The 214,054-nt window shown below is 43.2% G+C and overlaps 1 protein-coding gene and 1 long non-coding RNA gene across 7 annotated transcripts; one reads left to right on the plus strand and one right to left on the minus strand.

Moving 5' to 3' along the window:
* The first annotated feature begins 36,468 nt into the window (after positions 1-36,468).
* On the plus strand, positions 36,469-172,504 carry LPAR1 (lysophosphatidic acid receptor 1). Of its 6 annotated transcripts, XM_054809990.1 has the most exons (5): positions 92,896-93,178; positions 95,141-95,233; positions 115,758-115,926; positions 126,575-127,322; positions 167,260-172,504. In XM_054809990.1, the coding sequence occupies exons 3-5, from the start codon at positions 115,867-115,869 to the stop codon at positions 167,559-167,561; spliced, it is 1,110 nt and encodes a 369-aa protein (XP_054665965.1). In that variant the 5' UTR covers positions 92,896-93,178; positions 95,141-95,233; positions 115,758-115,866; the 3' UTR covers positions 167,562-172,504. The 6 variants fall into 6 exon arrangements, with proteins under 6 accessions (XP_054665961.1, XP_054665962.1, XP_054665963.1 ...); XM_054809986.1 differs by lacking the exons at positions 92,896-93,178; positions 95,141-95,233 and adding an exon at positions 36,469-36,591; XM_054809987.1 differs by lacking the exons at positions 92,896-93,178; positions 95,141-95,233 and adding an exon at positions 92,467-92,592 and having other exon boundaries at positions 115,761-115,926.
* LOC129199467 (uncharacterized) lies at positions 87,123-90,816 on the minus strand. The gene is made up of 3 exons (XR_008574672.1): positions 89,058-90,816; positions 88,110-88,160; positions 87,123-87,515 (listed from the first exon to the last, which is right to left on the minus strand). It is a non-coding gene; the product is annotated as an uncharacterized LOC129199467 (long non-coding RNA).
* Positions 172,505-214,054: the final 41,550 nt, after the last annotated feature.

Genomic DNA, 214,054 nt, shown 5'->3' on the forward strand with positions numbered 1-214,054 from the left:
TGGGGAGCTCCGAAGGAGAAAGCAGCAGTGGGCTTGTCAATGCAGAGGTGAGAATTGTGCCACTGGGCTTCCAGAAGGAGTTGGATGAAGGAAGGGTAAGAAAAGAGGTTGTGGGAAGACTGACACTGTTGCCTAACCCCTCTCCGAGCAGCACTATACGTGTATATAATACGTTTGTGCAGCAGCCTATCTGTGCACTTGAGTCTAGGAAACAAGTGCAAACACAATTCAGATTCTCAAAGGAAAACATAACAATTCAGCCTAAATAGTTATACTATTACAAATTGAATGGCTAATGGAACAGCTTAGGACTGTCTGCCTGCATATTTTCTTCTGTCTTAATTTGAAGATAGAGATCTCAGTTGAGAAAACAAAATTTAAGAGATTTTACCAGAGCCTGAAAATAACATTATTTATGGATAAGAATGATTTACATTGATGTGAGAGAGACAGTGTTGAAGATTCTGGCCTAGATATTTGTTTCTGGGAAAGCTGGAAAAATAAAGAGGCCAACCAGTATCATGTCCAATTCTTTTTATAAATTATTTTTGAGATGTGTAAGCCAAGATCTGAAAGGCACTGTACAGACACACAAAGCTCCTCTCCAGGAAAGTTAAAAGTCTAGATAAACAAGAAATACAGTCAGCCCAATGGAGAAATAATTTGCTTAAGAATAAAATACACTGGTAGTAAAACTCAGAGGAGAAAATCAGCTGTCCTAACTGTCTTACGTAAACGATAACACCGACTCCCTTGCTCCGAGGTCAAAAAAGCATATTTTCTTCTTGACTTTGTCACATTGTTGGAAGAGTCTAGAAAAGGATGTTGATCATTTGGAAAGAGTTTGGAGGAGGCCAATGAGAACAAACTGGAAAATGTGGCTGATGAGGGGGAGCAACACAAACAGGAGCTATTTAGTCTGCAAGATGGATGATAAAGAGGAAATAGAGCAATACTCTAATGTATGAAAGCCTACTGCAAGAAGAGAGGAGTCTGCAGTCCTTTCTACTACAGATGTTGAGAAGAAGTAGGAAGAAGGAAGACTCAGGTTCAGCATGAGAAAGACGTTCTGGTGGTAAGGATGGAGAGTGGATCTAGGGACTGACTGAGCCAGGAGTCACACTGTCTCCGTGCACTGGAAATATTTAAAGACTCCTTAGGCTGTCAGGAATAATGGGTATCATTGGTCTTTCCTTGAGGCAGCTGCATATATTAGATGAGTCCTTGAGATCCTTTCCATCTCGTCGTCTATGTACTGAAACCCTTAGTAAGAACAGTTTTGTCTGATGCATTTTAAACCCCTTTGAGACTCTTAGGTAGAATATGCTCTAGAGTAGCAACATATTGGTGATTATTACTGTGTATATGTGCATACATAATATTATGTATATGTATGACCAGGAGATGGGAAAGTTAGCTTTTCCAGTGACAGTTTGACAACCAAGGAGCTGATATCGTCTTCTCCTGTCACCTGCCTGTGGAAGTTACTTGGTGTCACACCCCACCGTATTTAGAGGGCAATAAAGAGGGTGAAAGAGAGACCAGTATTATTCCTAGGCACACAGGCAGGGGTTACCTCGTACACAACTAATGCAGGCATCTGACATACCTCCCTGTTCCATGATCCAGTGAGGTGATGGTCAGCATGGCACAGCCAGCAGACCTGGGACTGTCTGGCAACATCTTAAAATTTCTTTGCAGTAAATGAAACTTTGGTGCTTGATACCAGTGTATTTTCCCCATTGAGTAATTCCTTCCTTCATGCATAAGATGTCAGTGGCCAACGTTTCCTCCCATCTTCCTCTCAACACTGCTATGTTTTTCCCCCCTGCAAAGGCGTTCTGTAATGTCTGCTTCATTTCTGCTTGTGTACTCAAGTGTCAACAAAAGCTAACCAGCAGTTCAGGCCTTCTGTTTCACTTGGCTGTGTTGGTGCCCGTTCATAACAACCAGTCTGCCTGGATTATGCTTTTTGGTCCCTGACCACCTCATTTGACGCAGGCAGGCTTTCTGCTCTTCATTGAAGGTGGGGGGGAATTGCAAGGGATTCTCTGCTTTTTCCAGGAGCGAGAATCAGAGGAACAAGATAGCCCTTCTAGTCAGTACTCCTTATATCCTCATTTCTGCGGCTGTGTGACAGCTTTTATCTTTAACTCCTCAAGTTGCATAGGACTGAAGAGATACAGCTTCATCTCAGTTTCCACACCTTCTTTCACCTAGGGGTCACAGGCCTGGGGGAAATCAAAGGCTAATAGCAGGAACGTTTTCAAAGCATCACACACATTAGGTACAGCTGGTGAAGTAAAAGAGGCAAACAGGGGAAGGCAATGTTTAGTGGCGGCTTCTATCCCGTTACTGAAAAATAAATATGATTTATTCCTCTGCTATGGAGCCTACTCATGAAAACAGATTCATTAAGCCTTGTGGACAGATACTCTGCCTGCACAAATGAGCCTTGTGCCATTCACGTCAGAGGAGTTACACTGATTTATGCTCATAAGAGTTTTGCTCCACAAATTATAAGAATGATCAGATAATACCATCTTACTGTACTCCTTGCATTCACAGAGCATAAAATCGCAGCCATATGTCCAGACGCAGAAGACTTTGTGATGAAAAAGACATGTCAATGTGTAGAACTGCATTTCAGCTTCACAGCAAGTATTGTACTAAGGGGAATGCTGCTGCAGGTGTCTAGAACAAAGAACAAAAAAAAGTTTGTACTCCATGTTGTGTGGACTAAAGCTTGAGAAATATTATACCATTAGGGAGAGATTTGCCTGCTTTGATTCATTAATTTCCCTTTAAGGCGCTTCATTTCCCCTCCCAGTCGTCTGTCAGTTATTTTTTTGCCACAACACCCCTTGAAGTGTGGAAGTGCTTCAGCTCCAGGCCTGGCTCTTGCCCTCTCTTCTCCTCTGTCTGTGACCTTAGGACTTCAACACTATTTTCTTTCCTGAGTCAGGAAGAAGGGGGCAGCTGGCTAGGACCTCGCACTCATCACTGTTTTTCCACCTACAATATGTTTGCTTTTCTTTTCCAGCTGCAGTTTTATCTTGCCTCCTTCAGTCACTCATTCTTTGGCATGTATATTGCGGGCTCAGTTCTCCACTTATTTAGCATGTGCACAACATTGTTGGCTTCAGAGGGCTTTATGGATTTAACGGAGAAGACAGCTTGATTTGGTTCTTGTGCTTGCGGACACACATTCTACCAACCTCAGTAGGAGTGAGTTGCCACAGGTCATGAAAAGCCTGTAGAAATTTAAGAAGTTTGCTGATGTCATGTTAAAATGATTAAAAAAGAGAAAAAAAACCCCCACAACAGAATGGACAAATCTGTCAGCGTGGTTGCTGGAAGCGAGGAGGGAGGGGTGAACAGCTGCAATCCCTTCCTTTGCATCGTAAGCAGGCTGTCACAGTATAATTCTTTTATCACTTTTCTTATTGTATACTTTTTTCTTCATCTTCCTGAAGCTGGGTTTAGATTTCTTGCTGGCAAGACATTAGGCCAGATAAAATCTAGCTGTGATCCATGGATTATACCAAGGCTTTCTAAAATCTAAAAGAAGATCCTGCTGTATGTTGGATTGAATTTCTTTATTTGGTACTCTAGTTCAGAAGTAGGTCAGGTACGTGAATAGGAGACGGCCATTCATCAGTTTCCATCTGCAGATACGTAGTTGTAGTTCTGCTAATTTAGAAGAACTTCTTCACCAAATGGAACATAGAAAGGTAGCTTAAGATGTCTGAGAATATAGCACAGTTTTAGATAGGTCTCCATTGTGGACTGTTGTTTTCGGACACAAGCACTTAAATTCCTGTAGAAGTCCATCCTGCAAATCGCTACGCACTCTGACCCTAGTCCAGTAAACCACTTAAACACATGCTTAACTCAGATATGTTGATCTTACTGCATTTCCTCGCATGCTTAATATGAAGTACATGCTTAATAGCTTTGCTGGAGCAAGCTCAGGATGCTTTGCAGCTTGCACAATGGGACCCATCACTCACACAGATAATCATAAGGATTTGAAAGCCTTCATAAATTAGCAGCTAGTGATTTACTATAATGGCTAATAGCTATTGTTTCTCTTGAAACCAAGGAAAAGAAATCCATTTTTGAACAGAGTCCTCTTTGTAAGGTCACTTCTTTTGGCTCCAGCTTGTCAAAGAGTTCACTGTTAGCCTCTGTCTACAAAAGATAACGTTAGTCAGTGGCATAGCAGGGCCATGAAACAGACCTCTGCATGGACAGCAAACAGGGTCATTTTTACTGTGGGTTGTGTACATAGACCTGCCTGTCTTTAATTTACTTTTGGAATTGTCCCGGAACTGCTTGTGGTTTACAATCCAGTATCCATATGATATTCCCAGACATGTAAAAGTTATTAATGCAATGTTAGCAAGGATCTGCAGGGGAGCCTCACTGAGTCAAACTGAGCTATGTTCCCAAACCTGCTGTTCTCCTGCCTGTGCCCACAATCATGCACACACGCACACATGCATAATTAGGCTTCTCATTACATGAAATTATTTTTACTTAATAATCAGACAGAGGATGTGTGCATCTGGCTGGGATCAACACATCTGAACATGCTTGCCCTCTGGCACATGTTGTGTGCCAGAATCTGCTGCTGCTGTCATGGTTGCTCTGCTCCCTAGTCAGATACATTGCTAAATGAAGAATGACATGTTGTAGAAATTTCTGGCTAGTCTTAGCGTAAAGTGAGAGTGAGCATTATTCAGTAATATCGAACTGGAGCCCTGGCTTTAATATTCTGCTAAACTTAGTGAGGAGGCTGGCATGCTTTCAAAGACTCCTAATGGATATTTGACATAAGGTGCTGTCATTTGTGCTTTTAAGTTGTCCTAGTCCACAGGAATAATTAACATTACCTCGTCATCCTTTGGTGCTCAAGATGCAGTTGTTTAATATCATAATGTGGTGTTTCATTCGGACCTGTGAGTTTTTTCTCATGTTACATCCCAGTGCAGGTGGGGAGCGCAGACACAGCACTAGTACCAGCTCGTTAGAACAACCAGGGGAAATGCCAGTCCTGGATACCTAATCAGTGGAAAAACAGGGGCCATAATGAGCCAGTAATTCACCATGTTAAGCAAGGGGATGCAGAAGGGTTTCTGCCAGGAAGAGACCAGGTTCTGGAGGGTTTCAGTGAGCGATGGAGGGTGGGCTTGTGGGGTGAAGTGTGTGTGCCTCCCTCTGCTCAGCCCTTGGAGCAGGGCAGAAAGCTATTGACGGGGCACTTGGAGCTTCCATCTGGAAACAACATGTTTCAAAGGGTTTATAAATCTTGTGCTCAGCAACAAAAAAAAAAGGGGGAGTGGGATGGAGTGACTGCAGGAGGCTGTGGTGGGGAAGGGTAACACAAAAGAAGACAAGAGGTACTTTGTCTGTGGGATGCTCTGCAGGCCCTTGTTTGTACTGAAGAAGAAAGCCGTACCATGTAGGACATCAGTGAGTGCTTCCATCCCTCTTCATGAAGTCAGTCTTGAAGCTCATGTATAGCTGCACTGCCAGCGAGGATCCTCCACTTGACAGGTAACCCTGCCAGCTGCCAGCCACGCGCTCTCCCTTTGGCTGAGCATTTGCCCATCTGTTTGAAGCTCCTCATGTAGAGGTTTCTGCCTCCCATGCAGGAGACCTTACATTCATACTCTGTTCACAGCCCGTGACCAGAAGTTGTTACACAAATGAAGGGATGACAGGGTAGCACCAAACACTTTTTTGCGCTGCAGAAGTTAGTGAAGTTACCCAGGACCTTGTGGTGATGTTGAATTCACACATCCAAATGGGCAGTCATCACTGAATGTACATTATTGATGGGAAGCATTTTGCGCTCTGTTTCTGGTTAGCATATACACCTTGTGCAAGTGATATTTAATACTAATATTCACATCCCTAGATTTTTTTTAGTGTGTGGTTTCTCTGGTCTTTTTTTCCCTCTTTAGCAATATGTTGTCAATGAAATACTAGAATGGCTGAAAGGAAAAAAAATAGGGAATCCTCTACTTGCCATACTCACTAGCAATTTTAATTATCCTGATTTATGCAAAAGCAGCAGAGTCTCAGTGTCTCCAATGCCCATCATAGCAATACAGACACTGAGAGAAGAGAGACAGGGACAACTGTGTGTCCTGTTTTGGTCTTACGGAAAAACCTTATATTACAAAGTGAGTGAATGTGGATGATCATTTGTATCTGGATATAGCTGTGTAGTGGTGACTATAAGTGGACACTAGACATACGCTTGTGACTGAAAATAATGAGCAAGATTTTGACATTTATACTAATGAATGGATACTAATGGATTTACAGCAATTCTGTGAACTTGTTTCAGTGTTATTCCAATGTCAATGTGGCATAATGTCATCACCATTTTCTCTGCCACCTTTTGCTTTTCTAATTAAAAATATTACTAAAGAATCAGTAAACACAAGATCTGGCTTAACTGCAAATACCAAGTGTGAGCTTAATTTGTGAGGCTTGTAAGGAAACTGGTGAAATGGCTGTTATTTCCACTGTTTTGAAGGAAAATACTGTTAAAGAAAAATATATCTTCAGGAAAAAATGTCAAGCTCTCTGTCTGTAAGAACACAGATTCTTATTTGCATTATGCTTACCTTAAGCCACTGAATACATATGAAAGTTGTTTGGTTTACCAGTTTGTTTACCAGTTTGATCATTACCAGTTGATGGATTAACATACTCTTTAGTGGATTCTTGGTCTGAGAATTTTCTTTAAGAAATGTTCTCCTATTTTTCCACCAAAATTTCCTTTTATATATATATAACCTTATATTTTCATTCTTATTTTTTTCCTTCTCTAGGCACCACTAGATAGCTCGCTTTACATTTAATCCTAGCTATCAGGAAAAAAAAAACCAAGTAGATACCATGTAAACTAGAACTTAAATTGCAGTGACCTTTATGAAATTTCTTCATTCATTAAAATATAATCATTTATTGAAGGGTTATTTATGCATGTTATGTATATTAATAGCACATTACATATAACATTTCCACTTGTTGTGTCATTTGTCCATTAATCTCTATGGCATTTTCCTGTAACAGTCACACTTTGCATAGATCACGTTGAGCTGAAATAAAATATCAAATAATAAAGCCCTAGAACTGGAAAACTATGGCTCTAAAATCTTTAGATATCCTTAATTGTTCACATTGTTTTAAAGTTCCTCAGTTAATTATGAAGCACAGCACTTCTGGAAACTTTCCTGGCTCCCTCTCCAAAACATCATGATCTACAACCAAAAACATTAATATTTTCTTCTTATTGTCATAGGCTTTTGTCACTTACCACTTCATTAAAACCAGTCTCATGAATTTTCAAGCATATCAGCTGTAAAAATGAAAACTCTTAAGTGAAACTGAAAATTTCGCTGAACGTGCTTTCCTCCCAGATGGACTACCCTCCCTCAGTCATGCACTACCCTCCCTCAGTCAGAGGTTAACACTTGTAGTGTTCACGTCTCTGTTTGCTTTTCCAGCCATGCTGAACTCCGGCACTCCTGGACCATCAGCAGTGAGTTTTCCATGGCAATTGTAAACCCATGGATGACACACCATCCATTTCATTGCTGATGTTTTGTCTCTGTCTCTGTTTGAAGGTAGGCACTTGTGACAGAGCACAAACTCTTCTATTTCAGAGGTATATCAGAAATTCCTGCATACATCTGCAGCGGTAGCAGTTTCCATCCTTTGACTTGCATGCTTTTCCCCTGATTCCCACTTCTGTGGCCATTAAACATCTTACAGGACACTGGAATATGCAGATCTCACTCCTTGCCACCTTCACCCACTAGGCTGATTATTGATTCTTCTCTGTCTCAGATTTCTGTGTAGCCCAGTAAGCTGGGCAGATTTGCAATATTTGAAAACAAATTCTTTGTGCTCCTTCATCACTTCATCCATCCCACAGATGGATGCTCGCTGAAGAGATTCTCAGACCTCCAGGTCTTCTAACACCACCTCCTTTAATGGGATGGTGAACCATTTCCTCAGCCATCTTTCCCGCTGCTGGGAATAGGAGAATTCTTCCACCTATCCCAACTGGACACGCTATCTTCCCCTTGCTACCTGACCCAAAGCCAAGGGGTTAGCACTCCACAGTCTTTTCCCACCTGTCATGTAGGCTTCTGGATATAAACAGTGAACACTCACCTTTCCTCACCCACATCCTTATCTCCTCTATTGCGCTACATGGAGCTGGGTAGAGACACTGAGCTGTTCTCCCTAGAGACTGGACAGAGGACATGCTGTTTTCCCTGCTCATCTTGGGAAATAAACACTCAAGAATCAGCAGAGGATGGAGTCCAGAAGGGAAGTACCCAGAAATGAGGCAGAGCTTGGGGCAGTGCCCAACCTTGTGGCACTTTAAGCCAGCAGGCCAGTTCACATAAAGCATTCTTAGTGTGTTTCTGTGCACATCTCTGCATGAACAGGGCCCTGCTGTACCTCCTCTTGCATTTTCTGACCTGACGTACTGCCACCAACATGACTCATCTCCCCGTCTATCAAGATCAAGGCAGGATCTCTAGAGAGATCAAGCCAGTGCTGCCAACTGCAGGATCTGACCAAAAGGAAGATACATGTAGCAGGGGTGTCTTTAACCCTCTTCATTGCATCACCAGGGATTTAGAGGGAGGATCAGTAACCCCATCTCACCTCAAACTAAGCAAAGAGGAAGAGTGCCTTAGCAGATCCAAAGCGGTGTATGACTATTTGCCTTCTCCCAAGCAGCAAGAAGGTATGTGATAATCCATTTGTGTTTATGTCCATTCTATGGGCTCTTTTCCCATAGTACACCCAGCCTCCCTTTACAAAAAAGTGTCCAAAATGACTTCTTGTAAAAGTACATCTCTCCTGTACAGCTGTTTATCTCAGGAGTGCAAACTCCTGAGAATTCTATACACTATAGTTCAGGCCAAAGTTTGAGAGTGTTTCCGTCCTGAACTACTTTATCCCAGCACATCTCAGCTCAGGAAAAGAAATTTGAGGCACTTCCTGAGATACTTGCAACCAAACAGAATTATTGAAGGCTAATTTTTTTCATTTTTACTTGCTTTGCTTTGGGTTTTATTTGGCTCAAGGATGTGTCTAATACGTGTTCCAAGTCCAACAGTTTCAGACTGTCTTCTGAGAGACTTCCACGACCACAGCGAGCTTGTCCCACTGATATCTAGGCACCTATTTTTTTCCTAAATTACCCTGCTGATGTCACTAAGCTACAGGCACAGAGCTCTTGCTTTCTTGATGCCTGTTGTTACAGCAGCCTAACTTTCAATGTCTTAATGTTGTGCAAGAGTTTCATGCTTAAATAACCCATGAATCAAAACGCACCTCTCACGAGCAGTTAAAACCTAGGGTCTTTCTGTAACTTTTCTGAAACTGGCACCTCCAGAGGCAATTCAAGCCCTAGGTGGACTGATTGAGATGCCTGGTTCTTTCTACAGATCATAGAGGGAGCCAGGCAAGGCTCAGGTGCTCACTTAGGTGAGCTTTAGTCTGTTAGAGAGGTGACACAAAACAAGTTTGCTTGTATGGAGATTGTTAGGCCACAACAGCAGGAGCATGTTTCCGAGTCCATAGTGAAGGCAACCTGTTTAACGAGGATACTTTGCAGATTTTTCTGTTGAGGAACTATGCCTACCTACATCCGGGTAGGGAAATTCTCTTAAATACACGGTGTCATAAGTCAGCTAGTTACACATCTGTGAAAATGACACTTTCTGTTTTCCATAGTCCTCCAGCTTGAAAGGTCTATAATTTTGAGGATACAATCACCTCCAGCAATGAGAGGTTTGTCATCCTTGAAGTACTTCTAAAGGCAAATTTTAGCCTAGCAGATATCATATCCCTGGGTTTCCTCTGCTGAATCAGGATATATCTCCCTACAGAGGATGTTTTTGGGTCAATTATTTTTAGCCCAGGCTCTGGCTTCTCCTCTGGAAAGACAGTCTCTCCCCACAGACCAGAGAGAGACAGCTACTGATTGCTTTGCTGAAAGCCTCTGTTGTAACACAAGGAAACAAATACAACCCAGAATGTCCGAACCTCTGTGGCACACAGGATTCACCGCTTTCCTTCTTTGAAAACAGTGTGGTGGTAGATCTGTTACAGTAAATCACAGATGCATAACATGCAGCATACAGAGTCATGTCAAAGAACTACTTCTACCAAAGCATGAGAATTTCATTTCAGCCCTGGGGTCACAGCCAGGGCATGGTCACAATTTACAGCCCAATTTAGAGGGTGCATAAGTTTGAAGTTAACACCTGCATACAGAGGTCTATCCCTCCATAAAGTGTTTGCAGGGCAACCTTGCTCAGGCACATCCTACCCATGTTTTTTTCAAAACCAAATTAATCACAAAATTAGGTCTTATTCTCCTGTCATCCAAATACAACTCAATCTAACTCATAAATTCACCTGTCTGATAGCATAGCACAGTCCTATACATTTTCCCAAATGCCTCATTACCTTTAAATTACTTAATTTTTAAAAACACTCCTGCATTTGACTTTTATTATAGTATTAGACATACAGATTTACATTTATACTCTTGTATGTGTATATATACATATACATACACACACACAAACTTTTTTGTGTTTTGGACATCTCGGTGAGCAGTAGAAAGTGAAGCCACAGCAAGGACTAGAGCTAATGAGTATCCTGGGCTGGGCTTTCTGCCTGCACATTAAGCGGCCATCTCTATCCCTGAACCATCCTGCGCCCACTGGATTCATCTCAAAGGTGAAGAGGACTTGGGTAAAGACAACAGCCCAAGCGCCACCTCTGTGAGTTCCATTTGCCACCCAGGCATGCCAGAGCCACACTGACTATTTCATCAGGGATGGAGGGGTAGGAACTTTGAGCAAGAGTGGCACAAAAGTCATGAGGACATTGGTGAGACTGACCCACATGTCTGAAGCTCCTTGGCTTCCCAGCAGATGCAGTATGGGCACCTGGAGCAAAGTGTGTGAGAGACGCACCCATCCCAAGTAAACTTCTGAGCCATTGTTTAGAAGGTGTCTGGAGAGGGGAAGCTGAAATTTAAAGTCTGTCATAGCTGCGGCAAGTCATTAAAGAACCTGGGAATTTATTTGTAGAGGAAAGGTGGTGTAAAGATGTTAGAAACTGCTAGATGTCATCTTAGAGGAAGACTTTTTTAACATCTTGGGTGAAGAAAATACAGAGAAAAAGATGTGATTAATTATTTTATACATGCTAGGTATTCACAATATTTGCTAAGAGTTCTAGAGCATTTTGTAAAACCATACTTTAAAGCCAAAATGGAAACTACAGAAATGCTGTCTTGAAACGCCAAATTTATTGTATGGCTCCAATTCCATATGATGTCTGCTTCATTTATCACTGAAAAACCTCATCCATCCTAAATTCAAGTTCTCCACTTTCATTCTAGGCATGAACTTAAGCTGATTTCTTTCTCTTCCGTTGGTCACACAGGCATAGAGTCGAAAGAACTGGCTTTGATCCGTTGTGTCTTTCCTAAAGCCTATGCAACCCTTTATGCTTCAAAGACTTGGTTGAAAACAGGAAAGAGACTCGAATAAGAAAAATTGTGGTAAAACAGAAGCAAAAGAAAACTGAAATCATATTAAAGTTCTTATTTTGATTTGGAAGTTTTGGAGTTTGGTTGTGTTTGGGGTTTTTTTGTTTGTTTTGGGGGAATTTAGAGGGAGAGAAAGTCACTGCTGGAGAAAGAGGTAAAGAAATAAGGGGAAAGATAAGCATTGCAATAGAGAAGACAAAGTTGAGTAGCATGGAGCAAGTTAGCACCGTAAGAAGGGGATGAAAAGATACAGAAGAGAAAAATTACCCATTTAGACCTTATTTAACTGACCACAGAACTCAAGCAGGTCATTACAGTGAAGCCCTTCTCCATCACCACCAGCTGGTGCAGCCTGCTGGGATTGCTTATTTTTATGATATGTGGTGGTATCTAAGCATCTAAATGCTTAGGGTATAATGAAAACTGACAAACAGTAACAGTGTGTCTCTTTCTTGGGCTTACAAGACAAGTAACTTGATAACTGATATGAAAGACTAAGTTTTCTTAAAGTCTGTTGATGGCATGAATTCCTTTTTATGGCATGAGAGTCCTTATATTGTCAGGACATTATAGCAATGAGCAGCCCTGTGCCAAGTTTACTATTTCTTGTCAAGACTTTTTAGATCTATGTTGCTGCATCTTTTAGACATCTAGATGTGGAGTCTACTAGGCTCCAAACAAAGCTGACACATGTGTTTTGCACCATGTTTTATGATTAAATTAATATGCAGATATCAAACTCCCTCCTTTGCTCATCAGTGCCGGAAATAATTACTTCCTTAAATCCCTGCTTATGAGGATTCTTTTTTTCTCACATGTAACTGAGTGGTCCAAACTCAGGACAGACCCTGTCTGCAAGCAGGCTTTTCAGTCTGCACTTTACAAAGCTACTAATTCCAGGGAAAATATAGTATCAGGGAGCCACTTTTTAATTTTTTTCTTTCTTCTTTTCCCCCAAAAATCTCATGCAAGGACAATTCTGCATCCACTCTGGCAAGGAAGACAGACAGCACGGATGATCCTTCTTTGTCAGATTCATGACCTCAGAAGAAGTCAGTGCCAGCTCAGTTTGGATTCAGCGGCAGTTTTTCAGTACTGGGTCAGGAAACTCAAGCAGTGTTTAAGAGATCTGCAGAGTGGAGGCAGACTTGCACACCTAGGTGAAGGAGAGGCCACAATTCACTCCAGGCCAGTGCTTCAGGCTCCTGGGACCTTGTTGAGGAAGTCATCACCAGTGGGAGTTCTTGGTCAGTTTTCAAAAGTCAATCCTAAAGTAATGGTGATGACTGGGTTTGCTGGCATGTGTCCATTTGTGCGCATACATGTTTACTTAAAAGTAATTTTTTTTTTTGCGTGTAAACAAAACCTCTCCAGATTTATTCTTTTGAAAGTAAGCTGTGTACAAGAACAGAAGGGGAAATCCCAGTCACTAAAAGAGAAAACAGCACAGAACTTGCTCTTAACACGTGTGTCACCACTCTTCAGCCTGTTAAGGATTTAAAACTTTATGGAGCTTTGCAAGACAAGACAATGACATAAACCCTTGCCACCCTTTCCAAACAGAATGTTGCTTCTCATTAGCTAGGACAATAGGATCAAAGATTAAAAGCAAAGCCATTGACCAGTGTAAGTATGAGTGATTGCATACTTCCCATTGAAAGATTTTTGAGGAGGCCTGCTGCTCCATAGAAATGGTTTTGAACAGGGCATTTTTCATTGGGGTAGCAATGATGCTTTGATTCATTTTTGCAATAAGTTAACAAAGTGGACAGAAAAACAGAACTACATTGGTAGCTGTTGTCTGGTTTTTTTAATGTCTGATATTAAGTCTATTGTCACACTGAATACGTAGAGCTGCATATGACAAAGCATGGCATGTCGGTAGTCAGAACTGGGTAGAAATACAGCACTTAAGAAAAAATATTTTATTTTCTTTTTAATACGAACCAAAAAAGGTGGGAAAAATTTTCCTACGTGCCTGAAGCCTCAAATGTGCAAACAGCACTGATTTACACTGAGATGTCTGCAGCAGTTCCTGCCCCAGCTGTCCATCCACATACGCCATCCCGCTGCTGCAGCAGCTCAGCTGCTTGTGCAAACAACTGCACTACCCACGGCAGCACAGAGCTCTACAGCGAGTGGAAACCATTGCTAATTTACCTTCACATGCTGGCCTGTAAACCGTGGCAGAACATTGACCGCTCCATCATCAGCTGTTTTTTCTCTCGGGGAGCTGGGTGTCTTTAAAAGAGTGATGGGAGCTACTGTAGCCATCCTTATGCAGACCCTGAAGTTGGACATCATTAAAGGTCTTCAGGCCACTTCACCTTTTACTGTCTTGGTTCTTCAGAAATTAGAAGCTTCCACCATACTGAGAAGCAGTGAAATTTAAGCCATTGTGGCTCTATGGAAAATCTTTACACGTACCTAAGTTAGACTGAAAATCACTTAGGTGGAGACTTACAGGTGTTGTTTTTGAAAGCGGGGCTTAGGTTCCTGAGTTCCTCCTGTACTTTGACAGATCATAGATTCAGCTGTAATATGTTAAATTCAATTGACTACGAATTGGCTTTAAAATTTCCTCCTGGCTTTAAAATAAAAATTCACTTTAAGTTATTTTTTCAACTGCTTATCTTCTTCTGTATGGCAGAAAGAATATCAATGTTTTGCCTATTTCTTTTAGGAAAAGGTGTTTTTGAGAATATTTGTAAACTTTATCTGCAGCATGAGACAGTGGCTCCTTTTTTTTTTTTTTTTTTTAATTCGGTAGACTTCAGCTTAACTTTGACAAATGAGAAGCAAGTAGATCTGCCAAAAAAAACTCTACTCTCAGCAGCATAAGATAATAACACTTGAGTCAGTGAAACAATACTATCAAAACCACTTAGAACGTCAGAATCACCAGTAAATGAATATTTTTCTCTGCATTTTATTTCAGTACTGTGATTCATAGTTAGCTGGAACACCTAAACACCCCCATCAAAATGTCAGGCATCTAAGAACAACTGATGTCAGGCTTCCTGCTACTATCTTTCATAAAAAAATTGAGCTGAGATTTAAAAATTATTCACTGAAATTAATGGTGGAATTGGACCAAATATTCTTTCCCTTCTGCTGATTTCAACATTAGTTCCTACCTTGTTATTACATATGTTGCTTGTTATTCTTTCTTCACAAATCTTTTCAGAACCTTTAGATTATTTTATTTACATGTATGATTTCATGGAATCATTTCCAAAGGGGTACCACTGACTTAAAAGTCCCAGACCAATTTTGGGAATGAATGTAGCTTTTTAGAAGCTAATATTCCGTGCACTCTCAGAGAAACATTTCCAAAAGGTTCTAAATCAAGTTGGCATTTTTAAATATCTGAACATATAAGAAGAAAGTAATATGCCACCCACCTAAGAAAAAAGGGGAAAAAATAAAAAGAGAACAGGCAAGTGTGAGAACTAAAGGCACTAAAAATAAGATCAGATGAGTACTGGGCAGAAGTTCGAAAAGTTACTGCCCTGAACTGTCATCTCCCTTCCTCTGCTGGGAGTTACTGCATTTAGCGTCCACTCAGCAAAAAAGAATGCATGTCTCAGCCAATTCAATACAAAATCCAGTGTCTTATTTTAAAAAGCCCATAAAAATGGATTTTCACTACTATGCCAGATTTTGTTCTAAAGAGGCTCAGGGTGTGACTTGAATTTCCTTCTGCTGGCATGGTGGGGTGGCAAAGGAAGAGAGAGGACTGCAAGCTGTACTGAAGAGGCAAGGGACATTGGTTGGTGTGGTCACCTCTCAAAGACTCAATTGTGGTTTGCCACGGTGTGCCAGGGCTCATCTCAAGCCATGCTGTGACACTCTCAGCAGTCTCTTGCTAAAGCTGTGGGGGCCTCAGCACCTTTTTTTGCTGACTGGCAGGATTAATGAACCTTGTTGCAAGGTTTACACCATCAGATGAGCAAGTATATTCCCAGAAATGTACCCCGGTTGCTGAAGGTAGAGGAGATCAGTGATGCTGCAGCTCCAGCAAGGTCAGTGTTAGGGTTCGTGGAGATGCATATACAAGCGCTGGTGAACATGGCATTGTGCTCAGGTAGTGAACATACATCAGAGGAAGGGTAGAGGGGTCACTATTATGAAAATTGAGTCTCCAGGCTTCCTTCTGCTGAACAATTTCTCAGCCACCTGGGGTAAGTGAGTCAAGGAAGCTAGGAAGGGCTGATGACCATTTGTTGCAACCCTCCAGACAGCTTCCAAATTTTGCTATTGATGTCCAGGGAGGGAATTTCCACTGTCATTTGCTAACAGGAAGTGAAAAAGGTCTCCTCCCACCCCACAAAAATCCCTTTGATCTTTAAAAGGCAACACATCTGGTGTAAGTACAAGTAATTTCTCAGTTGGTGTAGGTCAGCAGCTCACAGGCTGCATCCAGTCAACCCTGTTTCTCTTGGGCAGGTGTTTTGGCCAGCGGCTGGGATTAGGAGAGCACATGAGGTTGCAGGGCTTACTCTGATGATGTCGCTTTCCTTCTTTCACATGGGATGGTGCCTAGGAGTACCCTGGATCCTGCGTCTCTTGATGCCTGTGCTGTTCATGCCTAGAGCAGCAGCAATCACCTTGTGCCGCTGCAGGTAATGCTGAGGTTTTGGCCAGTCATCAGGTGCTACTGGTCTTTTTTCATCATTGCTGTGCTATGCAGGTCTATCAAGGTTTATAACAGCATTGAAGGTGATTAATAACACACATCAGCAATCCCTTATAAAGAACACCAGCTATAACCTTTGCCCCCAAATTAAGTGGAAAGTTCTAACCTTCTTCTGAGTTGGAAACTACTCAATAAAATAAATCCTTAAGAATTTTACTCCTTCCCTACTTAATTCCGCTGTCTAGATTTGCTGAACGATAGCTTAATAATTTACTGCCTGCCCACTCATTACTCTTTTTCTTTTTCCTAACACTTAGTAGTGAAGTATTTATAATCACCAGACTCTCCTTCCCCCACATCCTTATTGTTTTTTTACATAAGTTAAAGTTACTAAACCTTTCTCATCATGTCTTCCAGTTGGAAAGAACAGTCAAGCCTGACGGGGAAAATCTAGCTCCCCTTGAACTAGCTATTCCCTTGCACGATCTGCCAGGTTCAGTTTTCGGAAAACAAAGTGAATTTACATTGGTCAGCTCTGTCAGTCAGAGCCTTACATTCGGGGTGTCACAGCAGTGTGGAGATACAGGCTAAGTAAGATTCACTAGGGGAAAGATGAATGCATGATGAATAAGCCTGCTTGTCGTGAATGCTCTAGAGCATTTAGCTTGTCTTGAACAAGGAGACATTGATTGTGAACTCTGAAGAGATTGCAGAAGTTCATCCCAGTTAATTGAGCCCAGAATATTTTTGCTCCATTAAAGTATTTTTGTTTCAGGAAAATGTGCTTTGCCAGTGCTCCTACAGAAACTATGAAAAAGAAAATGGTATCAAAATTCTGGTAAAGCCCAGTTTCTTGTATGTGTTGTACAGCTGACATTTAATAATTGATGAGCAGATTCATCCCACTTAGTCTGTAGGACATGTATAGGAAAGGTATCATTTTAAATCCATTCATTATCGATAGTTGCCCATCACATGACTTCTCTGAATCAATGGCATTTTGCAAATCATATCAGACATGATATGAACCACCACAAAGCATTTTTATGTGTGCTAGTGCCTACCTAAGTGACAGACAGCTGAGTCTGTTTCCTGGCTGATTGATAAACTTTGTATATGTGGGAATGACAAATAGTCTGTAGTGGATAATAGTAACTTGTTTGCTCACAAGTGTCACTCCTGAACACTCATATAACTAGAAATCACAATATTTCTGTATGTGTAAAGAAAAAAAAAAAAAGAAAAAGGCTGCACGGTGTCATGAGATGTTACAAATGTATTTTGAAGTACAATTGTAGAGATGAAAGAATATCCAATGATTAAGGCAACAGCTTGCTTTGCGAGCAAAGCTGTTGTAATCATTGTTCCCCCTTTAGCTTCCTGCATTGCTTCAAGGAACATGTTAACTTCTCCTTGGGTCAAAAGCTTCCTTTAACTTCAGTGGATCCGGGATTCTTCTGTCCCTTGTGTACCAGTGTCACCTCTGATGAATAAAATTGAGAAAATACAAGTTGTCAAACTCACGGGAAGTTTGGGAGGCAAAAACTTTAAACAATTGATATGCCATGTAAGTACCTACCTTAGATTATTCAACCTAAGTTGAATCCAGTACAACAAAGTAAGAAATCTTCCTGGAACATTTGATTAACTGCAAGTACAAAGTAGTTTGAATAGATGTGGCCTCAGTTGTCATTGAGCAACTGCTCTTATTCTGCAGTGTAAGTAGACTTTCTTTAGTCAAGGACAAGATACTTTTATTATGCTTATTGAAGGATAAAAGCATCCTCACAGATGGATAACATGAAGCTACAGACACAGTAAGTTTGTTTACAAACTTATTTTGCAACAATCATCTGTAAATTCAAGTCCAATGCTCCACTTCTAGGTGAGTAGGGCTCCAAGATCTGGTCTTAAATAAGAGAGGTCCATGGTTTTCAAAACTCACATAGATCGGTCATCTCCTCCTGCGTCCTCCTCCACTGTGCATTTCTGTTGGACTTCTGGAGACCTAGGCTGAGATGAATGTCAGTGGTAAAAAGTTACTTGCTAGACTCATTGTGACATCTGCTTGCATGACTTAAAAAAAAATAAAACTCTCAGGACTGTGTGACTGGGAGGGGATCATGTATGAGGAAGTTTACACAGCATGGCCCACATAACTCCTAAGCTCCGTGAGTGTTACCTGTATTTGGAGATACCGTGGTTCAATTCTTTGAATGAAGAAAGCAAGTTCCATTAAAGCCAACAGCTATAATTTCACATTTGTTGACTGTACACCCATAGCAGGACATCTTCGTCTCCTGGACATTTCATTGTCACAGCACTTTCTTTTTCTCCATCTCTTTCATTTGCCTGCCCTGCCTCCCGTGCTCCCCCCAGCCTGGTTTATTTGATTTATTGCGAAGTCACTGGGGAAGCTCAAGTTACAGCTTTGAAGTCAGCAGTGACTTCAGGGTCCTTGGCATGCACACACTTCCCCTGTCTAAGCCACATCAGGCGTTGCCCACTCTCAGAGAGGCCCTTCTTCTGAGTAAGGGAACAGGCTTTTGTAGCTCTTGATCTTTACAAATGAACTGTGGGCCATACATCAGGCTCTGGGTTTTCCTCTCTTTGTTTTTTTGTATTTTCTGGTTCAAGGCATGCATAGCTATATTAGTTACTTTAAAGTTTGCAAATTATCAGTGAGAAAAGTAAAAAAAAAAAACAACCCAACAACAAAAAACCCCAACAAAATAAAACCACCAGAACTACCAATAGCTGAATTTTATGCATCCACACTAAGTTATCTAATTAACATCCTTAGCAACAGTAAAAAGAATTATACTATACAAAGCAATGAATAAGATCCCGCTTTGGAAATTTTGCTTCTGTATTGACAGGCACATGTATTTTCAAATCTGCAAGTGTGACTTTTCAATAACATAGTTTTCTTATTCAGCTTCCATGTGAATATTTTACTGGACTCTGCTCTCACAAAACAAAAAGGAAGAAGTGCAACTCTTGCAAAGTGTTTAGATACACAGATCATCACAGTGACATTACAAGAAATTTGCACAACCCTGGACAGCAAGCATAGAATTACCATCATAACACATTTTTCCTGTGGCAAAGCAGTTGTTTTGGTATTTTTTTTCCTTTCTATTTACATGCATAGACTTTCATCAAGTGCGGTCAAATCTTGATAAACTTACAATAAATCATATATAAGACTATTTTGTTGTCACTTCTGGTCCTATATGTGGATACTTTTTCAGCCATATAAATATCTACAGGTTATACTTACAAAAGTGAATTCTGTCTTACTCTGAAAAAAAGTTTTGTAGGTTGTTTTTGTTTGTTTCTAGGCATTTGAGATAGATGAACTTGCATCACAGCCTTTCTAACTCATTGGAAATGAGCCTGACATTATTCTCCTGAAACCTCTTGAATGCTGAAAAGCCTAATCCACATTTTTCAACTCTTTGTTACAGCAATCAAGATGTTTTAGACAACAAAATTATCTCTGCTAATGCTCTTGACAAAAGCACAAGCACTATTAGTACCACTTTGTTCCAGGTGGTCCAGGCATATTGACACATGAAGCAGCTGTAGTTTGATTTATAACCAAATTCCAAGCTCGGTCAGAGCCTGTGCTGAGAAGAGATGGAAGGTGTAGAAGTGCATCACGTTGCAAGAAACCTGCTCTGCTTTCCACGTATAAATCCTTAACCTTAGTGTAGTTTAATTTAATGAGTTCTCTTCAGTACATTGGCAGAGATATGCTACTAAATTACCTGCCTCTATATAGGTTTGGATATACAAATGTTAAGCTTTTCTCCATTGAAAAATCTAAAAAATTTGGAAAATGCTTACAAACATGTGGCATAAGTGTCACCATTTCTAGCCAAATCATCAATGCTTCCTTGAGTATTTGTTTCTTGTGGTGTACAAACTGCGTAAGGAATGCCAAAAATGGCAATATCTGACAAGAAGGCTTGAAGGTGCAAAATCTGAAGGGTGCTTTCATGCCATTCAGAGTGCTTGAACTTGATGTAAGCCCTTAGAAAACTCTGCTGAAGTCAGTCAGCAGGCAGTTTGTCCTGAGTCTCAACAACTGTCTCTGGCAGAAATTAGCCCACTGTCTAACTTGTACCTTGTAAATCTGCTCTGCCTATGGGATACCTTGTCTAAAATGTGCTTCACAAATGCCCACCTTTCTGGTTATCTGAATCTGCCGGGAAATACTTAGCAGTTAAGAAGTTTGTTGCTAGGAACTTGACATAATGCTGGAGCAAGCATTTTGCTCTGCAGCGTATGATGCTCCCTCTAGGTTAGCATTAGTCAAACAGCAATAAGCCTGTGTGGAAAAGTCCAGGTAGCTTAGATTTAGAAAAAAAAAGGTTGGTTGTTGTGCCCCAGATCCTCTTTTTATTTTAAAATAGACATGACAGCGCAGGGACAAATGTGGCATTGACTTCAGGAGAACTTTTCTGACAGAAATCTGCTGAGTGTCTGGCCTCTGGGATGAAAAATAAGTCGATGCACACATACTCTCATGCCCACGGCGCTCTGGTGTGCAAAGCTATTGCTTTCAGAGACAAGCAGCTGATGCCTCTGGGAATCAGTTTCTGAGCCAGTAAAGGTTAATCGTGCCCCGCTCCTTTAATTATTGAAATACAGCCCAGCTGTGTGTCTGCAGGACCCATTCCAAACTAGTGCAGGAAATTATGAAATGGGCCATGTAACTCTTCTGTGCAGCAGTTTGAATGCCCCTGCTAATTTCCTGCATTTCCTCTGATTTTTTTCAGGATCTGCATAGGCACTGGTGGGGACTAGCTAGTATGGCAAGCTAAAATGTAAGAAAACTAGAAATAAAGCGTTTGGATACCAGGGTGTAATGAAGGCATGAATAATGAAGACATACAAAATGTCTTCAAGGTGGGATTAATCCTGGAAAGTATTATTTTTCTCAAAAACAAGTTATTCATCTACTGTTAGTATCCTTCAAGCTCTATGACTGATATTATGTTGAAAGCCAATAAACATGATTATGTAGTCCTGTTTGATCTTCAAAACTGATGAATTTCTGAACTGCCTTTTGTAGCAAGTCATTCTACTATTAAACCAATTCTAACTATTTATAGTTATCTTCTCAGGTGAACAATCGTTGGTTATGTGTGAACCCATGTAACGAAACTATCTCCTGACGTGTCCAACCTGATGTTGCAATATCCCTTTCTCAGTGCCTTTCAGGGTTGCTATCAAGGGCAGACAGAAGGAAACCTGTGGGCTGCTTTTACTACAGCTGCCTAGCTTGATCCCTGTGCCAAAAGGCTTGTAGGACAGAAGCTCTTTTTATGGAGGCAAAGCATGTGGTATTAATGAGATGTGCAGTAATGCATTTTCAATTCCAAAGCTGTCCCAGAGGGAGGTGCTTCAAGGATTAATGGAAAGCAAAACACTGGTTATCTTGTTAAAATTTCATTTACAGTACTTCTTATCATGACATACAAATATGAAAGTTATTTATGTTTCTAGGATGTGTGAATTTCATTCTGTGAAGTGGTTCTACTCATGAAATTTGCCTGCTGAGGTAAAAACCAAAGGCTAACAAAGAGAGGACGACCTCTTGATTCAATGATTGGGACTTCCTCCTCAAGGATTGGGTAGGGTTGAGAAGAGGCAAGAAGGTTTGTTCCTTTAGTTGAAAGGAAAGCACTAGTTAGTTCGTTTGGTTTAATCCTGCATTTCTTGAGTACTCCAGAACAGTTCTCCAAGTTAGATGGGTCAGCCAGAAGGAGAACAAAAGGAGCACATAGCTGAGCTGCCTCTCATTTTCCCTGTTGTTTTCATGGGCAATCTCATATCCCCGGTAATATCACTGAAGAGAATGTCTCAAAGAATGGCTCAAAGCCTTAACAAATCAGCAGAGGACTATTTTTCATAGAACCTTGCTGTTGACCTCAGGCTTCAGTTTAGTAAAGTATATAAGATGATTTTTTTGTAATTAAAGATTTTTACGAAGGCTTTTCAACTTGACTCATTTGGAAGTATACTACTGCTAGATGAGGAATGCAGAATGCTCTAAATATTCACCAGTCTTCTTTAGACACTGTCCAAAGGAGAAATCTGTCAAAAATCAACATTTTCATGCAGATGGAAACAGTTTTATTCTATGAGAAGATGCAGAGGCCCAAGGGCATTCTCAGTAACAGAAAAATTATTTGCAGTTGGTCAGACAAACTGTCTGACTCAGGTAATCTACAGTTCATCGGGTCATTTGGTTGAAACTAAAGTCCAAGATGAGACAGTCTGTTCAGATGAAATGAATTGTAATGATTTTGTGTGCGTGTGCATGGGACTGCGTGTGTGTTTGTGGGGGGCGGAATCTGGGATTATTTGCTGTACGTGTGCTAAGGCGTCTGCAAAGCTTTTGGACAGCAGCAAAGCAAACTCAAGAACAAAGCAGACATTTCATTCACCAATTTACTTTAAGAAAAAAAAAAGAAACAGACAAACTATTTCAGGAAAGAAGACACAGATGTTCTACATTAAAAACCAAGGGAATTGGGAGAAATATTCTTTTAACAGATGGACCAGTATCAAAATACCTAGCAGACTGGTATCCAAATACCTGCTGGTGAACAATGTCACCAAATACCTCTCCTGAAAGAGGATGAGAGATGTGTTTGGCATTCCCATTGGTGGTCACCAGTGGCTGTCAAAGTGTTTTCCCATTAGCAGGGCTGGGAGAGGAAAGACTTGCCTTGCCTTTGCTTGACTGGCAGCAAAATGAGGACAAATTTTCAATGATTGTTTATACCATAGGTGTAAACTGCATTTCCCCAGTGGAAACCCAAGCCATGCTGTGTTGAACTCTGTGCCAGCACAAGGTGGTAAACAATCCCTGTCCAGGGATTTTACTTGTAAATGACAATTAAAAGCAAAGAGAGGGAAGGAACGTTGTCCCAGTTGCCATCCTCTGACTAACTGTTGATCTCTCACGGATTAACCAGTGCCCTTGCCTACTTTTTGCAGGGTGGTGAGGCAAATAAAAGTGTAAATCCAGACTAAATATCATATTAGGTTGGGTTGGAAACTACTCTGCAAGACTGTTGTGAAGCAACCAACAGAGTCGGCTTCTTCACCAAAACCGAATGCTGTGGTGTTCCCTCAGCAGCACCCCGTGCCGAGCCACAGACCAGGGCCGGTGCTGGGTTTTGCCGCTGCCCTGCTAGCAAATTGCACCGCACTGCTGTGTCTGTGGGAAGAGGGCAAGTCCTTAAGCTTCAGTGATGCTGAGATATTTTTCTCATCTCTCTCTTCTAGCCAGGCAGTCTCCCCAAACCACTGCCTACAAAAAGGTTCAGCAAATCTGTAGTTAATGCCTACATGTGCTTCTGATTATCTCTTCCTCCTCCTCCCCGCCTCCACTGAAAACTGTGTCTTGTGTGCAGCTCAGAGAGAGCCGTCAGAGGAAGTAAAGGGCTGTTTTAGGGAGCTGCTGATTTTCTCCATTTGGCCCTGACTGTAACCAATAAACAATTCTTCTAAGTATATAATGTGTACGTAACTTTACCAGGCATTTCTTCCTGGAAAGGAGACCAGCAGCAGCAGGAGAAAAAAGTATGGTCATAGCAACAGTGGCATCTCTTTAATCATCTCCTCCCATCCCTTATTCCAAGAGCCATGAGCGTTTAAGCCCCTGACTGCGCACCAGTGGCACGGGCACCACTTGGGAGTGCAGTCCTGAGCCCAAGCACGCATCCTGTTCTCACTCGAGAACAGGCATTTTGCTTCACCACAGCAGTAGGACACATCGCTTTTTCATCATGTCTTCAAAAATTCTTCAATATCTCTAGAGCTTTGCTTTCTCATGTGTACCTGTGCAGTCTCCACTTGACGGTTTGCCGGAGACAGTCTGCTCTCCACTGCATGTCTGCACAAGTCACTGCTACCCGGGAAGACACACAAGATACCTAAGTCCTGACTAACAAAAAGCTACACTTAAAGACAGAAGTGGCATGGTACTCATGCATAGGTTTTATGCTAGCTCTTCGGGAAGGGGTTTCTTCTCCTCAGGAAGCAAAAAGTCAGCTTTAAGAATAAGGCAAGATTTACCGAGAAAGCAAGATTGATGGGAAATTATTCTGTGCTTAAAACAAGCATTTTGAGAGCTGGAACAACAGTCAGAAGACCGGTGGTGGTATGTTTGTATGCCCTGTACAATAAATTGCAAAAGTGGCAAAAAGTAGGTGAAAGGTCACAAGTGCCAAAACACCATTTCCAGACCTTCCCTTCTGCTGCACTGGGACCATGAGCTTGTGTTCAGGGAAATTAGTAGCTGGTCCTCATGTTGCAAGACCAGGATACAGGAAATATCCCTCACAGACAGTCCCACCTCATCCGATGAGATTGCTTGGAGATGGCCTCCAGCTAGAGCAGCACGTGTCCTTCCAGCTGGATGGAAGATTTTCCAGTGCTGAAAAGCATTTATTTGTGTTATAACAGCATTTGGTAATATATTATAGAAATACTTGGAGTCTCAGCCAACGTAAGATCCTCACCTTATTGTTTCCATGGGTGTGAAGAGACTACCCTGTGGTGTTTAAGGCCTTCGTACAAACCAGACAAAATGCATTGGTCAGAGATCAGCAAACTCTTCTCATAATATGCCGATAGCAATGGTTTCACCTGATAGTTTGGGCAGAATTATAAGGAATTATATCAATAAGGATTCCTAATCCACATCATTAGTTTTCCGAATACTATCATCCACCAACACTACAAGCTGACTGGAAACTTCTGATAATTTTCCTTGAGAGAAAACAGCTGTTGAAGGAAATTGAATTCTTTCTGGTTTTGTTTCTAAAAAAAAAAAAAAAACAAAAACCAAAACAAAACAAAAACACCACACCAACACAAAACAGCTGAAGTTTTGTTGTCAAACTGACATACCCAAAAAATCAAAAAGTTGTACTAATTTACACTGAAAATAAGGCTTGACAGGCATTTCATTTTTCTCTTGTTTATGACAGTGTAGGGGGAATTTGTTGCACATAGTTTTTACAAAAGTAAGAATTTTTTAAAAGCTTTAGCTCTGTTCAGAACTGCATTTGTTACTTTTCAGAAAATACCCATCCACAAGCAATGTATTCCCTGGTGGTGCTTATGGCCTTTCTGTAGGGGACAACGAGAGCAGGAGTGATACGAGAGCAGACATACCTTCCTCCACCGCTCACCCCTGTCTTTGCAGTCCTAGCACGCAGCGCTCAGCCCTGCCTTGCTCAAACCTTCCCGCGCGCTGGAGCAGAGCTTCCAGACAGCCTCACAAAGGGCCCGCTGCAGCGTATCCCCATCTGCTGTCGATTACTGCACGAGATGTGCCAGCCTCATGTTGTCAGGGGCCAGCACCCTGGTGCTGCTTCTGCTCAACAATAATACCGGCCGATCTCCAAAAGTGGCGGGCATCCAGCCTCTAAGAGGGCTTGGAGGAGTATTTCCTCTTTGAAGATACTGTAGATGCTATGATGTATCCTTCAGAATGGCACTGGAAATCTTGGTGGTTTCTGATGGGGAGTCATTACCCAGTGGAAGATCCCAGAGTTTATGGCATTATCAAACCGTGTCACAACATTAGAGGAATGAAGATAAAATGGCGAGTTGGCCCACATACCTGAAGTCTACATGCAGCTCGTCAATGTATTTTAAAGAGTCCACGTACACCATGTGCAAGCCATTTAACATCAACTGGAGTTATTTGGCAGCAAGGAATGGAAGGAAAAGGAAAAGGAATATTTCCAGCTTTGGAAAAACTATCTCTAATTACCTGTTTTGAGCCAAGTGATCAAGGATAGGAAACATTCATATGAGGGAAAAAGTCTTAGAGAGTTGCTTAAACAGTTGCATTTACTCAATGGGGAATGGCAGTCATTCAAAGTCTGAGAAAAAAGTGTAGTGGTGGCTGATTCTGTTATCAGTTCAGTGAGAACCTGGAGCATGACTGATAATGGGCTCAGCCCTTCTAATTTAAAACACAGTCCATCTTGTTTGGGACACTGACCTGCCTGTGCCTCTCAGTCCTGTTTTTGTAGTTGATGAATTGCAAACAGTGACTGGCTTTGCATAAAGCAACTGGAAATTTCACGGAGCCAGATACAAGCAGATTACATCGACTTTGCTCCTTGAATTCCTGGCTCCCTGCAGTGACCACAGTAGCGCTTGTCAGCAGCACAATTCTGAGGTTCTGCCTAGCTCTGCAGAGCTGAGAGAAAATTAATACTGGAGAGGTCAGGTTACAACAACAAACGAACATTCAAATTCTGTTAAATAGAAGAAGCCAAATCATTAAGAAAGACAGGCTGCTGTATTTAGTCTGAGGATGACATAAATAGTCAGTGCAGCATTTCATTTGTTAAATGTTGCCTTCATTTACTTTTCTGCTACAATTTCCTTTTTTCAACTGTAGGCACTATAGTTTTGATAGTGTTACTGTTGACAGACTTCTGTCAAATTTAAATACAAAAGCCTCTGGTTATCCTAATTATTGGAGTTGCCACAATCCAGCTGTTTATATATCATAAAGCAAGATAGGGAAATCTCAACCGTAAATTTTCAATAGCCGTTGAGTCCTTGGAGCTTGGAAGAATTTGACACTTTCTACTATATCAGCAGAGAACTTCCAAATACGAGCAGTTTCAAAACCTTGAGCGCCATAAGGGAAAGCCCCATTGGCAAAGAAGCACACTTTGTGTAGCATGATCTCCAGCAACTCATGTTGACCTCATTTTTAGTATTTGTATTTCCAGTCATGTCCAACTTCTCTCAAGTTTTAACCTTCTGCTGTTATCAGGTGCAGAATCTACATTCTGAGGCAACGTGAAGTAAGTAGCTTGTAAGCACTGGAGCTGATCTCCAGTAGCCTCCCTTTCAGGTGATATCTCTTTTGCACATTTTGACTTTTTGCATAATCCTATCAGAACTACTGTGCAGATCATGCTGTATGAAATACTAACATCTACATGGAAGAGAGGTATTTTGCACAACCTGTCTGCAGGAAAGCCTGAATATAAGCGTAAGCCTAATTAGACGCACGAGATTCCAGGTGACAAAGAACCCTTGACCAATAAAACATGACCTTTGCTTAGTTTTTCTAGGCATGTGGATGCTCATAACGACTGTTTGCTGATGACTCCCCTCTGTCCGAGGGGCGGGGGAAGGGGTCTTAACTGGGTTGCTCCTTTTCCTTTAAAGAGGGAATGAGTAGAGCTTTTTTGCTTCTATGCGTTGTCACTTTTCATCAAACCTGCAGGAATGGAGAGACACCCTCTGTTTAATTCAGCTGAGGATGGATGACAGGCTTTAAAGCTGCTGTGGGAAAGAAACAGTCATCTAACTGTTCCCATCATGCACAGAGGGAAAGTATGTGATTGCGTACACTCAAACAAACAAACAAACAGGATACTTGTTGAGAATGCCTTTTACTTGTGCCAGGATTGAAATGTTGGAAGGTGGAATTGGGGTTACCTCTGCCAGTAAGACCTGTACATTATGGAAACAGTATTGCTCCTGCCCAATTTTTAATAGAAATTAAGTGCACACAGGGAAACATTTCTTATGATACTTAATAGTACAACACTTAGCTCTTGGCACTCATCATTCATGCCTGACATTGTGGTTTTAGGCACCAATAATAGCTGAGGAGACAGTATAACAAAGGTTCCTCAAGCATTCAGATTTTAAAACAAATTCACTTTGACTGTCTCCAGTTCCCCATTGTATTAGTAAATATCTTAAGCCCAGATTTGGCAAAGAAACTTAGGGACAAGCCTAAAGCAAAGGGTAAGTTTACTTCCTGGTATCCTCAGTGCTTTTTAAACCTAACATATTTACTATTAAGTATAGGCATGAACCCTCCATGAACAAGAGGCTTAGAAATTGCTCCAAAGCCTTGTGGAGTCAACAGAAAGAGTTACGTTACCTTGGTTTCAAACCAGACCCTTAAAGAGTGAGTCTTGAAGTATACTTCAGTGTGGAAATTTGCCAGAAGGAGACTTCAAACTGCATAACAAGCAAATTGCAAGTGTCAAACAAATATTTAGTATGAGTGATTTGCCTGGGTCTACTCAGGGGTATGTTTCAACGAGCATGGTGGACCAGATCCTCATCTGTTTTTTATCAGACGGACTCCATGAACTTGAGAGGAGCTATTCATAACCAGGATAGCCAAAGAACTAGTCCATTATGTGTAATATTTCTGCTAGAATGAATTATACTCCTGAGCCTCCTTAGCTGAGTAATCAATGGAAAACTGTCTTTTTGTGTGTAAATATGGACAGCTATCTACACCTAATCAGTCCCCAATGCTCAGCCCAGGACACTAGAATAACCAAAATCTCTGAGGTTCTCTTCAGAACCTGGGGTTGCAGGGGCAGGGCGGGTAAGATTTTAAAAAGCACCCATTGTCTGCTGGACTTTGCTGTCCTCACAGTCCTCAAGAGGTGGAGCTAGACCAGACCCCAGCATTTCTGGAAATTCAGTCTTTATATCCTGCAAATCAATAAACAGATTACACTTTCCTATAGAGACAATCCACTAGAGTGCAGGCTTTATCTGCAACTAGAAGAAAAGAAACAATCAGGGCTTATTCCTGCTCCTCTGTTGCATGTAGATCAGCCAATAATTACTGAATGACCCTACCTCCACAGCAGAGAGGAGAGGACGGCAGCACAGTGCACTTCTAATTTCAGGGAGATGCTGCTGCTGGCAGGTCGTGCAGCTGTGCGCATGGCTACAGGCAGAGAAACAGACTCAGTACCCAGCTCACAGATCAGCATCCCTCTCCCACAGTGTCGTCTCTGATTTAAAACTGTTGTTACATGTTGTGCAACAGGGAGCAGGTTTTTTAAAGGGTCTATCTCTGGGTCCAACTCATTCATAATTCCCCTGCCCTTGTACCCTTTGCCACAGATCATGTGGGAGAAACTGTTAGCTATAGCTATAGGTGTTGCAAGTTCAGATTACTATGAAAGCTTGTGAATATTTTTTGTCCAAAAGCATCTTTGAGAAAAAGCAGCTTTGCCAAAACTCTTTCTTTTATAAAAGCACATCAAATTCAGCAAAACATTCCTTTTTCCCATTTTAGAAAAAGACATTGTAACCCTTCATTTCTCTTAACATTTCAAAAAACAAAGAAAAATCTGCGTTTCATCTTTGTTCTTGTTTTCCTTCCCCTTTTTTAATACACTTTTCTCAGAAATTGAGGAAAGAGGATTGAAAACCAAGGAGGAGAGGGACAGGAATCAACAGAGAAAACTTTCCCCTCTCTTCTTTTACTTTCCTCTCCCCCTCTATTTTCTTCTGACTTCCATCCTCTCACGGGAAAAGTGGCACAGCCTCTTACATGTTTTTAATTTCAGTCGGCTTCAAAGAAGTGAGTTCAGGGCCCTTCCCATGTCCCTGCCCAGATGTGCAGGAGCGGACAGCACAGCTGTACTACCCCCCTGCTCATCACCTCCACTGGAGCAGGGACCTGGGAGTGCCAACACCCCCAGCACCCCATGTCCCTCCCAGGCACGTCAGGATGTCGCATCCCCAAACTGGTCCTCAGCCACAGCTTGTTTGCTGCTGAAAGGGGTCATGAGCACTATTCTCACTCTTCCTTATCCAGGTGGAGGAAGGCTCCTGAACTAAGCCCATTAGGTTTTACATAATCCCATCACGCACATATATAAAGTAGCCTGCTCCTGGTGTCCTTGAGAAAAAGATGACTATCTTTGGATTCTATGCCCATGAGCAGGACTTGCAGGTCTGCCAGACTCTCATGTTTGGGAATTAGTAGCCCCAGAAAGAATATAATGTTCTGTGGAGCAAAACACCATGTTTCATGTTTCCTGCCATGATAAAGTTCAGGTGACCAGGGAATCTGATTTAATACAAGTGTCCAAGCTCATGGGAATTAAATCTCTTTTCTCATACGACATGAACTAAGTACAAACAACTGTGGGTGAAGTACTTGAACAGGGCACAGTGACATGTCAGTTACATCTATGTTTATCATAGGCTATGATTATGGGCAATTTATAAGCCTGCTATGTAATTACAAAGTAATTTCATTAGACAGCTATTTCTGAGAGCACTAAGGAAAGTGAAAAAAAAAGGGAATATCATCATCAGATCCAATTGGCAAAGATGCTAGTGATATTAAATCCTAACTCCAAAAAGAGATGGTCTGTGAGAAGGCTATATCCACTAGTTTGTGGGGGTTTTCTTCCTTTATTTTCATGCACAGAATGTGTATATGTATTAACCATCAGCCAGCTTCTTGGATTTTCTGTACTTTCATTTGTTTCTTTACACGCCAAGTGCTTGCAGACCTTCTAGTATCTGCAAGTGTCCTGGGAGCTCTGGATCCAAGAGACCACACTGGTGAGGAAGGGGTTACTTTTCAAGAGAGAGACATGTGGTTGTTGCAGATACAGGGTTAATAAATTACTTGCATCTAGCTTATTGGTATCATTAATTTCTCAACTGTTTTTCTCCTGCAACACTTGAGTGGATGCAGATGGTACCACTTACACATCAGTCTGCTGACCCATGTGAGTTTGAAGCTCAGTGAATGGTAGCACTTAGACATGTAGCAGGCCGATTTGTGGGTGTGGAGCTGGCAGCTAGATGTGAAGTGCTACCATTTGGCAGTCATCTCATCGAAACCCCGTTATTAACAAACATGAGTGCACATCTGTTGTGTTAGGAACCATTCTTGGAGCCCTTTGCTAATTTCACACCTTGGTTCTTTGAAATGATCAAGGTGGCATTCACATTTTGTCAAGTGTAGTCTCCGTTTGGTGGTGCCACTGCTTATTTCAGTCCTGGTAGACAGATTTAAATACTTTATTGAAAAAGTACCATTACTTTCCATTTTGACAAAATCCATTCCCCAACTAACATTCATTGACCACACCTGCTTGTTTTATTTCTCAATTTCCTCCTAGATTTCTGTCATCTGGTTTTCAAGACCATGGTTTTATGTTTGACTGTCAATTATTCTTTCTTGTTGTCCTTCCACATAGTTACTGGACTCACACAGCTCTTCTTTGCAGTAGTGGTCTAAAATGAAAACAAGAGTGTTTCTGTTTGGACTGATGAGAGTTCTCAGCAACATTTTTTCTGAGGTCCAATTTGGGCTTGACTTCTCTGCTCAAATCTTCTTGCTTTCAAGTCCTTGATACAAGGCAGGCAGCTTCTTCTGCTGATGGAAAAGAATGTCTTAGGAGTGGACTTTGCCAAAATTTAATGATTTTCTGACTGTCTCTGATAATTAAACTTGTAAGTCACAAACGTGGCTTAGAGCTGTCTTAGGGCTGCTCTAAATAACTTTGTGTCTGGTTCAGACCTCAGGTACCCACAGTGTTAGGAAGAGACTGTACTGAAAATTGCCTTTGAACACCTCTAACTGCGTTTATTGTTCTGGCACAGCTGAGGGCCTGGCAAAAAAAGGTAACTTAAAATTTACCACAGACTAAAAGTCTACTGAAACTGACAATAAGAATATTTTTTTTCTGCTGTTTCAAGAGAAGTTCCCATGGTAACAATATGCATAAAGATATCCATTTGTATGTCTTTTTTCTACATTTGGTCATGGGAATATTTTAAAAGAATGAGATATAAAGACTACATATTACTTTTCTTTTTTCTTTTTTTTTAACAGAAATTGCATTTCTGTTAAAGTCAATCTGCCTAACAACCATTTAAACCAGGTAATTTTACTGTATCCTTTCACAAGAATTCCATACAATGTCCAGTGGCTGCTTTTCAAATTTTGACTTCCAGTGCCATTTTCTGTATTTCTGCTATGCAGCTTTATACTGGGGGTTCAGAAAAGCTAGCGGTTTCATGTCTGCTGTGGACACAAAGCGGATGGATGTCTCTGCAAACCACCCTAGCTGAGCGCTGGTGACGGAGCAGAGGAAGCGCCACCGCCGAGGGATGCACCGAGGGACTTGCACCGGGCTGTGCTTGGATGCGTGGTTGCAACGTGAGTCTGGACAGGAGCAAAGAGGCTGCATGTCTCTCCCTGCCCCTCCTTGCCGCAGGTCCCACCACAAGTGCTGAGGGTGGTGGCACAGGCCAGCCAAGTCCCGCAGCCGTAGCCAGAGCCCTCCCTCCTGCCAAGCCTGCTGTAAACCCTGAGACAGACCTTGGGAGAAAAAGGGCAAAATTGCAGGTTGCAGGGAGGGTGACGGAGACGGTTGGGGAACAGAGGGAGGAGGCAGAGCTGGAATGCAACTGGATGCCTTTTTATTTTACTTTTTCAGATGGAGGACGTTTGTTCTGTGCTCCCTCCTGCAACGTAAGAGGGGCTGCCAAGGTGCTGAAAGGGAAGAGGGAGGCATAAATAGAAAGGCAAAAGGGTGTTTGGAAAAGAAAAAGCCAACCAAGGAGGGAAAACCTGGAACTGTTTCAAAGCAAACCTCCTCCTAACTATGAGGAGCTGGCCTGTGCGTCTAAACATGCTCTGTAATTTGCTGTAGCTCGTATCCTCTAATTTAGTCACTAGGTGTGTTTGTACAGAAATACGGAACTAAAAGCAATTCAGAGCATGTCAGGAAGTGAAACTGAGTATGTGTTTCTTGGGACTCTTTGTCCGGTGGAAGTACACTTACCTACCAGAAAAAGGAAAGAAGAAAAATATTCTTCAGAGCTCGTCACTCATTATGTTAATGTATTGCTCAAGTGTTAATGTATTGCTATTTCAGAAGTTTGCTCAGGAGCTGCCACCACAATGCAGCAATGGAACTGCTAGAAAAGCTGGAGAAAAAGCCACTTTTTGATTTAGAAATAGTCACAGGAGTATTGAAATATACCTGTAGGTATAAAAAATCTGTGTTTGTCGTATGATTTGCATTCATTTCCCTGGCTTTTTTTTCTTTTTCTTTTTTTTTCCCCTCTTAAGTGGTAATTCATAGACTTCCTCATTAATCCTAGTATTTATGGTGTGGACAGCATCTGGAGATGAGTGAGGCTAAAGGCCTGATTATCATGCACCTCCTCCTGCAATCAGGAAAGAAGGTATGGCAGAGGTGTGTGTTGGGGTGAACGCCAAGGGGTCCTCCAGCCTCACACTGTTTTTTCAGCGTTCATCAGCATTTTCAATCAGCAGAGGTGTTAGTCTTCTGCTGCTGTCAGGGAGTATTTGTAAAAAGTCACTGCCCTGGCATCTCTTTCATGGGCTAGATCCACACCGTGCGCTATGCTGGATGAAACACATAGTAAAGATCAAGGTCAAGAGATAAAAATGGAAGTAAGAGGTAATAGGCCACAAATGGGCACAAACAGGGAAAGACTGCAAAACAGCAAGACCTCAGCACTCAGGGTAATAAGCCATGCTTTTGGCACCGATGACCTAACTCCTCTGAATCCCCCAGTTTTATCCCTCTCAGTGCCACTTCCTCAAGAGGTCAAACTTCTTTACCTAAGATACCTCCTTCTCACGACATTTCACCTGCAGGCATTGCCGGTGCTTTCCATGTGGAAATGAACATGCTGAGCCTTTAAAATAAGGTCACACTAGTCATCAGAGGTGTAAATTATCAAGCATGGTCAGTGTGCCAAATGCCCACACCTGGTTTCAAGACATTGCCCCTGGATCAGATACAAGCTTTGAACTGGCTTATTTGGGGGGGAGCAGTTTGTGCAGGAGTGCTGCAGAGGCTTTTTGTGTACCCATGCACACAGGCGTGGGGTTTTTAATTTATAATACATGTAAGGGTTTGCTTTGTTGTGGTTAGAGATATTCAGTGACTTATTTTGTAATTTTGCTGGTGGTTGTGAGGGATGTTAAATGCTTCAGCTTGTGAAAGGTTTCAAGGAATTTAAATCCAAAGCTTTTTGTGGGGTTATCTCTTCAGTGCATCAGATTAGACAGAAATGGATATATAATACATAATTGTTAATATAGTTAATAGTCCAAAGTTGATTGTTAATTGTTAGTCTATGGTTTATAGACTGTAGTCTGTACTTAGTATAGTTAATATATTAGTCTATAGTTGATAAATAACCGCCATGGTTATGGTATCTGTTAATGCCACAAGAACATCTGCAAATAGCAAAGCAATTTATATAATGCTTATAAAAACTTTCATTTCCTTAATGTCTGGACCAAACATACTCACGAGTCACCTAATGGTCTGGAATGGGACTATATATTATACACCTAAACACACAAGCTTGTGAAGAGGACAGGTGAATAGAAAACTGATGTAGTTCCCCGAGGAACCCATTTCTAGCTGTTGTGTCTAATTGTCAAAACCTCTCAACATGCTGAAAGGCAATTAGCTGCCATTGGGTATGTCCTGAAAAATCTGTGGTGACCTCCTGGCCATCAAAGCCATTAATTCATATTTAAGAGCATGGGGTCACTGATGTGGTCACTTCCCTGGGCTTTTGATCTGTTTTGTGGGTGGAGTGGAGATTGCTGCAACGTGATGGATGATCCCGGGCCCCCACAGTAGGGACAAACCTGGCAAACATTATGGTCAGGGGCCTAGGGTCTAAGCGCGGTCGTTAAATTGTGAAATTATAAGTACTTCCATGCCAGCAGCAGAGACTAATAGCAAAAATGTGACACTGTTAGCTTTGTTTCTGCCTCTGTGAGCATGGAGACACAAAAGGGAGAAAAAGGATTTATGCCCTGCTGAAGGCATAATCAGCACTAGTGCATCCAAGCAAACAGAAGTGAGCAGCAGAATTGCTGCTTTGGTTTTCATATCCACGCTTCTAAACAAGCCATCAGAGGGTCTGTTTGCTGAAGATCTCCTCATGACAAGAGGGTATTGTCACAACGACAAGCACATATCCCAGCCTAAACCTGCCTGCCTGATGGGAAACAGAGCGCCGTGTCTCCCATGCAGTACGTGGAATACAGCCTGGGAGAAACAAACAAATTGTCTCCCCCTCCGGTTAACTGCACGTCAGATGATCTGGGTAAGTATGGCCTCCCCACCAACGCTTTCTTGTTGTCATGTTGGTCTGAGACAGACTTTTATAGAGAGCTCCAGATCCCACACTCTGTTTTGCTTCATGGACATTAGGGGACTTCGTGGTTTGCTATGAAACCAAGCTCCCTAAAGGATCATGAGTTTTATAAATTTAGGTCCCGTCCTTATTAGAGGGAATGTTCTGATTTCCCTCCATTCTGGCTGAATTTCCCTAACCTGTAGGCTTATGAAAGCAGGTTGGCATGAAATATTTATGAAGGAATTAGTCCTGGCTATCAGAGAGCTAAGGTGTCTAGCCCATCTTTCCGTGTGTTTGGTGTTCACCTCCACCTCCTCTTTATCTGATATTTGGAGGTCTGTGCGTATGTACTTGCTTCCCTGAAACTTGTCTCATGCAGACAGCCCCTCTTCCTTCTCACATTTCACATCCCATGGGAAGTGAGATTCTGGCTGGTTTGCAGTTGGTCAGCGTGCTTGTTGCAATTGTTCAAGGCAAACATGATCCTTCTCTATGCACAGTTCTTCAGTGAAACACCTGCAGCCCCGGCCAGAACATCCTGGTACTCAGTTCAGCCATCACCGTATTCTGGCCGTTAAAGGTCATTTAGGATAATGGTGGCTATAGGTAAGGCTTGGATGAGGGTGAATATTTGATCTGGCAGAGGAAAGAAGGAGCTGTCAACCTCAGCACTGCTGTCATCCCAGGGAAGACCACCTCACTAGGTGTCGGTGAGGGTACAATTTTTGGCAGGTGTTAACAAAGTTAATGTGGGTATACTCATGAGGAGGGCTCATAGGGGCAGCTAAGCTGGGGCTGGAGTTAGAATCTGCCTGCCTTTGTTGAGAAAAGCAAGGTCCAATTCCCAATATACATCAGTCTTCTCAAAGCCAAGCTTTGGTGTCTCAGCTTTCTTCTGGGACTCCAGACTCAAATACTGAAAGCTGAACTGCACTGAGACCCTCTTATCAATATCACATCCACCCATCCAGAGCTGCAAAGGCCAGTTCTCTACACGTCCCAGTCTAGCAGCCGCTCTTCCCAGTAAGCCCACAAGGAACTTCCCACTGTTGGCACCTTCCCCATGTTTCCTGGGGTTGAAAGGGGACTTGATTTACATTGAGTTTCAAACTAAGCACAGTGACATCAAAGCAACGGAAATCAGGCCCCAGTAAGTGGTTTATAAATGCAGCCTAAGTGTTTTGAATCAAAATAGTTCTTTCAGTAAAGTTGGAGGAGTACGTCTGTCGTCCTTATCATTATTCGTTTCTGTCTCGAAAACACTGAAAAGTCGCTGACGTTGAATCCACTCTGGGGATCATAAGAAAAAAAGCTTCCATTCTGAGTGAAAAACTTGCCGGTAGGTTTTTCCCATTCTTTTTTTGCATGATATTAGTTGAAGAGGCTAGTAATCTAAATGAGAAAGGTATGTACGGATTATCTCAGAGAAATGTCCCGTATGTTGTGTTATACGACGTTAGGGAAAGGATCTTCAGCTCGTGCATGCGTTTCTCATCCCAGATGGAGAAGACAAGGCTTGCTCTGCACAGTCTTTACAAACAGCCTTGGGACCATTTCGGCCCACTGAACAAAGAGCTTATGCAGAGGCATCCAGTGAGGACCAGATGTCTGACTCACAAAGTACTTAACTGAAATGACAAAGATATATGAGTTTGTTGGATGTTTCTTTTAGCAAATGTGCTCATATCTCCAAGCTGGCAATGACTACATTTCCTTTCAAATCTGGAAGAACAGCGTCTTTTTGTAGCACTGGCGCATCTATTGGCTGCATTGGATAGCATAAAACAAACACGATGTTACAAGGAAGGAGGAAGGAAAATCCAATGACTTTTGAAATAAGCCTTTTGTGTTACTGGGCATCTGAAACTTCTTGGAGCATGTGTATAAACACAGCACAGAAAAAGAGAAATAAGGCTTGAATAAATATTTTGTATTACAATTCATGCAAACAGCAGAATTATTTAAAACCCAGCCTTTATCCAGGTCTGACTTTTATAAATGGATCTTGGATATCTGATCAGCTGAACTAAAACCAGCACTGCTGTAACATGAACTGATACACTGACGTGTACGAGGGAAGTGCTGTGATGCAGAGCAATCTTATCCTCTGTCTTTGTCTGCCTGAAATGGCTGTGTAGGTGCAGTGGTGTCATCCTGTTGATGTGACCAGGAACGTAAGTAAAAAAATTCCAAAGGAAAAGCTTAGACTTGTATAAACTGAGGTAAAGAATGAAGTCCAAAACCACAGAGGTGCCTCTGTCTGTCTGCCATTGAAATCCTGTCCTGGTTTCAGCTGGGATAGAGTTAATTTTCTTCGTAGCAGCTAGTAAGGGACTGTGTTTTGTATTTGTGCTGACAACAGTGTTGATGACACAGGGATGTTTTCGTTCCTGCTGAGCAGTGCTCACACAGAGCCAAGGCCTTTTCTGCTCCTCACACCACCCCACCAGCGAGTGGGCTGGGGGGGCACAAGGAGTTGGGAGGGGACACAGCCGGGACAGCTGACCCCAGTGACCACAGGGATATTCCATAGCATATGACATCATGCTCAGCATCAGGGGCTGGGGGAAGAGGAAGTGGGAGGGGTGGCGTTCACAGTGATGGCGTTTGTCTTCCCAAGTCACCGTTACGCGTGATGGAGCCCTGCTTTCCTGGAGATGGCTGAACACCTGCCTGCCCATGGGAAGTGGGGAATGGATTCCTGGTTTTTCTTTGCTTTACCTATTAAACTGTCTTTATCTCAACCCGAGAATTTTCTCACTTTCACTCTTCTGATTCTCTCCCCCATCCTGCCGTGGGAGGAGTGAGCGAGCAGCTGTGGGGTGCTCAGTGGGCTGGGGTTAAACCACGACAAACCCTTAGGATCTGGACATCAAGTTTACTTGATGGATATAACCCTAAATGCCAAGGTCGTGCTTGCAGCAGATGTCTGTGAAGACGTCTGCTGAACATGTGCAATAGGGTGCTTCCTCCAGGGCTGCACAGAAACCTGAATCTCCATTTCACAGAAAGATGTGGTCTTTATTTTACAGTCTTATCCAGAACGGAGGCAGGGAGGCCAGGGAAAGTTTCGTTTCACTCTACCAAACAAGCCTATGTAAAGGCTCACAACAGGAAATCCTTAGTTCTGATCCAGAATTAAATTTCCTACATGTTCTCAAAACACTATACACTTGGTAAATTCTCCTATTCAGTTTCAGCTTATCTTTTCAAAATGTAAAATTAAACCAGGCCTTTTTTCCTTGAACTTGATTTACAAGAAAGCCTCCAACCAGAAAAGAATGAAAAAACCTCAGTAATTGAAAATCTTCCTTCAAGCAATGTTGCTATAAAAAAAATCACATTTTTAAGAGCTACAGGCAATACCACAACCTTTTCACTGTGGTTAAAAACAGTCAGTAAACTGTACCTCACTGATGAAGTAAGTGAAACTGTATAAATATTCTGTAAATTACTCTTCACAATGAGACATCTGTCTAAGCAAAAGCTTATGTTATTGTCCAGACAATACAGAGAACTTTCTAGCACTGACCTTGGAGAAGACATATTGCATAGCCCAAATCCAAACATGAGCACACTAAGTGTAGTAAATGCAAGTAAACCAGGGGTGCCTTCCTTTCATGAGACTTTCTCCCTGACCTCTGGATGACAAGGGCATAGGAAAAGGAAGCAATTTTTCTTCTGTCCTGGGGGAAGGAACATTTGAAAGAGATTTCCTGTGACTGGACTACATCACCTCTCTGGTGCCTGATCTGAAAATCTGGAAGACCACCTTTTCTTAGCAACCATCACAAACACTTATTTGCTTTTTCCCCATGAAGTGACATGTGTCAGATTCACAAAAGCTTTAAGTGAGTATTGCATGTAGCTGGATGGGATCAGTCAAAATATTTCAGCATTTCAGAGAAATGAAACAGCTTACTGGGACAATTGTTCCAAAATCAATCCTTCTGATCTCCTTAAGTTTTAAACTATTTCCCATCTTTCTCTTGCCAGGGGCTCTAAAGGTTACGGAATACAGTTCAATACCATATCCTTCTTCAGGCATTTAGTTGAAAATTTGAGAAGAGGATGCCTTTTCTATTCTATGACAAGTTTAAAAATATATTTAACACTTCAGTTTGTGTCACTGAAGTTGTCATATGTATCACAGAAATAACACTTCCTGTGTACATCCAGTCTTTTTGAGTTGTGGCCTGTTTGATTATGTCAAGGCCATACATCAAACTCTTTCTCAGAGTCACAAGTTCTGAGGAGGCAGTTGGTTATGGCCAGCAAGCCAGAAGGCAGTGCTGGACCCCTCTGGACCTCTCTCTGTGATGCCATCCACCTAAGGGCAAGTAATGTTTCCACATTTCTTACCAGAAGGTCTTCCCGATGTGCAGCAGAGCTTTCCTTTTATTCTAGCTGGATGAATAGGATGCCTCAGCCTTCTTTCTCTGTCTTTTCACTTTGTGCAAGCTCCTGTACGGTAAGGAAGCACCCACCAAGAGTATCATGGTTTACATAAATGGTTTACATGGTTAACATAAACATTATTATGTTATATAAAGCCCCAGCTGCATGAAAAGCAAGGCAGTGAATGAGAATTGAAGGTACAGATGTGGGAGAACAATTGACTCCTACACTAAGCAATTGACAATTGACAAAAAAAACATTGCTGAACTCTTTTAGATTCAGGGCTCTCAGATGTTATCAGATTTATTCCAAGGCTAGGGTTGACAACCTGGTTAGCCACCTTTCTCAGAGAAACAGACATATCTTATATTTATAGATGATGTCAGACTCTGGTGAATATCAGGGTAGAATTTGGGATCAGTGTTAGGATTTCAGGGAGGCAAACCATTGAAGAAATGAAAAATAATATGTTCACAAAGTCCTAATTCTTTTTTTCCTTTGTGCAAATATGGAAAGTTAAGACTAAAACTAGGACAGAGGTTGTAGCTCTGGTGAGGGATCAGTCTGGGAAATATGGATGGGATATAGGGCAAGGAAGGACCTGAGAGCAGATTGCATTTGGGGCTGTTGCTTGAATGTATCCTAAGAGTACATTAACATTTTGAATTTCATATTGTCACAAGTTCCTAGAGCTACTTTTAGGAGTTAGGAAGATGGGGAAAAACTATAGGTATGGAGAAATAGGGAATTCAGGAAGGATCAGCTGTGCTGTGCTGAGAGCTGACATCAGCCTGAGTCCACAATTTCTTGTTCAGAACAACACTGGTGTTACAGGACAATGACCAAGCATCTGAATGGGATTTAGGCAGCTAGAAAAGAATAGTCACCTCTGATGAGGATGTTCAGGACAAGTTTCCAAATGGAGTTGAGAGGAAATAGGTATCAGTTACAGGGATACTTTTAGGTCTTCCATTTTTAGTGATCCATAAATTAAGACTGAGTGTTATAATTAGGATTCAGGCTTCGAGAAATTGAAGAACTGAGGTGACAGAGATGTTTAGAGTAATCCACCAGTTACTTTTTTGTCTTTCATGTCCAGCTACTTTTTTGTCTTTCATGTGTATACTGGGATTAGGGTCAAGAAAGGGACACTAAAAAGTTAAAGCAAAAAAGGGGTTTAAAACTGCCAGATAATCTCGCTTTAGGAAGCACTAACACTTGGTCCCACAATTACTTTTAAATCTAGGTTTCATGTGCGTTGCATGACTTAGATCGAGTACAGCGTTAGGTGTTGGTAAAAAATTGGATAGAGGAAGAAAGTCAAAATAGATCACTAGATATTTTGAAAGTTAGTATCACCATTATTCTCAAGGTATTTCGACTTGAGGTTCATAGGTATCAATGGCCTAGGGTTCAGATTTAGAGTATTGCTAGTGTTAGAATTAGCGGTATCATGGTATTTGAAGGAAGAAACCAGGGAGGAAGTGTTAAGTTCTGCTTTAATGTCACTGAGCTAGAGTTTCAGTTCCTCAAAATCTTCAGCATAGAATGATGTTGAGTTTTGGATTTCACAGAGGTTACCAGACCAGATGTAGCTAAAACTGTAGCTAAAACAAGGGCTGTAATTAAGGTTGAAGTTCAGGCAGGGAGAAACAAATGGGGAAAAAAAAAAAGGCTGAGGAAAGCCTGGTAGCCTAACTTAGTACCTTGTGTGGCTTGCTGCATTTTTTTTAGATGTTAGGTTTGTGGGGTGGGTGAGGGTGTGTCCTAGATTATTGGTGATACTCTGTTAGGAAAAGGAAAGGGAGAAAGTGAAGGGTGACAAAAGCCAAAGTCAGAAAATACAAAGAGACAAGGTCGAGCAGCTGGTGGACAGCGCTTGAACCTGGCCTTATGGCTTTTCTTGCTACATTCTCCTAGTCTGGACCCTAACCCTGAGTACCCACCACCCTCTCAGTAGCCCCAAGGCTTTTGCCATCCTTCGTGGTGCTAGTGGCCCAGGCAGGGATGGCCCTAGGCTCTGCTGCGGAGCAGGCATAGGGGAGCCGTGGAAGGGGAATTATACTGGAGTCATATGCCCTCCCAAGAGCAGGGATGAGTCTGGGGTCATGATAAACTGCAGCTCAAAGCACGCCTTGAGATGGGCCTCTGCTGTCCTAGAGTTGTGCCGGCAGCACTTGCTCCTCCTATGGCTTTTCCAGAGCTTCAGTTTATCCCAGTCCAAATCCTAACCATATTTCTAACTCCAGTCTCAGTAAGACCCATGGACTCCAATGACTAAAAGCAAGCTAGTGGTGAATGCTGGGACCAGCTGTGCTTTGAGGCTGGCTGGCTGTCCTGAATACACTTTTTACTAGTGCACCCCTCCAGTCTGGACCCTGCTGCTAGCCCTGAGTCTTAAACATAACCAAGTTACCCCTACAAACATCTGGCCTAAAAGCAATAAGTAAACCCACATCAGAAGTTAACCACAAGGTATGATGGCATCCGTGCTGAACCTGCTTATAAACATAGCTTATGGGTCTCTCTTGGCCCTGACTGTAAGCCCCTCCTAATCTTCAGTTTAGCTCTGCTCTGCTGTGCCTGGAGACCCTCGGGAAGCCAGAGAGCTGGTCTTGCACCACGGCCTCATGTAGGTAGCAGCCTGCAGTGCATGTACTTTGTGATTCTCCCCACTCTTCCCCATAACCGTATAGCCTTAGCCATACCTCAAATGCTGAAGGAGCCTCTTGATCCCAAATATTTGTGGACTAAAAGTAGTAAGAGGACCGGGTCTTCCACTATTCCTTAATTCCGCCTAATGATGTATTCTCCACTTCTAACTCCAGCTTAACATGTTACTTTGATTTCTGGCCCTAGCTGTAAATTAGCTGGCCCAGCATTAATTTAAAGATATGTAAAAAGACCCAAAGACAAGTGCTGAAGGAGCTTTTAATTTAATTAAATGGCTCTTAGGTGTAATACTGATGACACTTGGGATTTTTGTTTATCAGTCTTAAACGAACGCATAACCCTCATACTACCCATAGAAACAGCTTTAGTCTCAAGACAGCTGGGAATCTCAAGCCTAAAAATACAACAAAGACCCATTTGGACATCAGTTTTCAAATTCTCATTGTAGACCGCTTACCACCTTTTCGTTGCCAGAGCCTTTTAATAAGCAGAACAACATTCTGAACTCCAGACTTAATTTAACATAAACAAAGAATTCAATATGTAAAAAGGGTTTAAAACAGATGCTGGGAAAAGCACCCCACTGTGCCTGGTGGCCCATTTCTCCTAATCAGAAATCTACTTGAAACTGAATGCTGGTTAGGGATCCAAGCTTTGCCAAATGAATGACAAATTTAAAACTAATCCTGAGACCCATGTTGTGATCAGTCACAAATTTTCCTCTTTAACATCTTCATGCTTTATGGAAACATTATCCCTGATCTAGGTCTCATAAGAAAACAGAAAGGTTAAAAAATTGGAAGCACTCTTGTTGGAAACAGCCCCCAGGATAGTATTAGTATTTCTTTGCAGTATAATGATTTCTGAAAAACAGAACCTTAATCTAAGGCTTTTGTTATTTCTTCCATATTCTAATGATCTATAGAAACTCTAAGTTTAAAAATTAATACATACACCTGTTTTGCGAACAGCCATAAATTTTTTTTTTTTTTATATGATGGGTGTTGTAATGTACAGGTAATGTAATTTGGGGATTTCTAGTAAGGAGGACCTATTTCTCAGCCCACATTTAGACATGAAACCAGGGAGCTTGAAAAAACTAAACATGTACCAAAGCCCATGCATATGCAAGATCTCCACTTCATCTTTTTTATCCAAAGCTTATCAGAACTCCAATTTCTCATAGACTGAACCCTAACTCTGACATGAAAGTTAGCCTCCATAACACCAAGCATTTAAAATATTTTTTAAAAGAGAGAAAAAAGAGTTGGACCCATACTGACATGACTCCTAAGCCTCAGCCTACTACACGGGGAACACCAGGCAACATGGTAGACCACCTAGCACACCCAACATAACCACCTTACCAAAAATCAGAGGGCGATGTGCCTTGTTGTAGTCAGTCACCATTACTACCAGGACAGGGGGATGATAATTGTCACCTTTACTTTTGCCAGAGCTGCTTGAGATGTCCAACATGGACATAGACTGAAATATGGGAAGGGATATAGGATTCCTGTGGACATGTTAAATTACAGACTATTTCTGTGACAATGGACACAAAACTGTTGGGCAACCTGGGAGCAACAAGTCTGTATCAAAAAATAATAGTGTACAAAAATAGTAATTTTCAAGATATATGGGATAAGGCTTCAGGAAAGATTAGCCCTTGGTCCTCTCTGTGGGAGACCACCCATGAGAACACAAAGGAGCGGTGCAGGGTCCATAGCCAGCTGCTGGTGACTGGAGAAAGGCTCATCCACATCCTGGAGAGCTCTGAGCCTCTGCAGAAGTCATGCAGGTCCTGCAGAAAATCAGAGTGGCTGGGGGCAGCTCCCAGGTATGGCTGGCTTTGGCAGCAAAAGAGGTCAGTGCACATGCCCTGATCCTCCATCCTCACAGCAGAGAACTAGTCAATGTCTTTGGTGACAGAGACCAATAATGCTATCTGGCATTAACTTCTCAGAGGTTAACTCTAAAAATATATTGAAATATCTCTCTTTACTTATGTCCCCTGTGTGCACTCAAAAAAGTTTTTACTAATGGGCCACTACTGCCAAGATACTGCAGAATAGTTTTGGCGTATTCTTGGTTACTGTCTTCTTGTAATGCTGCATTTCTGTATGTATCACATCTCTTTAGTTTGGGGTTGTCTGCTTCTTAAAAGGGCTTAATCCAAGCTATATTGTCTTTGAAATGACAAGCTGGATCCCAGAAAGAAGCCTATCTAAGATAATGTGCATGTATGGTTGTAGAAAGTAGGAGAGGCAAGGCTGGGACTTCCAACATGAGAGGAGTCTTCCCCAAGTGCAAAAAGTCTGTAAAGAGTGAGATTTCTTTTCATAACAAGTGGCACAACAGGAGGATCACAGCTGATTGTGGATACCTGAGACCCAGGATGCATGAATGCAAACAGCCATTGTCATTTCCCGAGGAAGATTTTAAGCCCTCGAGGGGAATAAATGCAACTCAAAAAGCCAAGCCTGCAAGGTGCACCATAAGAAGAGGTGCAGGAGATGAAGGGAAGGAGCAGGACCTGGCAGTAAGGGGTTATTCAGCCCCTGTGTTCCTTGCTCCCATTCCCATCCAACAAAACCAGTGCGTCCACCACTGGGCCCCGTGTGATGGCCAGGTCGTGTCCCTCTTTGGCAGGGGAGTCCCACACTGTGGGCTACTGCCATGGGTGATGCATGCTGTGAGCAGGCACTCTCTTCATCCCTGTAACAAACCACATTCCCAGCTGGATTACTCATACTCCACTGGCTGCTGGTTTTCTTCATGTGCACTCATTTGCAAGCTGTTAAACAAGAGACACAAAGCTGTCTGTAAAATTAGGTCACGTGTGTTGCCCTGTCAAGCCATTGGGCTTGCCAAAACCAGGATTTTCATGCCATCACAATGGAGTTTTTAAAGCTCTATCCATGACAACAACAGGAAAAAAAAAAGGGGGGGGGAAGGAAAAAAAGGAAAAGAAAAAAAAAGGAAAAAAATTAACCCATCCCCCACTGCAAAAACTATGGTACCAAGTAAGAAGGATGAAGTTAGTATATACAAACGTATCCTGTGACACTTCAGTGAAATACTGAAGTACTGTCCTTCAACACGACATTTAATTTCCAACACAAGCAGATGTTTCTCACCATGCTAAACTCCCTTCTCTTCCAGCTAAGCTGCATGTGGAAAGACAACTCCATTTTATACCGAATATTAGTTTTGTCCAGCGGCGTCTCTGCCTTTGATCTTCTGGGCCGAACATGAACTGAACCCTGGGATCAGAGAACAGATAAGCGCTGACTCAAAACAGATGCCAAACTGGCCAGCTGCTGATGTTCATCCAGGACTTCAGACTCGGGACATCCAGCACCTCTGCCTTCCCATGTACTGCGTGTCCTTCCTGAGCTCAGGACTCGGGCTGCCTTTTGGGAAAAACATTTCAGGTTCAGTGGGGTGAGAAAGGGTGCGGGGTGAGGTATTTGCCAAGACAGGCTAATCTTAAAGGGAAGCCGGGGAATGCAAGCTTGCAAAAAGGATGTTGATGGAATATTTCTGTTAAAAAGCGAAAGTTTAGACCATGGCAATCCCCTGATAACAGGGCAAAGCCAGGCAATTTGGCTACGAGCACTGCTGGGAGAGTAGGGAAGTGCCTTGCAGTGGTCAGAAGGGGAGATGTGGGGCACGTCAGAGGTTGTCCTGAGCCACACCTGGGTGATTTCACCAGCGCGAGGCAGGGGCAGCCTCACCATCCCTGTGTATGGATCTAGATTTCACCAGATTTTGCAGGGAAATCATATTTTAACCACATAGAAAAGCTTAAACAAGTAGAAAAGTTTTTGCTTTCCACTGTGAGTTGCTGTCGTCCTGCAGCAGGAGACTGCGAGACCAGAGGTGTGGTGGGAGCATTGTGTCTAGGCAGCAGGAACAGCACTGGTTTTCCCTCCTAAGCCAGGGTGAGGGCAGGCAGTGAAACTCTCAATCTGCTTTCCTCTGAACTGTTACGTACGGCCTCTGTGCTGACTGCGAATAACTCCATACAATCACTTTTAAGGCGGTTCAGACGCTTTGTGAAGTCAGACGTGTGCCTGTTGTGTAAGACCGAAGCCTCTCTTGTTTTCTGCCTGGCCATTGTCCCTTCTGCAGCACAACCGGAACAGGAATACGAGCTAGAAACAGGCAAGGTCATGAGTGATTTATTCTTCCTTTTTGTGGCACCGCACCCTGGCTGCTGGGACCAGCGAGGGAGCATGCTGATGAGGTCTCCATCGTGAGCATGTTCTGGAGAGCCAGAGCTGGCTGTTTCACATTGGAAATTTGAGAGGATGTTTGCATAATATCGATGAGAAATTCAGCTGCAAGAAAACTGAAAATCTAGCTTGAATCCAAAGTGTGCCTGTGGAAACCTTCGTTGGCATTATCCAATAACCTGACAAAACCAGCACCATCGGTTTAGCACCTCCACTTCTGCTGAAGGAGCGTGGGCTGCTGCTCACCCCAGCCAGGCGAAGCTGCTGTTGAGCAGGCATTGCAGCTTCAGCAGCGGAGTAATAGTCTGCTTTGAGTGCCGTTTTGATTAACATTTAGTTTTTGGCCTTCGCTCTGTCCATCAGATTTATTTGTTCTTTTGTAAGGTAAAGACATTAGTCTTAACTGCAAGATCCATGTAGTATGACACTTTGTATACCTTATTAACTCTATTTTTTTGGACACAATGTTAGTTTCAGCTACTGCAGCTTTGCCTCTGTTGGTTGAGGTGAAGTTACACCAGGAACGAACTTGAGTCAGCATTTTCAGTAGTATCTCTAATATCCACGTGTTATTTGGACAGCTGGGGCTGGAGGAATACTACTTAGACACGTCATTTTCTCATTGATAATTATTTCATAGCTTTCCTTTGCTAAACATAAGTCTGGGTGGAAAAGCCTCCGGCAGGGCTGGCCTACCCCCCCTTCTATCTCTCCTTCAGAGATTTTGGAGGGGGGAGAAGCAGCAAGGCAGTGCCACTGCGTGGCCACAGGATCCCTGCTATCATCCTGGTTCATCAGGCAGACTGCTCTTCTGGCTCTGCCGCTGATGCATGCAGTCTTGGGAGAATCACACACTCCTTGCCATTGCTATTTAATTCCTGTTTTGCAAAACTGAGCTTTGGATAGCCTTGATGTTCATTACTAAAAATGTCCAAAGATTCCTCTGGTTGGATGTACTGTCCCGCAGCTACTCCTTCTCCCAAGAGAAGCTTTTCCTTATCTCCAGTATCTATGACAGGGGTCATCTTCCCCTGCCACCAAATCATAGACAACAATAGCTTGTTTTCTAAGAACAGAGGATACTGGAGGAAGCACTTGCATATTTCTTAGAAATCTGATAACTGGATTAGCTTCTAAGCATGATACATATGACCTTAATACATATGACCTTAAATACATATGACCTTAAATGTCATTGTGGAGTATCTCATGGATATTAAGCACAACTGCTGACCCCACTGTGTAAGTATTCAAAGGGTTACATATGGAGCATGACCTTGTTTGGGAGCAGTTATGCAGGTTGCCTTGTAGTTCCTGTGTTGCTTATTGAAAGTCTGGATGTGTAACTAAAATATAGCAATAGATTCTTGGAGAAAAGACAGTATTACTTTATATGAGACTAAAACAGTCTCATGAACATAGCTAAAATACCTTGGCAAGGCAGAAGACCTGTGCCTGAATGTCTTACCATCTTTTACATTTTTTTTTGTTCAGAGCAAAAGCCTGACTACATGCATGCACACATGTATACACACACAAACGTTTAATGTTAATTCATCCTGAAATAATAGCAAACATAGGAGGTTGATCAAACCTGCTGTTAGGAAGAGGAAATGCTTTATAAGTAGAAAATATAAGATGTACTTGTTTGTTTCACTTCTGATTTTAGTTGGTTGTGAATGTGATATCTGAGGTAATGAGCTCTGTGCCACTATAGAAATATCAATTGCTTCAACTTAGGGATTAATCCTGCATGTCCAGGTGTGTCTGAAATATGCACATTTCCAGGCAGATTTTGCTGTCACAGAGAACAATAGTGAAACTTCCATTAATTGGAACAGGAGCAGGATCAGACAGTGATGTCTTAGTATTTTGTGATTTACAATGTACAGCGTCAGAAAGAAAATAACTCTTCATTACTGCTGTGAATCTGGACATCATGCAGGCAACGGAGGCTCGAAACTGCAGCCATCCTCTTGTGTTGAAACATTGGTCATGGACAGCCACCCCAGACAAAATGCAGCTTTTTTAGGAGAAGGTTGGAGAAAAATGGTTCTGTCTGAATTTTGTACTTTGGTCCCTAGAGGTTGATTCTGAGAATGGTTATGAGGTTTAGGTTCTTCTTCCAAAACTGGTCCGGAAAAAGGTTGATCATCAGTTGTTTGGATCTGATAGCATTTGTCTGACATTGCATACATTCTTGGGCAGCTGACAAAATGCCATGGCTCGAAATAGAAATTAAATGGTCTGATGAGATGGTCTGTTCCCCATAACTTCTTTTATGGGGCAGTCAGTGGTAGCCCCTGAGAAACCCACTAAAACCAATTCATTGAACTGTGTACCTCTCCTAGAGCCAGTTAACATTTAGGGCTCTGGCCCATGTCTCAATTACACTTCTCTTAGTAGGATGGCTTGCTTACAAAAACAGAAAAACTGTCTTTGGGGAGATTCAGCGTGACTTTCCAAGCCAGGTTTCCTGAAGCTGCAGAATAATGATGATGCATAAAATATGCCTGTCCATTATTAAGCTCGTATGTGATCTCTGATCTCCTGCTAAAGTCTCTTACAAGGGATGTGGGTGTGTTTGCAAAGCTCAGACACTTGAGCCTGACCGATCTGTGCCCTGGGGAGGCTGTCGGGAGCCTCCCAAGGCATCTGGAGCTTCCAGGGGGGAAAATACCAAACTTCTGTAACAACAGAAGAAAGGGTTGTTATCTCTCAGCTGTTCTTCAGCTTATTTACCATCTTTAGCTTATTTACTATCTGCAAGGGCAGAAAACTTCCTTTCTTCTTATTTTTCTTATCTTGCAAATTCTCCCACTATTTTTTCTCCTCTGTTTCACTCTAAGACTTGGCAGTTTTTATGCCTGTGAACTATTAAAATTGATATATATACTTCTGTCCTGAAAACTGCCTGTTTCAAACATGAGAAATAATACATGAAAAATGAACATGTAGACATAAAATAGCCATTACATTTTTCTATTTTGAAAACAATATTTAAGGGAGTTTTTTAACTCCTTCAGTTTTGAAAAAGGATTCTCCCATCCTCTGCTGACTGTCCCTCTCCAATGCCAAATTCAAGCCAGTCATCCATAAAGTCTGTATCTTATGTCTGAAAGATCTTCATTGTCGTATGTGAGACAAAAGAAAATTAACATTCTTCCTTTTGGCTGTTCAGTACATTCCCATATATATTAAATGTATGTCTGACGTCCAGCTAGTTGGCTCTCTTTCACAAAATCACTTGTGTTTGGATCCACTGCTGTTAAGTATGCATTACCTCAGCGTGACACTGTTGACGATTAACAATGCAAGATTTACTGGGAGGGATGTTACCTTTTATTAGACAAACTGATCCAGTACTGACCAAGAACCAGTTTAGGTGACAACCACACAAGCCTTTTTGTATATCTGAAACAGAAACAACAGACTGGAAGCTAAATGCATGTGAAAAATAATTTAATCAGCTCATTTCCATAATTAAAGACATTTTGTGTCTGTGGCATGGGGCGATGTTAACGAGGTTATAGGACCCTTAATACCTGGAAGGGGACACAGAAAGAGAAAAAATTAGCTTTTGTCTCTAGACAGTAATTTCTGAAGTGGAGAAGACTGTATTTTGCTGATAATTTTAATAGAGCTTTAAGAAGAAAAATAGCATAACGCACATTCTCCCTGGGTCAGTGCAGTGGCTTCTGTACTCTAACACACATTTGTTTTAAAAGGGAAGCTGAAAAAACACAAGTCAATCAGATAATGTCTCCGGATAGATCATGTAGGTAGGAAATGGATCATTAGTCATCATTATTCGACGATCTTTGCAGGATACTCCTTTCCCTACTTCATGCAGGCTTGCAGGTTTCACATGGCACGTTCACTTCTGCACCAGCCCGGGGACGGCATTCCTGCAGGCTAATCGGAACCAGCTGCTTGCCTACAAAAAAGGACAGAAGGAAGAGGTCATGGAAGTTAGATTTTTGCAGCCAGAGGAGACATCCCTTTAGAGATAGGGATTGCTTTGCCAGCGATATTTACCTCATATTTGTAATTAACACTACTGCGCTTTTTTTTTTTTTTTTTTTTTTCCCCGCCTGGGCAGCTACAAGGTCTACTGACCCTATTTCTGTGAAGAGTGAGTACATTTCAGACCTTTGTGGCAAACAGCAATGATTTTTTTTCCCTCTGGAAAAGGAAACTAGTTGAACTGCACTGTCGGAGGCCTGATTTTATGCCAGCATTTTTAGGAGAGCTTCAAGGAGGGGCTAATAGTGAGAGAAGACACTACAAACTAAACAGATGCATTTGGGGGACAAATCCCTCAAATTTCTTATGTGGAGCTGAGGAGACCTTGGCAGGTATATGCATTGGCCTCTTCACTTTCTGAAAGGTAGAGCCAAACAAAAGCCACGAGATAATTAGAAAATATTGCCTGTGTTCTCCTGCAGACAAGTAGGGGTGCTTAGTTTAAAGCAGAGAAGAAAAGATGCAATGGCACATAAACCTTAAAACAGGTTGCAAATAGTACAACAATCAGTTGTTTTATGCATGTGGTAAGGAGTGGGATGGGAGGAAGTAATTTTCATTTTCATCCAAAAACGTGAGAGATGAAGCCTGCCCAGGAGGCAGAAGAGGGGACATAGCAAAGCTGACTGAGTGACTCTTGGAGGCAGTAGGAAGGAAACTGTGGTTTCACTGCTTCGTCAGAAAGGAACCGTGATGCCACTGTGGTGTTTTCCTGCAGTGACTTCTGTGGGCTTGCAGAGGGCAGTGCAAAGGGCCAGGGTGTTTAGAGCAAGTGAAGGTGCAGTTGGTTGGACTGAAAATCCACATCTTGGAAAGACGGGGAGAGACCCAGGGTCTGAGGGGAGTGGGGAGACATGACCACGGATGGAGGTCACCTGAGCTGCAGCTGGGAAGCCGGAGGAGGGAGAGGTGGCCAGCATTGCCTTGCCTATACAGAGGAGAGCACAGTGAACTCCAAGCAGCTCCTGAACACCAGGTTGGGTCCCTGTCAGTCAGGGCTGGACGAGGTACCTGTAGACCGTCTCAGAGCTGGAGAGTGAGTGCTTGTCTCCCTCTGAGGCCACCAACTCGTGGTTAGCATCGTTAGCAGCTGCCCACAGTATGAACCGTGAGATTTTCCGGAGTTGGGCTGTTGCTGGGTTGCATCCTGGCAGGCACCCTGAGAAGATGACTGGTCGCTTCAATCAGTAGCTTACTATGATGGCCTAGTTTTTTAGCTGCTTACCTTGTGTCCTCACAAGTAATTCCAGGTTTTAATGAAGAAGCATCACTAGTGTGCAGATTTCTTTAAAACTATATTATCAAACTCCTTAAGTTTCTGACATCTATTCAGAAATCTCAGGAAACTCGCAGACAAAACTTTCAGTGAAGTGGAATTATAACTGAATTGAATGATGCTAATAGCTTCAAAAACCTTTGTCTTTTGCATTTTCAGCAAGTTACAATCAGCAGTTACTTCAGGCTTATGACTCCTACCTGATCAGGTTTCCAGTGAGTTTCACCTCAAATTCAGCTTTAGACAAGCACAAAAATCCCCTGGAAAAGCTTTGTAAACACCAAGCCACACCTAATTTTTTTCTTCATCTCAGCAATGCAAGCAGCAGTTTATGCTTTGAAAGGAGCATGAGCTATGTCTCCAACTACGGGCCTGTGCCTGACCCAAGTCAGACGCTGCTTCTGAACTTCAGCAAAAGCGTTCATCAATTTTAGATTCCGTGGCAGCCCAAAGTCAGGAGATTTTTGTATTGTCTCTGGTTTTCCTTTAAACATTTCTTTCTTACCTAAATTGCATAATTTTCATGGAATCATAGAATGGCCTGGGTTGGAAGGGACCTCAAAGACCATCTAGTTCCAACCCCCCTGCCATGGGCAGGGACACCCTCCACTAGACCACATTGCCCAAAGCCCCATCCCGCCTGGTCTTAAACACTTCCAGGGATGGGGCATCCACAGCCTCTCTGGGCAACCTGTGCCAGTGCCTCACCACCCTCACAGTAAAGAATTTCTTTCTAACATCTAAATCGACCCTCTTTTAGTTTAAACCCATTACCCCTTGTCCTGTCACTACACTCCCTGATAAACAGTCCCTCACCAGCTTTCCTGTAAGACCCTTTTCAGATACTGGAAGGCTGCAATTAGATCTCCCTGGAGCCTTCTCTTCTCCAGGCTGAACAATCCCAACTCTCTCAGCCTGTCCTCACAGGAGAGGTGCTCCAGCCCTCTGATCAGCTTCGTGGCCCTCCTCTGGACTCACTCCAACTGCTCCATGTCTCTCCTGTACAGGGGCCCCCACAGCTGGATGCAGTACTCCAGGTGGGGTCTCACCAGAGTGGAGTAGAGGGGCAGGATCACCTCCCTCGACCTGCTGGTCACGCCTCTTTTGATGCAGCCCAGGACACAGTTGGCTTTCTGGGCTGCAAGGGCACACTGACGGCTCATGTTGAGCTTTTCATCAATCAATACCCCCAAGTCCTTTTCCTCAGGGCTGCTTTCAATCCATTCCTTGCCCAGCCTATAGCTGTGCTTGGGATTGCACCAACCCACGGGCAGGACCTTGCACTTGGCCTTGTTGAACTTCATGCGGTTCGCACGGGCCCATCTCTCCAGCCTGTCAAGGTCCCTCTGGATGGCATCCCTTCCCTCCAGCGTGTCGACCACACCACACAGCTTGGTGTCATCAGCAAACTTGCTGAGGGTGCACTCGATCCCACTGTCCATGTCACTGACAAAGATGTTGAACATCTGTTAGATGTTAATCATTTATATCACCCTGTAAATGAACTGTGCCACGTTTTAGAACTTCTCTGTTGCCTTTGTGTGTTTTACATGTAGGATGGGGTTGGTTAGCAGCGATGAAAACTGTGCATGTCTTTGATATAATAATTTCATACTTATTAAAAAGGCAAAAGATGATTTAGGTATAGAAGGGCAGAGACGATGATATCAAACTGGAGCATAGGGGTTTGCAGAGTGCTTGCAGCCAGCAGTAGGTTAGTGGAAACAGTGGTCGAAGAGACAGAAGATGCTGACATAAGACTTAGATGTTACTAGTGAATTAATAGTATTGTCAAGGAATTGGAGACTGGACATGAGTAATGCCTAATGAAATAATTGAAAGTATCTGCTAGGCCGACTGACGTAGGCTATATCAGTATATTTTCTGTGGTGCCTTGCAACACATCTATTCCTTTGAAAAAAATACGGAGACTATCTTTGTTGACCTAAAATATCTATGCCAGCAGCATTTTGAAGCTGAATGTGTATGTTAATGAGAGGAAAAGTCTTCAGCCTGATCTCACCTCTATGACATATCCCACCATAGGAGATCCCCTGGGCGCTTGCTGATGTTGGAGGCATGCTCCAGTACAAGGGCAGAACGATTGTGGTAACGTGCAGTCCTCCCCTGTGACACCAAGATGTCTTACCTGCGCTAACCTCAAACTTGAAAAGTCTGCCTGATAGCTCTTGAGGAAGGAAAAAATGAAGAAAATAGAGCAAAATGTTCAAGGGGGAAAGCACTAGACAGGAATTTCAGAAGTGGCTCAAAGCATGTTCCAACTACAATGGAAGTTTTAGAAGGAAGTGAATTAAAATAACTGCTCTAGCATTCTTTAGATACTCTGCATTATTTCAGAAGGGATACATTGAAACTATTTATTTTAATTAAAAAAAAAAAGATCTAGGGAAAGAAACCCAAAACTTATAGCATCAGCAAAAGAATGGAAAAATATAGGAAGGAGGGAGTAAGCCCAGCCGAAGTTTAATATACAGGATAGCCTAGGGCTTGATTGCATTCATGGAAGACTGAACATAAGATAATGTAATGTGTGTAATAACTGTTCAAGGGTTTCATAAAATAGTGGCTTTGGAATAAAAAAATAATGTAAGTTTAGAAGTGTGATAAAACCTTGGAGATCACGTATCTATGCACTTGTACTGCTGAATGCAATGAATTCTTTTTAAAATCGGGCCCCACTGTACCCCAAGTGCCCAGAAATAGTTGCCATATTTTTCTCATTGTTACCAGTTTAATCCGTGCTCACGTCTTTTGCTTTTGTGTCCCTTAGATGTTTAGACCATTGCTGCTGACTTCCTTGTGACTGGCAAGGAGGTCACACTTCCAGATCTGCACGTAACAGCTCCCACTTGTCCTGCTAATCATGCCTTTAGATGCATCATTTCATAAATGGATAATGGGGTGGTGGTCCCCCTCAGGGCTGGCACATGACCTTTTTGAAGCCAACATATGTTATACCACCTACCTGTGTATAAGGAACGTGATTTGGGGCTGTGTCTCTGTAGTTAAAACATCTGACTGTTTTTTATAAGGGTCTTGGTAAATCCAGTGGAAGGGAGAGAGACTTCCTTCTCCACCTCACACAGAAGCCTTTGGTGTGTCTGGAGCTACCATTTCTCTCTCTAGTCAGGAATAGTCCCAGTGGTGGGATCAGACCTCCCTGTGCTCGATGGTAATTTCCCACTCAAACAAAGGCGTTTTTGGCACTGTGACCAAAGGAAAATCCCAGCCTGGCAGTACCCACAACCCAAGGTGAACATGGAACAAGTGCTTGGCAAATTATGTTGCTCATCATGATGCAAAACCATGGGAATGGGCTTTAAAAAAAAAAAAAAAAGGCAATTAAGAGTTGCAGTAGTTTCCTAGAAGCTGATGCCTTGTCACTGGAGCCCAGTGCTGGATGATGGAGTTGTCAGTCACATACCTTCTCCCGCAAAAGCCAATGTCTGCCAACAAGGCATGCTACCTTTCCTGGTGGCAGCATGGTGGCAGCCTCACATGCTTGCACCCCTGCCCCCACTTTTCTTTCATTAGTGCTGAAGTGGCACAGGGTAAATTGTGCAACAGGCTGCTCCCTTGGCCAGGAGCCTGCACCTCACATCACTTAACCGAGGCTTGTGTGGGCACATACCTCTCCAGCCATTTCTGCACTGACACAGAGAGGAGCCAACTCTTACATCGCACCAGGAGTCTGAAAAACATCTCTTCCCTTCTCCCCATTAATTACTTGGAAGGAGACATGCTGCAGCTAATAGCTTGAGGTAATTCACCTAGTTCACAGCTGGCCTAGAGGCATTGTGATTGTGGAGGCTGGAAGATCCATGTTTGAACTCAAAAGCTGTAAAGGAATCTTTAATGGTATCATGTAGAAGGTTGCATCAATACTTTATGGTGCAGAGTGTCCCCAGATCATGACATCAGGAACCCCTCAAAATTACAGGAAAAAATACAGGTTTCAGGCTGGGTGACCTAAATTAGAGCATCTTGCAGATTGACCCCATAACATACATGTTGTGCGGAGTGAGCTGTATATGAATGTGCTGTAGCCCCATGGAAAGGATCCTCTTAACTGTGAGTGAATACAGGTAAGGACACTAGAAAGCAGGTAAAACATCAGATGGGACAATAATGTCCACCATGTATCAGCTGATGCGTTCCTTTGATCTCCCCAGGTCTTTCAAGTGTCAAAATCACCATATCCAACCTGCTGCAGTAGTCTTCATTCCAAAACACCCCAAATTCCTAAGTGAGAGCCTCAGGGTGGCTGGACTCAGCTTAGGAGAAAACACCCTGAACAACTTTTGGTACTATGTAGTGGCTTCCCTTTTTTCATTTTACAGTTGCTAACCCTGTAGCAATCACTTTACTTGCATTTCTAAGGTTTTTTCCACCACTGTGAACAGTAGAAACCCTGGAAAAATGCGTTTCCTGGAGCTTCATTCATGTTCATTCATTCAGTGTAGCCTCAAGCAAACAGCTGAATGAGACACGGGATGAGCAAGAGAAATACAACTATTTAACAGAAAAAATACAGGAAACCCCCCCCCCCAACATTAATGTCAAATTGATATTTCTCTTTCCATTTTCAATCTGAATTTTGTAGCAAATTTATTAACCACTTTTGTCCATCGTGGCATGTTGTTACGAAGGCTGCAGTGGCAGCAGCAATACATGGTCTTGTGCTACAGCTGTCTGTGGAGTTCAAGGACTTCATGGGCAGAGAGGGGCTCACAGCTGAGTGTTGTGCTCCAGAAAAGGTGGCAAACTTGCCTTTTGTGATGATGGGCAATCAGCACAAGGCTATAGTACCATAGTGTATTTCTGGTGAAATTGCAGCAATTTAACCAAATCCATTTCTTGTTGTGTTAAAGCAGGTATAACACCTTTGTGAGATATTTAACTTTTCTTAAGAGTGGTTCAAATGGATTTGGATCTAAAATAAGCCCTAAAAAGGATGTTGTCTTGGTTGGGATTCTTTTTTTAGGATGTGCTCTAGGAACTGAGGAATCTTCTGAAAAGATTTCTTACTGACTCTGTTGAGTTTTGATCAAATAGTTGCAGGACTGGCATGAGATTGATGTCTCCTGATTTTTGGTGCCCCTATCAGTTTGTATTCAGCATGAGATAGTCAGGCTGTGAAATTGATGACATTCTCTAGTTGCACGTGCAAAATTAAAGGATGCTTTTTGGAATGTTGAAATTGGTAGTAAATTCCTCTGAAAGCTTTGGCTTACACAAGGACTATCATGATTATTTTATTACTCAATGCCAGGTTTGCTATTCTCTTAGACCATTTGATCTTAATGAGATCCACATTGCAAAAATCCCATGCAGTCCGTAGGGAATATATACAACCTTGCATGTTTATTTAATGTTGCTTACTTCAACACCACTTAGGATGAGGAGAAAGAAGAAGGCTTGGTTCCTGCATGCGTAAAAGTAAAGGCAGATACAAGCTGTGTCAGGAAATTAGGGGCACACTTGGAATTAATTAGTTTCTGTATTGCTTTGAGAATATTATATGCTGGGCTTGAGGAGCGCTGCTGATGTCATCTGCCATGAAAGCGCAGCTGGAGCGCAGCATGAAGGCAGCAAATCCCTGAGACAGAATCACACTCTTGGTATTTCAGCCACAGCCACGTGCAGTTTTCTGGGAACTGATGCTGTCTTACAGACAAGGAAGTCAGTCTGGAAGCAGAGCCTTAGATCCATCCCCACAGGCAGGAGGGATTCCTGCCCAAAGGCAGGGTGGCCTTCAGAGCTGGTGTGGCATGGCCATCCACTGGCTCCCGCACACTTGGCCGAGCCACCATCATTTGGGTCTGCCTGCACTTGCACACTGACCTCTGCACAAATAAGGAATACTTCTTGCATCAGGGTTGCGGAGATGTCTCTGCACAGCTGACTGAGGAGGTCCCTGCAAAGCACCTGGAGCAATAGGATGAGGCTGGCAAAAGGCAAGAAGGTGAGGAATGACAGGTCTAGTGTAGGGACAGGGAGGGAAGGCTTTGAATGAAATTATTTCACCCCAAGTTCTGCAGATTGCCTTGAACTACAGACTGGGAACTGAGCTGGTGGTCAAATCCCTGCTTGACACACAAATCCTGAACCAAGCACCCTTTCTGCAAGGGTACATCCTAACCAAGTAGTAGAGAGAAAGACCTGGTTGAAATGAAGGCTGGCTGTACTCCGATCTTCTGATGCTGTCATAGTTTAAAACTTGGAAAAAGACAAAAAGGGACTGCTTTTAAGTCAGGCAGAGCTCAGTATAAATCAGAATTAAATAGGCTCTACATTTCTTCAGGGCAAAATTACAACTATAAGTGCAGATCAGTTTTCCACAGTATTGCCTCACATCTTGTTGATGAACAGCATACACCTTTCCACTAGCTCCCTTCTGTTGTGACACTGCTGTTTCCCAGTTCATTGCCATGTGAATCCCATCTGTGTAAGACAGGATTTCTTGTAACCCCAATGCAAACAAGAAGCTTTTGCCCAGGAGTGGAGGCAATTTCCTCCTGCTTCAGCCCTTTTATCTTCTGGATCCTGGGCTAACCATTCTCCATACTGTAATGCAAAATGCTGTTAAGTTCATGATCATGCAGTTGTCTTTACTTGTACTGACAGAGTTAAGCTTTCTCTTTTCCTGTTCCTTAGTAAAAGAGCAGCATTTCATCTACATTTATAGCTCAGTAAATGCAATGTCATCTTTCAGATGAAATTTGGCTGCACTATGAATTGTTTTGCTCTCTTTCCTTTCCTGCACAGCTGGAAATGAATCCCTCTCCAGTCCTTTTTGGGATCGGGTGAAAAGTGGAGAGAGAGGAAAAAAAATAATCTGACAGTGAAAACGCTTGTTGTAGATAAAGTGAAATAAATTGAAGTTAAGCAAGGCAGCGTCACTTCTTCAGGGATAAGCTGACACTCGCATTGACACTGGACTGGTGGAGCAGCAGCTAAAGTGGGGGGAGCATAAGCTAGAAATGCTCAGCAGTCTGGGGAGAAGGAAAGTAACTGCTGACCAATGGTTTCGGCACAGGTCTGTGAAACACGCACGTACTCTCTGTGCCCTAAAGTGAGGGGACAGAGAGAAAGTGCCCTGGTGGTTCAGGCAAACGATGTCTGACCTCTCATTTTCATTCATTAGAGGTGGTGAAGCTGTGTCTGAGTGTAGTAGTGCGATCACTTTCCTCCCTCCCTGGGAACAGGGAGAAAAATTACAGCCCTTACAAGGCTTTTGACACAACTGCAAACGCTGAGAGCACGCCACTTGAAGTGAAGCTGAGATGCACAAGGCTCACCCTGAACCACAGCTTGATACTGCAAACAACTCAGCGCCTGACTCAGACCATGTTTCCTCCCTGCCACCACCATTAGGGCTGCAGGACGGCTCTCCAGGCAGTGGTGGATGGAGTCACCTTCTCACCTGCATTTCATGACTCTTGGGGAGGAAGAAAGGTCAGACCATGAAGCCAACAAGGTTTTGTTGGGGTTTTTCTTTCGGAAAGTATGCTGTGCATTTCTGTCGGGCTTGAAGTTTTTCCACAAGTCATCTCAACAGCCTGCTTGCTTCTACCAGGCTGCTCATTGCAGACATCAGCTTGAACACGTACGCTGCTACCAGCTCAGGAAACATAAAGCTTCCTAGAAAGACTTTAAACCTACAAGCAGCAGAAGCTAAACCAGAAAGCCAGGACCACTGGCCTAATTACGCTGAAGCTGTTTAGAGTAATGCTAAGTGACACTAGTTGTGAAGCTTCGTGAAGATTAACCACCCACCTCCTAATTGCTTTGAAATTCTTCATTCTCCCTGCAAGAGAATTCACCTCTGCAAGGGCTGATAGAAAGAAGTGTGAGGAGCCACAAAGAAGGAAAGGCAGGCTGAGTGGAGTTTCTTTTAAACAACAAAATGGGGAAAACCTGTCTTTTATGCAAGGCAGGATACAGTAATTAACAGGAAATCCGTAAGGGTCTAGAGAGTCCAGAAAATACCAACTGAGACTTTCAGATACAAAACCATGCTATTTTCTTCTGTTTGGCAGCATACTACATTCTTATCAGGACAAACAGTATCATATACGTAAATAGCCATAATGTTGATTTGAAGCTAAATAGGACAGTGTATTACAGCTGTTTGCTCATACAGCAGCACTTTAGATTGGGACAGTTTTCCTTACAGTGAATACTTGCTCTTGGATCATACACTCTTGCTCTGAGTGTATGATGGATGCTTCCTGACCCAGTTGAGGGATGAATGGCGCAATAAGAGAAGAAAAGAAAAAGAACAGAGTATGAGCACGAGTCAAACACAAAAGCTCAGTCTAGAAGTGCTAGAAAGTGTCTCTCCTGCTGGACCCATTCCATGTGATGAAGGGAGAATTAGAAAGTTTATAAGTCACAGGCTTTCCATCCTTATTTAGATGTTCACAAAGGATCTAAATTGATTTAATGTTGTTTACTTAAAAACACCCACTCAGCAATACTGACACAGCTCTCTATGTGGACAAGACCTACAAAAAGGAGGGAGGAAGAACATGAGTTGTAACTATTAGTCTTTAATTAGATTTCCAACAATACAAAACCTTTAATGGTCAAAGAGGAGGGGGATTCAGGGAGATCTTGAAAGGGACTGAGATTCTCACTTCAGCTGACCAGGCTACCAGGATGTATTGCACCATACAATGCTTTATTGTCCTCCATTAGAGAATATGTCTCACTCCATCCCACTGTGCTCTTTAATACCCCCGAATGAGCCATCTATCACTGTCATAGCATTTTGGTAGCTTGCCTCACCTAATTCAATATTCCTATGGTCAGTTCCGCCTGTGCACCTCAATGTGAGTGGCAGTGGGAAAACACTATAGGACAAGGCAAGGGAGAGCTGCAGAGAGCTCCCAGCACCTGCAGCTTTGCATCTATAGGTGATGTCTTCACCCTGGTGTGGTGGTGCCCTGAAGGACTTTGCTAGAAGTTTCTTCTCTTTGTAACAGCCCTATTAACTCATGTTGTCTAACTTTATAGCGTCATTCATAATTTCATCTACATTCTCATGGTTATTTTTTCCTGAACAGATTTACTTCCTTTTTTTCCCAGAGCTCTCAAACAAACCACTGTCTCCCATTTGCAAGCACACCGCCATAGCCACAAGCCAGCAGTCATATAATGATAATCAGAACTTAGAAGAAATCTGGCAATCACCAGCAAGCCTGTGATAGCTGTCTCCTGAATGTCACCCCAGTAGGAAAGGATAGGTACTTGCTTCAGTCACCCACTTGCAACTGCCCCACCTCTTATTTAGGGCCAGAAGAAACAAATTTACACTGCACTGCAGAATGTAAAAATGGCACCATGTGATTTTTTTTTTTTAATTCTTTCCCCATGGTGTTAAAATCCTCACTATATTTGCAAAAGTGTTTCAGACTTACAATTTCATAGACTGTTTCAGTTCCTGTATCATCACCCGAAATAGTGGTTTTATAGGTGAAACTGTGTGGCAATCACAAAAGCAGAAAATAAGTTGCGTCACCCATGTGTGTGTATGCAAGAAAATATTTTTCTGGGAGCAACTGCATTTCCAGTTTGCTGTCACTGTATGAGTGCCACCGGGTTCGTTCCCAGTAGAGGGCAGAAATCCACATGAGGTTCACCAAGCACAAAGTTTATGAACTTAGGTTTTGCCAGAGCTGCTCAACAGAGATGGACACAGACCAAGATTTCGCATCCAAAGGAGATTTGAGAGAGTTCAGTGCTGTATATGAAGCTAAATTCAGAGTTCACTGCAGTAGCAATGCTCTAATGGAAAATTCTGCATCCAAACACCACCAGCCTTTGGGGATATTGGGATCTCAGTTTGAACTTGACCTCTGTCATCCAAGCCTCTCTCAGCTGTATGGTTTCTTGTTTCTAGACATGTGAAAAGCCATTCTTTTTTAAAGCACACTTCTTATTGTGGCTTAGCATACTTTTAATTTCTTAGACTTAATGCCATGATATGGTCTGCATGGCATACTGTTCAATGCCACCTTTGAGGGCTATGGTACTGATAGCATCTAGATCATGGCAAGACTCAGGGAATTAAGACAGAATTATATTTTGGAAAATAGCATCTGTGCAAAGCAGGTGATACAGGGGTACAAATATTTTTCATGCAAATAACACCTCCCAGAAAGTGAAGCTACAATACATATGTGATAAACTCTAGTGTGGGAATGAGCTGTATTTTGAAATCTCTCTTTCACCTCTCCTTTCCCCCTGGGATCTTTTTCCCATGTATCTTTGCCACCATTGCATGCCTACTGGTGCTGACCCTGTCAGTCTTGCATCAGAAGGATAAAAAAGCCCCACAGAAGATGCTACTCCTACCTCCCAAGACTGTCTGATGATGGCCTCAGAGAGGCCCAAGATCCTCATAACGTAGATCATTCTCTCACCCTATTCCCTGAAGAACGTTTCTGCTATAATCTGGTTGAAAAATATGCACAAAGGGGAGCATTTAACTTGTAAGTATTACCTCAAGAAGCATGATTCTATAAGTAAAATATATTCCTAAAGATTATCTTCATTTTCTAAAAGTTCGGTTGTGGTTCTTAATATTGTGTGTAATCTAGAGACCCTGTGGCCCTTGGTTTTACCTTCCCTGTGACCTTAGCCTTGCAGACTTCCGTTCACTCTCTTGTTTAGGCTTGGCAAAATATGGAATGAAAGACTAAGCAATACATTTGCTTTGCAACTTTAATTTGGTGAAAGTCTTAACTGCATCCATTTAGCTCTGGTAATGGTAGCTAATGAGAAAATCATTAGCTGAATAGTTTTAGCAGCTGAGGCAAGAAAATGCCTTCAGCCAGGAAGAAGAAAAATAAAACAAAACTAAAATGTAGCTTAGTGTCTAAAAAAATGAAGGAAAAGAACATTTTTCTGTTCCAGAATATACACTGGATTCCCTGGGGGAAATAAGGAGGAAGCATCACACCCTTCAATAAAAATTCTTATTTCTTTATATTTACAATAGCTTTTTGTTACTTACACAAACAGAGCTACTCACTGAGTATCAATAGCAGCCATTATCCTCATGTATAAAGAGGGGAACCATGGTTCAACAAGACACCTGGGAAGGAACACTGGGATAGAGGTTGTCCTTCAGTTGTGTTTCTACAGCCAAAACCTTATATCTGACAAGCTTGATTGGCAGTGGGGTGCAGACTGAGTACTGCCCCTTCTGAAATATTTTTCAGACCTGTGGCCCTGGGTTCAGCTGCCTTTTGGAAAGCGCCATGCACAGGGAGGCAGTGAAGGCACTGCTCCATCACACTGCACACCCTCCATCCTTACCCACGGCTCATAGCCCTCAGCGACTGCAGCCTCCAGTTTTACCAGGAAAACTGCCTCCCATCCCACCAGGTCAAGCAGTCAGACGTGAGTGGGGAGGAACAATTTGCCCTCGTTGACTTACCTTTTTTATTCTACTGGTCTGCACGGTTGAGAGCAAGGATTCAAGGTTGCAGCTACAAGCATGCCTGCCCTGAAAGGACGGACCATAGAAGCAACACTGATGCAGAAATTGATAACTAACGTGACCTGAGCCCTTGAGGGCTCAGATGCACAAAGCTGCCTTGTGTGGTGCAAAGTCTCACACTGCAGTGTAGCTCTGTGTGTGGGAAGTCCACAGTGGCCTTGCAATAACCACAAGCAATTGCTTGGTCATACCTCATTTTGCAAATGAAAGCCATTTTTGTTCTCTAGTGTTAGTAAGCAAATGAGATGTCAGGTGATTTACCAGATGATGCTAGCACATCTGGAAACTTGAAATAGCTTATAGAGTCTGAGAAAGTGTACAAAATTCATGGCATGTGGCTAAAGGAGACAACTGCATGATGTTATACATCTCTATCTACTGGGCTCAAAGCCTTACTTCCTTCTTCTTGTGGTGACTGTTAATACATTAGGTTATATGTGGCTAATATCCTGTGCATAATTACTTACTTCCCTGTTTGACACCATGTGCCAAACTAGTCTGTCCAAAATTCACACTTGAGTCCTGCTGCCAGCTCCCCTTGCTTCTCTGTCTCTTATGATGTACTTCACCCAGCCCTGTGGGCTTTCTCCTCTACATCAGTCTGAGTCCATGGCAACCTCCACCTGAGCAGGGAGTCCACCACAGTTTGCACCTTTGCCCATGGGCTGCCCACCTGGCTCTAGGAGCCTGCCAGCACAGGCTATGTACAGGAGAGCAGCCCATTGTTTCAGGGATGCAGGCGCAAGAGAGAGCACTCACTTTCGTTCTGACCGCCCACCTCCTGGGACAATTAGTACTGCAGTAATGACAGTTGTAAGGGTGAGCTTCTTACAGTGCTGGAGTGATCTTTAGTAGGGACAGGCTTATGACAGCAACCTCAAGATGTCTGAAATACCTCAGGGATCCTCTAATGGAATTCAGGAATGCCTTTATCCTCATTTGCTGCCTACAACTGGAAAGACATATGATTTTAATTTTAGCTAGCTCTCCACTATTTCAGAGAGATATTTACAAGAGTATAAACTGACAGAACAGCTCTGCAGAACAACAGCTTGTTGAAGTACCCCACAGCATAAAAAAATTCAAACTGCTGCAATGTAGGACCTACCAGATAACACCTGATGGAACAGACAAAAACAACCACAGAATGGGTTTGTGCTTAATACATATGCTTTCATGTATATTTTTCTGGATGTGTAAGTGGATTTCTGCCTCTCCACCAAACAGCCAGTGGAAAGTAACTGCTGAACCAGGCATCTACAAGTCTTTATTTAAAGAAATACATAAGCAGCTTTTCCTCTGATCATTTTATTGGATCCTATAGCAGATATTTTGTTTGTTTATCTCTCTCTCTCTCTCTCTTTTTTTTCCTGGTTTAACAGGTGTTCTTGTAGGGTTGCCATGGGATTTGAGTAACATTTGTTACACTGAAGGAGACAGATGAAATAATATTCACATTTCATGTGGCCAAAGAAATGATAGGATATGTTGAGGCAAGTGGCCCTACTATTGTAAACCTGAAGGTTTCCAAGTACAGTAATGACAAGAAGAGGAGTAGAAAGTGAATTAGTAGGATTAAGAGGAGCATCCCAGTCTGGAACACATTAGGTTTATCGCATTAGCAGAACAACTATGGTGATGTGTCAGGAGGCCTAGAGAAACCCCCAGGGACAGTTTGGCATTGGAATAGCTTTTGGTGTCTAGAGCAGCAAGGATCATAGAATCATAGAATCATAGAATCATAGAATCATAGAATGGTTTGGGTTGGAAGGGACCTCAAAGACCATCTAGTTCCAACCCCCCTGCCATGGGCAGGGACACCCTCCACTAGACCACGTTGCCCAAAGCCTCATCCAACCTGGTCTTAAACACTTCCAGGGACAGGGCATCCACAACCTCTCTGGGCAACCTGTGCCAGTGCCTCACCACCCTCACAGTAAAGAATTTCTTCCTAACATCTAATCTAAGTCGACCCTCCTTCAGCTTAAACCCATTACCCCTTGTCCTGTCACTACACTCCCTGATGAACAGTCCCTCTGCAGCTTTCCTGTAGACCCCCTTTAGGTACTGGTAAGCCGCAATTAGATCTCCCCGGAGCTGCCTTTTCTCCAGGCTGAACAATCCCAACTGTCTCAGCCTGTCCTCATAGGAGAGGTGCTCCAGCCCTCTGATCAACTTCGTGGCCCTCCTCTGGACTTGCTCCAACACCTCAATGTCTCTCCTGTACTGGGGCCCCCACAGCTGGACGCAGCACTGCAGGTGGGGTCTCACAAGAGCAGAGTAGAGGGGCAGGATCCACTCCCTCGACCTGCTGGTCACACCTCTTTTGATGCAGCCCAGGACATGGTTGGCTTTCTGGGCTGCAAGCACACACTGCTGGCTCATGTTGAGCTTCTCATCAGTCAACACACCCAAGTCCTTTTCCTCAGGGCTGCTTTCAATCCATTCCTTGCCCAGCCTATAGTCGTGCTTGGGATACCAAATGCTTTGTGAGTTAGTCCTATTAGCCAGGAGTAAGGCATGGAAGAGAAAGAGTCTAAGCAGACATTTTTCAGATTTTATTTCATTTTATTTTTTTAACTGGCTGTGTTTTGTCTATGTAGCCAAAAGCTACATAACCAAGAAAGATTGTTTTAAATAATGTGTTGAAAGCACCAGTCAGATCCCTTATCGCAGGGGTTTCCAGCCTCTCGGTCATGGCTGTTGCATCTGACTGTAAATATGGTATGGCTTGCTTGTTAGGGGCTAAACTGTCTTGTTTTCTAAATTCTGGATGCTCCAAACCTGACACTGGAGGAACCCAGACCTTCAGGGAGAAGAGGAAGCTCAGTCTGAAAACTCATACTGGAATTGGATGATATGGGACTTTGCCTCTGGCTGCTATCTTGTTGTTTGGAAAGATGTTTGATTATCTTTAAGCATTTTATTGTGAAGAATATCTTCAGACTGTCACGGGAAGAAAAGAACATAGCAGGAGGAAACTTGGTTCATGCATCCTTTCAGTAGCCCACTGTTTTGTAAAAAAAGAAAGCCAACAGAGATAAGGGGTTTTTATTGGTTTTGAATTGAGGACAGCTCCTCTTCTATCCCCAAAGTCAGTCTTGCCAGCACACAGTTCTTTCTTACCTCATGCCTATACCTGGAAAGAAGAGGAAAAGAAGTATCTCTCAACCCTTTGACACTGTTTCAACAGAGTACCACCCCATCCCATCTGAGGCTTGGCCAATGCAGCAAAACCTGACCTGACACATGCTCGGTTGCTGCATGCTGCTGCAGTGGTCCTGAGTCTCCACGCAGTACCTAGAGAAGATGACACATGAACTGCATATGGGCAAGGTGCTCGCCTATCTCATGGACTTGACAGACAAGGCTTTTATCCTCCAGCACTCCTGCTCTTGCCTGTGCAAGAGGGGCAGTGCTACCGCTCCGGTGCATGAGGCGTTGTGATATGAGAGGCATTACAGGCATAAAAACTTTCAGCCCCTGCAGTGAGAGAGGTCACAGCACTTCAGACAGGTCAGCTGAGCTGAAAGTCTTAAGGGAAATCTTGCCTCATAGATATTGAAATGGATAAATACATGAATGGCTGCAACTTACTTAGATATGTGCAGTAACTAAAGTCATATCCCTACCTAGGAAACAAGGGACAAAGCAACAACTCTTTGAAATGTGACATCACTTCTTAGCTCAGAGTTTTAACTCCACGGGAAGCTCACTGTATGAGCATTGGGTATGCTTTTGTTTTGTTTGAATGCAGAGGTTGTGAGTGTCCTGCCTTGTGCACGCAGGCACAAATGTGTGCATTCAGGAATATACTTGTGTTCCTAGGAATGCTGTGACTTGTCCAGTCGAGCTGGGGGGTCACAGCCCACTCCCAGTAAACCTATTCAACAGGCAGCATTTAAGTATAGCGGTGATGCTGGAGGATTTGCTTCCTGGCATTACTAAGTTACTTTCACTTTACATTTAGGCAAATTTACTTTCCCAAAGTGCTACTGGAAAAGTCAACAGAGGTGTCAGGGGTTGTGTTAGCTTATGGTCTTTCAAAGCATTATTTGGCACAGCACAGCACTGCGCAGATAGTCGCCTCCCTGAGCCCAATAGTACTGAAAGTCGAACAGGAAAAGATAATTGAGGTTGACTGCATACAGTTTTCTGTTTGCCATGTTGGTAATACATCGGTTGCAATAGTGTTGTATCTCAGTGGTTAAATTGCTGTGTTAGCTGGACACCAACCACTGCTAAAAAACCCAAAGAGAAATTCACTTTAAGTTTTCACCACTCTAAAGTGTTGATTTTAGCCACAGCAATGTGGTACCAAGTGAGACCATCAAATGAAGGCACAATCATCAGCAGCTCCAGGGGTATCTTTGCAGTGCTCATGATAACGATTCACTGGGTGCAGGGAGCTGACTGCAGAACAGGCTCCTGCAGCAGTTCATGGGTGAATTGCTAGAGGAGAGCACTGGGTAAAGAGCAACAAAGTTACATGGAGAAGTTGCTCCTTTAGGGTCCTTCCTCCATGCTTGGTCACAAAGCTGCAAGGCACCATACTACCAGGGTCCCTTCTGCTGGCTGTCCCTGAAAGTCACTCGAAGGAGCTCATTTGTCCAAGACAGGAAGCAGCTAGATCTAGAAGACAGGGGACAATTACTTTTGCTGACACAAATTTCCTTCGTAACCATGGGAAAGCAACTCAGGTCTCAATACAGCAGTGCAGGATCTCAAAAGAGTGCAGGGGGATAAATCCACTAGATGCTCAGGTGCTGTAGTAGTGGAAATACAAAGAAGTGAAAGTCACAACACGAACAGCCGTCACCCATGACACCACCACCACCAAAAGACGGCAGGTCTGGATCAAAGTAAGGGGGCAGGTGGAAAGCAAATTCCAGTGTAGTTTTAGGCATAGTAATCCCTGAAGATGTTAACAAGAAAATTTGGAAATCCTATTTCATGTGTTATCTCCACAAGAGCAGTGTTTATGGATAATGCAATATGTTTACTGCTTAGTAAAATACTATACACTATACAGTGACAATTAGACTGCAATTGGATAATGGACCTCAGGTATACTGAAGCCTGATCCATGAGGTTTCTCAGGGAGAAAATGAGGATTATTGTTCCACAGGCTATGCAGATAGCACCCAAGAGGCTGAGGCTTGGAGACAGAGGAACAAGAAGAGCTGCCCAGCTACAACCAACCACAGAACAAAATTATGTTGGTGAGCACAAAACACAATTTGGGTAAATACAGATCCGTCCTTCCTAGAAAAAAAGAAAGTAATAAATTAAGTACAGCCACTTGTGATAACACAAATCAATAATAGTGATTAGACAATGAAAAACTTCTTCTCATCTGGAAAAATATTCTCTTGTCCTCAGGCTCACTGCACGCTGAGCTTCTCACCAGCAGGTACACTGAGACCCCTGTTTCCTTTCGGTAAAAAGGAAAGATACAGCTGTGAAAAGACTAGTGATCTTTCTTAATATCTAAAAGCTTCTAGGAATTTAATTACAGAGATTCTTTTTCTTCTGTATATAAAATTATATTTCGTGGCTATTTTATCATTAAATATCAGTATTCAGTAACTGTATTCATTCCGCTGTTTCTCCCAATTATCTTTTTCAGGAAAGATCTCTCAAAATCAGTTCTTTAGAAGTGAATGACAGAGTATATTTGGGAAAAACAGCATTAGGTTTCTCAGTGAAATAATGAGGATGTCGTTACTTAGGGTATGACTGGAATTAAGATTAGTTTGCAGCTTGTGAAGGTCAGGGCTGTAGAGCAATAAGTATGCCACTACAAAGCAGATCCACGTTAAGTTTATGTGAGCAGCCACTAGTTTTTGCAATGAAAAAAATTACAGATTTTGTTCCATACTATATCTCTGGCTCTAGAACAAGCATAAATTTAGGAATGGAGTTCAGGAAGCAGCAATCAGCATGCTAGTCAGGAGACTGCACAGAACGAGCTCAGGAGAGTAACTCTGAGGTCTTATGATAACAAAATTAGGAACTATAGTAGGAACTCCATTTGAAAGGTTCAGCATTAAGTTTAACGTTATAGCAGAAGAGAGTGTGCCAAGTAAATGTAGCACAAAGCTGCTCAATTTCAAGAAAGGAACTGCAGAAAATGAAGCAAATTGCAAAGCAAATGAAAACATCTAAAGCAGGAAAAAAAGAAAAAAAAAAGAAAAAAAAGAAGCCTACAAGCAGGCAGGGAGCTTTTAAAAAATACTGTGTTCGAAGCCAAAGTAAATTGTGTGCCACAGCTCAAAAAGAAAACAAAGCAAACCAAGCCTTTCATAGTTCACAGTCTATAGAAGTTAAGAAGTTTTCAAAAGGAAAGCATAGGCATATAAAAAATTGAAAGCTTGAATTAAAGCAGAAGCAGAATAACAACAGTAAGGATGTCATGGGAAAGGAGACCCTTAGGTTAAGGGTTTGGAATGAGAGATAAAAGTGATCTATAGAGAAGAAATTACTCTGCCAAACCCACTTTGTTGACAAGTCCTCAAGTTACATTCAAAGTTGTTTACTGGTATTGTAGGTTTGAATTTGAGTTTCCATTTGAGTTATAAAAAATGAAAGAAGTTATTCTAAGATAGCCACAAGGTTAAGCTGTGGCAACTTCCAGGATGGTGTATTTATGTCTGAGAATGAGCTATTGCCATGAGGGATCCAGGAAACTAAAAACTCACAAAATGGCAAAATTGTCTTTTTAAAAACATGTCTGGCACACATGGATTTCTGTGGAGCACCCCATGGACACACTACATACTCAGCATAAAGAATTCCCCACGCAGCTTCTCTAGGACTTGAAGCAGTACTTTTAAACTGCAGTCAGAGGGATGGTGGTGCCTAACTCCACGAGGACAAGCTTGCCCTTAGTGAAGTACATCCTCAATAGTGGGAAAATGCTATACAGCTTCATAATGGAAAAAAATGGCAATATTCCCAAAAGACGTGGCTCTACTATTTGCTTTACTTTTCCTAAAGCTGTCTTCCTGCTCCAAAACAAACATGATTAAGATAGTTATGATGTGTCTGCATGCAATTTGCAGAGCAAAATGCTTTCAGTTGCCTCTCTACCAATCTGTGACTGCAAAAGGTTACCTTATCTTTACATTTAGCTAAGACACGAAAGCTCTGTTGGACCTCTCTGAAAGCCAAACTTGTTATTTTTATAAGTGAAATGAAAGGAAAAACGAGATATCTCTAACATTCAGTATAGTTGTAGGTATGCTATGGGATGGGATTGCTTACAGATTCATTCATTACCTTTATGGTTTGTATGAGTGGAGATTATTGGTATCCTCATCTTTAGAGGTAAATCTGGACAGGCCACAGATTCCAGCATGCCATCTTTCATGCAGCCTTCTACTTTGACCCAAAAGTTCCGGTCTAGGCTTTGCATTTCTTCTGTTCTTGTTTCCCAACCTCTTCATTGTAGTGTGGTTGCAACAACTTATCGAGATCCCTCTTGAAAGCACTGGTATCGAACATGCAAAGACCTTAACTTTCTACTGGATTTACATACTCTCAAGAACTCTGCAAGCAATTATGTCCTTTACCATGTGACACAGAATGTTAAAAGCCCAGATTTCTGAATTTCTGAAGACTCTGTTTTCTCTCATTGTTTCACTCCAGCAAAAAGTGGAAGTTTGTACCCCTTATTAACATCAGCATTATGAAACTGACCCATTCTCTTTACCTAATGCCTTTATTTGGAATGATTAGAATTTTTTGTTGAAAAATATTCTCCTCTTGACTGCATGGAGAATGTGAGTTGGATCTTCAGAGTCATTTTTTCTTGCTATTGAGGGAAAACTTCCATCTACAGATTAGGTGGAGGGAACGTATCTCCAATTTAAGGAAGAGTTCCCCTGACAGTTTGCCAGTTTGCCCCTAATATACACTTGAGTCCAGACTAGTCCAAAGGGGTGTTGGCTTTGTAGAAGCTATTTCTGTTGAAAAGGTTTGTGCTATACACGCAAGGCAAGAGAATTTGAATGGAACAAATTTTTATTTTCTAAAAAAAAACCCTTGTTTTTTGCACGGTTTTTTGCAAAAGTGTCTGGAACTCTGGCTATAAACTTGTAGGGCTAAATGGGGAGCAAAGAAACATTCTAGAATATATTAGTCATGAAGCTGCACAGTTGTGGATTGTGAGTGGGTATATTGGTGGGGTCGTTATTTCCATACTAACAGGCTTCTCAGCCCTTTCTCTCTGAAGAATTTCTTAGACAGAGGCTGCAATTACATGCCCCTACCAGACCTCAGACTATGCAAGACTTTAAATTAATTTTGGAGGAACAGGACCCAGGGAAGTAAAGAGGGATTTGGACTTTTAATAGGAAGAAATTAAATGCACTCAAAGGAGAGACCTCCCATGCTGGAAATTTGGAATTCTCCCAGGGTTTTCTGAATCTTTTGAGTAACTTCAAGATGGAGATATGAAGACAGAGAAGGGAGTTGTTTCCATTAGATAGGAGTACTTTGTTCTTCCAGCCAAATTAGCTTACAGAAAAACCCAACAAGGAAGGATTTGTGTCCATCATCCCTAACCCAATTCCACAGACTTAAAGGACCCATTAAGCATCTGGATGCTTTAGTGCTTTTTCAAACACAATTCAAATGTGTTGAGGCTGCAGATTACTCCAGGCCGTACACAAATTTGTGAAGTCAGAGGGAAACCTGCTGCATTCACTTGTTGTGCAATTGCTCTATGTCCTCACTGAACTATACAGCAACAGGATGTTAAATGGCATGAAAAGTACTTGTGGAACTGTGATTTGTTACACTCATTACCTCTGACCTGCTCGTAATTCAGTGCTGCAGGTGTACAGCTCATGCTACTCGTGACCCTCCCGTGTGGCACAAGTCTTCCCTGCTCCTTGTTTTTCTTGCACGCATCTCTGATTTTCCCAGTACTTCAAAAATGTTGTTGACCAGATGCAAAATATCAGAATATCACAGTTCCTACAAGACATCTTGTCCCTACCAAGGAATCAGAGTCTGAAGATTATCCCATCCTTTCTTTGCTCAGAGTATAGCTTTACTCTGGAACATGAAAAATGTGTCATCTCCATTCCCCCTATTCTGTTCCTGGTCTGAACTTCAAGTCATGTCTGGATGCTTCAGTGACAAATTTTTTTTGTTGTTGTTTTTTTGGGGTTTTTTTGTTGGCTTTAATTCTAACCAGTACTCAAGAGCCACCCGGGGTAACTGAGAAGGAGCCATCTTCAATTATTTTCTCTACTTTGCTGCACAATAGAAGTAGTGTACATTGGCCAACATTTTGTTACTTTGCTCATGAAATCAATCAGATTCATACCAAAGTGTATGCATCATTGAGACAAACAATATCCAGAGAAACAGACTTCTAACTTTTTTGCACATGAAAAAATGTGGGCTTCTTTTCCTTTTCTCACTTCTGAGAATACTGAGACAATTTTGGCTAACGGACATGCTCTTTTAAAACTATCCTTCTTAGCTGACGAAAGGAAGAAAAAGGGATGGCTTCTTTGCTAGAGGAAAATGACACATGTCATAAAGAAGGACGTGCAGCACTCTGCTGGGTACAATGGTTCTTCATGCTAACGACTGGCAGCCTCTTTCTAACCTTCCCAGTTTTTGACTGAGTATAGAAAATATTGCTAAGGCACTTGGGCAGTTTTCACATTTTCCTGGTGTCTTGGAATCCTGTTTCAATTCAGTCATGGCACAAAGTTTCCTTGTGAAACTGTGTTGTGCAGAAGCAGCTGAGGTCATGTGAGTACATAAGAAATAGTTCTACATGCATACAATAGGCAAAGCTTTGCTCTTTGAGCTGAAGATCAAGGCAGAAAGAAAGAAACAGCTTGCTTCTTCAAGCACGGGATGAGCCAGAGACATAAAATAACTCTGCGTACACATTATGTTCAGTGCAGAGTCATGAGTGGCAAAGAGTGTGGACTCCTGTGGTGCTATTTGCATGAAGAACAAGCAGAAGGGATCTTTACATGACTTCTGCTTGCAAACTAGAGCTGTTCTTTTAAGAAACTGGGTATTGGAAGATCTAAGGAGAGGCTGAGCGATTCAGAGCATATTCTGCTCTAAAGAAGAATTTCCTTCTGCTACTGACTGATTAAATACAATGGTTAAATATGGCAACCCAACTGCTTGGGGTTCTAAGGATTGCAATGATTTAATTAACTTTGGGATAATCAGTGATACAACTGCAACATAAAACTGATAATTAGCCTTCAGCAAAAAGCAGTGGAGCAAAGCAGGAGGAGTTCCATTTCTTTCTCTCTCTGCTGCCTAAGCTTCCACAAAGTGACAAACCTCAAGGCCAAGGAAATGTTCATTAGAAAACTTGCTCACCTTTCCTTGCAATACCATGTTTGTTCAACTAAAGCCAACCTGTAGCTTATAGCTGTTGGCAATGCAAACAGTTGCAATGGCAGTTTTGCCTGTTGCTTCAGCACGAGCAGAACTTGCGCTCCCAGGCACAGCCCCACTATTCCTGCAGACTCTGCTATCTGTATCACAACAAGCTGACAGAGGAAAAAATATCCATCGCAGCAGAACCAGCCCCTCCCCCCACAAGTCCACATGTTCGCCACGTGTTTTCCTGCCTTACCCTTTGAAGACTCTGCTGGGAGCATCTGTAAATGTTTCCTGTCCATATTGGAGGAGGCAGCAGAGTCTCACATCCTTGAGTGAAACTCTGCAAACTTTGCAAAAATCTCAGCCTGCTACTGACTTAGACCTCCAGTGGTAAGCAGCACCAGCAGAAGGGTCGAGATAACCTTTCCCCAAAACTATGGGCCTTGTTACAAATGCCAGTGTGTTGATAAGGGGATAACTACCCTGGTGCACTGAAGCGATTGGAAAATGACTATGAGAAGCTGAGCAGCACATCCCAAATCCGCTCTAGGGAATTACAAAAAATCACTCAGAAATGCCACCTTGCAAAACGGATGGGAAAAGGAGTGAGATGGATGCAAAAGGAGTGCATCCATGCCAGCAGTGCTCTGTAGCCTAGCTGGCTGCGAGGCAGTAAAGGAGAGGCTGAAAAGCCACCGTGGAGGTATGGCAGCTCACCTGCCAGTTGCTTGTGGTGAAGAAATCAGGGAAGTGTGTTTATGAGAGTGTCCTCCAAAAGAAGCAGCAGATTCCCATTGTTTCTGACAAAGCAACACCAACAACCCAGTCAACTAACAATAGCTGCAATTTAAGTCTCATTTGGATCTGATAATATTTTATAACCAGAAAACGAGTCTGCCATGTGAATAAGGAGGAGTTACAGGACTCCCCACAAAGGTAGCAACATGGACTGTGCTGCTGCCATGAGATAAATATATCCAGCCAGCTGTCAGGTGCATAAAGAGGATAGCAAGGGGTAATTTGCATGTGTTATTCTGGTGGTGGTCTGCCCCCAGCTTTTCCCAGAGGCCTTTCAAAGTATTCAGGAACTTAGTTCTGCACATGTGCAGTGCAGTCAACTTGAGGTTGCACACCCTCCAGGGAACTACTAGATGTGTTGAGCACATAAAATAGGTATGATTACAGGTCACAGCCATGGCATAACAACTATCTCCCATCACCTGGCCAGAAAGGCTGGAAATTTTAGTATAGTTACTTTTATCTCTTTGAAAGAACAATCTATGTAGGGTGCACATACTCTAAGCAGCCATGCAAACATCTAGCCTTTCTTTTTCTGAGAACTCCTGAGAACTTGGACATTGTGGAGTGTTGCGGCAATTAGCTGTACCTATGGACATTTATGCTATCAAAAGTGGAGAGGTAGTGTCTCCTCGGAAATGATGCCGGAACTTGCCTCTCCAGCTTTGCTTTCTCCTTAACTGCTGATTCCGTCTCTTTTGAAGGTGAGGTCATGTATCCGTTCTCCCTGGGAAAAATTCTTCTTAAAGGTTCCTCCTTTCCTTGTGCCTCTGGGAGACTGCTGTGTTAAGCTGAGTGAATACTGCAGATACCTTTCCTGTTCTTAATTTCACATCTTTCTTGTGATTTCTGTTAGCTGTTACTGTACTACTCAGGTAAAATTTTTATCTTCTTGATGTTTTCTGCTGAGAAGCCAGTTTTTAAGGATAATCTCTTTGGAATAATTGAATCTGAGCTTTGCTTGACCTGTTTTTTCCTTTACAGGCATTCTGATTTTACTCTTCACTCCCTGGAGCTGTCGTTCAGGGGCGTATCAGCAATGAAGCCTTGGTCATCTCAGCAACTATTGCCAATCCACAATCACTAGGGTTTGTATTGTCAGTGCATACATTCATGGTCTATCCATGGCAAGTCCTACTATTAATGGAAGGGAAATGCAGCCACGTTTTGTACTAGTGTTCATGCCAAATCACTGTTTACTCTTTTTCTGATACAGCACTTCACTTTCCCTTATTATTAACAGCAGCTGAGCTTCTGTAGGACCAGAAGACACTCAATAGAAAAGATTTCTTCAAGCTATTTTGGGAGCTTTGAAATACAGTGATTTGTTTTGCATACATCTACAGTGGGCTAAGTGGATGTATCTGGTTTCTACAGGGCTGAGCCTATATCCAGACTGTTCCCAAAACTTTCCATCCACTGCTCCTTTTACCCCATGGGGTGCAGCACTTTCAGAAAACTTTTCACATTAAATACAGCTCATAACTCATTTCCAGGCATCATGGTTCCTGTGATCCCCTCCGTTTTGGGGCATTTTGAAAACGATTTTGTGTTTCCAGTGTGCTGAATCTTTTTTCTTTCTCGGGCATTGCTGCCGAGCTCTGCCATGGCTTCTTTTAAGTGGTGGATGTCACATATCCTTAGCATTACTGCTCAGACTTTTTTGACTGCTTCTCTATTGTTTTTCATCTTCTCAATTGCAGCTTGTATTTCTGACATTTCTATTGGAGTGATATTAATGATATCTTGGCTAAGTTCCCATATTTCATTGGATGTTGTATTAAGGTGGAACCGACTCCGTTTGAAAGTCCTGTGCCTTTTACTTTTTTTTTAATCTTTTCTGTGTTTTTCTACCCAAACTTGAGGATGTTTTCCATCTTTGCTTTCAATTGGCCCATTTATTCTTTTGCAGAGTGTCACTTGGCAGAAGGCTCTGCATTTCCTGCAGTTTCTGCTTCAATCACTAGATCTTCACTAACCTTTTTTGCATTGGTTTTCCCTGCTCTGACTGCTTTCTTGGGCCCTTCCCCCTACCTCCAGTTTTTCAGTGAGCTTTGCAAGTTTTCATTGCAGTGCTTTTCTTTCCTGAAAAGTTTTCCATGTCCTTTAGCTTCTCCAGTTCTTGCTCACTTTGTCGATATCCAGTTGTTCCACATGCAGCTTGTATTGTGTCATCTCTGGATAATGTCAGTTATTCTTCCAGTGTGCCTTTCTCCTTCCTCTCAAATCCATTCCTCAGTAAAGCAGGAGCTTCTCTCAGCACTGTCTTTCTTTTCCAGTACATGCTCTGCCTTACGTTACTGCATCTACTCTGCATTTTCCATGGTGTTTTCCCCAGTCTCTAAAGGTTTAGATCATGTTTCAGAAGAAAAGTTGGGGTCATAAAGGTGTTGTCCATAAATTCAGTCTAAGGAGGTGGTTAGCATGGCACAGACCTGCTGGCACCTGCCTCTCACTGTGCCGAGCAGGTTAAGTTAGTGCCCTTTTGTCATGGTTTAACCCAGCTGGCGGCTAAAACAACCACACAGCTGTTGGCTCACTACCCCCTCAGTGGGATGGGGGAGAGAATTGGGGGAAAAAAGGTAAAACTCATGGGCTGATATAAAGACAGTTTAATATGACAGAAAAGGAAGAGAATAATAATAATGATAAAAGAATAAACAAAACAACTGTTGCATAGCACGGTTGTTCAACACGTGCAGACCACCAATGCCCCGCTAGTTCCTGAGCCACGGTCTAAACCCCCAGCCAGCTTCCCCAAGTTATATACCGAGTACGATGTCATATGGTATGGAATATCCCTGTGGTCAGTTGAGGTCAGCTGTCCTGGCTGTGTCCCCTCCCAACTTCTTGTGCACCCCCAGCCTCCTCACTGGTGGGCCAGTATGAGAAGCTAAAAAGTCTTTGACTTGGTGCAAATATTGCCTAGCAACAACCAAAACATCAGTGTGTAATCAACATTATTCTCATCCTAAATCCAAAACACAGACCTATACCAGCTGCTAGAAAGAAAATTAACTCTGTCCCAGCTGAAACCAGGACACTTTTGTATTGTAGGAACAAGAAGGTGTAACTTAGAATAAATTTGAATGTTGATACCTGAAGCATCTGATCAAGCATTTTCAATAGCTGTGTCCTGTGGAGACGTTTTTGGAGGTTGCTTTCAGACTGACCTGTGCGGGTGCAATCCTCACACAGTCACAGCTGGCTAGTGTGCTACTCCCGGCCCCCTCCAGCTGTATTTTTAAAGACCAAAAGGGGCAAGAGGATCTAACCCTCGAGGTTTATTTCTGATTCTTCTTTGCAGGGGCCTAGTTGCAGTGTTAGCTCAGCTACCACAGTGTTAGCTACCACGCAAAACTGCTTAAAATAAAATCACATATTTCTGAGAACTGACTACTCCTTTTATTGTGACTGTAGGAACAACAGTGCAACATGATCTCCTTTGTCACAGAAATTATAATGCCTTCTGGCTGAAGGACAGGAGTTCTGTTTCTGCTTAATGGCTCTTCCTGCCAACTTTATTTGTGCTGAGTAGTGTCTTGCTTGGCAGATTCTGCTCTTAAAACCAAAAGAGGAACCTCAGAATGAGGAAGGGCAAAAGGATTGGTCCCACTGTTATATATATATTCCTAAAGCTTTTGCTCAAAGCACTGGACAATCTGTGCAAACCTTAAAAAAAAATAAAGAATAAAATACTCCCGAACAACCACACCAGAAACCAGAAACCAGAGCATTAGGAATCTGTTCCATTAGGAACTCAGCAGGAAGGTGAAAAGTTTAAACAACTGAAAAACAGAGTAATAGACAGCAGTTGGAGATTGTGGTGCAGATGCATGTGTACAAAAATATTAACGAAGTACGATGTCAAAGACATAATACCTCTAGGTCAGCCATATGTAACAGGCACAGCTCCAGGGGAATAAACCAAACTTCACCCATTTAAACTCTGAATTCATCTTGATGCGTATCTGTACATGGAATCTGGGTTTGAGAAAGGAGGGATGTTACTTGTGCACGTGTTGATATATATCAAACATAAAACCTTTGGCTTTCTTTTTTAAGGTACATTTTTATTTCCTTTAATCAGAGCTGAGCAAATTTTGCACAAGTCTAGTTTTGTCATTCTGGCACTTGGGAGCTTCAGAGTCCTGTTTTCAATTCTTAGCTCTGACAGCAATTACATGCACAACTTTGAGCAAATCACTAAATGCCCCATTTCTTAATGGGGAATATAACCCTTCCCTCCTGCTCTCTGCAGGTCTTGCTTATTTAGATTGCAAGCTATGGAGACTGTGAATTTCTGTTGTAGTGTATACGTCTGGCACAATGCAGCCCTCATCCCCATAAGTGGAGCCTGGGAAGCTGGAGAGAGAATAGGAGGTGCTGCTGCAGTAGAAATAATTTCCAGACCTGCCAGTAAAGGACTAGGAAGCAGTGAAGCGTAAGCAAGCAGGTGAGCAAGAGACAAGCACTTGAGTAGTCGTAAGTCACAAGAGCTTTCGCAGAACCTATTGCTCACTTCAGCACAAGGCAACTGCTACACAGTTTAATGTTAATCAAAAGAGCAGAGATGTGTATTTACTTCCTGGTTTTTTTTTCAGCCTAGACACAAACCCTTTAACACTGCTATGGCTTGTTTTTCTTTATGCATTCATCTGTTGTAAAGGATTAATGGCTTTCCCACCCATGCTGATGATGCTCTACTCTGGCAAGGTCAGTGCTAGTTGCTTCTGTCCCATGCTTACCTCTCACAGCCACAAGAATGTGGTCTTGTATGTAAACCACCCTGAATAACTTATTACAGGCGATATTCAGTATGACAGAGGTGTTTATCAGACTTATCTTAGAAGTCTTTTACACAGCCTAAACTGTCCGGCCTTTTTAAGTAGACACAGATGAAAAGACAAAGGAGGTCGGTGACTATATGTACTTTGAAAGGAAGACACCTGAATAAGGAGGAGGAATGTGTGTCTTTGTGTGTGAACATTTCTGCCTCAAGCAGTCACCTCAGCCTTTGAATGCCAGCCTGCCTTTTTTCACTGAAATGCTCAGGTACGCTAATCATGTGTTGAACAAATCTTAATATGAAATCTAAAATCAGTCACAGCTACAGAACAAAACATGTATTTTGCTGCTGGCAGGAGAGATGGGGGGTTCTTTTCCAAATTTATAACATCACTGATGACTCTAGTCTTTACAAAAATGAAAGAGAAATACGCTTGCTTTTAAAACACTCATCATAGGAAATGGTTTTCAGATATGGGGAAAACTTTTTTTAAAAAAAATACAACTCATCTGTGCTGACCCCTTATTCCTGTAGCAAATAGATGACTCTAAAATGGATTTTCCTTGGATTAAATGGAAATTTTGTCTGTTCTCAACATAACATTGTTTGCAAGAGGAAACAATGAAACCCGTGGGATAATATTGCAGACAAAAGGTTTTTTATTATTATTTTATTATGCTAGATATTTGTTTTTGCAAAATTCCATTTTCTTTTTGTCTTTTTATAAATGTCTGCTTTATAATCTCAGAATATTATACAGCCTTCCAAGATTTCTGCTGTATTCCCAGTCTTTTTGCTCTGTGTAATTCAAATGCATCTCCTTAGCACTGTTTTTCTGAATGGCAGCAGCCAAACTAACAATGGTGGAGTTAGAAGAGGGTTCGATAACTGAATTTGCATCTTTGGTGTTCCCAGTCCTCAGCCTCAAGCCATCCATATCTCACGTGCCTTGTGGACCAGGGGAGGAGGAATGTTTAAGGTTAGGCTGTTTTCAGATTTGCTGCAGGGTAGAAGGGGGACTTTATGGGTTACAGCTGTGCTTATTTGATGGTTTCCTGGCTTTTTACAGTTCTGCCGCCCGCGAGCTGTCAAGTCTGCCATTGCACAGCGGTGGGTGGAGCTTTTACAGAGCGGCTCCAAGCTGTGACATGATCGTTTTAAAATCCTGGCACAGGCTTCGTTTTGTTGTTGGAGATTGGTTTCCTTTTGTCACAGAGGCCCCTACTTCACCCCCTTGTTCTATGTCCCTGCACTGCACGTACTGTCTTCTGCATCGCCGAAAGTCAGGCATGACATTTCCACTCCCAGTTAGCAAAGCAAGGCAAGTCTCATGGTTATGATGTCATCAAGGGGCTCTAATTCATGTCTGTGACATTATGACACTGAAATGCAAGTTTACATAGAGGTTAAGTGAAGCCAGGACAATGTCTGCATCAATAAGAGTGGGTAGCAAGGCATGTGGTTAGTAGTAATGATGCTCAATGCCAAAGTACTTTGAAATTGAAACTTTGTACTTTGTCATTTGAAACTCAAACCCAGGAGTCATACGCTTCCAACAGCCCAGGATGTATGGGGTGGCATACTTTTTTTTTTAAAAAAAAACTATAATACTCGTGGGTTCGGCTCAAAACTGATGTTTCAGTCTGCTAGAGACTGTCAAAACCCAGTCTCTGCCCCAAAGAATTCACAATCCCTGCTGTTGCTTTCACCAAGTTTTGCATTATTGCTTTAAATGGAGCATTTGAAAGGAGCATAAAAGGCATTATAACTTTTTTGGACTGCAGAGATTAATTTCAGAGTTTTTCAAAGCTCCTCTCTGCACCCCATACGCTGAGCATCTCTGTTGTCAGCTTCACCCTCCTTGAAACCTCTTCCCTGAGCTCCTCCACAAATCCTGGGAGCTGGTCTAGATTGCAGCAGGTGTCCAGCGCACAGATGGACCACAGAGCTGCACATGGCACCCTCCTCCCCCACTTCTCCTCCCTCCAGCCTTGTCTCCATCACTCTTAGTTGATGGGAGTTTCTAAGGATGGTGATTTTTTAGAAGACAGATGCTTTTTTTACAGGTAACCCCACATTATCCACCTGAAGATAATCCTCCTCCAGACAAAATCCATGTGTGGGTAGAAGAGAAGCAGATTTATTGTTCTTGGTAGACTCTGGGAGGCAGAGTGGAGGCTAGAATGGAATGGGATGGAAGACAGAGAGGCCTATTCTCATCGTGCCAAGGATGCTGAAAGGAGTTCTTCCTACTCTGTACAGGGAGCCTCCTTACTCTGAGACAAAGTCTGCTATTTCTTGTACCCAGAATCTTTTCGTACTTCCAGCAATATAAAGCAAATAAATCTTTGGCGTAACAAAGCCCAAGCTCCTGACTCAGTAGGAAGCAGAATGGGGAAGTCCTGCTGCCTTTTATTCTTAAACTTCATCCCAAGGAGCACGGGTATTTGTTCTGCTGAATGAGCAGTGTGAGGAGGGTTGCAATTTGAGGAGCAGCACTGTGCGCAATCCCTGCTTGACTGACTGACCAAAAGAGCATCTGGAAACCACCCACCCCAAGTCACAAGGAGTGCATTGCTCCAGGCTTCCCGGGAATGTACTAAAATACAAGGGTGTATTCCTATTTTGAAGATGAGGGATTTTGTTGTGTCACACTCCTTTCAAGTGCTAATGGGAGTCACAGACCGAGCTACGTAGGCGTGCAGACAGTGGTGTGGACCTCTTCATGTAAAGCCACTTAACTTACATTAGCCCTTTCCTGACACTGAGAACCTTATTTTGACCTCAACCATTAACTCATCATTGGCTACATGACTTGTGTATTTTGGGGCAGTAACTGATTTCTGGAGTTCACGGAAGTTATGCATGTTACTGGGGGAATGACTTTATGGACATCTTCTTGTTAGGTATTAGGTCACCACAAAATGTATTCTTTCACTTACTGAAGTAAATAAAAGCTTGGCTGAATCACACTGGGGATGAAGAACTGGTCACAGTTCAAAAGGCAAAAAGAGACCAATAGGGTCCAGAATTGTCTGACTGAGAATATGTCCTCTAATGCGACAAATTTAAAAGCTGTCCTAGCAAAGTTCATGAAGGTGTAATAAACCATGGTATTCAATAGGCTTACTTAGCACATTATACAGATTTTTATTTAAAATGTAGAAACTATACATGATACCAGTCCTCTCATTTTTTTAAGCACTTTGGCTCAAGATTTTTCAGATATCTCACACAACAGGTAACTTCACTTACGCAGTGCTTACAGGACCACGTAAACTCACCTTTTCTGAGTTGCAAGAAGATTTGGTGCCAGGCACCTGTGTTTACCCTTGGCTGGGAAGAACCGTGGGTGAAGAGTGGATTTCACTTGGCTCATCCACCTGTTCATAATCCTCAAATGTGCCTTCAAGAAGAAAGATTGATTCTTGGCATTCACATAGGGGGAATCCTTCTTTCTTGGCATTGCAATCTCGTATTTTCAAATACATATATTTTTTACTGTGTGTCAGAAAGTAAGATAAGCTGCTGGGATGATGGATCTGTGACCATAAAGCAAGTGCCTCAAAATGGTACCCAGAAGATTTTGTCTGAAAAGGAGGAGAATTTCTGGTCTTTTTCAGGCTATGAATCCTGTCCTGAAGATGCCAGCTGAATGGAAAGAGGCACAGTGACGCTTCTTTTTTCCAGTGAGTCAAGTATTACGCCATCTGAGTCAGGAGTAATTTCTATGACCAAGAGGCTGTGTCAAACCTGTGGCTTGAGAAGTTCTTCCCAACTAGCAATAACTCCATGGCCTTCAGCAGAAAATAGTCTGGACAGGCCAGATTTTTGAAGCCTCTATTTTAAGTAGCTTAAGTATGTGGCAGTGAGCATTTGCAATTCAGCAGTAAGGGTCCCACTATATAAAGTTGAACAGCCTTGCACCCTGACCTACTTCTTCCTGCTCAACCTCAACATTTTACAACTTTCATTAGAATTTTTGCTGAGAAGGGGAAAAATCAAATAGTTTCAATGTCTCCATGTAGGCTGTAGGTGCTAAAGACCAAAATCCTGGTAGAGCATTTTAATAATGTGTTTTTTCTAACTCCACCTTCCTGTAGGGCAAAGGTTTCTGCAGTTCCTGTTAACCTTCACAGGGTGTATGGAACTACCTCAAAGAAAGAAAAAGTCTTTGTTTTCAGCCTTCATTCACAGCTGGTGAGATGGAGACTGAATTTTGGCTCTGGGTCTTCTATGAACATGTTCCAGGACAATTTGAACAGATCAGTCTCAGGTGGTATGCTTATAGTTTTCTTATTGCTTCTTACTGTTGCATCCACCTAATGATATATTTGAATGGTGTATGCTCCTCCTCGTTGCCTATAATATCAAATAATAAAAAACCCGACTTTTTTCTAAGTTACCATTATTCAACTGATTTTAAGCTCAAACACTCAATTGCAGGTTGGTCTCCTAACTCCTACGGGGAAAAAAATTAGTGCCTATTTTAATCACTCACTGTTAAAGTTCCAATTATTAATTCAATCCCTAAACTAGTGAGTAACAACTTCTAGTCTACTGTGTTGAATACTAGTAGTAGGCAAAACCATACAGCACGACCTGTATCTAATTACGCTCTCATGTTTCCTCCTAATGAACAAAAAATCTCCATTTTATGCCTTGCCTGTTAACCTCTGGAAAGGTCAGTGCCTTGCTCCTGTAATGCAGCACACTTTTTTCCCTTCCATTTAACACAGTTATTGCTTTCTGGAAGGCAGGATGTTTCTTGCCCAGGCTGATACAGAATCAGGCTGGCCCTTTTCATTCAACTTATATATTTGAAGGCTCAGGGAAAAATAATTAAGTCTAACCTTAAGTATAATAACTGCCACAGACGTTTCCTTGGCCACTCATCCTTTGTGTGCAAAACTGATGACTGATAAAGCATGTTTTCCATAAAAACACCTACATACTCTTGGCTTGAAGATCTTAAGGCATGGTAGAGCAAGGACTTGAATTCAAGTATTGCTAGTCCTGAACAATCTGACATCCATTACTTCCATGAACAAAACTATAGAAATAAGCAACCCATATTCTTCTTCCCACCAGACAGCTTCCCTCTGTCACAGGCCAAGAAATCCAGTTTTGTACAGGAAATTTCAACCAATTTAATTTATTGCCAATTAAAAAGCTTCTAGTTACCGATTCTGCTATTGAGAAATAAAAACAAGTAAACAAGCACTTCGAGAAAAATCTCAGCTTTGGTCCTTACACCTTCCTCCTCCCTTTTTGCTCTCTTTGCCACACTTGCTCGGCCCCTTTGGTGATGCGGTGTGTGGCACAGGGGACTGGGTTGATGCATTGTTGTTCCTTTACTTTTACTCTTCTTGTTTCTGACTCCAGTGTCCCCTCAGAGCTGCATGCCCTCCTGAGCCTCCTCCCTGCCCCTGTTTGGGCGACTCTGTGCTCTGTCCTGCTTGGGAGGCTTTTTGCTCCTGAATGCAAAAATTAAAAACTTACATGGCCCTATGTTTGTTTCATGGCACAGCGCAAAAGCCAGAACTGGAGCTATTTCTGGTTTGTCTTGACGCTGAGGAGGTCACCATCAGGGCGAGCATGTCTCCAGAGACTTCCCATGGAAATTGCCAGGCCTCCCTCTGCACTTTGGACACCTTCTTCCTGCTACTAGAAATGAGACCTGGGCATCCAGAAGTCTTTGAAAACCATGGTCCAAGCCAAACAACTTCTGGCAGCTGCTGAAAAAGCAGATGTGACGTCAGAGAAGGTGTGCTCATCAGCTAAAAATATGGGGTTAAACTTTCATCACGTTTAAAGTGGCTTTAGTTGATGAGGTCAAGGGGTCTGTTCCCCCACTCCACTGGTGTTAAATGAATAGCTTTCTACTTGTTTTTCATTGTAGCCCTTACTCTGCCTGTTCTGTGAAAGCAGCACAAAGGAACTACAAGAACATTTGTAAACACATGCTGCAAATATTACGTGTGGGTTTGTAAACATGAGCAGTGATTCAACCCTAAATGGCAACAGATAGCAGCAGGCAACCAGGGCCTTCAATCATTAACTAACGAGGCTGAGCTGACCCCAGGTCTTTCCTCCGTATTTGTGTGAGATGGAGAGGAGGCATTTCACTGAGTGCGCGGCATCAGCCTGATCCGAAAGCAATGTTGTGGATCGGAGAGCAGAGCACTGGTAAGGGTGCAGCAGCTGGGTTTCTGGATTACATGGGCTTTGCTCCCATGGAGATGGACAAAGCCTTGAGATGTCTCCATTCCTTGGTGGGGAACTGGATCCAAACCTACATGTCTGTTTCCCTCTGGGATGCCCCAGAGTGTCCTCTCACCCTATTCCAGAAAGACACAGGAGGATTTCCTGCACCTCCCCTGTGCACCCAACGCCTGCAGGCCAGGTCTTAGATACCCCACAGTGTCCCAGGCAGAACCAGGAACAAGATGGTGGGCTGAATCACATCCTTACAGCCTGGTTTCCACGCTGGAGGTCAGCCCCTGCTGATACAATGCTGAAGTCTAGGAGGAGCAAACCGCACAGAGCATCCCGGGAAAAACCTGTGTTCTGCTGAGGGAAAAGGGGTGCCTAGAGAAAAGGGCTGCCAGCTCTGCCACCTCGTACCCCTGCCTCTCCCCATCCCAGCTTGCCTTTGTACTCCTGTGCTCATGCTAGGGACAGTGGACACCAATATCGCCCTCTGCCACCTGACCTCTGCTTCTTTCTCAGTGTGGCCCTACCCCAAAAAGCTGTATCAGAGATAACTAGTCCCTACCAACACCAGGGGAGGTTTGTGGGAGCTGGGTGAAAAAGGGGGCATAGGGGCCCCGGGGATCAGAAGAAAGCAGAGCGTGTCCCCAGTCTGCATCGACCTGCCTCTACTTTCCTTCTTTCCCCTCCCTGTTTTCTTTATTTCATTTAAGTTTATTTTTAGCTTGCTTAGTAAGTACAACCTTAAAAGAAATGAAATGGAAGTAAAAGAAGAAATAAGAGATCTGGCTTCACTTCTGGCACTAGAGATTGGAGCCCCTCCAGCATCTCAGAGGTAGATGTACAGCAGAAGCCCAGCTTTGGCAGGACCCTGTCCATAAGCTCTGTTCAGACATGGGGATCAGAGACAAGCCACAGAGGACAGAGATGTTTGTGACCTAACTACACCAGCTCTGTCTGTGACAAAGGGTGGCTGCAGAGCCACAGTGGAGATGCAGCCAGTGTTGGAGTTGAGAGCAAGTTTACAGAGGAGGTGTGTAAGCCAGAAAAATGAGTGTGCCTGTGGTAACATACACAACAAGTGGATTCCTAGACTGCTCATTAATTAAACCTGGAGACTGGGAAGATTATTGTAATAGGAATTATGTTTAATGAAGGAGGCGTGTGCTCTGGGGGAAGACTGTATCTCCTAGTGCCTGACATTGTTCCTGTATTTTCACATATCTGTAAGGAATTTCTCTCTACATACACACACCTATGGTTTTGGGGGTTTATTTTGTCCTGCATATTCATCACTGGGTAACCCCATTGACTCTAATGGAGTGTCACCTGGAAAAAATTTTCCTGTGCCTTAGAAGAATATAATGTGTGTGGGTCCTGCATACATTATTTAAATGGCAGCACTAAGAAAACAGCATGAAATGTATTCATCAGCCTGACTGCCAGAGGTGTTGCACACCTGCAGGTTCCATTTAAGGCCAGTGGAAAGTGGAGGCTGAGAGGCATCTCTCCTCTTTTGCATTATGAGGACTGAATAATTTATCAGGAGGTTATTGAAGGTTTTTAATGGTGCGATCAAATCATTATAAGCAAAAAGCTACAAAATCAAATTCAGAACAATGAAAGCATCAGATCATTAATGGAACAGTTCCAGCCATATGGCATTCATATGTTCTGCATTGGGGCTGTTATTGTGCAGACATAAACGACACAATCTTACCATCAAGCAAGAGGTTTCATTAACTAAAAATATCCAAATTCTCTACCATCCAGTTAATATTACAGGTCCTATATTGTATTTTGGAAGGGACTTTTTTTTCAGTTTTGTTTGGTTCAAGCTTCCGTCTCACACCACTTCTACTTTGGGGACATACGTGTTCCCCATCCCACTGTGGACGCAGCACCTCTTGGAAAAGTTTCAGTGGTTCGTGGTGCCAAAGCTCTGGAAGAGAGAGAAGCGGCAAATATTTCAATGAAAATAACAACACTTAGACACTAATGATAAATACTGTAGCTCAAATGAAATGCAATTCTAATGTAGGACTGAGTTATTCACTCGCTATTATTAATTTTTTCAAATGATAGCTCCAGCAATTCTTTGAAGATCTGATATTTAAACAGACCAAACTGATGTGCAAACTTATATACAGTACAGAGGCATCCATCAGACTTTTTCCAAGTAATTTTTTTTTAATCCTGTAAAGGAGTATGGCATTCTATTTATTGGTGGAAATACATCATTCAGTTCTAGGTCAAAGGGCACAGACAGGATAAATTATGTATTTTAGATGCTGTCTTTAGCTAACAATCTCTCTTGGGGGAGGTTTTTACATTTGCTGGACCTGGCAGCTAGAGCCAGAGGGGTAGGTGCTGAAGAAGTCTGTTAAAGCAGTGTACCCATCAGCTGCTGCTGGGCTTGCTGGGGGTAAAGCTCTCCCTTGTCACCCTGTATCCTCATGAGAAGGGGGATTTCAGTCCTTTCATGGCAGACCAGGGCCCTATTCCTGATGAAGAGACAAATCAGACCAAGACTCACCATCCAGTCTTTCCTCAACACCCCACAAACAAATGCTGTTTCTTAGAGAACCTGGAAAACAAAACATTGACTGAGTAGCAGTGTCCTGGTGGCTACCTCGGCTTTCAGGCATCTTGCGTAAATGCAGAACTTCCCCAAAACAGCGGTGTGCCCAGGCACACCTCAGAACCGAAGGACAGATGCCACGTGGGGCTGTTCAACACTGCTGCCCTCCCACGGGAGACACATGGCCCCAGCCTCCCACCACCACTTTCCCCACGTGGAACCTGCAGCCATCCCCGTCTCTGTCCTTACCCCAAAACTCATAGCTCCCCCTCACTGTCTCACCTCCCCCACAGCGGTGAAGCCACGATAGTCAGCTTCCCAGCCTCCCCTTCTAAAAGGCTGCCTCCTTCCCCTGTGCCCGAACCAAACAAGCACCTTACACTTCACACAGCCACCAACTCTTGTGTGCCCCAGCACCTGATGCTACGTGAGTTATAAGAACGGTAAAGCTGAGGCTTATGGTCCTGTGTGAGTTATTACTGGATTTGCCAGTAATGCATTGAATTCTTTTGCATCTCTGACAGTAACTTGTCTGAAGCATCTTACAAACCCTGGTGCAACCATCTGAAGACAACGTGGACAGTGCAAGCACCAGGACAAACTCAAAGCCCCTTTCACAAAGAACCGACGCACTGGTCACTTGGACAGGTGCTGCTCCTGTTTCTGGCGTTAGACTGCTCTAAACAGCCTGACCAGACCCATATCTTGCCACGGAGACTATGGGGAACAACCATCTCGTCTGCTTTTGTGGGTATATCCCTAACCCACAATATGCTCAGGCACCCATGGGCACCCACTTTTCCTTCAATCATGGCCTTGCAGTCCTTCTGCTAGGGACCCGGCATGGGCAGAAAGCCATGAAAAGCCAAAGCTTGTCTTGCAGGAGCTGTATGGTCATGTTACCTTTTCAGCAAACTGCTGTGCTGCAGAAGAGTTAGGATAAGCTCAGGTCCAAGCAGCACGAGGCCAAGCCAGGGAGAGAGACACTCTGCATGGAAAAAACTGCTTTCTGCCTTGAGAGCTTTCCAGGTTTCAGAGGAGTTTATGGTTCGTAAGACGTCGTGTGCTGCTGCTGTAAATACATAGCAGGAGGCCAGAGGAGACTGGATGAGGGCAGAAGCACTGCAATGGAACAAAGATGTCGTGGTTTTATGGATAGGGCTGCCTTCTTTCAGTGGGACTTCTGATGTGTCTGAAGTTGCTCCGGAGAACAGCGTGTTTTCCGACTGTGGGTGATGTCGTTATTTGCTCAGATTCCTCTGCATCCTGTTCTGAACAGATCCCCTCCACATGAGCACTGGACTTTGGATAGACCGTATATAGCAAATGAGCAAAAAGTCAAACTCCAGAGAGCACTTTTTTTTTCCCCGTGCATTGCTGGAGCTGTTCTTCACATTGCAACACATGCTTTAGCAATGCACTATGGATGGTGGTGTTTTAGGAAATTAAAACATACTTAAAAGCTGATCAATAAAAAGTGTACACTGACAATATTTTTCAAGTTCTCTAATTATTCCTATCTCAGATAATGCTGAAGCTTGCCTTCCCCCCCCCCCACTAAGATACTATTAATTGTGGTCTCATCTAACACTTCCTTCAAAGCATCCACTGCACTGAAAGATTCAGCACATTTCTAATCCAAAATTAAATAATCCATTGTTAAAAGACCACCACAGTATGCTGCATAGAGAAGTGACAGAGTGAAGAGACATCTTAACTGTAAATTCCCTGAATTCTTATTTTTGAATTAAAAACATCAGAGGTACTTTCCAGGCCCAGGCTGAAGAGGAATTAGATGTCTAACTTTTCTGGGTCTGTATGACTAATCTTGCGGACACTCAGTTGAAACTGTATGAACTCTGAGAATTAAATATAAATATATCAATGTGTGTACATGTTAAGCATACTTATGATTTGAATCAATTCACAAAATTGAGCACATGGAACTTAATGTGGTTTGTTCTGGAAACAGACGTTTTTCCAGACTGAAGGATGTGAAGACTACTTCCCTATCTAATGCGATTCAGTACGTCTGTGTGTGATTACATAAACACGTTTCAGACCACGGAGCAGCACAGCCAAGTCTCATAGAAGTTACATTCATTAAACTTTGTTGGATCACATGATCTCCCCTGGACCTTCACTATTTGCCTGTTTTTAAGATTTACTGAAGATTCCCTATATTTTCTAGCTAGAGCAAGAGTGGAGGACTGAGAATTAATTATATTAGCCTTGAATAAATGACAAGTCACTATTTCAGGGCTGAGCAAGCATGTCTGAAGTCACCAACAGAAAGCAAGGCAACTGGAAAAAAATTGCTGCTTTAACTACATCAGTTCAGTAATACTCAGAAATACTTTTTTTAAAATATGTGTCATCATTTTGCCTACATATAATTCCATCTCATGCACAGATCAGCCTTTCCTCATGAGCACAGGACTGCTATTTTCCTTCAAGCGTCAGCAGCTAGAGTCACTACTGAGAAGGTCCTAGCCAGCAAACCATACTAGGTGAGAGATTTTTATGGAGGCTAGGCAGTGGTAATTCCCAATTTGCAGATGCAGTAGCTCTTCCCACCAAGTGTCTTCATACCCGCACCGTCCCACTGAAGCATGCTCCTGCATGATTGGGGTGGTAGGTCTTGCCATGGAGATGTAAGTCCTGTCGGCTCATCCTTTGCTTGAAGCTTTGATTATTTTTAAGTTGATCTGGGTTGTTATGGTGGTATCTGGGCAACTGGCTGAGCACAGGACAGGAATTCTAGATATGTGCAGGCAGTTCCTGTCCCAAAAAGATGCATAAAATCTGGTTTATAGCGAAGCTACATAAGAAAAACACATTGCAATAGCACTGGAGAAATCATTTTTACATTCTGAAGACATGCTTTTCAACCAGTGGGTGATGCAAGTCATCCCATTTCTACCACCAGGGGACGACACGTGGACAGTTTGAGCACATTCTTTCAAGCCTGCACTTGCTGCCCAACCTGGATATAGCCTGTGCATAGATGGGAGACTATTAAGACCTGTCACAGTATTTAGTGTATGGATGTTAAACCAGGTATTAGAGCTTGTAACACAACACGCTTCTTGGTCACCCCTTGCAAACACTTAGTAGCTTGCTTTGAAAACAGGTAGAAGATTAAATCAAGCATTTTCCAAAGTTAATGGCATGCTGAATACTTAAGAATTTTCAGCACTTTGAAGCCTAGTCCCTGTGCTAAGTCACAGTGATAAGTACAAAACAAGGTCCGGTGTTGTGTGGGGACAAAACATACGTCTTCTTGAAATACATATCTGTACACATACGTAACCATTTTTGATACGCACACACACATACACACACACAAAAAAAAAGAGGCATTTGATTCCTTCCTAAAGAGAAAGAGCTCCTAACCAGCCATGTCAGCAAGAGACCTGTCCACAGTGATAGTGAAAATTTCTAATAACAATACCTGTGATACATCAGATATCGTCAGTAGCTATGGAAGCCAGTGTCAGCACTGTGTTGATGGTACACAAGCCAAGATCTGACTTGAGGACAACTATCTCTGCTGCTTTCTGTTTCCCTGAGAAACATGAGTACTTTAAATGGGCTCGGTCTTTCATTATGGGCTTTTGTACTGCTGGAGACATTGATGGCTTACATAGCTGTAAATAATCTCTCTAGAAATCTCTATACAGGGGTTAGAAATGTCCAGCCTGTTCAGCCACTGAACACTAACTGCAGCATACACCATCTTTTCACTTGATGCATGCACATGCAAAAGTGGCCTCTAGATGCTACTGCAATTCAACTAAATCAGACTATTTCACAGTAAAAAACTGGTGGGGTGGGGGGAAAGAAGTTTTTGTGTAATAAAATAACTCTTCTAAGTCTGGAAAAAGTATCCATTGTGCAACCCTGCCCCTTTCCAACTATAAGGGTTTGGTGAACCTACAGATTGAGTCTTCTCCTAACTGGGGCTCCCAAACGGCTCTTGCCGACGTCGGCAGGAGGTCCGAACGCTTTTGCAGGAGGAGAAATTTGGTTGCTCCAGAAACACCCGCACACCACCGCCAAGCAGCCTTTTCCCGAAACCCCGCAGCCCTTTACTGTAGGTAGCTTTCCCCACCGGCCAAGCTGTGCTGTGAAGAGCGGGCAACCGCCAGCCCCGCAGCCGGGAGGGGACCGGGGATGCTGGCGCTCCCTGCGCGCCTTCCCTCGCCGCTTCCCCCGCCGGGGGCCGCCGCCGGGGCAGGAGTGGGGTCCGTCGGGTCGGGGCGGGGCGGGACGCACCTGGGCCCCCGCCCGGCGGAGGCGGGCGGAGCGGGGGCGGAGGGAGCCCGTCCCGTCCCTCCCCGTCCCTCCCTCCCCCCCATCCCTCCCTCTGTGCGCGCCGGCGGCGGCGCCGCGCTCCCTCCAGCCGCGCCCGCGCAGCTCCGCGCAGCCCCCGCAGGTAAGCGCCCCGCGGCGGGCCCCGGGAGCGGAGCGGGGGATCCCGCCATCCCCGGCCGGGAGAAGGTGCCCGCTTCCCTTTTCCCGAGGGCTCAGCGTCCGTCGCGCCTTTTTTCCTCCTCTTTTTGGGTGTTTTCTTTAGTATTTCCGAAACTGGTGCTAGCTTTCTCGGGCGCGCAGTAGTGCGAGGGGGAGGCGCGCGTTTGCGAGCGGCGGGGTCCGGCGAAGGACTCGTTAGGGATGGGCTTTAATGGGCTGTTGGCGTAGGGTCAGGCTGCTGTTTCTGCTGGACTAACATCTCTGAGGTTGGCCTGGAATAAGTAATGGACACTTGTTTGATTACACTAACAGTACTGCTATTGTTCGCTTACTGTCCTGATTTTTTTTTCTTTCTTTTTTTTTTTTAATTTTTCCCCGTGAGGTCTCTTTGGATTTATTTATACCAAATTAAGGCTGTGGAAAAAGTCCTAGCAAAAAAAAAAAAAATGGTTGCCACCTCTCTCTCCTGACTTCCTCAGTCCTTCGGACGAAGAAGCCGCCTAAAGTCAGATGGGAGCTGTGTCTGTGTATCCGTGGTGTTTACAAAGGTAAAGGACGGAGAGAGAGGATGAATGACAAGCACAAGGGTACGGAGTATTAGAGAAAGACCGGGAGGGTGGGGAGCAGGAGGGAAGCTTTGGGACAAAAGCCGCTAGCAAACTGCACTGAGAAGAGAGAGGTGGAACCAGAGGGACCAAGTTTCTTCCTCTCGCTCCTTTCTGCATGTTCTTTTTAAATAGCTCCACAATGGGACGGACACACACCCCCCACCCCCCCAAAAAAGCCAGCTTCTTCCTATGGAAATGTGTGAAAAGTTTTCTGTACAGCCCTTTATCAGAAAAATTTTGGAATGTCTAAACTTTTTTTCTCGTGAATTTCTCTCTGAACCAGGCTCACACCTTTCTCATTTTGATTGCCTGTGAGTAAATTAGAAGCTGCTGAAATTCCCCCCTCCTCTTTTTTTTTTTTTTTTTCTCCTTTGCTGCAATTTTTTTGAGGATTCAAGACAAAATAGCTTGCAGGAGCCTCTTCTGTGGGCAACCCGTGTTCCCAAAGTGTTGGGGAATTAGGATAGCTGCAGTCTTTCACTACTAAAAACTGCAAATAAAGTCTCTCGCATGCTAAGTCAGGTTTGGTGTGTTGTACCATTTGGTCTAAAATGAGTCACTCTCAGGTCTGAGAGTCATGTTTCAATCTGGCAGCCAGGACTGCGTGCCATGCAGCCTGTTACTCTTGTGAGAGGATGGGGTATACTGTAGTATTAAAATAATATGTTCTGGCAATTCCAGCAGTGGACTGAAGCAGTATTCTGTGTGCATAGGCGTAAGTGAATGTCTGTCCTGCAGCTCGCTAGTACTGGCTGTAGACATGCCATATGTTTCTCCTTAACTGATATATGCTCAGACTTAGAAAGCAACTTGATAGGCCTGTGTTTTAATGTTATTTTTATTAAATATTAACTACTCTAAATCAAATGCTGTCTTTCTCCAGAAAAAATTGACATTGACACTGTCTCAGCTTGTGCAGTTGTATGTGAACTGTGGTGGTTTTGGCTTTTCAGCTGCAAATAACTAAGAAATGTTATTTAGAAATACTGGGAAACTTTTATGCTCAGTATGGTGTTGTCCTTTTCACTGCCTATTACAGATTGCACTAGTTAGACCCTCGGTTGCTATAAACCTTGTTCTGAAAAGTTACCAGTAATGGTGCTGCTTGGAAAGAGGAAAATATTGACTACTGTCTGCTTTCTTTTCCTCTCCTCTTCAAAACAAATACTGAGGGTGGAAAGGTTAAACAGCTTTTGAGACAAAACACATGGGAAAGGCAAAATTGAAGTAATGCTACACTGTGTACCCAGCTTTAATATGTGAACTTAATGTGTGAGTAACAGACAATCTTATCACTGTGTGCAGAGATACTAATGGCTATGTGGGGGTTTTTTTATCAGTAACTCTGGAAGATTGTAACTGAAATATAATTCCTTCTCTGCTAAGAAATGGGAGAAAATAAAAATCTGCCTTTAACTTGGCCTCGTAGTAAGTGTTACACAGTGAAACCATGTCGGGAATCCAGGAGGGGGTACTGAAGAAAGTGCTTTGCTCTGGGGCTGAAACTTCAGTAGGGCTTATGTAGGGTTGGCTTTCACATTGCTGTGATGAGCCATTAATAACACTTTAATGAACAGTTAATTGTTTCTCAGTAGCCTCAACGCGTTGAGCTTGCTTTGTCCGACATTCAGAAGTTTAAACCAGAAGGCAAGGATTTCTTCTGAGCAGCTTTTGTCTTTGGGAGACCACCACCATCTTACCTTTGAGTACACAGCAGTTTCGTGCACTAGCTCCCAGACATAAGCTGCCTCCTCCAGATGTCTGAAGAGCTGGCTTTGAGCACCTCTAGGTGGTGACCGGCCAGCACTTGCTGAGCACTGTTACCGTGTCATTTGCTGTGTATGTGTGTTCTTTATTGTATGGGCGAAGGGGAGAAGTGAGTTGTAGTTCTGTCATCAACAGGGCTGCATGGGGAGCTCTCACAGCCGTTACTCGTGGTCTTGGTGATGGTCCAAGGACACCTAGAAGAATCTGAGAACGGGAACAGGTTGTACGGTGAGGCCGTTGTCCTTTTCGCTATCATTTCCTCCCCCAGAATTGGAATTTGCTACATTTGGGATTTCTTCCTTTTCATAAAGAAAAGTGCATGTAATTTAAGGGATACTTAACCCATTTAGATAGATTTAAATTGAATTTATTTACACTGCAACTGCTGCAAGTAATGCTAGGGAAAAGAAACATACAACTGTTTTCCTGGAAGGAGGATAGAGCAGAGAATATTTGATTCCTTCAGCATCTTTAGTTTGTGGATTAGTTCTTTGTATGTAGTGTATTTCACTGCTTCTTCCTTCTTCCTTCACAACAGAGTAAATCCTTTTTCTTTTAACCATTTAGTAATATGAAAAGGAAACAAACTTTTAAAAAAGGAAACAAACTTTTAAAAAAGGAAACAGTGTGGTTGTAAAAAATAAACAAAAACACAGGAGTTACCAAAAGGCAATACTAATAGCTGAAAAAATTATTTGCACTCCTTTTCGTGTTTTTTGGGGGTTTTTTGTTGGTTTGTTTGGTTTGGGTGTTTTTTTTGTCCTCCTTACTCTGTCCTTTTCTTTAAGGTCAGTTTCCCTTCAGGTAAGGTCACCATTTGAAGTCTTATGATTTAATGATAATTCAAAGGGAGAACACTGCTCACTGCTCTGCAGAAAGATCTGACCATGAGGGACTTAAGGTGATAATGACTTGAACTCGTAGTGATTATGTAGCATCCCATGTGTTTTTGACTTTGCTTTTCCATGCATTGTGAGGTGATACTGTAGAAATGTAACGCTTCTCAGAGGTGCAGCATTAGGGCTGAACTTACACACTTCATATTTTCCCTGAGGTTCCTTCATAGCCAACTCAGTCCGTAGACGTCAATGGTAAAATCTGTATTGGCATTGAACGGCTTTAGATCAGGCGCAAGGCTGATGTGTTGCTTTGACAGAAACACAAAATGATTCCCAGGGCAGAGGAAAGCTCTACTGAGGGAATAGAAGCTGCTATTCTGCTTGCATTTCAGGGTACTTGAATTTTGGTTTTCTTCATTTATCTTTCAAGCGTAGTTGCTTTAAAACAAGCAGAAGCGTTGCCTGTGCGTTCTTGCACCTTCATTGCCGTACTGAAGCAAATGACAGTGAACATCTGAAGCAGGTCTGGTGCCTTGGTTCAATTTTCAGTGAAGCTAGAGGAGAATTCTGAGAAGTGCTTGCCTTTGTATATCCAGATCTCTCCTTCTTTCACCCGTTGCTGTTTCTTGACTGCCTGACACTCTACCCCCCCACCCAAACTGATAAACAGCACACCTGGCTTGCAAAGTCTTAGTCATTTTTTGGCCAAAGGTTGCACTCTAGGATCAATTTTCATTTTTTAATGACTGGTGCCTCTTATTCTTGAAAATGCAGTTTCTATTTGTGCAATATTTAGCACCATTAAGGAAAAGAGGCTATTTAGTGCCAGTTTGGGTAGTGTACCTGTGTCCCTATTCCACATGGCAAGTCCATGATCATTGCATTTCTCTAATGAGCTCTTGAAAAAGACCTTTTGAGGTGGTTAAGGCATTGCATTTCTGTATAGAGGAACAATAGCCTTGCTCAGATCAGTGCAAAGTCTCCAGAATTTTCTGACAGGCACAGGCTGGAGTAGTCTGTTAAACACATTTTTCTCAGTTCTGCATCTACTTCCTACTGGATCTGGCTCTTTCTTGACCCACATGATGCAGGCAATTGTGTTAGTGCATATAAACGGGTGAGCATTGGTGCATTTACCCCAGGGTAAAGAAGTATTTCTTCTTAAAAAGGAAGGAAACCTTCCTCTGCTTCTGGCAGATGAAAACAGCCACAGACTTGCGTGGCTGCTGTGGTTCAAGGAGTCTGGGTAAGGCATGGATGCCCCTGCCAGCAACACCGTCAGGGGGAACCACATCCCTCTTCCTCAGGCCACTCCTGGGATGAATAGCGCGGATGGTGTCCTGGGCTGGGGCGTGTGGAGAGTGGCTTTCTAAACGCCTTGAAGATTATTGCAGGTGGAGTTGCATGGTGACCTGTTTGCCATTCCTGCTGGCAAAACAGGAGATAAGCGTTGCCACTCGCCATTTTTCACCTGTGGATTGGAGTGGGGTCTGCTGCTGAGGTGGTGGTAAATAGCATGGATCGGTGGCATGAGAAATGCTTCCAGTTGCAGAAGTGGGAAGGCTGCATCCCTTTTAGGAGGAAACATTTTTTGGGGTGCAGGTACCATATTGGTGAGAACTTCATTATGGTTTTGTGCCAAGTGGGTTATTTTTATTTTAAATTACTTTAACTTGAGAGGCATTGGAACTCCTTCAATTTTTTTGCTTCCATGTGGCATACTCTAGATAAAATTTGGAGGTGCTTCCCCCTTCTATTTAAAAATGCAAAGGTGCCAAGTATGCAAGCCTAATATCTTTCTGCTTTTGCTTCTGACTGAATAATAGGCAAACATCTCCTGAAGTGGCTTTTTGAAACTGCTGGAAAAGTGCTGCTGAGTTTAATAGTAGTATATGATGAACTTCAACTCTCTGTAATACACCAGCATGAGGCCTACACACTATTTAGCCTTTTCTGTAGGAGTTTATGTGCCACCTTCTGAGTAGGGTGAATTTCACAGACACTCTCTAGACAGTACATCCTTTTCTTTGCCAGCTAGAAAATGTATTGCATACTGCAGTGCTTGCAGGAGCAAGCAAAAAAGCATTGGATTGACATCAAAGGCAAGATCTTTCTGTACAAAATGTTGGAGATTTTAAGAGTGGTAAAAATCTGGCAAAGGAAATGCATACTGTTTTTCATTGTAAGCCCCTTTCCCTCCCTCCTCTCCCTCTTTTTAGGGTGTGTATGTCATATACAAAATGGTGCCAGTACATTATTTATGGGAGCAGTTTGCAGAGACTCTTCTTAGAAGTTCTTTGACCATTTGGGGATGATTGTTTTCAGCCTGGATGGAATAATGTATGTATAACCAGAGCAGTATCCTTTTTTTATTGTGAAGAAGTTAGCTGCAGCTCTGTTTAAGTATAAAAAAAAAAAAAAAAAAAGTGTTGGATGAGTACTGAATGTTTACTGCATAGAGAAATTTTGTATCTTCTTTGGATGGATGGGTGATTATTTAAGAGCACTGAGCTTACATGAACTCCAACAAAGACTTACTGGTATCTGAGAAGTCAAGGAGATGCTGTACAGGTCACATCTATTTGGTAGGTGGTTATACTTCAGGTTGGTGTTTGCAGGAAAGGAGAAAGACTGCCAACCTTTCATGAGGAAATAGCTACGTACCTTGCAAGCCCGGTAAATGGTGTTTTATCTATGGCAGCAGGGCACTGGTAAAGGGTTCGTTGTCACTGGATTTCACTAAATGTTTAGTCACGGATAGTGCAGTCTGCTTTTGACCTGTCATGGACGTCAGACCTTGAGGATGGTGTCCTGAAGCCTTGAGCTGTGGCTGATGACGAAGTGAGGGAACCGGGACAGTGTTAAGTTTCTGCAGTGTGTGAAGGGCAGTGTGCCTTCCCCTTCCCATCCCCAGCCAGGCTGCAGGTGTCACTGGGGTGCCGGTGCAGAACAAAGCCCAGTTTTGCTGTGCTTTCCAAATCAGCTTCTCTGGCGGCGAGCGAGGTGGAAGGGCTGATCCCAGCCCCAGGGACACTGCCGTGCAGCAGTCACCGCCCCTTCAGCTTGCGACACAGCAGCACAGCGGGTGATGAACACCTCCAGTCTCCTGCTGCTTTGGGGCAAGGAGAGGCTGCTGGCCCTCAACTGGCTGGCTGAAGGCAGGAGACCTCATTGCAGGGCTATGGGTTAGCATCTCTAGCCAACAGCTGTGTCACAAGGTGATCGCCTTGACCCTGAAAGAACTTGTCTTGCACTGGGATGGACTGTGGCCATAGGTGTTGTGATCAAGACATGATGTTCCTTCAGTTCCCATGCCTGCATCGGGTGCTCACTGACTTTCTTGGCGGGATCAGTTTTCTTGTGGTTACGATGGTTTTTTTTAATCCCTTACTGTCCAGCTGTGATGTAACTTCCTGGGTCCTAACACCTTTAAGATTTCCTTCTTATTTTACTAACCGTTTTCACAGTTACTTGTAACCAGATATAAAGTAGTAGCAAAGGTTGGGGGAGGGTTGTGTTTGCTTTTCTATCAGGACATTTCTGAGTGCTTTCATTGACACTCCATCTAGTAGAACTAAATTAAGCACTTTTGGCGTAATTGCTGTTTCCATGCCTATTGTGACAGGTATGTCTTCAGTGATTCCACATAGAGATTGGGTCAGTAGTTCTACAAGGTAAGTACAATCCTGAGACGAGCTGCACTGGAAAGGTGTTGCTTTGATGTGATACTGAAGCTGTAATGTAGGATGTAAAGGGGCAATTTGGCTATTTGCCTCAGGTTCTGCTTATAGGATTAAACTTTGTAGTATGTTTCTATAGTTGCCTGCTAGTTTCGAACATGTAAAACTAGTTATTGAAGTAGAAAAGAGTTTGGGAAATTGCTAGGGGACTGTGCGATAGACCAGAATAGATTCAGACTGATGTCAATAAGCCTGTAAATCCCAAAGAAGAGTGCTTCACAGTAAATTCTGTATTAATACTGTGTTGCATGTCATTGACTACTGCACTTGGAAGGTGTCTTTGCAAATGTGTGCACAGCTCTGCTGAAGTGTCTGATTGGCAAATTATTGGTACAGGGGAATAACTTGAATGTTCCCTGGGTTCGTGCCAATGATGTCCCCAGGCACTCCTGTCTTAGCACCTTGGCTGGTTCCTCCTGGCAAGAACATGTTGTCCTATGTGCCGCAGTAACACCTGCAAGGAATCACACTTGAGCATGCGTCATCATAATCATTATATTTGGGTGTGGAGCAAAGCCTTGGCCTTCGGTGAAGGAATTTTTTGGGCATTCAGCTGTTTCTATCCACATGTTCCCTCACTTACCACTATGCTCTTGCAGACACAAGACCAGTGCTCCAACAGGGTCACTGCTCCCTTATTTCTGTTGTCAAGGAAACGGGATTCACTGATTGTTTTCCTGAGATGTTGCAGTGGGGTAACCAACGTCAGGCACATTGATGTCTGCATAGATGTTCAATGTTCAAGGAATAATGTCTTGAATGTGATGTGTTGTACTTGAAAGATACCATTACAAATGCCTGTTGAGTATAGTGGTCTTTCCTTTTGCTTGTTGTCCCTCCCAAAATGCTGCAGATGTGTAGAACAATGCTGTGGGGATGAGCCAGGGTGCCTTTGACCTGCCCTGAGCATGGTTTCTGTGTGGAGCTTTGAGAGCTGTCCTGATGCGGCTGGCAAGGCGTCAGGTTCATTTTGCTCCTCCTAAAGCTTTGGATGGAGCATTTCCTTGTACAGAAACGTTGCAAACTAGAGAAGGCTTTTTAAAATTCATCTATTTTCTCCCCTGGTCTTTCACCTTCTTGTTTACAGCAGTTGCAGTGTCCTATTTCAAATACCCCATGCAAGTGAGACTGGAAGCTGACTGAGACTTCAGGATATTACTGTGATCAAAGCAATACTGGTAATTAGTGAATAGACTTAAAATAGGTCTCTAGAATTATTGCAATTTTGCAAACAGTTGATAGGAATAGCATAGCTTAGTGTCTTGTTCTCCAGGAAACACAGTATGTTTCTGTTCCCTGCCTTCGTTTGCATAAGTTTCACACGCAAAAGCATCCTAAGAGGTTCAGTCTAGACAAAAAAATGCAGGGAGAGATGTGCAAGCTGATGACAAACCGATGACAGGAGGGAATTACATGATTGTAGAATACACGAATGCCTTAAAACTAATATGCCTGAACAAACACTTCTGCCGTAGTCCTGCATATTTCTGTCCTCAGCATCTCCTCACAAAGTTTCTTACAAACAGAAGCCAGTTGCCTGACAAAATTCAGGTTGAGAGACTTGTTTACCACTTTTTCAGTTCACCTCTCTAAATTTTTCTTAATACGCCATGAAGACTCTGTGAAGGGACGCTCAGTGTGATTATTGTGGGAAAGCAGTTTCTTTTTCCTTCAGGAGAGTGGCACAAAATTGCAGGAAGGGCTTTGGCATTGAAGCCACACCCTGCTCCTTCGTGCTTCAGCATCAGCAGGCATGTGGAAAAGGAGGGAGAGAAAATACTGACTTTCCTTGGAGCTGTGAAGATGAGGTGACATTCCTCCGTCGGTAGCAAACTCAAATGCAAAGCTGCTGGACATCTGCCTCCCGTAATTGTGCCAGAAGTCATCCCGTGCCCTGTATCTCCCCCGACCGTTTTGCATGTGGTTTGATTAACTTCCTCCGCCACCCCCCCATGAGACCCTGCAGTGGGGACTCTTGCTGGTATAAGCTGCATCTCCACTAGAGGGGGATGCCAGTATAGCTATACTGGGAAAATGAGGATTTGATTAGTTATATTACTTTACTCTTCCTGGCTAGCAGTGTTGCCCGTTGGGTTAAGTGGAGCATCCTTGGAAGGAGGTTGCTGCAGGACCGAAGGCAGATGAGACTCAGCAGTGGCCTTACACATGGCTGACTGAGTAGCAGGCATTGGGTTTCTCCAAAACAGTGTCAATTCTGTCAGCATGCCATGACGCGTGTTTGTGTAAGGTTGGCTGACCTAGGAGAGGCAGCTCAGCAGTGGGAGAGACTGAAAATCAGACCCAGCATGCCTAAGTGGGCTTTGTCAGGGATCAGAGGAGCTCTGCATGGGCCTTTAGCTTTGGTGTCGTGGCCACAGCTGGTGGGTTGCAATTGTGGGATGCCTAAAAAATCTGGTTTGTGGGCGGATTTCAGTATGTTCTCCTTTTGTGGCCTGGATCCCTTGGACTTCTTAGTTTATTTGCGTAGTTGCAAAAAAAGAATCTTGGTGGTTCCTGAGTAATGCTTTATGGTTTATGCTTTTGTTACAAACTGTCTTAAGGAGGCTTTGAAATGTGTGTGCATTTAATGTTTGTACCCATGCTAATGTGCACTGAATTCCAAGGGGAAAGTTTGAAGCAAACTACTATTTAGTTTATTTCTTCTTTTTTCTTTAAGAATAATCCATTGCTATTCAGTTGCACTTTTCTCTGATAGGATTGCTTTTTCTCTTTTATTGCTCTTTTAAAGATGTGCTAAAGAGTGTATCTGAAAAGTGGTGAGACAGACTAGATAGTGCTTTTCTGTCATCATATGTGCTAGAAGATTTCTCTTCCCCTCTGTTTTTACACTGACTGCATTCTGCCTCCTGGCTTTTTGTTTTCCTCTTGAAATCTCAGTAGCGCCTAAATATTCTGTTTGAAATATTTGTTGTTTCTGTTGAGGAGTATGCGTACTGAGGACCTAGTCAGAGAAGTTGAGTAATCACTGAAGTATGGTGTGAATTTACAACAACCCTCTTAATTCATGTGACCTCTTGTATGCACTAAAAGCTTGTCTGCTAAACACAACTCAGAGTTAATCCAAGTCGATTCTTAAAGTGAATTAGTCAAGCTGCATGCTAATCCTCTGTGTTTACCTGCTTATTCAGATAGGCAGCAGCCTAACTTGCATTAAACTTCACTTGACAATTGAGAGGGGAAGGGTCAGAGGGAAAGGTGATGAAATCTTGGTGTTTTCATCATCTGTCTCCTTTCAGGGCATATTTCAGAACTGCTTTGCACTTATAAATCTTGAATTCATGGAATGATCAGCATGAGCTACCTGAGGCCAAAACCCAGTACTCTGCTGCAGCTCTCTACTAAGCATCCCTGACAGCTGCTGCTGCTCCCAGGATATTTTGGGGAGCGTGTTACTTCCTTATCATCCCTAAAAGTTGTTCCTCAAAAACCCTAACTGGTTGAGTTGGGATGCTGTAGTCGGTGGGGAATATGGTGCAGACTGCAGGGAAAAGGAAGCCCTTTCAATCTCTGCCAAACTAGTAACCAGCCCTGATTTTACAGCATGGAATCACAAATTCTGGGTGTATTATCCCAAATACACCAGAGGCTCGCACGGTGGGCAAGAAGTAATTATGTTTCATTTGTCAACATTAGGATTTTTGTTGTCTTGAGCTACTGGGTTTGCTCCCCCTCCATCGTGGCAAGATCAAAGGTAAGATCTTATTTCTGGGTCACTGCTGTCCATCAGATAAGTTTGTTTGTGGCCTTGGGAAAAGGCAGTGACGTGAGAATAGGGAATTTAAACCCTGTCATTAAGATAATTCTTTCTTATTGTCAATTCAAAATTCTTTCAAACTTCATTCAGCTTAACTATGCAAAATAGAGCACTGCAGAAATTGCCTGGAGAACAGTCAGTTGAACTGATGCAGATGTTACAAAAATATTTCTGAAGCAGCATGACTGTTATTTCTGATTTGAGGGGTTGATAAACAGTTGCTGTGTCTGCACTGGTGCTGGCCTGAACCATGTTAAGCTGATGTCTTGCAGTCTTTAATGTACTTTTTTGTGGGGGGTGGTTGGCAAATTTCTGTTTCAGATAAACTTAATTAAACTCCTGTTTGCTCACCATTGGTCAGGGTCCATGTAGGTCTATATTAGGATGGTACATTTGTAATTTTGGGTTTGGGGTTTGGCATGCTTAATTGTGGACTTCCTTGGCTTCAGCATTTCCAGATTATTGTATTTTGTGGTGGTTCATTCTGCCTGAAGATTAAACATCTGTTTTGTGAATGCAGAGGAGGGGGAGGAAGGGGGAAGAAGTATTTGCTTTAACACTGCCCTCCCTCAAAGCTGTTTAGAGAATTGTGACATTCTTTTATCATCAAGATTTTTTTTATCTAGTGAAAAGGATATTGCCTGAATGTTTAAATACAAACTTGTTTCAGAAGAATGCTGCCGTACTACTATTTTTCGGAGTTTTAAACAAAAGGTGGATCACATTAGGTAGGGTTAGCAAATGGAGTCTCTGTTCCTGATTCATGGAAGTGTTGAATTCTATCACTTTGGTTTTTTCTCCTTGGAAATAAATATTAAATGTCTGTTTGTAAGTTGTTGAAAAGATAAGTTCTTGCTGCTTTTTCTGCTTTGGAGCAATAGCTGGAGAAAAGCACCCTGATATCTTATATGGTGATTTATAACTTGATACAAATGACTTTGCCTGCTATTGTCTTTAATGACAATGATTAGTAAGCAAAATAGTGTTGAGAACACACTAGGAGTTACATTCTGTCAACTACCTGTGTGAGGCAACGCCTCCTACTTGGCTCTGTGTTGTGAAAAGTACTTCTTGCAGTCCCAGTGTCCAGAATAATTTTAATGAGCAGCTCATTGCGTGGTGGGGTTTGGGTTTTTTTGTTTGTTTATAGTGGAGGAGGATAAAAACATGCACCATAATTGCTTCTTTTACAGGCACACACGCATGGTGCTGGCAACAGTTAACGATGCATCTTAAATGATGAGCTATCCATGGTGACTTTGAACTTTTCTCCCTGTTAGTTAACTTCTTAAAATTTAATGTCTGTCAGTAGAAATAAACCGTTTTAAAAGAGTTTCAGAAACTATTTTGAAATGGCTTATTTTAGAAGCATTTGATACTTTAGAAATTGTTATGATGAAAGTGCAGATTATGAAAACATTGTCATATGACAGCAGCTTGCTTGTGTTTGTGCTATGAGAGACCATCCACATTGTAGTTGTTTACATAAGCCTGAGCAGAATGGCATTATTTTCCAGCAGTCGGTGTCTAGCTATACTTTTCCTCTTTATTTTCTGGTGATTCTTTCTTGAAGCTTAGAGTTGTGAAGTAATGCTGAAATTAGATGATGGCATAAGTTATTACTATGGAGTCTTCACATTGATTTTTACCTGAAACAAATTAGAAGTTCACTTTCAGGGATATCTTACTGTTCCAGCACTCACTAATTAAAAAAAACCCAGTGGAGCTGCTGCTGTTGTTTCTTGAAGCTGGTGCTGTGGTTAGTACAGATGCTTTAAAACAATTTGTGTGTGTGTGTGGTTTTGTTTATTTTATCTTATGCCAACCTGATCATTCTGATGAAGAAGCTCCTAACACATCTGAAGAAACGTGCATATACCAGCCAGCACCCCTTGCGTTAAGGCAGATACCCACCAATTCCCCCAAAAGAGAATGGGAAGAGGTTCTCCAGCCTTGCTGAGTGGCAAAGCAATGATCATCTCTAAGCAATGCTTAACAAGCAAGTCTCAATGGAGGTCATCAGGAGAAGCTACATTTCTGATAGTCAGCGACTGAAATAAGTCTAGAGATTCTGGATGGAAATGGGAAGGCAACCTGACGTGTTGGCTTTAAACGGGGAACTGCAGGAAAATGGGAAAACTGAGGAAGCCATGCAGAATTTTTTTTACTTTTCAGACAAACCTCAGAAGAAGCTTTTCAGAGAAGCAGGAGGCTTCAAGAGAAGATGAACTATCACTCTGGATTTAAAAAACAGCAAGAAAATGCTGCCCAAGAGATGGGTGTGGAATAGATACAATATGGAAATAATCAGGAAAAGAGGTTGAGCGAGTGAGAGAGTTGCACTGGAGGGTGCAAACTGACCGAGGTCAGGGAAGTACAGAAAGGATTCTTAAAAAAAAAAAAAAAAAGACAACTACACAAACTAAATGGAAGTTTTGTCTCATGGTAAATAAGATTTCAAATCCCTCAATGTGTAGCAGAGAGAGAAAAAGTATCCTGTGTTTAATTGAGGAAAGGAGCATGATTCATTTATGGACAGCACAGTGGTGTCACTTTTAGCAAAAGTGTTGAGATATGAGTAGAAAATAGAGTGCCTTTTGATTTTATTATTATTATTATGTAAATCTCATCTGAGTAGTATGCAGAGAAACCTGGTGCATGCCTTGTAGATTAGCCGGCTGCTGCTGTGAGTCCAGTTTGTAACATAATTGACACGACTTGGGGCGAGTGTGTTTATGATTTCAGATGTTACGATGCCAAATACTATGGGATTGTCCTTTCAAAATGTGTTTTCCATTTATTAGTAAAACGTGGCATTTTCTTCTGATAGCAGAAGTCAGAATAGTAAAGATACAAATCCTCTAGAATGTCCTGAGAGAAAGGAGTTAATTGTTTTGGACACAGAAAACTAGAAAGGCCAAGAAAAATCTTTTTCTTTTTAATCAGATACAGCAATGTTTAGTTTCCTGCCTTCATGATGGGATGTTTATGTGCCTTAGAAAAGACCTTTTAAGTGAGTGTCTTGCTACCACTGACACAGAGGAGGGAAGATGTTTGTTATTTTCCTGTCAAGATGTTCTTGGTAATTTCCATTCATCTGAAGTGTCACAATGGGCCAAATGAGAATCCATTCTGATTCCATCAATGCTGTAACGTCGTCTCCTCGTATGCCTCTTGCCATGAGTAACCAACAACAGGAAATTGTGTGGGTACACGTTGCAGAAAGGATGGTGTTGGCGATCTCTGACTTCAGCAGGGTTGGACCTGTAGTAAATGCCTGGGGAAGTGGAGTGCTCCTGCCTTCCTTGCCTGACATTGAGGTCATCAGCAAAATTCATGTGAACTTCATGGGCACAGGATCAGATTATTGGTTTGCCAGAGTCAACAAAGGGAAAAAAAAAAACCAAACAAACAAAGAAAAAAACCCTACCAAACCCAAACCAAAAACTACAACCCCAAGACAAAAACAATTCCAGAAAGAGTGGACAGCTTCTAATTTTGGGAATAATCTACTCACTGAAGAGCCTTCATGGTGGCTACAGTAAAACATCTCAAGGTCCCTTCTGGGGATAAACATCAGCGTAGGTAAAGGAGAAAGGCAGACACGCATAGGTTAATTACAGATGCTTGAACTGTTTGCCCTTTGGTGGAACCCAGTGCATAACTGTGGTCAGCCTGCTTTTGTCATCCTCAAAAGGGATATGAGACATGGTGACAGGCAAAATAGTGGCATATGGAAAAGATTTCCCTGCAAGATAAATGCTTCAGGGTAGTGTACTATCAACTGATTTTTTTTTTTTCCATTAAAAATCTGTGAATAGAGGTGGGGGTTTTTTCTTTGATATATTGAGACTGATCTGCTTTTGGGGAGGGTTGGGCAGGGGCACTGATCTTGCCCCGGTAGGAAGACTGGGAAGATGTCTCTCCTGACCCATGTGCTCTCTGTGAGAGCAGATGATTTCTTAGAGAGAGTGCCACTGCACAGTTGTTCTATTTTATTGTTGTATATTAGTTCAGTGTGTGGTAAATTAACAAGGTGACAGATCGTCTCCTTAATCTTGCAGTGTGGAAGAGGGGACAATTTCACACAATGCTGCTTCTGCAGAGTTCATGAAACTGTTTTGCTTGGGTAAGGAGGCTCCACCTGACACATCTTTGCTGAACTCCTTGCAGACTTTATTCTGTCATGGGAAGATTTAGCAGCAGTCTTGTAGTAGTCATATTATTAATTATTGAGGCCAATACAATGATTTTTCCCTGATAAGCCACAGAGCTCCTATTCACAAAGGTTTGACTGATGTATTTTTTTTTTTCTGAAGCACAGGCTAAGCTGTGCATGCAAACAACGTAGATTTGAGATCTTCTGAGTATTGTGGAAGAGTCATACTGAATGCAAGGGCAATTTCTTTAAATTTGTGTTGAAATAAGTTTCTTTCTAGCCTCAGAGTACCGCTGAAAGCTTCACCTTTCTCCTGACATAAAGAAGGCTAACAGTTGTATTGTGCTCTGGAAAGTGAAGACTGAGGCAGTGGAAACTGTAAGTCTCTTCTACCTGCAGGAAGTTGCAAACTTCCCCAGAGCACCTTTTAAAAACTCTGAGGTGTACAGGTGTGAGTTGGCTGAAGGCGGAAGGGAAAGTAGGAAAGATGAGGAGTTCCATTTTTTTTTTCCCCCCTTCAGTAATACACTTTTGGACTTCTGCATTTTTATTTGATCTCATTAAGTTAGCTGTCTTATTCCTAATTTTTTTTTTTGAAAGACACTTTTCGGGTGGCCGGGCAAGTTGAGGTTAAATTTCCCAGGGGGGTGTTCCTTATTATTTTGTTTTGGTTTGGCTTAAGTAAAAGCTAAGTGCTCTGGTCAGCTGTTGCTGTTCTCAGTAAAGCAATCTGCAAGGTGATACACAGGTAAACATGCTGCTGTCCTGCTTTTGATTGTGTTGGTGGTTGAGAGGTGGTTGTGTTGCATATTATGTGGAATGTATGCTTTGGCAATCAAAGCAGACATCATACAAACATAGAGGCAGATGTTTTACTTATATGGGACTATCGTAATAAAACCCCTGATTTTGTGGCATATCTTTGTGACATTGAATCACTTCCAAGCCATTGTCACTCTGAAGCTGGAGCAGCAGTAGTGCAGGACAGTATCTGCTTTGACATGTTCATTGGCTGGGTTAGATCTGAACTTGGGAAAGTTTTTGTCCTTCTGCTTTTTTGGTGGCCAAAGTCACAAGTGCTCAGATTAGGGGGGTGGGGAGGGGGAACAAAACCCAAAGAAACAAACAAACAAAAACCCAACAAAAAAACCTCCCACCAAACTGAGAAAAGCCAGAAAGCAGATGATGCGCACGGGGTAAAAGGAGGATGTTTTTCAACAGTCAGAAGGGGGATCTCCACTCTAATGATCTTATCTGGTGGGATATTCATGTTCTTTACCCTGGTCTCCCCAGAGGTTTTGAGGTGGGTCAGGCAGTACGCTTGAGATCAGATGGCATGTAGCAGTGGCACTTGCTGTCCAGAGGTCTTTCTGGAGGCTCTTCACCCGCTTGCTCTCACCACTTAAGCAGGAGACTGTCTCAGCCTACCTCGCTGCCAACCCTTTTGCAGATCTCTGTAAGCCTTCGCCCCCGCATGGGATGTCCTGTAAACACTGCTCTGCTCGCACTCTGGCAGCACTGCGCACTGGGATGTGGTCCCCAGCTTCTGGCATGGAATATTGCAAAATCTCATCACGCTACCATATAGCCAAAGAGCGATGGCAGGAGAGAAGGGTTAGTACCAACCAATACCGGTTTTCGGGCCAACCAGCTCATTTGTCCATTGTAGTTGCCAGTTTTATTTATTATTAACAAGTCATTTGGTGATGACACTGAAAATTTTAAAATATTGCATTATTTTTGTTGCATGTCTTCCTCTTTTCCTCCTTCCCTCCCTTTTATGCCTTTAATGATGTTTTGTTTAGTCAGTTTCTTTGTTTTCATCTGTTCTGTCACATTGGAAAAATATCCTTTTTCTTTTTTTAAGTAATTGCTCTGGAAATGTTTGTGCTCTAACAGTGCATTACTTCACCAATAACGGAAGTTCTGTGAGCAGAAATTATCTGGATAGAAATTGATGCTCTTGGATTAACCCATTCAGTCTGCAAAAGAAAAAGTCTGATCTCTTAAACAATATCTGCAAAGAACAGACATTTAATGTCAAAGTGAATTAACCACTGATTACTGCACAGAAATTACTAGGACATTTCTCCACAGGGACAGGGATTTGATGGAAAAATGTTTCTGGATATGGATAGATTTCCAGTTGTGGTTTGGGCAAATACGTGTGCTGTGTTTTGGGGATGAGGTATTATTTACATAAGCATCTTTTACTGCGTGTAGTTATTGCCTGTCTTGGTGCATGTGAAAAACTATTTTTTGCTAGTGTGATGTGCTAGCGTAACAGCAGCGTGGAAAATTCACCTCATTTGCTGTGAGGATCTCTATTTCTTCCGCAAAAGTGAATGAGTAGCTCGGTTTCATTGCATCTTCAATCTGTCATTGATCTTTCTTCTCAGACTGAAAAATCTGGCCAGTTTCTTAGGGCTGGTCATAACTTTTGTGATGCTAACTCTTGCTACTGGGAAAGGGCAGAGACCATCAAGTATGTTTTACTCTGGATTTTGGGGTGGGGTTTTTTCCCCAATATTTGCAAGATGCAGATTTCCTGTTGTTGTACCTGAACCTTTCCATATGTTAGCAAATGTCAATAAAATCTATTTTTCTAGACAGTGAAGCCGGACTCAAGAAATGTCTGGCTTTACCGGTGGAGGCTGTTTGCAGGGGGGCAATGGTACAACCTGCACAGGAAACAGAGCAACAGAAGTTTGATGGGGAGACAGTAGGGAAAGAGTCTTGTTAAGTAGAAAAAGACTTGTTGCTGTTGTTCAGAAGGACTAAGGCAAGAGTACAACAATGGGCCACACCATCTGTCTGGAAGTCTTTTATTTATTTTCTGCTTCTTTTGCCCAGTACTGAATCACAGTTCTTATAACTGCTGAGCAAGTCAACGCAGGGTGCAGGAGGTTATCTTCATTGGCAGGCAAAACACAACCTGGAACAGGGAGAGGGGGCAGAATTGGGAGAAAATATGGATTGTAGAGGTCATAACCACTTAAATTAGTTCAACTTGTCCTTATGCTTTGGCAGTTCATCCAATAAAGTTTCACATGCCTTATGCATCTCATTCTGCAAATTTATTTGTCATAGTACACCACGTACCGAACTAACTTCAAGATTCAGCAGTCTGGTCCCTGATACAAAACAAGACGTTTCCTGAAACACCACTCCAGACATGCCATGCGAGGAAGGAGGAGGAAAGTCATAAGGTGATAGGACAGGGAGCTGGCATGTGGCTTTTCTCCTCATTTTAACCAGTGGTGACCTGATGAATGTGGAAAAAATGGAGTGTTGTGGTTATGCAAAGGCTTGCTGAAACTGTTTCAGAGAAGTCAATGCTGACATCAGAGTTTGAATCGCTTTACAAGAATTTCAGGGAGACCAAGAGCTTCTTATCTGCATTTATGTGGTATGGTTTGCCCTTTGCCAGTCTGCTGAGACTATCGTTTAATAGTTGCGGGTATCTCTACTCACTTACGAAATCATGTTGACACATCCTGGGGGAGTGGGGGGTGGTAGGATTTGTTTATTAATTGCTTTAAGGATATATCAAGAGAAGTTTTGGTGTTTGAAGAGTAGCTATTAAAAAACTTTTTCAGAACAGGCTTAAGCTAATGAATTGCATTTGTGTAAGACAATGTGTACATCTACTGTTCAAAGTGACAATATCAGTGGTGGTGAAGGCTTTACCTAAAATAATGTAAGGACTCAAAAGAGGTAAAATCTTTCTGTCGGGAAGAAGATCTAATGCTCTGTAACTTGCAAAAGAAAATCCAAATTTTTGCAATAGTTCCTAGCAGTCACTATAGTAAAGGATGGAGTAACAGGAAGGCCTCTTCTCTCTTCTTAGCATCATGAAATTGAAACCAATTTTTCTGCCCCTCGTGTTTATTTTCTTACATGCTAGGAAGTGTATCCATAGTTGTTCTTTTATTAACCAAGCAGTTACTGGAGAGTGGAAAAACACCTCCATGAGTCCATAGTATGAAACTAAAAATTCATGTTACGACCATGACTTTCACAAGTGGTAAAATGAAGTGATAGGTCAAGTCATTGCTGTTGCTCTTCCCTGGATGGCATTTGTTTGCTTTTTTTGCCTTGTAAGGCTGTCATGGTGGGGGTCATGCTTTTATTTCTGTGTTGAACAAACTAATGCTTACAAGCAGTTTGGTGAAGGAGGCTGCTGGAGATGAGTGATGCCAAATGATTACTTTTGGATGGCAAGACTTCAGATGCCACATGAAATCTGGAATGTCTCTGAAGTGACATCTGGAAGTAGGACCTTTATGCGAGATCTTTTTTCTTACTTTCTTGAGTTTTTACATGTTGTTCAAATGTTGTTGAATTTTTTTTTTTTCCTTGCCGGGTTTACAGCTCCTATCCATATGGGATCTATTAGGACTTAAAACTGTCCTCTGAGGAACCATAAGTTTGGCTTTTATTCACCAGAGGTGTGCAGGGAGGGTAGCTTTGTTTAGCTAAGTCACATTTAAGACCTTCAAGGTCATACCAAGTCAGCTTCTTCAGAATTGTGTCATCCAGAAACTTGAAGTCTGAAGTCCAGCTGTGGTACCAAAAGACGCTCTGATGGGGTGCAGGAAACAAAAGCTGCAGTACAGCAACAATGCAGGACACCTGAAATTGTCTGACACAGGAGACAGCCACAGATTGTGAAAACCCCATTTGCCTTTCATGCCCAGCATGTTACTCTAGCAGAGGCACTGTGTATTTGTGGGCCCAGGGGAGATGTCCAGTGATGCAGAAGTTGTTGGTATTGCTTTATCACTCCTAAATTGCAGATCATTTGCACTGTGCAAGAAACTTGAGGGGAATAAGGGTAATAATTTTTGTCATTGTAATGCATTTTCTGGAAGCAGTTCCTTCAAGATGATGTTTCTGTGATACATGATTGTATTTCTCCTAACTACTCCAAATAATGACAGAACTACATGGTTCCTCTTTTCTGTGGTCTCGGACAGCTGATCCAGAAATCATGATGCTTAATCATAGCATGTCGGAGCACAGTATTTTTGTTTGGTGAGGATGCGTTCCTGCTCAGCATGTTAGATGCACGCTACTCCACTGAGCGTCAGCTGATTTTTTTTATTTTTTTTTTCTCAGTTAACCAAAACCTCAATGTGTTATCATAAATTACTTTCTAAATGTTGTAGTTTATGGTGAAACATCATTTCTTAGAGATGAGTCACCTTCACAGAGGATAAGAAATTCTATAATCTTCATTTTACTAATTTTAGATACAGATCCAGCATGTTTCCCCACTTTGCAGTTCTCTAGATGCACTCACTCAGGACAGCAGCTTCTGTCGAGAGAAGAGTATGTAGAGTGGTATTCACCTGTGACACCTGCAGTTCCAGTCTTTGGGAATGATACGTATGAATCTGCTTCAAAATCTGGGTATTTTTTAAACGCTTTTTAGTGCAGCAAGCCATCAAAATCTTACTAGAAAGAAACCACTCCTGTGCTTTTGTGTTTCAGACTCTATTTTCAATAGAGATTACATCTTCTGTCATAACACCCTTTAGCAAAGATCATTTGAGGATCCTGTTCCCTTTATTTGCAGTTCTTGAAAAACACGGGGCTGCACCCTGAGCTCACACGGGTATTAAGTTAGGAGCGACCTTTGTTCACTCGAATGGAGTCAGCTTGCTTTTGTGCTGCTGTGAAAGCTCAGTCCTGTCTGCACTTTATTATTGCTGATGAAGATGAGGCAGGTTGGGAGTGGGGGGAGAGTCCTTTTGTACAGTCCAACCTGTTTTCAACTGGAATGCTTTTAGGGGCCTAACCAGTTGGCAGAAAGTCTTAATCGTTGTCTATGTCGTGCTCAGGAGCTTGAGAAGCAAGGTGTATGCAGAAGAGCCTTCCTTTTCCTACCCAAATTGAGGGATCAGTGCAATACAAGCAATAAAAATGCAGCTAGGTGCAGAAGGAGAAATGTGACATGGTCATAGGCTTAGGAATTTTTTACTAATCCTGTGTTTCCTAATTCTTGGAGAGGGTGAAAAATGATTGCAGGCATATTTCTCTTGTCATATGCATTAAAGTGCTCATTACGTTTTATGGAGTTAAGCTTTTTCTGACGTTTGTGCTCTACCTGGAGTACACAGAGCTACCTAAAGGCTGAACAGACTTAGGGCTTTTTTTCCTTAGTATTTCTGTTTTGCTCTGTGATGGTCCCTAGTAAAAATGATAATTTTCTCCCCTTTATATACGGGTCAAACAGGATTCTAAGCATTCTCTGGTTTTGGTCTAGGTAGTCTTCCCTAAAGTTGGCTTCATCTGTATTTTTTTTTCCTAATCTTAATTATCCATGACGAGCAGCATTTCAGGAGTAAGAGAGGAGAATAAACTTTAAAAGAAACTAATGATGAGCTGCTGTAAGATAGGTGCAGTGACACTGCTGCTCTTAAGTATGTTTTGAGAAGAACAGAGACAGAGGTCTTATGAGACCAAGATTTCAGTTAAATTTGTGACAGCTCATAGAGATTGTGATGAAATGTGCTGGTTGAGGATCTTGAGGCTGTTGATGGAGTTTTACTGAAAATCACTCTCTTGGTCAAATAGTAAAGTTTCCCTAAATCAGAAAAACAGTAGTTGCATGTTGACGCTGTTTCCTTCATCTGTCATGCGCAGTGGAAAAATTAGTGAATTTCAGAAAACAGGCAAAACTCTGTTTTTGAAAGGAAAACAGGAAGCCTGAAGGATATGTAGCTCAGTTCTTTGACTTTCAGTGAAGGCTTTCTTGCAGGAATGCTAAATCTCCGTTTTCTGTCTTCTCCATGAGTATAGTAGTATAAATTTGGAGCAAGGAGTGGAAAGAACGAAAGATTACTAGCAAGAAATGAGTAGGAAAGAATAGGGGTCACTGGAAAGCTATATAAAGATGGAAAAAGTGATCCAAGAGCTTGGAAGATGAGACAGCTACATGTGACGTAAGGCATGCAGAGATGTGTTGAAATGTGAAGCAGGCATTTCAAGATGATGCTTTTTAAGAAGGAGGAATAATTTCCACAGGGGCATGCAAAGGCTGACTTTAAATGAACAACACGGGGGGGGGGGGGGGGGGGGAGAAAAAGGGAAAAAAAACCCCAAACCAGAACTGACTCAGAAAAGCATGTGGAGTGCAACTTTCCTACAGCACTTACCTGTTCTTTCTTGGCTTGGTAAGTAAGTGTTGCCTTTTAAAAAATGAACCAGAGGCCAGGAAAGTTAATAGAATTGTCTGTGTGACTATGCCATGGTCTCAGTTTGAAAAATACCAGTTAGGTTTGGCATCATTTTTGGTATATTTGTTGGATGCTGAATACACTTAGCACAAGTGGTTTTCTGCCATGACTTACAGAATGTGAAGTGGTAGATACAGAGAGCAATAGGTGTCTCCAAAATACTTTCTGTGGTGGCTAATTTGTGGGTTGTGTTGTATATGTCTGGCCTGATTGGGGCAGGGGGGTGAACTGCAGTAGCCTTAGTCTGGAATTTTTAAATGGGCTTAATTTCATGGCCATTTACAGTTTGCTCCCCTTTTGTTTGGTTTTCTTTGCACAAGAGAATAGAAACATATGAGGAAACTGATCTAACCTTGATAAACATCATAATTATTTCCATAACTTCATTCTGTTGGATCATCTGATCTTTACACAGCATTTCAGTATATTCACCTACAGCGTATTGGGGGGGAGGGGGGAGGAGAAGTTTGGTTAAAAATAATCAAGGATAAGGATGTCTGTAATGTTTAAGTTATTTTTCTTAACACAGAAGAAAAGTTCATGTGATCACTGAACTGTAAAACAATAGTTGTTGAGGAAAGAAATGTATCCTAAATTCCAGCAAGTAATTCTATGAGTACTCTTCCGTGAGGACTTTATTTTTCTCTTTTGCTTTGGGGAAAAAAACCAAAACCAAACATTAACATGATTCCAGTGCTGTGTAGGTGACCATCTTTCCTTGCAAATGTGTGCTTGGTCTGTCCATTAGCCTTCTTGCTGTATTCAGTTTATGTTAATTCTAGTTTGTGTGGTCGAGTGAATTGTTTTGCTGTTCTGGACCAAATTCCAATGTGCCGTTTGAAACTTTCCTGCAAATCTGCTGTGAGTGGTCATGTAAGCAAGTTGGGTTCTGCAAACTCACAGGCTGGTTTTACAGCAGCTGAGGGGCTTGAGTGTTGACTGCATACCCATTTCTGTTGTTATTCTCAACTTTTTTTTTTTTCCCTTCCTCCTAGGAGCAAATGCCAGCATGACAAGGGTCTGAGGAGGTGCTTCTGTGTTCCTACCGAGGTTTTGCGAGTGCAGAGGAAGGGTGCAAGGACAGCAGGGACGTTTTGAGCTACCATGGATATTCCCACCGATTTGGTGCCGTCCTCCATGATGTCCCAACCTGAGGTGACTGAGGTGAGTAGACCACTCTCTCACAGTGAAAATGAAGCTCTAGCAGCTGAACTGAGTGAACCTCTTTCTTATTTCCTCGTTGAATCCTAGCTTGGCCTCCTGTCTTACTTCTGGATCATTGAGAGAATTATTCCTGAAATATTATATTAAAGACACTCATCATTTGCTAAGAATATTGTTATACTTTGAGACATGCCATTGCTGTATTATTCTGCTATTTGTAGAAGAAAATATATGGCAAAATGCAATTTCTAGTGACTCCATGTAGGTGGTACCAGCACTATGGTTTGATTTTTACCGTGCTCAATGAATAGAAAGTAGGAGGAGGTCATAACGTGGTTCAGTTGGAACAATTCCACAGGAAATTTCAGGTGCAATGTTCTTATCAGAAAACCTAAAGTTTTAAACCAAAAGCAGCAATAAAATTAATAATATAGTTACAATTACTAACACACTAATCTTGCTTTCATGAATCAAAGTGTGTGTTTGAGACACAGAATTTATAAATACCTAAGTGATTTCTTCAGCTCCGTGTACTGAACACCAAGTACTTGTGTCCTGGATTTGCATTGCTAGACCAAAGGACTACCGATAAGTGGATGATCATGGTCATTGGTAATACAGACAGCTCTCCCTCCAAGCTTGGGGTTTAGAGACTGTGCTTCAAGGAGATTTAACTTGGGAGCTGAAAAGAAATGGCAACAGGACACAAAGGAAAAAGACTGGTATCTCAGTGTGGGAGATAGACTCAAATTTTATATCCATATAGGTGGACTTACATGCATGAATTCCCACAGATTTCAGTAAACCATTGTGGATCTGATGGTTGGTTTAAGGCTTCAATCCTATGTAAAGTAGTAACAGCTCCAATCAGTCAGCTGGGAGCCATGTGTACGTTCTGAGGGTAAGGAAGAATCCTATTTAACAGGCAAGGACATAGTGAGACACACAGCTAAAGAGATCAATCATTAGATGGCAGTACTGGAGTAAAGCACTTTTCAGACTGGAACTGCATGGGCTTGACTTTTACATTTGTGTTGACATACAAATGAATTTTGGATATAGTTTAGAAAACTATATCATTAAATTACTTTTTTTCTGCAGGACATTATTTTGCCTTTTAAAAATGTAGCAGATGCCACAGTGTACTGCAGAAGACATTTAGAGACTAATGTTTTAAGGGACGGGGTTTTTTTTAAACTTGGAAGTAGCCTTGCATGCCTTCTGCATGAGCTAGATAGCATCTCAGTTACAAAAAGAAGTGTTTTGCTGCTTTACTTTAAACTTGCTTTAATCTTTTTTTATCTTTTATCTTTAAACTTGCCTTTAGTATTGTCAGGATAGTTGGTTTCCTTCATATTTGGTCAGTTTTTTCTTAGAAATAAATACTATCTGTTTTGTATACATATGTATATATATGTACCTATGCATATACATCTCAGTAATAAATATTCCTCTGCCTATCACTGGTCCTTTAACTGCACAGGGCAAACAAGAATAGACTCTTATTTACCACAGGAGAATCCCAGACACTTCAGCAGGACCTTTTGCAATCTGAAGCCTACCCTGACCGGTTTTTTTGTGGACTTGATGCTTGTGGTGGCACCATAATGAGGGAAGTTCCTGCTTAATTGCAAATGATGTTTTCTCAGTCAGCTAACAAAAGATTTACATTTTGGAAAAGTGTTTGAAAGTCACTTCTTGATACCAGGTGTGAAATTGTTTCTTGTTTTAAAATATACTTATTGCTAGCGTGTCAACATAGGAACTGCTTTTGGTACTCTCTACAACCCTCTACTGAAGCAACACATTTTCCACAGTCATGTCTCTTTTTACCCTACCTGTGCACTGACCTGTCTGAAGCTCTCTGCTCCCATCTTCTCCCCACCACCCCGCACCTTCAGCATCTTCTTACCAGACAAAAGGAGTGGTGATTAAGAGAATAGATTTAAGGCATCCTGGTCATGTTTAAATGGGAAGGATAAGTGAAGTTTCAGGGCAGTTTAGCTATCCATAGCTGTAATTTGGAATAGAAAATAGTTCCAGGACACCATTCACAATATATCAAAGAAGTTAATGCAATGAAAAATTTCCAGAATATACTTTGAGTTTTTTGCAATGGGGGTTTATTGTAATCTAGTGATTTTACATTAGGTAAGCCATTCTGCCCTTAGAGAGACAAACAGAATGTAACAGAACTTTTTGATTTTTAATTTGGGGATATTTTCTGGTACATGTGACAACTTCATACCCCAGCTATGTATAAGCAAAATTATATCATGGAAACCTGATTAGTCTGATAATGCAGTAAGCAGAAAGTTAAATAATTCTGCAAGAAGCATTTAGCATCCCAGAGGGCTTTGCTGTTTGCAAAATGGAAACATAACAAGTGGTGATCTAAACTGATTAATGTACTCTGTGGAGTGATTAGTATCTTCTCTCTTTGTGAATGGCAGGAGATGAATTCTGCAGTAAAATCTTTGAGGAAGAAATTACTTGAGCTCCAGTTGCTTAATGAACCAGGGACTTCCAACAGTGCTTCAGAAATGCTTAAAACAAGACAACAACAAAAATTCAGCATCCTCTCTATGTTTTTGCCAGCAGTGTATCCCACCAGCCAAATACTAGAAGCAAATGAGTACGTTTAAATAACTGCCTTGCAGCTGTTCCAAAGAGAAATCCAGAGCACTTTCCATTATAGTTGCCTTTCATGGCTGTGTGGTTACTAGAGCCAAAAAAACATTTCTCCCACTCTGCCATTGAATATTTCTCTAGTTTCCCTTCTTTTTGTTTGAATTAGAGTGGAAGAGATTTAAACTATCCTTGCCACAGAATGGTCATCCTCAGTAGCTTTTTCATGTTTATAATGATGCTTGAGAATAGACTCCTGTGAGGTGGCACAGCTGTTGTCACCCCTTTCCCCAAGAAAGCCCAACATTTGGATTTGGATTTTGGATTTCAAATTTCTGCAGACAACAAATGTGCTGATTTTTTTTTTTCCCTCCCCTTCTAGGTGAGTAAACAAATTAAAGTCTTTACCAGAACAGAAATCTGGTAATGGTAAATAAGGTAAATGAGGGAACAAAAGGAAATAGTGAGACAGGAAGAAACAATTTGTGATTAGAGGTATATCCACCCAGTTACAGGCATCATAGGGGAAACTTAAATACCAGTATGCTGCTTTTTGTTGTTGTAGTTCATTTTTTTGTTTGTTTGTTTCACTTTGTTCTTACAATAGATGAGATTGCCAGGGGTTCAAAATACATCTCCATTTTGTTCAAAGTAGACCGATACTACCTTATACCAGCTGCTCAGTACTGTATGAACAAGTTACTGATAGAGAACCCACTGTTGCCAGAGCCCTGCAAGAGAAAGATTTTTCTGTAGTCCATTTATATATTTCACAAAGCAGTGTATCAAAGCAAAAGAAACCCAAACTGTCTGATGTATATTTCAAGGAAAAAAAATGGATTTGCTGTGGTAAACACAGGATAGTCTTCTTATTTCCATTTGGAAATCTCAGTTTCCAGCCCAAAATGGAATTTGCTATGCTCATTAACATAATTTTGAATAAACATTTTGCTTGTAGGCTAAACTCTCCCAAGTGCTTACTTTGCTGGTTTGCTTGGTGAGGAGTGATGGAAGGTGTGCCCTGGAGACAGAAGTAGCCCAAATAGCCTACAGCATTTTTTCAGCATAAAAGGCCAGTCTTTCATCTGCTGGAGCCAAGAATTAATTCCCAGCTTGGCTCACTGAGCGCCAAACTGGGCCCAAAGGATGCATGTTGCAATTCATTATGCATGGAAACTCACTTGGGATGTTAGAAGAGCAGATTTTTTTTTTTTTTCCCCCTCCCGTTTCTTCCACCCCAATGGCTTCTAAAGTGACACGGGTAGGGTACTGCGTGCTGCACCTCTCTCCAGAAAGCTCTTCCCAGGGCTGGGGTCTTTGGGGAAGGTCTCTCCTGCGCTGCACTCAAGCTGCACAGCAGCCTGCAGGCACTCACAGCAGTTCAGATGTCTGGCTATGATGTTCAGGTTGAGGATAAGGCAGGTAGCAATCAGGGAGTGAACTGGGTGAGATAGTGGAGAATCCTAGTCTGCATCATGACACAGACTTTTTCTGAAGGCATAAGAGGCAGCATATTTCAATCACTAAATTAGAATATAATAGCCTTCCTGTATCTTCCACAAAGCTAGGAGATGTTGAGCCTATACCCATGTTTGTGTTGGCTAATGTTTGTGAAGCTTAGCTTGTCATGAAAGCTCACCCAGAAGAAAATGAAGCTTGAAAAGCTTTGCAGAAACCCTTTTTGTACTCTGTATGGGACATCTGGGCTCAACATGCCCAATCACGTCTCTCCTAGTGGCAAAGCCAATTAGCTTATTTTTGCAATGCCTCTGCGTTGCAGTGGCAGCGTGGCCTCCCTTTGATTAGGTTGCTGGAGGAATGAGTTTAGTCTCTGTCTTTCCTTGGATATTTTTTTCCAATTCTTCTAGCTTTTTAATTTCCTAACTATCATTTTGCTTGCAGAGTTCTGCAATGAAAGAGGCTCCACGTGCGTGTGCAGCAGTTCCTTTCTGCAGCAGTAGAAAGTGCAGGAAACCACAGAGCTGGTGATCTGGGGGCCAACTCAGTGTGCTCCTGACGATCACTGCTCTTCACTAGTGCTCTTGAGTTTGAATAATGAATTGCATGGCTCCAGATTTATCTATCCTGAACAGCTGTAGGGCCGAGTCAAGGTATTTCAGACCTGATAGTTAGCAACCCTGGCATCTTCCAGAAGAAAGGCAGTTTTAGAGTTAGCTGGACTTCTTCCTCTCACCCATTCCCTTTTTTAGCCCACAGAAGCTATTTTTGAACTTGCTTTTGTAGTAGTCAACCATGAATAAGCTCTAAGGAAGGTCAACACCCTCCCTGGTTTTATAGTCAATCTGTGGACGTCATAATCATAGTTTCCAACAGGATCTCTGTCACTTCTGAATTATACCTTCCACAGTAGAAGTAAAATTGCTTCTTTTCCCAGTGTTGCTGGTGACTGGGTCTCTTTGGTACACTGAGTGTCTAGATATGTTGGGTTATCCTTTTCAGGTATAAACTGTAGGATACAGAGAATTTCTCAGTTAAGTTTCTAGTTGTTGGGACACTTGATATCTCTGAGACTCCGTAGTAATAGTCTACTACAAAAGCATCCTAAAAATTATTGGATATGCTAGCTATTGCCACACGATCCATAAGTAACTTTATGCTTTATCATGTTATAGCAGATCCCCTTGCAAAAATATTCCTTTCCTTGCATCTTTTCAATTACACAAAGGGCAAAATGAGTCTAGTCAAATGAAGTGGCCTGCTGTGACTGAACCACCACATCTTAACATACAAGTTTTTCTTTTAAGCCTGCCAAACGATTACTTTGGGAGACGCAGTTCTGAAAAGGGTATGTGAGAAGCTGCTGTATCTTGGTGGTAGGGTTTGATGCTTTCATTGTGCAGACGAAATGATATCTGTACATACGGCACAGTAGGCATAAGATGATAATGAATCAGCGCCCTGGTCTTGAGACTTTTTTATTTTTTCACTTAAATTTTGGGTAAATGCCTCCTCAGCTTCTACTTTTATTTTTAAAGGAAACATGATCTTTTCCCCTTTATTTTTAAACCTCTTGTTTCTTTTGTGTTCTGCGGTTTGAACAATAGTTTGTGCTTTTCATTAGGTAATGGAGAATTTTTTTCTTGCAAATTGGATTTTGTTTCTTGTCTGTTACAACTTTACTTTCATAAAACCCATGGTTTTGCAGTTGTGGGTTGAGAAAGTATTTACATACTGTTTCAATTATTCCTATACTTGCTTGCTTATGCTTATTTTAAAGATATTCTTAATTGATACCCTTACTTGGGGATTTTGAAGTCAGCAGTTCCCACAAGTTTTTCAGCTCTAGCCTTCCTGGAATGTTGGTAAACTTAAGAGTATTTAGGTAAACTGAAAGCAATGCTACTGCTTTTCCATTTGCTGCTGCACTAAATGTAGAGCTTTAAGACACCTATTGCTGTTTTGGAGTTCTAGTCTACCATTCCCAATTCTGCGTTTCCTTTAAAATATCTTTTGGATTTCTGGGCAGCACTGAGAATGATAAGTATTGGGTTCGGGATCCAAGGGTAGGTACCTCAGAATTAAAAGCTCATCCTGTATAGAATGAGTCTCCTCTGAGTCTCGCAGACTTCAAGGAGACTGGATGCAAGTTGCATGACTTCTGAAAAATTGAGGTCTCTGGCTTGTACTTGGCATTTCATTGTATGCAGAATTGTCATCTTCCTCAGACTTCCTTGCCAGATAAATTGCTTTTCATCTCTTCTCTGTGTTCTGGGTAAGAAAAGAGCAGCACGTTGAGGTTAATTCAGTAAAGGGAAAAGAGAGAGGAGCAGACTGTGTTTGGAGAGCTCAGGGTTAAAATATTTTAAAGAGTTTTCTTGGATATGGAATAATTTTTGTGGCTTCCAAGTTTTAAAAGCTCTGTAAAAATCAGACCTTAGTATTCTAAGAATGTTCAACTCTGTTTCTCTCAGCGAGAAATAAATGCACCCATGCCTGCTGGGGGGGGTGGTCCTTTTTTGTTTGTTGGTTTTGGATTGGTTTGGGTTTGGGTTTTTTTTTTTTTTGTTAGGTGGACTGAGGATCTCTGCAAACTCTTGGATTGCAGTGGGTTTTGTAAACTGATCGCTTACCCCTCAAGCACCTTGTGCTAACTAATGCTTCGTTTAGACAGTATCAATCAGTGGTGTTTATTTTCCAGCCTAAGCATCTCTCCATGCACAGCCCTCACCAGGTGGGCTGTCACTCACCACCGAGCGGGCAGGATCCGGAGCTCCCCTCTAAGCTTCCCGCTCCAGGCAGCCAGCGCCTTCTTTACTCCGGTCTCTACTGGGTGGGGAAGGGGGTAATGGGCTGCTCACCCAAGAACATCCCATGGGCATGCAGCTCCATGTCTTGGATCCAAATCCTCATGCCACTCTTTAAGTTCTGATGGAGAGGTGGAGCAGCAGAAAGATGAACCAAGCATGAAACACTGGGAGGTTGCTTACATGGGCTCTTCTTCTCAGTCTCCCCACTGCCACCCCAGTGGCATGGTCCCGTACCACCAGAAAGGACCAAGAGGACAAGTATAGCAGATAGTTGCTGGAAAGGCCATTGCCAAGGTGATGTTCTGGCCACAGCGTGACTAGATGTTGACTGTAGTAGCAGAGTGAGTTTTATTTATTAAGTTCTGGTGCCAAATTTCCTGGTCTGTATGTACTGTGTTGTGGTTATAAATACGTCTCATGATTTTAAGAGATTTAACTCCACGTAGTCAGGATTTTCTTGTTCTTTGTTTTGGGACAACTGTGTCTTGAGTATTAAATAAACCTCACATGGTTAGAGAAGGCTTTGCTTTTAGCATGCTTTTAGCCTGCTGTTACTTCTTTTTGCTTTATCTGTCTTGTTGGTTTAGGATTCGGACTTTTCTTTCTCTACACAGATGTGTCCTAGAAGTTTAGTTAACATGGGCAATTTGCAGCTTAGTTTGTTTTAAACTTCTGTTGAGATATACTAAATGGATGAGGTAAATCTCAGGGCACTGTACATCTGGCTTACCCACTAAGTGGAAAGTTCAGGAAATTAAAATATAAACTTCCCTGCCCCTTTTCCTGCAGGGGCAGGAGAGGGGATGGGTCTGCCTGCTTGCATATGCCATTATGGTATGTTAACACTTTCAGTACTCAGAGATATGCTATATTTCCCTCCTGCTTGAGCCTTTCCAGTCAAATAGCAGCATGACGGGTAAATGTGATGCCTTAGGATTTGTGACCTGGGAGGTCAAAACCTTCCTGTAAGATATACACTGACATCCGAGAAAGCTGATTGTGTCTGGAAGTCCCCTGTTTGAAGTTTTGTCAGCAAACTGTGTCGTCTTCTGCCCTTTCCCTTGGGACTGCAAAGATTACTTTCAAAGGAGATCCCAGGTTTTATATTAGCATGCCCTAAAACCAAAACTTTTCCAAAATCTCTTATGTGTACAGAGCGTTTCATTCCTGTGTCTTCAAAACGAGAGAAGAAGCCAGTGAGCTTCATGCTGTTCCAGGATTACTCAAGTGCTGTCATGCTTTTAAATTTAACAAGTCTGACTCTGTAGTGTTTTACAGACTCTTATGTGCATTGCATACATTCAGCCCTGGCTTGGCATTTTGTGAATAAGACAAATGCACAGCACTTACCAGTGCATGTTAGTGAGCTTTTTTTTTTAATCATATCTTGTTTCGGAGTCTATATGAAAAGGCTGGGGAGGATATTACAAAATCAGGGGGAAATTCACATTCTAAGCCCATGTGCAAAACAAAACCACAAAAAGAAAAAAGAAAAAAAGTGATATCTACCACATTTTAAATTTCTGAATTAAAAATACGTGTTCTGCCAGGTGTAGCTGGCCTCTCTCCACAGGAGCAACAGCAGAGCAAGAATCGTTACATGTGGGCAGCAGCCATCTGAAAGAAAAACTTAGACTGACAAATATATACACAAAGGGAGAATTTATTCAGGATCACAAAAGTCCACTAGATCCTGGAGTCCTGACCTCCTCTGTAATTCAGACTGTAAGACTGCATCAAGATATTCTTAGAGACCAAAAAACCCAGGGCATTCGCATAATTAATGCAGAAGTTGGCAAGCTTTTATAAGGGCCACTAATTCATTCATATGACTTCCTCTCTCCCTCAAGGGTTCTTATACTTGACCTGTTATTACCAAAAGGTCTTTAACCAAAGAATTAAAGCCAGATGTCTTGTAGCTAGGTCTCCTTTTGTGAAGTATCCCTTATAAATCGTTTTTTCTATGCAACACAGAGATCCTACATGAGAACTTTTTAAAATTCTTGAATAATTAAGGCTGAAAGGTTTCTAACCTAAAAGTTGATGTATCCTAGAGGAACAATAAAAGTTTTATAGTCATTGTGCTGAGAAATACTGTTTACCCTAGCTTTTTATTATCGTGGGTCTGCAAATGTTTCTGGTCGATGTTTAGGTTGGAGGTAAAGTCATTCTAAAAAGACCTTTTCTTGAACATAAATCTGAATGCATTTGGCATATAGGTGGAAAGTTTTGTATGTTGCTTTATTGGAATTAGCTTAATTGTGTTGAGAAACAGAGGAAAATTAAAGGAAACAGAAACAGCTTTGGGTAATTCTAAAGAAATATATATCCGATGCTATTTTCACTCGAGTCCCATTACTAATTTGGTTTCCCAATTCTGTACATTTTTGGTTTCAACATAAAGGTTAGGTTAGCTGTAGCATTTCCTGCAGAACGGCTGGAACTCTCCAAAATGTGGACAGTTTTGGATGTTTTAATGAGAAGAAATTCTCATCTTTTAGTATTGTTGATCTGTTCTTTGGTTGGGCTTATTACCCCATTTCTCGCTAAAACTGCTCCTCTTTTTATAAAAATTTAAGTTCAATCAGTGGAGTTTCACAGCGGTGGAAGCAGGGTGCCAGCTGTCCTGGGACTCTTTAGAAAGAGATTTTTTTGACATGAGTTTCTTGGTTTGTTTCTCTTTTTTTAATTATTATTTTTACATCCTCGTTGTTAAGCCATGCTAAACAAGGAACCAGTATGCTATTCAGAGGGGTTTCTTTTTCTAAGGTTTGCCTTTTGGGAATTGCACCTTGAGTAATTGATTATAACTGAGGAAAGAAACTCATTAAGAATTTTCTTGTTAGCCAACAGTTTTATGCAAAGCTTCTACTTTCTGGTGGAATATAAGGCTTGTTTGTTGCACCCGTAGCTGTGCTCAGCTGAGTACTCTGCAAGGAATATGAATCATGGGTTCCCTGACATAGCCATAACAATACTTAATGCAAGAAATAAGGTGTGATGCTTATAACAATAGTTTTCAAATACTGCTTTTCTGATTTCTTGCCTTACTACTTCTATTTCAAATTGGAATAAGCCAGTTGAGTTACATTTAAAAGCATGGTGTATTTAAAACCCTGTTTAGAAACGTGGCTGATGGAAAATTAATGGTCACAGAAATACAGTGGCATGGTTCTTTATTGTTTATAAATGCACTTCATGCCTTATGGACAGACACAGCCCCTGGCCCTGGCAATTCACAGTCTTAGAGCATATTGACGATCTTAATTGAGGGTATTCTTCCCAGTTTTCAAGACCCTGATGGAGACATGAGCTCTTCTTTTAATACCAATACAGCCAAATAATAGTTTTATGCATTGGTAACATTAAATAAGGTGTCCCGTAACAGAGTTGACTTTTCTTAATTACCAGTTGCACGCCCTTCTCTAAGTAAATTTTTCAGCAGGTCTGCTTGGCCAGAAGCTTGTTTGCTGTGTAATTTACAACTACGTCAGAAATCACGCTAGCTCCCAGAGCAGATGGAAGCATTTCTGGTTGTTTCTAATCCGGTTACTGTTACTAGACTCCTCAGAGCAATTGTCTGCGAGTTGTGGAATGCCATTTGGTCTGAAAAAATAAATTTATTCTGAAGCGTCTTCCCTTCCTGTCCCCCTCCCTGCTCTCTGTGCATGTCTTGTCTGCGGAAGCAATCATATGTTTTCGGTTCTGATGTAATTTTTTTCTCTTTTTTTTTTTTTCTCCTCTTCTTTCAGTCCACAGCCATGAGCGAACCACAGTGCTACTACAATGAAACCATTGCCTTCTTTTATAACCGAAGTGGAAAATATCTAGCCACTGAATGGAACACTGTCAGCAAACTTGTAATGGGACTGGGGATTACCGTCTGCATCTTCATAATGCTGGCTAACCTCTTGGTTATGGTGGCTATTTATGTCAACCGCCGATTCCACTTCCCTATTTATTACTTAATGGCCAACTTAGCCGCTGCGGACTTTTTTGCAGGGCTGGCTTACTTTTACTTAATGTTCAACACGGGACCCAACACTAGAAGATTGACTGTAAGCACCTGGCTTCTCCGTCAGGGTCTCATTGACACTAGCCTGACAGCTTCTGTAGCCAATTTGTTGGCCATTGCTATTGAGCGGCACATTACAGTTTTCCGAATGCAGCTGCATACTCGGATGAGCAACCGGCGAGTGGTGGTCGTAATTGTTGTTATCTGGACTATGGCCATTGTCATGGGCGCCATACCAAGTGTCGGATGGAACTGTATTTGTGATATCACTCACTGCTCCAACATGGCACCACTCTATAGTGACTCCTACCTGGTGTTCTGGGCTATTTTCAACCTGGTCACTTTTGTGGTCATGGTGGTCCTATATGCTCATATCTTTGGGTATGTCCGCCAAAGGACTATGAGAATGTCCAGACACAGTTCTGGACCCCGCAGGAATCGGGACACCATGATGAGTCTCCTGAAGACTGTGGTCATTGTGCTTGGTAAGTGTTTACTTTGCCACCTCTGTTCTCCCCGCTCTGTTTCTTATCAGGTGATTTCAGTAATGCATGTCCAGCTTCTGGGAGGTCAGCAGCATTAGGAAGACACTAGAAGAGGTGGGGGCAATAAGAGCATTCATTACTGTGTTGGTACTATCAAGCTTATTTATGGAAGTGGGTATCAGAGACGTGGTCACTCAGCCCTGTAACATGACAATGATGAAAATCCAGGACCTCAAGATGTAAGCTGGTGGGGTTTTGCAGCAGTGCAGGTTTAAAACCTGTTGTAGCAGCCTATCCTGTGTAGTGTTCGCCCTTTTGCCTCTGAAGATGCCAAATAGCTGCAGCCTTAAGTTAGTACAGGAAAGGCTCAGTCTTCCACTGAAGTACCTCTTGTTTCCTTTTTGCCACCCAAAATGTGGTGTGTGTATTCAGGCAATATTCACGTGTCTGGAGAACAATGAGGGGCTATAGGCTATTGATGAAAAGATTTTGTTGAGCAGGTCTGCAGGTACAGTTTGCTCAGGTCTATAATGTTTGGCATATCTGAGTATCTACCAATTTTAGGAGGTGCCTAAACTTCAGGGCATGGAAAACAGGGAAACATGAGGCAAATACCATGACACACTTTGGAGTCAGAGGGTTCCTGTCTTTGTGGATGGGTTTTTTCTGTGGCTCTTAGTTTCCTTATGCAAAAGCACAGCCTGGATACTGGGTAGCATTCCCTGGTGATGTTCTTTGCAGTTTGTTCTGCTCTTTGTGCAGATGACAGTGAGCTGCAGGCAGGAATGGTGCTGGTCCTTGTCCCAACCTGTGTTCCCACCCATGAGGTCCTCCAGCATGGTACGCAGGTCTCTTGGGATCCTAGTACCCTGTTGCATCATGCCCTAGTAGTCCATAAATGCAACTGTAGACAGTCTGCAAAGCCCAAAACTTAGCCCCAGTTCTTGCTTTGACATCCTGATTTCCATGACTTTACACTGTGACTTGTTCTTTCTAGCAGTTACTGTCTGCACAAACATGGTGGAATAGTTGCAGAGATTTGATGTGAGTCACTGTGTCAACACATGTGTTAGTTTAAGAATGTGTGTGTTGCTCTCTGACCTAGTGATTAGCTTTGTAACCAGAATATGAACTGTGTAGTTGACTAACCTGTTCAGCCATTGATAAGTCATATTCCTACGTGTCCTGCTCTTCAGGGAAAAAAACTGAGGCTTGTGAGGGAGGCTGCAGTGGTGGGTAAAACCTCTCCTGAACTGTCTGGTGGTTTGGAAATCTCACCCTCCCCATCTCCATGATCCTCCTCGCTGAAGGCAAGATGAGGTTAAGAACACAAAGAAAATTCAGGTTTTGCAGTCTTCTTAGGAAGTAGATCTTTGCTTTCCTTCCTGAAGGAACTGCTGTTCATACAGCAGTGGAGTATTTCCTGTGAGGTGAAAGGCTTGAAAAAAAAAATAAAAAATGTGAGAAATAGTAAGTGCTTATACCAGTGCAATGCAGAGTTGTAGGAATAAATAAATAGTCACTGAATATATAGCACGTGGCAGCTAATCCCAGGCATGTAGGGGACTAGATGTATGTATGTAGCTGGAAGGGTAGGTAGGTAGTGACTGCACCCTCCTCCGTTCCCCAATGCGTAAAGGTCACAGGGAAGATGTACAGGCCACCCATGGTGGCCACAGTGGTAGAAGTCTACAAGGAACATAAAGTAGCTTCCCCCCTGCCCCCCCCCAAGGACCTTATTTTTTTCAGGTATTGTCCTGGAAACAGTGGGACATCTCCAGGTGTTAAGTAGCACTAGACAAACTGAAGGTGACACAAGTTTAGCTGCTGATGAAGTTCAGTAATATCTCTGATTCCTCAATGGGGCTATTTGGAGTAAAATTTTTCAGGACTACAGGTCGCACATGTTGAAGTTTTCTTCAAAATCCAAACAGGACCTTATTTGTTATTACTGGTGCAGTTAAATTCATTCAGTGTTGGGCACACACTCTGCTTTAGCATAATCTAATCTACATAAAGCACCATTTACAGAGAGAGGTAACATACTATTTTATTAAATCTGTTTGAAGAAAACAAAGGCACTCCCAGGCTGTGACAATCCTCATCCTCTATTTGGATTTCCTGCTTCAGTATTATTTTGAAAAGGGTTTGGTTGTTTGGGGTTTTTTTCCCAAAGCAGTGTGGTTTCTTTGGTTGGAGGAGGTCAGTCATAGGGCTATAGTGTAAAGAAGTAGCAATGCTTTCGCGTCCTTACGACCTGTGCGACGCAGTTGCAAGATGAAGATGGCTGGGAAACAGCTGTGGGTTTGTTGGTTGTTTGGGTTTGTTTTTTTTTTTTTTTTAAATAAATAAAAAAAATAGCCTGAAGCCAAGTAGCAGGACTGGGGGCAACTACAGACGGAAGCTAAATGTTTGTGCATCAGGATGTTAAACAGATTGCTAGATGAACCATGAGAAATGTTCATTAGGTGTCATCAGTAGATGGTGTGGTCAGCTCATTGATCGGGCAGGTGTTCTGGTGCTCTGGCACTGCTTGCAGCCTGCTTGCAAGTCTAGTTTAAAATTTTCAGAAGGAAAAGATTTAAGTGTTGTACTTCCCAAGTGCCTTCTTGCAAAGGTAGTCAATGCATAGTGCTGCGAGTTTATCTGCTTCAGCTTTGGGAAAGGCAGAAAAGGTGGGTGTCATAGACTGCCTAGAGCAACTTGCTGAACGTTTATCTCATGCTATCTGGCTTTTTCTGCATCAGTGAAACTCAGCAACACAGAGGAAAAGACCCTCTGCCTTTCTTAACAGTGCAGATCAGGGCAATACATTGCTGTTTGAGGCAGAAACCAACATTTTGGAGGTGGAGAGGGGAAAGGAAGAGTTTCAGTTTACTCTTAAGACCCCTTTCCCTCCTCTCCTGCCCCACAGCTGAATGGGGATGGAAGCTGGTGTGTGTCAGCCCACTTACCCAGGAGGAGGCAATTCATTTTGGAGGACAGGGAGGGGAGGGTGCCTTGGGAACCAAGGAAGAACAGAGCTGGGAGTCTGAGTAAACCTGTGAGCACTGGCAGAGGGAGGCAAACCAGCCGTCCTCTTGGGATCTTTGTCAAAACGCTGCTCAGCCGTAAGTAACCCCCCCGTGATTTGGGCAGCAATGAACTGTTCATTTGACTTTTAAACTTCCATAAACGGGTCTTCCTGAAGTCGTCCTGCTGGCTGTACTCCCAGGCAAAACGTCGCTGCTGCAAGCAGAAGATCATCTTTTCCTCTGTCCCCATCCACGCTACGTTTCGGGGGGCGGGGGGGGGAGGGAATTGACACAAGAGCTTCTTGTTTGTTAGCTGCCTAACACCGCCTGCCCTCCTCGCGCCTTGCTGCCTTGCTCCAAGAGGAGAAGAGCCTCCCCGAAGGGGGTGCAGTCCTCCCGGCGTCGATGCTGTCAGCATGTGCGGGGCGGACGCCAGCCGCCTCTGACAAGAGGGTGATTGTGTGGGGAGGGCTACGGCCGCTTGACGCGATGGCTGGAGCGGTCGGGATCTGGCACACTGCGTCATCCCACAGAGTGGGTGGGATGCTGAATCCTAGGAACAAGTCAAAAGCAGAGAACAGATTTTTTTTTTCTTTTCATCCCCTTTTGTTTTTTTTTCCTTGAGTAAAATATTTTAAACAGAAGGAAGTGATTTCATAGTTGAGCCCTTTTTTTCTTTTAACAAGGCTGCTTTTGAAATCTTTCGAAAGTAACAAGGAACATAAAGCTCTTTCTCTAGAGCATGCCTCTCCTTTGCGCTGGGGCTGCTGATCTGGGTACTGCAACATAGCCATAAAATCAGGTCTGGTTTGGCTTGCAACTCAGTGACACTTTGCCTTTCACAACCGCCATGTGTTACGTTTAAACGAGCAATCAAAGGAACAGGCAGAAACCTAGCGGATACAACAGCTGAAAGTTGGCATCCTCTTTTCAATCCTCCACATTTTTTTTTATCTTACGTTTGAGGACAAAGCTAAACTGTTTTTCTGGTGGAGGTCACAGTTAGACTCTGAATGCATTTGGCTGGGCTAAATGCAGGTTTGGCCCCAAAATGGATGACAATATCTAACTACTGTTTTAAGAAGTGGTGAAAGTACCGAAAAAGGGTTTTGGAGCTCAGGGCTGGAAATACTAGCTCTGCTCTGGAATTGCATGGCCTGGAAGAAGTCAGGGAAGGCTAGGGTCTTTTAGGGGTTCTTATATACCTGCATTTGTAGGTAACTACCAACTTAGATCACTACTGTTGGAAATTTAGCCTGTATATTCTCCTGCCTAAATGCCAATTAAACACTCATCCTTAATTTGTCAGCTCTTTTTTTTACAAGGTGGATAACTCTTCCCTATACCTCCATACATGTCTTCGGGCATTGTTCTCTATTTAGAAGTTAGACAATGAGACTATGATACTGAGGTTTTATAACTGAATTTTAAATAATAATAGCAACAACCCTTCTTATGTGTACTTTATCAGTCCTGCCAATTAGCCTTCTGTGTTGGGTGAGTTCTTAATGGTGTTTGGCCAAAGTTAGGCATGCCTCTTGAGCCAAGCACCACAGCTAGCCCTCAGGACATAGGGAGAGCAAGCAATGAATTCATGATTGCTTACCCTTTATGTTCCTGGGAACTCAAAAGGCACTTAGGACTTTCCTGCCTGTAATACCCTCCACTTTGAAGGAATGTAAAATTTGGAAACTAATGTAGGCACAGATAAAAAAAAGTGAAGGTTCTTTTTGTATAAACTGTTTTGATTTAAAGGAGCCTCACTGTGTTTGAAGACAGTCCCTTACTTATTATAATGAAGCAATAAATGCAAGGAAAACATCTGGAAGTTCAGTATAAACATCTGGAAGGGTGGAACTGCTCAGCAACAGCTTTTTTCCTGCCCTCCCTTTCTGCAACAGTTATGAATTGCATGAGAGTCTTATTTTTGTACTTTTGTAGCTTTTCTTTCACAACTAGGTACCAAATGGGGATGGAAAACAGCAAATAGCTAGAGTAGTGCACGTGAACGTCAACATATGCTGTAGCCAGACAGTTAAAGTGCATTATTGATAACTTGAACCTTTCTGGGTGATTGATTGATGCAGCATTTCATTCCAAGATCGAAAATATGAAGTTCTGTGGAGGCATATTTTTTTAAAGATGTTTTTAATATCTACACTGTCTTTTTTGGCATGCAGTCTGCATCTTTTCCCGCTTCCTCCCTCCATGAAGTAAAAGCACTTGATTATCAGTAAAAAATAAAAAGACTGTGAAATAGTGCTACAACCTGGATGACAGCACCCTATGTTTTGCTAGAGGCATGTCTTTATTTCCATACCCCTCGTGCAGTGTCAGGTGGTTAACCAGCATAGCCTATCTTTATCAGCCCCTGAATCATAAGGCTTAGACTTTATTAACTATATTTCACCAGTTACCAAGTGAGTGATCCTGGGCCAAGATGCTCTTATCTAGAGAGAGCTCGGTTATGGCATCACTTGAATTTCAGCAGACTTTCCCTGCCCATGGAAAGTTATCAGCCCTGGTAGTGCAATGCAACTGATAAGAGGATCTTTTGGAGAGGCCAGGGTTTAACTCTGAGCCCTGTGAATGGAAGATGACAACTTCATCTTTTCACCTTCTCCCTGAGGAGTCCTGCTGGTGTGAAGAGACACAAGCTCTCCAGCAGCATCTTCCCTGAGATGACTGAAAATGAGGATATTGTCTTATTTTGGAGATGTCCTTCCACCAGGTAGTGGTTGCCCCATTTGGAGATGAGCAGCGTCCAGTTGTGGTTTTTTCTGTGACGTTATTCCATTTTCCGTAGAGAGCTGGGCTGGGCAGTGAGATCACACTGGTGTTCAGATGAGGACAGCACATTTCACAGCTTCTTCTCTGGAAGTTGGGGAGTGTGAAGCCATAAATACCAGGTCACCCTGCGGCCAGCAAGGAGGGCTCGTTCAGAGTCACCAACCCAGCCTGACCTTTGCATCATAGTAATGTCACTTGTGTATTGATTTAGTCCTGAAGGGAAAAACAGGGCAATAAACTCTGGAACTGGCACTGGCAATAGAAGTCTGAGCATCAATGACTTTCTGTTCTAGCACACAGGGTGCAGTTATGTGCAGTCCCAGCATTTTTAGATAAGTATATTTTAAAAGTGCATAAATGGTGAATTTAACTCAGTCGGGTAAACTGGGAAGTTGTGGCTGATGACTGTAATCAAAATGGAACACTCCTCACAGAGTTTATAATATTAATGCTTATTACCATTGTATGGAGAGGGAAGGTTAAAATAAGTGCTTTAAGACCTGCAGTGTGATAGCAATACTTTTAAGCTGTATCATCAAATGTTTGCCTGAAGAAGTGAAATCTTTGTTAAAATTATTGTGTAAGATTTTTTTTTTAATAGCACACCTTATCCTACACAATTTTTAATAGGTGGGATTTCTTTCTCTTTTCTTAGTGGAAGACCTTAGGAGTAGTTGTGATTGCTCCTCAGAAGCTTCCTTGGAGGAAAATAACACATACAGTTTGGGGTGGGTGTGGCTTCCAGGGCTTGCTCTTACAAATTATTATATATTATCTTTTTTTTTATGCATCTTAATGACATTTTGGTATTCACTTAAAAAAATCTGTACATTCAGCTTGCAAGTAGATGAAGCAGAATGGAAGCTGCCTTGTTGCTCATATTTGTTGGAAGATTTCATTGTGAAATCATTCAGAATTAATAACAAAAAATAGAATTTTCATTATCCATAATGAGTGGACTAATATTTTTATGCTCGTACATGTAAATGTCCATATTCTTATTTTCTCGATAAATACAGGTTGATTAGTATATTAGATCTAGTTCTGCTTTATAAAAGGAAGACAAATTTTCACAAAGAACTATTAAAATCAGTTAGTTACATTTCATCAGCAAAATGGGTTTCTGCTTTCAGTTAAAATAATGGAGGCGTGACAACTCGCTAAGGATCTAAGCTGTAATCTGTATGTAATTATGCCGTGATTGGAGTGTCTTAAATTTAAGACCCTTTGGACTTGCCTAGGATTTTTTTTTATGCTGCTAGTAAAAGCAATACTACGTGTGCTTTCTGACACTTAATCTGTCTTTCTAAATCTCACTCACTGATCATTTTAATTGTCATTTATAGTCCTGCAAATGAATTCCAGTTGATATTTTTGAATTTTGTCTAGTAGCCCCAAACCAAATCTCTTGCCAGTACTGCTTGGCTGAGGAGGATATCGAAAGGAAAAAGAATAAGGAAGCACAGCATCTGGAAATTACGCTGTGGTCAGCTTGTGTGATAAACTTCATAAGTAGCTTTCTTTTTCAAAACAAGCCCATGCAAGCTCTCCTTACTGAAGCAGAACTATTGGTGCCTTGGATCCAGGTGTCTCTCTCTCTGAACCCGGAGCCTGGTTGGGTGTGTTGGGAGTCTCATTCTAAATGTTTTGCTTAATTCCTTCACTGACTTCACTGAATAAATTTATTGCATCCCCAGCTAAAGCTGATACTGGTAACTGTCTTTTCTCTAAAGTATTCCAGGTATCCCTGTGTAATTCATTGCTTCACCCTGAGGAAACCATTTGGAATTTTCCCCCTTCTTTACCCCTTCAGTTAAGAATAAGTCTTATTTATTTTCATTTGGGATCCTTTGAAACTCTGCTTTGAGGAACTTCCATCATTTCCCAAGGCAGGAATGTGGTTTTATTTTATTTTATTTTATTTTTGAAGGGGGAAAATTCCTCTAGTAAATCCATTCCTTTACATATGATGGAAATGAGGCCTTGTTTAATAAAAATCTTTCCCCTGACTTCAGTATAATTTATTACCTTTTCAGGGAAGAAATAAATTTAAAGGGCAAAGGAAAGCTTTCTGCATTCTTCCAAGAATGGCCAGAGAGGGATAAACCTTTAGTAGTTCTTGGTTTATACTCATGTTCAGCTTTTGATTTAAAAAAAATAAAAAAATTATAATTGCTTACAAAGGTTGTCTCTTGTTTCCAAAAGGCTTCAAAAAATGAATTGCAACGGCAAAAGTAGGTATTCCCTCAACAGGGCCAAGGGAATTTATTTTTATTTTTCTTTATGAATAATAGGACTTGGAAATCACCCCTTTACCCTCAAGCAATAGAATCCATCCTTTTCTGTCACATCCGGGTGAAATAACAAACTGCTGGCGAAGGAGTGAAATTCACTTAGTAAAAATCTGCACTAAACCAAAATGACTTAGTACCGTATCTCGCTCTGCCATGACTCCACTTAGCAGTGCTACATCCATGAGTGAGTACTCATCAACCTGGCCTTCTCCACAGCAATGGAGATGGGGACATGTTGTGGGACGTGCTGTATTCCAGAGGTCTTCGTAAACTTTGAGAAAAGCTGAAAGCCCATGGTAGAAATTGTTACCAAGGAAAAAATTGAAAATCTGTGCGTGCAAAAAGAATTAAATGTAAAACATCAGCACACAACCAAGACCTACTGATATTGGAGTTTTTGAGCTGAATATTTTTTGGAACAGAAGGTGGGACTCCACCCTTTAGAAGAGGCAACAATAATGCTTTTACAAAATGGCTGCTCGCAAGAGAACATTTTTATGCTCTAGGAAGCACATAGTTGCATGGGGAGTTTGGTTTTAAATGTTTTGCTTAATTTCTTCACTGACTCTCTGGGTTAAATTTCTTGCATCCTCACCTAAAACTGATAAATCCTTGGTAACTGTTAAAGCAAAGTGTTTGTAGTGTAGAAGATCTGCGGTAATGTCCATGTCCAGCCACTGGCTTGTATTTTCATCTTTGAGATAACAGCTCAAATGTTAAGCCAAACTTAGGGCGAGACCTCAGCTTGAGAAACTACATGAATAAAAATGCCAGCTGTTAACTTGTCACATTGCAAAACTGCATTTAATGAGGCACTAAACAATCATTTGTTTCCCACCAGTGGAAAACACTGAGAACAAGAGACTGTTTTGTGGGAGAGGAGCAGTGATGCGGCTTCTTCTGCATTGCTTCATTGCACGTGAGCAGCGTGAGTTAGTATTCCAGGTTGTCTGTTTTTCTGGGGTAATCTGTGAAAACAGAATACAATTTTAAACCCCAAATTATTTTTGCCTATATAATTTCAATGAAACTGTGGCTCAACATCAAAACACAAAGTTATTGCTGGTGGAAAAGTTTGAGACATCTGAGGCAGAGCAGCTGATCAGTGGGGTGGGAAATGGTTGGCAGTGAGTGATAGCCTTGGGACAACAGCCTTTGTGCCTCCCTCCTTCTAGTCTCAGCATGAAAAGCGTGTTCAAGGAAAAGGCTTAGTTTGTGCTTTTTTTTTTTTAAATTATTTTGAACCTGAATGTGAAAGAAAAATGTGATTTTGAGCTCTTCTGGTTCTGGCTTTATTAGCCGAACAGCTTCCTCTTTTCCTGTTTTATACAGCTGGGTATGCTATTGCTGAGCTCACAGGTGGACTGCTTTTTTTCTTTTTTCTTTCAGATAAAGGTTTTTTCTTTGTTTTTCCTTTTTTCCTTTTTTGTTTTTCCTTTTTTCAAGCCCTTCCATGAGTAAGTTTGTCACACATTTACACATTTGATGCTGCTCTTTAAAGCTGAAAGCAACAAGAGCAACAGAAAATCCCCATGCTTTCTGCAGTTCTCATTTGGGAAACCTTCATCCCACCCTTCCATTTTGCTCAGCCTAAAAAAAAGTCTCTGAAGTTCATTTTCCTTGTTTCCACATGGAGAAATGCTGCTACTACATTCAAGCATGCTTCTTGTGTGTGCGGCAGCAGGTCCACTGGCAGACACATATCCTTTCCTGTCAGAGCCTGAAGAGCCCATAGAAGGACTCTGAACTTGTATGGAAGGTCATGAGACTTCAGAAGCTATGACATCATTTGTTAAGTCTGAAGTTGTTTTTTTTCCAAGCTCAAGTGTTATCTATCAGTCTGTGCTGCTTAATGAAGTACTGGAGAAGGGGAACTACTACAAGTGAAAATACTTGGTTTTCAGGCGAACCAGCAAACAGGAGGTGTTGGAAGTCCCAGGGATGAGTGCTCTGAAGTTTGTAGGCAGGATGACCTTAAGTTCTTCAACTGGGGAAGTGAGAATTCAGTAGTCTGTAAAACCGTCGCAGTCATACCTGCCACAGGGCTGGCTGCTGCTGTGGGCTGATGTTAGGAGAGCAGCTTCTGTGTGTTGCAGCATGTTGAAATAGTAATTCCTTGATGGTAGTGCTAAAAGCCTATAAAGTTATATTAAAGAAAAAAAAAAAAGAAAGTTCAGATAAGTTTGAGGGGAGCGAGAGAGAGCACTTCTGTTGCATTTCTTTGTGTTGGAGTAAGAGCTATCTGCTTGGGTCTTCCTGCTTTAATAAAGTACTCGGTATGCGAGTACAAATTTGCTAATATAATCATAGAAATGCAAGGACAGTTAAGATTTTTGAAATGTCTTCTTTGATGAAAGAAATCGATGTCTCCTGAAGAAGAGGGAAGGAGTTAAGCTGTTACAAGCAGGAAAAGCTGCCAAGCTCCTGCACTTATCTTCTCATGCAAATCACTTCCTCTCACCCCGGACTCAGTACCTTCCTTGTTCTCCTAAAAGCAGTTTTGGGAGCTGTTTCCCATCTTCCAATATTGATGTAACCTCAGAAGGAACTTGCTCTGACATATGGCATTGATAATTCTCATCTCCCCTTGTTTGAAGTTGCTTTTATGTGCCCACTTTTTACTTTTCTAGAAGTATGAGTGACATAGAGATGAATTTTCCAAGTAGAAGCTATGTATATAGAGAGAAAGAGAAAAAGCTGTGTAAATCGATTGTATATTTGCAGAATGGTTGCTGCTGTCTTCCGTTAAACAAACTGAAATTCAAAACTGTGGTTGATAAAAGGGAAACTGAAGGAATTTTTTAAAAATAAATTAAACGAGTTTAGATATGTAACTGGATTTCCTTGGTGATGTGTTGTATTTTTTTTAAAGTTGGTTACCTTTGTGAATTGTCAAAATAAACACATTTAATGAAATATTTTCTACCATAACTGCATCCTGCTTCATAAGAGAAAAGGGTGCAGTGGAAACGGTGCTCATTCTTCCCAACTTGGAGCAGTTATACCGACAGGCCCAAAACTATCCCAAAACAGGCCGGGACACCGTGTCAGGGACCTGGCACCACTTGCCAGTCTCCCGTGTGACACGCTGCCCCTTGCAGCCTGCCTGCTCCGGTGCTGATGCTGTTGCACATACATTCCGGTTAGCTCTCACGAAGTGAGAAGAAAAACTTCTACGTAATTGAAAAAAAAAAAAAAACCACACTCCAAACTTTTCATTTCAAAGCTTGAACGTATGAGGAACAGGCTGGGATTTTATTTATCCCTTCAGCTGTCATGTAGAGTGAAGAGTATAGAGTCTGGTGAACTACAGCATTAGAAAGTCAATCATATTGTGCCTATTAATCAGCAACTGGTGCTATAAGGTCTACTTCTGATATAAGCAGGTGACATTAAAAATTATTAGCAAAGCATCCTGGTTTTCGGCTGGGATGGAGTTAATTTTCACCGGAAGCTGGGAGGGGACACAGCCAGGACAGCTGACCCAAACTAGCTGAAGTGGTGTTCCATACCATATGACATCATGCTCAGTATGTAAAGGGGGCTGGCTGGGGAGGAGGGGTCACTGCTCCGGGACAGGCTGGGAATGGGTTCTGGGGGTGAGCAAACGGCATTGTGTATCACCCGCTTTGTATATTCTAAGTACTGTTGTTGTTATTTCCTGCTCCCTTTGCTGTCCCAGTGGACTGTCCTTATCCCAGCCCATGAGTTTTACCTTTGTCTTGATTCTCCTCCCCATCCCACCGGGGGGAAGGGGTAAGTAAGTGGCCGCGTGGTGCTCAGCTGCCGGCTGGGGCTAAACCATGACACATAGCCATGAGTTTGGGCACATACTTTAAGCAATGAGGTGTCTGCTTTCAGGTGACAACCATTTAATGGGGAAATATCTTTCTTTCAATACATGGTGAGAAACTCAACTTTAAGTGACATATAAAACAGCCCCTTGCTCTCAGTTAATTGGCAAAGGGGCTACAAGGAGTCACTTAACTCCAGGCTGCGAAAAGCCTCATGGATGGAGAAAGGCACAGGCTGCAGAAGTAAAGTTATGTCTTCTCTTAAAACAGAAATGCGTAACAAGTCCCATTTGCTCATACCACAGTGTAGGAAGCAGGGTAGGAACGATGTGTGGGTGTTTCTAACTCCTGCTTGCACAGGTCAAAACAGAAATTTGTGATAGGAAAATTATTTGTCTTGAGGTGACAGACCTGCAAAGCATGTCTGCTAGTGTTTCACGTTCAAGGTCATGTCAGCAGGGCACACCATCATGTTCTAGTTCCTCCTCTGGAGGCGAATAGTGAGGTGGAGTTCAGTGCTGACCAGGAGATCCATTGTCCTTGCCATGCATGTGCACAAGTTCAAAAAAAAAAAAAAAAAAAAAGGATTGCGTGGTAGACAAAGAATATGAAGGCTGACACTACCCTTCCACCTATAAAAAGTAGTGTATTTTTAGCTTACAGTAGGTGATTTCTGAAGTAATGTCAATGCAGAGAGATACTTGGCTGTTTAATTTCTGAATCAAAAGCTTCTGCTCTGTCTGGATTTCCTACTGATGTTACCCAGTCTTCTCTCCCGAGCAGCTCTCTCCTTCACATGCTGCTGCTGCACACAAAGGCAACTGCTATGTTTTTCTTGGAATTCTCATTTGAACTACCTTTGAGCTTTCCAAACACGTAATAAGTTTGCAACTTTAAAACTTTGCCCTTCCCACTCCCTGGAGGAGTGGCAGAGTGTGTCTTAGGAGACCACAACCTATTCCTCTACCTTAAGGCAAGAACTGAACTTAGTATCTTGTGGTCCTGCTGACATCCTCAAGCGTTTCAGTCTCATCCTCCATGTGAGACTGAGAAAATTCTATCTTCTTTTCTACCTGTGAAGGAGATGGAGAGGTCATGGTTCGCATTTTAGATAGTTCAGAGTTAAGGCTCCATTTTTGTACCTACTGCTTCACTTCAAGCAGATATGGAGTGTTTTTATATAATTTCAGAACATCAAGAGGCTTGCTTGGTCTTCTGCTGTAGGCTCTTGAGTGTGTGCCATAGTAAAGGCACAATCTCCATTTGGTAACTGCGCTAGCCACAAGTGAGACTAGGAAGTTATCTCAACTGCAGATGTGAGTGTTGAAAACAGAAGGAGATTTACGTTGAGATGCATGTACCTTTTGTGGCCATGGAAGATACCTTTTGAAGAAGGTCTTCAGCCTGACTTGCCAGAAATCACCTGAAATGTAGGTTGTGCTGCTAGAAGCCACGCAGATGCAGTGGGTTACTGAAAGGGTTTCCCATCTTAATGTGCAGGATGGACGTGGTGGGACGGTGCACCACCTTTAAAGGCTAAAAAGAATTATAAAAATCTATAAGGTTGACAGTAACAGGAAGGAAGGACTTATATTCAGGCAAGATGAATAGGTAAATTGGTTGAATTTTGTGTTGGATTTTGTTTCAGCGGTTGACTACCCGTAAGTTAATTTGAAGCATGCAGTTGCAAAGTGTTTACTTTTTTTTCTTTGTATGCTGCCTCATGCCAAGCAGCATTTAGGACACTGAAGATTCATTTCCCAAGAAAAAGTGCTGACTAAAATTCTTGTTCTGAAGTTGAAAAGACAATAATTCATATTAGAGAAAAGGAGGTAACTCTTACTGTTAGGTGACAGTGGAAGAGATGCACTACCTTGGTCACTGATGATGATACACTCTGTATGCTGTGAAATACAGAAGAAATTGCCATTTCTAATAATGCTTGGCATAGTTTCTGGAACTTGTGTGAGCGCTCCATGAAGATTTATGAATTTATTTCAACAAAGCATCTTTTGGAAGTATCTTTTGTTGTATACAGTAGTGGAATGTATTAATTGTTTCTCAGAGAGATCACTTTTTTATATTATTACTATTTCAATATATGTGTTTTTACGTAACATAGCTAAATGAGAAATGAAGCAAATTGACTTTTTGCTTGCTCTGCTTTTGTTCTAGTGCCAGAATATAGGGTGGTCTGCAGGATTTAGCTCTGAAGACATGGAGATATGGGGTTTCTTACTTTTCTTTCTCAGGCACACTACGGGCTTAATGAGATCTCTGTTGAAAAAGCCTGTCAGCCCCAGATGAGGAGAGAAGATGCGGACCCCCCAAGAGAGCTGTTAATCTAGCAGCTGGCTCTGGTCCCTCCTCCCTAGGTTTTGGCAGGGGCTCCTGCCCACACCGTTCCCGTCCCCAGGGAGAGTGCTCACCCCTGTACCAGAGGGACAGGAGGTGCACGAAACAGCCACCTGCAAAAAATCCCTCTCCTGCTCGGCCCCTCAATATCGCTTTGCATGTCCCTGTTGCATATTTTTGCATTTTGCACCCCATTTCCCAGAAAGCCCTTGCCTTGGAGAGAAGCAATGTTGTGGGATGCAGGTGTAGGGGTTCTGGGTGCCAAGGAGTCATCGCTTGCTGCTTGCTTGCTGCCTGATGCTCAGGATGGGCTTTGCCTTCTAATTGCATTTTGGAATTACTCTCCTTCACCAAGGAGAGAGTAATATGTATTATAGCCTAACACCCTTCCTATTGGTTTCACAGCAAAATAATAAAAGGTAAAGGGAATGCATATTGGTTGATAGGCTAGATGGCTTCTGTAGACCATGGGGATTAAAAATGGTCCTCCCCTGAGGATAACCAGCATCTAATCCTTGGCTGTTTAGCCACTGTTCTGCATGAAATGAGTTGTGCTGGTTTCTGTCTTTCCAGCAGAAAAGCTTGGCTTGGTTCAGTCTAGAGTGAGGAGGGGTTAACTTAAATAAACAAACAAAGCAAACTAATTATCTGAAAATAATTTGTGTAGCATTCTTCAGATGAACACTTCATCTTTCGGTCTGTTCATCCACCAAATACCCGAGTGCCGCATTCACTATGTGCTGCTGCGTGGTGGTGTTAAAGAGCAGAAGGCTTTCAGATACACAGCACTGCCCTTGCTTGCCCCACCAAGTAAGCGTGAGAGGTGTGTATAAAGCCACACGCGCCCAAGAAATGTGACCTTTTAAGCACATTCCAGAGAACACGGTAGTGATTAATGCTGTTTCCCGTGAGATTTTCCTTTTATTTAAATTTTTTTGATTCTTCACACACCCTCCCTCTCCGCTCCCTCTGTTCCTGTCTCTCCACTCCCTTTATTTATAGCTTTATCTCTGTGGCCCTGCCCCGGTTCAGCTGGCAGGCAGGAGCAGCACCTCTGTGAGCCAGCCCAGCCGCCGGGATGGTACGTGGGAGGAAGTTGCGGGGCCATCGCAGCCCAGACCGCTTTGTCCTGCTGCACCAGTGGCCCCGTCTCAGGCACCTCTGAGCCGGACCGGGCTGCTGGGCTCTGCTGGCTTCGTGGCATGGCAGAGAAAACCAATTCCAGGCCTATTTCCACAAAACAAAGCGGAGCCACCTCCCGTCAAACCATTGTCGTAGGCATAAATATCCAGCCTGTAGACATTTACTCCTGGAAGAAGAGTGAATTTTTTTTTGTTTCCTGAGTTTTTGGAACCAGGTTGTGAAATGCATTTGTTGCATTTTTACTCTGCCAGTGGCAATACCATGGTTTTTTTCCAGTGTGCATTAAAAATAGATTTATTTAAACCATAAGAGTAGATCTAATTGAACTGTTTGTTATTGGTAACATGCATTGAGGATTTCACCTCTTACATTTCTTTTGTAGATATGGATGTTCATTTTACAAGCAAACATGATTTAATTAACAGGGAGTTCTTAATTCACTAGGCTTTTGCTGAATTGTTTAAATATTTTTTTCTAATTTTTGAAATGTTGTAAGGGTTTTTTTTTTTTTTGTTTTGCTGAAATTGCCTCTTTCATACCCTGCAGCCCATCCGCAAGTTGTTTACATTCAGAAGAAATTCTGAATTCCCTAGAAACTTTGTGTTGCTAAGAATAAAAATAAATAAATGAATAAATGAATAAATAAATAAATAACATTAATTTTGGATATGGACCTTTAAATTTTTTCCCTTTGAAGTTTTAGAAGACAGTAGGATTAAATATTCACCCTTGACCCCTCTTGTTGATTTATCTCTCTGACTGAAGGAGAGAAGTGCCGCGGTGGGAGGAGGATTGCGTACCTTGCCTGCAGAGCTGGGCTAGGCAGGTGTTTCCTTGCCAGCTTCCCTGGCTGGGCAGGTCCAAGGGAGCAGGGGATAGGGGTGCAACAGAGCCTGCTGCCCTTGGCCACCAGCTGGCACAGGTCATTTTGCTGTTGCTGCTGAGATTTGGGGGCTTTTTGGGGGGTTCTTTGCCTCAGGTAGCTCCCTATGGGTCCAATGGAATAGAGACTGAGCAGGGCTGGGGCAGGTCCTCCTACACGGCAGTGGTGCAGAGGATGCATTTTTTTTCCAGGGTCAACAAAATTTTGCTTGTTCTAGGAAGACTATAACCCCTCCTCCATGCTCTGGAAAACCCAACACCACAAAGATACTTTTTTAAAATTTATTTTATTTTATTTTAACCTGGTTGCCACATACTTTCAGTTCCTAAGCTCAGGACCTGGTTGAGCATCAAGAATTGAAAAAGTAGATTACACAGAGATAAAGGCTGGTCAAGGCTTGATCCAGAAAGAAATTGTGCCTGTTTATTTCCTTTCAGGAGGGATGTTCAGCCACAGATTTAGCAATTTTCCAGGATACAGTGTATATGACAGTGCCTCAAATTTATAACATCTCCTCCTCCATTTAAAATCAGTGGAGAGAGCTGGATCCAGAGCTGGCTGGAGCCCCAGTTCTGCATTTGACTGCGTTAACACCAGGATTTCACTGCAAATGTTGGTGAAATGTTAGCAGGGACATGAAACAGATTTTAAAACCTGGCCTTGACCATAAAAAATGGTGATGAAATGTATTACAACTCTGAGTGTGACCCATTCATAAGATTTGTACCTTATGCACTTCACTTTGAAACAATATGCTTTTCTCCCAGAAGTTTTAAGAGTGGTCTCCTGCATCCATAGCTATCCCATAACTACCCATAACTATCAAGAGTTACCCGTGACTCATACAGTAGAGGGAATCTTGCAAAGTGTCAGTTATGGCATGTCTCCATTGCATATTGCACTGTTGAGTGCAGATCTCCCAAAAAACCCCAAAAATTTACTAAAGAAAATATTATACTTGCCAGAGGTTTTATTAGAGAAGCTTTGACATTTTTCTTTTCATTTGAAGTTTAAGTTCCCTGCCTCTTTTTGCTGCTGTTGCTTTCAAAAAGGAAAGAGAAATGTCTGCTGGATGTAGCAATTTCATTGAGCATCTCTTCAGACGTATGTAAGAAAGCAGAAACCACAACAACAAAAAAAGTCAGCACAAGCAGAAGGCTTCTGGTACTGTTTAAAGAGTTAAGTTTTGTTGTTGTTAAGAAAGTAGCCTTAGTACAGTGCATAGAAAAGGCACTAGTATGCAGATATAATTGCCTGTAAAGCTGCACTTATGCAATTTTGCAGGCAGCATTTTGCAATAGAGTGATATGGTGGAATTCTGCATGTGCTGAAATTTGTGATAATAAGAGACGTATGTCGCCACATCTTGAAACCATCTCCTCCACTTCCGTGACATGGACTGACCACTTTCCAAAAAAAAAAAAAAGTCCACATGCTTGGAAGCTTGGATGTATATTTTCTTTGTTTAAACACCTCTCTGTCTTTCATGCCCCAGGAAAATAAAATGTAAAGTGCTTGGAAAAGGCAAGCACATTGCCAACATTTTAAAGAGCTGTGAGAGAAGAGTTGCTAGGCTAACGATAGGTTTAGAAACTTCCTGAACCAGCATGAGAGATAGCACTAACAGAAACATCTGGAAATATTCAATTATTTGGTAGCTCACTTCATGTATGCATTGCTCTTTTATTTAGATGGAGAGGACTTGTATTAGATTATTTTCATCATTTAAGATTAGAGGCCGTGTATAGGTATTGCAGTTTGTGCCGTTGGTGTGAGGGCACCCTCTCTGCAGCAGCGGCAGCTCTGGCTCCAGGACTTGCTTAGAGTTCATGAACACTCCAGAGCTGATCAGCGTGCCTTCGGTCTGCACGGAATGCATTGGCAGGGAACTGCCTCCAGTTGTGTCCTGTCCTTGAGAACCATTTCTCAAATGCTTGAGAAAAAAAACACACATTGGCGTAAGTGGTGGGTCTGCACTGGGAAGATGAGCCCTCAAATTCTGGTCATAGCAGTTGCCTCTGAACCCCAACAGACGACTGGGGTAGAGAGTTTGGGTTGGGGCTTGGGACTGCCTCTGTTGTGTAAGTTTTTTGGCTGTCCGGCAATGCCATGATGCCAGGGAGTGTTACAGAGGTTGGCTATGGCTCTGCCTGGGGGACCACTGTGCACTGCTTGGCCCTTTTCTCTCAGGAAGCCAAAAGCAGAGGCTGCTCTGGCTCTTTCTCCTGGTCCCTCCAGGGCATCTTCCAGCAAGGACTGCCAGACAGTCCCGTCAATTCTCTTGGCATGGAGGCATGAAGGTGTTTTTGCATTGACCACTCCTCCAAACAAAACAAAAAAACCAGAACAGTTAGATGTCCTTGAAGCCAGATGACAGAAACACAATGACACAGTGACATTAAATAATTTCTAGCCCTGTGATAACAACATGCTTTTGAAAAGCCATGCAGTGCTAAATGACCCAGAGAGAGACATCAGTACTGTTCCTTAATTCACACTCCTTTCCTTCTCCCTGCTTAGCATATTGCAGATTGGTTTTAGTATGAATGTTCCCAGAAAAATTACCTAAGAATTGTGGCAAGGAAGAGTTTTGTCAGCAAGTTTGTGCTGCTGGTTATTCCCCACAGGAAGGAGACAGCTCATGCTCTTGTGATGCCGGCTTAATGGGACAACTTTCTGTAGTGTCACGAAATTCAGAAAGCGCAGCTAGGCAGAAGGGTGGAGAGGTGACAGGTCACGTATAGCCCTCTTCTGCTGTAAAAAACTTTTGGGGTTGTCTCTTTTCATCTGTTTTACACGTCTGATAGAACATTTCTGGGGAAAAGAGTAAGTTTTAAATTGCATCTGTAAACATTTACATGCGTCTGTTGCAGTGATATGCAACATTCTTGCAGGCATTGGTATCCTTCCTCTGCCTTTCCCTTTCCCTGTGCTCATTGTACTGTGCGTGGTCATCTCATTGCTTATCTTAAAGCCTCCTGACAGCATATACTGCATGTTGTGAAGAAACTAGTTTCCTCACTTTTTTATGAGTTTGCTCTTGCCTATGCCCTGTACCATCTAGTGTGACTGACTGAATTTTCCACTCAAAATGTTTGCATCACAGCAACATTCAAGCTGAGACCTCCTGCTAGCAGCAGTGTTTGACAGCCACAAGTGAACCCTGGGAGGTCTCTGCGTTCAACCATTTCTCATCAACCCTGAATTCCTGCCCAAAGTAACCCTGATCAATACAGATGTCATTCTGTGATGCAGAATAAGGAGGAGGAGATGAGAAACATCCAGGCTGTGGATCAGTTACAGTCATCTTTTTTTCCCTTCTTTTTTTTCCCTTCTTGTTTTATGCTGTAATGTATAGCCAATTGCAGTAACATACAGAGCATCAGTGCCAGTGAACGGTCACAGCACTGGGCAACAGTAGCATGCTTTAACCTCAAGGTAGCTTCCCTGGCCAATTTGGAAAAAAAAACCTGAGTCAGCACTGTCTGAGAGAGAGTGACGCTGTTTATAATTTGCTGGAGCAAAACTCTCCTTGTTTTGGGAGGATGAGAGGGAAAGTGGGGTCCAGCAGTGCTCCTGCGCCTCCCTGTTCTTGCTTGTTCCCTTCCCCAGGCACGCACAGCTCGGGTTTTGCAGAACTCCGATGGTTCAGGCACTGATACGGGCTTCTCTGGCTGTGGGTCGGGCAGGAGGCAAGCAAACTGCGCACGTAAGCCGTGTCAATAAAGGAGGAAGGCAGCTGAATCACAACCGGGAACAACATCCCATGCACTAGAGCACGGAGCTCGCCAACTCAAGCAGCTCAGATGGATCCCAACACTGCAGGCTTTGCAAAACGCTCAGCTGGCTTCATACATAAGATCAGCCAAATGCTGATGAAATTAGCAGGGAGTGAAGACTCTGTCCTGCCCAGACCACATTACCTGCCCTGCACCCATAGCTGTGTGCAGCCTTGTTGTGTACGCCAACGCTGCGTCCTTAAAAGCATTAGAACTGGTGAAACTTGCATGTGCCTTCTTTAAATGCCATTTAAGGCAGGCGTGTAGTCAATGATAAATAATGTTTCCAGAAAAATGTGCTGGAAATACCATGGAATCATCAAACTTGTAGTAGGTCAGTCTGGAAAAACTGCCCGGTCGTTACCCTCTTCCCAGCCATGTACTCTCGTGTGCATAGAGAACACATTAATGAACACAGTTATAATACCAGGGTTCAGATGGCAGGACAGCAGAGAGCACTGGTGCCAGTAAAAATGCTTGTGGAAGCTGAATGCTGATTAATTTTGGAGGAGGAACTCATCCCTTGTTGCTTGCCTCTCCAAGAAGGTACCAAAGACAGAAAATCTGTGTCCTTCTCCTCCCCTCATAGTTTGCAAAACAGCTACTAAGAACCCAGCGGATCTGAAGCTTGTTGTGCTGGTTGGTTTGGGTCTTTATTATTTGAGACACAGCTGTGATCAATCCCCAGGCTACAAAGACAAGCGGCTGGAGGCATGGACTTTTCTACAGCACTGAAATGGCCTCTCTGCCTTGCTGCCTTCATTCCTAATTTTGCTAGCCTGGCTTTGTTATTGCCACTGCTCTGAGCTCTGCAGAAAAATGGTGAGAAGTCAGCAAGTATCACCAGGAGCTTTAAATGATGTCCAGCACAGGCTGATCTGAGTTTGCATCAAGATTTCTCCTTTATGCACTTCCCCTACACACTGCTGCTGTCTTGGACCATACCCCAATGTTGTCTCAATATTTCTGTCCTTGTTAAAACATTCTGAAAGAAAATGAGGTCAGCCCTGATTGGCTTCTTTCAGTGTGTTGCTGAATGGTTAGGTTTGTTTTTTTTTTTGTGAAGAAGAAAAAACGCTGTGTATTTCATTTAAAGCAGCACAGGTACTTCTTGGAAGCAATTACTTTGCTGAGTAGAAGGATTTTGCAAGCAATTTACTTACAATGTACTAATTGCTTTTTTTGCCCCCTTTTTTTCTTTTTTAACCCAAAAATTCCTAGTGGAGGGCCTTTTGCCTCAAAGGTCTCCATTTATCTCATGCAGCTTCTCATTTGCTTTAGGTGCAAGCCTACGAATACTTGCTAAAATAACAACTGAAGAAGTCTTTTGAATTCATACATCACTGTGTCTGTCCCAGAATAATCTGACTTAAACTACTGTGAGCAGTGCTGGATTAAAACATCTGAATGATCCTGCAGGCACTGTTTCGGGTGTGTGCTGGAGGAGGCGTACTTGGTGTAGGTGCTTTAATTAGCTGGCATTGCAATAAAACATATGTCCTGTGTCCCCACGTTCCACCTCCTGGACACATGCTGGTACCATTGAGCAATGCCAGTGGGTACAGCCTGTCTGCTTGGTGCTGTAGGTTTTTCCAGTGCGGAGCAATCCAGAAGCTGGCAGCAGGAATTTGAGGACATATCTTTTTAAATCATCATGGCCCTGTTTCACCCCTTCTTGCTAGTCCGTCAGTTTGCTGCTTCCTCAGCCCCATAGCTGAGCTGCAGACCTGTGCAGCTGCTGAAGGTAATCCAGCTGGAAATTGCCTTTATGGTTTGGTAGCAGTCTATGTCCTTCAGTTCCTCTTTCATCAAGGAACAACAGCTGATGTTATACTAGTTAGGTTTTCTATCTCACAACCTGTATCCATAATCACAACCCTGTATTGTTTAAAGCAGCAGGATGCAATACATAGTAAGACCTTCTTTTGAGGACTGATAACCTTGCAGAAACTTCTTGTGGTTTTCCACAGAGAGGGTATGGAGGAGCCTTTCGTTTTTCTTTTAGAGACCTGCTTTCAATGCAGTCATACCATTTCCAACTGTTTTACAACTGCTTCTGGAAGTCAGTGGAGTTGCAACTTATTTGATGTCTGGCTCCCTGCTTATGTGCTGTCCCCTTTCTTTGAGCAGACATCCCAGCCCTGCATCTAGAACCTGTTCCCACGGAGTGATCGGAGCAGCCTGCCATGCAGATGTGACCGGTGGGCATGGCGTGCAGGATCGATCGGAGGGGATTAGACAGATCTAAGGGCCATCGGAGCATGCAGAACAAATTAGGCTTGCTTTTTGGATGCCCCTGCTTTGTCATTCTCTGCAGGTAGCCTCAGGCTTTCCAAATGTGAATCAAATGCTTTCACAGCTATCTTCTTTCTCTGGCAGCCATTGGTGTGGTCTGCACTGTACGTAGCTAGTCTGCCACACCTGATTGAACTGTTATTAGTGGTTAATTTAAAAAATAAAGCACTGCCCTGCCATACATAATGGTGATGTGAATTATTACCAGATCGGCTTGGTCCACATCTCAGAGGATTGCTTAAAATGTCTTTTGTATTTTGAAAACTTCTAGACAGTTTCAGTTTCAACTGCCAAAGATTTTACATTGAATGGTGTTTAAATCCCTTATCCCTTGTGGACTGAAGTCCCTGGCAAGCAGAGAGTGCTAAAAGGAAAGAATTTTCAAGATCTTGCCCTGCAGAAGCAGGTCTGTGGGCAGTGCTTGTGTGAGCACCACCGCCAGCTCTGCCCTCACAGCAGCTTGCCTTCTCTGTGTCACTGTGAGAAATGATTGGGCATCACACTTAGTCCGAAGGCGGGTGACAGTAGAAAATAATTACTGTCATCTTTGGCAGTCTTATTAGAGAGGCCAGGAGTTCTGGCTCTGTTGTGCCCGGCAGCAGAAGACCCAAGGCAAAGCTGAGCTGCAGTCGAGGCATGCTACAGAGAAAGCAGCAATGTTAACGCCTCTTCCTTCCTTGCTTGCTAGATAGGGGCTGGATTTAAATGACCTTTGTCTGGCACTTCTCATGAACACCCCTGAAAGAGATGAAAGTGGCTGGGAATGAGCCTGGGTTTGGTGTTGAAAGTATTTCAGTATTCTGCTGCAATACAATTGCTCTTTCATGAGTAGGTGGGAGTAAGTGAACTGAACAAGAAGACTTAGCACTTTTTCTTTTTTTTTTCTTCATTATTATTGTTTCTTTTTATCATAGCCAAAATCTACAGTCTTTTATGGGGACACTGGAGCAAGCAGTGTGCCAGAGGTCAAAGGAGTCACATCCTCAGAAACACAGAGATTGAGCAACCTTAAAAAAAGTATGATAGTGCTCTTTTTTGTGGTTTCAGAGGCTATTTATATAGAAATCTTTAAGCCACAGTGACGCAGGATGTGGTGTTAACACAGTAGCTGAAAGGCAAGCACTATTCTTGGACACTTTTAGGTGCCATACTTTGCTTGGTAGGGGTTAAGTTTAGAATGCAGAGCACACTGCCAAAGGTAAGAGCGCTGTTCCCAAAAAGCACCTGAAACACACCGAGATCAGTTCAGTATGCCAGGTAGAACTCACATCTCTGATAAATGCACAAAATGTGGTGAAAGTTGGTCATAGTCAAAGGACATATTGCTCGTCTAACCCAGAAGCAGTTTTAATAGCTAACCCTTTAAATGGATGAAACTGGGTTTCCTTCGTTCATAGTGATGAGGGTTTCTAATGCGTTCTGAATTTTTCCCTTGCTTTGTTTTTTGCCTACTTGTTCTGACCTAATCACATAAACCAGAACTGTGCAAAGCATCGCTCCCCTATTTGCTGCGTTCCCAGGATTTTCTACAATTGCGTCTTGGTGAAAGAAAGGACTAGCTGAAGATGCACCTTTTTTCCCCAGTATGATGCATTGTTTGGCAATGTGATTCTTGAAGCTATGAGCTGAAAAAAAGGCTAAATTTTGTCAATGCTGTCTTCTCTGTTTGCCTGAAGACTTTAAAATCAATTTAGATTCAGTAATGGTAAATACAAAGGAAATCACAGAGAAGCTGCCACTGGAATCCAGATATTTACCACCAACAATGAAACATTTCCAGACTTGTTCACTGTATTTCCCATTTTAAGTATGGGAAATATTGTCATTACCACAGTAAAATGATATGCTGCGGGATGGTAAGCACCCTTCTGACAGGGAAAAATGTACCTACTATACACTGTTGCAGTGCTTCTTTCTCCATGATAATATTTACAGCAATAAGTTACAGTATAATGGCATCTCGTCCAGATAGGGAAAATTAGATGTTCCGAGGGAAATCAGAGGCATCTGTGAGAAGCAAGAGGCAGCTGCATTCCTTTAAACCACGTCTAACAAGCAAAATTTGTGTGGTTCTTCACTGAGTGATTCTCTTGTGAAGTGCAATGCTGTGTCTGTCTGCTATCATGAGGCTTTATCCTCCCTCTGTTTTATCATTGCTATTTGTAGACACCTCACTGGTAGTCTGATAGCCCGAGCAATGTTTGTACAGCCTTGGCACTGTTTGGGTGGTGAGGTGTACAGGTGTCAGTTCTTCATGTACAGTCTGTCCAAGGCTGCTTCTGTTTTAAGCACTATTTTGATTTGTTAACATTCAGATGAAGAGTAGAAGGTCTTTTTGCGGAGGAGGCTATCTTAACATATCCAAAAGACAGACTTATTTTCCACGATTTGTCTGGAGCAACATCCACTTAACCAAGACGGCTTTTCCCCTGTTGTCCACTTCACTACGAAGCTCATGCTCTTCATTTTCCCCAAGGAGCACGGCTGTCATGGTGGACTCGGCGTCTTGAGGCTGTTTTGTGTAACTGGACTTAATGCAGTTGCCTTAAGGGGTGTCTACCACAGCTTAACCAGCTAGCTATAATCAGATAAATTGCAGTATGGCTATATAAAAATAAAAGCACACACAGTTTTCTTGCAGTTGAGGTAGAGCTGATACGTAATACAGTAATTTTAAGTATCTCTACCTTTTTGTAACACTTTCTCCTATTCACACCCTGGTACTAGCATGGGAGGAACAAATTTTATTCCTATTAAGGAAGCAGATGGAGGCTAATATTTTTCTTCTATTATTATTAGTTTCATCTTATGTAAGAATCAAAGCAGTCCTTTACACATTAAATTGCATCCACCCATGTTTCATTTGGAAACTTGTGTTGCAACTGGAGCTTACCCAAGCATAATACCAGTAACGCTTAATGTCCTTAACAACAAAAGAAAATACAATTAAACAATCTCTTGTACAAAAGTTGTTTGAAATCTGCTAAACAAACTGTATTGTCTGAGTGTAGCATTGTGACTGTCCCTGGGAAAGTACCAGAGTACTGCAGGGGGTATATGGATTTCCATAGGAAAAGTAGGCAAAACAGGTTTTTTTCAACATGGCCATGAATGATTTTTCTATGATTGAAAACTGGAGGTACTAGAGAAGCAGTGAAACACCGAGGTCCTAAGCATGCTAAATATACCTTGCGGAGGCAGGCAGAACAGAGTCCAGTTGATGAGCCATGCCTGTAAGGTACCAGCCGTCCCACCTCTGCCTCAGATGACCTCTTGCCGTGAGCCTTCATGTTTGCATAGGCACGTTCATGTGGCCACCAGATCTGGTCACCTCCAGCTTCCCCATGTCCAGGACCTGAAAGCTTCACCCAGACCCCTAGGAAAGGGTCCTCTTGCCATTCGGGGACGGGTCTGTCCCCCACCCAACACCCCAAGTCATGACCATGAGCAATCAGTGCCTGTAAAGAGGATCCTGGCTGAGTTTGGACTGGGAGATACAAGTAGGATGCTAGGTATGGGCTGAAAAGTGTTTTCTTCCTTCTAATTTTCCCCAGACATCTGTTGCCTGTTTTTCTTTGCTCCGTGTCACCGTGACCCAGGGACACCAGTACCATGAGCCTCAGGAGCGTCTTCTCAGCTGGAATTACATGTTCCTTTTCCAGACAAGCTACTGCCGCTGATTTGGGACTTTAGGAGCATTTGTGTCCATAATAGAGTGTAAAGGCTCGTCTAGAATGCCTGAAAGTTGAAAAAGACACCAAAATCTTCTCTCTATGTCAGGTTTTTGGCAACAGCAAAACTCCACAGGGACTACTGTTTGTCTTTACACAGAGATAAATACTGATTGCTTTGGCAACAGCCAGACTTTTATTTAGAGATTAGCTTCTCATATCTTTATGAATTTAGAAATCAGTTGGAATCCTGACCATTCACATTTAATAACTTCCTGTTTTTGTCTAAAATGCTTTTTATAGATAAAAGGCTTACTTTCTTCTTTTGCAGGGGGTGGAGGGGGGAGTACCATCTCTCCTGCAGTCACGAGATCAGTGGTGAATTCCATTTTTCCTTAGCCATCTTTTGATTTGAGGGATTCAAATGGATGTGGATAAATTGCCATGGACTCGAGCATTTGGTTTTCTTTTTGGAAAATGGATTGCACATGCTGTCTTTGCAAGGTGTTCTTTAAAACCACAACAAGCATACGTTTGAAATTAAGTATTCGAACACCTTTGTTTTGCAGGTGTCAGTTGAAAAACAGTCCTGGTCTCCTCCATTTGCATAAGCACTTGATTTCTCCTTCAGAGACGTCAGCCAGAGAATACTTGAGGGTGGGTGAATCAGCTGGCCAGAGACCAGTGAACTCATTTTGCAGAGCTGCAAACAGCAGGCAGAGAACAACACCAAGCAAGTGTTAACCTGGTCTAGAGTTTAACAAGCACCCATGAAATAAACTGGTCAGTTCTGACAGCTTGCTCCTGCCCATGTCTCATTTTCACTTCAGTTTGTTCCAGTTTGTTATTGGTCCTCCGCAGGCTTTTGTCACTGTTTCAAACTTCTAAAGCTTCATATACTACAGAGATACGCAAGGGCTTGGAGACCCACGTGGTATCTGAAACATCTGCAGCTGGTGCCAGGCTCTGTGGAAAGGCCATGCAGGATCCAGGTGGGAAGATACTTAGCAGGTAGGACCTCCAGAAGGAGAGCCAGGAGGCTGAGTGTCAGCATACCCTGCCTCCAGCACTTGGCAACAAGCGCTCAGGGGTGGAAAGCACAAAGTGCCACAGGGAGCGAGCTCATGAGGACTCCCACGGCCACCATTTGCAAGTCCTACTGAGAGAAATCTGCTCTTTGTTATTCTGGTCTGAGCTTGCAAACTGAAGCAGGAAGAAAAGACCAGAAGTGTTGGCCACCCTGAGAAATAGGAAGGCATGATGGCTGTAGATGCAGCCCCACCAACCACAGACATTTTCTGTCTGAGCATCTTCATGCTCAGAGATGGTAGTCATGTGGCTAGTGGTGCCAATGGGGTTGTTGGCTAATAGTGGTTGTCAGCGCCCTGTGAAATGCCACGGTGGGTCAGGTGTATCTTCCCTTGGCCCTGTGTGCAGCATGTGTAGATGTAGAAGTGTATCAGGTTTAAAAGGAGGGCTTTGACCTAAGGATTTCACCAAAGAATTTGTAAAAGTGCGTATTTAAATGATAAATTGTCAGGAGCAACATGGTCATGTGAGCATTGGAAGAAAACAAGGAGAACAGCGGCCAGCCTGTAGCAAAGGAGTCTGTATGCCAGCAGGGGTATCAGTTGTGGTCAAGACTGTGTCCATTAGGGAAGAGGTTTTTACCTTATTTTATTTTTTCTGAAAAGAAGGTGATGAAGATTAAAGGGATCAACAGGTAAAATACTAAATATTAAGGCCCAGAATGAGGTGATGCTAACGTAGACTGGAACTTCACTCTTTGTGGGCAAGGCATGCTGCTCCTCCTAGCCCAGCTATGGCACAGGCAGAGCCCCAAGGAAGCTTTCATGTTAAGTCATTAGCATGTTTTAAACTGGATAAATGCTTCAAGAGGGAAGCGGCTTCCTCAGAGAGGGGGTGATCTGTTGACAAAGATAGCCATGCCTTAAACACCGAATTAATTCTGTGCACTGCAGTGCAAAGGTGCAGATGTTTGAAGCAGACACGTACTGTATTCCTCCTGGGAAGGGGAAATAAGTTTTGGAGCAAGACATGATTTCTTTTTTTCTCCATGATCCAGCCGCTGTTTAGTGCAAAGTCTGACCAATGTCAACAGCTCAAAATCCCAGAACTGGATTAAGGAAGAGGTTGGAGTATGCATGTGCCTATAGCTGTGGAGCAGGTCGAAAATCAGGGAATGGATGCAGTACTAGCAGAAACAGTTTATTTAAAAATCCCTTTGCAAACCATGGGTGCAGTAGACTGAAAAATCTGGCAAACCTGTCAACTTTTCATGTGGAGTTCAGATACCTGGAAAAGCTGAGGTCAGAATTTTATCTATAATCTGCACATTCAGAGCTGTTCAGCTCATGAGAGACCACAATGGGGGTCCCCAGGGATGGGGCAAATATAGTGTTGTGAAAGGCAAGCTGATGGCTCATACCACCCGGCTCTTCCTGTATGTCCCCTAGTTGTGTATTTTCTCTTACTTGCTCGTATCCTCTTGCTCCAAATCATCTTATGAGAAGTACACGTAAGATACTGTTGCATGTAGATTTTATTTGGCTTTGCTTTGTTTCTTATTTCCTATTTTACACTGCTGGAGACATCCCCCCTTCTTCTCACACACAGCCCCACCAGAGAAATATCTGGCTTGAAACCCAAAGGGGCCATTGTGTCAGTCTCCCAGACACGTCAGAGAAAGCAGCATTTTGCACTCAATCAGAAAATGCAGGAGTGTGCTATGAGTGTCCTACTCATTCAGAATTCATATACAGCCTCCTTAGATAAAGACACCTTAAGTAAATGAAGGTGTTTTGATAGCACCCTTCTCAACAAGATGATTCTTACTGGCATGCTGCATGCTGCTCTCCCTGACCCGGGGTCTTTTTCAAGGACTGTCTTTTACTTTCATCCTCCCTGAGCATATTGGAGTCTGTGGATGGAGAGGCAAGCCTTTCATATCTGAAGTTCTGCAGAATTTGCCAAATTTAGCATAGGATTATTTTACATTTGTTAATCTGGTCCATATGTGGTAGTCACATTTTTTTTTTTCACATAAAAATTCCATGGGTAGAAGCAAACCTTCCCCCAGTGCTGACTATTTCCAACAGAAACCACAAATAACAGCGACAACGGTGTTTTCCTCCACCAAGAACTATAAGCTATATTGTAGTAATGTTGTAGCAAAATTGGGGGAAATGATGTCAGACTACAATTACAAGAATTACTCCTACGCTCTGTATGTTTACAGAGTGATAAATGATCTTCATTGATCTTTTGCATATATAATAATTCAGCATTCATTTTAGATTTCATTCTCTAATATTTGTATCTGGGGAAAACAATGCATAGCTATAAATAAGCACTATTTCATGCAGTACTTATCTTTATTCATGCTATGCACAAGATAATACTCAGTGTGATAAGGAGGGTTATTGATACAGCTTACAGATGGCTGGGGCATGAAGAAGTGCAGTTGTGTTGCAGCTGATGAGCTTGCTCCTCAACTAGCATAGCAAGTGGCTTTCCCTGCTGAGAGTGGGATTGTATTGGGACATGGAAAATGCCAGGCATTTCTGTAGCTCTTTTTGGCTATGGTTTTGTTAAATAAAACAAATCATCTCCTCACAACATTGCTTTCAGCCTGCAGAATGTACAGCATGACCCTGCTCCCTGTTGGCAACTGGCAGTGATGCTCAGTGTCCTTTCCTCTCTTGGTCACTGCTGTCCCAGTGGAAGATGTGGTGTAGCCCTCCCGTCACAAGTGCCACTCTGAGAACAGGAGGTGATTTGGAGAGGACAGCGGGTGGGCAAGGGGAGGTGGGCAACAGAGGCAGAAGGTAAATGTCCCTGCAGTTCAGCTGGAGTGGGTCTGTTCTGTCTTTGATATGGTAGCGCCTTACCCTGTTTCTGTAATCTCAACAAAATTGCAAACACAAGCGAGATCCTTTTTTCCCCTTCTCTCCTCTCACTCCCTAAGAGGCCCTTTCCATATTTTTCCCCTTCATACAGACTTCTCCGTATGAGGAATTTGCAGAGTGAGTGTGAGGCCATGCCAGAAATCAGTAAAGTCAGTGTCAACACCCAAGATGGGTGGAAGATGGCACACAAAAGAGACACAATATAGTTAAGCAGGAGAAAAGAGGTGTTTCAGAAAATGTGGGCATTGACAAAAGTCGCATGCCACCGGAGCTTCCGAGGGATGGTGGTGTGTGACTTTGCAGGAGCAGAAGTGCTTCTTTTATTTTGCTGTTGTGAGTTAGAAGAAAATAAACTTTTGTGGAATAAACGCAGACTTATGCTACCCAAGGCAAAAGGGAAAAAAAAATTTAAAAATTGCTGCTTAGGAAATGCTTCACCTGCTAACCTGAGAAGTTTCATGAGAAGCCATCCAGTCTGGTCACTGGGAGGTAGCCGTGTGCGGGTCCTTGGCATCCAAGCTGGGTGTTGGAAGCTGAATCGCGTCCTTAGCCCACTGCCCACCCCCAGGGTGGCATGGGGACACTGCAGCCCCGGAGAGCTGCCGGGAGGGGGACAGCAGGTGAGCCTCAGCGTGCTCCTCCATGCCCCCCCGCCAGGGCTGGCCCCGAGCGATCTGCAGGGGCTGGGTGCCAGCATGCCTCCAGCATGTTGTTTGTTAACTTCTTACATCCTCCCCAGAGCGAAGCCGAACACAAAAATATACTGCAGTTGATTGATGTGCCACTAAAACAAGGCTCTCTTTCCATTTGCAGCAGCAATAAAACAATTTAATCTGCAGCCCTAGGATAAAACTGGACCAAGTGCTCTTGCCATGCATGTAGAGGGACAGTGACTTGGAATTCACTTCTCTGAGCCCGGGTTTGGATCTGTGCAGTGTCTGCCTTTCGGCTCTTTGAAAAACAAAAGAAAGCTCCACAAGACTAACTGACAATGTTTTTCCCCCTCTTCTTTTCCACTATGTCAGATCCCCCAGTTAAGTCTGCTTCTCAGAAGGGGGGCTCTTACTTGCTTTGGTTCTTACCAAGTTTTTGTAAATACAGACGTCAATTTAAGACAGTCTCCACCAGCAGGAAAAGAAGTCATCCCAAATGGTCAGTGCTTAGTGATAAACTAAACCAGCAGGCATGCTTGACTGCAGTAGCACAGAGATGATCTGTCATTCAAGTACAGCCTTAAATTAATATTTCTGTGTTTTAAGAGGCTGTTCTGTCTTACCCTTTTTTTTCTTAATTTATCTTTCTGTACTGTCTGCAGTTTGTTGTGTTGATTTAGCAAACATTCCTGAGAGGACCAAGGACGTAGTAATGAGTGACTAGTTCATCAGTGTTTATTCTCTCGTAGCTTGTTTCTTTTCTGCTGCTGGGTTTTGGAGTTGTTTTTCTCTTCTGTTTTTCTAGTCACTCATTTTTGTGTGATTTATCATGGTTGGTTTCATATGCCTGCTGCCCACAACAGTTTTTGCTCTCTTGTAATCAAATCTTGCTGTGGGGCCATGCCACACTTACCCAGGAGTTTCCAAGCATCCAACAACCATGGAAATACAATCCATACTGGTGCAGCAGATGAAGGGTCAAGACAGATGCGATGTAGTCATATTGTGGTCATTGGAAAGCCCCCGCTGGACTTCTGCCACATCACAGCAAGACAGACTATGCATGAGGAGTTAGAGTTTCAGCCTTGGGTGAGAGGTATCACACAGCAACAGAAAATGAGATTAATATCAGGACTGCTTTGTTGTAACTCAGATTTACTGCTGTAAAACGTGCTTCTCAGTCTATAGGGACCCTTCCTCTCTTGTATCCTTAAATCTTTTTAAAAGATGCAGTGCCATGTCTCTGGTTCCCTCAAGCTTTCCTGTCTCATGACTGGCCATTCACCCCTCAGCCTGATGGGCATTTCTTCCTCACCCGACCCTCTCTTGCCAGACCCACAGGGCAGACCTCGACCACGCACCATGGGGATCTTCCTCCTGCTGCAATTGAACAGCTTGGTCAGCTTTGTGTCGTGCCAGCACCTCTAAGGACTGCCAGGGTTGGAGGTATCACCCCAAGGTGCTATCTGTCCAGGCAACAGTGCTCTTCAGCCACCCAAGGACATACTATCTGCGATTTTATTTGTGCATGTTGGGCTCTCCTAGTGTCATGGCATGACAATGACATATCCATAAAGATGAGCAGATTTGATTCACTGAATGCAATAGATCTGCTTTGTATGTCATTGTAACATGGGTTTGACCAAGTTTGTAAAATGTGAAGATGCACCTGGAAAGTACTCACGCTGTACTTTGGGCTGCTCTCAGTTCTGTTCCTGGGCAGAAAAATACATCAAGATTTTGGTGTACGCTTAAGGCTTTTCAGTATGTGGCAGCAGGAAGTTTTTGGATCTCACTGTTATATTAGATGTGATATTTTTAGATCTTCATTCTTGGTGAAATCAATGCACAACAGATTTCTGGAAAGGGAAGAACTTAATCTCACTTTTAGCTTAGTATCACTTTACTTTGACAAATATTCCAAGTAAGAAGTAGAAAAAATAAATTTCAAGCTTTTTTTTCCTTCCAGGGAAAGAATTCTATGTTTAAAGGATGATGTTTCCTAAATCTAAAGTAACAGAAGCCTGACATTTTTATGTTTCTGGCATTGTACCTAACTCAAATATGCCCTTACCGTGAGCGATGCTTTCCAGTATTTTCCAGGGTACTGACAGTTAAATAACGAAGTGAGGAAACCTGAGGCATTGTTTGTGTCACCATTTGCAAGCACTTAACTTAATAAGCCACGGGAGCCATTAGCATGGTGGGAAGTTTTGCTAGGAAAATCCCAGGGGCTAAAGTAAAACAAAACCCACTCGACTGAATGGGGCTGGCTTCAATGGCTTTTACTTCCCGATAACAAACGAGCCGTCTGTTCAGAAGCTTGAAGCTAGCCCTGTTTGCACAAAGGTGCAGTCTTGGAGATGCTGTGTGCTCCTCTGCTGCCGCTGCTGCCACGTCGGGGAAACAGGTTGGAAAGTCAGCCTGGTCTGTGGCTGGGGCCAGCGCAGCCGAACGCCACATTACCCAAGCGGGTCTGGAGCTGGGCAGCGTGGGTTTCTTCTCCCCTCGACACCCTGGCTGCCAGCATGTCATTGACCCAGCTCCAGGCCTGGTGTGAGCAGCAGGGTGGCAACTTGCAGAATAATGACTTCCATTCACTTCCAGAGCTCGGTGGGAAGGCAACCCTTTGTTTTTATCTTTTTTCAGTGTAGCATGAGCTGCACAGAGCATTTAGTTGCTTGGTCAACTGCAGTCCACTTTTTCTTGAGTGTAACTACATCAAGCCTCAGCATGTAGGTTGTTGGACCTATCTGAGATACTGAGGAGCTCAGAGAGGCTCAGAAACTCCACCTGAGACCAGTGTTCAATGCAGTGCGCAGAATTTTGTAAAAGACTCTGGGGCTTTCTGAGGGGCAAATGCCTACCTGCCTCACTGTACTGCTTCTTGTTGTTGCTGATTTTAACATACTGAAAAATGATAGCACCAGAATGTTCTGTTTGACATATGTAGTTTGTCAATAACGGATTTGAAAAAACAACAACAACAAAAAAAATTGTTGGAAAATTGGAAGCTTTCACTTGCAACTTTGAACAAAGCTAGGAGAGCTTTCCTGTCAGCTCCATTGTTCCCACATTGGACTTTTCTCCTACAGGCCTGGGTGAGGATGCTGTCATCATCTTTTGTCCTTGAATGTAGCTCCCATGACTTGCAGTGTTCCCATCTCTGATGTTGTTCTCCTGAGGCAGCCTGTAATGAAGAAAATACATGCTCAAGCTGGAACAAAGTCCACCACTGCCTCACTAGCTAGGAAGTTGTCGAGTTTTAACCCCAGTGGGTAACTGAGCACCAGGCAGCCACTCACTCATCCATCCCCCACCCAAGAAGGGGAAGAGAATGGAAAAAAACCTCATGGGTTAAGATAAAGACAGTTTAATAGGATAGCAGAGAAAGAGAATAATAATAATAACAATAATAACAATAATAATAAAACATTTGAGGCACAAATGCAATTGCTCACCACATGCAGAAAGGGAAAAAAATACCCCAATGTGCAGTCTGTTTCCAAGCAGCGATCCCACCTCCCAGTTATATCCGCTAGTTAACTAGCTTCCCCAGTTATATTTGGGCATGACATTATATGGCAGGGAACATCCCTCTGGCCAGGCTGGGTCAGCTGCCCTGGCTGTGCTCTCCCAGCTTCTTGTGCACCTGGCAGGGCATGGGAAGCTGAAAAGTCCTAGAATTAGTGTAGACACTACAGCCACCTAACAACAACTAAAAACATCCGTGTAATCAGCATTATTCTCATCCTAAATCCAAAACACAGCACTATACCAGCTACTAGAAATAAAATTAACTCTATCTCAGGCAAAACCAGGCGAGTATCCACGCCTATTCCATACCATCTATGTCATGCCCAGGTCCAATACTTCCCAATATATTCCAGTTAATCACCACCATTTTTCCTTTCTTTTGATATGTACACACAGGTATCATTCCCTTAGGGTATAGACCATCCCCCAAAAATGTCCTTTGAGTTCACTTAGTCCATGACTTTGGGCTCCATCTATCGTAACAGTCTCTCAGGGCAGGAGAGATGGTGTGTGCTGTTGGATTGCTGTATGCTGCATGTGGAGCTCGCAGCTGGTGTACCTGGTATAGCCCATGCCCATGGTCTGCAGGTTGAAGATGTCAATCTTGAGTAAATTGCTGGGCACTTGTTGCTGAATCCAGTTCTAGTTTCTTCGCGTCTGCACCTTGCTCGTTTTCATCAAAGTTCATTCTCCATTAGTCTGGGTGATTCTTACCATAATACCATTGATACAGCATATAGCACTTGTAGTAGTGATGATATGCAGCATTATGTAGCAATTAACATCATACAATTTAATTTATTGGCTTGTCTCACCCAAAATCAGATCCCCTTGAGGTACACATCAGACTTCCCCATCTTTCCTCATCACCCACCAAGTGCACCCAGGTCCTTGAGCAAAAGCAATCCCATGGATGGCTTTGCCTTTGCCCAAGGCAGGACTAACCCAGACTGTCTTCCCCAACATATTCTTCATGCACACTACAGGGACTTTATCCCTTCTACAGTACGTGGAAGTTTTGATTGGGCAGGGCCAGCTCAGTTGGTAGACCCCCTAGTGTTAACTAACCAGGTGGCCTTTGCTACATGTGCATCCCAATGTTTGAGGGTCCCACCACCCATTGCTCTCAGTGCAGTCTTTAGCAGTCCATTGTGTCGTTCAGTTTCCTGGAGCCTGGTGCATGACAGGGGATGAGATACACCCACTCAATGCCATGCTCTTTGGCCCAGGTGTCTATGAGGCTGTATCAAAAACAAGTCTTGTTTTCTGACTCAGTTCTTTCTGGGATGCCATGTCCCCACAGGATTTGCTTTTCAAGGCCCGGGATAGTGTTCCGGGCAGTGGCATGGGGCATGGGATATGTTTCCAGCCACCCGGTGGTTGCTGCCACCATTGTAAGCACACAGCGCTTGCCTTGGCAGGTTTGTGGGAGTATGATGTCATCAGTCTGCCAGGCCTCCCCATATTGTTATTTCAACCATTGTCCTCCATACCAGGGAGGCTTTACCTGCTTGGCTTGCTTGATTGCAGCGCATGTTCCACATTCATGGATAACCTGTGAGATGGTGTCCATGGTCAAGTCCGCCCCTCAGTCATGAGCCCATCTATATGTCACATCTCTTCCTTGAAGGCCTGAGTTGTCATGGGCCCACCGAGCTATAAATAATGCACCCTTATGTTGCCAGTCCAAATCCACCTGAACCACTTCAATCTGAGCAGCATGGTGCACCTGCTGGTTGTTTTGATGTTCCTCACTGGCCTGACTCTTGGGTGTGTGGGCATCTACGTGACGTACCTTTACAACCAGCTTCTCTAGCCGGGCAGCAATATCTTGCCACAATGGGGCAGCCCAGATGGGTTTGCCTCTGCGTTGCCAGTTGCTCCGCTTCCACTTCTGTAACCACCCCCACAGGGCATTGGCCACCATCCATGAGTCAGAATAGAGGTAGAGCATCAGCCATTTTTGTCTTTCAGCAATGTTTAAAGCCAGCTGGATGGCTTTCACCTCTGCAAGCTGGTTCAATTCACCTCCTTCAGCAGCTTCTGCGATTCGTCATGTAGGACACCATACAGCAACCTTCCATCTTCAATGTTTTCCCACAATACAACAGGACCCACCACTGAACAGGACATGTGGCTTCTCATTTTCTGGTAGTTTATTATACGGTGGGGCCTCTTTGTCTTTCCAGACCAGTAGTGCTAATGATTCGGCATAAGCTGGTGGTGTGCTTTGTACAAACCTCCACCACATGGGTCGGGTACATTGGACTTCATCTGGATCTGTCAGTAACTGCATGTTGTCTGGGTCATAAGAAACCATCTCCTGCACAGCTAATTCCCTCAGGTACTGGATACCTCTCTCCGTGGTGGTCCACTTGCCTGGGTGACATATAACCTTCTTTGAAGAGATACCTTTCTGTCATGCCTAACAAGAGTCACCTCCAGAGGCTGAGGACTTGTGTCCCTTTCCCAATCGCCTTGTCAATGACCCCTTGCTGGACAGGGATCCCAGCCGCTTGGCTTCCCTATCCTCTAATTCCAGGCTACTGACCCCACCATCCCAGCATTAGAGCAGCCAGGTGGCAAGCTGCTCACTTCTTCGACAGCTGAAATCTTTTCACATCTCTCATAGTTCACTCAGGAACCAGGATCGGGTCGTTATCTCTGGGTCTGTCTCTTCCTCCTGTTCTTGTGATGGCCCTGTTTCACATCCTTTACTAAATGAGGTGACTTTTGTGTCCATTTCTTTTTATGTATATGGGCAACTGATACTGGTATGGGTTGGTTCTGTGGTTCAGCTGCAGTGCGTATCACCAGGGTTGGAGTAGCCGCAGTGCCTGTTGCAGGGGTTGATCTCTGGGTGGTATTCTCAAATAGTTGTTTAACCCTGAACAAACCTAAACCACATTCAGGAGACCTAGCAATAGAAACATGCTGGTCTGAACGTCCCAAGGATATTCATCATTCTCAACAGCTATTCTAATCAGCCTGGAGAAGAAGGGGAAGCTGAAGGAAGGTGTCTCCCCCACATAATGGCTTTCCAAGGAGAAAAAGTAAAACGTATAATTATTAATAGTTTCTGACAGATGGCTCCTGAAGTATGGAGATGAAGCAGTTGCTGTCACTCTGCTGCCACTGAATACAAGTTCAGCCGCCAGTGAATACTAATATAAAACTGGTCTGACTATCAATGATTTTATCATACCATAAGCCAGTAGTACACCAAACAGCAGAGCAATAACCTTAATCCAATGCCCAGAGGTGACAAACCACACATAAGCACCGATAACCTGTATATATGGCAAGTAAGGTGTTACATGACACAACTCGGACAGCATCTCTGAGAACAAATCAAACAACATTGTGATCAGCAGACCAGTGACAATTAAACTGATTTAATGAATGCTTATAACAAATTTGTTTTAAAATGCTCTGGTCAGATATGTCTTTATCTCAACCCTTTCAGCCCCTCACTGGGCACCAAAAAGGACTGTCCTGGTTTATACCCCAGCCGGTAACTGAGCACTATGCAGCCACTCACTCATGCCTCCCCTGCCACAAGGGGATGAGGAAGAGAATGGGGAAAAAACTTGTGGGTTGAGATAAAGACAGTTTAATAGGGTAACAAAGGAAGAAAACAATAATAATAAAAATAATAATAAAACAAGTGATGCACAGATGCAATTGCTCGCCACACGCATAAAAAAAACCAACCCTATGCCCAGTCTGTTTCTGAGCAGCAATCCCATCTCCCAACTAGCTTCCTCAGTTATATCTGGAGTATGACATTATATGGTATGGAATACCCCTTTGGCCAGCCTGGGTCAGCTGTCCTGGCTGTGCTCTCCCAGCTTCTTGTGCACCTGGCAGGGCATGGGAAGCTGAAAAGTCCTTCACTTAGTGTAGACACAACAAGTACCTAGCAACAACTAAAAATATCAGTGTTATCAGCATTATTCTCATAATAAATCCAAAACGCAGCACTATACCAGCTACTGGAAAGAATTGTCTCGGTTTCTGCAGAAACCAGCTCAGCAGAGCTGCTCCGTGCAGAGGGCAGCCTCTGTATCAACCCAGACAATCCTGCAAATAAAGAGATGCAGTTTTATAGTCTTCTGGGAACAGATACAAGGAAGGGACAAAAGACCATAGTCCTTTGCATGGATTTCAAGTACTCTTTTCTAGGACTGCTGGAATCAAAGAGAGCTGCAGACAAATATATGAAGTGGGTTCATGTGTTTGAAGCCACCTCAGCGTGAGAGAGTTTCATCCCTATTCTGTAAAATTGGTGCCAGCCCCTAACAAAATAATTTGGCCAAAGACATCGGTGCTTTGTACTGGCAGCTGGCAGCTCGCCTCCCAGGCTCTTTCCCTTTGCAAGCTTTGTTGGTCAGCAAAGTGATAGGCATTGAGTGGCACTGTGGCACCATCCGTTGCAAGCAAGATCAGTTTAGGGATGCTTTTTGGTATGTAGAAAGCCTGTGTGTGGTTGCCTGGTTGGCAACAACTGTCTGTAGCCCAGCACAACCTGTGTGTTTGCAAAGCCCTTCAGAAAACGTTCTTCTGTTTGATCTAGGTGGGTTTGGTATCCAAATGGAAAGGTGTCTGCACAGCTTACAGCTGCCACTGCACAAGCTGGAAATAGCTGGCACCTTCTTGGCAGGCAGGACAAAAAGGCTGCGTGCTGCAGGGACTGACTGTAGTCATCTGCTAGATCTGCAGAGAGCATCACTGCAGAAAAAACAGAGGCAGTACGTTAACAAATAAATACCACAGTGACAGGAGAACCTGTTTGAAAACAGTGCTCACTGAGCTGTGCTGGGAAACCCTTATTGCTACTGCCTGTGCTAAGCCTGCCTGCTGATGATAAGACTTGGTTTCCACCTCAGCCAAGCATGTCAGCCTGGAAAATCTCAGAAGCACCATCTTCATTCTGACATGACTGGTGTAAGGGCTTCCCCAGCAGTGCTGATACTCAAAACCTCTTTAACCTTGCAAGGAGTTAGCATCTTTGTCTAACTCAACTCGGTACTCCCTGTAAAGTGCAAGTTGTTTGATTTAATTTCTGCATTGAACTCCAAATTTTGTTTTGGGCTTTATTCCCCTCAGAGCTTTGCAAAGCAGAGAAAGGAGGGGGAAGCATTTTAATCAGGGTAAGGCTCTCTGGCATTTACACTATTGAAGCCTGAGGAGCCTCTGAATTTCTGTTGAATAGAGCCCTAAGAAAAGAAGTAGATCTGTTGAAGGATGGCATTTCAGTGCAAGAAGGATGTGTGTTTAGGACTTTCCATTACATAATGGGGCTGAAATGGATTAACAAGACCCAGGCTTTCTTTTTCTTGAGAATTGCTGCCTGCACCACTCTTTTTCTATTACTGATGCTTCAGTCACAGCACTCACAGAAAGGTTTCCTTTGTTGTTATTAGTTTGAGAAGTAAATTGCAGCATTGTTTCTCCTGATCAAGAGATTGATTAGTCAGAGGTCTCTAGCTGAAGGGAAAAAAATGTTCCTCATTATCAACTTTAAATGCAAATGTATTTGCTAAGCAGAGAATGTTTCAGATGGTGGGGGGGGGCAATGCCTGGCTCTTTTGATGTGCTGCCCATAACCATTTACAGATCTTTGAAATTCAGCCCTCTCATCAGGTCAGTGAAGAAATAGTGTGGGAACGATACTCTTGAAAGAGAAAATTAACCATCGCTGCTTCCAGTTGGATGGTTCTCGTAGTGTTTTGACAAGTAACAGTGCATTAGTATATTTGTGGGTTTTGTTGTGTTTGTCTGCTCTTTTTCTTCCTAGGTGCTTTCATAATCTGCTGGACCCCAGGATTAGTCTTGCTGCTCCTCGATGTTTGCTGTCCCCAGTGCAATGTCCTGGCCTATGAAAAATTCTTCCTGCTCCTGGCAGAGTTCAACTCCGCCATGAATCCCATCATCTACTCCTACCGGGACAAGGAGATGAGCGCAACCTTCAAGCAGATCCTCTGCTGCCAGCGCAGCGAGAGCGCCAACGGCCCCACCGAAGGATCGGACCGGTCGGCATCTTCGCTCAACCACACCATCTTGGCTGGCATCCACAGCAACGACCACTCGGTGGTGTAAAACCGCAGCTAGCTGCGTGGCCGACAAAGAGCAGCGGGCTACACTGCGGAGCAGGGTGGGTGCACAGCCCCGGGGAAGGTAACCCACTCACAATGTTTTCTCAAACACTAATGGACTACAAGTGCTTCTTTTCCAGGGAGCCCAACACACCGGCACGGTCTGCCCCATCTGCAGGACTGGCCGTGATGCAAGGTCTTTGATTTCTACTTTCAAAAAGTAGAAGGCAGATGCCTTGTGGCAGAGGCCCTTGGTAGCCCATGGAAAAAAGCTTACTGAGACTTTGTCGGACTTTGCTGCGTCTTGGTGCCAGTCTGAATCAACTCTGATTAATTAAGCTTATACCTGCTTCACTGCATTTACATGTAGCCACTTAGTCTTTTTAAAAAGGGAGTAAAGGGGATAAAAGTATGCCTATCATTTAATAGACATGTAATATTTATCACCATCAGCATGCTTGTGATGAACATTTTCTGTGCAGGGAGTAAAACTGTGCTCTAGTCTTCGTATCCTTAGCCACACTGCCATAACTACAGTAAAAACAAAAGTATTTTTTTCTAATACAGGCAACAGGAAGATGATGGAAACTGACTCTTCTTACCTTCATTACTGGTGTTAGAGAGCATGCATGTTCTGTGTGTATGCAGATTATTTTAATTATAAAAAATAAAAGCTCGTTGTAAAGTCTGCAGGAAAGTAGAAAAGCATAGACTGTATTCCAGTGTTTGTTTAGATTATGAAATAAACAGTACTCTAGCCACAAGGTATTTAACGTTCTTCTTTGAAGTGCGGCATGAAATATGTAACGTGTGAAGGGTCCCAAGTTTTTTACATACAAGTTCTTAAGGTAGAACACATCCCTAAAGCTCTTAAAGGGCTACAGTCAGGTTGGTAGATTTTAAAAACAAATGTATTTATGGCATTGGAATGCTTTTCTTTTTCATGGCAGAAAGCAAAGGGATTTTTAACATTAAAAAATGTATGTGTTTTTATGGAACATTTCTTGTAATTGAAAACAAAACACCTTACGCATTTTTGCACTGAGAAATATTTGTAGGGTGTCTTTTAAATGATGTACCCTTTGTTTCAAAAGCAGTGGGCTACTAAAAGCTAAGGTACAATTTTATTTTGTGAAGTCAAGACAGCATATGTAGTAGTCTATTGCAAATGACTGGACCATGTTACATATAATAGCCACACATGTGCATTGTTATGAATAGCTAAGCTAACAGATCTATTTTTTTCACATATGGCTGTTTTGAAGAGAAATGCAACCCACATGAATCTTGGTTGCCAAGAATCAGTGACATTAATCAAAACTCCTTGACGGGTAAATGTGAGCAAAGATGGGATCTTGCTGATAGAAAACTTGGGACCTTTCTTTGTGAAACTGTGTGTTCTCTTAACAATGTAAAATATATGAACAGTAAATTCCTGGGGCCATTTTCCTCATTGTAATTTGCCTCTATAATGAAAAAAAAAAAAAAAATCAGTGGTGTATCCGTCAGTGTAACATACTGGAATGTAACATAAGGGACAATATTCTCCCATTTGGTGAGGGAAGAAATGGAGGGGAAAGGGTCAGCCCAGCAAAAAGAGTTTTTCGCATCTCTTACTTGGAAGAGATGCTTGCATTTTATGCTTCCAAGCATCAAATTCTTTTGAAAAGGCAGTTCCTTGCTGAGGGAGGGAAGAGCAGCAAGTGAGCAAAACCTATCTGCCACTGTTTTCAGTAAAACTGAAATTCACCTGTACTGTCAAGCCAAATTTGTGTGGACACTGTGGAAGGTGGAGTGGGCAGAGGGGATAAGCACAGCATTATCTGCCAGTTGAACAAGGTATTGAATGTCACACTTGCTTTAGACAAAACAGCTCTTTTTTCTGACTGTGTTCAAAAGCAAGTGAATGTAAAGGTTGATTTGTTTTTTATCCACATAACTGTACTGAGAAAGAGAAGAACAGGCCGTATGTTTTTCATTTAAAAGCATCTGCTTGATAAGCCACTCACGAATTTTTCTTAGTGCCTGTGTGATGTTTGAGCTGGTGCAGGTAAGCAGAAGAAAGGAGAGGGTAAGTGCCTCCAAAGATAGGGGACATCTGACTGAAAAACAATTTCCTGTTCTCAAGAGTGCTTGGAGTTGCTTTCTTCCCTGGATCCAGGCAGAGCGCTTTTTCGTGTCCCCAACTTCCCCACAAAAGAAGGACATCGTAGTCACTTTATATTTTTTTAGGGGGTTGCCCTTTCCAAGTGACCTTTTCACTGCTGTTTGCATGCTCTTTATTGAATCTCTCCTGGATAGGGTGGGAGGACAATGTTAAGAAATAGCACCAAATCATTCACCCTAGTTCACCATGCTGAAAGTGTGGTGGTTTTGGAGAAGCCGTGAGTAATTTTAAACCAGGGGTGCAATGGTTTGTGACACATAGGTGGATCCAGAGGACCCTTGCGAAGACAGATGCCCAAGGAGGCTTTTCTTTTCTCATTGTAAGTGCAACAGGTGGCAGTTGCTGCCCAGGTACATCGATCAGCCCTTTTCCAAGGAGGCACTCGACAATTCAAGAAGCTGGACATTTTGAACTCTTAACAGCACGTAAATTTCAGTCGTGAGGTAGATTAATCCAGGAGCACTTCTGGCAGCAGGTGTCCTTTTTTTCTAAAAGGTGAAGTGCAATGCTTTAGATCAAAGGCAACAGGATGCAAACATTGCTTGTACGATTCCACTAGAGCAACTCACTGAGCATGTGGCTGCTGTTTAAAAATTTACTTAGTGCTTTGTTTTGTTGAGATGATCTCCCTATATCCTTGAGAAATCTGATCTGTGGATTGAGTGTTTCTTTACAAGCTAATGAAATTAAAGCTGCTGTGAGCAAAGAGAATAAAAACTAGAGCTTGGAATAGAAGGATTCATTTGCTCTCTTCTTTAGAGTGGTTCCCATGCCACTTGATTTCGTCTCAGATTATTTAACTGTTACTTCTCTGTTCAGATTTTCCAGCTTCATTGTGCAGTTGTAGAACTCACTTCTGCTATGTGAAAACATGGTGCAAAGTACTTAGGAAAAAAAATTGCTCCACTTGTTTTTACTTATCTCAAATCCTTCAAAAGGTTTTAGAAGACTTCTTAAAATACCAACGATCCTCCCACAGTCATTAAAATTCTTCTGTTGCTGGCTGCCTCTCATCCAAGTAAATCCTCTTGAAGTTCAAATGTAAGGGTGTTTGTTTCAGCAATTGTACTGGTGGGGAGTTGTGTATTAAAAGGAATATGATTGATGAAATCATTTGCAGGTCAAAGAAAATGTGTTTTTCCTACTTGTTTTTTTCAGTGGCAGCACAAGTCTGAAAACCAATTGAAATGATTGCCTTTCAATGAAGGATTATTATGTAAAATTTTAACTCCCTGTTGCTATCACATTTAGAGAGGCTGGGTGGCCCATTTGTCCACAGAGCTGTTAATCACGGCATTTACATGAAAAGTTGCAAATATATTCTGTGTTTGACATGCATTGCATTTCTTGTCAACCCCTTTTTTGCTCCATGTTCTCTGAGATCTTTTGGTAGCTTCAGGCTAGCTGCTAACTGAGATGCTCGGTGCTGAGCAGATAGCTGGCACAAGGAGAAAGGGCAGAGCCTTTTCAGTGATTCCTAAAACCAAGCACACCTGTCTGCCCATAATGCACCAGTAACAGGATTTTTTAAATAGTTGCCCCCAAGATCCACCATTGTTTTTTTAACTCTGTCTTTCCCAACTAGTCACAGCTGCGGCACTGCTTAAATAACCTGGCAGTGAAGGCTTGGCATAGGTCTACTGGTGAAAAAGAAAGGGCAGGTGTGCCATGTTCATGGTGCACACCAGGTCTGTCTGTTCTCACTGCAGTAGGTGTCCACAGACTAAAACCACGCTGCATTTTCTGTGAAAGAAACAAAAGCCCACCCAGCAGATTGTTCTCCCCAAGTGGGATTAAAGAGGACACCACCAGATGGAGAGGCTTTGGTGCAAACACCCGTAGTCTGTCTTTCAGTCGCTGAAACAAGGTGATGCAAAGCAGAGCTGGGAAAGGCGTTTCTCTAGGGAATCATCCCTAGCTGCCAAGGCATGACGCTGTCCCCGTTGTGCCTGTCGTTCCTTTGGGTCCCTTCTGACCATGAGATGGGATGGAGATGGCAGAGGTCAGCCTTAGCAGACTGGCTCTTTTCCACCTGCTGCAGAACCCAAATACAGGCTTTTCTTTCCTGGTCCTCTTAAGGTCTTTCCTGTTGAGCAATTTGCAATCGCAAGTCTACCTATCCAGTCCTTTCCGATCAGTTCTTGCCGTTGGCAGTCAGTCTGTGCTATAGGCTGATGTCTGTATGGAGGGGCTTTGCAACTGCAATCTCATTTGTTCAGCCAAATTGCTCAGGCTTTACTGTTTGATTGGAAAGGCCACTTCCAATAGACAGATAGCTTAAAGAGTATTAAGTCTCACACCTCTTAAGCCATGCCTGGTCAAGAAAAGGTGCCCTTTTCTTTCCTCCCATTTTCTTCTCTTGGAGGATTTTCCAAGAAGTTATTCACCCAGCTCCAGTTTTCTAAGCCTATCAAGGAGAAAAAAAGAGGTTGCTTTAAAAAAACCCAAAACAAAAACCGCAACAAACCAAAAAACAAGGGTATTAAACTATGCTGCTGTCTTCTGTGGTACATGGAAATCCAACCCACTGATAAGCTGCTAGCATTTTAACGAGAGCCTCCATGAAATGTTCCCGTTTGCCTGTGATAAACTTCTGATAACCAGAAGTGTATGTGGGAGACTCAGGAATCTGTTCATTTGTTTTCCTGTTTAAACAAAACTATGTTTATAACACAAGTATGGAGAGAGCCAATGAGGTTTGGCAAACAATTTTGCTATTAAGTGCACTTACTGTAAATATTTAGAGGTTGTATCTAGTACAATAAAGTATTTAGCATGTGTAATATGAAGTGTGCAAGAAATACCCTTCCTTGGGAGAGCTGGTGTTCTTGATGTGGAGGGGAACGATTCAAAAAGTGTGTCTGTGTGGAGGCATGGGCTGGTCTGTTCCAGGAGACAGCACAGGGCTGAAACACAGGGACAATGAGGGGGTGTGTTATTTCAAGTAAAACACTTAATAATCAGTTCTGTTCCTTATTCCTACCTGCCCACCTTCCTTCCTTTCAAGTCCACGTTTGCACCTTTTAACCTCAGGCCTCCTTTTGTAGCTACATAGGAAAGTTTTCCTGCACAGAGAAAACAAACCTCCTGCTTCTTTCCCCTTTCCCTCTTCTTTCCTTTCTCCCTCCCCCTTCTCCCTTCTCCCTTTTCCCTCCTCCGTTCCCCTTCCCCTTCCTTTCCTTTTTTGCTGTGCATGGTGATGTTTGTCCTAGAATGTACCCCAGTTTTGATTTAACCATAGAAGGTCATACATTGACTGAACCAAAGCTGGTTTCCATATATATAGAAACACACAGATTTGCAAAGCCATAGGAAGGAGGAAGAACAGGGAAAAAAAAAAAAAAAGTATCATTTCAATGCTGTTTGAGCATAGCTGGTTTGAGACTCTCTTTTTATGCTAATTCCTGTATCACATTTTGAAGAAAACAGAGAGGCCTTAGGTAAAGATTAACCCCCTGACTTTTGTTAGAGAAGCTAATAATTTATATACTGAGAGAAACCAAGAGTCTACTTCAGCAAAATAACAGAATATACAGTTGGTGTTCCTAAGGTAAAATTGAAATGCTGATCACTCGGGGCATTATTAAGTACAAAAATATAAAAAGGGAAGAGTTTGATTTTTTCCTCTCACCAAACCCTGGTGATTCATGGCTAATGCCTTAGTGCTGGGTTTTCCATGACATGGCACATGTAATGTAAAGCAGCCCCATAGAGCCTGATTGCTGGACATAATGAGCAGAAAGCCAAAATACACAGTTGCTAAATAAATCACGCCTCGTGAAATGTACTGCAACGCCTCTGGGATATTTTGTTTTAAGCCCTGGATCACCATTTGCTGGCAAAGTCAGACTGTTTATACGGTGATCTGTTAACATTAAATACACAACACGTGCAGCGATGCAGGACGCAACCTCAGCGCTCAGTAGGCAGCACGCAGAGCAGGAGCTCGGAGAACCAGCGCGTTTGGGATGACAATGCCCAGAGCCTGCAATACCCTCCCCGACATCACATGGGCCAACCCCCCAACGCCATCCTGCTTTGTGCCTTTTGAGACCTGCCCTTTCAGGCCAGGTGTAGCTGGGAGGACAGGACTGCTGCAGATGAGCTGGTCCCAGCAGGAGCAGATGCGAATCAGCCTCTTCCACTTTTAAGCCTTCCTCTTCTTAACTGATTAGCCTTTACGTTCCTATGGATCTATTGCTCCCTCCTCTAGTTTTTGCACACTCGACACCTTGCCAGACTTTTTTGTCGCCCCTCCAAAGAGCCCTTCCAGTTCCTCATTTGTCGTGCTTTTCTCTGCACCTCCTCCAGGTAGCCTAAACCATCTCTGAATCAAGCTGCAAGGTGCACACCAGGTGCTTTCCACCACAGACATGGTTTCCTTGTAATTCCCTGGAGAATGAGGTGGGAGATAAATACAATACATAGAGAAGCAAAACATTGTGGGGAGGGAGGGAACACATGGGAGAGAACCCCCTACCTTCTGTGCAGGATTTGGTTTATGATCCTTTCCAAGGCTTTCTGGCAAGTTCAGGAAAGGATTTTGGATTGTGGAGTTTTTTTTATTTTGGAAATAATAATGCCCTTTCCATGGCATTACTTTTTTTTTTGTGTGTGTGTGTCTGATAGAAGACTGTTGTTTTAGGTGTATTTCATTTGTTAAGAGCTCAAAAGGCCAACTGAAACAAGGAGAAGCCTTCCCATTTCCCACCCACACTCAAAATAAAACTAAACTGTTTTTATATAAATGATGTTTTACCACTAAAAGATCGAAGGATGCTTCAAGGACTGAGATAGGTTATTTTCATTCACGTTTGTTTTTTTCCAATTCCATGATATCTGGATATTTTAATGCTTGTTCTGCCACAGATTTTGAAGTTTGTACATTCTTCTTGTCCTCAAGTGTCTCTTTGCAATCCTGCTTTTTCAAAATATGTAAACACTCCTTAGTTCAAGGGAGTTACTCAAAAATGTGCCTGGCTTGAGCTAGTCCAGCTGCTATTGCCTTCCAGATCCCTCTCCTGTTTGCTCACAGCAGCATCTTATTTTAGGCCACAACTAGATACTAGCAAGTGACAATTATTTTGTTTAGAAATTCTTGTGTCAGGGGAGATGCCACTATCATGCATATGTCCTTATAGTTAATGCAATATGCTGCAGGCACCTGGCTGCCCCTATGGCACTTCTTAGAGGCACATCAGGTAAACAGACTTTCCTGAGCAGGGCCGGGTTAAGGATTTGAAAAAGATAGTTGACCTTTCTTTTATTTTTGAAACATCATTCCTACATCTTTGCTTAGGGGTGAGCTGCTGCTTAGTCTTCAGATCATCTGTCCTTTCTGCTGCCGTTCAGAGATATGCACACTCCTGTCCGTGGCCCTGCTCCCACCCCACAGTGTCAGTGGAAACAGCGGTGGGATGAGGAGCGCTCGACCTGGGACAGGCGTGGGGGCAGGAGGAGGAGAGGGTCTGTCAAAGGGCTCAGGAGCCGTCCAGCTCTGGCCAGCACAGGCTTGCACTGTGGGGTCCTGGACATTAGCTTGGCAGTGACAACCACTCATTTCACTCATTTTGGAGATGGCCAACACGCTGGGGAGGAGGAGGAGGAGGAAAAAGAAGATGATGAGGAGGAGGAAGGTTCCCAGTCCATGCTTGAGGAAGCAAAGGGTGAAATTGTGCTCCTGTGGATATCTGCAGAACTCTGGTTCTTGGCATCGCTTGTACTCGTTGCTCTTTTCCCCATCCCACATTACTTATTTTACCTCGGATGTCCAGGTGGGGATATCCCTCTCAGGGCATAAAGTACCCGGCACATGGGGGGCCAGCAGCAAACTGAGACTTTTTGAGTTGCTGGCCAAAGGGTCGTGTGCTCACAAGCAGGGACAGTGACAGCACCAGTCCAGGAAACACCAACTTGTCATGTCTGTGCCCTCTTCCCTCCTCAGCCAGGAGAGAGACGACTTCCACATTTTGGGGGAGGAAAGGTTATTCTGAGACCGCAGGTTCAGGAGCTTGGGGGGGGGGGGGGCGGTGCAGGGGGGCTGGCAGCTCTTCAGTGCATGCAAGGGACGGCAGCCTTGGGCTGGGGAAGGGTCGGCTGGGCTGGGGCACCTGGCACAACCACATCAAACTCGTGCAGACCCACGGCACGGGGGGGAACATGCTGAAAATGGCAAGTGCCAGTGGTTGAGAAGCACTGGTCTCCTTTGTGGATTATCATTCCTCAAAAACATAGCTCGGGGGTAAAAAAAAAACCACAACCAACCAAACTTGTAAATTTTCTATAAAGTGGAAATCCTGCTTTTCAGTCCATGTGGTTAAAAGCACAAGCCATCCACACCTGATGGTGCACCAAGGGAGCACACAGGAAAGTAAAGCGGGAACTGGGGCCCTTGACTGTCAGACCCCTTTTTCGCATCAGCTGGACACATGCTAAGTGTCTGCGCTGTAATGTCTATTTTGGTCTAGGAACACCAGGCATGTTTAATGATGTATTCTAAGTGCACAAGTAAAACAAAATTGCAACACGGGCAACAATTTTCCTTAGACAGATTCCATGAAAACTTGCAGGATTAGAAGACTTTCACTTAAAAGGGTGCATTTTTTATTATTATTTTATATTTCTGTGCAGAAAACTGCCACACCCTGGGCAGTGTTACTTTATTTTTTTTTAAGCAGAACATGCTCTGAGTAAGCGCTTCAAAATCCTGCAAAAGCATGAAGAGCAAATGTAAAAGCAGAAATTATGATTTTTTTCTTTAATTGCCATCCATAGATCACAGAATTATGGATTTGTAGGGGGTGGAAGGACCTCTGAAGATCATCTAGTCCAAGCCCACTGCTAGAGCAGGATCACCTAGAGCAGGTTGCAGAGGATCATGTCCAGGTGGGTTTTGAATATCTCCAGAGAAGGAGACTCCACAACCTCTCGGGGCAGCCTGTTCCAGTGCTCGGTCACCCTCACAGTGAAGAAGTTTTTCCTCATATTCAGATGGAACTTCCTGTGTTCCAGTTTGTGCCCATTGCCCCTTGTCCTGTCACTGGGCACCACTGAAAAGAGTCTGGCCCCATCCTCTTGACACTCACCCTTTAGATATATTTATGTATTGATGAGATCCCCTCTCAGTCTTCCCTTCTCCAGGCTAAACAGACCCAGCTCTCTCAGCCTTTCCTCATATGAAAGATTCTCAAGTCCCCTAGTCATCCTCGTAGCCCTCTGCTAGACTCTCTCCAGTAGTTCCCTGTCTGTCTTGAACTGGGGAGCCCAGAACTGGGCACAGCACTCCAGATGTGGCCTCACCAGGGCAGAGTAGAGGGGGAGGATAACCTCCCTTGACCTGCTGGCCACGCTCTTCTTAATGCAGCCCAGGTACCATTGGCCGCCTTGGCCATGAGGGCACACTGCTGGCTCGTGGAGAACTTGTTGTCCACCAGGACTCCCAGGTCCTTCTCTGCAGAGCTGCTTCCCAGCAGGTCAGCCCCTAACCTGTACTGGTGCTTGGGGTTGTTCTTCCCTAGGTGCAGGACCCAATACTTGCCTTGGTTGAACTTCATTAGCTTCCTCTCCACCCAGCTCTCCAGCCTGTCCATGTCTCACCGAATGGCAGTGCAGCCTTCTGGTGTGTCAGCCACTCCTCCCAGTTTAGTATCATCAGTGAACTTGCTGAGGGTACAGCCTGTCCCCTCATCCAGGTCATTGATGAATATGTTGAATAAGACCAGACCCAGTACTGAGCCCTGGGACACACTGCTAGCTACAGACAACAGCTTCCTTTTTAAACAAACCGTGTAAACCTAGCTGCTGTAAAAGGATCGCTGTCCTTGAAAAGTGCCCTCTCCAGGTTCTGAATCTGACCTGCACCCAGTGAGCCTAAGGAAGGGGACGTGGTTTGGGGAGGTTTTGTTCACCCTCTCCAGGTACTACCTTGCCATGACTGCAGCGGTGCAGAGGCAGGCAGGGACTGAAGGGGCTGTGGAGGGGAGGGGGGGACCCTCATGTCTCTCTGTGGGGAGAAGTCAGCCCGGAGAGGTAGCTGTGCCCGGGGAGCCTTGCCAGGAGCAGCAGCCGCAGCTGAGCCACGTGGCCATGTTGCAAGAGGCACATGGCAAAAAGTGTTTGCAAGTAGTGATGTGAAATGGAGCCAGGCTGGACTACCGTCTTCTCTGCGTTTTATAAAGAGGTGAAATCTCTGCTGGGATACAGCAGAACACCACTATACTGGGATTGAGGGAATGATATGTTTGCAATAAACCCATAATGTGGATTTTAATGATTGCAGACATGGCCCAGAGATCAAGGATATAAATTTTGTCTGGACCAAAGCTTTAAGGGTTGTTGTCTGGAGATGTCAATCGCAGTGCCCCACAATGAATTTGGGATGGGGTTCCTTGACACTGGCTTTAACTTGTGCTGCATGGCTATAGCTCAGCCAAGAAGGACGTGCCAAAGAACATATACGGCTTTATCGATACGAGCGGGTCCTGCCAGGAGTGTGGAAAAAATGACAGCCTGATGGCCCCTCTGCCTCTCCAGTGGCTCCCAGCCAGTGGGCGTTTCTGGATCACAGTGCCTGGCCAGGAGGTTGAGCTGTGGCTGCAGAGTCTGTCCCGCAGCAGATACGACCAGCAGGATGCGTGCATCCCGTGCATTGCAGCAGAGCTTGGCGGTTTCTTCCTCTCCAGCATTTGAATAGCATTTTGGAAGTTTCCTGCAGTGCAGCTGTAGCCAAGCTAGAAATTTTATTAGTGAACAGACACCAGGCAGTAGTGTAAGAAAAAACATCTACGTGGTGTATGCAAAATTGAAGTTCTTGCTTTTTCTACCCATTTTCCTGTGTGCAGTGGTATAAAAGAAGGCTTTGTAGCACAGATTTTTTTTTTTTTTTTTTTAATGTTGGTGCTCTGTCCCTTTACTTGCAAGGCTAGCATTTCCCCAAAGTAATTGCGTAGCTGAAGAAGTATAAAGTTTTGGTAGAATATTTTGGCTGAAAGTCAAAAGGACATTTTTTCCCAAGTGCCCTAAGTCACTCACAGATGTAGCTGCATTCATTTTGCAGAGTACAATGGAAGAGACACAACTCCGCTTCCGTCAATATATCTGTACTAGTCTACCATTGCTTGTGCCAGACCAGGTTATTCTGGTTCAGGAACCAAAAGAAACTGCAGTACTCAAAGACACCTTTGTTCCAGTGCCTTGTACTACTGTGTGAAGGTGCAACCATTAAAGGAAAAACATCACATGCAGTCCAGCATGCACCAGTGAAATTTTTCTGGTGTAGGACGTGGACTCCTAAATAGCTCAGACACTTTTGAAAATATTACTCTTCATCCAAATAAAGTAAAAGAACAGCCAATATTCAGAGTAAGTGGCTTTGCTAGTATTGTTAGTCAAAGCAACCTCCCACATGCTTCCACCTTCAGTGAGTAACTCCGTAACTGAAAATTCTGGAGATGGCCCAAACAAAACAGTGTGCTTTTCATTAAAAGTGGAAAAAAATTACACAGTGTATAAATTTACTATGAAGCCATGTTGTTTGCTATGAACTAACAGTGACATACGTGTGATTCTAATAAAGAAAACCATGATTTCATTAGTTAACACTGTGTACAAGTCAAGCATGCAATGAAAAACAAAGCAGATCCAGTCATTCATCAAAGAAATGTTCATCAATAAAGCTACATGAGCCTTTGCAACCACACCGCCAGTCTGGGTGGGCTTCTGCCTCCTCCTTCTTCCCTAACCGTCCCCAGCCTGTTCGCGGTTGGATTTGCCCCATGCAGCTGGCAGCGGGGCTGTGCTGAGAGGGGTGGTGGCTGTGATCCCGTTGCATGCCCCTCTCCCGCATGAGGTCACTGCACGATACGACACAGCAGTCCAGTCACTGTACCATCCCATGCCTTCCCTTCTGCTCCTGCCTCTAACCCAGACACCCAGGACACGGTCAGCAAATCCAAGGAAAAATCAAAAGAAAGAGGAAATTCAGCCAGCTGAGTAAAATATGTACCAAGACTTCGGGGATAGAAATGATACCTGGCTCTGCCACAGGCTGTGTATAACTAGGCAATTTCCCCTCGGTATCTAAGTTTTTCATTTCAGTAAAGGGTAATATTCCCTCTGCTCCCCTTCCACCATGAATTCCACAGTATGAGGAATGCCTTTTTCTCATGTGTTTTTGCAGAAGGCAGAGCAATAAAAGAATGTCTCCATGGGAGAGCATTTCCACTAGGAAATGAGGCCATTTCTGGTGCAGGACTCAAGAGTCCCTCAGTTGAGCAGCTCAGTCACCCGGCTGACTCACTGTCAACTCAGGCGTCAGCTGGTTAGTAACGTACTTACCTCATTCTTTGGAGAAGAGTTTGGAGAGGAAAGCAGAAAGAGGGAATTACATCAGAATGCAGTTGGACACCAGAAACTAGTAATGAAGGAAGAAGGCAAAATATATGCTCAGTGATGATACACCAAGAGGACAAATGTAGAAAAAGCTACATCTAATGGATTACATGTAAAGTTGAAAAACTCCTTGCAATTAAGCTTTGTTGGACCACAGCCAGAAAACTACTGGGACTGCAAGGCTCGATTTTTTGCAGGACTGGAGATGAGGAAGCCATCAAAGGACCTGCTGAAAAGTAGGATGCTGAAGTAGTGTCCAGCAGGAAATGGCTGTATTTTCTGAAAGCCTGGAAGGCTTGAGGTAGTCAGCAGGTTTATCATTTAAGCAAACCCAGATGCTTACAGCTGCTGAGGAGGGTTAGGGAAAATCAGTTGAACCATGTGGACCTGTGGACTGCTGTTAAAGGTGAGCCTGTGGTGCTTGGGAGGAGAGAGGAGGGAATGGGCTCTGCCTGAAAAACAAGGAGCAGAGCCATTCAGCTCCAAAATAAGACTACAGCACAGAGCAGCATTTGTTAGAGCAGACTGACTTGACAACAAGAGATCCATTATGGAGGACCTTGGCTGGAACCTACAGCATCAAACTCACTAGCGGATGAGATGGCTGTTGGATGGGAGCATGAATCCACAACACCCTATGAAAAAACATGACCTGGCTTTTCCCTGGCCATTTTCCCTGGGTTTCTCTCCTGGGTCTATGATCCTTTCATGCATGGTAATTCTCCAGGGGAAACTAAGAGATTTTGTTCATAAATGGCGAGATGAAATGTCTAATCCAGGGAGGAGAAAGGCTCCAGTGACCATGTCAAATTGACCCTCTGTGGGCCAGCTGCCAGCTCACTGGGGCTGGTTTCCATTGGACTTTGTGCAGGATGGATCCCAAGCCAGCCCCTCTGTTTCCTGTTGTGTTGAGTTTAGTTGGGCTTCTTTCTTTCCTCCCCTTTGTGACAGCTGGAAATGTGCTCCTGGTTTCCCTCACCAGAGCCAAGGCCATGGCCATGGCCATGTTTTGCTGAAACAATCAGCCTGACACTCTCTTGCTGAATTTTGTTGTATCAAGTTCAGCCAAGCTGAAGGAAGGTAGTACAGTGGCTCAAAATCAGCCTCACGGCAGAGTGCTCATGTCTCTGTGTAGAGACAAAGTATGGATTTTTGCCCTCCAAGTGCAAGCATAACTGAATGGGAATATGGCATCCAAGAGTGACAAGGTTGGGGCCATTGGAAGGGATTTGCTTCTAGAATAACTGAAGTTACGGAGTGCTAATGGTCTCAGGGCACATGCAAGTCTTCTCATTTAAGTCATTTTGAAAAATCGTTAACTTCAGGGGTCTGCCACCTTCTCCTAGGCCTCTAAAGGTGATGGAACCTCTCTACTGACTTCAGAGAGGTTTGGGTGAGAACATCCCTACTGTGGAGGGAAGTGTGAGTCTCACCAATGGTCCCAGGGACTGAAGCCAGCACAGATCATGCCTCGGGGTAGGATGTTCAGGATGCCAATACCAGATCAGTCCTCGCACATCTCTTTGGAGGCAGAAAAGAAGGCGCCACACCAGTGGTTTAACTGGAATGCACAATGCCAATCATTTGTGCCCATTTCATAAGAGCATTTGTCCATTAGAGCAAACAAATATTCTTCAGCCAAGCCAGTGGCCATTCTTTGGAAGGAAACAGCATTCCTCTTTCATGAAGTCTCTGTCATGTTTGCTGCAGTGTTCAATACAATGGTGGGAACTACTTCTGCAATAAAGTCAACTTTTCTGCACAGATTTGCAAGTGACAAAGCCTGGAAAAATCAGTTGTTGCAGGTTAGTGGCTTTAAATTCTTATGAAAATAGATAATTTAAGCTGTTTTCAGAACCACACATGATGAAATACAGAGAGTGGTATTACTGTCTTCCATGCAATCATGATCTTGTCTCATTTCTCCGTAAATGCCAGATGATCCTATTGCAATCAGAAAAGCAACCCCAGATGTATGTCTGTAAAACCAGGATCAAAACCTAGTTTTTACTGGATCTACTCTCTTTCAAGTGGGAGCTAAATCTGCCTTTGACAATATGGAATCTATGAAAACTCATGAAAATAAAAACAAAGGCTAAAGTCCATATTAATATTCAGGTCAGGGGCAAAGTTCCCCTGTGTCAAGGACTCATATTAAGTCTCTGAGCTGTCTCCTTGAGAGCAAGTGATCAGGGCATGGAAGGCTGCATGTGTGACTGTGGGACACGGATAGTACTTAGGTGAGCATTGGCTTTGAGCATCAAACATGGATTTCCTCTTGTCCTTATTGTTATCCTCATAACACTTTTGCTTTTGCTTTTTTTTTAAGGTAAAGATCATGTCCTTAGTGTGAAATCATACTGATGCAATGGCTGAGATTTCCAAAGAAAAGCTTTCCACATTATTTTGAACATCTCAGATACAATTAGTGCTAATGATGGGGGAAAATTAAATTTTGTTCACAACCAGTGAGAATCCTAAATTGGCACTGCAAACATGTTTCAGAGAAACATTCCCATCCAACTTTACCATCTCCTACAAACCTGCCACTACAATTTTGGGGGCCATTCATGTCATATATGTTTTGGAGACTTTTCAGATACAGGACTAAGAAAATTCTCTAGTTGTAGAAAAACTGGAGCTCTGAATTCGGGTAATGATCCACATCCAGTGGAGGAAATGCCTGTTCCCTGGCATATTATCCTCCCTGGAGAAGCAGGTATGAATGCTTGGAGACCCAGCAGCATGATGGCAACCCTGGCAAGAGACAGGGGACTTGTTCATACTATCAAAGGTAAGTTTCAGAGTAAGCAGAGCAACCTGCTTTTCCTGCAGCTCCTTTTAAACATTGTGGACATTTAAAAACTCATGTTCCTGTAAACTAACTACTGAAATGCATTTATATTTCAATTTTTCAAAGGTGTCTCACTATCCATTTTTCTTCTCATAATCAAAAAAAAAGAGCTGAGGAAAAAACTAAATACCATTCAGTTTGATATTGGCTGATTTTATCTGCTACTTAGCTGGGTATCCAGCTACAATAAATTTCACACTGGTAGAGAAAGTGATTTTCTTTAGGATATTTCTTTATCAGCAAATAAGTTGACATCCAAAAAAAAAGTTATAAAGAGGACAACCAGAAATATAGGTGCAGTGTTTGTTCTACAAGTGCCTTCTTTACCTGTTCAAACAAAAGTCTTCAATTTGGCCCTGTGGCGGGTCGTTCTCAGGAGGTGTTCATAAGTCACTCCCTTGTGCAAAAATCCTCACTGTGTTGTGATGTTTATGACAAACAGAGGTCACGGGATGGTGAGGAGAGAGGAAAGCTCAGGGTATATATAGGAGACTGGCTGAAGGATGGTTTTGGCATATGCTTCATTGGTCAAAAGGGATGGTCTTAAACAGCTGGGGAATGCTCACAGCTCCAGGCTGTTAGAAAATACCTAGCATTTTTGACCTCCAAGGATTATTTCTGGGAGTTGGAAGGCAGGCCCCAGTATATCACCAGCCCTTATGAATCCCAGAAAGTGCCTCTCCCATCTGCAGCTGCAGCAGGAGGGCTGAGGAGCCAGAGCCGCCCTGTGACTGCTCACCATTAGCAAACTCTGAAGCAACAAACAGCAAACTCTGACAGAGTGAACAGAAATAACGAAGCTGAATGAGGACGGGCTGCTGGCGGTCTTTCCAGAAATGATCCATCATACGTTAGCACAGGCATATTAGGAGCGCTGACAACATTTCCTATTATTTTGTGAATGAGCACTGGTAGCTGATGTGGGAAGACTAGAAATGAGCTGAATGATGACTCTAGGACAGGGATGGCATGACAACATTCAAAGTATGGAAAGGTGTTAAGAGCAGGAAGGGAGAAATTGTTGGAAAAAGGAAGTGCGGGGGCTGTAAAGAGGAAATGGAAACTGAAGCAGAGCCCATATAGACAGAGGGGCTTCTGTCTGTCTGATCCAAGGAGTAGTGTCACTGCAAAGTGGTTTGAGAGCTATTGCCTTGCATATTCCAACCCAGCGCACCCACTGTTTGCATCCAGGTAAATGTCTCTCTCATACAGTTGTTTAAAACAACTTCCTCATGGTTCCAGAGGTGTCTTTTTCCATAGCACTTGTCACTACCCTGTCTCTGAAATTGATGCTAAAATTCACGGTGGCTTCAGAAAGAGAAGAGTTAGCCCAACGCTGGACAGTTCTCAAACTCCCATCCTCCATGCTCTGATTAGCTATAGCTGGTGACACGCTATGACTCTATAGGCTTCAGTGGTAATCACAAGAGCCAGAATTTCACTAATGTAAGCCCAAACAGCAGCAAAAATATTACTGCTGGTCCATTCCCTCTTGGTTTACCAAAGAGGAGCTGATGTCCCTTCAAAATCCTACTCAGAGCCAGTGTTTCAGAGGAAAGTGAGCAGATAGGTGCAAGCAGCTTCAGCATGAGGGGACCAACCAGTGTCAAAGATGAACAGCTCTACAGTTGGCTGAAAACCATCATTCATCTTCCTGCTTCATGCACATCTCGTACTACTCTACTACCTCACTCCTAAATCTTGGTGATGTTTGAGCAAATCCTGTCCTGCTGGTTGTCTGTCAGTGCTGATCTTTTGGCAAAGTACAAAGTTTTGACAGAGCTCCTAAAGCTCAAACAATATGTTGAGACAAACATCAAATTGGTAACCTCAGCTGACATGATAAGTCACCTTAAAGTGTTAGTATGTAACACAGTTAATAAACATCCACAGCTAGCCAATTTGAAAAGTATTATATGATCATTGTCTAGAGGAGATTATCTGAGCATAAAGAAAAGAAAAAAGTTGGCAAATGGAAGAAAGAAGAAGCAGCCAATACTGATTGTGCCATCATTTTGTCTTTTAATGAATAATTGGGGGGTTTGTCTCATTCACTGTATTTTCTAACGTTTTATGACATGGCAATTTTTTTTAGAATGCCACTTCTCAAGGTTTGGCTGGAAAAAGAGCTTTTAGTGGCTAAAATGTAGTTAAAACCAGTAGCACTTGGAGAGCTGGAAGACTCGTGCACTGGTGTGGGTGACCCAGAGGCAGCATTTCTAGTAGCCATGTGAGCCACTGTTCACAGGTCTCCTGATACTCCTGTGGGTGGAAGCACTGGAGATGTGGTACAGTTGGTTGGATGCCGTGTCCCCGAGGGCTGATCCCTCTGCCTGAGGAGGGGGTCCCAGGAGCACACCAGGTGCTCCAGGTCTGCCATGCTAGGGTCTGCGGCAAGGCTATGCCGGGAGCCTGTGGACACACCAGTCTGTGTCGTGCAGGAGAAATGAGAGGGTTTAAAGGTATAAGGCCAAAGATCCAACCCTTTCTGCAAGCCACAAACACAAAGACTGACATGCAAAAGCACGGAAACAGCGTGTCAGCCGTGTTCCTCTAGAAGCAATGCCAGTTTCCACTACAGGAGAGGAAAACAGCAAAACCAGTATGAAACCTTTCTTTTTTTTTCTTTTTCCTTCTTTCTTTTTTAAAAGTATTATTCATTGGATGCTATGGGATGGAAATAACTTTTAACTCCTCTGCTGACACAACACAAACAACAGTGGTCAGGAAATGCTTGTAATCCCAACGGAAACCTGAGCTACTGGCAGACCGAAGAGGGGGAAAGGCAGGCAGGCATCCGTCCCGAGGCACCTGAGAAAAGAAACATCAATGCTGCAAGGAAAAAATGTCACCCTCTTCTACTGAGAAGTCCTTGCACCCTAGAGGGGCCCAAAGCATTTGGATGTGTGCCTGGATACCAGCCACCTGGGATGGTAATGACTGAGAACCTTGGGAGGAACAGACCAAACCTTGTGTGTTGGTGCAGGAGGATCTCTTCATCCGCAGCTGTCATCTCCCTGTGGTGAAGTGGGAATCTGGAAATCCATTAACATTGCATGTCTTAGTTCTCTGTCCAGAACAGTCAGATTAATCATCTAGTCTATCTTCTAAATTATCTTGAAGTGAATCAAAACATGTGCTTCTGAGGAAAATGTGCAAAGCACCATAGGCATGTGAACTGTGCTGTAAAAAGTTATCCCAGGATTTGGGGCTGCTTGCCTTAACAAGTCTCTTCCTGCAGCTGGAAAATCCATATTTCAGCAATGTGATGGCCAAGGGATTATTAGAAATTCTTGTGGGATGCATTCTTGCAAGAAGGGGTGTTATTAAGTGACCTTTTCTCCCATAAAAGTCTAGAGGTGATCTGGAAAAATCTTACTGCCTGGAAAAAACTCAAGGCAGCTGAAAGGTAGTTTGACCATTGCAGATGCAAAGTGTCCTCTTTAAAAACAGAGGATAATTTCTTATTTTCCACCAGCTGGAGATGCTTCAGCTCTGTTGCCACATAACAGAGCCCTTCTGTCTTCACCTCACCTTCTCCCCATCTCTCTTTGACCATGCTCCTCATCTTCGAAGCACTTCCTGACTCAGCGATGCTCTGTCAGTCAGTTCTGCTCCCTGCTGCATTGCTTGCTTTGACCAATGCTCCTCCAGAACCTCCTTTCCATTAGCAAATTTATTCCATTTCTGGGTCACACCATGTGCAAGAGGAGGACCTGAAGATGAAACAATACCCAATATTCCTATCTTTCAGAATTTCCACTTAAGGTATACTTCTCTCCATTTTGACCTCACCTCTCAGTCTTGTTAAAGAAGCTCTTGGATGCAGCTCTGGATGTTCCAAGCATAATTCCCCAAGAACATCCAGATCTAGGAATAAACACATCTGCAGAAGGTTGCCTTCTGATGGCAGGTCTCAACAAGTTAGCTACACTTGTCTACATGAAAAACATGCTTATATTGCTATCTTGCTCTCTCTCTCCCTGCCCTCTTGTTTCCCCCACCGGTTTCATGTTGTCATAGATGTGGGGCAAAACCATCCTCTTTCCTACATGGTTCTGCAGCACCTAGCACCATAAAGTCCTAACTTTACAGAGAGACCCTGGTACCACCAGGAATTTTGCAGCAAATTTAGATCTGTTGGATTAGGGTCAAGGGATATGTTTTGAGGATTTGCTCCAGCAGGAAGAAATAAAAGTTTGGAGTTTTGCACATGTGTAATGATCATAGCAATTTTTTTCTTTTTTTTTCTGAACAGAAAGAAATATCTGGGAGGCTCTGGTCTGCTTATCGTTGTGTGTTAAAGTGGTGGAAGAAGTCTGCTGTCAGAGAAATGGCATGTTAAACTCACGAGCTGCATACTTGGTCGTGTGAAGTGTCGCGTACAAAGTTCTGTTTCAGTCTGTTGCTAAGCCCTTTAAAATGCTTTTGGACAAATATACAGTTACTCCTCCACGGACACCGATTCAATTATAAAACTGTATATCTATTGGATCAGTGAATATATGAATCAGGCAGGCAAGATGTTTTCTGATGCTCTCTGGATTCCACAACTTGAAATAATCTTGCTGGAAAAAACAGTCAGGACTGTGGGGAGCAGTTAACATGAGTTCTAGAAGATACATGATAGATGTGTATTTCCTGGCCATTTTTTTTCCCCCCTTTTTTCACAGTGCTCTGTTCATTTTGTTCATGCACATCATAATTTCTCCTTTTCTATTTTATAAGCTTTCCTCTTCTGTAGCTGTATGCCATTAACAAAGAAGCAGCAGCAGAAGAAGAAATAGCTGTGTAAATGGTAGTATAAATATCTTCCCATTTATCAAACTCGTTTGACCTGGTCGTCTGTGGCAGCCTGTTGTACTGGTTTTAGTGGGACTGAAAGAGCAGGTAAATGTGACCTGGGTGAGGAGTCCCAGCGTATCCCAGTTGCAGGTACGGAGTCACTAATGCAGTCCCAGGCAGAAGAAGGGTGGCTGTGTGCACACAGGGAATGTTCAAATAATATGGAAATTTTGGGGTTACTTCATACAATTCATTCAAGAGTATTCCCAGCCCACTTCCTATCAGCAGTCTGGTTAATGAATCAAAACTCTTTGAGCTGGCAAATGTTTTCCATGAAACTGTTCTGGAAGGAATTTTTGGCTAGTCACAGAGGCCCTTTAGTCAGAAATAAATTTTCAGAGCAAAGAACTCGTATGGGAATTTTATCACGTTGCAGTGGTATAACCATATGCAAAGATGAAAAATTGTTCCCAAAGTGACTCTAAAGAAAGGAAAAAACCATAATGACCCCATACCAAATCGCTCCTTATAGGCACATGCCTTGAAATTAAAACTTTAGGAAATCATTAGCGGGTTTAGTAATAACCCCCATTACTTTTGATGAAAAATTACTATAGGGCTACAACCACAATTCCTATAAATCAGCACAGCCCCATCAAAGTTACTCTTCAGTTTCCCAAACCTGAGGTACTATCCTGGCAAAAAGCACAGGAAAGGCAGGTCATCTTATCCTGTGCCATCCTAATGGCATAGGTCCATTCTGCAGGACACTTTATATCAGGAACCATGCACTGCAGAACAGCTTCAGTCCTAACTTGCATGAAAGTTCTGCTGGAAAAGGTTTATTATAAGTTAATGCAGGATTTTAAATATTTCATGCCTAATGTGTGTCATTTCAAGTAACTCTGAAATAACTGATTGCTAGAGGCAACTAATTGATTGCCCTTTTTTAGACTCCTTAAAAATTGATTGCCAGTCACTAAGGCAATCTGTTAAGCACCTATTAATAACCTTTTGTAAGTTATTTGTATATAAGCCTCAATGAAAACTATGACATACATTTAATTTCTAAACCTTCTTCATCTGCAAAACTCCCTGTTTTGCAGCGAGCAATTGCTGCCTCTACTTACTTGTAGCTCATGGTGTGATTCACTGATTTCAAAGAAGCTGCTCTCCAAGGAAAGTACAACTTACACTGATAAAGGAAGGCAAAAATCTATCTCACAACCCCTGTTATTCTAAAAGGGGAGGAGTGGGGTTGTCCGTAAAGGAGAAAATTGTCTGCGTATTCATGGGGAGATAGCAAGTCAGAGATGTTTTCAGCCAGATGCAATGCAGAAGACAGGGCCAGGATGGGTGAGGCACTGTGCCTGCCAGGCACTGAGGCAGGAGCAGTTACACACTCCTCCAGATGACAAAACCACCTGCCCTGCCCCTGGAAAATGCATTTGCACTCTGACTAACTCATTAAACCTACCCTGCCTTGTCGTTACTCCTCTGCAGTAAAGTAAAAGCAGCCTGTCCATCTTCACAGAAGGAAAGAGCATAAAAGAAGGCAACAAGGTAGTTTTAATAGCTTGGCTCATGAAGCTAGGAAAAACCCCAGCACGCAATTAGGAAATCAGATTTTCTGCACATCAGTTCAGGTTATTAGAAAACACTCCGTGGAAAGCTCATGAAGAGGTGTTTGGGGGCAAACTAGTTTCCATCTTTTTCTACACACAGCTGGGTGTGCTATACTTTTTAAGGACTGACCATCTTGAATTAGCACAGCAAAGTACCAAGGATGCAGCTGGCCTGGGAGGACCTTCAGAGACCCACTGTGGCAAGGGATATGTCAATAGCAAAGGCTGGTTTGGGAGGCGGGGTGTGCTTGGGACTCTTTGGGGATCACAAAAGGAAGGGTTTGGGTTTTTTTCTCCAACTTGTGTTCAACTGCAGGCTGAAGAGAGGAGCTCCTTTTTTTGTTGTTTTTTTTTTCTCAGCTAAAATTCCTCCTGAAAAAGATGTTGGTTTTTTCCCCCTTCTGTTTCCTACTCCTTTGTTTGTTTACAGTCCCTTGCCTGAAAGCCCGGGAGCGCTGTGTGAGGGCATTGCTGAGGAGCGGTCCCGCAGTTGCACAGTGTGGTTTTACTCAAGTTCAGCATGAAGCATGGTGCATTTTTTTTTTCAGCTGCACCCTGCCTTTCATCCCCTCTCTGGTCACGGGACCCCTCCACTGTGTGTTAGTCATGATCCACAGCTGGGCGGTCTGTGCATCCGGACCTTGAAAAATGCGCCTCTGGCATGCTGGCTTCACAACGTCCCTGCCCGCCTCCTCCAGCCCAAGGTGGGTACATGTCACCCTTCGGTCTTCATGGGTTTCTAATGCATCAGCACCTGGAAATCATGGGGATACACGAGACCACTAACTTCCACATTGGGTTTTGATGGCATTTTTTGTTTCCAGTTGGGTTTTTCTCAGTAAAGCTTTTCAGGGCTTGGAGAGCTTGGAAAAGGTAGTGCCTTTTCTCCTCTCAGTTCTTCTCCCCATATACACTGCTCCATCCAAAGGCATCCAAATCAGCAGGCAAACGATGCAGCCTGATGTGACTTATGTCTTGTGAAAGCTGGGATTTGGCCAATGAGCCACTTCCTAAATCCATTGGGTGGAGATCTAGCTGGCACCATGGTTAAATGCCATGTGATAGCATGTTTTCTCTTGCTTTCAGAAATTGAACTACACCAGCAAAAGCAACAGGAGGAAACCTGAAGAGGAGGAAAAAAAACCTTTGTACAGACAAGGCCAAGGAGTATGAAGCACCAGGCTGCCCAGGATGGATGATCCAGCCCTTGCGTGTGATCTGCTTGTAATAATAGAGAACCTGAGCCATTTGACATGTTGCAGAGCCCAGTGGAACAGCACAGCCCTGCCATTTGGCCTTTCAGCATCTTTCTGCTCCATTAATTTTCTATATCTCACCTCTCCTTGCTTTTATCTCTGGATTTCACTTTCCTTCTCTTATTTCATTTTTGCACTGCGCATGAGAAAGCATGGTGCAAAGCAGAGCGAGGAGAACAATAGCTGTGGCTCATTCCCACGCAGGCTTGGTGCAACACAGCCAGGTGGCAATAAAGCTGCTGGCTTTCGTGAGGGGAGATATGTGTATTTTTTTATTATTTTTTTTTTCTTGGAAAACATGTGGTAAGTTCCTGTGTGGAGTTTGCCAACTGTGAAGTTTCCCAAGCTGCTTAATACATTCATCTTATTATTTTGTAACACAGTCCTCAAAAACTGTCCCTGGCTGGCTTTGCTGACTCCCCTATCATCTAAGTCAGACCTTCTGGATAATGGATGTCTGTGTTTTTTGCCACTGAAAGACAGAGCAGAGATCCATTTGTTAGTTGGATCATTGTGTTATTTTGACCTTAGGCAAGAGACAAGAAGGGAAAAAGGAAGATATTAGTTGGTATGTGTGCATAGACTTTCAACGATTTTCCATTTTCAGCAGGAACCTATCATGCTATTTTTCACCCATCGTGGCCCTCCTGCCATGGATTTGCTTGTTCGCACCTGGCAAAGATAAGACACTTTCTTTTTAAGTGGCAACAGGATCGGGCCCAATGACTTTAAAGTCAGGTCTGGACCAGTCCCTTTTGCTGAAATAAGAGTCCTTCTGCACTGCACCAATATATTCACCTTCTCCAGATCTGCACTACATTCAGGATCAAAAATAGTCAGTTTCTTCTTCTTTTTTTTTTTTCCCCTTTAATTCTCTAGACTTGCTTATGGCTGACACTAAAAACTGATGCAATGAAATAATCTGAGAGAGTAGCTTTCTGTGATATTCCTAGTTTGCCTGAAGCCAAAAATCACACACACACCAGGGATCAAGAACAGTCATTTCTGTACATTTCTGGAAACAACAAAGTTTCAAGTCTTCAGGGTTTTCTGCAGTAGCCCTAACAATTTCTTTCATACCTGCTGCCTTTTAAATTTTGTTTCATTTTAACACAATTGTTCAATATAAACCCAGCAATTTAAGTTGGCTTTAAGCATGTGACCTTGTAACATCTTTTAAATTCATTTAGCATATTAAAGTTTGGCGTGATCTTAATATTATTTCTGATTCACTTGATCCTGTGACAAGAAAATAAACGTGCACTCCTGTGCTTTTCCTGTTCTGCCCCAAAGCAGTTATGTCAACTTTTTTTTTTTTTTAATCTTTGGCAACCTCTTTCTCCAGCATTTTGTGATTTCATATTGATGGCTGCTCTGACATGACTCTGTGTGTAATGAATCATTGTGTAGCAGTATATGCATATCATGAGATATTCAAGAACCAAGTGAGGGAATACATGGAGACATTAAAAATCTACGGTGTGAAACTCAGCATTAAAATTAAAAGTGTGCAACTGCATCTGTGGTTAAACGTTGGAGGTTTGATGTGGGAGCACAGCCTCCGAGCAACGAAGACCATGCCTGTTACACACAATATTTTTGGAAGACCCAGGATTGAATGCATTGCTTTGGTATCAAAGATTGGTGGTAATTTTAGACTCAAACAACCACAAGTCATGACATTGCATTAAAAGCCACGAATATTTAAAAACAATACCTTTACGGTACTTTTGTCGGCTGGTTGTCCCTCCTCCAGGTATTCTAGTATTTTTCTAGCATTTTCTTATCAGCTACAGGTAGGTTCAGAGCTCATATCTGGACTCAGACAAACGCTGGGATCTACCCCAGTGACATCTGAGATACAGAGTTTAAGACTTAAGCACCAGCATTTGCTGAATCTGCAATCTGAAATCAAATGAACTCCGAGCCTTGTGTTTGAAACCAGCTGGAGAGGTTACTTTGTGTTACTTTTTCATCTACTCCGTGCTCTACCCCAAGTAATCCCTACTCACTTGGATCCCCTGTACTCTGCAGAGAGCTACCTAGGTGGTCAGGTTTTGCAAGCCGCCTTGAAAACCCCAGTCTGTGCTTTTAAACTGAGTTCATTGCACTGTCCTGTGTTAACAGCATCTCTGTGGTAGTCTGCAGTCAGATAGAAGAATCTCCCTGACCCAACGCATACCTTTGCAGACTTGTTTACAGACTATCTTTGCCCTTGCATTGCTGGGGTTTGTTATGGAGCAGCAAAGAGGGTTCTCCTGAAGCGCTGGCTTGGGGCAACTTCATTCTGCAGCTTGCAGGTAGGGCATTTATTACTATTTTCTTAAGGTAATAGCAAAAAAAGCTTTTAAATTTGTGGTTAACAACATCGCTGAAGCTCTCCTCTCCTCTCTTTGGAGGCATGCCCATATCTTGCAGTAGTGTGTGGTCCTGAACACTGTGAGAGGCGAAGAGGTGTCCTATTACTTTTGAAGAATCTTTTTTGACCTCTGGTGTCTGAGAAAAATGCTTTCTTCAGGACCTGCACACCAAAGCAGTAACGCTACAGAAGTGGATAAACTAAAGGAAACTCTTGTTTAGCATGGAGGTTGCTGACTTGTTGTTGCTCCTTGGGATTTATTTTGGCTCAGCCCAGGCTCAATCCTCCAACATCCTGAACATCTCCTGCCAGGGATCGGGCCTTGTTTTGTTTTCAGCTGACCACAATGTTTTACAGAACTCCTGGAAAATTTCCCCCCCGACAGTATTGTTTAATTGTTTATTTGCAAGCCTCCCTTGGCCAGCGGCTAGGGAGCTGAGGAATGGAGGGCGTCCAGGGCTGCATACACGAGCAACTCGACAGCCAAAGCTTTGTAACAGCTTCCATCTTCAGTGGTGTGCAACACAATACACGCTCCCTCCAGGAGATGCACTTCCTCTGCACAAGAGACATTGTCCCCATTGTTTGAGGCATGTCATGTCTCAAACGCTCTGACCCTCCTTTTACATCACAGCCACCACTTGGCCACATGTGGGACCTGCCAAGCAAGGATTGCAGGGCCTTGTGCTTCTCGGGGTGGTGCCGGCAGGAAATCTAGTGCTTTGTGCCTTGGGCAGGGAGAGGCACTTCTTTTTTGCAGTGAATATTGCAGGAAGATCTTGTCTTTGTTTTTAGGTGAGAGTTTCTCTCCCACCTGTAGCAGGAGCTGAGCGGGAAATTTCTATGGCATCTTCAATGAAAAAAAAGGAGTTGGGAAGAACTTGACCAGGTACCTGTGAATGAAAGGGTAGGTTAGGGGCATATATCTTCCTGAGTTTTTGCCTGCTGACAAAGTGGGATGCTCTATAAGTTACAAACACACAGATGATGACCTGTAATGGAAACCTGTTTCAGAAACACAGGACAGACTTTAGGAGATCAAATTTCTTAAACAAATCCTACAGTGCTTCTATACTCTGTAGACAAGAATTGATTAGGGGAAAAGCACTGGCTGAAGACCAGTTATTTTCTGGGTTTTATGCTGTTTTGGGAAGTCAGTGCAAGTCACTGATGCAGAAAGGAATAAGGCTTGAGTGACACAAGGTTGTCCTCTAAGGGCTTTTACCTCTACCCTGTCTTTCTTAAGTCCATTAATAAAACTAACCCAGTACAAATACAGCCTTAAATAGAATATTTATTGCAGTTCCTGACACATGCTGTGTCCTGTGAAAGTTTTAAATTCACCCTACAGCAGGCATACCTCCTCCAGAGAGTGGGCAGGTGTCGTGGTTTTACCCCAGCCGGCAGCTGAGCACCACGCAGCCGCTCACTCACTCCATTGGGATGGGGGAGAGAATTGGAAAAGTTAAAGTGAGAAAACTCGTGGGTTGAGATAAAGACAGTTTAATAGGTAAAGCAAAAGCCGCACGCACAAGCAAAGCAAAGCGAGGAATTCATTCATCACTTCCCATGGGCAGGCAGGTGTTCAGCCATCTCCAGGAAAGCAGGGCTCTGTCACGCGTAATGGTTACTTGGGAAGACAAACACCATCACTCCGAACGCCGCCGCCCCCCCTCCTCTCTTCCCCCAAGCTCCTTATAAACTGAGCATGACGTCATATGGTATGGAATATCCCTTTGGTCAATTTAGGTCACCTGTCTTGTCTGTGTCTCCTCCCAACTTCTTGTGCACCCCCAGCCATCCTGTTAGCAGGGCAGCGCAAGAAGCAGAAAAGGCCTTGGCCCTGTGTAAACACTGCTCAATAATAAGTCCATAGAACAAAAACATCTCTATATTATCAACACTGTCTCCAGCACAAATCCAAAACATATCCTCATACTAGCTACTATGAAGAAAATCAGCCCTCTCAGCTAAAATCAGGACAGCAGGGAAGGATTTGCAAAGTCCGTGGACACGTATTGCCAACAGGTTCATGGTCCTACTACTGCTTCGCTGCGGGGAAAGCGGACATCTGCTGGTGGCTGCACAAAAGCTTCCTTTCCTCTACATCAATGACCAGCTGGAGTGCATGGAACTCCACCTGGGGGTGGATGAGGAGCTGACCGAGAGCCCATGGGTCAGGATTAAAGGGAGGGCTGGGGCAGGGGACTTCATAGCAGGGGTCTGCTACGTGCCACCTGACCAGGGGGACGGAGCAGATGAAGCCCTCTATAGGCAGATAGGAGCAGCCTCACGCTCACAAGCCCTGGTCCTTATGGGGGACTTCAACCACACCGACATCTGCTGGAGGGACAACGCAGCTGAGCATAAGCAATCCAGGAAGCTCCTGGAATGTGTCGATGACAACTTTCTCCTCCAAGTGATAGAGGAGCCCACGAGGAGAGGTGCCATGCTGAACCTTATTCTCACCAATAAGGAGGGCCTGGTAGGGGACGTCAAGCTCAAGGGTAGCCTTGGCTGCAGTGACCACGAAATGGTGGAATTCAGGAACCTCAGGGCAGCGAGGAGGGCGCACAGCAAGCTCAATACCCTGGACTTCAGGAGAGCAGACTTTGGCCTCTTCAGAGATCTGCTTGGTAGAATACCATGGGACAAAGCCCTGGAAGGAAGAGGGTCCCAAGACAGCTGGCTAATATTCAAGGGTCACCTCCTCCAAGCTCAGGAGCGATGCATCCCAACAAAGAGGAAGTCAGGCGAAAACACTAAGAGGCCCCCATGGATGAACAAGGAACTCCTGGGCAAAGTCAAACAAAAAAAGGAAGCTTACAGAGGGTGGAAGCAAGGGCAGGTAGCCTGGGAAGAATACAGAGAAACTGTCCATGCAGCCAGGGAGCAGGTTAGGAAAGCCAAAGCCCTGATAGAAATTAGTCTGGCCAGGGATGTCAAGGACACCAAGAAAAGCTTCTATAGGTATGTCAGTGATAAAAGGAGGACAAGGGAAAATGTGGGTCCCCTCCGGAATGAAACGGGTGACCTGGTTACCCAGGATACGGAGAAGGCTGAGGTACTCAATGACTTCTTTGCCTCAGTCTGCAATGGCAAATGCTTGAGCCACACTGCCCAGGTTGCGGAAGGCAGGGATGGGGAGAATGCAGAACTGCCCACTGTAGGAGAAGAATAGGTTCAAGAATATCTAAGGAACCTGAAGATGCACAAGTCCATGGGACCTGATGAGTTGCATCTCCGGGTCTTGAGGGAACTGGCGGATGAAGTGGCCAGGCCACTCGCCATCATATTTGAGAAGTCCTGGCAGTCCAGCGAAGTTCCTCACGACTGGAAGAGGGGGAACATAACCCCCATTTTTAAGAAGGGTAAAAAGGAAGACCCAGGGAGCTACAGGCTGGTCAGTCTCACCTCCATGCCTGGCAAGATTATGGAACAGACCCTCCTGGAGACTATGCTCAGGCACATGGAAGATAAGGAGGTGATTGGTGGCAGCCAACATGGCTTCCCTAAGGGCAAATTGTGCCTGACAAACTTGGTGGCCTTTTATGATGGGGTTAACAGCATTGGTGGATAAGGGAAGAGCAGCTAATGTCATCTACCTGGACTTGTGCAAGGCATTTGACACTGTCCGACACGACATCCTTGTCTCTACATTGGAGAGACATGGATTCAATGGATGGACCACTCAGTGGATAAGGAATTGGCTGGATGGTCGTACTCAAAGAGTTGTGGTCAATGGCTCAATGTCCAAGTGGAGAATGGTGACGAGTGGTGTTCCTCAGGGGTCGATACTGGGACCAGTACTGTTCAACATCTTTGTCAGTGACATGGACAATGGGATCGAGTGCACCCTCAGCAAGTTTGCCGATGACACCAAGCTCTGTGGTGGGGTCGACGCACTGGAGGGAAGGGATGCCATGCAGAGGGACCTTGACAGGCTGGAGAGGTGGACCCGTCTGAACCGCATGAAGTTCAACAAGGCCAAGTGCAAGGTCCTGCCCATGGGTTGGTGCAATCCCAAGCACAGCTATAGGCTGGGTGAGGAATGGATTGAAAGCAGCCCTGAGGAGAAGGACTTGGGGGTATTGATTGATGAGAAGCTCAACATGAGCCGTCAGTGTGCCCTTGCAGCCCAGAAAGCCAACTGTGTCCTGGGCTGCATCAAAAGCAGTGTGACCAGCAGGTCGAGGGAGGGGATCCTGCTCCTCTACTCCGCTCTTGTGAGACCCCACCTGCAGTACTGCGTCCAGCTCTGGAGGCCCCAGTACAAGAAAGACTTTGAGCTGTTGGAGCAAGTCCAGAGGAGGCCACGAAGATGACTGGAGGGCTGGAGCACCTCTCCTGTGAGGACAGGCTGAGAGAGTTGGGATTGTTTGGCCTGGAGAAGAGAAGGCTCCGGGGAGACCTAATTGCAGCCTTCCAGTACCTGAAGGGGCCTACAGGAAAGCTGGTGAGGGACTGTTCATCAGGGAGTGTAGTGACAGGACAAGGGGTAATGGGTTTAAGCGGAAGGAGGGTCAATTTAGATTAGATGTTAGAAAGAAATTCTTTACTGTTAGAGTGGTGAGGCACTGGCACAAGTTGCCCAGAGAGGTTGTGGATGCCCCATCCCTGGAAGTGTTCAAGGCCAGGTTGGATGGGGCTTTGGGCAATGTGGTCTAGTGGAGGGTGTCCCTGCCCACAGCAGGGGGGTTGGAACTAGATGGTCTTTGAGGTCCCTTCCAACCCAAACCATTCTATGATTCTATGATACCTGGGAGTTCTCGGGAACCAAATGGGCAGAGAGCCACATTTCAGCTCCCATTTTCTATTAAAGAGAAGAGCTTGACCCCCTACATGCTGAGCAATTTCCATGGGGCGCTGGACCGAATCCCTAGCTCTGCAAAAGCCGGTGGGGAACACCCTGCCAGCTTCCCCGGTGCCGGGGTGTCGCAGCAGTCCCTGCGAAGGCCAGCTTCAGCAAGTTGAAATTAAACACGCGCTTCTGTTTTTTGCTGAGTAGGGAATGGCAGTAGAATTGAGGCCAGCGATAAGGAAAAGGTGATATTTTGAAGTATAATACAAAGGTCAGGTTAAGTCTTTAAGTTACTTAGTGCTTTCTTCCTTTAGAAAAGAACTTTTTTTTACATGTGATTGAGATAAACATGAGCATTTCAAAAGCCTCTAGTCCCAGAGCCCTTTGATAAATCCAGTTTTGCCCTGCTTGGATTTTTTTGTAGGTCCTGACACAGTAGTGAAATTAGGCTGCGTCTCTTCAAGAAAGTTCATGTTTTGCTTACAGATATTTCTTTTTTTTGCAAACTATCTGTTGCATTCACCATGGCTCTTCAGAACTTTTCTCATACGTCTAGTTTTATCCTTCATACATCTAGGTTTATCTCCCTTTGCTTTTGCAAGAACACTGCAAATGCAGAAGACGCTGGAAAGAGACTTGCTGTTCTACTCTTAAAAATATTGTGTCCCCACCAAAAATGGTGGTATTTTTGCTTTGTCCACCAGCAAAGAAAAACTAACACTCTAGTGAGTCCTTGCGTACTGTCATTGATTTTTGTAAAGCATTTTCAGCTTTTTTTTATCATAACTTAATTATTTTCCATTATTTTATCCAATTTTAAATTTACCTCCAAAATCAGTTATCACATTTCCCTAGTGAACCATGACATATTTCACCATTCATATTTGTTGTGGTTCAGCCCCAGCCTGCAGCTGAGCACCATGCAGCCCCTCGCTCACGCTTCCTTCCCCTGGCAGGTTGGGGAAGAGAATGGGAAGAAAAAGGTAAAACTTGTGGGTTGGGATAAGGACAGTTCACTGGGACAGTAAAGGGAGAGGGAAATAACAACGACAGTACTTAGAACGGAATATATACAACGGGTGACACACTGCAATTTTCTCACTCGACTGAACACCCAGCCCATCCCCAAGCAGCTGCTCCGCCCCGGCCAACCCCCTTTGTATGCTGAGCATGACATCATATGGTATGGAATACCCCTTTGGCTAGTTTGGGTCCTGGCTGTGTCCCCTCCCAGCTTCTGGTGAAAATTAACTCTATCCTAGCCAAAAAACAGGGCACTGTTTTATAGTATGAGGCAAATCAAGAGCTTTGCTGAAGTCTGTCTCTTCATTTTCCTCCTGGAGACTCCTGACCTCCCACAGAACAAAGTCATTAGCAGTCTCTATCATTTACCACAGTTTTTGAAAGGAAGATTTCAGTGAAGAAGTGAGGGGCTGACATGCTCTCAGCACTCATGTCCAGGCTGAAGGGATTGATGCCATGGGAGACAGGGAACTGCATGCAGTCACTCCAGCTGTTAGGACTTGGCCCTGCAGATGCTCACCTCTGCAGCACCTGGTAGGACAGCAGAGCTGCCGGTGCCAGGCTTTTTGTGAGTTCTCGCAGAGGCAGACAACGTGGGCAAGATCAGGTACCTTACTGGCAACTTTGGCAAAAATCTCATGTACCAGTTGCCTCCATTCTTGTTGCATCAGATACCCTGGAGACACTGGGCATCTCTCTCATCTCGCCTCACTGGACGTTAGAGCCTCTCATGTGATCTCCGGTGCAATGAGTGTGTGCGTCACTCTTCACTCACAACAGGCTGGGGAGAAGAGGCGTGGTGAAGAATTCCACAGGGTGGATGTGGCAGTGTATATTAAGCAGGACTCAGGATTTTCAGCCTTTGCTGGCAGGATCCCTTTGTTTCCAGCACACCTTAAAAGGTCTCCACACCTTGAGTTTCCGTCCCTTGCAAGAGCCAGAAGGAAACTTAACAAAACCGTTTCTGTTCCCACTTTTTAATGTAGCTAACAGCTGAGAGCCAAAAGAACCAGCAAAAAGAGTGAAACTTGAGAGTCTTTCTACATAGATCCAAAAATGTGCAGAGTCCTGACCAAAACACTTCTTGAACATGAGCCATGGCTTAAGACACGTTGTTACTCTACAAAGTGAGTGCCTAGTGGATAATACACACCAAAAGGCTGCTGCGCTCATGCCATTGTTGCATGACTCCCATGCCCAGACCTCACTGGGATCACAGCACCATTAAGCTGACTGCTGGAAAAGCACAGAGTAAGAGGCAGCCTCTCTCCAAGAAATCTTGCCTTCAAGACCTGATCCCACAATTAAACCTATGTGGATAGAGCCTTGTGTGCTCCAGGGTTATACCTGGAGCATTGCATAAGAGAAGATGCCCCAGAACAGGTCAGTCAGAACAAGGCCTAAGCCTCATGTTGGGCCAAAAGGCACGTTAAGGAAGAAGTAGGAGAAGAGAAACAACTGGAAATGGAGCATTGGACCTTAGCTCCATACATTATCCACAGGCCTCAAGCTTTTCCACATCTGACAATGCTGTGGACTTCTGACCAAACCAGGAGCTCCAAGTGACTCTTGATCCCTGTTGCTGAGCTTCCTGCAGACCAGTCCAGCCCATGCTCCCAGACCTCTGGTTTCTGCTGGTGTCTTACGTGTATTGGATCAGGGAAAATGAGATGATCCGTATCAACCTTCTTGGGGTCTGGAGTCTCTCACCTAAGCACCGTGGCTCATCTTTTCTTTTCCTTTCTACCCCTTGGATTACTGATGTGAAGAATTCTTGCTCAAAATACTGTGCCAAACCTTGAGATCTACCACATGGTCATTAGAAAAAAAACTCCCTGATTTTTAACACTAAACTTATCCTAAAAAAAATATCCATGACTTCTTAAAAAAAAAACTCCATTTAAATTTTGAAGCGGGCATTACTTTTTCCAAGGGCCTGTCCTACAAGTGTGCAAGTTGGCTCCTTCGGACAAGGATGGCAACCAGCTTGAAGCAGCAAATTTCTGATTCTGCAAAGGCCAGTGTAGCCTTCAGAGGCTTGATGTTGTGCCTGCAGATGTGACCCAGCCACAGAGAGCTCCAAAGAGGATTAGGAGCAAGTCCTCACCCAGAGAAATAAGCACTTTACCATTAAGTCCCTGGACCGCCTTACCAAGAGGGAGGCAAGAGCAGCATTTGTCCCTGCAGGAGATGCTCAGCATGGCCAAGTCTCCTCATTAGGAAGCCGGGCAGCAAGTCAGGACACCAGGGTGACCTTTGAGTCTCTCCCATTGGCACTGGCCCGAGCGGGGCTGGGGCTATGTGACCTGGGACTCTGGGTGACGACTAAGCTGATGTATTCAGGCTTGATTTCCTTTAACACATGAGGATGTGTGGAGAAGTTATTTAGCCCCTCTAAAAAAGAGGCATGCTTAAATATGGACTGAAAAATGCAGTCTCAAGGGTCACGTTTTGAGCAGTGCTGGATTTTGCAGCCTTCCTCCAAGGTACACTCTTGCTTTGCTTTGTGAAGCAGAGGGAGGGAAACTGCTTTCCTTGTGCTCATAAATTATTTTGCTGGGCAATTACCAGACTAGATTAGTCAGGCATGCTGAACCCCCACCTCCAATATTTTGATCTCAACTGTCTTGCTAACGGCTTTGCATCCCAGTAACTGACAGTCTTGTAAATATTTATGAGCTAATTCCCTGCCCTGAAAAGAAACGGTTGTTATTTCTGAGAGCCCAGAGATGCTGCATGTGGCCTGAGCTTTCTCGAGTTGGCAGAATTTGCTTGAAGCTTGCAAGCGTACACATGGACACACGAAATGTGCTGGCAAAGAAAGCTGTGGTCCAGAAACAAAGCATGAAATGAAAGCTGTAAGCCTTTACGGTTCCCCTCCTGGAAGTGGTACCGGCTAGCCAAGAGTCAGTTTTGTCTCCATTGCAGGGTGTGCAAGGATAACTGAACTGAAGGAACTGGTAAATGACCTTCAGTCAGCTCCTACCTCATGGCTTTTGCTTTTCTGGCTCTTCTGATTTCATTCTCTTCCCAGAAAAATATGCTGTGCTGTCTTTTCCCTTGTGGCAGCATAGTCTGTGGCTATGATTTGAGTGTGCATCACATTTTGGCAGAGCAGCATCCCCTAAAGAATAGACACATACTCCTGCCAAAACATCCAACCTCCACAAACCTGTTGTCACTTTCCCAGCTCTTTACTCTTTACACCCGCGTATCTCTCTCATGTGACACCCTGCTCACTCTACTGCACAAGCCAGTTATAGCCTCTCTTGTTTGGATATTTTTTTTTTTCGTGGCGAGAAACTTATTTCTTCCTGGCATTTCTTAATCCCATATGGAGGGCCACAGGTGATTTTTGTTTGTTTGTTTGTTTCCCTCTGCGAGTTTCTAACTTTCTGTGCTTCCAGCTGATAAAGATGCAACTTATAACTTTATATGCAGCCAAGAGCTAATGACTACTCATGTCTCAGCCTCCACAAACCTCAATGCTACTGAGTGCAATGCTTAGCCTTATCTTGTCCTCAATTTGCTGTTGCAAAGAGAGGAGGGAGGAGGCATTGAGTCATGTGAGTTATTGCCTTGTTTTCTCAGGATCTGAAGGGAGGAGAGGGGAGAACATCTTTGTTAGTCAGGACTGTGAAAATTTTGGGCAATCAGTGTGAGAGTTGATGAGATGGTTCCCCCCACCCCTCTTCTCTTTCTTTTGAACAAATAACACTGAATCAGAGATAGCACAAAGGTGCCCAGCCAGGAGTGCTGTCTGTTAGTGATGATGCAACCTGTGTGGTCCAAACCACGACCAAGTCTGCAGCAGTATTAATTTTGTCCACTATTCATCAAACATCAATGCTTTGTGCCTCAGGACACCTTCAGAAATTTGTCACTGCTTTGTCAGAGAAAGCCAGGGGACAGCCAATGCCAACAGCCAATAAAGTGATATACACAGGAGTGAAAGAAAGCACCAGAGATCCTCACCCTCTGCCTCCAAGACAGTTTCCCAGTGTTTTTTTAGCACACACTCAGTCCACCTGATTTAGTATAGTACCTCTGTGGAAGAAGTTGGTTCATTCCTGGAAGAAGCCTGTGAAAGGGCCTGTTTGTTAAATAACTTCTCCCAGAAAGGTTCAGACACATTCATTGTCCTGCATTTCCAAGGATGCCACCACTGGGGAAAAGCAGCCATTGTGGCGCTCCTCATTGCTCTCTGAATGGTTGGGTTTGTGTTTAACTTAACTACAATTTGCTGTGGATTGCAGCCATCTCCCAAGTGAGGTCAATGGAATTGTTCAACTGACTTGAATGGAATCTGGATCAGACCCCATTATGCTACATATAATAGATAGTTTTAATGACACATATCCTAACTGTGTTTGTATTTTACCCAAGATTTGGGGGAGGTGGAGCAGGAGCAGGGTGAAGAACATGGCTGAGCGTGTTTCAGAGAGCTATCCTGTTTGTTTGGTAATGGGTTTTTGGTGCCTAGTCAGATGTTTATGGGCAAATCTCTGTGTCAAACACTGAACTTTTGTGCTCAGAAAGGGATAAACTGCACACACCCCTGTGGCAAGCTCTGTTAAGTATTCTCACCTATTGGCTGTGTATTTGAGCTCTCAGCAGCTCATACAAAATACACAACAGGGATTAATTACTAGCTTGATCCTGACCCATTCACAATAGCAGTAGAGTTTCTCTTTGCTCACCAGCAGACAGACTACCCATTTTGTATGAGCCTCAAATAATGAGTTGGCTGTGGTGGGTCTCGCAAAATTTCCATTACGCTACTGTGGGTGTATGCTTGATGCCTCTGTTTAGACAGAATTAGGAAAATGGTTTTTAGACAAATCCATGCTTCGCTGAACATTGCTGGGCAACTCACCATGGCCTTAATGCCACCCATTGGCTTGTTCATTCAGACTAGAGTTGTGCTAGGTAAAACTAAGGGTAAAGCATCTCAATGGCCCCAGCACCCTTTGTCTGCCAGGTCTCCCACAGGGCCGGCACTATACCTCTAGTTGTCCTAGGACTGGCCTTCACTGAAGTCCTGGGGCTGATGGTTTGCGTGATTAGAGCTTGGGTTACAGCTTCCCCTTCCCACCACTGCAGGTTTAGGTGACACCTACCTGACCTAGCAAGGTGGTTTAGGTATCCTTGTTTTTCCCACTTGCTCTCCTTTCGCTGCAGTGATGAACGCCGTGTCACAAGCATTAGGGAGGCAGGGGATGTCTGATGCCCTCCTGTCATTTTGGCTTGGGAGCATCACAGCATGAATTTGCTCTGGTTTAGGTGGCAGACAGCAGCGTTTTGACCATATCAAGACATACATTTGATTTTAAAGAAGACAAACCTCATAGGAAGGGCACTTCCTGCAGCAGGCAGGCACAGAGCCTGCTGTAACCTATTAATTCAGCCAGGCGGTGGATGCCAGGAGGCTATTCCTTATAAAAGTATCTCCGAAGCAAGAGGAAAGGGGAAAGAGAAAGAGGGAGAGGGGAAATTTTCCTTGTCTGTCTGCCACCAAAAGCGTGCTTCCCCCAGGAAGACGTTCCAGGGACAGCATTGGGCTATTTGGATTCCCAGCTTGCCAGAAATTACTATATCTAGAATTTGCCAAACTGTTTGGATCTGACCATAAATTTGTCACCGGGAGATCTCTAATTACATGTGGGAAGCTGCCTGGGGAGGTCAGGTACAGGTCACTTTTATATAACTCCAGCAAGAATATGCAGCAACTCAAAAATCTCCGTTACAGGATCAAAACCATCCGGATTCACATCAGCATAGATGTTATAAATCTTTGCCTTGCATAACCACTGACATTACGAAAATCTCACTGTCAATAGGGAGGGTGGCATTTTCAAGCATGCTCTGAGCAAGCCAAATTCTCCTGCTGGCACCAAAATCAAGGCAAGTTTGGCTTTGAGGGCCAGCAAGCAGCACTGATTATGCAGGACAAGTCTCGTACTTCTTCCCCAGGAAATGAAGCAGATCAGGTAATGATCCCTGCTGTCTCCCACCATGCCTGTTACTTGGTAACAGCATCAACACACTTGCTGCTGCTCAGCCAGGACAAATTGTGTTCCTCGGGAGGACAGAAAAGCTATCCCAAAGTAGTCACACCCATCCTGGGGTGCCTCACAGATGTCATCCTGCAGTATCACAGTTTCTCTGCAAGGTGCATTTGCAGAAAAAATGTTTTCACCATGAAAGTAGCATGCCCACAAGCCATTCTCCTTCCTACCACTCAACCAAGCATTGAGCCCAAAACGAACAGGAAGAAGCCTCTGGAAATGCAGTGAGATCTGTGCCGGCACTGGGGTTCACGTCCTTGCCAGGGCAGCGAGCGCTGGGATTGCCGGTTTTCTTGGCTGTGGGTGGAGCTGCCTGCCGATCCAGGGAGCCATCTGTGAATGAATCATGGTTTTCCTTGGAAAAAGGCCTACCCAGGGGAGATGAGGCAGCCAGCTGCTTAGGTCGACAGTTTCGGGGTTTGGAACCAAAAGAATCGCAGTTGGCCGCTATCATTTGAAGCAGGGGAATGATAGCTGCTAGTGACTGAAAGGGAGGAGCACTTGCTAAGAAATGCCACTGATGATGCCATGTCAGTGTTTTACAAGTAATGGCATTGCCAAATCTGTGGAAGAAAATTACTTGATCCTGAAATGTTCGCACACCAGATCAGTTCAGTGCAGGGTTAGCCTTAGGGACATGGCCAGACTCCAGACACCGGTGGGGTGTGCATTCAGCTTTCAGCACCTTTCCCTACGGCTGGCTCAGAGGTGAGGGCTCCAAATGCATGTGTTCTTGATTTTTAACTTGAAAAATGGCTATGTGCAATCCCAGCCAGCACAGCGGGATCACAGGTCGGAGTCCCTCGTTGCAGTGCAGGTACTACATGGGCAGCTGTCAGGTTTCAGCCCTGGCCTCTAGCATTTGCTTTTGCAGATGAGCTTGGCTCCTTGCTCTGTATCCTCTAGTCTGTTTTTCATTATACCTCCCAGTTATTTCCCTTCAATTTTTAGTACTGTTGCATCTTTGTCAGTTGGAAACATGGTGAAGGCTTCAAAAGTCATTGACGCAAGTCAGTGGGTAGCAACACTTTGCATTACACCAGAAAGAGTTTTTCTGATCCCCTCAGTCCTGCAGATCCACACAAGGCATCTGTCCATTGAATGGTGCTCAGATGCTGGTTGGGCAGATATTATAGCATTATCCAAGAGACACTAAAACACTGCATAGGAAAACAGAAAGTTAAGGGGTTTTTGTCCAGTTACATGCCTTGTGCAAGGTTAGATGAACCAAATATCTTTCAGGTAGGAGACATCTGCGATCTGAGCCCAGATTTTACAAAACAGGCTGTTTTGCAGATGAATCTCACAATAGCAGTAGTAAATCAGGCATCAGAAAGTCAGACATTTGGTATCCTGACTCCAACTGTTGCCAGCAGGTATTTTAAGAAAAGCACCAGATCAGGTGACACCTACATCCATAAAGTAAGTTTTTTGTCCTGTATTCCTGTAAAAGCTTCTGGAAAACAGCCCTGTAACGCACTGAAATGATCAAACTTAATGAAAATTGGCAGGCCTCCCCTGTGTGAATTTGTGCAATCTCTTTTTTTTTTTCTTTCTTTAAATTTGTTCATAGTTTTGACATCTGCAGCCTCCTGTGTGTGTAATTGTGCCTTGTGTAAGATTTTTTGCTTCCTTGTTGTTAAGTTCATTGGAGGCCCCCTCATTCCTGTGTTGGGAGAAGCAGTGAATAATTATCAGCCCCACTATACTCTGTGTAAAGTTAGAAGGATTGACAGTGAAGCCAAAGAGGATCTCAGAGTCCCAAAAGGATGAACTGTGCATATTTTTTATTGTAGACAGAGATATTTTTATCTCGTGTAAGATTTTAATCTAACATTTTATCTCAAGTTATTTTTAAAATCTTCTGCTAACAGATAATCCTTTGTCTGGAGTGGCATAAAAGGGCAAATGTGTAGTAGCAGCTACTTGACTGTATGGTAGCTGTCCAAGAAAAATATTTGTGCAAGTCTTGCTGAGTCAGGGTATGTTTCCAAATAGGCAGTGTGTCCCTTTCATTGACAAGATTTACCTCATGCAAGCCAAATCCAATACTCTGCTGCCCTGCACACTCAGGGAAATAGTGCACCTCTTTTGCAAAAGAGACAGCAACTCTGTTCAGCACAGTGTATAAGTATCATAGTGTCGTTCTGCACGTGGTGTGTTACACAGTAAAACAGTGGCCAAAAATTTTATAGTTTTATCTAGACAGGTGCCACCTGGTGCCCAGACAGTATTTCACAATTTTTCTCATGCTAGATTAATGAGAGGACAGAACATTAGCATGCTTTGCTATTGACTTGAAGATCTCACATGCAAGACATACCGATACCAAGTCATCTTGTCCATTCCCCTGCCCGTCCACGACTGTTGGACTGCGATGTGCTGCCAACGCCAAGCCATAAATCAGCCCAGTTTCCCTTGAAATGGAGCCGAGCAGCAGCCTAGCGGCTCGCAGATCCTCTTAGCAAACCTCAGGGTGACTAATGACATCCAAATGCAAGTGGCTTCACATTGCTGGAGATTTTGATCTGAACATTTTGTAAAGTCCTCACCAGGAGCTCTTTCTAAACAAGGCTCAGCATCCCAGCCCCACAGAGACTTGCAGCCGTATCACATGTCGGGTACCCACCTGGGGCCGGGGTAGCACCCACCTGAGCAGGGGACATGCAGCCAACATCCCTTCATCGCCACAGGAGTCGTGGAAACATGCACCTTGTCTGCTGGTGCTGCCCTGCTCTGCAGATGTGCACCTGCCCAGACCCTGTGGTTGGATGGAAGCGGCGCTGCTTTGGGAGGAAGGGAGGGGAGGGGGGAGCAGGGCTGTCCTGCTACTTTCCTTGAGAAGAGCACAGAGTGGGGGGAGTTCAGGGTCTTGGAGCACCAGGAAGGCTCACTGTGGTCCAGAACAGGAGGAATGATAGCAGAGACACTGGGAGTAAATCTCAGCGAAATCCAAGTGAATCCAGCGCGAGAGCGAGTGTGCCTGGTATTGCACCCCTCGGGAAAATGGCATGCTCCTCCAGTGAAGAACGCCTTGTTCCCCGCTGCCCTTTTCACGCAGAGATCCTGTGTCATCCCGCCTGCTCACAGCCATCCACGGGAAGTTCCCCATCTTCACCATAACCAAAGCCCGCCTGTTCTCCAGTGTCGCTGCTGTGAAGTTAGCATCGCTTTAAATAAGAACTTAAATTTAGCACAGCATGAGCTCACCATCCAGGAGAGTGAATAACCTCCATTCATTCATCCGGCACTCCTCGATTCTGCACAGATCCCCTCTTCCATTAAGTTGTTTGTTTACATAAAAGTTTGCTCGCCTATATAAACTCCTGAACTGTAACATCTCTTTTACATAAGAGCCATGGGGGAGGGCAGATAGATAAACACACAAGTGCCTCAACGTGCTCACTCATGCCCAGTAGAAATGTGTGGTGTGGTTATCTCAGAGTCAAAGTAAACACATCAGCCTATAAATGGCATGAGATTTAAAGCATCTCAGCACACAGAAAAAAACATTTCTTTAATAAACATAATCAATTAATTGCATGTTAGTCCAAACCTGTCATAAGACATCCTGTCTGTCAGTTGTTGATGAAACTCTGATTACGAAGTCCTAAATTTGTGGAGCACTGGAAGATGCTGTCTTAGCACAGAAGTATGTCAGGAGTATAAAGTACAACTTTCACTTTGGGCTACCACCTCCTGCGTTGAAGAAAATTGTAGTTACTGGCCTTAAGGGCAGCTCTTAGCCCCTCAGATATTACCCTTCATATAGTTACAGCTGGCCACTCTATCGCCAGTATTCCCTCTAGGGAATGCTCCTGGCTATGCAGCAAGACTATATAAAAAAGTGAGTTTCTAAAGATTTTCCAGTGAATGAGTTTGTATTTTCTCTGCTAAGGTTGAGAAATTTGAAAAACATCCATGACATTATTACAGCAGGTTCTATGAGTTTGGCGGAGTTGGTAAATTGACAGGATTTTTCTTTTTTTCCCCCCCTTTTTTTTTCCTCTTGCTAATAACAAAAATATCCTTGTCCTGCATTTGAGAACCACTGGAAGCCTCTAATTCCTTTATGAAATATGAAAAGCTGTTTCACATTTACTTCAGAGCTCCACACCAGCAGCAGAGAGGCACAGCAGCTCCCACATCACTGCGATGTCAGGGACTTTGCAAAGGCAGCTTAGGACCTCAAGTTTCCTTTAAGACAGCATGATGTCATTATGTCCAGCTGAAGATAAGAAGTTTTAAACAGAATGGAAATGCGTGCTGTGAAGGTTTTGAAAGACACAACAGGAAATTTGCACTGAGGGCTGACTGAAACCTCCTTCTCCCCCTTCTCAAAGTGTGCTTCCTCACCCTGCCCGTTCCCGTACACGCACACACAAACACAGCCATGTGCATTCACAAGAACACAAATAAAAGCCAAGGAAAATGAAATAATCCATTGCATGCTTCTGCTTTCCCCAGCCGCATGTTATTCTCAGTGCTTCACACAGACAGACGATGTTACTGCTGTACTACCCAAAATACTCAGGGTGATGTTGGCGACATCTGCTTGTCCTGGCCAGCTCAGGTGATCTCAGAGGGGGTTTGGAGGGGGAGAGCCTGGCAGAGATCATGCTGCTGAAGACAACAGGTTCTGTCATAGGGTCAACCTTTTAGCCCAGGCTAAAAACATATGTCTCTAAAGATTGAAAAAACACTTGGTTTTGTGATGGGAAGTGAAGGTCCTGCTTCTCCTTGCACCTTGAAAACACTTGGCATGTAAGAGCCGACCCTTTTAATATGATTCAACCCAATTGAAAGTATAAAACAGTAACTCTTTTCCTATTTCATTATTGACTTTCTCAGTGAGGACAATATTTACAAAACACTTATTTTTTTCTAAGATTTCAAGCAAGAGTTTTTGCAGAAAACATTTTACTTCATATTTAGACAAAAGAAAAAAGAAAAAAAAAAAAAGAAAGCATGTACTTCATGGTTTACCTGGCTAACTGTAGTCAGGAAGTTTTGTTTTACTCCCCAGTTCTGATTGTCAAATATTTTCAATTAATTTTATAGTTAAAATTCCCATAGAGTTACTGAATGAGTTCATATTCAAGAATCACGTGCAGAAAAAGGAGTTATGACTTCTTAGATAAACCCATCAGTGACAAAAGTTTCTCAGCTGTGTTCTACAGACAGCAAACTCAATTCCCTTTTGATTTTATACCACACGTTAATTCCCAGCACATCTGGGTGCAAGATCAGAATCCAGGTACAAATGGCAGCTGAAATCGGGAGGGAGGCAGACGTCATTCCCATCTACATGAGACATCTTTCACGTTGGCAAAGTGGTCAAGGGACTCCAACCCATGCTGCTGCGAAAACATGCTCCTCTCTCTCCTCCTCGCATCATTAGCGTCAGGACAGGGACCTGTCACGCTCACAGCCCAGCCCAGCCTCCCACTCTGACCCGGATGTTTGAAGCACCTTGCTCAGTCTATAGTCTCTTAATGTGTCCCTGTAGCACCCAATTTAACCCATCAAATAACATGCCTTTGAGCACACAGGCTAATTTATAACTGCAATTGCCTACAGTATAAGAACTGTGATATTAAAGCTGTTATAAAGTTGTTTTAATAAAATGAAATGCAACCATTTTCAGAAACAAATCTAGTGCTGGAGGAGGAAGGGAACAGAAAGATCAGAATTAGCATCATCCTTTTCCAATATCTCTTTATTTTATAAAATATTGCACACATGAGTTACACAGGTTGGGACAATGAGAAATGTACATCTCTGCTTAGGATGTCTATCAAAGCCATCATTCATGAAATGTATAACAAAAAATCACAGGATAATAATTATTATATACCCTTAGAGAAATGAGACCAGACAGCTGAGGTTAGTCCACAGTGAGTTTGAGAGGCAATTCCTCTAAATCAAATTTGATCATGTTGCAGGCAGTGTCCAATCAATTATCGAATTTCTGCTTTTAACATGCATTTTAAATGCAACTGTTACACAGAGTCACAGGAACATGAGAGGATTTCTGTGCTGTTTGGTTGGACAGATTGTCACATTTTATCAAGGATAAAGCTGTATATGCGCTGCAAATGCCCTAGGCAGCACGCTTGCAGAGGGAATGGGTACATCAAATGTGCTGCAAATCCTCTTCTTCTTCTCATGGTTCTCATCCAGTGCCACTGACTGCAAGGGTCCCTCTGCCATCAGCGGGAATGGAAACCGCAGCACCAAAAACATTCATTTTTGGTTCATCCTGTTTCTCTGCATGAATAAATCCAAACTAAAGACTGCAAAATATTTTTGTTTCCAAATAAATTTTTGAGTCAGAAATTTTCCTTTCTCTTCTCTCTCAGAATCCCTCTGTTTACACCCATTCAAAATAATGAGTTATGTGATAGTTATACAGAAAATTCTAGAAGTCTCTAGAGTAGCACACTGTATAACATACATTGAAGAAAGCAGAAATTTCAAACAAAAAGGAGGAGAAAAGCAAGCTGTGAGAGAAGGCAAATTATGAAAGCAATTCAACTTCCAGCTTTCAGCAAGCTGAAAAGTATACAACAGGAGAAACTCTGAGGGTAAAATCCAGCTACATGCCAAGGCAGCAGAAGGTCTGTCAAGCATTTAATCCTCAAAGGACATCACCATTTAGGTGCTAAGCCCTCCTCTGGATCGCGACGCAGAAGTGATTATCATCCTTGGAGAGCATGCTGCAGAGAGCTTCTCTGCGAGTCGATCTTGAAATGATCTCTCTCCTCTTACTACACAGGAAGCCTTTTCCACCCCAACCTGCAGTCACTCTCTACCACACATTTCAGTGCATGTTTATAATGCAAAGGCTGGAATGCTGGACAAGGAAAACCAAATTTTCCACTCCTTTGTAACTGCAGGCCCACATTGACCTGAACATGGGGTCACTGAGAGAATGATTTGGGCTAGGAAAGTGCAATGAAAAGCAGTACTCTTCTGGTTTGCGGGAGTCCCTCTTTCACAAAGAAAGTGAGGGAAAATTCATACCATGCAACATTACAGGCATCTAACTTCATCCCACGTGAAAACAAGAAGAAAACTGTGATCGTGGCTTCAAAGCAGCCTAGCTGGGGGAAATGGAGAGTGAATGAGTGAAGCCAGCACTGGAATCCTAGAAGGCAGAAAGGCAGACAGTCCTTTGGACTGTAAATGGGGGTGTGTGTTCACATTAGCACGAGGTGCAGGTTTTACAACCTGTTCTTGCACCCTTTGCTTGGTGTAAGATACTTTCCAAATTAGGAGAGCATGCTGGGTACCTGGACCCACAGCGCTACCCTCACACGAGGTCTGACCATGCCCTCTCTAAAGAGAGTGACAAAAGCCCTGCTGCCGTGGGCTTTTGAATTTTCACCCTCTGTTACAGAGATGGAGCAGCTGCTGGGCTGTGCACTGTGGATCAGCTCGGCAGAGGCTGCAGGTACCCCTGCTCAGCTGGGGATGCAGCTCACCTCCATCCCTCCAGACTCGCCTCCTCATCCCTGCTGCCACAGAGCAGGGAGGATAGCCAGGTAGCTGACAAAACCTAACACAATTTAATGCTGAGGACTGTGAGGATGTCATAATGTGATAACAGGAGAAATGTAAGGATCTCCAGTAATTATTTTACTTAATTTGAGGGCTTTGGGGTTCTCGAGGCAGTTTTTTAGCATCCAAAGCTCAGTAAACTGTTGTGTCGTAGCAGCATGATGGCAGGACTGCAAAATGAGTAAGACAACACTGGTCATTTTGTGCTCACTGTGCGGATATCCAAGCATTTTTAGCTTTTCAATGTTTTGCAGCCCAAGCAGAACTTCCTCTTTCTTCCCACTGTCTTGGGTAGTTGCAAGCTCTTTGCTTCAAGTGAAATGGGCACCAGTGGTTTGAAAACACTAAACTATGCTCTTGTGGCCACAACCAGAATGAACTGTGGTTTGTTTGGTTTGGTTTTGATTTTGGTTTTTTTTTAAAAAAAAAGAAGATAAGGTTATGATGTAGCAGACATTATCTCACATTACAAGAAAACAGCAGAGGAAAGTACATGCTTTCCAGTTTTGTTCTTTGTCATGGTTGGCAGAGCTTTTCAAGTATGCCTTTCAGAAACCAAGGCTAGTCCTGGTAGCCCTACCAATGCCTGCTCTCCACTGCTGTTTCTTGGGTAAACTCGACCAGCACGTCCCAGTTACGGAAGACCCACCAACCACTCACTCACTGGCACTCCTGCTCTGTGGGGATAAAGCACATCTCTGCCTCTGGCTATATTTTGTATCAGTGATGAGGCTCTGGGACAACTGCTCCTCACTGCCCAAGGAACTAAAAGGTAAGACCTGTCCTCAGAGGAACACAGTTTTCTCTAGCATTGAAGTATCTATTACAATTTGGAGAACTTTTAGCAGAGAAACAGTATTTGCTGTTTTGAGGTAGGCTGTGTAACCAAGGCAGTCTCATCTTTGCCTGGCAGATGGACAGTCTGCAACGCTTGGTGTGTACTCCCCCTTTTCCCACCTTCTCCTAACTGCCAGGTTGTCTCTGCAGGCTACTGACGGCAGGCATCCACCTTCCGTACATCTGTGCCTGCAAACTGCAGCACAAGGGAAGGTGGCCAGCAAACATTACAGTGGGGCTTACAGGGGTTAAAAGCTGCTGTCAGGAAAGGAAAATCAGAAACAGGAGGCAAAGACAGGAAGGGAAAAGGAGAGGAACAAATAACATAACCTGCCACGTTTCTGCAAGAGGGTCTGCATTTCTCCCTGCTCTCAGTGCAGTGAGGACCGTACTGCAGGCAGAGGCAAATAAATACACCTTGGACACCTACCATGTGCAGGACCAGGCCTTTGGGCTGAATTTCTCCCTTAGCACCAAATGGCTTTGTTGCAGGGGAAGGCAGGAAAGATGGGCTGCAATGCTTGAGGCAAGCTTTCGGGTGAGATCTTAACAAACATCAAATGAACCTCACTGTGGACTTCCCACTTTTGAAAACATAAAGCACTGTGCTTGACAGGAGTTTGCTCATCTGTGTAACATGAGATGCGGGTGGCTGCTGGTGGTCCTGCAGGCTCCTGTTACGACTCTGTCAATGTTACGTTCATCATTGTCAATGAGGATGTGAAAGCTAAAAGGAAGAAGAAAGTGGCCTATGGCTTCAGAAACATCCT

This window comes from Grus americana, chromosome Z, assembly GCF_028858705.1.
Source record: "Grus americana isolate bGruAme1 chromosome Z, bGruAme1.mat, whole genome shotgun sequence".
Lineage (NCBI taxonomy): Eukaryota > Metazoa > Chordata > Aves > Gruiformes > Gruidae > Grus > Grus americana.

Excerpts from the sequence above, each read along its gene's own strand:
- LPAR1 (XM_054809986.1), top strand. The coding sequence starts at position 115,867 with ATGGATATTCCCACCGATTTGGTGCCGTCCTCCATGATGTCCCAACCT. Across the intron at positions 115,927-126,574 it reads CCCAACCTGAGGTGACTGAG|TCCACAGCCATGAGCGAACC; the intron begins GTGAGTAGACCA and ends CTCTTCTTTCAG. Across the intron at positions 127,323-167,259 it reads GACTGTGGTCATTGTGCTTG|GTGCTTTCATAATCTGCTGG; the intron begins GTAAGTGTTTAC and ends TTTTCTTCCTAG.